This window comes from Tamandua tetradactyla, chromosome 9 (genome assembly GCF_023851605.1).
Source record: "Tamandua tetradactyla isolate mTamTet1 chromosome 9, mTamTet1.pri, whole genome shotgun sequence".
NCBI classification, from domain to species: Eukaryota; Metazoa; Chordata; class Mammalia; order Pilosa; family Myrmecophagidae; genus Tamandua; species Tamandua tetradactyla.
In genome coordinates this window covers 96,596,442-96,884,799 of record NC_135335.1, presented here as the reverse complement: position 1 = coordinate 96,884,799, position 288,358 = coordinate 96,596,442, and the positions used below count along the sequence as shown (strand labels likewise).

The 288,358-nt window shown below is 36.3% G+C and overlaps 1 protein-coding gene and 1 long non-coding RNA gene across 4 annotated transcripts; one reads left to right on the top strand and one right to left on the bottom strand.

Moving 5' to 3' along the window:
- Nucleotides 1-59,895: 59,895 nt before the first annotated feature.
- PARP8 (poly(ADP-ribose) polymerase family member 8) lies at nt 59,896-259,901 on the bottom strand. Of its 3 annotated transcripts, none has more exons than XM_077117121.1 (27): nt 259,826-259,901; nt 258,804-258,905; nt 257,772-257,826; nt 156,147-156,184; nt 147,856-147,945; nt 146,746-146,816; nt 142,695-142,772; nt 140,826-140,920; nt 129,139-129,199; nt 128,601-128,691; nt 114,523-114,589; nt 103,682-103,807; nt 102,550-103,111; nt 100,978-101,028; nt 100,774-100,869; nt 87,912-88,004; nt 82,714-82,839; nt 81,417-81,482; nt 79,007-79,074; nt 77,277-77,325; nt 75,968-76,080; nt 75,659-75,731; nt 74,343-74,412; nt 70,333-70,406; nt 69,085-69,154; nt 67,409-67,493; nt 59,896-60,271 (listed from the first exon to the last, which is right to left on the bottom strand). In XM_077117121.1, exons 2-27 carry the CDS (start codon nt 258,892-258,894, stop codon nt 60,169-60,171), a joined length of 2,562 nt encoding a protein of 853 aa, XP_076973236.1. In that variant the 5' UTR covers nt 258,895-258,905; nt 259,826-259,901; the 3' UTR covers nt 59,896-60,168. The 3 variants fall into 3 exon arrangements, with proteins under 3 accessions (XP_076973236.1, XP_076973235.1, XP_076973238.1); XM_077117120.1 differs by lacking the exon at nt 259,826-259,901 and adding an exon at nt 258,993-259,298; XM_077117123.1 differs by lacking the exons at nt 257,772-257,826; nt 258,804-258,905; nt 259,826-259,901 and adding an exon at nt 200,245-200,377.
- Nucleotides 258,091-260,713, top strand: LOC143647284 (uncharacterized). The gene is made up of 2 exons (XR_013157952.1): nt 258,091-258,166; nt 259,939-260,713. It is a non-coding gene; the product is annotated as an uncharacterized LOC143647284 (long non-coding RNA).
- Nucleotides 260,714-288,358: the final 27,645 nt, after the last annotated feature.

Below are 288,358 nucleotides of genomic sequence, written 5' to 3'. Positions count from 1 at the left end.
ACAGAAAAGTCCTGGCTGCTGCCTGAACGGTAATGGGAATTTCAGGAGAAAAAGTGTCCCGTTTGAACAAAAAAGTTTGACTGCTCGTATTGACCTTGTTTGCTAATCAGAAAACAAATGACTGTTATAACTGTAAAATAGTCTGTTTTGTGGCATGGATGCAGCCTGATTTTAAGGCAAGTGATGATGATGGAATCTCTTGGCTCTTGCTTTTGTATGTATCAGGGAGAAAAAGCACATTGAATAAACTTCTTAGGATGAAGATCAATTTTAGAAAATCGTGTTTAACGATACTACAGGAAATAGAAATTTTCTGCCAGTTTCTCTTCCCTTTAGGATTTCATAAGCCTTCCCATGCTTTTGTTCATTTTCTCAAGCATGAGATTCTGAGCTCCTGGAGAGTTAGCAATCTGTCTCCTTTAGCTCCTAAATAATTATCAGAGATGCTTATCCAGTATTCAGGAGAAAAGGTCTGCCGTTAAAGGTTCCTGCCTTGGTAATTGATGAACTTGTTACAGAGAAAACATAAAAGAACCAAGCAACTTGCATTTAACTTTTTGAATGAGCTCCTGAATTTGCCTATGTGTGGCAAAAAAAAAAAAAAAAATCTCTTGGAATTATTCATAATTCAAACATAAGCCAGAATACTAAATAGAAACGAAAAAAAAAGTAGCTCTTCTGTCTCAGAAGACTATGTTGTTACATAAAATTCCTTCTTCCAGATAGTTATACTAAGTAATAAACAACAGTAATAAATAACTTAATTGCTCAAACTTTAATTCTTTAACAAGGGATCTTTTCCTGGTGTTTAAACAAGGTTCAATCTCTTCCATTCATAAACAAACAAGATTAAAAAATAATACTAAATAATTGACCCCATTCCTCCTGAAGCTAGAGTTCTCTTTCCATCCGTTTCATCACAAACTTTTTCCAAGATGCTATCTATATTAAACCATCTCCATTTCCTCACCACCCTCATTGTCTCATCAAACAGGGCTCTCCAAGAGCCTCAGAATATAATTGACATCTTTAGACCTTGTGTTGACTTCTCAGCATCTATTCATACTCAGCATTTATTTATGTATATTTTCTCCTTTTAAAAATATTTTCTTGGCTTCCTTGACAGTCTTCCTTTTCTTCCATGTCTCTGGTCACTAAAGTCTTCTGTGTTAGATTATCTTCCTCTATTTATACTCAAAATGTTGAGCTACCTTAGATTATTTCATATGCTCAATTACTTTTTACAGGTCATGTTATTTTTCTCCAGGGCAATCTTATGTTTTCAGTTGAGTAATTACAATGTTCCATTCAGTATCATCATATTTTGTCTCCAAGATTGTTCCTAAATATTTCTCAAATTTGTTCACTTCCAGATGCCACTGCTATTTTTTCCTCCAAGACTACAGCATTTCCTTCCTAACTGGTTTCCACACTCACTGTTGCTCTCTTTAAGCCCATCTTCCTGTTGTAGCTAGAATAATCTTTCCAATAAAAGCAAATCTGATTATGTCAACATTCCTGGTCACCCAATTTTCCACTCTCAGTTCCTCATCTCAATTCCTTCTCTTTCTGAGTGGCTGCCTCTGGCATTTCTCAAGTTCTGTGAATGGCCTTGTTTCCTTCTACCATCAGGGATTTGCATAGGGTGTTCCCTCTGTCCGCAATGTTCTCTTTTCTATCATCTTCTTGTTGAACTCTTACTCATCCTTCATGTACTGCTTCCTCATGGAAGCATTCTTGATCTTTGTTGTGTACTGCAAACACAGAAGTTAAAACAACCCAAATTTATTATTTCAGAGTTTTTATGGGACTGGACTCTGGATAGTGGTGGTTGGGCCCTCTGCTTAGAGTCTTACCAGGTTATATTCAAGACATTGAATGGGCAGCTTCATCTGAAGCTGAAGATCATATTTTATGCATATTCAGGCTGTTGGTAGAATTTAATTCCTTGTGGGTATAGGACTGAGGTCACTATTTTCATGCTGGTTGTTAGCTGGTAGGATTGCTCTCTGCCCTAGAGGCCATTCTCAGGTTTTGGCCACTTGGCCCTCCATGACATGATAGTTTGTTTCTTAAAAACCAGTAGGAAAATTTCTCTTTCAAGAGCTCACTTGATTAGGTCATAGCACCCAGGATAAATTCCTTCTTAATTAAATTTAAAAAACACACTGATTACTACACCTCAAAAAATCCCTTCACTTTTGGCTTATAATGTAACCTACTCACACATGTGATATCCTATCATAGTCATAGTTTTTGCCTGAACTCAAGAGGAGTGAATTATAGAAAGGTCCGCGTCTTCTAGGACATCTTAGAATTATGAATACCACGCGGTAGTTTGAAGGTGATATGTACCCCCAGAAAAGGCCATGTTCTTTTATCCCATTCCTGTGGGTGGAGACCTGTTGTATAGGTGGAGCCCTTTGATTAGGTTATTTCAATTGATATGTGACCTACCTCATTTAAGGTGGGTTTTAATCCTTTTACTGAAAGTCTTTTATAAGAGGATAAATCATATGCAGAGGCAAAGAGTTGAAGTCAAGAGAAGCTCACAAAGAAAAGACCCAGAGAAGCTAAGAGAGGTCCAACAGAGGCTTAGAGAGGAAGCCATTGGAAGGAGAAGCTGAAAGCAATGAAACTCAGGAACAAAGTATCAGAAAACTCTGGCCATATGACTTTCCATATGACAGATGTGTCCTGGATGCCAGCAGCCTGTCTTCAGATTCCAGGAAAAATCCTGTTAATACCTTCAGTTGGACATTTTAATGTCCTAAGAACTGTAAATTGTGAGTTAATAAATCCCCATTGTAAAAACCAACCTGTTTCTGATGTATTGCATTCCAGCAGCTTTAGCCACCAGAAACATAGCAAAACATCCAAGTAACTTTATTTAAAATTATTTTATATAGTTTGTATTTATAGCAGCATTATGCTAAATTTGACAAATGCCCTTTTGCACACTAAGACTATTTTCTCTTTTTTGCCATACTTTTCCTTCATCATTGTCTTCCTATTTCCTGCAACATAGTATATCCTCAATAAATGCTTTTGACTGACTGACTGCCAAATGAAGCATTTTAAAAACACCTTTTATATCCTCTTACAGTTGTCAGCAAAGTATGATCCAAGGACCAAACTAGCCTGCTACTTGTTTTTGTAAATAAAGATTTATTGGAACATAGCCACTTCTGTTCATAGTGTCTATGGCTATTTTCAGGCTACAGTGGCAGAGTTGAGTAGTTGCAGTAGAGATCACAGGGCTTGCACAACCTGAAATGTTTACTCTCTGATTCACACGGAAAAAATTTGCGGACTCCTGTGCTATCTTTGGTTCATGGAATATAGATCTAACGTAATGACAAAGTCCCTTCCTACAAGATGTTTATAATAAAAGTAAAACAATATTTTCAATTACCAAACAAGAGGATAGCACCATTCAGAAAACAATGAAATGCAGTAGTGTAATACTATAAGGAAAAAAAAAAGTTTTAATATGTGGAAAAAATGTTTTAAAATATATTAGCTGAGAATTAAAAAATGAAATGTATGGATAATGTAAGAGGAAGGAGAGGCATTTTCAGATATTAGAAACTGGACATAAGCAATAAATCATACTAACATTAAACGAAATCAATAATTGAGTTAATTAATATAAATAAAAATGCTAATACATTTTGATTCATAGGTTGAACTCCAACTTCCGACAAAGATAGAGATAAGAGTTACCACCTCCATGGAAAAAAGTATTAAAAGCTTTTAAATAGCAAACTATTTGGAATAATACTTCTTTGGCATTTGACAATGGTAAACTAGGGCACCCATCTATAAGAGAGTGGAAACAATTTGAATTCCATGGCTTTCCCTGCTTACTGCCTAGAGAGAGTTTCTAGGCCTCGACAGAGGAAGGGAAAACCCAGAAAAGCCTGATTCTCTCATTAGTTGAGATGTGAGATGTCAGGGATGGATTCTAGAGATGGTTTGGCAGTTGGAATTCACAGGTGAGAGTACTAGAGAGGGGAGAACTTCACTGAGGGAGAGAGAGAGCACTCCGGAAATCTGCCGTGTGTCCCTCTTAAGTCTTCAGTTGAGTGCTGATCAACACACACACATGAAGAGAATATCTGAGACCAAGAAAAGAACCATCTGAAAAGAGTAGAAGGCACAATCTCTAGAAATTAAAGGAAGGTGATAAGGATTTGGGTTTCAACTAGCCATAATGGAAAAGTTCACAATTCATGATGCATTGGGTAGAATATTCCAAAGGAGCACTCAATCAGTGGCACAGAACTTAGCTTAGGCTTTCTTTATAAAGGGATCTGGAGCCGGCTAACAAAGTTCATAAATTGACATTGAAAGGCTCAAGTGGATTCCAAGTTATATAACCGCATCCTAGAAAATATTCAGGAATATTTACAAGAATACAAACATAACCAATTTCCAACAAAATAAAATTTGCAATGTCTATCATGAATAAAAAAATTAGTAGGCATGTAAAGAAACAAGAAATATGCCCATAGGAAAAAAAATCAGTTAATAGAAATAGACTCAGAAGTGATAGAGATAGAATTGTTAGCCAAGAACATTAAAATAGTTATTATAACTATACCCATATTTTCAAGAAGGACAAGAAATATTGAGCATGTTTATAGACATAAAAGACGCAAACCCCAAATTAAACTTTAACTATGAATAATGCCCTGTATAGGGATAACAGCAGAATAGAATTGCAGAAGACAAGACTAGTAAATTTGAGGATATGGCAATAGGAACTCTCTAAAATAAAACAGAGAGAGAAAAAAGTAATAATAACAATAATAATGAGTAGCAGAGCATCAGTGAGCTATGAGAAAATTTCAAGCCGCATGTAACTAAAGCAGGGGGTAACTGGTGTCCTGAAAAGAGAGGAGTGAGGGTGGGAATTAGAAAACTACCGGAAGAAATAATGGCCCAGAATTAACCAAGTATAATAAATACTTTAAGACACAGATCGAAGAAACTCAATGAACTCAAATATCAGATACATGAAGGAAATTAAACCAAGGCACATCATAATCAAATTATTTAACCAACAATAAAGAGTAAATTCATCAAATCAATCAGGAAAAAAAAGATGTTTTATGTAGAGAACAAAGATAATTAAAACATCAGAAATTTCATCATAAAAATGTAAACCAAAAAACAGTGACACAGATATTTAAAGAATTGAAAGAAAAAAGCTGTCACCCTAGAATATGTAAAATCTTTATTTGAAATGCTGATGCTTATGGGAAAACAAAAATACCTCTAGGTGGACATGAGACTGTGTCTGCTATGATTGTGAAATGCAGCCCTTTCAGTGCCATCTTCTAGAAGAATAGATGGGCCTTCAATGTATAAGAGTTCAAACAAGGGCCCTTTAAATAGGTAGATTATAAATGACTAATGTATTCAATAGGAGCTGTACAGGCAAAGGCAGTCAGTGATTAAACAGTTTACATGCACCTCGCAGCTTCTCCTCCAAATGTAAGATGAAAATATATTCTAAAATCCTCTTAAGTAGTTTCAGTTATTTCTGAGTTACCTGTAGGAAGCTCTGACTTAGTTGTACAGAGTGCAATGTGTGTGCCCACCAGTAAATCCAAATCATGTTTAATATCAAATTTATGTTAAGCAAAGTCAAGTTACTTGACCTTTGGTCTGGAATGATGTTCCTCAGTACACTTTGAGATGCTTTGGTCCATTTTCATAGTGTTCATTCTCAACCTCCATCACGGGAAGAATACATAAGACCTTCAACAAAGCATAAACATTAGGAATAACCTTGATATCAGGTAGATGGAGGGTTTCATAAATGGTGGATGCAAGCTATATATTTTTCCCTCCAGCAGTGCTTGAAATTCACCAGGAATAAAGAGAGTTTTGGGGAATTCATCAGCCTCATGTGTTCTCTGTTTTCCTTCTCTTCTAGGGTTAAAGGTAAAATATCATCATTCCGTCCTTCACCCCTTCTTCTGCTACATTGTTTTGACTTTAAAAAGTCAATCTCCTTTTAAAGATATTTTAAAAATAAGAAAATAAATTATTTAAACATTTATTATTTAATATTTATATTATTTAAATTTATTTAAATAAATTTATATTTATCCACATATTTACAATTTCTAGTGCTCTTCATTCTTTTGTGTAGATCCAGATTTTCCTTCTGCCTAAATTATTTCCTTTAGTGTTTCTTGTAGTGCAGGTCTGGTGGTGATGGATTCTTTGATGTTCTGTATGACAGAAAAGTTATTATTTTGCTTTCATTTTTGAAAGATACTCTCACTGGGTATAGAATCTTCCTGTATAGGCCTTTTCAACATATGGCACCTTGAACCAAAAGTAGAAGAAACTATAAATATTTACTGAAAGTAGCATTAAAATCGAATTCAATTTTAAGATTTATTTTATAGTAACCAATCAATCAATTCAAACTAAGCTAAGCATGTAGCTAAGTATAAGCCTAACAAAAAAAATTAAATTGAAATCCAAGTTACATGTTTCCTGAAGCCATTGAGAGGAGCAAAACTAGATGTTTTAAAAGCATCTGAGTCCAACTTTAATGGTTCCAGTGGTACAAGTCCCTCCTCCTGAATTTGTTCCCTGTGTTATGGGCAAGCAATGTCCACAATTCGTGGGCATCTCCGTGTCGTTTCCATTGGATGATTCTCGTTAGAGAAAAACTGATGCTACTCCCGAAGATGCTTGGAATAATCCCCTGATGGCTACAATGGATTGCATTCTAGTTAGAGCCACACTAGGCTCCCAAGCACCACAATTAATAGAGATGTAGCTTCACCTTCTAAATCTGAAGAAAAATAACAACATCAAAGAAAACTCTACTTACTGTGAACTACGTAAGTGAAAGTACTTGAATGCCACAGCATGGACACAATTAGCTAATAAACTTGAACTCGATAATTACCTGAAATTAGAGAGATGAAAAGAAAGAAAGAAAAGAATGTGCTTCAGCATATCCCCTAAAAGCATTGCTCCCCAGTGGTGACAGTCACAACATGTTTTGGAGAAATGTTATTGGACCTTGCAGAGTTAACGATAGAGCGTGGCTTTCAGCTGGGAGGAGAACTTTAAAGCAGAATTATAAGAATATTATGGGTAATTGTGTTCAACACCAAGAAGAAGAAGTAAAACAGCACGATGTTGAAAATAATACACTTTAATGGAAAGAAATAGAAAACAAACTTCACAATGTCGTCTTTTTAATATGCTTTTGAAAAGGTAAATGGGATGTTTATAGCCTGTTCCGAAGTACCCAGTAAATGATAAGAAGGACTATTTTGGGATATCAGAAAGTGCAGCACTAAATCATAAAGTAGTATCTACTTAAAATTTTGCCATTTTCCAAATTTAATCTACGACCTAGAGAATCGAATGTCTAAATCTGTGAGTATCTTTACAGCAGATTGAAGGATTAGCCAAACATTTGGACTTTTTAGTTAGAATCATGGTTTCTGTACAACTTAAAGATTTAAACAGTGGGAACAAAGAATTATTAAAATATGAAATGAATTGAATAATAAAAATCATAATAGCTTAGAGTTGTAAAGACCTTTACAGATAAACTAACGTGATTCCGTTTTCAGGCAACAACCAAAAACACAAAGCTCAAGAGATTACCTGACTTGCTCAAAATCACATAGCAGGAAATGTTTACAAACATACCTTTCTACAAATGATTTAAATACCTGAAACTCAGGAAGCCATCAATAAATATTTGCTGAATGAATATATAAATAAGTGCTTTAGCCTTTTTTGGAGGGGCGGCATGGGCAGGCTCCGGGAACCGAACCCAGGTCTCTGGCATGGCAGGTGAGAATTCTGCCGGTTTAGCCACCATTGCACCACCCGGTGCTTTAGCTTTTTTTAAATGTATTTATTAAACATTTTATTGCATGTAGCTGTACATTGGGAAAGTAATAGATAATATATACAAGGTATTTTTGTTAGCATGCATATTAATTAAGATTTTTCAAATACACCATTTAATTTATCATTTAATATTTAATATTTAATTATTTAATTATTCATTTCATAGCACATTTGCAACTAGTACAGCCAAGATTAAAGTCTTTCATTCTGACACTAGCCACCTCTAAGATCACCAAGGGAAATATACCCTGGGGGTAAAATATTTTTTAGCCCCAAACCTCACGATAGTCTCCGCATGAACTGTGTTGGACTACTTCTAGTCTCGAGCATTATTCTGCCTTAAATGGCCTGTCCCCAGCCGTCTTTACTCAGTCCTTATTTTGGTTTGCAGCAGTGGGAAGAAGAAAAGAGAGGAAGCAAGAGAAGGCTTCACAAATAAAGGGACTCTAAGGAAAACATGTCAAATGGAAAATGAGAATATAAGGAAATAACAGGTGGAGAGGCTGTTATCTGTTAGCAAGTAAATTGATGAGTCTGCTTTTCCTGAAAAGGGTTAGAACCAGAGAAACAGAGATAGTGTATCTTAAAGTTCTCAAAGTTCTCGATACATTATTGATATTCTCCAGCAAACATGGTGTATTAGTTTGCAAGCTGCCAGAATGCAATATACCAGAATTGGAATGGCTTTTATAAAGGGAATTTAATAAGTTACAAGTTTATAGCTCTAAGCCTATAATAATGCCCAAGCTAAGGCATCCAAGGGAAGATATCTTATTTCAAGGAAGGCTGATGGGTCAGGAACACCTCTGTCAGCTGGGAATTCATGGATCTGACATTTGCTAGTCCCTAGTTTCTGAGCGCCATTGCTTTCCAATCTCTGTTCCTGTGGGGGTTCCTCACTTTGCTTCTCCAGAACTGACTTTCATCTCTACATGTGGTTCCCTTGGCTCTCTCCAGGTTCTTGCTTGCTTAACATCTCATCCAGATGTGTGATGGGCTCCAAGCATCTCCAAACATCCTTGTCTCTGTTCTCCAAGTGTCAGCATCTGTGTCAGCTCTGCTCTGAAGTTTCTGTCAGCTCTGTTCTTTCTGAGGTTTCTCCAAATGTCTCCCCTTTTAAAGACTCTAGTAAACTAATCGAGGCCAACCTGGAACGGGTGGAATCACATCTCCATCTAATCAAAAGGGTAGGTCACATCTCCGTGGAGATAGTATAATCAAAAGTTTCTGCTCTACAGTATTGAATCAGGATTAAAAGAAATGGCTGCCCCCACGAAATTGCATCAGGTTTAAAACGTGGCTTTTGGGAGATACATAATAGATTCGAACTGGCACACATGTACTACATAAAAAGTGAGAATTAGGTTTTACTTTTTTCACTTAATGGTACAAATGAAACTCGTCAGCTATGCAAGAATTTAACTTTACTTTTGGAACTAGGTATTTACATTGCTTTAATAGTTTGAATATGGAAGTGACCTGTGCCTTCTGAAAGCTTGTTTATCACTAGCTTGCCGTTGGTCATGTCTGTCCCCAAACAAACAATTGCAACAAAGTCTTTTGTTTAATTTTGGGGATTAACATAAATGGCAAAGGAATATCTTTATTTTATGGTTAATGTTTGTGTTTATATATACGTGGAAGAGCACTTTTTTTTTGTAACAGTGATAATCTTAATCAGCAAAAAAAAAAAGTGCTATCCAAGAATTTGCTGTCCAAGAATTTCTCCATTTTTTAGAGAAATTGGATCACATCTATCTACTAAAATGTTTATTCTTGAAGGAATGTCAACATAGCACAGTGGTTCAGACAGTGGCTTGGGAATCTAATAGACTCTGCTATTGGCTAATTTTATGACCTTGAACCTTGAACAATTGACCAGCTTCACTATGCCCCAGTTTACTGCTCTATACCATTGGGACAATAACGGTAAACTCATATGGATACTAAGGGAAATAAATGAGAAAATATTAGCAAAGTGTTTAAAAGTACCTGGCTCATAGTAAGCCCTCTACATGTGAAAGCTCTTATTATTAAATAATGGAAGAGGGTGAGGAAACCAAATTACCACATATAAGCCTTATATTATTATATTAAGAAAGAGCTAAAAGATTCAAAACTTACGATGAGACCAAAAAGGAAACATCAGTTTGGAAGTAGATCCCTTTCAACTCATATTTCCTTTATAATTAAAATGATTTCCTCAAGCACTACGTATATCATTTTACTTAGGTTGTTAATTTGAAGCTAATCACTTGTATTAGCTTCTTAAGTCAGATTTCTTTTTATGTTTTCATTTCTTTTTTTTTTTTTTTTTAGTTTTCATTTCTCCAAGTAAGACTTAACTGTTTCCTTACTTTCATTGGCAATTTATTAATCACAAACATAGTAATTGAAAATCATGTATTACTAGAACTAGAAATGGTCTTAGAAATAATTTTGCTCAACCCTTTCATCATCCAAAAATATTACATGTTTTTCTTAAGCTTATGTACTTAATCCATAATCAATCAAAGTTTCTTTACTCCCAACCCAATAACTTTTGAAGGGTGGTAGCTCTTCCAAATAATACTAACATGTATTGTATTGAGCTACACAGTGCTGCACTTGCAAAAATTGTGGGATTTTAAAGTTAATTTTCTACCAAGGAAGAAAAGTTCATTATACTTTCCAATTGGAAACTGATTACAATAGTAAAACCTGGTATAATTTAAACTCTCCCTATACAGCAAAAGCTTGTAATTACCTACCTTATTTGCACATAAATAGGTATAAACAATATTATCCAATTAAAATTTAAAATACTGGCCTTGACTTAGTTAAAAAGTGAAGGTGTTCATAAACTAACAGAATAAGAGGAGGAAATGAAGTTGATGCTTGCAAACCTTGGCTAATTTCTTCTGATTGATCAACATGACAAACTCACTAAAAGATCAAGTGACAAGAATGAATTCTAAAGTAAGCAGATGTGTCCACATTAACTCCTCCAAGAGACAGCCAAACCCACAATGCCTTGCATTATTTGTTTTTTCTTCCTCTCATCAGGAGATTAAAAATAAACTGATGTAATTTCTATTGACAAGGTTTCTTATCATTCTCACATCTCTGCTTCTCCAAGGGTTTTGAGCTAGATGAACTCTTGAAATGATGAAAATTTAAGTAGTGGTGCCTATTTTGTGAAGGATAGATCTGTTTACTTTGGGGGAAAGAAATGGGAGGAAATGGTCTGGATCTTGTCAAATACATGCTCCTAGGACAGGTAAATTTTTGGCTTTCCAGACTCCCTTCCCACTGTTAAAAGACTCACAGAGAGCTGATATTAACCGAGAGAGAAGTCAGTAAACTTTAATGATAGGAGCACAAGAGTCTGAGGCAGGACATCATTGGACATGTGGTTATGCAGGTGCCAAAGGCTCATCAGTGTCACATCACAGCATTAGTTACGGGCTTACAATTGTGAAATGGAGAATGAGGCAAACCTGCTGGGAAGGGGGAGGCTACAAACAAAAAACTGAGTAAAACAACTTGTATTTGTAAAACAAGAGCTTGAGTTGGTAGAATAAATTACCAATCTGTTTTGTTTTGTTTCTTTTAGAGTTTTCCCTTCGCCACATTTTATCTATAGGTGTGTTCAGAGTGATTGGGTAGACCCAGCCACATTTACAGAGCAATTAAAACAGAAGCTGGTTCTAATACTATGTATTTTAATCTAAAAAAAAACGAATGTAAGGGCAGGCCATGGTGGCTCAGCAGGCAGATTTCTCGCCTGCCATGCGGGAGACCTGGGTTTGTTTCCCAGTGCCTGCTCATGCAAAAAAAAAAAAAGAAAGAAAGAAAGAAAGAAAGAATGTAGCCAGATACAAATTGGTCTTTGATTTAAGAGTTTGAGATCTTCCCAGATAACCTCTTTCCTAATCCAGTCTCACTGCCCTTAAGGTCAGCTGGAGCTGTCATTTTAAAACACTCATCCGTGTTTCTTAGATCCTGTTTTTCTCCTTTTGGGATTTATTTCCTTATTTTGTTGGGGCAGATCTCTTTTTAGCGACCCATGTAAAAGGGTATATGGAAAATTTTATTTCATTAGGGTTTTATTAGACCGTTTGGGTCTTAAAATGTATTTAACTTCATACTTGATCAATAACTTGGTTGATTATGGAATTCTATGTTGGGAACCATTTTCTTTCAAAAATTTGAAAACTTTTCTCCATTGTATTTTAGCTTTTAGTGTTTGCAGTTCAACAGTCCAAAGTCATTCTGATTCTTGATCCTTTGTATGGAATGTGTTTTTTATCTTTGGAAGGATTTAAGATCTTTTTATTTCCATTATCTGAAATATCATCATAGTATGCTTGGAGGTGGGCTCATATCACAGCACTTGTAATGCTGGACTCATTCAAGTTGGAAATGTGTACCTTTCAGATCAGAGAAACTTTTATCATCATCATCAAGTTTCCTCTGTTCTCTTTGTTCTGGGGCTCCTTATATTTTGGATATTGGACATTTTGTATTGATCCCTGATTTTTATGTCTGGGAACTTTTATTTTTCAATCTCTTTGTTTTTAGTCCTTTTTTTTTTTTTACGTTTTGAAATATTTCTCCAATGCTATGTCCAAATGTTATATTCAATTTTTTAAATTTCAAAATTTATCATATTTGAGTATCACATTTTTAGTCTCCAAAAGTTTTTCTTTGTTATTTGCATGTATACATATATATATATATATATATATATATATATTTCATAAATATAGCATTCTATTATTTAAAAACGCAGTAACTAATTTTTCTCCAAGGAAACTGATCATAGTTCTTTGGCTATAATTTCACCATTACCTTTGTTTTCTTTAAAAATCTTTTTACTTTTTAGTTTTTTCTTTCTGTCTTTCAGTGAGGGACTTTCTTAAAATTAATAAACTACTGATCATAAACCCTGTGTACTTGGGCAGAACTTTTCACTGGTAGTGAATTTTCACAATTGAGGGATTAGGCAGAAATCTGGCCATTTGTTGGGGGATTCTCCAAATCAAATAGATTTTTTTCCTCTGGGATTTGGTTTTTCAAGAGACAACTATTCCAATCCTCTAGCTGGAATATAAGCCTCACAGTATGCTTAAGACTGGGCAAAAATTCCCAGTAGTCTCATTTCAGTTTGTAGGATATCATTTAATTCTTCTCTTTTCAGGATGATGCCTTTCCCTTGCCTTCCGATGTGCCTTCAGGTGTCCCCTGGTCTCGAGCGTTTCTAGGTGGATTTTTGTTTAAAACCCCAGTAATCTGCTGGAGTGAATGAAGAGGAGTCTCTGGGCTACATGGCATAGGGCCCTAACTGAACTCGGGGAAGTTCCAAACATCTCTGCTTTCTGCCCCATGCCTCACTTCTCCCCCAGAAGTAAGCATTGTCTCAAATTTCTAAGACTTTTCCTGATTCCATAATAGAAGTTGGCTTGATTTCCATTTTATCCTCTTCTGCAAGCAGCACCATATGTTCCCCTTCACTACTGGTGTGGGTTTGAAGGAGTCAGATAAGGCTCCATATAAGATGCAGATCTTTAGGAAGACACGAACATAGGTTCAAATCTTCAATAATGGAATAAATTGATATTGAGCATTGCATGAATAAATTCATGCAGCTGGAATTAATGTGCATTATATGTGAGTATTATAGGGGAGTGGATGAAAAAGGGAAAACCAGTTTGGAAAAAAAGAGTTAAGTTTGTCTTAAGGAATAATTGAGGGTAATTCAGTGAAAGACAGTTATTGGCGAGCTTGATGGCTGAGCTACAGAATTTAAAGCATGTACAAATGGCAGAACAGAACGATTACCAACTCTGATTCATGGTGAATGTTCATGTGATTGGACAGGGAAGCAGCAGGACCCATGAAGTGCCTGCTTTCATATGCTGGAACTGAGATGGAAAAATCCCCAGTGAACTGGATAGGAAAGAAGAAAGAGAGGTATTGGGAAAAGCTCTTAGGAACTTCAGATTCCAAGTACTAACAGTTAGGCATCACTCTTTTACTGTAAATTCACTTCAAAGAGAAGATAATTAAAAAAACATGTTTGTCTTTAAGATTCTGGGAGTTCTGAATGAACAGTGAAGTATTATTCAATTGTCCAAATATTTCTATGGACAAGCAACTAAGGAACATCTGAAAGATGGAAAACAAAATTACTCACTTTTTTTTATAGCAGATTTATAAATACTTATGTGAAAGGCCACCATAAGTATGACTAGCTCGTGGGTTTAGGAAAAAAATATATTTTCACATGCAAAAAGAGTTCCTCACCGTGTTCCATGTGCCCAGAATAGAAGTGTTGCTGAAATAATTTCATTAGGAAAGTAGATTTAGGTTGGGCAGCATTAATTCTTAAAAGGAGATCAGGTGTAAGAGGATTAATGATTGACATAGTTTTAGACATAGGGTTATCATCCAGTAATGTCTGTTTGATTATGAATAAAATTAAATTGATTAGCATCAAGGCCTATACTGGTTTTACCAATAGGAATAATAGCTGGAGTTTAGGTATATTCAAGTACATAAAGGGTGAAAAATTTTCTGAAGATATTTTTTTCTTGAATTTTGTGTATTTGGAGGTGTCTGGTCAAAAGTCTTAGTTCAAGAATAAACTTGTGCCTCTTAAAATATATTTTTTCCTTTGTCCAAACTACAGCTTTTCTCCTGAAATTACAAAGGTAATTTAGACAGATACGATGCAATCAACCAAGTTAGTATCTAGTGTGAACATTAAGACCAACAACTCAATCCCCAGGGGAAATAACCCGCAGTTATTTAGGGACCTAAGTGCAGGTGCCCAGTTTTATCTCATCGGAAAGGCAGCAATTTAGTATCTCTTGCTACCACAGCAGGACATTGATTAGTTTGATACTGAAAAAGGAAAATGCCACCTATGGAATAATCAGTTCTATTTCCTTATTGGTGGCCAGAGGGAATCTGCTACTTTGCTCTGCATCATGTGAAGCAGACAGAACAAGTCACAGAGGGTTCTTTCTGCCTGCCCATGTCACACCAAAAAACAGAAAGAGTCCTGGGTAAGCTCCAGTCTGCTGCCCTCAGGAAAGGCTTTATTTACATTGGAAGCAGAGCCACTTGTCATTTACAGCTGGGAAGAATCTTGGGCTAAGCTATGGAGAATACCAGTTCTGAGAAAAACATTAAGGAGGTGATGACAAGCATCAAAACTGTCCCAATGTCCCCTCTTATTGATTCCTCTTCTGTTAGAGGGGACAGCAAGTTCACTTTTACATCAGCCCCAAACATTTCTTCCTGAGATTTAACTTTTAAAAACACTGATATAATCATTTTGTGTTTTAAAAGTGTTACCTCACTTTTAGGATTAAAATTCAAAATTATGATCATGGCCTAAAAAGACCTGTATGGTCGGACTGGAACTGGCTGAGCAGCCTTACTCCCCATCACCCTCCACCTTAGTCTCTGCTCTGGCCAGACAACTTCCTCTTGTTACCCCAGGCTCTGTTCTTTCTTCCTCTGACCCACTCTCTGTTGTTCCTTCATGGCACTTAGTAAAATCATTATTATGCAGATATTTGGTATATGGTTATTTATTTACTATCTTTCCTATCCAAGTGGAAGTTCCACCAGGGCAGGGACAATATCTGCTCTGTTCACCATAGTACCCCTAAGCTTAGCATGGTACCTGAACACAATCAATGTTCACCAAGTATTTGCTGAATGTGGGATGTCACCACATCCCCTCCCAGAATTCGGTAGAGTAGAAATACTTTAAGTCTTGAAACATCCTCTCCAGACTGAGAACCGAGGTCCCTAGACACATTTCTACAGGGGAGGGGAGCTCTAGACTGGGCAGCATTTAATGGCATATATGCCTTCCTTCCACCTTGTAAAGTATATCTGAGAAATTAAAGCAACACCATTCTGTAATCTTTTCCCTAAGAAGTTAACTGGATGCTTTCAGCGTAGTTGATGTTTTCTTCTGGCAAAAACTCTGAGTGTGAGAAAACCCACATTTTTTTGTAGATTTTTTTGTGTAATGTACAACCATGAGAACTGTTAGGTCAACTCAGTCAATTCTGAACTCAACTAGAATTCATTCTAGCTATGATTTCCTCAAAGTTTAATGGCTTGAAACCCCAACATTCATTTTGCTGAAAAGTCTGAGCAGGCTTTGTATGGACAGCTCATCTTTGTTCCATGCAACACCAGCTGGAGAGGCTTGACCAGAACTGGAGGTCCAACTTCCTTGATGGCTCAGCCATGCAGTAACAAGTCTGTGCTGGTTTTCAGCTAGGGAGTCAGCCAGTGTTCTCAACCAGCTGCCTTGGATCATTTTCATGTGGGTCTCACATGGGCTTCTTCACAGTAAGGTGGCTCAATTCCAAGCGTGAAAGTTGTAAGAGGCAGAAAGTGGAAGCTTCCCACTGGTCTCTTTAGTGCATCAGCCTGGAAAGTGGCACAGTGTTACTTTATTGTATTCTATTACTTAAAGCAATTACAGACTCTCCAGAATCAGGGGAGGGACTTATCAAAAACTTTATACATTCTTGGGTTTGTCCCTGGAAAGAAGCTGTTGAGTAAGCCAGTACTTGTGCTGCTACCCTAGGCATTTAGAAAAGCCAAAGCCCAGCCATGACTTGCTGCTGGCATTATTTTTGCCTTGATACTTCCCACTCTTTTGACTCGGTGTTTTGAAGAATCCTTTTGAAATATTTGGGAAAAGAGTATTGTCAGCAATTTGGAAATAGATCCTGACTATGGATCAATTTCATCACCTGTAGGTCTAGCTTTTAAAAAAAGAATTAATAGTTAAAACAAAACCATTCTATACTTTTCTTTTTATCCAATGCTTTATCTCAAGTAATGGGCATTTTACATGACCTTTTAGAGAAATGAGTCAAAACACTTATTTAAATGCTAAGACATTCGAAGTTTGTAGTAGGACTTAAATCCTGCCTTTAAAGATCAGCTAAGACATCATTTCAGGGTCAAAAACAGAATGCAAAAAAATAAAAGTTATACTTTTTGAGAGAAGATAAAGCAATTGAGTCTCAATGAGGTAGCAGAAGAAGGCTTCTTGGAGCAGATGAAAGGATTCTAAATGAGGGTGGGAAGTGGAATGGTGGGCACCTTAAGGCAAGAAAGTTTGGCCTGAGTGGAAAGTTCACCAGAAGTCTGGGGTAGATTGGACAAGGCAATCACGGAGATTGAGTGGCAACATGGGGGAGCTTAGACTTCAGTCTTGGGCTGGTGGCCCCTCCAGGGAAGGATTTTGGGGTGCCCAGATGTCATTTGAGCTGAGCAGAGCAGAAGTTATAGGAATGGAGGCCCTCAAAGGGATTTAATGAGCTGCCTTGATGCCAGTTGGGCATCTCCTTGGTCAAAGGCAGACATGGCACAGCAATAGGAAGGAATGAGAAGCCGAGGCTGACCTGTCAAAGCATTTGACAGTCCATCATGGAAATGTCTAAAGAAACAGGGAGTTGAGGAAAGGAGCTTTTATGTACATAGTTGAGGATCATTGGGCTCTCTGATATTGAGTCTAAATGGTTTTATGACTACTCATAATCAAGCTCATAAGTTCTCAGGTCTTTCAAATTACCTTCCTCAATCAGTGAGAGTGAGAAATTTTTGAGCACGGAAATGGCAAGTTAAGAGTAGTCTCTGAAGCTTAATCATGCAGGTAGGTCAATGACTGATGGATATATTCTGAACAAATGAGATCTGCCATCCCAAAGCTCACCGTCACTGCCATGCACCAAAGACTTTAAAGTACTTTTATATCTGGGTTTGGAGCTGGAAACATGGATTTGATCCTCATAACAATCTGATGACATTATTAACTCAATATTCTCCTTCCCTTTTAGCCAAGAGAGAAGCTGTAACGTTAATAGTATAAATATCTACTCTAAAGTAATACTCCAAATTCGTTTCAGAGCAGGAAATAAAACTCTCTTTAGGTCTAAATCTCTTTTCATTAAACTATGAATATTCTTAGATATGTCTGAACTTTTATGAAGTTGTGGCATCTGAGCAGTTTTGAAGAGCCTCACATCCTGCTGGTGGAGTCGAATGGTGCTTAGTCTGGGGATTCACCTCCCAGTCCTTCATTTGCAGAGACATCAAATGTCAACAAGGAAAACAGGCAACAACCGCAGCAAGTTCAAACATCTGCGGTAGTGATAAATAAAAGAAAAAATTCAAACACATCTTTTGATAAAAGTGATCACGGGAGCTCATAAAGGCCATGTAGCTCTCACGTATTGTAGTTCTTTCATTTTATACAAAGACTATGGAGATTCAGAAAGTTAAGGGACCTGTCTAGGAGTGTGCAGCCAGTTATTGGTGGATCCAAGACTAGAATCCAGGTCTTATGCTTAAGTTCTTATTTTGATGATAAGCTTTTAAAAAATTGTGATTTATTCTGGCTACTAGGAGATCAGGAAGGCTGAAAAAAGAATTCAGAATTATTTTTTATTGAACCCTTAGATTTCCCTTCAGTTCATCAGAACAAAGAGAATTCTGGTATCATTTCACGTTGCTATAATATCTAATATAAATAAAAATTTTACCATTTTCTTGACTGTAATTTGCTTGAATTATTCCTATAGAAGAACAAATAATCATTCATGGTTGCAAATAATCAACTCTCTCCCTCACCACCTTTCAGATTTCTTTGTGAGAACTCTATAAAATCTTTGAGGTCAGGACCTGACATTTTACATTTTTCCATTACCTTAGTGTCAACTTTTTGGGAGATATTCAATAAACACCTGATCAATTGGGGTAGAAGAAACCTAACCTGAATCACATAGTAATTGAAAACACAGTTATAAATAAGAAATTAGCCTGGTTCAAAGGCCTGCTTCCCAAGAATGTATGCTGCAGGTTGACAATTGCAACATCAAATATGGTGTTAGTGAAAGAGTCCCTCCTTGCAAATTTGAGGTTTGGTGAAGAGCCCTGTGTGTGGAGAATGCTAATGATAGCATAGTACAGAATGTACTGTCAGGATGCAAAGCTTGGAAATTTTCAAGAGCTTCCAAATTTATTTTGAATCATTGTAATAGTCTGAGATGAATTAAAAGCAATCTTACTTCTGGTCATTATCATAGTATAGTGTCCTGCCATGAAGTCCCTTCTTAAATTTACCCAGATAGATGACATTCATTGGTTTATAGATCAATTTTTAAATTATGATTATCTGAGGCTCTTAGTTACCAGGTACTTAGAAAAAAATCTTTTAATTTTGAAATAATTCCAAACTTATAGGAAAGTTGCAAAATAACTCATGAATAATACATAGACTTCCAATGAACACCACTTGATTTACCAAGTATTATCATTTTGTCACATTTATTATATCTATCTAATCTGTCTGTCTTTCTATCTATTTAGTTTCTAAACATTTGAGAACAGGTTCTGTGCATAACACTCCAACACTAAACATTTCCATGGACATTACTTGAAAATAAGACACTCATATCGCCACCTTAAATCCAGCTCTGGAGTTCGAGAAGTTTAACATCCATATGAAGCATGCAGTCCATATTCCAATTTTTTTCAATTATTTCAGTGTCTTTGGGGATATTTTCTTACCCAACATTAGATCTAGTTTATGGGCCAATTTGAATAGAGCTAGAAGAGGAAGGATTTACTGCCCCTCAACCAAGGGGGCAGTCCTGATTCACACTTCCAGACCCTTGAGGACATCTGGAACGCAAACAAAATATGAAAGGAGGAGACATCTAGCAGAGATTTGCCGTCCTCATTCTGCCTGCTTTTGCTTTCACTTCTTGGCCAAAATTTTAGGTGACTCAAAGTGCTCTGAACTTTGAGTTGTAAAACTTGGGTTTGTTGCCACTGATCAGCCGTGACTTTGGATAGAGGGTCCAATCTTTCTGCCAATCGGGTGCCTCATCTGCAAAATTGTGATAGAGTCTACCTCAGATGTTGGTTGTAAGGATTAAGTGAGGCAATGCTTACTCTAAGACCAGCAGTGCACAAAAACATAAACATTTATTAGCATAATCATCACCAAAACCATTCCAAAAAAAAGATCCCTTTGGAGATAAGGAAACTGATGCTTAAAACAGCTCACAAGTGTGGCATATCCGATTCATACCCTCATCTCCCAGTCTCCTAAATCCTTGTTCTCAATTGATATGTAATATTGTTGCCTGTGGCACTCGATACCCTGTTTAAAAACTCTACTCTTCTCCCAAAGGAAGGACATTTATTCCACATAATCCTCCACATTCATTGTAGTCTTTTTAATGGTGAAAAATGAAGTTCTTTCCCTGGAGGAACTCTATCACAAGACACCTTATTTATTTTGGTTCTGATTTTCTTCTTGCAATCACCCAAGACCTGAGGCTTCTCTTCATATGTCTTATTTTGCCTGACTAACTGAGAAGTTTCTGTGTGCTCCTTAAATCACCTGGCTTTGGCTTTAGTCAGAAAATCAAGATTCTTCAAAAATCTTTTGAACCCTGCAGAAAGCAGGTGCCTTTAATTTGAACTTCCAGTTTGAAATCTCACCACTGGCCATATGGCACTCCCAGTCTGGTTTGTGGCATTCATCAGTCTCCACCTCAAGTCCTTAATCTCTTGGACACCCAAATTTTCACTCATTTTTCCCTGACTTCTTATTTCTTTACAATTTTTTCTTTTTTTTTCTAGTTCTGCCTCTATATCATGGCTGGCCCCTCAAAAATTTCTCTACTATAGTAGGAAAAGCTCTGGGCTTGGCTTGAATTCAGACCTTGGCTCTACCAGTTACTACCTATGAGTGAATTTGATTAAACAACTGAGCCTCAGTTTTCTCATGTACCAAAGAGATATTTTTTTAATTAGGAATTAAATCCCAATTTGTGAGATACCTAATTTCATGTCCTTAATAAATATATAATTTTCTCTCCCCTGATACTCTATATATTGATTTTAAAACTCTTCCCAACGGAAGGATGTGTATTCTACATAATTATCAGCACTCAATGTTGCCTCTCTAATGGAAAAATAATTATGAATGCTTCCAGCAGAATGTGTACCCCCTTTTTGGCATTCTAAAGTTTCTTTCTATCTCCTTTTCTCTTCTTTCTATATCCCTCCTTCTTCATGTACTACCTTGACTCACCTAGTTTGTGCACTATATTTAACCTAAGAATTTCTATAAAATACATGGACATTGTGACTCCAGGAGAAAGGGAACTCAAAAATACTTTTTTGACATGCAAAGTTATATTTTGGGAGAGAAGTGCTCTAGTTCTTAGAGCGCAATGGACATAATCTCAAACATACTTTCAGGTTTTCCTAAAGCAAGCCCTAAACTTTGAAATAATCATCAAATTCCATGTAGAAGAGTGTTTTTACTATTTTTGATTCACTTTCTTTCTTCAGTGGAAATCTTTTGTTCTGCATCTTCTGTCTCCACTTCTTTTTTTGTCTACTCTGTTGAACTAGGATTTATGATAGATAAAACCTATCATAACCTATCAAAGCTTAGGTGTATTTATTATCCTCTTTCTTCCACTGTTCTCATCAGTCTTTCGTTTCTCCAGCCTCTCTTGGAGCACTTCCACCATGGGTTAGACCTGTAGGAAGGCTTCCCTACGAAAGGTTCATGGAATAATTCAACAAACACAAATCATATTTTCAACAACAGCTAAATTACTTCTTTCCAAAGCTGAGCCACTGACATGTACCAGAGGCATGTTTATAATAGCTTTCTGGTCCCATACCTCATAGTGGAAAGATTCATTTCAGTGCAGTACTTTCCTTTTTTTTTTTTTTTTTTTTATCCACAGCTGCGTAACCGTTTTGAAGTCCTGTCTTAAAAAAATCACCCCTTTGCACTTCAGCTTATAAGAAAGATAGTGACAAATGTTGATTTACAATTAAAAATAGAGATAATAAATCCTAGATGCAGGGTAAAAACGGAAGCAATAATTAGTTACCACAGATTATTTTTGAGAATGTTTTTGAGAAAGGAGGAGAACAAATGTAAGAGATTCATTGCTTCACAGAAACACAAGTTTCAGACCTGGAAGTAAACACATAACTCATCTTGTGCTGGTGTCTTGTTTTGCAAATAAGCAAACGAGGCCCTGAGAAGGCAACTGATGTGGTCAAAGCTACTGGACCTTTGAGTGACACTTTTTACTCTAGCATACAAGTCCATCTGGGATGAAATACACCCACCATGCTCTGTTCTTTGGTTACTATTTGCAAAGCAATTACTTTGAAAGCATAGCCCCTAGATACTATATTTACAAGTTTCCTTAGGCCTAACTAATCATGGGTACTAACTTTTCATTATCTACAGTTCCATACCTCACTACCTTCCTCATCTCATAAATACAATCTTATACTGTTATATCTTAGAGTCACCAGGTGGAATACATAAGCCAATCTATCAGCACTCGTTTCCTTTTGGCATCTACTGATCAGACCCTCAAAGGACACTTCTGAGTGTCCTTCATTGCCACTACTCACCAGGCCCCCCATTGTGACCTGTTGGTGTCTATGTCAGTGGCATTTCCACATGAAACACAAAAACGTGCTTCTCCTTTCTGAGTTACCCTGTGTCACCAGGAACAAATGTTGCATAACTTGTGACCTTTGGTTTCTAGTGTATCCATTTGATTCTTACCAGCTTTTTCTGCTATCCTTTTTTCATAACAGACTGTATTACTGTGACTACAATGCAAAGTTTTAAATGGTTCACTGCCGTGGAAAGACTTCTAGGCCTTTCTATTCCAGATTCTTAGGAAAGAAAAACAGAATGGTTCATCTTGAGTTGGATGTTCACTGCAGGTCTAATCAGCCATGGCTATGGATATATATAATACAAACGTATCTGCAGGGGATCAGCCACTAAGGAATTGAGGCAAATCTCAAAGAAGGGAGGAATGACTAAGTGGGCTGAGCAGATAACTAAATGGGTTCACTATAGGACATATCTGAGTCAGATAATCTGATGCTCACCTCAGCTCTCCCTGCCTCTTTTTCTGCACAAATACTGCCCCCATGTGTGTTAGTTGGATTCAGTTGTCAACTTGGCCAGGTGAGCATACCTAGTCTTTTTGCTGCGGACATAAGCCAACGGTACGTGAACCTCATCTGTTGCCAATTACATCTGCAGTCAGCTAGGAGGCATGTCTGCTGCAATGAGTGATGTTTGACTTAATTGGCTGGTGCTTAAATGCGAGATTGCAACGTAGCTCAGCTAAGCAGCTAGGCATTCCTCATCTCAGCACTCGCAGCTCAGCCCAGGCCTTTGGAGATGCAGAAAGAAGTCACCCCGGGGAAAGTTGTTGGAACCCGGGGGCCTGGAGGGAAGACCAGCAGAGACCATCCTGTGCCTTCCATGTAAGAAAGAACCTCAGTGGAAAGTTAGCTGCCTTTCCTCTGAAGAACCAACAAAATAAATCCCCTTTTATTAAAAGCCAATGCATCTCTGGTGTGTTGCATTCCGGCAGCTAGCAAAGTAGAACACCATGCAAATGAAAGAATGTGAATTAACATTTTTTTGCACATATTTCCCCAACTTATCTGAGATTCCTGAATATTTCTGGATCTCCATAGTGAGTTGAATTTGAACTCAAGATTAGTCCTCGCTGTGTATGTCTCCCAGTATTAAAAGGACTAACTGGGTAGTCCAACCATGAAATATCATCCAGTATCATAACTTGAGCAGGAGACTCATAGACCTTGTTTAACTTTCTAACATATCAGAGAAAACATCCAAAAGCCAATAATGAACATTTACCCACAATCAGAGGAATAGCCACACTTCTACTCTACAATATCTACCTTAAAATTCTTAGCTTTGAACCATATACTCGAGCCATACTCCTCTCCCTATCCAAACGCTTCAAATATCCAAGTGTAATTTTCCCTATGGATGTGTAATTGCCTACGAATTAACTTTCCCATTTATTCCTGGGAAACAACTTGTTTTCCTAGTGTCAAAAAAGAGAAAGCCTTTTCTTTATCTCAAAATTTGGACATCTATAAAAACTGCATATTCTATTTTCTATTTGTCAGAACTATTTTCAATCTAGCCAGACCAGAAAGCACAGATGAGGTTGTGTAGTTCCAGAAAAACAACACTCTCCAAGAGTGCTAAGCTTTGGTTTTCCGCATGGACTTATCCAGGCCAATAGAAGAATAATTGTGAGAGAGATTCATCTCATTTATTGTAAAACATTAAAATACAACCATGTAATTTGCAATTAAAATGAGGCTTTAGTTCTTAAATTTAAATTGCTGAATCACTTAACTTGATGCTTACATATTGACTTAAATATTTTATAGTTACGGTGATTGTGTATCCTTTTCCCAGTGATGTCAGAGACCATGGATTAAACTTTTTAAATCTTCTATAGCTATTTTTATAGTACTTTATATATAGTAACATCTAGTGCCTATTGACTTAAATGAGGCGCTAAGCACTTACATTTTGATTGCATTTTTTAGATTAACTAAATTGAATCCTCCAACTGAGCACTGAAGGGCATAAACACAATGATATTTACCTTCTTTATTTTGTGGAGAGTCTATATTTTGAATTTTCAGTGATCTTTATAAAATGGTTAAATGGCATATTTCTACTTAATCTAAAATATCTTAAGTAAAATGGAAGGCAAAATTATATTGTACCCAAAGTCAAAGTTGCCTTCAGCAGTCTTAGGTTCTTTTGCCAACTTCACCTGACATTATCCTTCCTTCTGAAACAATTTCCCCTCATCAGACCGATTACCTAGGAAGAGAAGTGAAAGGTCCCGCTGAGAGATTCAGATCCAGGATGCTTGTGGGAAAATGCTATTAGGATAAACACTTGGTAGAGAGTAGGATGATCTCCTCTCAGGACTTTTAGTTGCCACTAAGCAATCTGAACCAGGTCATCATTTATAGAAATATATAGTATACCATGTATACCATGGATGTATACCATGGATGGGCTATTTATATATGAAGATTCTCAATAAAAATGTTTTTACAAAAGGAACCGGTAAGATCTCATCTTTTCCATGACATTTTTTTATTAATCCAAGGGTTTGAAGAAATTCTTTTCCCCTTTTCTATAGCATTTGCTATCAGCTCCATACATATAAATCTTATTTCAAAGATTATAGCCATGTGTATACATATCTAATCTCCCCAGCTAGAGTGTAAACTGTCCATAAGCAGAAACCACTTCTTAGGTAGTATTTTAGTTTGATAAAGCCACTGAAATGCAATATACCAGAAATGGATTGACTTTTACAACAGGGATTTCTCAATTTACAAGCTTACAGCTCTGAGGCTGCGTAAATGTCCAAATCAAGGCATCATCAAGTCGACGCTTCCTCCTGAAGACTGGCTATCCTGGAGTGATCCTCAGCTCCTGCCACATGGCAAGGCACATGGTGACATCTGCTCATCTCTTCCTTCTCTCCTGGTGTTTCATGGATTTCAGCTTCTGGCACTTGATCTTTGGCTTTTTTCTTTCTTTTTCTCAGCTTTTGTGTCTTTTTCTCTCTTCGTGTCTCTGTGTTTTTTCTCTGTTTCATGCTCCTTTTCAGTAAAAAGATTAAGACCCACCTGGACATGTCTCAACTGAAATAACCTAATCAAAAGATCCCACTGCAACCCTTCTGGAGGGCAGTGTGGTTGCTCCACAGAAAGCTATGAATGTGGTTGCTGTATAATCCTGCAACCATGTCATTAGATATATACTTAGAGAGAATGCAAACAGGGTCACGGATGGACATTTGCACACTGGTGTTTGTGCTGGCAGTGTTCACAAATTGCAATGAATGGAGGTGACCTAAAGGTACATTGACTGAAGACTGGAAGGAGGGACTGTGGTGTATACGTATGTGCTGGTTTGAATTTGTTGTGTACCCCAGAAAAGCCAAGTTCTTTAATCCTCATTCAATATTGTTAGGTGGAACTTTTTGATGGTTTTCATGGAGCTGTGACCCACCCAATTGTGGGTGGTAAATTTGATTAGAAGGTTTCCATGGAGATGCGTCCCCACCCATTCAAGGTGGGATAACTTACTGAAGCCCTTTAAGAGGAAACTATTTTGGAAAAATCTTTAGAGCCACCAGAACCAACAGGGCAACCAGAACCAACAAAAGTCCACACAGCCAGATACCTTTGGAGATGAAGAAGGAAAATGCCCCTGGGGGAGTGTCATGAAACAAGAACCTGGGAGAAAAAGCTAGCAGACTTCGTCAGATGCCCTTCCAGCTGAAAGAGAAACCACGAACTTCATCAGTGTTTTTTGAGCAAGGTAACCTCTGGTTGGTCCTTAAGTTGGATATTTTCATGTCCTTAGAACTGTGAACTGGCAACTTAATAAACTCCCCCTTTAAAAAGCCGTTCTGTTTCTGGTATATCATGTTCCAGCAGCTTACAAACTAGAACAACATACAATGGGTTACTGAGCGGCTATAAGAAAGAAGTTGTAAAACATGAGATTAGGTGAATGAAACTTGAGGACAGTAAGTAGAAGGAAAGAAGTCAGAAGGAACAAGAACAACAACAACAAAAAAACAAATGTCATAATGTCTTACTAATATGGACTAATTATAATGTGCAAACTCTGAGAATTGATCACACAAATCCCCAAAGCTCCAGGAAATGACCAGGTTTTACATAAAGAGCTCAGCATCTCAGAATTTAGAAATAACAGTTACAGCTCCGGAACAAATGTGGCTACTGTCGGAGTTTACAATCTAGGAATTTTTATAATAAGCCTACACCTGATAACCTATACTCTCAAATTCACTTTTCAGAATTTGCACAGACTGACTCCTGGGGATGAGCTTGGCCATGGCATTGTGAGAGTGAGAAGCCCTTCTTGACCAAAAGGAAGAAGAGAAATGAAACAAAATGAAGTTTCAGTGTCTGAGAGATTTCAAATAGAGTTGAGAGGTTATCCTGGAGGTTATCATTATGCAGTACATAGCTCTCCCTTTTCAGCTTTTGGTGTATTAGAGTTGAAACTGTTCAACTGTAATACAATAACCTTGATTATTTAAGATGGTTGAATAACTATAGAGCTTTTAAGGTAGGAATATGTGGGTGAGAAAACCTTGTGACCGGCACTTCCTTAAACAGTGTATGGCAGATAGGTAGAAAAAAAGACGAAAAAAATAGAGGGTATGGGGGCTATGATATGCTTTGGATGCTCTTTTTTCCTTTTATTTTTATCCTTATTTTAACTAGTTTGGAAAAAATGCAAATGTTCAAAAATCTATTGTAATGATGAAAGCACAGCTTTATGATGATGCTGTGAACCACTGATTGTACACTTTAGGTGATTGTATCTCAATAAAAAAATCACTGAAGTTTAAAAAAAAAGTTCCTACTCACAATATTTTATACCCACAAGAATGGACTAGCTTTAAGAACATGAGCTTTACTGAGGTCCATAGAACTTCCAAACCATCACAGGTAGGTTGTTTTCTCTTTGGTGTTTCCTGTAGAGGCTTAACCTTAGCGATTAGGAAATAAATATTTAAATATTCATAACATGTTAAATTAATAATATACTTATATATTTTCACTAAGACAAAGGAAACCTTATTAAATGCCTTGAGTACCTCTAAGCCAAATGCATATTTTTAAAATCACCATTGCAGTGCACCTCTGCACAAATTCCCCATCATTTTCAGGCACAAAATAAAGTTGTTTTCCGCTATCTGGGACCAAAATGATATTTTCATACAGTAGAAGGTGGATATAAGGTCTCTTTTCAGAAAGTCAAAATATTGCTTTCAACATCCTCTGTGCTATATGTAATAAACATTCCAAGAAATCTTTCTCCTAGGAATATGAACATCATCATTGTTGGAGTTTCTGTGAATAGAAGAGAGAATAGAATTTTTAGCACAAAGGAAATAGTGGTCATTCAGAAAATCTCTAATATTTTGAAAGTATTGAAATCACTTCAGATGTATTAAAATAGCCATTTTTGTAGAACAGCAAAAATAATGATCCAAAGAAAACAAGGTGAAATCTCAAAGTTAGGAACTATAAAGAGAAAAAAGAAAAAAAAAAAAAAAAGGGACCAGCTTACTTGTTTGTGCTCTTAAATTTTCCTTCAGCTTATACCCTTACTGAGCCACTTTGAAATTCTATTCTATAGATGATTCTGGGACCAAGGAGATGAGGCTAGTGGAAAGGACTTAGAGAATAAGATAGCTTGCATCCTAGTCACCTGGTAGAGTGGAGTACATCCTGCAATTCATTCATTCATTCACTTATTCTTATTGAGTACCTAAAGAATGCCAGAGACTCTGCTAGGTACACCGATGAACATAGACCCAACTTCTACTCTAGTAGAGCCAGTCAGGCAATGAAGAAGTAAATAGGCAAATATAAGTGAAAATTGTGCTTACTTCAGGCCATGAAAGGGATTCTACTGAAGAGTGTGTGAAAGTTACTTAAGATAATTTGGTCAGAGAAAGTTTTATTGAGGAAGTTAGACATGATATTTTTTCATGATGGCAACGAGGTCTGATGTTTTTAAGGTACTTTGGTCTAAACAAATTAAATAAGCAATTATTGTCAAACAACGTAGTAGTCATTTAAATATTTATACACACATAAATTGAAAGAAAAATTATATTTTTATTTCATCCTTAAATAACCACACATATACTAAAGGGATGGATGTATGCACCTCTTGGGCACTGCACAGCTTCTCAAACTTTGGAATCAGAGTGAACACTGCCACCTTTATTTCCTGTTCCATATTATAGGAAACATACATTTTTTATTACAATAATCTCAGAAAATTCAGCTCCTCAAAGTGTGACATCATGAAAAGGAATGTAGCACAATCTAATGTTGAAACTGTAGACTTCTTCAAGCTAATAATTCATGCATGTCTGACAAATGTTAAGTATTGCTCTGTTTCCCTTGAAAATTTAAAATATCCTGCTGTGCCCCTGTGACTTCCCTGAAGTGCCCTGGGTCACCGCAGCACAGTTAGGGAAATGTGGCCAAAATAGGCTACAAGATAATTTATGTAGACTTAACCCATGTACTCAGAACAAAGAGCATTAAGGGCAGGCTTTTGAGCAGTCCAGATTTCTCATTGAATCCATTTCTCCCTACTCAGCATTTCCAAGATTAATTTCTTTTCTTCTTAAGTCATTGAACTTCCCACACTCATGAGCCTCCAATGGGTTCTAATTAGCCCTACTGGATTAAGTCCCAAAGTTGGACTCGCAATTCAAGATCATCCATCAACTGACTGTCCCTTCCATTTTTCTCTAAGGTCCTTGCTTTACCCTTGAGATACCTTCTCTCCAGCCAAGAAAGTCTCCCACCAGCCTGTATTATACCTTTCTCCTCAAGGGTTTTTGCTGTTTTCTCATTGTGTAGTGCTTCTTTTCTTCTTACTACCTCTCTAGGCACCCTGCACCTTCAATGACTGAAAACTGCTTCGTCCACTAGACTTTTCTAAGTAAACTCTGGATTCCACTTGCTCCATGCCTTTAGTATTAACTGCCAAAGGTATTAACCCTATCTCTGCCACTTTTTAGCAATTTAATCTTTAATGACTAAACTTCCAATGCATCTGTTTCCTCAGTTTTAAGATGGAATTAAGAATTTACTGTAAAATTCTTAGACCAGTACCTGGCACAGAGGAAACATTGAATGATTATAGCTACAGTTTCTATTGTTGTTTTTCATTGTTTTAATTAAAGATTACCCCATTTATATATGCTTTTTTCTCTATAACTATGGTGGAAGTTTATAAAAGGCAAGAGCCACAGCATTTCAAATTTTGCAATTGAGCTTAACTGAGAAAAGAAAGCAAAGACAGTTGCAAAATAGTATGTCAATAAATAAATTATTTAGTCATCATGCTCAGGATTTTGTGTTAATTGAAGTTTCTGAAAACTGACTTTTAGTAATTTACACCCTTGAACATTTTTTAAAATAATAGCTGGTCTACTTCAAAGCTTTCTAAAATATACCTCTGCTTTCTTAAAGAAAGGCTACTAAATATAACTTAATTTTGACACTTTTTTTTTCAATAAAACACCCAAGACCATGAAGCAGTTCCATTCTAGACCTCCCCAACTTTAGCCTTGTCTGTTTCTCTTTTCATTTAATTTAGAAGAACTCACTTTTCCCTTAATTTAGAAGAAAAGCCTAAGAGGCTACCCAGTGTATCGTCTCACTTTTCAAGTAAGAAACTTATCCAGCACCACAAGTTGGCATGGCGGAACTTGGCAAAGAACACAATAAATTAGGATCAGTGAGGTCACACACAACAGTGAAATACAGAGTCACTGCATTATAGGTCATGGGCATTGAGGTTACTATTTTTGTTTATCAGAGAAAATTTTAGCTTCTTTCAGGGTTTGTGGTTGCATTCTATAAATTTGACACTGACTGTATGTGACCTACAAAAAAACAAGGTCTTTCTATATATTTACAGGATAGTGTTTTAAATGGGGGGGGGGTGGGAGTGAATGGCAGTAGTGAAGAATCCACTTGTACCAGAGCACTGTGTGTGGCGCATTTCATTCGAAGAAAGAGTTCAGAAGGCCCCTACACCAGAACGTGATTACATTGCTTTAAAATAAAGATAAAGCAGAAACGATGTCTTCAGTGATTAACAATGGATTTTAAAAGCCAAACTGATAACAAGAATCTGAATTTATGGTTCTGTGCCTCTCGGAAAGTGACCATTTGCAATGCATATCTCTCTTTCCGTGGCCTTCTTGCACTCAATATGCAGTGGGTCCATGTGGAAGAAATCATGATAGCACTGAGCATGTCCACATTCCAGCTGTATAACCTATCAGCTGCTATCACTACCTTCATTAGACAGGTAACAATAGTTAACTTACAGCAAGGCTGTGAGTTGTCAAAATGAGATATCATATGAGAGTGTCAAAACAAGTTGCTACCACTGTATCTTAAAATCCACTAACATTGTTTTCCTAAACTGAAACAAATCCCACATAATGGGTTGACATAAACAATGGGAATCAATTGGCTCATAGTTTAGGAGTTAGGAGCAGTTCAAAATCAAGGGGTCAGCAAGGCAGTGCTTTCTCCCCCACATCTGTGTAATTCAGATGCTGGTTGCCAGGAATACTTGGGGACTCGTGGCTCATACCCCATCACATGGGGATGTCTTCTCCTCTCTCTTTCTGATTCTTTTGACTACTTCTGACTTCTGACTCCTCCCCATGGCTCTCTCCACTCTGATTTTGGGTTTCTTCCTCTTTATAAGGCCTTCGGTAATCCGAATTAACACTCACCCTCCCTCAGTCGAGCCACACCTTATGTAAAAATAACATCTTCAAAAGGTTCTATTTACAGTGGTTTCACATTCATAGGAATGTGGGTCACGATTAAGAACATGTTTAAATTGGGGTGCATAATTCAATCTACCACCTCCACCAAATTTAGTTGATGACTACCAGTAATCTGGCTTCTCCCTTTGGGTAAGTTTGAATTTTTCTTTCCAGTCTAAAGTCCTAAAACAGGTGCATCCCAAATAATTAGAAGACCAACAAGTCTTCAGTGCCTGGTCTTTTCCAATCATCCTCTTGGGTTAATCCCATTCCAAAATATTATAGCATACTACTTAAAGGAGCTCAAAACAAATCAGAACAATGACACTGAATCTGTGGTGCCCTTTCAGTGTCATAGGAGTATCAATCCATCCTTGGACAAAGGGGAAAGTTCTTGCAATTTCCAATGATAATGTCACTCCTACCACTTTCCAGGTACAAGGAACCCTGCTAATGGATATTTTAGTGTTTGTATGGAAGGGAAAGCAGACCATGCTAGAACATAGTCATTGCAGTTCAGTCGGTAGAATATTCGGTCAGATAAATTTTGTTTTTCTTATTCTTCAGATTACATTTCCTTGGAAAGATGAAGAAATAAGGAAGAAGAGGGAAGTGGAGAAAATAGAAAATGCCCTGTTCAGAAAAGAGTTGCAATCACCCAAAGTAATGTCATAGAGCAGCAGGGTCAACCAAGGTTATCTGGGGATTGCATGGAAGGGGAGGGGGCTAAAACAGAAAATGAAAGTAAGAAATTAAGAGGCAGTTCTCACAGGGAAATGATAACTCATGCACATTCTAAATCTAGATGTCTATAAGCGTCTGAAAAACTTAAAGAATTTTTGTTATGTTTTGTGTTAGACCAGGAGTTGAAGCCATATTTTCTCCTCCCAATACAGAGCCTTCAGTTTTGTTAAAGATCTTCAAACTATGCAAGTAAATGGTTGAGTGAATTTCATTTAATCATCTAAAGGCTTATGCTGAAATTTACTTCAGACAGATATGTTAGATGTGCAAGGATATAGCACATTCTCCAGAGGATTATGATGAATTCTTAGAGTGTGAAACTACTCCTCTCTGTTGTTTGTAGATAAGGACTTTTTCAAAGGGTTTGTGCAGTTAAGAAATAAAGTGGATGGAAAAACTCTCTAAGTAGGGCATATTTCTGATGACTAACATTAGAACATTATGTCTACTTCAAACTAAGTCAATAATGGATTGCTCCCAGATAAGCACATAAAATGGGTTATATGTAACTTAGAGCTGAAATAGCAGACATAAATTAACTAATTTGGTTCACTACAAAACCGGTCCAAAGAAACCAAAAAAGAGAGAAAACAAAAGACCCCCAAAATTACCGTCTGGGGTAGCATGACTTTCATCAAGTGATCTATTAAGGTCATTAATAATTGCAGGAAATGACTAACCCATTCATATTTTCTGTGGAGCTACAAATGGTGTGGAAATCTGAATTGCATAATGTAGTTTATCTTTCCACTTTTTTCCCCACAATTCAAATGAAAAATGGAGCATTTATTACACAAGAGGAAAACCAAACTATAAAGAATGCCATAAATCTATGGAGAGCTGTATTGAAAAGCACATCTTGAAAGTGACACAGCTGTGATTAATGTTAAAAAAAAACAACCTCAAAACCATGGTAAACAACTTTTCATTAAAGTTATTTAAACCTGTGATTTCCATTTTAACAATGTGCAACTGCTTTTTAAAGGGTCTTAGAAGATAGGAGTTTAAAGCGCATCTTTCCAAATTCTGGAGAAATTTCATCCAAACACTGTTTTATCTGGAAATGAAATCAGCATTGACTGTCTTGTGTTGCGCCTTTTCCCAAGGAAAGCCTAAGGCAGAGAGAGCACACATTTTTTTTTTATTTGAAAATGTAAACATTTTAAAATACTAGAATCTTAAAGTATAATTAAAACTATAAAATGGAAGTGAAAAAGCACAGCCTCCCTCTCATAAAAATGGTAATTACAGCTTGCTTGAAACTATTTCACTTAGAAAACATAAGAGATTTACAGACCAGAAAAGAAGGAGGCTAAATTACTGGGGTAGTAGGTGGGACAGAGATGACAATACAAATGGTCTGTCCAAGAGAATTGTTTCTTCAGGAAAGCTTTTGTGCTGTGCAAAGATATACCTAGTTCACTGCCTGGTATTGGTATAGTTACTAAGATGTAAGGTAATGAATCAAAATCCTTGCATTGCAGCTGTCTCTTTTATTGTGCCTTTCACTAGTGAAGACATTCAATTGTTCCACGTCTGTATGTCTAATTTGTTTAAGTTATCAAATGTAGATAGCATCTTGTCTAAATATTTTAAGTTGAAGAAAAGAAAATGAGATAAAATATAGGAAAGATTTCTTAAAGCAAAAAAAAAAATTGCTATTTTCTTTGCAAAGTTTTACCATTCAAAAAATACCCTCACTTCAATCATTATTATGGTCTTAATGTTTTTCTAGATTTTTAAAATCTCAACAGCAAAGCAAATGTTCCATAAATGCCAGTGGAGAAAATAAACCTTCTCCAAAAGATTCCAGAATTTTCTACTCAATCATGTTCTATCAGATCAAGGTAAAATGGCTTCTCTGAAGTTCACAGTATTCCCATTAAAGAGAATGTAGCCAAGTGTTGGAGTGAGATTCTGGTTGGAGGGTTGTGTTCATATGTCAAAGCTACATGGATCATGAGTAGGACAGAAACATTCCACATCCTTCCTCACTTATGTTCTGTGCGTGGTTTCCATCGAAAATGGCTCCTCTTCAACTCATAAAGCATATAACAAAATAAAATCAGATTGTCTTAGTAGAGACGGGTAAATTTTCTAATGGGCAGCCACTGCTCTTCTGTTAATTAGGACTGGAAGGACCCTGGTTCAGTGGCTTCCAAGCTATTTTTAGTGCAAAGCTCTTTCATCAAGTGATGTCTTTCTTACCTGGAACTCTGGTATATCAGATAGCCTGGAAGTGAATCTGCCCTAGTTAAAACAGGGAAGGAATGTCTACCCACCCAGCTTCCTCAAGTCCCATCTGGGTCTAACGTCATCTCTTTCAGAACCATAAAGTTCAGTGGAATGTAGTTGGAAAATAACTGTTCTCCCCTCTCATTTTATGGACAAGGGATGTTAATTTGCTCTCCTAGTGGGAGAATCAGAGCCCACATCTGCTGACTACATCCTGTGCTCTTTTATTACACTAGCCCTTTTTCTTTGTTTTATTTCCCCAGAGCACAACTGAGGGGTTAAACCTTTACAGGTATTCTCCATAGAGGAGCTGAGGAAAGAGGGAAAGGCAGAGTTAGTGGACAAAGTGGAAAAGAAAGATTTCATGTGTATATTGTAAATGAGATTTAGGCACCCAAAGGTAAATTATAGAAAGAAGAGATTAAATAAAGGTAGAGAAAACTCGGAGCAACAGTTCTCAAACTTCGGGTTTCGTATGGACACGTACAAAATTATTGAGGTTTCCAGAAAGCTTTACTTCTTGTGAATTTTATCTAACCATATTTACTACACTAATAATTACAACCTAGAAATTCTTAAAATTTTTAATTCATTCAATGTAAATTAACATTAATATTTTAAAACATTTAATAAACTAATAGTATTAGCATAACCTATTGTGTTGGTTTGAAAAGATTTATGTACCCTAGAAAAGCCGTGTTTTAATCCTAATCAACCCTGTGGGAGCAACTATTTCTTCTCGTTCCTAGTCGATACTGTACGGTGGAAACTTTAATTAGATTATCTCGGTGGAAGTGTGACTCACTCACGAGTAGGTGGAGACGTGTCTGCACCCATTCTACGTGGATCTTAATTACTTTACTGGAACCCTATAAAAGAGGAAACCTTTTGGAGAAAGTGAAAAATGCAGAGAGTAGAGACGGACAACAGGACGCCGCTGAATCACGGAGCAGAGAATCTAGCAGTCAGCGACTTTTGGAGCTGGAGAGGAAACTAGCAGATGACGCCGTGTTTGCCATGTGCCTTTCCAGATATGAGAGAAACCCTGAACTTCATGCCTTCTTGAGTCAAGGTATCTATTCCTGGAGCCTTAAGATGGACATTTCTATAGACTTGCTTTTATTGGGACATTTCCATGGCCTAAAAACTGTTAACTTGCAACCTATTAAACTCCCCTTTCTAAAAAGTCATTTCTTTTCTGGTATATTGCATTCCAGTTATAGCAAACTATAACTCTTATTTTATGAAAAACAACTATATTTTCCATTTTAAAAAATGGCAAAAAAGTAGCATTGCTTTAAATTTTTACAAATCTCTTTAATGTCTAGCTGAATAAAAGACAGTTTATCAATTATCATATCTGCTCTGCACTTGACCTGTTGCATTATCACACATCAAACAGCCTCTGGGAAATGCCACAGTAGGATTGCAAGAGGATGAATGTACGAAAGACAAATGACATTGTAATACTATTATGGAAATAGTTCTGACCCCACTGACTCTCTGAAAGATTCACAGGGACAGTCCCTGGATTACACTTTGAGAACTGTTAGATTAGCTACATCACCAATGGGACTGAGTTAAACCAGGTAAGAAGGATGGCAAACTTCTTCTCAGTAGATCGATCTTTAATGCAGTGAGATCACTACTTGGAAACTGCTAAGAAATATGAATCAAAGCCAACAATACAAAAACCCAAACACTATTTGAAACCCAAGATAAACAAGTTGATTTGCACTGGGAAAAAGAAAAAAAAAAAAGGTTTGGTCCATTTACTTTGGACTGAGTGAAGAGAATGAAAAAGTAGAGATGTGAGAGACAAATCTCATTTAAATTAAATAATCACAAAGTAGGCGAAGAGAGAAAGTTTATTGCCACCATTCTACCTGTAAAATGCAAAAAAAGATTATCACATGGAGGAGGAACCAGCAGTATCCTTACTGAAAGATTTCACGTTCCTTGCACATCCTGGCTCTAGAATGACCACGTTTCCAAGATTCCAACATGGAACTGCTGTGAGCTATTTCCTGTGGCCAAGCACAGTATTGTAAGAAATTGATTTTCCTTAGGGAGAAGACAAACTCCTCAAGATATTTTGAAATTTACTATAATGGTTGAGCATTTTTATGAGTTTCTTGTCAAGATGTAAAATTCAATAATTCTCTTTAGACGGTCTTGGGAGTCTGTCAGTAGGAACACTCTAAACTCTGAATGTTAAATGCTCTGTCATTCTCTTTCCTTTCCAGAATGAATTGTATGCTTTTTCGAACCACTCTTCTCACTGTTTCTTCTGTGTGCTACCCAAAACCACGCTCTAAAACTGTACAAATAAACACCCCCACAACAACCAGAGGTCTCTGAAGGATGCAAGCTATGGGTGCTGGAGCCCAGTTGAATGGTGGGCCTATGCCTAAATCCTCCAGGTATGGCACCTAGAAGCTTTTATGTTTTGTGAAAGGATACTTTCCAAAGTCCCACTCAGCTTAGCAGAACACCCATTCTGTATTTTAAAATGTGAAGATGCAGCCATATTTTTTTCTGAGATAGTTAGTGGCCAAGAGAATGACAAATATAAGGAATGACGCAGCATTAGAAATTCAACTCATGTAACCTTAGGTAAGAAATATTGACTCTTAGGAGACCAATCTTAGCTGTCAACTTTTCATCTTCAATGTACTACAATTAATACATTTTCAATTTGCTACCTATAATGTATTGTTAGGGTAAAATTTGATAAAGTAAATGAAAGAGAAAGAAAGAAAGAAAAGTAGTAGAGGAAACTGCATGGACATAAACTTCTTTAAATACAATCCTGTTGCTTGCTTCTACCCTCTCTCTCTCTCTCTCCTTTTTTTTTTTTTGTAAAGCCACTTCAGGCCAGCAGAAGCATGAATGCTTTTAAAATTGCAAGGCTGTTATAAGAGAAGTTTCTCTGTGATTATTTTTGAAGCTCTACGTCTCCAATATTTATTCTTATGATTTGAATGTTACTGTGACAGATACTACATTAACATTTGCAGAATGTGATGGAGATACCAACAGTAGAAAAATGCAATTGCATGCAAATAGAATGTCCCGTCAAGAAGGAAGTGTCAGGTGAATAGTGACACACACCAGAAAACTGCTGGCATTTAGGGATTAATGTAAGATGGAAAAATAGTGAGGCAAGCAGAAAAAGCATGTAGGTAAATGTGTCCTGGAGAATAACTAGTCTGGAAAATTTACAATTACCCTTTAATTCTTCTAAACTAAAAAAAAAAAAAAAAAAAATAGTGTAGTTTTACTGGAAAAATGTGTGTGCATATTTTTAATAGGAGGCACTGGTTTGCCATCTAAATTACCCATCGGGGAACATGAGAAGAAAAGACCAGCTATAGAGTTAAAATGACCTCAGTGGTAGCTGACACAACACAGAGGTGAGAATTTGCTGTGTTCTGTCACTGGTGCCCACTGATTTCTACCAGAGGACTGTCCCCTCCTTTTCCGTGCCCAGATCAATAGCACCAGAATGGTCTTTCTGGGAAGTACTTAAGCAACTGAAAAAATGGGAGTATAAATACATTAAATCCGACATGAGGGTAGGGAGGCAGAGAACATGTGCTCTAGTTCCTAGGTCCGTTGTCCCTGTGGCCCTGTGCAAGCATCAAGGTGCTATGAGTTTCCTTTGTCTCATCTGTGACAAGGAGTGGCAGTAATAATAGACCCATGGTCATCAAGATAAGGCATAAGGATATGAAGTCTCTTCTTTTTGAGACACCCATCTTCCATCTTCCTTTTCTTCTCTAAGGGCCCTCTGCTATTCTCTGGACATCAGCTCAGAGGCATGTTAGTTACATACCACAATTCACAAGTTTATGCAGAACTTGGTTAGACTCCTTAACCGAGGTGAACAACAAATGAAGGGGATTGCGTGATACAAATAACCCCATGTGAGTAAATACATAACCCTCCTACTTAAGATTCTTTCCAACACACACATGCGAAGATATTTCACAGAGTTGCTATAGAAGTCTAAGATTAATTGCTTTTCAGAGGGAGTTCATCAATGCTCTCTATCCAGAGACATGGAGGGCAAGACCAAACCCTGCTACAGGCTTAATTTCTCCTGTGTTCACTTTCTTTATTCTTGCTATGTATTGTTCAGCCTTCCTCTTGCTACAGATGGCTTTTCTTTTCTCTTTGCCAAATTCTTTGGCACTTCACCTCTCCTTGTGTTGGATGTTTATGTCGGGCATCTGGGAGTGTATGTTCGGGCAAGCACCTGTGTCCAATTTTTTTTTTTTAATTTATTTTAACTTTTTATTGTGATTATTTATTTATTGTATACCAATGAATAAATTTTTTTATTGTATAGCATAACATATATATAAAGCGATCGTTTTCAAAGCACTCTTCAAAAAGTGGTTACAGGACAGATCCCAGAGTTTGTCATGGGCTACCATGTGATTCTCTCATAGTTTTCCTTCTAGCTGCTCCAAAATACAGGAGTCTAGAGGGCTTATATACATTTTTATCATCACAATCGACTTTTATTTCCTTTTTTTTGTGAACAATCACATATATACAAAAAAGCTATAAATTTCAAAGTGCAGTGCCACAATTAGTTGTAGAACATATTTCAGACTTTGACATGGGTTCAATTTCACAATTCTAGGTTTTTACTTCTAGCTGGTCTAAAATACTGGAGGCTAAAAGAGATATGAATTTAATGATCCAGCATTCACGTTCATTTGTTAAGTCCTATCTTCTATGTATAATTCCACCACCACCTTTGCTCTTTCTATACCTCCCATTGGGGTTGTTTGGACTATGGCAATTCTAAATTTTTGATATTGGAAGGATCTGTCACTGATATGGGGTAGGGAGATGGAACTATCTGATGTTCCGGACAGGCTGGGCTAGATTTTAGGACTTATCTGGAGCAGGGAGCCATCCGGAGGTTGTAGGTTTCTGGAAAGTTACTCTAGTGCATGGAACCCTTGTGGAATCTTGTATATTGCCCTAGGTGTTCTTTAGGATTGGCTGGAATGGTCCTGGTTGGGGGTTGGCAGGTTATGATAGGTAGCAATGTCTAACTGAAGCTTGCATAAGAGCAACCTCCAGAGTAGCCTCTCGACTCTATTTGAACACTCTCTGCCATTCTTTTATTTTTTATTTTTTGGCATGGGCAGGCCCTGGAAATCAAACCTGGGTCTCTGGATGGCAGGCGAGAATTCTGCCACGGAGCCATTGTTGTACCCCTCTCTTATTTTTCATGGATTGCTTGAACTCTCTGCAACAATGAAGTTTCTCACTTCTTTTGTCTTTTAACTATTTGTATAGTTTTCTATTCCCAGCTTGCAAATAATTCTTGAACTTTGCTAACTGTTTTTCGTTGTGAAGCATGAAACTCACTTACCCTCCAGTTCCACACACAGCCCCTGGTGTGCACCAAAACCTACTCTCTGGAGAATGAGAATGTTTCTGGGTTTTTCTTCTCAACTAATTCTTGGCATAGCTGAAGTTTCTAGTTGGAACTGAAGAAATTCTGTCATCTGGTTGTCTTGGCAAAGTGCCTTTGTGAAAAGCACACCACAAGGAAACTTACGACTTTTGCCAGTACTTTCTGGTTTCGGTGGTTTAAACATCCCTCTCACAGCACAGAGAGTAGAGCAAAGGGGCTACTTTAGGAAGCAGTGAAAGCTATTTTTATCTTATGCTCTCCTCCATCTGGGCATTGCTTCTAAATAATGCTGACATGTATAAAGTGCTATAACATTTGAGTTATTTTTAATATGCCCTTAGGTTGTGTAGCAATAAAAGTCCAGGCAGTGATGAGGCAACTTTCAACAAGGCAGTATTTTATTGTTGCAGATGTAGCCAGTGTAAACCTTATGTAAAGCACTGTGCCTATAACTCCAGGAAGCGAGCAACAAGGTAATTCCCTCACTTATGTAGTTCCTTCTCTTTAATCAACAAAAACTGTAAACATATGATTTTAGGATATCTCATAAATATGCAACATTACATCAAGTTTAGAAAAAAGGAAAATCACCTAAATCTACCATCAGAATTTGAGTTTGTGTGCTAGGAAGGTGTGCATATTATTTTGCATCTGCTTTTTAAAAAACAAAAACAAACAAATAAACAAACAAAAACACTTCACAAACCCTAGAAATAACTTTCATTTCATGTTTAATAGCAACGCAACTTTTTTTTCTCACCTCAGAAATTGAATTCCCTTTTGAGAATCCATTTCTGAGTTATGCTAGTTGAAATAGAATTACAAGTTCTCTCTTCTTCATCTAACGCATTAGTCAGAGATGAATGGTTTTATTCAGTTTATGGCTTTGCTGAAGCCTTAAAGCACAGGGGTGGGGGTGGGGGTGGAGAAGCAATGGCAGAGAATGCTAAAGGATTTATCTTTACAGGTATGGCTGCTACCACAGAACCCTTTCTGTTGTCTCAAGATGGCGGCACTATACCAGCCCGTTCGTACTCTAGGAGATGAGTAGAGTCCCCTGACCTCTGAAATGGTGAGGGAAAAATGATCAGCCCCAAATTTCCTAGCAAAATAAACCTTTGCAAGAGAAACTGTAACAGCCTCGTTTCCCATAACAAACATTTGTTTGTCTTTCAAATCTCACCTGTATTTGAAACCAGATGCTTGAAGAAATTCACTCCATTAATAATTTATCAGAGCTCATTTCCATTGCTAAGCTTGGAATGGAATGTTGAATGATAGGAGACTTGGCATGATCCCTGCATCAATATCTTCCCACAGCCCAACTTAGGGGCATCCTTCAGCATCCACATGGACCATCCTCTACAGTTTGACCACTTTTTCCTGGTGGTGATGAAGCGCATGACTGACAGCTCAGCCAAAGTCTCTTTCCCCATCTTCGTCACTGGACTGAGATAAATGCAATATTCATTGCAGCACAGTTTATGTCATCAAGAAATTTATTATTATCTAAATGTACACAGTAAGGATTGAACTATAGTATGTGAAATCCAAAGAATGAAATATTTTGAGACCGGTTAAAATGATGTTCATAAGAAATTTTTTGTGACATAAGAAATGCTTGTGACAGAAGGTTGTGAAAAAGAGAGTATATCGAAATGTATGTGAGCTTCTCTCTTCATCTACTAATTTTCTATCTACCCCATTCATCCATCCATCCACCCAGCCAGGCATCTGCCTACCTACCTACTTGTCTATGTAAGATTACTGCAAAGAAATATGCTGGTAAGGTTAACTCTGAGTTATTGGGTTACAGAATATTTCTTCATTTTACTTTCTAAAGTCTCCCAGAACATCATTTATTACTTTAAAAATAAGAATGTCCCTCCCCCACCAAGACCTAAAGATTATTTTTCCTTGAAATGGCCCTCTCAAATCAGCGTGGTTTATTTGTCAAAGATATCTTTTCACTTCTTTGGAAAAGCATGGAAATGTGGGACCTAACTTTGCTCGTCCAGGAATTCCAGCACGTACTAACTGGTTTTTTTATTATTTTTGTATTCAAATCAATTCTAGTCTACTACTAGACTGCATATGAAGTATATGAATTTATATACCAGGTAATATAGCAATCAGTGGGGGCTGGGTGATGGTGGGCCCACTTCTGGAATAGCAGTGCAAATTTCCTATCTTATGTGGTCCGTGGATCTCATGGGGATGGTTTGTGGTTAAAATTCAGGGAGGACCATAAGCTCCAATATTGTATGCACAACTTTATTTTTCATGTGGATTGTTTTTGAGGTCAAGTCCCAACACTTTATCAGATTCTCAAGGGGTCTGGGACCAAAAACTACTTAAACCATAGCAATATCCTCATTGATAAGATCACTTATATTGATCCTTTATACTTGCTTATCTTCTACAAGAAGTTATGTACTGGGGAAACAGTCCATGCTTGGGTTAAAATGAGACTTAGTGGATAAACTGGAATAGAGAGGTAGACATTTAAGAAGATGGAAATTTTATTATTTAAATTCTTTGTTAATTCTCCTGGTGAGGAAGTTAAAATATGGCGTGGGTAGCTGGTGAAGAGCCAGTGAGGAAACACTAGTGACAAGGTGACTCAAAGGATTTAAGAACTCGATAACATTGATGTAGAAATCCTTTGTGTCTCCTCCAATTTGCATATAAAATGAGGAAAGGGCAGACTCTCCATGCCTGGTTTTAAATAAATATTCCACAGCCACGGCAAGTATGGTGACAGGAGCCAGGAGACAAAGGTGGCCATGTTAACATGAGCATCCCAATCTACAGAAATCTTGAGACAGGCTTTGAATTTCCAAGAGTTGTTGCCCTAGACATTTAAGTCAATCATATCTGAAGCTGGAGGGTAGGGAGGTACTAGAATAGGTACAGGATCTTTTATAATCCTTTAAAATCATGTTGTATCACAGAATCTATTGGTGCTTCACATATCCACACATGTTGCATCCAGCAATTGAGATTATAATGTTTTCTTAGCAGTGGTTCTAGATGAACATAGCTACAAACATAGCGTCTTGATGAAGCTGAGGTCTTCATTTCCCATCTCTACCAAAGTCTAGTCTGTAGAAGATCATCTTGAGTTTTAGGCAATTGGTACCATTGCAGCCAACTGGCAGCCAACTCTGACATGATAAGATGATGCATCAGATGTTTATTATAATGGAGCAGCATAGATGGCAATGTTATTGATTAATTAGTATTCATAAATGATCTTCAAACTGAAGCATCTATTTCCATTGAAAATCACTTTCAACCAGATGATATATTCAGCAGCAATTGCTTTTTGTAACAAAAACAAACAGCGAAAAGTAAAAGGTAAACATTAAGTAATCCTAAAAAGCCTACTTTATTTTGCATAGGCATTCATATATTTTATTGCATTTATATAATTTACAATTTTTCAATGGTTTTCAGTATAAACACAAGCTGCTTAGCTTGTACATGAGGCACTGGGTAGTCTAGACCTGATAAAATTTTATGTAATTTCTGCAATTCCCAGACATTAATCTTATATCCTATCTATGAAGAAATTGGAGCACATCTCTCAGCACTTAAACCTTTTTCTTCTCTCCTTGTTTCTATCCATGCTTCTTCTGATTCTTGGAACATATGTTACCTACTGCTCATCTGAAAATTTCTACATAGCTTTTCAACATCTTTTTTTCCTAAACTCCCCAAATGCACCAGGAACTTCTTTCTCTTCTATGTTTCTACACTCTACACTGCCTTTTATTCTCTTATCTTATATAGTGTTATAATCTGTACAACTCTTTGTCTAGCTCTCCACATTTATTTATTTGTTCAATTAACAAATATTTAGCAATAAATAAGTTCTAGGCACCGTTCTAAGCTCAGGTACTACAATAACTATTTAATCAGGTTTGAAATAGAAAAAAAAACTTTGAATATTTACAACAGAGGGGTTTAATGCAGGCTATTGGTTACTCAGGTGATGCAGGAAACAAGAATCTAAACAGGGGGCAGTGCAAGAATGGCTCAGTGGCAGAATTCTTGCCTGCCATGCCAGAGACCCAGGTTCCATTGCTGGAACCTGCCCATTCAAAAAAAAAAAACCAAACGTGTATGGGGAAGCAATCTAGAAGTTCACAATATCATGTAGCCTCTGACTTCCTGAGACTATAGAAATAAAAAGAAGAGTGGGAATTGTAAGAGCCTAGGGGCTAGGGTCTTCCTTTGGAAACTGAAACCATGGTGGGTTTGCCTCACAGGAGCTGGAGCCATGGAAGTGAAACAATTTCTGGTGAAAAGGCCATCAGAGGAAGAAATGGAGGGGAGAAATGCTCTGATTTCTCCCTTCTCCTACTCTCCAGTCTCCTACCAATGTGCCCTAATGTCTAAGCCCAATTGGAAGCCAGCTAAATGAAGAAGCATGAAAACTGCAGTTGTAGGTTCAACTCCCATGCAATACAGAGCAGAACAGAAAGGTGTGGAAGGAATCTGAAGGCAAACATGCTCAGGACTGGCAAAGCAGTGAACAAATCAGAAAACATTTTCCAGCCCTCATGAACAGTATAAGCATTTCATTCTATTTCATACCTGTACCACTAAATCCTTGCATGATGATTGCATGTGATGGGTGGCCCATATGCATCTCTGAATGCTGTAATTCAATGAAAAACCACACTGAATAATCTTTATGATCTCAAGCTCCCTCCCCAAAATGATTCATTAAAAAACATCTTAAAAGAAGCTTTGCCTCTCACTACCCAACAAACAGAGACTAGCTTGCAACTTCACTTATGGGTTTTTCTAAGTTTTATTGTACATACTGCGCTTTCTGTAGAGTTTTGTTTTGGACCTCATAAATCTGATATCATTTCAAGGCATCATGCACTTCAGATTATCAAAGTCACTGCACTCCAGGTGATATGAATTGTGACATCTTCTGAGTTTCATTCTGAAATAATTTCTAGGACATAGCTTCTCCCAAGAGCCCTTCTTGTAGATGCTACACTCAATATTCTATGAACAGAGCACTGGAATTACCTCTGCAGCCTGAGCAAGGGATAGGTCCTCAGAATTGAGCTCAAGCCTTTTTGAAGCAAACATTTCCAGGATTCTGCTGAACTTATTGGCACAACTCCAAAGCGTTGTGAACAGAATTCATATTAACAGCGCCACTCATTCCTTTAAGGGTCCTCTCACTGGCTAGAGTCTTTCTGGACCATTATAAGTGCCAAAATTAGTTCAGAAGTCATGGATAAAGAGTTTTCATCACATTCAAAGTGATTCAGTTCAGCAAACCTGTTGGTGCATTAATTCCATGCTTGGAACTCTGCTAAGCAGAGGCTGAAGGGAGACAAAATCACAGAGCGGTAAGAGTGTGAGCTTGAGATAGATGGTCTCATTCACCATTCACTGAGTGTATGACCTTGGGCCTCCCTAAGCTTTTCTGCCTCAGTTTCTTAACATGTAAAATGGGGATAATAACAGTAACAATATCAAAGGTTATTGTGTTAAGTGAATAACATGTGAAATGGTGAGAATAATTTCTTGTGTACACTGCTAGTAATCCTCCTTCTCCTCCTCTTCCTCCTCCTCACCATCACCATTATTAAGTACCATGAAGAATGTTCACTCCCAAAGGGCAAGAATTGAAGCACTTTCACCTTTGTATACATCCAGTGTTTATCAGAATGTCTGGTCCACAGTAACCACCTACATTTTTTTAAAGTCATATTCAGAGGTAGTGAAATATCTCAAGTCACTTACTATATCCTATTAGAAAATGTCCTAATATCAGCCCTGACTCATTGAAATGGAGGGAATCTGCACTACATACAGCATTTCATTCTCTAGAGTATTTCCTGGCTTGTCTCTCTCTCACTGTCTACCTTCAGTTTGCATTTTGTGGTAATTGGAGCTCAGGAGGGAGAGCGGAGAAGATAAAGGAAGCAAACAGAGAGGAAAAAGACAAATTCCAATACATGGGGACTGGGTTCAAAGTAAGATAAGAATCCTAACACCCAAAGGAAATAAATTTAACAGAGAACTGTGCTCATCTCTTCTAATGGTCTCACCTTCAATTAGCATTTCTCTCATATGTGGCCCTCATGAGTGTCCCTTTGCTTAGAAGACCCTCACCCTTCTTTATTCAGGCATCCAAATCTTATCCATCCCCATTGGTCCCAGGATGTCTTTCTATTGGAGTCTGAAAGAGTAATTTCGTCACTGAAGTACAAAAATTCTCTGAGTAGGTATTGTTTAGAGGCCTCCAAATTTGACCTTGCTGTTTCATTCATTTATTCATCTCTGCATTGGGTAACTAACTCATTTATGAAGATATATTGAAGATCTACTGTCCAACAAGCACTGGCCAAAGGCATGTGAGACAGATGAGTAACTCCAACGACTTGGCCTCTAAAGATACAAAAGACGTCAATGTACATGAATAGTTAGGGTTGTGAGATAACTTTAAGTAGAAGTATGTGTAGGTGCTCTGTGAACCAAGCAGTAGAAAGGATAAACGATGGTTAATGTTGGATTTTCCCTGGCTGCATACCCAAACTCCTTTAACCCCAACTTTCTTATTCTCTTCTTTAACACTCAATTCAACTTGTCAATTCCATTTTCCCTTTCAACAATCGCTCATGCCCATGCTTGCTTTAGGCTGAGCTTTGCAGAAGTTTTAAAGTATAAAGGATATTTTCTTTCCCCAAGGATTTTTCATAATATTGGGGAGTTAAAAGACAACACTCATAAAACATCTATAAACTATATAGTCTAAATAGTTTGTTGTAACTTTATTACTCTAAAGGTTCAGAAAAGGTATTAAAAAGTCCTAAAATGGTCAGGAAAGAGTTACTGGTGGAGGTGGGAACCTAGCTTGAGTCTAGAAATATGGATAGAGTTTTGGTACCTGAAGTAGAGAGAAGGAGAATCTTCTAAGTGATAGGCACAACTTGAGGGTCTCATGAGGGAAACAGAGTCACAGGGCATGGACCATAGAAGAAACGAATGATTAGCAGGGTAAGATGGTGGGAGATCAGATTGGATTGATGGGAGAAATCAAACCACCGAGGGCCTAGAAATCCTAAGCGAGAAAAGTATAACTCATTAGAGTAACTAGTGCCTGCCCCATACCGAGGAACCTATTTTGCACTTTCTGGGAAAACAAAGAGCTAATGAATGAATTACAGGTTCTCTTTGACAAACCGAGCACACTCCATAGTTTGGTTGTGAAGGGAAGTTGATATCTTGTAGCCCAGACTTAATGTTTAACTTCTTGCCTTTGTCACCTTTATTAAATGTCAGTTCCCCGTCATGGCCTTTAAGCATTTCCACTTTGATCTCTCTGTTTTGTGAGGTCTACTGGTGGTCAGATGGGAAATTGTGCTGGTTGCCTGGATTTCTAAGTTTCGCTCGCATTCCTCACCTTTTGTCTGCAACTCTTAAGATGATAACACCTTGTCAACAGTGTCACAACCCAATACGGGCCAACCTTTCACCTTGTCACCTTCCAAACAGACATTCTTGAAAATGTGTCAACACATACACCTTGGAGTAAGGCCCTGGAAGTGGGGATGTGGAAGGAAGTGTGGTTGCAGTCATGCGGAGGAAAATGCGTATTTAAATAGATAAATAAAATAAAAATAGTAAGCAAATAAACATTTTTTTTTTACCTGAATAGCTAAATGACTTGAAAGAAATAGCAGTAATAGAATTATAGGGAAAAACAAGTGAGTTAATAAGCCTTCAAACAAAAGTTGAATGTTGTTTATGAAAGCCAGTATGAGAAATAAGTGCAGGGCAGATTGGGATGGAGAGGATTAATAGGAGGTGAGAAATAAATTTCTCTGGGGACTCTTTTTAATTTCAGATCTCCAGATTATAAAAGAGTTCCAGGGATGGAGGTACCTCCTTGCCTTCCCACTGCCCTTCACTGTTGCTTTTGACCAGGGCTCCTTTCCCCTGTGAGTTTATGAAAGGCAGCCTCTCACTTCCCTCCAAGTGCCCATGCCCTAACTTCACATCCATAAGGGCTGCTCTTCTCAGTTCTTCTGAGGGCCTTTCCAACTGCCTACAAGGACTTCAACCTATGGGGGACCTCATCCCAATCCCCTTCTTTATTCACATGGGGATACAGCAAAGCAGCTTCATATAATATGCCAAAGGAAATGTCTGTCTTAGAGAATCTCCTGGGAACTTTATATCTGAAATAGAAACAGGAAATTTGTGGCTAATGAAGACAAAAGAGAAAGCAGCAAGGACTGGACACTACATAGCTCTAAGGAAAAGGGTAATGGTTTAAACCCTTTTGATTTTACCTCTGTAGCCAAGTAACAGACCTGGCTAGGCTTTGATATGAGAAATAAGTTGTGAGAAAGGTACCAAGCAGCTGTATTTTCAAGGCAAAAGAGGAAACATTGAGAACACTCAGGATCTTAGGTTGAAGGTCAATTCTGGTGGAGGGTAGGGTGGATTGTGGAGGTGAAAGGGATAAGAATTTGCTGCTATTTGCACAGAAGTCAACCATATCACTATACCAAATGTGCAAAACATGGTTTAGATATATTACTTACCCTCAGCTTGCAGTTTGGTACTATTCTCACTTGTTGGAATGGGAGAAGAAATGAATTTTCAAATTACATTTGTTAATTTATTCAGTCAAAAACTTTTCCTGCTAACTTATTCAAGTAGCAAGGTGGGTTGGTGGGGTAGGTGTGAAACACCAAATAATAATATATTCACAGTTCCTTACCCAGAGGAGCTTCTCTGGTCTAATGGAAGAGATGAGGCAAGGCTGGTGCAGAATGTGGTGAGAACCACAAGAAACGCCCAAATTAATGGCTATGAGATTGCAAAGATGAGATTGCATCTCTGGAGGTAAGATTTCTTTTAAGATGTTAAGGAAAGGTAATTAAAATCCGCAGAAATGACCATAGGAATGGATAGAAGGATTAGGATCAAAGGGAAGCAGGATGAGGACAGGCACATGTGCTGGTTTGAAAGGATTATGCCCCCTGGAAAAGCCATGTTTTAATCCTTAGCCAACCTTGCGGGAGCAACCGTTCCTTCTAATCCCTATTTAATGCTATAGGGTGGAAACTTGATTAGGTTATCTCCACAGAGATGTCCGCACACCTAATTGTGGGCATTAACCTTTCACTAGAGGGAGATGTGACTCCACCCATTCCAGGTGGGTCTTGATTAGTTTACTGGAATCTTTTAAAAGAGGAAACATTTTGGAGAAAGCTGGAGAGCCGCCAGAGAGCTATGAGGACCATGCGAGCCCATGCACTCAGAAGAAGGGAAATGCCCCCAAGAGGAGAGCTTTATGAAACAAGAAGCTGGGGAGAAAGTTAGCAGACATCACCATGCTCGCCATGTGCTTTTCCAGTCGAGAGATAAAGGCTGAATTTCATTAGTCTTTCCTGAGTGAAGGTAACTTCTTCTTGGTGCCTTAGTTTGGACATTTTTCATAGACTTGTTTTAATTGGGGTATTTTCACAGCCATAGAACTGTGAACGTGAAGCTTAATAAATTCCCCATTTTAAAAACTGCTGTGTTTCTGGTATATCGTATTCTGGCAGCTAACGAACTAGAACAGCATAGGATTAAGAAAGCTCAAAGTTTGATGGGTTCAGGAAATAATGAGGACCATGGATTTGACGGAAAAAGAAATATTGTCAACAATAAATATGGAGAAGTACTTCATTTCATGAAAGAGGGCTTAAATGCTGTGCCAGGATGTGCAGTCCATAGAGATGGGAAACCCAGGATCTTTTGAGCAGGATAGTACCCTGACAGGTGAGAGGCTTTCTTCCATAGAGCTATCATATCACGCATCATACTGGACTGTAACTGCTCTTAAATGTACTCTTAAAGACAGTAGATTCTTTTAAAGCAAGAACTGCTTTTTGAAGTGAAGATGCACATCTAGAAAATGCCTAGTACATACTCTGGAACAGAAATTGTTTTGAATAGATAAAGAAAAATATTAGAGCTGAGAAATATTATAGCAATTCAGAGGAGTCAGAGATATTTTGGATGGATATATGACAGTTCTTGGAGATGGAGCTGATGTGGTAGACATGAAAGTTTTTAACTTGGCAACTTTGGGAATGGAGGTGTCTTGAGCATAAATAAAATGATCAGTAAGAGACCAGCACTGCTATTTTGATGGGAGGAATGTGCTGGCATATCCTTCCAAATCCTCAGTCTCAATTATGTAAACTGAAATAGCATGCCTCATTCCTATAAACAGATGTCTATAAAACAGACAGTGTTATAAAACACAATGTGAAATTTAGCATTTGTTTACTCATGTGTTTTAAACTTCCATATATTTAAAAGTGAATCATGAATTTATCAGATGCCTTGTGAATATCAATATGCAGCCTAATACTATCTTGCTTACTTCCAACACATGATCAGCCCCTTTTGCCCTCAGAAAACTAAAGAAATTCCCAGATAGATGACAGAGAGAAGAGGTGAACCTACTATTCATTAAATTGTTATATCATATAGCCAAATAGTAAGTCTTCCCTGTTATTTCCCCCAAAATCATTCTGGTTGGGTAGCAGAGTTGAGGAGGGACCATGGAGCCTTTCAGTGCAAAGTGATTGGACTAACTTTTTGCCACTTTCTTCAACATTACTTAAGAAATGTTATTTTATTACTAGGTTTTTACAAATTAAGCAGTTAATATTTAACAGATTAAATTTACGAACTACTGTATAACATTAACAAAGAAAATTATTGAGGGTGGTGGATACAGGGTAATGTTCAGGAATGCAATTTTTTTACTCAAAGAGTCCTAGAAATAGCAATCACTATATATAAGTCAAAGAACTACAAAATGTTATAGGAATTTGGAGTAGGGAGATTTCCTTTACGACTGGGTGTTCCAGGAACCATTCATGTACATGAGGTTGGCCTTGAATTATACATAAATTTGCAACAGGCAGAGACTCAAGGAAAAGCATTCCAAATAATAAATTGCACCATTACACCACTCCAGGGCTGCTGCATATTAGAACTAGAAAACTGAATGTGCTGTAAGCCTACAACTATTAAGAAATATGTATCCCAGAAATGAACCAGGAAACACATAACAAATAAAAATGTTCCCAATTAAATGGCTCCAGAAATTAAGTCAGATGTCACAGGGTAATAAGTATTCATCATAAAATTCAGGTTCTTTACGATTTATACCATGTTAGAAGAATGCAATACTTTTGGAAGGAACCTTATTTTCCCATTGACTTAAAATTACAGACATGCTAAATTCCATCACTGATTTAGTCTCATTGGTAGTGAATATTATTGTTAGCTGAGAGTATCTCTCTTCCTTGTTGAGTAGTAAATGTCCTGTAAGTACCTTGTCAAGTAGTTAATCACCCATAAATGAACTCCTAAATAAGCTAGGGAAGCGCATTATCCAAGGTAATTATTTAGCAAAGAAATGATCCTTCTGTTATGCAAATTACGGACATTAAATTATAAGTTTGTAAGTCTCCAGTTTTATGTTTCTTTCTGGACCCTCAAAATTACCTTCTAAACCAGTTATTGCTCAATATGAAGTTAAGATGAATAAAGTGGAGATGAAAATGCTCAGTGTGACAGAGAGTGGATGTTACCGAGAGTTAGGGATTCCAACATTTCTTTCAGGTGGTAGACCTGGAGCTGGAGCCCGTGATGATGATGATGGTGGTGATGATGATGATAATGATGATGATGATGATGATGATGATGATGAAGAAGATGATGATGATGATAGTTTTGGCTTATGCACTCCTCCTGCCTAGTGGTTGTTTAGATTGATGAATATTTTATATTATGTACCAACTACCAGCCATAACCCAAAGAGTTTCTCCTTTAATGTCACTATATTTGAAGACAGTCTTTACCTAGAAAGACATTTATAATTCTTTGTGTGTGTGTGTGTGTGTGTGTGCTACTAAGTGCCAGATACTTACCAGGGACTAGAAGTAATCTATGCCTGATGGGATGGAGCAGGAATGGGCAAGGAGAAAAGAGGCAGACAAATTAAAACCATGTCAGCACTGTATGCAAAGTGAGACATATGAGGTGTGGTCAGAACACTCTAAGAAGATTTAGAGGGACCATTTGGTCTAACCTGGGGAAAATGAGGGCAGGTTTTGGAGAAAGTGAAGATAGATGGAGAGCCAGGAGAAGTAGAAGAAGAAGATGGGGAGTGGGTGGAGAGGAAAAAGCATGTGAGAAGAGGTGAGGACATGAGGCACAATGGGCTGTTCTAGAATTGTGACTAATTCAGGGTGACTACAGCACCAAGGGTAAGGGTCATGGTGGTGGTGGTAAAAATTGAGGCTGGAGAGAAAAGAGAGAAAAGCAGGGGCCAGACCATGAATGAGCATATGTGTCTTGGTGAGAAGTTTTACTTTACTGAGTAAGAAATTGGGAGACATTGGAGGATTTTAAACAAAGGACTTACAAAATTAATTTGCATTTTAGAAAATCGCTTAAGCTTCAGCATTGCAAAAAGGTGAAGAGCTGAGACGGGGGTAGAGCTAGTTGTGATACTGCTACTGAAGAATTAGGATTTAACAAATAATTATAACTATGCATTCTTTTTTTCTTTCTGGTATATTAAATCTCTAAACTGTAATCCAGCTGCCTTGATCCCTAAGAATAATGATAAAAGCCCTCATCTGGTACATTTGTCCGCTTTCTTAACTTTAAAAACTGGTAAGGGCAAAGGCCCTAATGCCAATGAAGGAACTCCAGTCAGCCATTAACTGATTCCAGCCCATTTCTCACCTTTACATCTGTAAATTGTTTCAGCCTATACCTGCTATTTAAATGATAACTGTCTCCTTTCCTTTCTGCTTACATTTGCTATTGCAGTGATAACTCTCTATTCCACTCTGCTACTACTGAAATTGTAATGACTTCATCTGCCCTTGTTGGAAGCCATAAAAACCTTAACCACCCTAGACTCAGGGAGACAGATTTTTGGCTTCTAGGCCATCTGTTCTCCTTCTTTGTACCTAGCAATAAACTCCCTCTTTGAAACCCTGGTGTCTCAAGAATTGGTCATGTGAGTCATCCAAAAGAGAATTCTCCACCTTTGTCTGGTATCAGTATTAAACTTATCTAATGTCTAATTTAGCAAGAACCAAAGTGTAGAGGGTCCTGGCAGCACTTGTGTTGAGTTAACCTTTTAGTTATTGCATCATAGCAGTGTGCATCTCTCGCAGTGTCTACTAAAATACAGAGATATTCAGTATTTGAACACTGGTTAAGGCTAGACTTATGAGCTCACTGAATAGCTGTTATGGGCAGAGAGACCCAGATTTGGTCAAAGAAAATGGTATAGATGATATCAACATGGGCCAAAGAGTTAAAGAAAGAAATTACAGGAGAGCTCAAGAAAATTGAACAGATCAAGACACTCAACAAGAGGACTGGATGATGGGACCTAGAAAGGAGGGGAAGATAATGACTTCCATAAACAGGTGGATGGTGTGGCCAATCATTGTTTCATTGATAGGAGTGCAAGAGGAATAGAATAGCAGGGCCTGGGGATACTGGTTAGAGTTTGTTTGAAGTCTCCTTGGGAAATTCAAGAAGACATGTCTGACAGTATTTGAACATATGAATTTAGAGCTCAGGAGAGACAGGAGCAAGAGCTGAAGATTTAAGAATTTTCAGACTTCAGATGGGAACTGGAGCTATTTACAGTGGACTGTATGTTCCTTCCAAGTAGAGTGTATAGAGTAAGGTGCCACTGTCCTTGGCAGTGAGTCAGTGTCCCCTAGACCACAGTACAGTGTGTACATACCCACGTGCAATTTGACAATTTTAGGAAATGATAAATCACAGTGAAACAGACATGAAATTTACTAAATAGGCCTTTTCCTTACAAATCTCAGTATTTAGCAAGTCCAGTTTTACAGATGGCAGAGATGCTCATTCTTGAATATGTCCCCATTGTAACCCAGAATACACATTTATACCCCACATGGCTGAATGAGTGCTCATAGGTTTCTTGTCATAGTTAGAGCACTGTCAGGCCATCACCTTCCATCACTGCTTCTCTGAAAGGCACAGGAGATACTAAATTGATCTCCTTTAGAAAGTCAGGAGAAAGTTAGTCTTAGTTTATGTTAACTTATCCCTGCTATACAAATAGGATCTTTTGATCCCTAATTTACTGCTTTTTTCTTAAATTCTCTCTTACTGCCTCTTCTCTTTTTTTTTTTCTCAGTTCTTCCTCTTCATTCCTTTCTAACTTTTCTTGTTCTCTGCCTCTATCAGAAATCTGTTCTGAAATGAGCTGCGAGCATACTTCCAGAACCCCATTTTCATGATGTCGCTCACCCAAGGACTGACAATGGTTGGCTATTGCCAATTATATCAAGTGTAGACTTCTTTCCCTCCAGGCTCTTTGGAATGATATCACATGCAGCCTATGTAATGGTATTGCACTCCATTCTTCCCTGATAGAGTTCTTCATGGTAATCAGATCTTTCTCTTAACTCTTCCAACCAGTCTACTGTAATTCTTACCTTCGTTCATCTATTCTTCCAGCCCGGGACTCAGAAAAACATGTTTAATAGGAAGAGCACAAAGATGAGACATCCTGACCCTAGGTTTGGAGCATAGTGACTTCTCTGGCAAAATGACATCTCATCTGTGAGAAGCAAGGATAAGTGTTCGTGTGTCTGAAAGAGGTGTTCTGAAGTGAAAAATGAGAAAATCTATGTGAAAGTGCTTCTGAAACTATAAAGTACTATATAAAACAAATTCCTCCCTGATCAAAAGTTCCCTTGTATCTGAAATTTAAGATACATGATTTTTTAACTCCGTATCTGTTTGATGGTATCTTTGAAAATTTGTGTGTTTTCTTAGATACAAGTTGCAAGTCATAGCCAAATCACTGCTGTTTGGTTTGAAATAATTGCAAAGGGGCACCAGGAAAAAGGGAACAGAAATAGAGGCCAAACAAATGTTCAATAAATTATCAGTGATTCTCAATTCTGGCCTTCCATTAAAGCAGCCTGTGTAATCGTGAAATTTTGAGTAATCAGACAAAAAGTAAGTGATTTCTAGTGCATGTATGTCTACAATAATGTAAAACAGATCTACAAGTATTTTATTGTACTGTGGGAAAAGATCATGAAAATGTTGGGTGAATAAGTAAGTGGAAATTAATAATACACTACTCATTAGTCTTGGTTTAAACATTTAAAAAGTCATTTGGGGTATGGATTTTATTTCAGTGAATGTAAAAATATCTATAAGAATTTTAAATAGATCCTCTCAATATTGTTATCTCTTTCAGCCAATTTTCCTTCCACCTTTGTATTAAAGATTCTAGCCTCCTGTTGGGAGGGTCCACTGGATATAGTCTCACTAACGCCAGGATCCTCTAAATTGCAGTGATCTAATGAATTTCTTCCTTCTCTTCCATTTATGGTCTTTTACTTTGCATGTCGCTGGCCTTGTGCTAATTTTGAATTATTTCCAAAAGTTTGTTTTCTTTCCCAAATAGAATGTAACTTCCTCAAGGACAATACAAAAATAAAAGTTCTCTATTCTTTATCCTAAGAAGAATACTAGACTCTTAAGTATTTCTGGAATAACTGAAATCTATTCTAATAAACAGAAATTTCTTAGCCATAAATTGTAGTATGAGCAAAAGTTATTTATAATGAGAATGTAATCCTAGCTTCTCATAAATATTTACTATTAATGGGTTAGAGAACTGTATTCATTTATGGACAGATGTCTTATTCAGTTAATAAGATGCATTATATATAAAATGTTTTGCTTTAAAAATCATTTCCGATTACTTATCAGATCCAAAATACTTAGGAAATTCAAAATGGTTCATCTGAAATTCTCAATTGATATTATGCCCAGTCATCATAAATAAAGCATACATCCAAAAAATACAGAAATCTTTTGTTTCAATCCTATACTTCTTGGCTGAATTTGAAATTAAATGGCCCTCACACAACCAATTAGATTTGCTGCAACTATTTGGAGGAATAATCACAAGAAGAATTCCTTCTTTCTTTTTTTCTTATTTTAAAAATATTTCATAAGTGAAAAGGGCAACATCATTTTTAGAGTTTGTTGAGATCTTCAAATATATGGTTCCCAGAAGCAAGATTAACCAAAAAGAGTATCTAAGGCCTAAATGTGTTTTCAAAATAGTGCCCACATATACCATACTTGTTGAACAAATTCAGATTTATTGAAAGTAAACATTTACATTGGCTACAGTGTTAGAACTATTACAAAGCTGGATAAAAGAGGCTTAAATAGCAATAGAAAGCAAGTGCGATAAAAAGTGAATAGAGAAAATATTTGGCCTTAGTGATCTCTTAGCAGTATTTACATTATGTACATATTGTTAAATATTTATAATAACTCTAAGGCACCAAAGGCTAAATAGCAGGTTGCGATACTATTTCGTGCACAAAAGTCATGAAATTTATTGTAAAGAAGGCTGTATAGTTAAAGAAACATAGGCATATCTTAATGTTTACATAAAGGAGTGGCTGCATTTTTAAAAATCTCAAATGATACATTAAATATTGGGCAGACTGAAGAAATTATTTTTGACCATTAAATTTATGTTGACTATGTAAATAAGCACTATTTTTTACAGACTTGCTGTTAAATGTGTAATGTAATCTATTCTTCAAAACAGCTTTTTTCACACTCCTGATATGCTTTGTCTAAAAACTACTTGAAATTCTTTTGACCTAAAAAAAAACTTATACCTAATATACCATAGTTTACAAAACCCCAAGAAAAAACTTATTGATTAATAATACATCAAATTTATATATAACCTGACAAAAATCTGGCAGGCATTAAATCCAAAATACTTGAATATTCAGTCTGCCATTCTGGTATAGCAGTTGGGTATTTTAAGCCTTTAATTGTTTATGGTGCATTTGCTTGTCGTTTTAGGTGAATGGACATAAAATTGGCCCTGGAGAAAACCAATTTTAAAAGTAACTAATTCATTTTAAATTTTGCAACTTTCTTTCAAATAACTCACTGGGTGATAACTATGTCACTCCACACCAGTGACTAAAATATCCATGTTACTATATTGTCAAGAGATAACTGACAATACCTATGTCCAACGTGGTCTTGACTGTTAAGTATTTGATGACTTCTACTTGTAAAATTTCATTTGTTCCCTAAACTGGAATTCAAATTTAACTTAACAAACAGTTCATCATTTATTTTGAGGTAGTGTCATAATGAAGAATTCAGCAAGAAAATAAAAGATCATCATAATGTTCTTAAAATGTGCTTTAAATACCACCATGAAATCCATAATTTATTCAGACAGTAGACAGCCCAAGGTTGAGTGACCCTTCACGACATATTAAGTAACTATCTGATGAAGTCATCTAGACTCTTTACAAGGATGACGAGTTTTTCCTTAAAACTTTCAGAAACCACATGCCCTAAAGCAAGATACGACATTGTAAAGGACTGCTAAACTTCTTTCAGTGATATTAATTTAATGATTCAAATACTTGCATATTAAGGGTTTTCTTTCTTTTAAGCAAAGGAGACTTTCTTAAATTTTTGATGAGAAATATTCATAGCACTATCAATTATTTGGATTGGTTTCTTATACTACAAAGTACTTAAAAGTGAGTTTAAGGATGTGATTCTCTGTCTACATTTTAAATTTAAACAGTCTTCAAACCCAACATTTGACTGAGATATGCTGATCAAAAATAAAGAAATGTCATTCCAACATAATTCATTCCATTGCACCAAAGTGCTTTACTATTACGTGTTCTTTAACACTGAGTTATAGGTACATTATTATTCATTTCCCGCTTGAAAGTTCATTTTCTTCTCTTTTTTATACAGTGGATGATGACAAAAGACAAGTTATTCTTGGGGAAAAGTTTACAAAATTAGTAATGAAGGAAAAGGTAGAACTAGTAAAAGAAGGTTATTCTTCCCTCACTTAAAGAATGAAAATAAATGACTGCCTTTTCTCGGGTTAGTTCTTAGAAACAGTGGCTACACAAATAATTTAACTATTACAAGGCATCAGTAAATATATCTTAAGATTATAAAAACATAATACAACATCAAATGTCTGAAATCACTGTATAAGTCAATTGATAATATCTTAATGGGGTAACTGAATCAAGGCATGATAATGGTGTTGAAACATACAAATTTTAAGGACCTGCTTGGATGTTGGAATCATGATATAGATTTATTAATGATCTGAATTTAGATTCTTTAGAAATAAAAATATATATCTACAGCTATATACTACTATGGTATTCCTAATTTTAAAAAGTTTGATTAAAAAATTGGTTTGCCTTAGAATAGGTAATTATAAAAGTTGTGATAATTTTGGGAAATAAGATTCAGATCTGTCATTCTCAATTATCATACCACTCAGTTTTATTATTGGAAGGCATCTTATTTTATTATCAAATAAGATGTCTACCTTTCCATATCTTAGTGTCATTAAACTATTAACTGCTTTCCTTCATCTGATAGGTGGAGCTACTTTCACTCTTAAATTGGCAGAGGTTTATATTATGCCAGTTTTTCCTTGCCAAAACAGTTCCCCTTGAATCCTTCAAGTAATCATTCCAGTTCAGGCTCAAATACTTTACTCCTTAGAGAGCACTCAATTGTTAAGTAAAGCCTTCAGAGATTAGGTCAGTGGATTTTAAACATTCATAGGTCCTCTAGGGAGTTTTTGGAGGTAATTCATTGACCTTAGAGACCAAACAGGTGGAGTTCCAAGAATCTCCATTCTCAAAATCTGCTACTACATTTTCATACATGGGATGGCCCACAAAAAACTGACAGGAACAAATAATCCTTTTTTGCTTAAAAAATGCTTTTAAAACAAAGTCAAAGTGACGTGGAGAACTTGAGGAGTCTTGGCAGAAAGAGGCAAATGCTCTTGCTGTCCCACATAAAGCCTCAGTCTGGGCCCGGTTTCAGAGACAAGAGTCCGAATAGATCAACGTTTTGAGAGAATACTATCAAAATAATCAATATCCCAACAATTCCAAGCATATTTTCTTCAGAAATAAGTGGCATATCAATTATTTATAAGAAAAACAAATGCTTATTAAATACTTCCTAAATTGCAACCCTTAACCATGGGTGTGACCATTGCTCTCACCTTTATGCCAAAGAGGGAATACTGAAGTTATCATATTACGTTTGCAAATGACTGTACATTGATTTTTTTTTTCCTTTCCAAATAAATTAGAATCAGATTGAATAGTCTGGCAAACCCACTAATAAACTGCTGCTATGAATAGCCTTATTCTGAAGACATCATGCAAAAAAATAAACATTGTCGATTAAAACTTGAATAAGAAATACTCTAAGACCCAAAGAAATAGAAATGATTTTGATGAATACATAACTCTTGAAGGCTGAGTGTTGAGAACTGGTGTTATTGTTCTCTATAAAGTTGTTTTCTTTTAATATAAAAGAAGCTTGAAAGTTTATCTTCTTTCTCAATATGAAAAAACAAAACTAAGCAGAGATATAAAAATGAAAAACTATAAAAATGCTGGTGTGGTATAAATAAGTTAAAAAAAATGTTCCATTATAGGAAATAAAAAATATATACTGTTTGTTTAAATTCTGAGGCCTTTCTTTTAAATATATAATTGTTTGACTACAGATTTGCTCCCCAGGGCATCTAGGTTCCCTAAACGATGAATTTTGGATAACATTTTAAAAGGTTTGAATTTTAGCTGATGGGACATTTCTCTAAATAAATAAAAAATGTTTTCAAATATTTTCAGTGAAAAGCTTATACTATCCCAATGAATGGTGACTCATATCTAGAATTACAGTCTACAGAATATTATCTTCTTTTTGCCGAATGAGGATAGGTTTGTGGTACTGCACAACTCTGTTCTCAAAACACATACTACATACTTTTGGGCAAAGCACTCTTTCTAAAACTTAGTTGTTTTTGTATAAGGAAAAATAACAGCAGAATAGGGAATATCCCTCCCAAAACATTCCAGCGCTCATACCACTAATAACACAGCACATCAGAGTGTGCAAACAATATACTTATTGCAAAGTAACTTATATTATAGATTTTGATGTCATTATGAAATGTTCTCAGTTCTATTTCGGTAATCTAAAATGTCGGTATACAATACCAAATGTCCAATTTAAGAGTTTAATATAAAAATATCAGCGCAAAACTGTTTTTTAAATCTGTTTATTGTGAGCAACCCCAACTTCAGTTTAAGTGCTGTTGGATTTTATTACTAGATTCCATAACCCTACAATTGATAAATTTTATACCATTTTAGGTATGTAATGAGATACTTAAAAATACTAAAAAAAAAAAATCAGTATTCAAAGGGCTAATTTTGTTTATAATAACAATAAATTATTTTATCATCTTCTTCAGTTCAAAATCCAGCTTTGAACCCGAGGAAGGTTTTCAAATCAAGTTAATTAAATGATGGTCCTTTAACCAGTAGCAGTTTGATTACCAATTACTCGAAGGATCTCTTTGTGAATGCCTCCTTCTTGTGTGTTAATATTTGCATCTCCAACTTGGCCATCTTCATAACTAAAACACAAAACAGAAACATGAGAATATTCATAAAGATGACAACATTTAAAATGCTTTAGAAATGCTATTTGATGCCTAAATATGGCTTAAGAATAAAAAGCAAAAGTTTTTTTCAGTTGTATATAATAAGGCCACTATTCTATTTTATTTCATGCCTTTTAATTTTAACTTTTTATTCCCACACAAAGAATTGTCTGAATTACAAGAAGCAACCCGGGGTCTTAGGCATTTCCTACAACAGTTGTTACAGAGTCTACTGTGAAAAAATATACCAACTCCAACTTTATGTTTCTTATGTACCGGACCTCAACTCCACTCCTATTTCCATTATTTATTTATCTTCTGATTGACAACACTCTTATAAATTACTTTACCTTCTACCACAACTCTTTTGCCATGCCCATTTTCTAATTATTATTCTGTTGTAATCAGTGCTGCCTTTCTTTCTTATCGCTAGTTGCTTAATTTAGTTTGATGATAACATATGCTTATTTATGCTGGCACTTTACTTAAGAATGCAAGTCTGCTAACTTTAGCTAGAGAACAGATGTGAGGATATAATATTAAAGGGCAGCAGTTACTAAGACCTCTAGAAGAAATCATTACATTTTAGATGATAATTCATTTCCTCAAATAAACTTGCTCTGGCAATAAGAATTTCCCAAGAATGAATTTCTAAACTTCCATGATAATATTCAGAGTGGAAGAGGTGATGAATTAATTTTACTTCATAAAACGGCTTCAAGACAGAAGCTTTGGAGACGGTGGTAATTACTTCAAAATAGATAACCAGGGGTGCAAGTAGTGTCTCAAAGATTAATGCGCACCATTGTCTTTTCCACCTGTACTCCTGAAATAACACAATGCATGAAACTGAAACAGACGACACAGCAATGAGAACTTAGCTTCTTACATCATCCATCGCTTAAACACCTAGTGACAACTGCATTTATATCAAGTTCAAACTCCTAATGATTCATAGCTGCCTGTCAACTTGGCTAATACTTACCATATAAGTATGTTCTTTCAGATACACTCAACAAATCTCAATTTACTTAGACTAATATTAAAGCATAATTACATTTACATGTCTATATATTTAATATATATACATGACATCTCATGGTGAAATTTTGTATTAGGGGAAGAATGGGATATGTGGCACATGGCCCAGTTATAAAAATTTTCTCAGAAGAAAATCTTTAAAACAGATTTATAACAGATAACAGGGCACTTAACTGAACTAGAGAATGCACGAAGTGAAAATATTTTAGAATTGTCCAAATGTAATCAGGCATTTGTGGCAAACTGTGTAAAGGTGTATTTTACAGGGCAAGTAAAAATATGAAGGACTGATTTTTACTTAAGTCTTGGCTACAAATTGTAACAAGGGTAAACTAAGCCATCCCTAGTTCCGAGTAGAGGCTGGGGAGGTAGCCTGGTATGAAGGCTTGTGCCCAACGGAGAAAATGGAGATTTTCCAAGCCATAAAACTAGTTCCTTCTAGGAGTCAGATTATGGAAAGCAAAATCAAAGAGAAAGGAGAAGATACACTGAACACCCCAGTGCTATAAGGGAAGTGGGAGAGTGGGATACCTTAGAACTGTGGTGGTTCTTGATGAGTTTCCAGTTTCAAATGTCAGTCCACATGTGTATGTACCCCAAATTTCCCAGTCTGCATTTGTTCTAGCTCTATTACGTTTTTGGTATATTCAACATTTCTAGTATTTCATGTACTATAGACACAGAGTTGAATAAGATATGCTTAGGTCAACTGCGAACTAGGCTACATACCACCATCTTCATTCTCTTCAACCTAAAGCTGGCCTTCGGATAAGATTCGTCTGTGCAGTGGACTGAATGCTGCTGCCCAGTTCTTGGTCTTGAACCACACTACCATGACTTTTTGTGAACACACAGGATCTCTTAAAGCTCTTATTTTAGTTAAGGTGTGGCCCAACTGAACGAGGGCAGGCCTCAATCCCTGCCCTCATTCTGGAGTCTTTTATAAACAGAATAAATTCAGTCATAGTGAGAGAAAGCTCTGGGGGAGAAGCCAGAGGCCAGAAGTCAACAGAACCCAGAAGAGAAAGAAGACATTGTCGTGTGATGCAGAACAGACATACTATCCAAGCAACATGAAGGATGGCTCCCCAGGCAGAATTCTTATCGACCCTTGGAGGAAGCAAGCCTTCCAGCCTCCAGAACCATGAGACAAGAAATTCCTGTTGTTCAAGCCAACACACTGTGTACTATCCGTCACAGCAGCCTGACACACTAAGAGAGTCTATAATACAATCTAATGTAATATTATATATAATAGATATTATATATAAATATAATATAGATATTATAATATATATTATAATCTATAATATAATAACTCTACTTTTCAGTTTTTCTTCAATCCACTATGATTTTTTTCTGACCCTACTATCTACTGAAAGCTACAACTATAACTCAGGTTTCAAGTCTCTGATGTGTAAAATTATTGCATAGATTGAGGCTGTTGAGAATTTCTTTCTGGGATTCAGATAATGGGTTCCGTTTAATATATATTGATTTCAAGGTATTAGCAGGTCTTTTGAGTGGAAATATCCATTGAGAAATTACAAATACATACATTTCATTCATTCCTGCCAAGCACTATGCTAAGTATACAAAGAAAAATGAGCCACTTCATTCCTGACTTTGGTCAGCATACAGAGTAACAGAGAAGACCACACATAAAAATGAAAATGCAATGGAAAAAATCTCCCCAGCATGTCATACAGTCACACAGAGAAATGGTACAAAGGCACCAAGGGAAGCTTCTGGAAGGAGGGGAGGGCTGTGCTAAGACTTAAAACTGGAGTGGAAATTAGGTAAATAGGTGCAAACGGATGGAGTGGAAGAGGGAATCTCAGCTTAATGGAGAACATAAAGAGCAAAAGCGGGCAAGTGTGAAAACCACAGCATAAGTTCAGTTTGTGAAGCACAAGATCCAAAGTTAGAGCTGGTGGCGGTCAACTGTGGGTAACAAGGCTGCGGACTGGATCTCACTGCAGTAATAAGAAGAAAGAACAAGGGGATGAGGAGTTGGTTCATTTTGTAAAGGAGCTCTGATCTTTATCTTATAAGTAAGAAGGGTCAGCGTTTTAAGTTTAAGGAGAGGAGCGATGTGACAGTTTAAATCTCAGGAAGAGTTCTGGGTTGGAGCCCGAGAAATTGGATTTATTATAGACTGGGGATAAAGCAAAGTCCCCTGACTGTATCAGCTTGATGTCACAAAGAAACGTCTTCACTGAGTCATGACTGAAGGTTTTGTCTCTAAGTTACCACTTCACTATGTACCTGTTGGAACACCGTTTATCTTTTGAAAAACCATGATTATAAATCTCAGTTTTTCTTTCATATAATGGCCAATATACACTTCCTGTCGCATAAATATTTACTGAATCTGCCTATTTGGATAAATTGCAAAACTTGGTTTTATCATAAAATAAAAGCTATTTAATCCAAAATATTTCCCTTTTGCCTGTGCTGCTGTTCATACATTAAACTTTTACTGAAAAGTGACTATTTCAAAGGTGCTGTGCAAGTGGAGACAGGGGAAGTCTGCCATTTAGGAATAGTTAGATATAATGAATAAACTGAATTTGCAATAGCAGTTTTGTAATGAGTTATAGGACCACTAGGAAGACTGAATAATTTTGATTTGGGGCTTCATGGAAGAGGTAGTATTTGAACTAGACCTTGAAAAGACAAAATTGATTTTGGGAAGGGAATTCCTGAAATTGATTTACTATTGTGATCTGCCTGATTCCAGACCCAGTCCTGTTTTCTGCAGATGGTCTGTTTTATTTGGATCCTAATTGATTCTTATATTTCTGAATTGCCTGAAATTTTGAGAAACAGGAGGTGGTATACATGCCTTAAACTTATTTAAGAGAAAATACAAAAACACTCACTTTTGCATATGCCTGCTCTAAAGCAAAGAAACATTCAAGCATTAAACATATAGATTTTTACATCAAATTAGTAGGATAAGTAGAGGTAGTGGCTCTTAGCCTTTCCTTGGTCCTCAGATAGCTTAGGAAGTCTCCAAGTGCTGCTTCCTACGGCAGTGGTAGTGGGAGGTGGGGGGTGGGGTCTGCTGCAGCGTAGGGGAGCCCACTGCACTAGGTGTTTATTCTGCTAACTTGCAAAATCATCCATTACCTTCTCTCGGATTTTATTCTACTTGTGGAAAATACCAATTGTAACTTTTCATATTCAGCTCTAAAATTCCTCATTCATTCTGTAATAAACATTCTTGTTGTATATGACTGGAATACAACTTGTGTTTGATTGTCATACCCTCAGTCTTTGGGTCTTTGTGAAATGGTTGTTACATTTATGCATGGGCTTTAAGTTCCTCGTGTACATGTGTCTCAAGGTCAGTAATGAAATCAGACTTTATAACCATTTCTAGATGCTAGAAATTGGCTAGACTCTTTTCAGAATATCTGAACTATTACATTTTGTCAGAAGCAGTTATACTTAAATTTACTAATTTTGGAATTTCTCCCAACTGTTTTTTCAAACTTCTCATTTTACTGCTCTTTTTTTAACCTAAGTGATATCTTCCTTAAAATTTTACTTTCAATTTTTTCTGATACCACAATCTATTCCCTAAAATTTTCTCCCAATTTTTCTCTTATTCTGTGTTACTTTTTTTTTTTAACTTAATGGAAAGAACATGATTAGGATTCTAAATAACTGTTTTAGTGTCATCTTCACTCTGGGAATCAGATTAACATGTAAGTAATTTTAATGTTTAATACTATCACTTAATAACAGACAAAAATGAGTCACATTAATTTATATTTTCATCACCAGGCCAAGCTTCCAACATCAAGCACCACATAATGCAAAACAAATCAGAAAAAAGAACAGAAACTAAGTTTCTGTCTGATAATTGCATATTTGTGATGATTCATTTCATTTTCATCAACCTATTCTTTTCTTAGATGTTACCACTCAAAAGAGAGATGTACTGCTAGTAGAATTCTGTGATATTTTTTATTAGAAAGAAACTGGTGGTTGTAATGAAAAGGTACAGTAATTAGTAAATGGAGTCTTCTTGTGATGTGTTTTGAATCTTACCAATTTTCCTTATTTACTCTCCTCTCCTGAGACTGCAGAGAAACAGGATGAAATCTCATTTGTGTTTACAAAGCAATGAAAATCATTATTGAAATAGAACTTTCCTTTGTATTATTTGGAAAGTATCTCATTATACTGAAAGTATTTTCTTTAGATGGTCTTTCCTCATTTTTCTCCTCAGAATGAAATGCAGACATCCTTATGTCCAGTAAACACACACACACACACGCAAATACATACACATATGCTACATATATATCCCTACAAATGTATAGTTTAGTTAAAATTTCAAAGAAATAATCCTAGAAATAACTACTGCCTTCTTAAGTAACTAAGGTTGTTTATTTAGCTCAACAGATTTCAATTTTAGCAAGAAGTTAAAAGGAGTAGACTAAATTAGACAGACTAAGGAAAGGACTTTGAAGCTCTGTCAACATCGCAGGCTCACTCAATGAAATAACTTTGGGACTGAAGGTTTCTTTTGGAAGGCCAAGCTTCTAAGAGTGGATAACAGTGAAGATGGTTACACAGTTAAGATGGTCAAGAAGGAAGAGGGAAAGAAAATACATAATGAATGCCTTTCAATGGAGACGAGTAATGAGTTTAATTCTCATAATAACCTTAAAACAGTAATGTGCCATAGAGAGTCCCCTGAAGCCTCCAGATCCAGTTGGCACCCTTGTCCCCCTGGCAATCTGCCTCAGGAGGTTGATGTGTATGGATCTGTCAAAATGCTCCCCTGCCCTCTAGCTCTGGTAGGTTTTGGACAATGAGCAGGAGAATGACAAGTGACAGGAGGGTGAATCTGGGTACTAAGTCCTTTGGCTTCAACCTTCCAAGGGCAGATTGGACTAAGTCTCTCAACTGAAGGCTATGGCTCTGCTCAAAGCATCTGAACTGGAAAGAACCCTTCTATTAAGGGACATAACTCCTTCCTCTTCTTTTACTTTTGGGCTTAGGGATGTAACAAATTCAGTGTCACTACATCCAGGTTCCTACATTTGAACTCTGGTTCCTCTATATCCACACATTTCTAAGTTATCTAACTGTAGGCAATATAAATTATCATTCTCTGTGTGGACTGTTTGCTGTTGAGATTCTGACTGATACAGTTATTCTCATATAGGTGAAGTTTAGAGATGCTATATAACTCGGCTAATGTCACCTTACTAATAACTGGTAGGCTGGGATTCAAACTGCCTGACTCAAAAGCATGCCTCTTTCCACTGCTCACTTTCATTAAGAAAGAATTTTTGGCCAATAAATGCATATTATAAGAAGGTCACAGTTTTCATCTGATCCAACAGAAAACCAGGCAGCTCATAAAATTTTCATTGTGAATAGTCTGCCAATAAGCCAATGGATCAAATAAAAGGAAGACATAGAAGACTATGGATACTCGATATTTTGGAGTAATCATCTTGATGCAGTCATTTTGACATGCCTTATAAAGCAAGCCAGTGTAATTTTCAGCTTCTATTTTGAAAAGTACAGAAAGTACAAAACAGATAGCCTCAACCCTTTCCTGATGTCCTTTTAGTGACATGTTCATGGATGAGGTGGGGAACAAGAATGGGGAAAAGGATGGGGGCCAAGGGGGGTGGTGGAAATCAGACAAATCTACTACACACATTAAGAATGAAAAATGTCTTTATATTTTAATTAGGGTCTTATGATACAGCCATGCCAGAAAATCTACATCAGCGTGCCCTGCATTGCTAGCCCAGACTATATGGAACGTAGAATACCCTTTTATTGGCACAGAACCTTGTTACTATTTTCTTCATTCCCAATTACAATATGTTTAAAACCTATTAATAAAGTGCATATATGTGTATATGTTTACATACACACGTCATGCACATTATACTCTCGTATATATACGCATACACACAGACAGATGGTTAAAGAGACAAGGAATATATTTCCTTCATTTCTTCTGAGACAGTACTATACTATACACTATAGTACAAATTACAGTACTATAATTTGAGCACTGCTACTTACACAAAAAAGAATCGCGTACAGACATGATCAGTATTTGGGACAACCCATATCTCTCCATGTTTGTGCAGATCAGGTGAGGTGATCACTGAAATCGGAAGATAAAATTAAAGAACTATTTTAGTCTAAAGGAATCCTAGTCCATTTCAAGTTGTTATATTCCTTCTCTTAAAAATCTAAAAGCAAAAATACATTTGTGAATATAATGAAAAATATTCAAACTTATGAACTATCGAGAAATGTAAATAAAACATGAAAGGGCATGAAAAAAATGGTATGATTTAAAGAACAATAAATTGTGTAAAACAGAAAGGAAATCTTTCCCTGTGATTTGAGAACTATGTAGAAAGACAACTGATACCCTATAAAAACTGTTAAGTTTTAAAAGATAGCTATCTGGCTGAAATTCTTAATCAAAGAAAAACAAAATAATTTTTAGCCAAAGTTAGATTTTAAAGAAGAACAAAGAAAAGTATATGATCTTGCAAATCATTTGACAATTATTTTCATCTTACATAATGAATAGCAGAATGACTTCAGTGAAGAAACAGAAAGACCCACTGGATCTTTTTAGTTCTGGGTTTATCTTTCAAAATTTTCATGGTATTATATATATAAATAATATATATATATATATTAACGTTTTTTATTGCAAAATATAATGTATACACAAAGCAAAGAAAGAAAAGGCAATAATTTTCAGAGTGCACTTCAACAAATACAGAACAGGTCCCATAGTTTGTGATGGGCTATCATTTCACCATCTCAGATTCCTCCTAGTTGCTCTAAAATACGGGGGCTAGAAGGAATGTTAAAATAGTGATTCAACTGTCATATTCATTTATTATATCCCACTCTCTGTTATACCTCTTCCTTCTCCTTTGATCCTTGTCCCAATCTATAAGGATCTTTAGACAATGCCTGTTCTGACTTTTTCATGTTGAGAAGGGGTGTCAACACTAAAGGATAAGGGGGTGTAACTAACTGATAATTTTGGAGAGGTCAGTCCCTCTGGGTTTCAGGACTAATCTGACCTAGGAATTCTTTAGGAATTATACATTCCAGGAAAGCATGCTTAGTGCATGGAACTTTTATAGGGTCTCAGTTTCAGCCCTAGTTGTTCTTAAGAGTTAACAGGTGTGTCATTGATTGGGCTTCAGCAAGCTATGGCAGCTAGCATACCTAACTGAAGTTTGCCTGAGAGTAGTCTCCAGACTAATCTCTATTTGATCTCTCTTAGTCACTAATGCCTTATTTTATTACTTCTTTTCTCCTTTTTGGTCAGGAAGGCATCCCATGGTGCCATCAAGGTATTATTTATTTGAAAATCAACTTAAAGGGGAAGGGACATATTAACAAAAGTGATAAGCATTGGTTAGAATGCTTGATCAGAAAGATATAATTACTAGGTATATTATAATTATAACACTATACTGAAGTATCTGCCAAGAATAAAAACATAGCACTGTTTGAATTCTTTCCAAATTTGCTCTTTGGTTTTTAACCTTTATGATCTCTATTGCACCCATTTTCCATTTGTGTCCTTAGAGACAGTCTTAAGAAATAATGCTTCTTTCATTATTCTATTAAAAGCATCTGAATATATACTTGAATATATATAAATAATATAAATAAGATAGAAAACTAATGTTATGAGGTTTGTAACACTTTCAACTTACCTTCACATAAGGCTATGCATTTTAAGTTACGGCTTTGCAGGAATTGAGATTGCTGTCCTTTTTTCTGTGACTAAATTCCAAAAGAATTTTAAAAATTAGAGTAAAAATAAGACATCACTTAAGCGAACAAAAACTGTTCATTGTTAAAATATCACAGTCACTAAGATGATTCCAGCTTTTTAAAAAAGCCTATAGAGCCTCGGGATAGCCAACAGTAGTATCCTTAAACTCTCTCTTAATAAGAAGCTATATTTGCTCCATCATTTAATTTCTGTACATCATTATTATTAAATCACTCCCAAGATGAGCAATCTAAAAATACTGCTGAATTACAGTTTAACAGTCTCACAACATATGATTAGAGCTCAAATTCATTTTTACTGGAAGCCTGGCATTTTATTTCAAGGTAAACAACATTAAATTTGCATGATCTTTACAATACTAAAATACATTATTCCAGTTCATTCAACTATCCAAAACCACCCCATTTTTATAGCCACAAGGATTTCAGAAACATCTCATGTAGTAAAGGTTTATTTTTTAAGATACTAAATGAGTTATCCATTTTTTTTCCCAATAAAGCCACATTATTCATCAGTTAGATTTCAATTTGCCCAGAGTATGTTTGTTTTCTACGGAAAACAAGAGACTTGCAATTGCTCTTCTTTCTGTTCGGAATGTTCTTTCTCGAAGAGAGTCACATGGCTCACGTACTTGCTACTTGCAGATCTTTCCTTGAATGTGCCTTCCCAGTACTTCTTTTCCTGACCACCCATTGAACATAGTTCCCATTTTACCCTCTTGACCCCATGGCATTCTCCATTCCTTTTCCCTGATTTTTCCTCATAATATTTACCACTATATAGCAAATTATCTATTTTTCTCTCCATCTGATCTTCTAGTTCTCTATCTTCTATCATCTATCCAATCATGTATCTAAATGCACATTTAATTTGCCTATCTCCACTGCTAGAATGCAGTCTACAAGAGAACCCAAATATTTGTCTATTTTTGATCATCACTGTAAACCCAATGGCTAGAATAGTCTCTGGTATCTAGTAGGAGCTCAATAAATATTCACCATCTATTTACTGAATAAAAGCAATTAAGTTATTATGTTTAGGTGAGTTTCATTCCTTTATAAGTAACAACCCCTTAAAATAATCTTGCAGACCTAAAATATCTGAGTATTTATTAATGCCCTGCTAGTTAAGTAATCAGATGCAGCCACCTGAGTCGCTACATTACCTGTGATGCATTGCTGCTTTTGCTGCTTGAAGCTGGCTCATCCTTGGCTGACACCTTCTGCTTCTTATTCATCCCTGAAAGCATCAGCAAAATAATAACTCAGGAACAAAGCAGTATGATGCAGCTCAAATTACAGTCCATCTACAGTGCGAAGTTCAACTTTAGGCAAATGTTTGATTGATTCAGGCAAAATTCTGAGTAGAATTTACTAACTCTTTTAACTAAGGAAAATCATATAAATTCTTTTGCCATGATATTCACAAAGCTTAGTTTAATCTGTTAATGCCATGATTTCTTACAGTGAAAGATTAAAAAAAAAAAAAAGAACTCAAATCCATTTCTGTTTTAGAATGTATAAATTTGTATCTAAGTTTATTCAAAAATGCTCATCTACTACCATAGCAGAGGTCGACACGTAAGCTAATTTTGTTGTTGCTTCAATATAAGAATGAGCAGAGCCTACTTATCAAATTTCAGATGGTTTGGACCTAAGTCAGGCATTCCCCCGAGAAGAAGCAGAGGTGGGTGGGTTCAGGTTGAGAAACTGGCCTAGGATTTTAGATGCAAAAGCATGAAGGAAAGGTAAAGGGTGTTATATACAGAAGGTCTGTCTGTCTTTAACTCCTAGACTCTCAACCGTCAAAACTGGCTGAAGAAAATACTTCATTTTAGTGCAGTGACTCTTCATTTTTTCAGAGCAAGGATCCTTTGAGAATTGGATGAAAGCTATGGACTCTCACCCCAGACAGATGCAAGTACAAACAAAGAAAATTCTACATCTATTCATGGGGTTCACAACCTCCCATCTGTTCCATGAATCCATCTAAGGAGTTTATACATTGGTTATCTATGCTGAAGGCTTAAAATTATTTACACTGGTTTTTATTTTTTTGGTTGTTTTTCTGTTTTTAGGTTTTTATTTTGTATTGTTTTATTAATGAGATTTAGAATCTGATTTATGCTGCTTTAATTGTTTTTTTCATTTGAAGTATGCCAGTCTCTTTTCTAGCTCTGTACTGCCTTATCCCACTTAGTATTTATTTTCACAGGGTTATTCTGGCATAGGGTATACATTCAAAGAGTTCCACAACAATATATCCCAACTCGTATGTTCTTCCATAACATGACCTTGCCACTCTTTCATCAAGAGATGGAGTCTAATCCCCCAAGCCTTGAATCTGGAAGGGCATGTAACCACACGGACCAGCAGAGTATGCTGGAAATGACACGCAGCTTCCACCAGTGCTCCCAAGGCAGGTGTCCTGGAGAGTCAGGCAAGAAATGCAACTTCCATGTTGGAAAGCCATATACAGGTGCTTCAGGTGACAGTCCCAGCTCATTCCCTCAAGGCATCAGACCTGAGAGTGAAGGAGACTTAGCCCACGTGCCAGCTGAGTATCACTTAGTGGATACTTCAAGGAGAAAAAAATCATCCATCCAAGCAGAGTCCCATATTCCTTACCCAACGAATTCATGAGCCTAATGAAATTACTGTTCCACACCTTAAGTTACTCAGCAATAATAACTGGAATAGTCACCTGTATTTATGCTCCCTTTATGTTATATTTTTAATCCTAGTTTTCATTTTTTTTGTTGCCTTACAACTTTAATTTTTTTTAAGTTTTCTGTCTTCAGTATTTCACGGTATTAGTTTTTGTTATTGTTGCTGTTTACTTTTGGTGTTTCTAGTTATAATTTACTTTTAAAGGTTTCAGTTTTACTCTTCCATCCCTGAGAAACAACCTGCCATGCTTGAAAGGTAAGAAGACTGGCATGGGAATTAGACAGGTAGCCTAGTTAATATTTATTAAGTTCAGGAACCTTAAGTATTCCTTCCTATAATAGAGATTAAGACTCATCATACAGGCAACATGTGAATCACCCCTCCTTAAGTTATGTAATGTGATCGTATAATCACACAATCACACACATGAGCACGCAAGTAAAATCAACTACATTTGCACATATATGAATATAGACGCATTTTCTACAATTCTGAACAGAAATACACCAAATACGAAAGAAGGTTGCAGGAAAAAAAAGGTGGCATTTTCATCTGTTATTTATAGACGCCTGTGTATTTTGGATTTCTTTACAATAAACATAATTACTTTATGCTTAAAGAAAACAGGCTAATTGTTTTAAAAATCATACTGATCATCAGAAAATATCCAGAAATTAAAAAAAGTGCAAAGAAGAAATCCCCTAAAATTCCACCACCAGAGGATAACTAGTGATAGTTTGTTGATCATTCTTTACACATTTTGAATTTACCAGGCTCCCCTCAGCGCATGCTTTCAATTGATTCCAAAATAATCTTCTCTACAATCTCCCAAAATATTAACAAGAAGTGTCAATAAGTAGGATGATTATAAGTGTATTTTTCTACTTCCTCTCAAGTTTTACATACTGTTCAAAACACCTTTATGGGGTATATAATACAATAAATCTTATTTCTGAAGGAACAAGAGTATTAATATTTTGTGGTCTAATATTTTATGGCTATTGTTAAATGAATTCAGAGGTGAAAAATTATAATTAAGCAAGATATATTTGTGATACATCTACCCTCACATATTTTCTTCTATTTTGTATTGTGAAAATATTAAAACTTCACTGGATGGAGACAGGCAATGACAACAATTATGTTAATTGATTTAATAAACTCATATAGAGCATAAAGTTATATAAACCAAGAGAGAAAAATGGAGATAATAATAATCAAAATAATAAATTAAATAAATATAAGAAATATAAAGATATATGTGTTGAACATGTATTAGAAATACAAAAACCAAGATAGTAATATCTCTACATGAATTGCTTTTCTATACCCCAACCTAATACCTTTGCATTTTCAGAAGTTCAAGGAAGACAAACACAGACACACAACTGAGATGTGAATTCATTCTGACAATTAATTGAGCTTGCTTTTTATCCTCAGATAATACATTCTCAGAGAGATTTGAAAAATCATATGAAAACATACATAACTGACAAGCATTCATGTAGAAATACAAACAGATATTACTATGTTTTAAGAATTTATATTTTTGTTCATTGTTTCTACAACAATTCATTTATCTGTGGTTCCTAACCAAGGATGCTTTTCATATATAATCTCCATTTCAATACATGTTCTTTCAAGGTGAAACATTATGTCACTTTGGCATAAAATGCAATTAATAAAATATATTTAAAATACTGCCTATTACTGAAAGAGTCATTTAATTTTTTTTCTAAAAATGTATATTGTGCACCCTGGAGACACACTATAGCACAGAATTAAGAAAAAGTCAGGCCTGCTATGAAACTTATTATAATACCAGAATGTCCATAAGGAAGGATGTTTCCCTGAATGATACTGTAGAATGGGTAACAGCTATCTACAGAGTAGAGGTCAAAAGTCAGGATGCAACTTATGTGATCCTGATTTCCTCAACAACAAACTTAGATCAAATTTCTAGACTCATCATGGAGTTTACTTCTAAATTATTCAGAAGACTCTCATTATAGTACAATAACAAACGTGACATATTGCTAAAGAATCTCCAAACACAGCATTATAGTAAAACCCAGCAAATATACATGCACAGGAAGTTTCCATTAGAACACAAGTATAAGGAAAGAAAATACAAAGATAAGGGGTGACATGATATAGAACCACACTCAATAACAGCGGATTGATATGTATGTATATTCTTTGGTACCCATCCCAATGCTTCATACATAGTATATTCCTATTGTATTTGGGGAAGAAATAAATGAAGAAATTTATAAAATGAAATTAAAGTTGTTTTTGAAATTGATAAAATATGTTTCCCATCTTATATACTAGGGTAAGTATTATAAATTCATTCTGACATTTGTGCCTGGTTTTTGCTTCTGACATTTGTCAAATGACTTTAATAGAAATATATCAAATACGCTTTATTCCCTTGACAGAAAATTAGGCTTGAAATATTTAACAATAAAAAATCTGAGGTTTGAAGTGAAATATATAGGATTACCTGAGTAACCAAATGATATACTTGACATTGGACTAAGATAGATTCCACTTCCATACATCGCACCGTGGAGCTAAAACGGGAAGAGGTAAGAGAGGTTAGTCAAGGGTTTCAAGTGAATATTTTACAAAGGAAGGCAATCCGTCTCATGTTGGAACATTAAGTCTTGTAAAATGATAAAGCTCTTTTTATTCCAATGTCTAACTTGAAAAATAGTATTAAGTATCCTTGTCCTCAAAATTCAGAACGAGTTGGCAATATGAAAAATGATAGCCAAGAAAAAAAAATCCTTGATAAAATTTTTCAACCTACCAGAGATTTAAAAAAAAAAAGTCCTTTTTTATAAAGTACTGTAACAGGTGCTTATTTCAATGAATCTAAAATTCCGAAAACAAAACACAAGTTCAGTTGAAGTCTGAAATACATGTGAGGGAATTTTGATTAGGACTCATATGCTAGTACATAAATGAAATAACCCATTCAGATTTCCATTGGGCAACACTCTGTGCCATCCATTTTTATCCTCCTCTAAATTTTGTACTTTAGAGTTTTATTAATTGAAACTCTTCCATTGGTTTAAGAAACAACTCAGAATAATTAAACCTGTTGCACATTATTTCTATGTCCCAGGGCCTTCACACCTATTAGTATGAACTGAATACTAACTCAGTAAGTGGGCACTAATGGACATTTAGATTCAATTGTATCACCTTGACGTCATCCCATTGTAAGATTTAGCATAGGCAGTTGCGTTGAGCATCTCATTTCCTGACACCTTAACATTATCAGAAAAAAACAGTTGTACGAGAGAGAAGTGGGATGTGAGAAATGAAGGACATAAATAAATAAATATGACATCTTTATCCGCAATGTCCTGCCAACTCCAAGTGCCCTCCTACAGGTTGAAAAGCAGCTATCAGATGGTTCTTTTGTGTTCCAGCTCCAGTTTGCTTCTTAGTTCTACTGTTTTTCTTTACTAAAAGTTTTCACACTGAGGCACACACGCACACATCAAGAAATGTGTGTTGGGTTAACGTACAGAAGGCTTGTACAGCTTTACTTTGTGCATGATAATTTCTCTCTATTTATGTTCAAAGTGTGATTTTACTATTTTCTCACAGATTTTAATTTTCTTTTCATTCTCACATTGCCTGTAGATCAATTCTGCTTCCTTCATTTTGTGAAAAAGTACTTATACCTATTAAAAATTTTATGAATTTTTTTAAAGCCCTTTTGCAAGTAAAAACTCAAAATCAGGGCTGATTACTTAATCCCAATACTGAAAACTAAGGTCATGTTAAAGCATCACAAAATTTTACCTGCAGTCTGGTATTTGAAGCAACAATCAAACCGTTCCTCAGGATTGAGTGCCAGTTTTCAATATGTGAGCCACTAAAAAAACGGGAGGGGGGGTTAAAATCAAAATCAGAAAATCGATGATTTTTTAAAGGGAGCACAGTATAATGAGTCATGATGATCTCTGAAAGTTGTGAATTCCCAAGTCAAATATTCTAGAGGTGACTATTCAGAATTAAAAGTCAACTACTGCAGGTGAATGTCTTCCTCCCCACACATTTCCAGAAGATTATTGTGAAGGCATCCTCCACTGAACATTAAGCCATACTCACTGAAATGCAAAGGTGCTTCCAAAGAGTTTTTTAGCAGCTCTAAAATTGGATTCTTTGGCTGGTGGACTGCTGAGAAGAAGGAACTGATGTGGAGTATGCATAAACTTCAATTGCTGTTATTAAAGTAATGACAAGTGAAAATATGTCAAATTTGACATATCAGGCTGATGACAGTTTCAAATTTAAGTAGCTTAAATAATTACCCAATTTTAAACCAAAGCAATTTTAGCTTAATCAGATTAACAGGCCAATTCATAAAATTAAAAATAAAATCCTGCATAAATGATAAATCACATGGAATTGCTATTATAAAGGATAATTCCTAAGGCTTTTGGGAAAGGAAAAGGAGGACAGACAATTGAAAGATTTATATTTAGCTTTGGAATACACTATATAATCATATTTCAAGCAGATCTGCTTCCTTAATTACATTTCTTTTAAGATTTTATTATTGATTCCCTAAGTACGCACTAGTTATCAACTGGGAATATACTCTGAAGGTTTGGTAAGCACATATGAAAAGTCAGTCCAAGATTTTAAAACTGCTAAAGTTATCATTTGCTTTATTTACCTATATTATAAAATTGGAAATTGTTTATATTCAAATGTAGTTTTTCCATCTGGTCAGGGGGAAAAAAGATAAACAGATTCTTTTGGATTAGTTCCTGGACAAAACTTTCTAATTGATTCCCTTTCACTTAGGAATATCCTTGTTTAAAAAAGATTCATCCACTTCTCAGAAAAGTAGTCTTGGTAATATCTGGGATCTCACAATTTTGAGATTTTAGATGAAAAAGCTGAGATTTTAGAGACTGCTCTTAGACCATGATCAGAACTAAATCAGAGTTCCATTACCTTCTATTTCTCCTTCTTTTTTTTTCTGAAAGCTTATTAGACTCATAAGAAAGATATCTGGAGGCAATATCTTCTCAGAAACAGAAGTGGAGATGTTTCAACTTGAAACTGACATTGATAAAAATCACATTAACTTTCATCTGGTCAATATCCAGATAACAATCTTTCTGTCACTTGTGGAATGACTAAATGATCTCGTATTGCCTCTCTTATTTACTTAAAAGGTTAGGGCAGCAGCCTGAATTTGAATTTTGTATCTTGGAAAAGTTTCCAAGGGTACCCAAATGGCAATTTCAAATTGAAGAATTTCAAACTGAAGAATAGTACTTAGTCTGGAATTTACTTTAATTCCTGGAGAGGCTGCCCGAGAACCACAGGGGTCAATTCTCCCTAAACTATAAACTATCTTTCCCATTTAAACTTGTGGTATATGTATTTAAAAAAATCAACTTACCCTGTTAACTGGCAGTTTCACAATATGTGACCTATTGCTCGAAATAACCCTGAAATTAAAATAAACCAGCAGTCACAAATATATTTGAAGAAATTTTTCTTTATTGTACCATAAATTAATTTAATTACATAAAGTACATAAATAATTTACTTACTTAATCACATAACTAAATCCTGAAACAATTTAGAGTTCATTTAACAAGAGATATTTTAATCTGATGAAACAGACCAAAGATATATTAATTCTTCATCACAGTCTCAAATTTAAGCAGAATGAACATTTCTTTGTACTTTCAGATAATGGTAATCTAAAAAAGGTTTTAAGTTGAGTCATACATCTGCTTCCTTTATTTCTCCCTCCATTGTCTGATTAAAAATTAATTTTAATGTAGATTATTTTCCATTAAATATCTGAGAATAATCTCTTTGGGTTGATATATAAATTAATCATATTCAAAGTGTTATTCAACATATTTAGAAAGTTGAAAAAATAAATTCAGGTGTGTGAAATAACTAATTTACTATGCTTTACAGTAAAACAATAATTAGGGAAAATTGCAAAACATTTTGATAGACTTTCTTCTACCTAAAAGGAGAGTGGCTAACAAGCTAAAGGAAGCAATCACAAATAATTAAAAGGTGATAGGCTAGCTTCAGAGAAAAAAAGGAATATTAGATAGTTGAGATTTTTGCTTTCCATTTTATATGATGTGAAATTTTAAAGGTTCAAACAGAAACTGTGTTTTATTTTATTTAATTTGTCAGATTTTTATTAATAGATCATAAAAGATTCAAAGAAGGAAGGCTCCTGCTCTTAATTCTTGTCATGGTTTCCTAGACTAAATCAACAGTGTATTATAAAATACCGACCAATCAGAAGTTAAGTCATCAGAATCTGGAGGAGCAAAGTGCTGCCTGCTTTGCCCACTTTTACACATGATCAAAGCAATTTCCAGGCTGCAGCATGGAATAAAGCCAAATCTCTAATAATCTTTACATCTGTATTATTCTATAACAATAGTAGCAAATTTCACACTCTTTGAGATTGTTTAAAGTAATTTCAAAGAAAAATGTACATAAAACCCTTATAAAGTATGTTAAGAGATAGGATTGTCTTCATTTTGCACATGAGAAATCAGAGGGGAGATTATTTAAAGTAAGCATTGTACACAGTGGAGTTTTCAACTCACTTCTGCTATTCTCAGTCCAGCTCCTTGTAAGATGTATGCTGAACTAACGCTATGTTCCCTCACCAGGCTCACTCTGAGCCAGTGCATCACCTGCAGTTATCAAAGAGTTAAACCTATGCTGTCCTTGTTAAAGGAGTAAAATAAACAAAATAGACATTTTGGAAAGATTGTTTTCAATAAGGGTTGAAAGGGTGAGGTTTTGGCTAGAAAACCGAATGAACCAAAACTGCCTTCACTACATCAGCAAGTTACTCACACTTCTTAACACTAGTGGCCTACTAGTGTTAAGTGTCAAATGGATTGTACTGCCTTGTAGTGCATTTTCTTTCCCTTGTAATGTACAAGTTATAATTAAAGTAAGAGTTATTAAGGACTCCTGAACTGTAAAATCACCAGGTCTTACAAGCTTATAGAAAAACTGTAGAATTACAGGAGGCAGGCCTGGTAAAAAAAAGATTTGCTTTTTTGTTTGTTTTTGTTTTAAAGCAGGTAGTAGAAAACGATGCTCAGTTTTATTAAGAGGAAAACTAAAGTTTTATACCATTGCAGTAGGGGATGAGCCAGGGGGTCCTGTTTATCCATCTGCTTCTTAATTTCCAGATATGGTGCCTGAAAAAAAAAAGTCATTATACTTCTTGATTTTTCTTAATAATGCATTCTTTCCCCTTTCTCTTGGTTTACAAAAGGAAAATCAGAACAGTATATACTTAAGCTAGTCAGACTTGAAAATTCGCAGCCTTGTCAGGGTAATTGCGGCAATCGCCCTAGCACGGAATGACTGTTTTTTTACTTTTAATTAACATTAAAGCAAAACTTGTGATAGCTATTACTCATGCTCATACCTGAGGGCAATATTTACCCTTAGGTGTAGATTTTGACAGGAGAAAACCAATTGCAATAATAATAATAATAATAATAAAACAATTCTCCTTTGAAAACTATTTAATGAAATTTACCCAATTACCCTTTCATAGAACAAAAGGCAGTCTCTCTGTCACAATTTAGGTCTATCTATGAGGCAGTATATACTAGAAAGAGGATAGGACACTATTCAGTTTATGTGGAGAGGTTTAGGGAAATCTGGTAACATACCTATGAAGCACAGACTCAAAGTCAGGTGCAGAATTACAATTTCCACCACATCAGCGAAGGTGTTGAGGCATCAAGTAATTAAGAAAGTCGCCCAAGGTCAAGGGCACACCGTTGATGGGTCAGTTACACAATTTCAGCCTCGAAATTCCCAGGTTGCTGCTCAAGTCTACAATCCCTACTATTAAAATAGCTTATGCCTGACCCAGAATAAAAGCAGCAGTTTTGGGCAGAGGGCTGATCCCAGAGCCAGAGTTTGCAGCTATTTTTATATCTAAGAATGATCAGGGTACAGGATACAGTAAAAATACACTATACCAGTCTTTTTCATGACTAAAAATGTTTACTTAGCTGTGCATAAGATATTGTAATAGGTTCTTTTTCTTCAAGTGAGAATGCATTTTATTGTTTACTGAAAAAGTATCCAGATAAAATATCAAGTATGGGCAGAGAAAAACATCTGGAAGGAATGGTGGCTTTTGAACAAATACTATAGTGAATGAAAGGATACTTTGTTCACCATTGTCTCACACATAGGAGGTGTCATATTATTTGTGCATTGAATGGATGAATATTTTTGAATAAATGAATAAATTAACTAGCAAAATAAATCAGTTAATTGAAGTTTTACCTTGAAACCCAGATTGGGTACTAGAGATATTCTGTGCCATTTGCACATGTTCTCTTTACCTTGAGCGAGAGAGAGAATGAGAAGCAGTCACTAAAGTCAAAGACTTCACGTGTGACTGAGACAGTATTTCAACTGAAACAGTGAATGGAATGTGTGATAGAACCAAACAGAGGCAAGTAGAAAGGAAAATCAAATTCGGGACCTTGAAAATGCACTTTGGGAGTGCCGTCCAAAAAAAAAAAACAAAGAATAGAAGAGTAGAAATGTTTTTCTTATTAAGACCTAAACCTAGATGTTCTCTAGGAGATTAAAAGGGGTGGGAGATGGATGGTGAGTCATCTCACCTCACCTCAAAGAACCGAGGGTCTCTGGAGTTAGAAGAGAGAGAGATGGGGGAGGAAGAGGGGCAAGGAATCTTGTGAGCTTGTAAGATTTCCCCCATTTCTTTCCCAAAGAAAGCTAAGTGATCCGGAGTCTCTTGAGATTGTGACAGCCTTGACACCACCGTATGCAACACACACAATGTGTGATGTTGTCAATTTCTGATTATTAATTTAGACATGCAGTGATGAGTTTTAAACTTCTTCCCAAATCTTTGGCAGTAGAGAACCCTCAATATTTCAATAGCATGTGATTTTCCCAATGCTGGACTAGAGCCCAGGGATATGCCCTTCTTCATAATAAACCCTGACCTGCACTAATTAAACTTTCCTAACACAGCCTCCCTAATGGCCAAGAATATGAACTCATATTCAAAAGCATACAGGTCAGGGAGACTGTAGCCTTTCAAAATTGTTTTGAGATTCTGTTATATTTATGCAAAATTTGCATTGTATGGGCTATTTCTATTTTTATTTTTACATTAAAATAATGTTATAAAATGACTGCCATCAATTGAAATTGACATTCTAGGAAGATGGTACTATAACTAACCTTTTACCATAAATAACCCGTGACATCCCCCCACGTATTCAAGACTCTAGTCCAAGTTTAAGAGCAGAAGAATTAAAATTATGCGGTTCTTTTCCAAGTCTCAGTGGCGACATGCCCACACTCTGATGTAATTTTATTAAAACATCCTAGTACAGTACAGTCTTAATTTTTATACCAATATCCTAAATGATAGAAAAATCTACATTTCAGTACATGGTCAATACACTCAGGAATTTTTAAAATACAAATTTCATGAACCAAAACTGAACTGTACAAGACCACAAGACGGTTTACTTACTTGAGTCATTTCTCTAATAGAAGTTATGCTGTCCAGTGCTTTCATTACTCGATCATAGTTCTTCTTCTGTTTGAAAGGGAAAAAAAAACTGTATTCATTTACATGCCTTTGCAAGCAATAACTTGCAATCATTAGAGAAAAAAAAAAATCCTATTTTCGTACGTGAATTTTCCATCCGGGTCAATTTGAAAGCAATGACTGCTTTGTGTGCATAAAAGGGAAGACTGCAATAAGATGACTCAAGAACACAGGATTTATAACTGAGTTAAAAGAAAGAAAAGAGAAAACAATGCCAGTCTTAAGACAAGTATGTAAATCATGTTAGCCAACTGGGGAACAAGCAACAAACACAAAAAGATATTGAGCTCCTTAGTTCTAGCTTTCACTATTCAAAAAAATCAAGTCATGATGAATAAAGCACTGAATCCACTTATTAAATCTTATAGCTTCACTTTATTTGTATTGGAAAATCGTTACCAAGAGTATGATGGACAAGTATGTAAATTACATCATATATACAGCCAATAATTCATTTTTAAACATAATGTAAATATATACACTTGCTACTTATGAAGGAAGGAAAATTGTATCTAAGGACATTTGGATAGTCATTTCTATAAAATGCTTTCAAAGATGAACTAAAGCAATTTTAGCTCTCACGAAATCAGAAAATTTTGGTATTTCAGAAGGTTCTGCAAATCTCTGTGAATATTTATAAAATTGTTTTCCCAATAAATGATGGCTGATCAAAAATATGAATTCAGCTTTTACTGCATTCAGAACCTGAGTGCAGGTGTTTGTGTACTGGGGGGATGGGGGGGCACAAGCGACCAGGAAGTGAACAATCAAAAAGGAAAACCTGTTGGTCCTTAAAATGTGGTTAGTTAGTTAAGTCGGAATTCCCCCCAAATATGGTAAACTTCAAATAAACCCACTAACATTGCAAACCCATCCAACATAGCTATTTGCTTACCCATAACAAGGATGAGATGTGTAAAGATTAGAAACTGAAGTGATTTCTTTGGTCTAGTTTCATGAGGATGAAGCTCTGAAAATGATTTTAAAGGAGAAATGGAGAAGGGAAACAAGGGGGTAAGTGAAAGACTGAAGAAGGTGGAAGCCAATCAAGTCTGTCGGAAAATACTAATATTTACTAAATGGAATCCAGAATCCCTGACAGGCCATGGCTATGGTTGATGAAGGAGAGATTTAAACAAAAAGAGGAAAACTAATGAGACTGAAATCTAAACTGTTGTTACAGCAAACTTTTGATTGCTGTGTTGGGATAACGACTTACCCTGGGGTTGAAGGCCAGCATCTGAGGGTCATTAGGGTCAACCACAGAAGGGTATGGCTCAAAAATGACAACCTTTCTAGGAGATTCCAACGCAGACCTGCACATGGATACTAGGAGATCGACCACCTGGAAATATACACAAAAATAGATACTGTACTTTCTGTTTTATCAAGTGCTTTCCCACTGTTTCTCCCTTGAAACATACGAAGCACAAGTTCATTAAGAGAGTCTCACAACTGCTACCAGTCTCTGTAATCGGTCATTCAAGGCATCAGATCAATTTGACCATTAATTTAAAATAATTAACATGATGCCAATTTACTCACATCCTAATATATCTCTCTTTATGTGCCAGCATTGCTCTAGGCAGTATGGTAAGATAACAAACAAGTTCCCTGTTCTCCAGGAGTTTACTTTCTAATGGCAATGATACATAATAAAAGATCAGTTAAAGAAATAAATATTTAAACAGAATTTCGGTAGTGTTAAACGCTATAAAAATAAAGCAGGCATTAGAAACTGATGTGGTAGGGGGTACAATTTACAGTGGTCAGGGAAGGCCTCTCTGAGGTGGTGGGATTTCAACACAGACCTGAAAGAAGTGAGGGAGGGAGATGATTCCAGGTGAAGGAAGCCTCAATTGCAGGAAATGCATTAAGAGTGCCTCAAGAATTACAAGCTACCAGACATTATCTTACTTTCACCTACTCTCCTCTGATTTACAAAATACAACGGTTTTCCTGTTCTCTTGGTCTCTTTGCAGAATTTACTCAGATACAGTACTACAATAGCAGTTAAGAGCATAACCTGAGGCAACTGTTTCAGGTTCCTCTCCCCAGTTCCCCAAACAAATATTCTAGCAACTGGATCAAGAAAACTGATAATGTCTAAATGCTTAGAAATACTAGAGGGAGCTCGCTAGAGTCGACATATTTACAATGTGAACACAAGGGATTTAATAAGGAAACAAGATTCAATCTTTAAAGGGGAAGCTGTTTTGACAGTTTTTACAAAGACATTTTAAAAATCAAAAGTGGGACAATTTTTGATTTACCTGCTTTTATGAGAGGGGCACTGTGACCTAAGGACAGGAAAGGTCACTGGTTGTGTGTGTACTCATGAAATACACCATCCAATCACAGCTTCTGGAATTACCAGTGACCTCCAATAATTAGCAACACTCAAGCCACTTGGTGTAAGTCTATAAATAACATGCCCCAAAGTACATAAGACACACATACCGCTAAGACTCCCTCTTGGGAAAACACTAGAACAGAAATGGCTAATATATTTTTACACACTATTCCATCGAATACATGTATTTGTATGTATATAGAGTTGAATTTTAAGCAGTAGACGTAATAAACCCCTATTTTTCATTCTCTCCTTCCCTCACGTTCCTTCTACCCTAGAGAGACGCTCCTTAAACCAGGGACACTGTGTTCAGCAATAGCTGGTCTACATGAAAGTAAAACCAAACCGAAAATCCCTGAGAAAGAATCAGTTTAAGATAAAAGCGCCTTTCCGGAAGCCTTGAGCAGAAGTGGTGGTGGTGATGGTGGTTGAGTAATTGGTACAATCTTACAAAAATATTTAAAAATCAAGTGATAGTAGGCAATTAAAGTTTTATCAAAGCACATGCATTTCTGGCCAGTATTTTCACTAGTGGATTTATTATAAGATAATGCAATGGTGGATGTGGGGATAAAAACTTAAATTAGCAGAATATTTCTGTTAATATATTTCCTAGCCTTACTTCAAATAATGTAACTATTATGGCAAAATTACGTACTGCCCACCCAAGTTTCATATTCTCCCCTGCCAGGGAAAAGAGCTATTGTCAGGGAGCAACTGCTCAACAAGCAGCTACATTTCTGCCCCCTTTGACTAAGTAAGGCCATATGACCAGTTTTAACCAATACAATTTGCATAGAAAGAGGCCAACCTGATTAAGAAAGTAGTGTATCTTCTCCACTTTCTCTCTCCCCATGTGTCAGAGACAGCAAAGCTACAAGATGCAAGAAGTCCAGTTTTCTTAACCACCATCCAGAAGGGATATTATCACACATTCTAACTTGACAGTTGTGTGTTAAGTCACTGTGATTTTATGTTCCAGAGATTTTATGTTACAGAAACTAGCATTTAGAATTTTTGAATGAAGACAAGTTTATATACTACCATTGGATTTAAATCTGATTTTCAATCCTAATTTTTCTGAATACTTCAAGGACTAAAAAATCTACTTGAAAAAATAAAAGACAACATATAACTATGGTTTCTTTGACATCAAATCACACATGTCTCCACCTCTGGCATTTAAAATGAAAGATTCTGTACGGTAAGTAATATAGCCAGCAAGCCACAAGTAATAGCTGTCTTCTTAGATGGAATAATATAATTAGAGAGGCAATTTGGAGGTTGGAGGTTGGCTAAGATACTTAGGATAGAAATGTAAAGAAATATTATATCAAGCGGTGGGGCTCACACCATTTGATGAATGAGGATATAAGGCTTTCAAGTTTATATTAACATGTGCCTCTCTGGGACATTACAATTCAACGGATAGGGCAAACCCCTCCATTAGGGACGAAAGACCGCCAAGATCTTGCAAATGAGGAAATTCAGATATTGTTTTTTAAATTATCGCAAGTCCAACTGAGTTAAGAATGAGTGAGTAGCTTACAAATACATAATGTACTCTGAAAAAAGGCAGATTTAGAATTTTAGACTAATGGTCTACAGGCATTGCAATAAGGACTCCTTTTTTAAAAGAAAATCTTATGGAATGGTTCTGATTGAAACAGGATTGAGGAATGGACCAGGGAATCCTAGCTGCTCATTTCACAAAACACTCTCATCCCACACCAGCCTTCTGGAGTGTCCCTTCGAGACTCCAACCTCCGGAGCTCCTCAGAGCACCACTTCAAACACACAAGAGAACAAATGCAATGGCACTGCTGGGGCACAGTTTCTTTTTCTCCAGCAGAAAAATTAGCTTCCATGTCGTCTTGAAAATTATAATCAAAATATATGGGCACTTGCTTAAAAGAGTAAAGTTGAAATAAATAATTCTCCATTGGAGGAGAGTCACTAAATTGCCCTGATTAAGTACTTGTGCCTTGTAATTAGCATAATACATTCCAAAATTAATTTCTGTTTAAGAAGCATTATTATTTTTGGAGATGTATCTATAAGGAAAAAGGTACTTAGTACTCTACTCTCAATATAACGTGCTGTTAGTGGGGTGTTCATTTCTTTTCTAATAAATATCTTCTTTGTGGGCATTAATGTTTTTTTAATAAAAAATTTTTGAGTGATTATTTCTATCTACTAAAGTGCACAAATACGAAGTATACTCCTTGAAGAAATTTTAACATATATATACATATACATACACACATATGCACATATATATGAAGAATTTTAACATACATGCATCCATACATTTACTTTTCTATATACATACAAACACCATACATGTGTAAATATTTAATTATTTTTATCAAGCTATAAATACGGGCATATATTATAGCATTTTTTATTTGTGTTATTTTGAGCAAAAATTAGTTCCAGGGGATGAAAAATAAATTTCACATTAAAAAAATAAGAACAAAAGAAAATATCCTCCATGTTCAAATACTTTTGAGACCTGTAAGCCATTCTCTTAGTTTTAGGGTTCCTCAGAGCCTTTATTCTAAAACAATTCCATGTTGGGTGTTGGGACAGTACTATGCAGTATTTTAGAAATATTTTAAGTTTGGAATCATCTATCCCCCCCCATCAATCACATGTGATGAATCTTCTGTTTTATTTATTATTATTTTTCACTTATAATTCACTCTATCACAAATATTGTCCTTAATATTCCTTCAAATAGATGCACCAAAGTTTAATCAGTGAAATAAAGAGCTCAGTAGATATGTAAATCTGTGGGGCCAGGGGCTATCTGCATTGTTTAACCATTGTACCTTCATCTAGTATAAACCTGTTATAAAGTAGGCATTCAATACTTGTCGATGGATTACCGACGTCGGTTGCACTTTCTATATAATCATGTTTGTTGCAGAACAAACTTCTCGATAGCTATTTTTCCAAGTAAAAAATGTAAAGCACGTATAGATCCAAATCTGTTGATATTTTCCTTTATGTTTTCTTATAACTGTGTACATTTATCACTACATCAGGTTGTGCATGCTCTATTTTACTCTCCTTTTGTTTTTATATGAAGTGAAAAAACTTTTCCTCTAATCACTTGGAATTTGTTTTTGCAAACAGTCTAAGGTAAAGAGCTAAAGTGATTTTCCCCTGCTAGTGGCAGGTCATTTGTTGCAACCTCATTTACTAAAGAATTCTTTTTTTTTAAAGAAGAATCTATGTGATGCCTTCTTTATCATAGATTAAGTTTATTAATAATTTGATCCATCCAGGGGATAATCTGTCATTCACCTGCATCCTATTATTTTGTCAGTAATGTATGTTTGTTAAAATATTATGGAGATACACAATACGTTTTATATATGGTTGGTCTAATCTCCCTTAATTAGCATTCTTTGGCAGAATTTTCTTTAACATTTTCTCTGATTCATTCTTATAGATGAATTGCAATTTACTCAAGTTCCATAAATGAAAAAAGTTAACTGAAGTTGTATTTGTAAAAATAGTACATGGAAATTGTATGAAATAATAAATTTTGCCATCGTGCCATTTTTTTCCTTTCCAAAAAATGTTTCTCTACATCTAACTTGTTTGCTTCTCTATTTTTCTTTCATATTATAAACATCGAATGTTCTCTTCTTATTGGGTATTCTGCCCATTATCTCTTCACCTAAGTGTCAAAAAGAAATTGGCTTCCATTTTAAGCTATTACAACTTAAAAAATAAATTTTTCCATAAAGTATGTGTGCAAGGATTTCTAAACTCAATTTCATCATATAAGAAAGATTCACAATTATTTTTCAAACAATAGAAATTTGGCTTAATTTCCCCCCTAAGCAACTGCCAAATGGCAATACACACATAAGATAAGGAGAGCAATATTTAATTTTTATCTAAAAATTATCAAACGCTTGTTTGTCTTTTAACTAAATGGCAGACTGTCAAAAAGTTGCCCAAAAGAATAGCAGAATGAAGATAATCAATGGTTTGGAACGAATTCTTCAAATCAAAATGAGAAAATAATTAGTATTATGTGTTACTACCTGAGCGCCAGTTGCTATTTCATCAGCAGCTTCATTCATTACTCCCAGAGTTTGGAAAGCAAATACACACAGCTCTCGTTCACACACAGTAGGCTACAAAAAAAGGGAGGGAATCAATAACAGCACTTTTTTTCCCCATCTCCCAATTCTTAAATTAAATTTATGACGCTCCACATTGTAAACAGAAGATGCAAAATTTTCAAATGTTAAAAAATATCATGCCACTTTAATAAAAGTTGAATTTTGTAGGTAATGTAAATAACAACTTGTAAAGAGTCTCTCACTAATAGAATCACAAATACAAAAATAAATTATCCGTTTCAGTTAGTTTTATGCATTTGCACTCCGAATGATTTAGCAGTAGATGAAAGTACCATTAAATAGGAAAATCCACCTCTCCTGTTTAATGCATAATTTGCACATGAGATGTATAAAAATAGGCAAATACCCAATCTGGTGACACGGCACAAAATGCGATTAAACATAAAAGCTGTACAAAAATATATTAGAAGGAATTGCACTTTCTCCTAGGTAACTCCTTTGGAAGAAATAATTATGACTCTGTTCCTGCTATCAGTTTTTGAAAGATTGGTTCTGTTGCAAAGACTTTTGACTTCAATAACCTCCTGAAGTCAACAGCACTGAAATACACACCGCAATCGCTCTGGGAGAGCGCTCATCTTTCAAATCTAATCTAGTGTCATCTGTTTGATATATCTTATCTCCCGAGTTACAGTGCATTAGGTAGCTGATGAAGCCTTACAGGATGCAATCCGTGGTGCTGCTCCAGTGCAGGCAGAAGGCATTTGTTAGTGCCACCACTCCTGTGCTCACTTGTCTTGGAGCATGGCTCCTCTAAAGTTTAACCAGGTGGGAAAGCAGAGACCCCATCCTAATGGGTTCAGAATGGGGCCATATGGGTGGCTTTAGGATATAAAGCCTGACCAACCACAAAGATTTCTGGCTGAATTTCCTCAAAAAGAACTTTAGAAGAATGGATAGATATAGTTCCTTTGTCAGTCTTAGAAGTGCAGTGCGATTCTATCTCAGAAACAGTAAAAACAACTGTGGGAGGAGATTCTTCATCCAAACTTAAGCTATACCCATTGCTATAGATGTGTGGATATACTTACAGAAAGCTGCTCAATTTCTACTATTTTTCATTTTACTTGAGTGTTTGTTCTATGCCTAATGTTCTCCCATATTTTGTGTGTATTAATGTGCATACAGGTTTCACCCTCAGTTTCCCCACTAAGATTGGATTATTTCTTTTTTTTTCATTTTCTGGGTCCTAAAGCATTGAATGGTCTGAAATGATAATGGCAAACATTTACTGCTTTTTTGTGCTACTGTCAAACACTATACTGATCACTTTATATGCATTGCCTAATTTAAAGCAGACTGAGTCATATACAAACTCAAATCCAGGAAGAAGAAAAATCTTGGAAACCGTAAAGGCCCTAGGAATTTATGCTGGTGCCAGCTACCCAAAGTTCACTGAGGACATAAACAGTGACACCGAAGTTTCATTATTTTAAGTTAACAGTCCTGTCAAATAACCATACACATCTTTACGACTAAAACCCATCAATCTCAAAGCCAAATAAAAGGATAAGGCTAATTTCATGTAATTTAGAGTAATGAATGGCTTTTATTTGAATTTGACAAATGACTATGCTTTGTTATCATCCAAATATGTACGTGCACACACACACACACACACACACACACACACACACACACCAGGGAATAGGAACTATCTTTTTGGTACCAAATTTCTGCTGTAAATAATGGAAATAAAGAAATTAAAGAAAATGGAAATAAAGGAAAGAAAATCCCAAGCTGGAACGTTAATTTTTAAAAATTTTCATGTAGGAAAAATTTCAAAGACTTAAGATATTTAAGCAATACCTTAAATAAGATTTTTAGCAATTTATCCAGACCTCCTTATTCCCTATTTCAGTAAAAAATAAGCAAAACTTCCATGCTTTCTCTAATGCTTTCTTCTACATTTTAGTTTCACATAGCCTCGCACACCTGTTTATATTCAAATCTCTAAATCTCCAAATCACACAAATTGGCTAATTTTACCCGTTACTTTAAATAGTATGTTTGTATTACTTATGATGAAGCAATAACTGAGTTTTCTTTACGGATGCTTCTTTTCTTTCTTGATTTCTTTTTCTCTGTTGGAAAAGAGACCCTTTTTGCTATACTCCAATGTGTAAAGCTGACGTTTAGGAATATCTTGTTACTATAAATGTTTGAGGAAGGAAATCAGATATACTACAGAACCTACTTTTTGGAAAGAAAAACCTTTTTGCCTTGATACTGAAAAAAAAAGTAAAAGTACACATTACATTCTCATAAAAATAATTTTCTTTTTCCTTCTTTTTAACATAGCAACAAGAGGCAGTAATGCTGAGATTAATTTACATGCCATACTATCACTGTACTAAATAAATGTTAGTGAATATGTTTAATAAACATTCTCTATCTTTCATTTCAAAGTTCATGAGAGCATTGAGGGGCGGATCAATTTAATTTTGAGATAAACATTAGCAAACTAGTTTTTGTAGACTCTTAATCCCACTTCTTCCTTGTTTAGTCACATTTTATTTGAGAAGTTCAAAATGTCAACACAAGATGGCACTCTAGATGAAAGTTCTCAAAGCACATTAGTTGATTAAGATTGCTCAGAGAAGGGACATCCAATTCAAAGAAAAGTAACTGAACCATTCTTCCTTAATGAAACATGAGTAGTTTTAGTGTGGAGTAGGCTTCTCTCACCTTGAACTGACTCCCAGCTTACCCTTCAACCCAACAAATGCTGTTATATCATTTACATGCAAAATTTCAGCACCAATTCACAATATTGCATTATCACTTTAATAGTTATTACCGGATAATTAAAATGATATCTTAAAACACACATATTTTCATACAAGGTATGTATGCCTAAATATAACCAAGTGAATACATTATCCATTAATTCATTTTTACTTACAATAAATCTATACTGTTTGAATTTACAAAATATTGCCTATTCTTAAGACTGTAAAGCATGGCAAGTCTGTCTTGCCACTAGACATACACAATTTCCGTGCACTACGATCTTCATTATTGACTATTTACAAACATGGGAACCTTATTACCCCCCTAAGATAAATTTATTTTAGAAGCTTTTGAACTAAGATGAATTCATTTTTACTTTTATTTGATTTAAAGCAATGTAAATGTGAGCAGTAAAAATTTGTTTCAAAAAATGCTTTTAAACACTAAAGAACATTTTAAAAGCTAACTGCATTTTAGAAACTTTGCCTTTACAGCATATTATAATAAACTACTTCCTAGGGAAAATAGAAACGATACTACTCAGAGAAACTAACCATGTGTTTATAGATACGAGAATGGTGTAGTACAGTGGTTTTCAAGTATTTTTTTGCCTCAGTCTTTTTGTTCAAACAATGTATTTCAAATCCTACATATAAAAATAAAAACGTGGAACTTCTGCCAGGTGGAGCACCTGTGTGCACAATACGGTTTTTCTCTCTGTATAACGGGATTTAGAAATAACATCTAAGCCACCACATTAAGAAGAGGACCAAGTAATACAAAATCTTCTTTTACGGCGCTGTTCAAATATTAACAGTTTAGGTAACCTGGATAAACTGTCTCCACTTCTTGATTTACTCCGTGTACACAACAATAAAACTGTAATAAAATCTTTTATAATACATACTTTTTGATGCATAATACATACTTTTTGATGCATAATATGAAGATATGAAAATAACTTCATTATTTCATATTTATTTTCATATCTGTAGCTTATCAGAACTCGTGCTGAAATTTTTCTTGCTAATAAGGAAATATGCAGTGTAAATATAAATTCCAGATTGTAAATGTGGTGTTGACAACAACAGGAGAATAATTATATGAGTATCTACTAGAAGCACAAAACCTACAAGTCTTTCGTTCCTCGTGGTTCAGGCTTTACAGTCAACGCTTTTCTCATATATAATCACCTATTATTACGCATGCTGGTAGGAAGCTTTATCATTATTTACCTAAAATTAAAGCACTTCTAATTAATGATGCTGTGGGCTACAAAAATAACAATTAGAATTTCTTGGAATCCATAATAAGCACTGGTTTGGTGGTTAGTTAGCTATGAAAATATTTGGGTTCTTTTGGCGGTTCAGAGGAGAGATGAATTCAGTGTAGAGGACGGTTTACTGTCCATTAAGAAAAACAGGAATCCTACAGGGATCAAGACGAGAAGCCAAAGTAAGACAGCGTCAGGCCTGACCGGGTTCTAGCACACAGTGGCTCCTATTGTCTTATACGACTAAAGATCCTGTTTCAACATTAGAACCAATTAATACTCAGTTTGCATGCACACACACAAAAAATCATATTTTAAGAATACCCTTTTTTCATAAATTATTCTTTTTTAAGTTTAGCCTATAATTCAGAACTTGAAATCGGAACTTCCATGACTTTGGGGTGGGATTGGAAAGTAGGACAAGCTTTTATACTCATTCTTCAAATATGAAAGTCAAACCTACATATAAGAAGACCAACCTGTTTTACTTTCCAAAAGTAAATGGGACATACCCAGGTACACCCTTACACTCAGTTTCTCATGAATTTTTATGGCAATGCCTTAAGCTAGGACCAAACTTTAACTGAGTACTGTTAAGTTCACTCAGAAAATGAGAACCTCAGATACAAACATTTGTCTAAGGCCTGCAGCAAGACTGGACATGCAAAAACATGGCTTCTCAGGCTTCTCCGCTGACGTTGCTGCAGTAGGACTGGGTAAGAGTATAATATTTTCAAGCGGCTGATACAGATGTACAGACATTTGGGAACCAGGACTAGATTCTCAGGCCACATAATCCCACTCAGGGCAAGTAATCAAGAACATTTTCACATGGCAGAAGAAAAAAACGGGACCATAATTCTTGTATCATATGTTGACATGGAGAACGGGAAAGTCCATTAATCAGGGACGCTGACTATCAAATATCACTAGCAATTGAAATTCCAACATTGTAGAGACTCTAATCCACTCTAATTCCAGCCCAGTGGAATTCTCTAACGGCGTTCAGCTCACATATAGGGTTCCAAGAAGAGGAAGAGAGTTGCACTGTTACAAGACTGGGGTGTTTAAGGTAAATGTAACAAAAAGACAGGAATTTAGAAGCCTCATAAAACTGTGACATTCCTGAGAATAAAGCCTGCGTTTTCTGGTTTTACAAACACACTTGATGAATATACAATCAACATTTTAGAATATCTCTAAAATAGTTTGCTGCATTTATACTCTGAACTGCTCTGCCAAGCTGAAAATCCAAGACTCTCTGAAAAATCTTCCTAACGTTAATGTGTGTTTTAATCATTTTCAAAGTGTTACATGTCAGAGCGCAAACCTAGAAATGACATTTATAGACTACAGAAACAAAATAGAAAATTGGAGCTTTGCAGTGTTTCCAAATAAACAGCAGTTTAGGTTCTTTGTGTTGCAGGAAGTGTGATATTCTTACCCAGTCCTCAACGAAATGACAGAACAGTTAAAACAGCACTAAATTTTGGGAGTTTTGGGGGAATAGTGAGAAAAAAGTGACTTAGGTCATTTAAAAAGTAACTGGGCTTGCAGAAAAGAGAAAAAAGTAGAAGTAACAGTCTTAATTTAGAAAGAGAAAGATATAACCAATGTAATAAAAATAGGCTATGAATTCTACAGGAACTAAATTGTGTCTAATGTATTGAATCACCAACTGAGTTACAAAATATTCCTCTTACTTATAGCTCCAGGATTTATTATAATATAACTAAATCAGCTTACTGTTTTATACCCTCAAAGAAAGTATATTTATAATAATATTTTACATTTTGCTATTACAATTACAATAAAACATACTGCAATGTAAATATAAGGGATATACAGAAAATATGAGCATACCCAAAATAAATGAAATCTCTTTTTAACAGAATCAGGAGGTAGTTCTTTCTGTTTACCTCTCTACTTTCAACATGAGAAGTTTCTTTTACTCTCATTTCCTGATCTGATTTCATTTGTTGCTTATCATACTACTCAAGAAACCAAAGGAAGTTGTCTGATTCCTACAGATATTGTGCTAGTTTGAAGCTGTTATGTACTCCAGAAAAAGCATGTCCTTTTAATCCAATTCTTGTGGGTACAGACCTATCATGCATGGGAGATTTTAGTTAGGCTGTTTCAACTGGGATGTGAACCACTCAATTCAAGATGAGTCTTAATCCTTTACTGGAGCCATTTATGAAAGGATAAAAGGCAGAAACACCTAATGAGAGAGAGTTTAGAGAGAAATGCACAGAGATGCTAAGAGAGGACCCACAGAATGCTTAGAGAGAAAGCCAGTGGAATCAGAAGCTGAGAGCAACAGAACCCGGAAGCAAAGGATCAGCAGATGCTGGCCATGTGCCTTCCCATGGTGCAGAGGAAACTTGGATGCCAACAGCCTTTCCTCAGAGAAGGTATTTTCCTCTTGATACCTCAATTTGGACATTTTCATGGCCTTAAAACTGTAAATTTTTAAACTAATAAATCCCCATTGGAAAAGCCAACCCATTTCTGGTATATTGCATTCTGGCAGCTTTTACAAACCAAATCAAATTTTGGTACCAGAAGAGTGGGGTGCTGTGAGATGCAAAATGCTAAAAATGCTGGAACAGGTTTATAAATGGGTAAGGGGAAGATTCTGGATGAGTTGTGAGATGCTTGATAGAAAAGACCTAGATTGTTTTGAAGAGCATGTTGGTAGAAATATGGACTCTAAATGTACTTCCAACAAGGACTTAGACAGAAATGATGAGTGCCAGCTGGAAGAAAGGCAACCCTTGTTTTAAAGTGGCAGAGAATTTGGCAAAATTGAATCCTGATGTCAGATGGAAGGAGAATATGAGAGTGATGAGCTGGAATATTTAGCTGAAGAGATTTCCAAATTAAATGTGGAAAATGCAGACTGGCTTTTCCTTGCAGCTTACAGTAAAATGCAAGAGGGGAGGGATAGCTGAGAACTGAACCCCCGGGTACAAAGAAACCAGAAATTGATGGGTTGGAAAGTTCTGAGCTTTTGGATACTGAGTCTGAAGAGAATAGTGTCCTGTGTGAGGTTTTAGCCAAACATGGAACTAGTCAGCCATTTCAGGACAGGTTAAGATTGAAAACAGAGTTATCTAGAAAGGATTTGTGGAAAGACCTATTGTCTGATGGTTGAGAACCCCCAGTATGTTGCATGCAAAACTGACAAGTTTGCTGCAAGATATGTATAAACAGAACCACGGCCAGTCTGGTCTAAAAGGAGCATAAAAGGGGCAGATAAAGGAAAAATTATTTCAAAGGCAGAACCATGGAAACTGAGGCCTGGAGCCAAGGAAACTCAGGCCAGGAGAACATATTCACCCATGTCTGTGGAAAGGGTAAGTTTGTTCCAGAGTTTGCATAGGGTGGGCATTTTAGTTTGCCAATGTTGCTGCAATACAATATACCAGAAATGGGTTGGCTTTTATAACAGGGAATTATTAAGTTGCAAGTTTACAGTTCAAAAGTCATAAAAATGTCCAAACTAAGGCATCCAGAGAAAGATACCTTGACTTAAGAAAGGCTGATGGTGTCTAGAGCATGTCTACAGCTGGGAAACCATGTGGCTGGTGTTTGCTGGTCCTTTAGCTTCTCGCTTCAAACAGCTTACCCAGGGGTGCTATCTCTCTGCATCTCCAAACATCTCTATGTCAGCTCTGGGCTCACTCCAAAATGTTTCCCCCTTTTAAGGGCTTCAGTTAACTAATTAAGACCCACCTTAAAAGGGCAAAATCACATCCCCATCTAATCAAAAGATTATACCCACAATTGAGTGGATCACATCTCAATGGAAACTATCTAATCAAAAGGTTCCACCCTAAACAACAAATCTGCCCCCACAAGATTGGACAGGATTAAAATACATGGCTTTCCTGGGGCAAATAGCATTTTCAAACCAGTACAGTGGACCATCTGCCCCATTGTTCAGGAAGAGTGTTAACACCCCAAGGCTCTCAAATGTTTGGGCAATTGAAGGGAGCCAGGCTGCTCCATGATCCAGGAAGAATGCTGTCTCTCCAGGCCTCGGGCGGGCGGTGAATCACATTCATCAGGGATGAGGGAGAGCCTGGCCATGACCCCACTGTTCAGAGAGTGTAAGCCTGTGCCCTAGAGATCGCAGAGAGTTTGGGTGTTACCCCAATGTTTGAACAGAGTGGAACACAGAACGCAGTGGTCTCCTGATGCTTAGAGGTTTGGAGCCCTGACCTCTGTGCGTGTGGAGAGGGATTGCTACATAAGCCCTCAGAAAGGGTGAGACTGCTTCTCTCTCAAGCCCTGGACATAAAACGTCTTTCTGTAGCTGGCTCTCAGACTTTGAAATCTAATGTAGTTTGCCCTGGAGATTTTGGGGATGGTGTGGGACATATGACCCCGGCTTTCTTTCCAATTCCTCCATATGGAAATGGGAACATTTATCCCAAGACTATCCCTCCCTTATATTTTGGAAGCAGACCATTTGTTCTAAGTTTCAAAAGCCCACAGCCAGAGGAGAACTGATTCTTCTTTTTCTTTTTAACATGGTTAGGTACCGGGAATCAAACCCAGGTCTCTGTCATGGCTGGTGAGAACTCTGCCTGCTGAGCCACTGTGGCCTATGCAAGTGATTTTGATGAGACTGTATTTTACTATTATTACTGAAATGGAATAATATCCATTTATAATATCACTAATCCAATAATAATCATCACTGGTGATACTACAATGGAGTGAATGTATTTTGCACATGGGAAGAACATGTCTTTCTGGGGTCCAGAAGGTGGAGTGCACTGGTTTGAGGCTATTATGTACTCCAGAAAAGGTCACCTTCCTTTAACCCACTCTTGTATGTGCAGACCTACTATGGGTGGGACCTTTTGGTTAGGCTGTTTCAGTTGAGACATTTTCCATCCAATTCAAGGTAGGTCTTAATTCTTTACTGGAGTCTTTTGTGAGAGGATAAAAAGCAGAAACACAGAGAGAGGAAGGTTAGAGAAACACACCAGAGATGCTAGGAGACGACCAACATAAGCTCAGAGAGAAAGCCAGGGGAATCAGAAGCTGAAAGCAATGGAACCTGAGAGTGAAGGATGCAGCTGGTGCTGGCCATGTGCTTCCCTGTGGGACAGAGGCACCCTGGATGCCAGCAACCTTTCCTCAGAGAAGGTACTTTCCTCTTGATGCCTCAATTTGGACATTTTCATGGCCTCAGACTTGTAAATTTGTACACTAATAAGTCCCTATTGCAAAAGCCAACCTATTTCTGGTATATTGCATTCTGGCAGCTTTAGGAAACTGAAATACATATCAGTCTAAATTCCACCAACATAAAGCTATTTTATAACTAGCCGTCACATATTAATTTAGAAAATGGTGTTTATTCTCTTGCTCACAAAATTACTTCCACTTCTAGAAAAAGACAACAAACTTCATGGATACAGAATGATATAGGAAAAGTCTGATAAAATTTGGAGTAAGGCATGGAAAATATTCATTACAACTGTCATGCACTGTATGTGTATCTTATTATATCTTACATTACTCTATCACTTACTGTGGGAATGTATCACCAGCAATTAAATACAAAGAGTTTAATCCCCAACAACGTGTGAAGTAAATTTCTAGGACATAGTTTTGGTCAGTTTAAGTACATGAGTGAAGAATGGTATCACAGCAAAGAACCCAGGCCCTGGCACCATTCTGCCAGGTTTGACTCTTGTCTCTACCACTTACTAGCAGTGTGACTTTCAACAAATTACTGTTTCCTCATTTGTAGAGGGAAGAGAGTAATATCTACCTACCTCACAGGGCTGTTATAAAGATTGGAAGTGACCATCCACATAAGAAACCTAAGTCTTGTTCTGGTCACATAAAAAGTGTTCAAAATGCACTTGTCATTGATTACACTGCTATTATCTTTTGCATTGGAAATAGCAGTGTCATGAATCAAGCAATTGATAAAGTAAAAGAAGGATAATGACAAAGGAAAAATCTACCTCTCTAATGGGATAAATTGAGATGGCAAAGGAGTCTCTCTATTCTTATTATAACTACATATTTCTGTGTATCAAATGGAAATAACAAAATTTTAAAAACACTTAGTAAGTTAATGCTGATTTACTGAATTTGGGTGTCGGAATAATAAGATATTTCTTTGAGAAAAAAAGTTGACTGGCAGAAAAATGGCATATGGCTTACAAGAATAAAACTCTACTTTTCATTTATGTTCCTTTAAATAAATTAAATGAACCAAATATATCCTAAAACACAGCATATACTTATGATCATAAGGTGGCATTACACACATTTTTAAAGTATATACCTTGAAATACAAAAATCTGTTCTAATTAAATTATCACTTTGTATATGTTTTCCATTTCAAAATTCTACACGTGCCACTAAACTCAATTTCATCCTGTGCTTTCCTGCAATTTGAAGTTTTTTAAAACGCCTCAATGTTCTCACAAAAATAAAAAGGAAATTTTCCAATTCCTTCCTAGGGTTCATATAGAAAATAAAATGAAGACGTAGAATTAAAAAGTGCATGCTGTTATAAAGTATCTGCTGCAGAATATCAGCACGGGCACGACACAGAAGGAGGGAGAAAAAAATCTCCTACATCAATTATAACCCTTTATTTGAATGAAAATATTATTCTTTCCTTAGAAAGTGTTTCTCTTAGGTATGCTTCTGGTGATATTTAGAAATCTACAAAAAAAAGTTATGCCTAATTAACAGACCTAAGACAATACAGTACTCCATATAAAAATGCATGCATTCTTACATATTATTTTTGGAAAGGTGTTTAGAATAAGAAAATTCTGCCAACACTTAGAACAAAGCACTAGAGATATAATAATTTCAATTTCCTTTATATATTATATTACAAGAATTCAAAGACCAAAAAATAGTTTCACTAAGCCTGGGAATATGACTAATTAAAGTCTTCAGTAACGATCTCCTATAAATGATGATCTTGTATAACCACTTTTATAACATGTTCAATAAATCTGCAAACACGGATACCCAGCTTTGTCATGTATCTTTTATTTTTGTTCTAGACTATTACACAAAACTTTTATGGTTTATCCTCTATATTTCTAAGGGCAAGACCAATTTTTCTTAATCTAGCACAGTCCCTTCTGCTGATCAAGCCTTTAATAAGTATTTATTTTTTGAAGTCAGAATTAAGTTCAAAGCCCAGTTTCCATCCAAAGAAGTTGGATGATGCCGAAGAAATCACTTAACCTCTGCGCATCTAAATCTCTTCAGTTTAAATCATGAGGGCAAAAACACTTAAACTACAATGGTTTTACAAAAATCAAGTAAGTAAGCAATATGCACAGGGCCTGACACATAGCTCTTAATAATATCCTTTCTCCTGTTAACTGTAATGGACATTAGCTCAATACATTTTATTGTTTTTTCCAATTCAAACACAGGATTTAAACTAGCATGCAGATATGATAAAATGTACTGTCTGTTTAATATTCTGAAACAGAGAGCTATGTCAGTAAAAATGATGAAATAAAGAACCCAGAAATTCCAGCTCTCCGTTTAAGCAAACAAAAACCTGGTAAGGACTTAGAACTCTAGAAAATAACCAAAGCCTTGCAGTAACCCAAGGAGTGTTTGTTTATTAAAAAAAAAAAAGGTTGAATCTGGGTACCATTCAAATCTGGGAGATCTGTGGTATTTCAACTCACCCTGGTGCCATTCCCAAGTTCAGTGGTAGCCTTGAAAATAATGCAGCCCAGAGGGAACAGAATGGACTTCATTTCCAGAGAATTTATCTGTCTTGTGTATCTTTTAAAGTCAGGCTCAAAACACCATCCTTATATTTGCCTGACTCAGAACTCACCCAGTGAGTGAAACATCCAATAATGGATTATTTCCAGCCATAAAAAAGAAGAAAAGTACTGATACAAGCTACATGAAGACAACCTGAAAACATTATGCCAAGTGAAAGAAATCAGATGCAGAAAGCCACATATTATATGACTCCATTTATATTAAACGTCCAGATTAGACAACGGATAGAGACAAAAATAGTTTAGTGGCTACCAGGGGATAGGGCAGGGAGAAATTGTGGATAACTGCTAATAAGTATAAAGTTTCTATTTGGGTGATAGAAATGCTCTATAATTAGACAGAGGTGACAGCTGTATAAAGCTGTGAATATATTACAAACCACTGAATCGCACACTTTAAAATAGAGAATTTTATGTTACATGGATTTTCACCTTAATTTTTAAAATTGCAAAGAAAAAGTTTGAAATTAGATATTTCTCTCCAATATGCGTGTATGCACACTAATTCTTATTTCCATACTTCCCAGATAATGCCCCACATGTGTAAATGAGTTGGCATTTTAGGGAATTTTTATTCTTATTCTCTCTAAATATGTTCTTCTGTACCTCTCCTAGCTCTGTACATTTTCTGTATTAGTCATTTTAATTTGCAGGGTTTTGAAGAGACATTGCTTACAACGTTACAAATAACAATCTATTGTATCTATAGATATAGGATGATACACATATGTAAGAAAGAAAACAAAATTTTTATAGTACCATATTATCTGTTCTTTCACAGACTCCTTCAGAAATAACGCTGATTCATTTGTCAAAATTGTACCACTTAGTGCATATGCTCAATAGAAAGTTTTACTTTAAACTGAAATACAAAGTATTTGTTTCTTAATCTTTATCATTTCTATTTGTAATCAACACTGACATTTTGCTAATGAGAACTTACCCTAAGCATGGGGCCATTTTGAAACACATGTGGCTCATCACAAACCACACAGTATTCATTCAGCACAGGAATTCGCTGTTCAGCAAACTCAATTGTCTAAAAGCGATAATAAAGAGAAACGATTAGATACTAGGGTTCAGAAATTATTTACAAACACATTAAGGGCTACAGTGATTCTACAACGGATGGAGTCTTACTTCATACCTGTACCAGGAAGCCACGGTCTCGTATTGGAATGCATTTTGCACCATTTGGCTATAAAAAGTAAGTAAAATAACAATTTTTTAAATTGGAAAAAGTACATAAATTATAGCCTTTCAGTTTTTAGAACAGCGAACACAGATGTGATTATGACACCAAGATTTCAAAATGTCTTTATTCACTTTATTACAATTCCTTTTCTGCCAGTACTTAGCAATGCACTGTACTGTTCCCCTAAACTAAATGGCATTCTTAGTTTCTAATCTTCTAGTAAAAATGTTTAGTTTCTTTAAATGATTACAACAAACTCATTTCCTCTCTTACTCAATGTCAAATGTTCCAGTCTTCTCATTTATAGCATTTCAATCTCATTTGACAATCAGAAACAATTCTGTCTCCTAGGAAATATTAAACAGCTACTGCAAGTGGTACAGCACTTAACTATATATTCTTTCTAACAATATAGAAGGAAATGAAGACATTTTCTTTTGCGGACTATTTGAAATGGTCTTTCTTCAGTGAAGCTATCAAGTGAAACTTTCCACCATGGAATTCTTCAACATTATTTTCTCCAAGTTCTTAAAGCTTAGTTTTGATAATAAATGGACTTTAAGGGTTGTTTACTGAAAATTGCCAACATATTAAAATTTTCTGAAAAAAAATTAAAACTTATGGTATAATTTACAATTTAATTTTAGAAATAAATACGAAGAAGATTGACCTAATTCTCTGAAAACAGTATCTTCTTATTTTGCTCACTGTGATTTATTGCTGGTGGTGTCCATAGTAATGATTAGTACTAAATACTCCCCCTACATACACATATTTAGTAAAAGCAAACAAAGTCTTATCTCAAATATTTTGGATATGGAAATGATATACATAAGATAAATATGCTTCTTTATTGGAAACTGGTTATAATGCCAATCATTCTAGGAGTAAATGGTGTATTAAACCTGATTCCCAGTCAATGCCACTCAAAGGATTTCAGTTATAGGCAGTTTCTTCCTGTCCCCTCCCCTGATAAGAGTTTTAGCATAAAGTGACTTCCATATGAAGTAAACACTATGAACAACTTGAAGTGAGTCTTTGGGCTAAAACTGTAACTGTCATTCCTTTTTACAAGCAAAGATGTCCACGGGCAAAAGTCCTGCTTTTATTTAGAACAGGCTGGACATTACACTTAATTTAATTTTAAGACAATCTTTGTTCTCTACTACTCATGTAAGAAAATAGAGATCAGATAATCCCACCTAAATAAGACATTACAATTATGTGCTTGCTTAAAAGAGAAGGTTTTGGGAATCCAACTGAGACCCTCCCATTTTTAGCAGCATTCATTACTATGACAGGAATTTGGACTGGACCACAAATCAATAGCAACATTTATATTTTCAGATTCAAAATCAGAAACAGTGCAAACATCTGACATGTGAAACAATATCCGAAAAGAAAAAGTTGAAAAACAATAAAATAACCGACCTTGCTCCTTTCTTTCACCACATTTTACCAAAAACGTGTACTGCACCTTAGCTAACATTTAACTAAGAATCCAAGATGAAAATATTTACGCACAGCAGGCTGAGAAGATGACGATGAAGATGGTGTTAAGATACCAATAAGCCCTGAGGTAAGAGAGAGCCTCCTGCCCTCTGCGTTAGGTTCCTTGAAAAGCTCAGTTTTAGATGACTTGGGGGCACTGGAGTAGGACTTGCTGAGCAGCTTGTGGTTCTTCAGTCCATATAATTCTTCCATTCTGAGATTACTGGAGTAAGACCTGCTTAACAGTTTGTGAGGCTTCAGATTGGTGCTGTGCTCACACCGCGGGTCTCCAGAACAAGATCTAGTCAATAGCTTATGAGACTTTAGAGTGAGGCAGTCTTCCTGCTTCACAGCTGCAGGGCAGGGACGGTTCAAGAGTTTGTGGGACTTAACTGTCATTGCCTGCTCAGCTCTGGGGTCGCTGGACAAAGAGCGACCAAAGGTCCTGTGCGACTTAGAGGCACACACGTCATCAGCCTTGACTGTGCTGGAACAAGTCCTCCGCAGCAGCTTGTGCGTTTTGGAGAGTCCGTCTTGCTCAGATTTCAGTTTGGATTTGCTTTTTCCACAACCAGGGGGAGGATAACTTGGCGACCTTCAAAAATTAATGACACACGGGGCAAATCATGAGGATAACGGACAACTGAGAATACTTGCCAGCTCCAAACTCAACTTTTCACAAAATACTGGAGCTGGTTTAGTCAGGACAGACTGTGATCAAAGTCTTTATAAATAAATACTAGCTAGGACTGAAATCAAAGGCATGTACATTTCACAGTACCTCAATTACATAGTTCCTGAAAAATACCAAAGGGCCTAAGGGTTTTTGTCTAGCTTGTTTTTTCTTTCTATCTATCCTAGATCCCTACGTGGAACTATGTTTGTTATCGGAAGCTCTATGCGATCAGAAAATAAAGAGCATATAATTTTAGTAAATTTGATCCCTATTAAAAAAAATGAAAACTCTAAACATAGAAATCAATATCTATGCTTTTATGGACAGAACTGGTCCTCTGCAGTGATAGAATGTATGTTACTTAGACCCGTCCCTGAAGTCATAGGGATAAATGAGCAGACGCTAAGACCACAAAAATAATGCTCTGAATTGAATGACGATGGAGTGTTACTAAATAGAATTTAGTAAGACAATGATGCAATTACCTACCTGCGCAAGGTAGAAAATAAATGCAAGGGAGACTTTACTTTCTTCTCTGACAGCTTCTTATTGTGCAGGCAATTGGATTTTTCTTTGCTCTGTTTCCACTGCTGTGTGACAAATGTCTGCATGATTCTGTCAATCCAAAGGTAATTTTGTTATCCAGTTCCAAGGTAATTTAAAATAAGCTTTCTCTATTTATTAGAGAATGCATTTACCAAAGGAAAATAAACATGTAGTGATCAATGAGATGTTAATTCAAAATCATACAAGATGCTTTCATATACAGTAAAGAATTATATAGAAAATTACTGTGACTTTGCTGAGATCTAATTAAAGTTATAAATCCAAGTGATAGAAGTTGATAGAAGAGTTGGATATAGAGAGGATAATAAGGACAGTCTTCAAGATAAACAACTTGAGCTAAAGATGCCAAGTACATTTTTAAAATTAAAAACGAATAATATCATTGGTTCTGGAAATAATTCATTTTACTATATGTTTTCCTAATTATCATACGTTAGTTTTTAAGATACGAGTAGAGCCAATTTCTTCTTAGTTGAGTTGCTTATGTATTTTGCTTCATGGAAAGGAAAACAAAACTATAAAATTTCATGTACAGATAAAACATGCAAAACTAGCCATATACAGAAACATGAAGTCAGCAAATTTTATCTTCAGCACATCCCTATTCTCCTGTAAATATGCTTGAAATACGCAGGAATCTGGCATTGTCATCTGTGCTTTACGACAGACAACTCTGGACTGTCCAGTGTGGGCTTGGACACGGCGTTGCTCTCAGAGAGGGGCCCCAGCCTGTGAAAGCGGCTCTATGCTCTTAAGGCTGATATTTAGGCAGACTCAAAATTTTACAATTAAACATTATTTATGTTCTTTGCTATCTAGAGCACATAGAATTTCTTCCAGAAATAAACTTAGCAATGCCTGTTTTTCATGCTTTAAAGAGTTATTTCTATTATACGTTACATCTGAAATAGGAAAACGGTACCAATATTTATTTACCATTTCCAAGATGCCAAGGGGTAAACGAGGAACTATGTATATACATTTTTTCCCTTTAATTCTCAGGATGCCCTCAAAAACTATCTATTATTGTATACATCTCATAAATAAGATAAGGAATTTGTCAAAATTAGCCTGGATAACATGTGACAGAGCTGAGAGACAAATAGATGACTGATAGATAGATAGAGATCAAATGCATACTGACATATAGTCATATACGTTATTCAGAAGGGACAGGTGTGATTCGCAGTGCTAGGTCAATTATCAATCCCTGAAGATCTTTCCAGATTTATGAAATGAACTAAGATCACCAAAAAGTACACCACTCAGGTTTACCATTCGAAGCTTTATTCACCTCGCTTAAATGAGATCAGAAGAAGAAACCGTCGGGTATAGAATTGTTGGGGGGGAGGTTAGTGGTGAGGGCAGCATGGGAGAAAGGCGTAAAATTGTGACGAAGGATGTCAGGATTCCAAATTTTCAGTGGTGGTAAATTCCCCTTAGAGCTCAGGACAAGGGCATTTTTAGTTTATACCAAATGCCTGAAACTTTTTCCTCAAAATTTCAGCAGGACTTAAATGCAGTAGTTAACATTAGGGCCATCACTTTTCTCCTTACCTGCCCTGAAATCCCTATTGGTAACAAGCAAATCCGAATTCTCTCCCTCCTGTACAAGACTGCAACAGCTGAGGACTGCGGGAGGATGGGGGGATAGGAAGGCCCCTAAATCAGTCCTCGCACCAAAGCAACTATGGAGCTGCTGCACTCAGCTGTTAAACTGTGAGTCAACTGTTTTGAAATGCTAAAGAACAGCGAGAAACTGTGCAGCAAGCAGGGAGGAGCTAAAGGAAGAGTCTGGTAAACTGGGATAAATACCAGTGGGTTTGATCTTCCCTTCAGTGAGGACCATCCCCTTTCCTATGCACAGGCCAGACGGCAGTGGGGACCAGAGCTCAGATTCCAGGCCCAGGTGGCTATTGCCACGGTGGTACATAGAAGACCTAGTCCTCCAAACTCTGGGGTATGTGGTCTGAACCCTGAGCTCTGCCTTTGATCAGCACCTCCAGATCCCTGAGGCTGGCTCTGAGGGAGGCCATTGTTCCGAGCCTCCAGAGGGAGGGCAGTAGAGGAATCTTAAAGTAGAGGAATCTTAATTCAAAGTTATTTAAAATAGGTAAAGGACATATTAACTGGGCAAGCGCTGAATCAAGAAAGTGAGCTTCAAAAGCCATACAAGAAGCTCCTGGCATCCTTGCTGCCCCCTCTCCCACCCTCCTCCACAAAGCAGGGTGGCGTCAGCTTAGACTCCCACTGTGGCTCCCTAGCCCTGTTCCAGAGTGGAGGCTGTATTCATAGTGGGGTGCATGTATGCCAGTGCCAATCTTTAGGGTGGAAGTTTAATAATTCATTGAACTCTGGAACTTGTCTTGGGCTCAACCTCACAGAGTTTGTCCTGAGGGCAGGCAAGCAGCTTTCAGACAGTTCGGACACCCTGAGAAACAATTAAGTTGAAGGGACTTGGGGCAAAGAACTGCCTGCATTAGGTCAGTCAAGAGAGCACCCAGGAGGAGAAAAAGATGTATTTGAAAGGGAGTAGAGGAGGTGATCACGTGAACTCCCGTAAACTGTACACAGGAATTTCTTTGGCCTTTAGCATGCACAAGCCCAGAAGAAGAGGCAGTTTCTATAGCTATGGCTCCATACAGGTTGAGACAAGTCAGAGAGGACCCTCTTCTTCCTATTTCCTTAGCCTGATGTTCTTGATCGGAGAATTAAGCTCTGAAGGCGACCACCAGCCATAGCAGAGTCAATATGCAAGGCAGTGAAGGTGTTTTTCCCTTTGGTTTGTTTGTTTTGACTGGCTTCTAACAGCCAAGAAAATCTCTCTCATATTAAGGAACAGACAGCTCAAGGACTAAATTCCAGGGTTAAAATGTTAAAATTATTAAAATGTACAACAAAGATTATGCAACAAAAGATTATAAAACAAATAAAACTCCAACATCCTTTTTTGCAGAAAGGGAAAAGCCAACCATTAAACTCATATGGAAAAAAATAGGGCTCAGAATATCTAAAGCCATCTTGAAAAATAAAGAATGAAGTTGGAGGAGTCTTACTTCTTAATCTCAAAACTTATTACAAAGCCAAAATAATCAAAACAGCATATATTGGCACAAGGACAGACATACGGGCCAATGGAATTAAAGTGAGAGTTCAGAAATCAAACCTCACATTTAGGAGCCAACTGATTTTTGACAAGGGGGCAAATATTAATCAACTGGGAAATAATAGTCTCTTCAACAAATGGTGCTGGGAAAACTGGATATCCATTTGCAGAAAAAAAAGGAAGATGACACCTACCTCATAATATGTACAAAAATCAACTCAAAGAATGTTGAAGACCTAAAAATCAAAGCTAGAACTATCAAACTCCTAGAAGAAAACATAGGGAAGCATCTTCAGGACCTTGTTAGGCAATGACTTCTTCGACATTACACCCAAAGCATAAGGAAGAAAAGAGAAAAATACATAAGAGGAACCTCATCAAAATTAGAAACCTTTGTACCTCAAAGGCCTTTATCATGAAAGCAAAATGAGAACATACATAATGGGAGAAAATATTTGGAGACTACATATCCAATAATGGATTAACACCCAGAATATACAAAGAAATCCTTCACCTTACCAACAAAAAGACAAACAACCCAATTACAAAATGGGCCAAAGACTTGACTAGACATCTCACCAATGATAGACAAATGAGCAGAAAGAACGTGAAAAGATGCTTGCATGACAAGCCATCAGGGAAATACACATCAAAACCACAATGAGATACCATTTCACACCCACTAGAATGGCTGCTGTTTGAAAAAAAAATGGAAAAAAAACAAGTGTTGGAGAGAATGTGGAGAAATAAGAACCCTCATTCATTGCTGGTGGCAATGTAATATGGCACAGCCACTGGAGAAGACAGCTTGGTGGCTCCTCAGAAAGCTAAGTATAAAACTACCATATGATCTGGTGACCCCACTACTAAGTATACATCCCAAAGAATTGAAAGCAGGGACTCAAATGGATATTTGTTCACCAATATTCATAGTGGCATTATTCACAATTGCCAAAAGACAGAAACAAACCAAGTGTCCATCAATGAGTGAATGGACAAATAAAATGTGGTATATACATATGATGGGACATTAGCCAGTGATAACAAGGAATGAAGTCCTGATGCATGGGACAATGTGGATGAACCTTGAAGACATTATGTTGAGTGAAATAAACCAATCACAAAAGGGCAAATATTTTATGATCTCACTAACATGAAATAATTAAAATAAATAAATTCAATAAGTCAGAATCTAAAATACAGCTTATCAGAGGAATGGGTGGGGACAGGGAATGGAAATGTATAGGGCTCGTATATGGACTGGTAAGAGATGGTGGTGATGCAATTAACAGCACTAAATATACATATGAATGTTAAGTCAACAGGGAAATGCTAAATTGTACATGTGGTAACAGAATAAAAGTAAAATCTATAGACTTACCCTACACAACAGTGGGCTGTAATTTAAATCATGGCCTACAGTTAATAGCACAATTATAAAAATGTGCTATTGTGCTGGTTTGAAAGGAAGCATATCACCTAAGAAAAAGCCATGTTTTGATATAAATCCCATTTCATAAAGGTAGAATAATCCCTATTCAATACTGTATATTTGAAACTGTAATGAGATCATCTCCCTGGTTGATGTGATTTAGTCAAGAGTGGTTGTTAAGCTGGATTAGGTGACGACATGTCTCCACCCATTTGGGTGGGTCTTGATTAGTTTCTGAAGTCCTATAAAAGAGGAAATATTTTGGAGAATAAGAGATTCAGAGAGAGCAGAGAATGCTGCAGCACCACGAAGCAGAGAGTCCACCAGCCAGCAACCCTTGGAGATGAAAAGGGAAAACACCTCCCAGGGAGCTTCATGACACCAGAAGCCAGGAGAGTAAGCTAGCAGATGATGCTGTGTATGCCATGTGCCCTTCCAGCTGAGAGAGAAGCCCTTGACAGTATTTGCCATGTGCTTTTCCAGATGAGAGAGAAACCCTGAACTTCATTGGCCTTCTTGAACCAAGGTATCTTTCCCTGGATGTCTTTGATTGGACAGTTCTATAGACTTGTTTTAATTGGGACATTTTCTCAGCCTTAGAACTGTAAACTTGCAACTCATTAAATTCTCCCTTTTAAAAGCCATTCCATTTCTGGTCTATTGCATTCCAGCAGCTAGCAAACTAGAACAGATTTTTTGTTTGAAAGGAAGCATGTCCCCTAAGAAAAGCCCTGCTTTAATATAAATCTCATTTCATAATGGTAGAATAATCCCTATTCAATACTGTATATTTGAAACTGTAATGAGATCATCTCCCTGGTTGATGTGATTTAGTCAAGAGTGGTTGTTAAGTTGGATTAGGTGATGACATGTCTCCACCCATTTGAGTGGGTCTTGATTAGTTTCTGAAGTCCTATAAAAGAGGAAATATTTTGGGGAGAGAGACTCAGAGAGAGCAACACTACAAAGCAGAGAGTCCACCAGCCAGCGACCTTTGGAGATGAAGAAGGAAAACGTCTTCTGGGGAGCTTCATGAAGCCAGAAGCCAGGACAGAAAGCTAGCAGATGATGCCATTTTCGCCATGTGCCCTTCCAGCCGAGAGAGAAGTCCTGTGTTTGCCATATGCCTTCTCACTTGAGAGAGAAACCCTGAACTTCATCGGCCTTCTTGAACCAAGGTATCTTTCCCTGGTTGCCTTTGATTGGACATTTCTATTCTTGTTTTAATTGGGACATTTTCTCGATCTTAGAACTGTAAACTAGCAACTCATTAAATTCCCCTTTTTAAAAGCCATTCCGTTTTGGTATATAGCATTCCAGCAGCTAGCAAACTAGAACAGCTATCATCATTAACAAAATTTCCACACCAGTGCAATGTGTCAATAATAGGGTGGTATATGGGGGTTCTGTATTTTTGTGCATGATTTTCTGTAAACCCATAAATTCTCTAGAAAGAAAAAAAGTAAATCAAGTTCTGATACATGCAGCAGCATGGGCAAGTTCTAACACATGTGACAACATGAAGACAACAGGTTAAGTGAAATAAACCAGACACAAAAGGACAAATACTGTATGATCTCATAAACATGAAATAATTAGAATAAGCAAATAATAATAGTCAGAAATTAGACGAAAGATTAACAAGGCCTGGGGTGGAGGCTAGGGAATGGGAGTTAATACTTAAAGTGTACAAAGTTTCCATTTGAGCTGATGGAAAAATTTTGGTAAGGAATGATGGGGCTGGTAGCACAACATCGTGAATAATTAACAGCACTAAATTATATATGTGAATATGGGAAAAATGGGAAATTTTATGTTATATATACATTATTAGAATACAAATTTAAATTGAAAAAACAAACAACAAAAACCCCATAGGACTGTGCAAAACAAACACTGAATTCTAATGTAAACCATGGACTTAATAGTTCAATTGTAAAAATGTACTTTCATTAACTGTTACAAATGTACCACACTAATGCAAGGTCTTAATAACATCATAATAAGGTGGCATATGTAGCTCTGCATTTTATGCATGTTTTTGTAAGCCAAAGACTCCTCTAATAAAAAGAAATTAAAGCATTCAAAATAAATTTAAAAACTACAAAATATAAAAAAGATCTCTATTCTTGTGTACCATTCCCTAAGAAACCCAAGTGCCTGCCTAATCTTGATAAACTAACTGGAGGAAAATAATTAACAAGTCAAAATGGCTAAAATTATTTCTACTGTTATATTACATTAGCATTCTAAAGTATGACTTTGAAGTTTAAAACCAATGTACTCTTAAGCTTGGTTCACAGATCCCTAGATATTCTTGGCTTCTTCTGTGGAGAGTTACCTATTTCCTGTAAGAAATTTGACGTGTTAAACTGCAGTGGTAATATGAAATAAACACATGAGTACACGCCAGTCTCCCCATAATAGAGAGCCATGAAGGATTTCAGTACTCACAGTTGGTTTGTGTTTACTACTGTGTGGACACCAGGAAGAACTACTGTAATTGTCACTCGCTGATTATAAAAGAAAAGAATCTGACTTAAAATAAATTATACATTTCAATCAAGTAAAGATCAGATGATGTCACAACCAGCTATAGGAATAAAAGTTCTAAGTAGTTCAAAGTAGAAAAGGGAATACACATGGGCAGCATTGCAATTGTCTTCATGCTAATTTGAAAAGAATTATGCGTTATAAAAACCAGTGTTTATATTCAAAGTGTGATGGTGAAACAACTTCAGCAAAATAGCATCATTCTTCAAATTCATTTAACGATATTATTTTCATTTTGAGTGTTTTACTTCCATTTTTGCTTCAGTTGCAAATTGAATTCTGTTTCATAAGGAACCTTACATATGAGGAACTTACATGTAATTTTTGTGTTTGTACATATCTAAGCAAACTGGAGATTTGCAATATTTTTCCTTTTAAACAGAACTTAAATTTGATCAGTGCTGGTGCAGCATAACATATACAAGGTTCAAGATTATTTCCATGGTCTATGATGTATTCACCAATCGGATGATAGATACCCTGCATGAGGCAGATCACTATTGCATTTGTTTCGAGACAGCCAAGAGAAAATGTGTCAACATAGTTTCTTGCAGATGTTTAATTGACTCTGCATTCTCCAAACATCCCTTCAGTACCAAACCCATAATACAAATCTTATATAAGGCAAAGGGCTACGTAGGACTATATGAGAGGCTGATTAGTGGATGGGCCATTAAGTACCGAAAAAGGGCAGGATTATGAAGTTCAACACGGTTCTGCCACTTTCTAACTGTGGGATCTGAAGCAAGCTGCTTCACCTCTCTGAGTTTTGGTTTCATTGTCTAGGAAACCTGGATGTAACAGTACCTGTTTCACAGAGTTGTTGTAAGGATTAGGTGAGTTAAAAGATATACAGAATTTGGAATAGTGTCTGACATATAATAAGAACTGCAGTAGCATAGTAGCTACTGAGAATATTATTGTTGTTGTTAGGACCCTATCCTGCTGCCAGGAAAGCACCAGAATAAAGGATCACAGGACAAGTTCAATGAGTGCCTCTTATTTCCTGAAAATACATCTAGGCAATAACAAAAGGCCTAGATTCTAAACCTCCCTTCCTAAATTGATGCATAATTCTGGAAAAATAATAAATTCTTTATATTTCAGTTTTCTCTAAATAATTATTACAAGGAAAAGATCAGATTTCTAAAATTATATAATTTTAGACCACAAGAGATCTTGAGAATCATAGCCAAACTCAGTTACTTATAATTAAATAAACATGTATTAGACTAAATTACAGAATTTTATCAAGAATTCCATAAAAAAAGTTGAAGTTCATGTTCATAAACTTTTCATAAAACTAAGTTATTCCTAAAAGCAAATAACTTTTTAAAAAGATGTTAATCACTTAGATGGAAATATCAATAAAATATATTTTACATGTTCTCTTAGCTCTTTAAACAGTGAATACAGCAGACAGCCTTCCTTAACTTCTCAGGTTTGGAATTATATGCATCATTTCTTTTGTGAGCCAATGCCTAAGAGTTTTAAAATCTAGGTCTACAAAAGGTAAGGTGTTACACAACTTGGACGGCATAATGTAGAGGCAAGTCCACAATCATCTCTAAGATGTGCAAGATATGAGCTCAAAGCAGGAAACAAAATCTGATTCAATTTCCAATTACACTGGAAAAGCATACCTAATCTTACCTAGCACTGAAAGCTGAGAAAGTTTCTCTTATGCGTCCTTATAAAGAAAGCATTGCATGATATAATGTGTCTAACATATGCTATAAATTGAATTTGGTTTTTGAAATAGAATTCTACACATCAAAGACATATCATCTAATTTCATATTTGTACATATTTCATCAAACACTGAGGATTTCCAAGATTTTTCCCCTTATATATGTGATCTAAGCACAATTCAAATTTGAACCATGCTGCCTCAATGTAAGTAATAAAAACCCAATACAATTCTAGAGTTCTGCGATATGTATGCTCCTTAATACCATACATGAGATTTCTTACAGTATCTATGACCTCAAAGAAATGACCTTATATTAACTAGTTGCCTGATTAGTAAATGCAACAATTTCAAACAGTTTTCTCTTAGAATGTTGCTCAATAAAGGCCAATGCATGATGCTGAATTAAAATTCATTAAAATAAAGATGAGAGGCATGTGGATGACATTATTACGAAGGGCCTAAACCATGCGTTTATGTATGTAATCATCTAATGGTCTCTTTTGATAAATTTAAATTTAAGTAAAATTTCCATATTCAGAAGAATAAATAATTCTTCAGGTCCTCTACATAAATACAAATTCAAAGTCGGTATTTGTATAAGATTATTAAGTCTATTTCTATTTTGATCATGGCTAATTGAGGTACATCCTTCCAATCCAAAAGTCAGTTCAATTGGGGTAAATTTCATGCACTCTTACGAAAGGGCAAGACGCACCCCCACAGACTCCGTGCCTAAAAAGAAAGCCACATTTCCTCTGCCTGCAGAGTCGCCAAAAGGAACATGTGGACAGCATCATTATGTTCTTCATGGAAAACCACAACTAAAGCAGATCCAAGTCAACACGTGGGCAAATGGGCCCCAAAGATCTAGGCCTTAAATCATACCAGCGATCATTTTATCCTAAAAAAGTTAAAAGTCAGTGAATTCTTGTATCTGTAATTGATCTGTTTTCTCTCTCCACGCTAAGGTATAATTGTTTTCTGTTGTGGCTGTATCTGTCTTTATCAGTTCTCTCTCTCTTTTCCAATTAAAAAAAAAAAAGGTTTTTATGCAACCATAAACAAAGCAAACTAAGCAAATTAGAGTTGAGTTGAACAATGGAAAAGAGTATCAATAAGCTTAGTAAGAAATTTATGAGGCAACATGCAAGAGCTCCATTTGCATTTTTTCCTGATGCTTAAAAGCCATTTTCAGTTATTTCTAGCTCAGGTTTATAAAAAAAACCTAACTGCCTGAAGTCTAATGACCACATAAACACCAGGCTATATTAGATAAAGAATGCATCTGCCTATTCAAATGAATCGCACGCACTATATTTTTGAAGACTAAATTCACTTATAAAAGTTAAATTGAGTCATGGCATTAGTCAGGGTCCAGACAGGAAATAAAGGGTTTCTTTACAAAAGGAATATCTACACAGGAGCAGGTATGAGAACTAGAGGTGGAGCAGGAGCCCAGGGCCAAAGGTTGTTAAACGGGTGACCTTCTTTAGGCTCCAAGGAAGAAGCAGCAGGAAGCATTAATAGAACCCAGCAGGAAAGAAAGCAAAGGCTGCAGCCTAGAGTAGGGCAGTAAGCTTCAGTCCAAGGACTACTCAGCCTAGGGCAACCTCAAAGGAAGAAAACCTGGGCATTAAGGATTCTTACTCTCTTTCTTTCCTTCACTGGTTAAATTAGAGACCTAGAGACACAGGAGCCTGTATCCACCCAGGTCAGCCTCCCTGAGCAAAGTGGAAGGTGGTGAACAGAGAAGAGCGGATTCGTGGTGATGAAGAGAAGGAAGCTGGCCCAGTCCTAAAAGCGGGCTCTGCTAACAAATTCCTTAAGCAGTTTGAGCATTAGGATAAATTCCTCTCCAGAGGCACTCACTTCAAAAAGCTCTTATTGAATAAAAATTTTTAAAAATAATAAAAACGGAAAAGATTGAGAATTCAGTTCTCTTTAATATAAATTTATTTTTTATTCTTCGATAAACTTACTTTTTCAGCTGATGACCTAATCCAAATCGCTCTTTTGTGGAAATCTGAAAGACATCAACTGTAGGTACTGTAAAAGGAAAAAAAAATCATAGTCAAAATATTGGCTTAAAACTCAACCATCAGCCAGCCATTAAAAAAACAGAAGTGACGTGTGTGTGTATGTATAATAATGTGTATGTGTATATATACATACGTATCTGTATATATACATATACTTTAAAATAGCATACACACAGCCTCCACATTGCTCTTCATGTCTAACATGAGACTATTCCTCATTATATGTTATAGAGTAGCAGAAAATACACAATGATGAAGAAGAATCTCTAAAATATAGTAAATGAAAATAGTAACGTGTAAGACAATGTGCATTCTATTTTACAAGTTGAGGTGAGACCTGTGTTTGCACAGCATAGATGCTTTTTAGAAGGGTAAGGCATAGAAATACTTTCACTGCATTCCTTCTTACATCATTCATAGTTTTATAATATAGGTATTTATCTAAATTAAAAGTTCTGATGCTCATGAAACTAATTGCCTCCCAACAAAGTCACTCATTTATTTATTCACTGATTTAAAGAGGATTTGTTGAGTGCCTACAGCCTCATGCTCTATAAATAGATCATTAAAACACACACAAATATCCCTGCCCCATGAAACCTAATAGTCCAGTGGCAGAAGTCAAGACAAAATTGATGGAATGCCACATGCTAAAAGGCTATGGAGAAAAATGAAGAAAGGAAAGGGTATGGAAAGGATATGCAGGTTAGATGGGGTGGACAAGAAAAATTTACTGAGATGGTGATATGTGAGAAGTGATCTGAGGGATCTGAGGTAGAAAAGCATGTGGACAATGGAAGAAAAGTGTTTCAACCAGAGGAAACACCAAGAACAATGCCCCTGAGGAGGAAATGTACTTAAATATTCTAGAAACATCAAGAAGACCTGTTTGTTTACGGGAGTGGACTCAACAAGGTATCACTAGGATATGAGATCAGAAAAAGGTCATGAATAGGACTATGTAGTATGCCTTGGTGAAAGGGCCAGGGTACAAGTACAAAGATCAATTAGGAAGTTAACTGAATAACTGAGGTAAGATATATGGTGGCTTGAATCAGTGGAAGTGGTGAACACTTTGTATTCATACTTTCCAGTAGAGCTGATAGATTTTGCTGATGGATTGGATATGAGGAGTGAAAGAGAGGAATAAAGGATGAATCCAAGGACTCTGGTTTAAGACACTAAACAGAACTTACCAATTTTTGGTATGTGAGCAACAGGTTTTCAAGAAGTGGGGAAGATCTCATATACGACTTTGGATATCTAAACTTGAGACACCTATTTGACACTCAAGTGGAAGTTAGGTAGGCAGTTGGATGGAGAAGCCCATCATGCAGGTATTTTTGTGGGAGGAATATAGTCTTGAAATAACCAGCATATATATATATGGGTGTGTGTGTATATATATATATATATATATATATATATATATATATATATATATATATATACATATATACACATAAAGATAAAGTTTTGGACCCCAGTATATATGTACTTAAAGATACAAAGCTGGGTGTCAAATCAATTGAGTGAATGTAGATGGAAAAGGGAAGTCTAGGGTTTCTGAACTGAGTACCCCAGCATTTAGAAGCTCAGCTAAGAAAGGAATGTCCAGGAGGATAGGAAAAAAAAAAGAGTGCTGATGATTTGGATACAAATTCACAAAATAAATTTTAAGTCAAGTAACTCAAAATTGATCATGGGATCCTTTAGCAATACCAAAGTCACAGTTGAGAGTTGTGAAATGATGGGACCAAAACCTGACTAGAAACGATTCACAGTAGTGAAAAGAGGAAAGAAAATAAGTAAGCTAACAGAGACAACTCTATCAAGAAATTTAACTGTCAAGAAAAAGAGAGTATTAGGGTAAGAACTGAAGATGGACTTAGCAACAGATTTGTTCTTATTGATTTACTTTTGTTTCTAAGACGAAATACTTGTATGCTGATGAGAATGTTCCAGGAGGAAGAGATGCATGAGTAGTAAAAGAAGGAGAGAGAAAATTGGTGGAATGGTGTCTTAATTAGACAAAAGAGGATGGAAGCTAATTTCCAAGGGATAGGATGGCATTATACAGAGGAACAAATAGCTTTATTCACTGTAACAACTGGGGCAGCAGATAATCGGAGCAATCACTGCATTGTTAATAGGACTTTCTCAGACCACATACACTCCATGTTATAAACCAAATGGTGTGCTGACGTTCATCCACTTTCTGGTGGCCATCACTCTGGGGTTCAGAAATTCTAGTGACCAAGGAAAACTGGTATTAACATCACCAAGCAATCTGTTCCGTTCCCAAACAATCAGTTCCATTCCTACGAATACCTTCAGCCTTATACAGAGAGTGAGGAACAGGGAATGGATATCACTCCCGTTTTACCTGTCCCAAAACCAAGTTGCAAGAAGTGAATGAAAAGTTCTAACACCTTGAAAACTCAGAGGCAAATTATATCTCTGAGAACTATATTTTCAAGAAAGAGATGACAAAATTAGAATTTACCTTCCTCTCGCTAAGAAGATTTTTTAACAACACAGTATACTTACAGGCGGATATAATAAGAGGCTGGGAAGATAGAAGCAAGAAACAAAAGAGACCAACCTGAAAAACGCATAAAAATTCAAAATGCACTAGAAGAACTAAAACATTCACTAACAGGAAATTGGAGAAAGGGGCGAGTCTGAGGGTAAAGGTGTTGGGAGGGACAAAAATATTTATCCAGAAAATATAATTCCTACAAATTAATAAGACAAAAACCAAAACCTAATCATACTATGTGTGACTACAAAATACATATCAATATTTCATCAAATCGGTAACTTTTCAAATATCGGCTTACTTAACAGTATAAAATCTAAATGATAAAAAACTTTCAAATATATTGAAAGAGCTAACAAAACACTGTCTCCATAAATATTCCAAAATTCAAGTGATAAAATTCATATAACAGTATATTCCTGAGCATGAGAAAATGAAAAGCTAGCATTATGATACTATACAATCTTGATAACAATAACTAGACACAGTATAGCATTTCACTAGAAAAGGCCATCACAACAGTTAAAAGAGTTTACCACAATCAAGTAAGATTTAATCCTGCAATCCACATGTATGTTCAAAGAGGAAAGATGACTAAGAAACCATTGGAACAAATACACAAGGTAATCTGAGAAGGCATCCAAACAAGTTATTTTAATTGCTCATACAAAAATTAATATACAAAGACTGAACCTTAATGTTTTCGAACTTTTAAAAACTCATTTAGGAGGTCAAGGGATCTCAGGATAGAATGCAGAATGGGATAAAACAATCTAATCGTATCACAAATGTATGAAACCACCTTACTGAAAGAGGCAGGGCAAAAAGTTGCTGACCTAAGTATGAGTGGAATGAGTAGTGCCTGTAAAACTGAAGACAAAAGAAATTATTTTTTACATAAGCACCATTGTAGATGTGAACCCACAGAGGTAAAATTTCTAATATTGCTTTACATGTATACAGGAATTGAACAATTGAGTAAATGGATGGCAGACGGTGAAAGACAAGTTCTCACTGTTAGACCAGGAGGTTACAGAGAAAGCAAGGGGTAAGAGGCTAAAAAGATCCATATGGTAATAGGGGAGAGTTGGAGACATCAATATAAACTCATGTTTAGCTTAATAAACATACAGATAGTTACATATAGAAATATTTACAGATATGTGTACAAACACAAATTAGTATAACTATATATATATATATATATTTCTTTGCTGCCAGCTGAGAGAGCCTAGAAGCAAGAAACCCCAGTATGAGCAAACTTAGCATCCAGACCTTGGTTTCTAATGTCATTCCCCAATCAAAGGAACCAGAGCTTCTTGGTGAAATGGCAAACCCTTAGACTGCATAAAGAAAGATACAAGATGAGCATGGAACATCTTGTAGTGCCAGAAATAAAGAAGAGCTAAAACAAAATAAAACATAATAATGGGGTATGTCAAATGAAAACAGGAGCTCCAAATGGTCAAAACTGAAACAATTACAGCAGCATGAAAACGAAAGTATAAAATAAACATCCATAATTCAAAAAAAGGATATAAACAAAAGGTTGGATAAATGAATAGACAAATCTTCTGTGTGGAAAAATTCCAAATAATTTATGTGGCTATTCCATTCCCAAGGATGTAGAACGACTCCCCACTCCTCAAATGTGGGTGGCACACAGTGACTTCCTTCCAAAGAAAACAGTGTGAAAAGGGGAAAATAAACTAAATACCTTTGTCAGGGTGAAATCTGACAACACTACCTGAGTCAGTTGATTAACGTTGACATCAACACTGGAGCATGAACCCTTGATATTATGGTCTGTATTTCTTTCTGCCAGGGTGAAATCTGACAGTACTACCTGAGTCAGTTGATTAACATTGACATCAGCAGTGGAGTATGAACCCTTGATATTGTGGTCTGTATTTCTTTCTACAGCCTCCCCAAAAAACACATAACCCCAGTTTAATCATGAGAAAAACATCAGACATTTTCCAGTGGATGGAAATCCTACAAAATGGCTAATTGGTATACTCAAAAAATGCCCAGGTCATTAAAAACAAAGAAAGTCTGAGAAACTATTACAGCAAGAGGCGCCTAAGGACATGACTACAGATCTGATTTGATTCTGGATAAGAACAAGGACATTAGATACAAACTAAGGAAATACGAATGAAGTATGGATTTTAGTTAGTAACAATGTATCAAGAGAGGTCTATTAATTGTACCGAACGTATCATATTATCAAGAAAATAATGGGGGAAACTGGGTTAGGAGAGTATGGGAACTCTGTACTATGTTCACAATTTTTCTGTAAGACTTTAAATTAATTTAAATTTAAACTTAAAAATTAATAGCTTAATGATGACTGATAATAATAATCAGTTATAAAAGAAACTGAAATATAAAAATCCCATTAATAGCAAATAAATACTCAGGAATAAATGCATTTAGCTAAAATTAGTAACCTACGCCATAAAACAAAACAAAACAAATGTTCCTTTATAGGAAGAATAAGTATTGAAATGATGTTTAATCTTCCAAGCTTATTTACAGGTTTACCTTAAACTTAATCAAATTCTCTACAGAGTTCATTTTGGGGTGCAATGGAATGAAGAAAAACCTGAAAATACACTAGCAATACATTTTCTTGTTTTAAGCAAGTGAAAGGTGTTCAGTTTGTCTCAATCCTCACATCATCTAGGTCAGGAAGGCAGTAGATGAGGATGGCACAAGACATGTAGAAACTATTCTAATATCTATCATGTCCGAAATTGAACAGACAAAAGAACAGATAGACAAAAAGAATGGAAAAATATAGGTAGGGTCTTAGGGAATTGAATGACAATATGAATCACACAAACACATGGGCCATGGGTGTTCAAAAAAGAGAACAGAAGGGAAAAGGGGCAGAAAGAATATTTGAGGACATAAGGGCCCAAAGTTCCCAACTCTTCTGAAAGACTTAAATATACATGACCAAGAAGTGCAACATACTCCAAACAGAATTAAACCCTAACAGACCCTCTCCGAGACACATATTAATCAGAATGTCAAATGCCAAAGAAGAAAAGAGAATTCTGAAAGCAGCAACAGAAAAGTGATTTATCACATACGAGGGTACCACAATAAGATTAAGTCTCAGTTTCTCATCAGAAAGCATGGAGGCAAGAAGGCAGTGGCATGATATATTTAAGGTACTGAAAGAGTAAACTGCCAGCCAAGAATTTGTCCAGCAAAACTGTCCTTCAAAAATGAGGGAGAGTTCAAAATATTTACAGATAAATAGAAACTGATAAAGTTTGTCGAGAGAAGACAAGCCTTACAAGAATTACTAAAGGGAGTTCTACAGGTAAAAAGGAAAAGACAGGAAAGAGTGGCCTGGAGCAGTGTAAAGAAATGGAGATCTTCAGCAAAAGAAACCAAAAGGGAAAATATAAAACTCAATAGTACTATATCCTCAATACAGAACCCTACTTTTTTAATTCCTATAAGACACAGGATACAATTGAATAAGAAAAAGGTATATTTCCTGAAAATGGACATGAAAAATACAAAGCGGTAACTCAGGACAAAAAACAACATGAAGAGGGGAAACAGAAGGATAGGGATAGCTGAGAACGTGTACGCTACTGAATCCAATTGCTATCTTTTCAAATTAGTAGATTATACACAGAGGTCTTATAAAGTCCAGGGTAACAACAAAGAAAATATTTTAAACATATACAACTAAAGAAATGAGAAGGAATGAGCTAGATATATAACAAAATATCAACTAAACAGAATAGGTGGTTTCAGTAAAGGAAAAGGGAGTCAGTAAAAAAAAAAAAACAACAAACAGGTATGACATATAAAAACCAATGGACAGAATCACTGAAGTAAACATCGCCTGTACAGTAACGACACTGAATGATAATGGATTAAACACCCCAGCCCAGAGACACAGATCAGCAGAACAGATAAAAAAAAACTACAGTCCAATTATCTGTTGTTTACTAAAGATTCACCTTAGACCCAAAGACCCACAAAAGTTGAAAGTGAAAGTATGGAAAAACATATTCAATGCACATAGTAAGTAAAAATGAGCTCAGGTAGCTATATTAACAACAGAGAAAATATATTTTAAATGCATGATAGTTATAACAGACAAAGGAGGTCATTATATATTTTAAAAGGGCCAATCCACCAAAAAATTAGCAATTATAAATATGTATGCACCTAACAATGGGGGTCCCAAAATACATGAAGCAAACACTGGTAAAACTGAGGGGAGAAATAGACACCTGGACAATAATAGGTGGAGATTTCAATATACCACTCTTGTCAATAGACATAACATCCAGAGAGAAGAGCAATAAAAAATAAAGAATATGAATAATATGATAAGTGAATTAGACCCTAACAGAAATATCAACACATTATACCCCAAACAGTAGGATATCCATTCTTCTAAGTGCACATGGATCATTTTTCATGATATACCAAATGTTGGGCCACAAAACAAGTCTCAATAAATTTAAAATTACTGAAATATACAAAACATCTTCTCTGATCACAGCGGAGTGAAGCTAGAAATCATTAACAGGCAGAGAATGGGGAAATCCACAAACATATGGAGGTTAAACAATACACTCTTAATCAGTGGATCACAAAAAAAATTGCCAGGGAAATCAGTAAGTATCTTGAGACAAATGAAAATAAGAGCACAACATTTCAAAACATATGAGATGCAGTAAAGGCAGTACTGAGAAGGAAATTTATAGCCCTAAACATTTCCATTAAAAAAAAGAAGAATGAGCCAAATTTGAAGACCTAACTGCACACCTGGAAGTACTAGAAAGAAAAAAAAAGAGCAAACTAATCCCAAAGCAAGCAGAAGGAAAGAAATTGTACAAAGATTAGAGCAGATAAATAAAACTGAGAATAAAAGAATAAAGAGCATTATAGACAACTGACAAAAAAAAGATGCAAATAAATAAAATCAGAAATGATGGGGGGACATTACTACAGACCCCACAGAAATAAAAAGTATCGTTAAGAAAGACTATGAACAACTGTAGCTACAGTGATTAAAACAGCATGGTACTGGCAAAAAGATAGATGTGCAAACCAGTGGAATTAAACTGAGTTCACAAATAGACCCTCAAATCTTAGGCCAATTGGATTTTGAAAAGGCTGCCAAATTCACCAATTGGAAATAATAATCTCTTCAATAAATGGTGCTGGAAGAATTTGATAATCTATATCCAAAAGAATGAAGAATGACCCCTATTTCACACCATATGCAAAAATTAACTCAAAATGGAACAAAGACCTAAATATAACAGTCAAGACTATAAAGCTCCTAGAAGAAAATATATGGAAGCATCTTTAGGATACTGTGTTAGGCAATGGTTTCTTAGACTTGACACCCAAAGCACAGGCAATGAAAGAAAAAAGTAGATATGAGACTTCAACACAACAAAAAACTTTTGCGCATCAAAGGACTTTGTCACTAAAGTGAAAAACAACCTATCCAATGGGAGAAAACATTGGAAACCACGTATTTGATAAAGATTTAACATCCAGAAAGTATAAAGAAATTTCTACAAATCAACAATAAAAAGACAAACAACCCAATTAGAAATGGGCAAAAGCAAAACAAGAATGAGAGCTTTTAATCCTATATAGCTTAATGTAAGGCCTGGACACATCCTAGAATATATTAAGCAGATAACCAAACAGTATTGGCAAAGCCCCTTGAGATGGGAGAGAAAATATGTAACTATTAAACTTTAACATCAGGGAATTTCCTGATACTGGGTCAAACATTAGGGATACCCAAATCAACAGGCCAAGCCCTTGATCTTGAGGCTTATTCTTATGAAGCTTATGCAGTTAATGGAGAAGTTTAGTCTATCTATAGGTATGCCTAAGAGTTACTTCTGGAGGACCTCTTTAGTTGCTTAGTGTGGCCTCACTCTCCCTAAGCCCAACTCCGTAAGTGAAATCATTGCCCTCCCCCCTACATGGGACATGATATCCAGAGGTGAAAGTTTCCCTGGCAGCATCAGAGAAGACTGCCTGGGATGAGTCCGGCCCTGGCACTGTGGGATCAACAATTCCATTCTGATCAAAAGGGGGAAAAGAAGTGTAACTAATAAAGTATCAATGGCTGGAAGAGTTCAAATAGAGTCAAGAGGCTACTCTGGCAGTCACTCTTATGGAACCTTCAGTTAGACATTGCTACCTATCATAACTTGCCAAAACCCCAACCAAAACCAGTCCTGCCCATCCTAAAGAACACTTAGGGCAATATATAAGATTTTACAAAGGTTCCATGAACTAGGATAATTTTCTAGAAACCTACAACCTCCAGATGGTACAGACTGGACCAGATAAATCCGGAAACCTAGAGGGCCCAGCCTCTCTAGAACTTCAGCTAGTTCCATCTCTCTACCCCATATTATCGACAGCCCCTTCCAACATGAAAAAGTTAAAATGGCCATAGCCTAAATACCCCTAAAGAGAGGGATAGAAAGATCAAAGGTGATGGTGAAGTTATACAAAGAGGTAGGATTTAACAAATGATTATGATTGCTGAATCATTAAATTGATATTTCTTTTAGTCTCCAGTATCTCTGAGCAGCTAGAAATAAAAACCTAAAATTGTGGAATTGTAACCCATACCAAACTCTGAAATCTGTTCTGCAGCTAATTGTTGTGCTGTGCTTCAAAATTGCTTCTTTGTATATATGTTATTTTTCACAAAAAAGAAAAAAAGATTATTGTGATGATAAAACAATATTTATTCTTTCTAGTCTCTTATATTCTGGAGCAGGTGCTAAACAGAAAAATCTGAGAGGATGGTATGCTAACCCATGACAAATTCTGGGATCTGTCCTGTAACTACTTGTTGAAGAGTGCTTTGAAAACTATTCTTTTTTCTTTCTTTGCTTTGCAAATATATTATACAATAAAAATGTTTTAAAAAAATGGGCAGAAGACTTGAATAGACATTTCTCCAAAGGGGATATACAAATGGCTAAAAAGCACATAAAAAGATTTTCAACGTCATTAGCTACTAGGGAAATGCAATCAAACCACAGTTAGATACCATTTCACACCCACTGGAGTGGCTACTATTAAAACTAACAGAAAATTTCAAGTGTTGGAGAGGATGGGGAGAAATAGGAACACTCATTCATTGCTGGTGGAAATGTAAAATGGTGAAGCCACTGTTGAAGACAGTTTGGGAGTTTCTAAAAAAACTAAGTAGAGAATTATCGTATGACCCAGTAATCACTCTACTAGGTATACACCCAAAAGGATTGAAAGAGGGACGCAAATATATATTTTCACATTGATGTTCATGGTAGCATTATTCACAGTTGCCAAAAGATGGATGTAACCCAAATGTCCATCAAAGATAACTGGATAAACAAAATGTAGTCTATACTCACAATTGAATATTATTCAGCATTAAAAAAGAATGAAGCTCCAGTTCATGTGACAACATGGATGAACCTTGAAGATACGTTGAGTGAAATAAGCCAGACACAAAAGGGCAAATATTGTAAGATTTCTCTAACATGAAATAACTAGAATAAGCAAACTCACAGAGTTAGAATGTATATATATATACACACACACCTGGGGCTGGATTTGGAGTAGAGAATAAGGAGTCAATGCTTAATTTATACAGAATTTCTATTTAGGTTGACTGTAAAGTTTTAGAAATGGATGGTGATGATGGTAGCACATTGTGAATGTAATTAACAAGTATATATGACAATGTGGGTAAGGGAAATTTTAGATAGTACATGTGTTACTAGAACAGAAATTAAAAGAGAAAATATAGAACCATACAACACAATTGAACCCTATTGTGAGTGATAAACTGCAGTCAATAGTATAATTATAAAAACATCCTTTCATGAATTGTAACAAATGTACTACACTAATGCAAGGTGTTAAGAGTAGGGTAGTATATGAGAAAAATTTATGCCCTAATGTAAACTATGGAGTACAGTTAATTGTACAATAATAGTATTCTTTCAATGTAATAAAGGTATCACACTAATGAAAACTATTAATGACGGGGTAATATGGGAACACTATTTTTTACATAACTTTTGCATAAACTGACAAGTTCTGTAATTTAAAAAATTAGGAAAAAAATAACTGCTAACTAGGTGAGGCTTACCCTTTGATTATTTATACTTTTTTGCAATTTCATTTTGCTATCAATGTTGATAACTTCAAAAGCATATGGGACAACAGGCCTCAATACATATGGTTCTGCCATATTATTGCTGGTAATAATCCAAATCATAAATTAGATGATACCTAAGTATTTCTTCTGTAACAATGTTATATCTATCTTTTAGTAATGTTTTATGCAGTTTTCATCCTATATTACATACTACTGCACATTTAAAATAATTTTCTCATTAATTTTCTCTAAGAATAAAATAATCTTTTGAGGAAGGTACTAGAAAGGTGATAATGGGGGTACAAACTCTTTAAAACAATCTCCTTCATAACCAGTGCATTATTGAAAAAGAAGAAAACCAGCAAAATGATCAGAAATGTGGAATAAAGGCATCCCTATATGAGAAACTTCCAATGAATTTTGCTACAAATATAGCTGATGGAAGCACACTTTCCACTCTATGTAAGAGGAAGAGATAAATAGCCGACTACCACTAACACATCTCAAATATAATATAATATAATACTGAGAAAAATATGTCCATTAATAAGAATAAAATTACAAATCTTGGACAATTACTGATTGATGCGCATAACAAAATTAAAGGTAATACTGCAGAAATAAAAGTAAAGTGATTAATGATAAAGAGGGAGAAATATGAAATCAGCAAATATTGCAGTCAAATTAAAAATGCAATGAGAACATTAAACAGAAGAATGAATCAGTAAATAAAATCAAATTAATGAAGTAGAAGACAGATTTGAATAAAACGTGTAAGTTCTCAACTAGAAAAAATGAAAGAAATGACATACAACATGCAATGCAGAGTAGTCAGATCCAATTTCACATATATTAGGACAAGCAAATAAATGAACAATAAATAATTGCATAAAACTTTCTTGAAGTGATTTAAATGCTAAGTATGCTATACAAAATATGAATGAATAAAAGAGGAGAAAAAGATAAAAGTAGTCAACAAGGACACATAACAAAACATAAACAAACCAAAACAGATTTCTTACAAATGGACAACATTAAAATTAGCAGAAGTTTCTAAAATATTCTTGTCTTTTTTTGCAGGTGGAACTATTATGACCCTGCCAAACTTATATTTAGTCATATGTTCCATTCACAAAACAAAGGGTCATTCTCAGGTATGATAAAACGGAAAGCATAATTCTCAAGTTTCCCTGGCTTGCAAATCATTATATACATAAATGACTGAAAAGGGGATAGAAAAAAAGAGTTTAAAATGGATGAGTTTAGATAATTAAAGAAGTGGTATTAAAGAATAAAATCATTGAAACGTACATTAAAATATAATAATTTGCAAAATATTTATTAAATGATGCAAATGTAAAAACATTTAAAGAAGTAGATTGGGAAGGAAAGTCTTTATCTAAAATTCAAGAATATATATAAAAATAATTATAAAAATAAGTAACAGTGGCAAGATAACCTAACAGCATAGTCTACTCTCATCTTACACAGACGAAGTTGAGATGAGTAGAGGTGAACTGATCTAATTTCATTCTTAATTCATATAATTAAAAAAAAATGTTCAGACATGAACTTTTTTTTTAACCACCATCAGAATAAAATAGAATGGGCACATTCCAAATCACTAAAGTGGGGGGGAAGAGTCAGCCATATAGCAGAATATGTAGGGAAACAGCAAAAATGCATACACTTATAGGACAGAGTATTGTGCAGATATTATAAATTACTCATTTTTTAATATTTAATGACAAAGAAAGTCTCATGATAAAACAAATGAAAAATGTAAAGAGCATAGGTTTTTTAACAATGCAATATCAACTTCATGAAAATAAACCATATGTGATAGAAAACACACAAAAGAAATAATACCAAACAAGTCACAATTTTCTCAATGTGGAGGAATTATGAGAATTTTGATTTTTCTTTTTTAGTATAATTCTAAATATCTGAGATATCAGAATAAAATATTTAAAAATTATTTTTCTTTGTCTAGCATTAAATCACGGTTAGTATGTCACTTATATTGAGTTGATTGTTTAATTTAAACAGAATGCATTATATTGAAGTAAAAAACAGGTTACTCACCATGGAGATATTTTCAAAATGAGTTGTCCTATATAATTCATAAAATGGCAATCACAGATTCTTTTTTTAATATAAAAACTAATAGTAGATACATTATGTTGCTTGATATGCCTCAAGAAAAACTTGCAGAGACCATGGTAATTTATGTGTGGCAGATTAAAGATGGCCACAACATAAATATGTGCCATCTAAGTCTCTGTCTCTATTTCCTGGGTGGGATCTTCAACTGTTTTCATCACTAGAATTCAGTGGAAGATTCACTGTATCTGCTCCCAGGTAGTCTCCACTTCCTGTCTTTTGGAACACTCTCTTTTTGATCCCAGCCTCCATGCTGCAAGAAGCCTAAAACCTGTGCAGAAGCCATGCGTCCATAGGCAGGCAATGCCAGTCAACAACCCCAGCAGAGCTCCCACGTGACATCTACACAACTGCTAGCCACGTGACAGTCCAGTCCATGTCAACACCAACCTAGTGGAGCTTTTAAATGACAACAGCTCCAACCACCATCTGACTTTCTTGGGAAGCCCCGAGCAAAAACTACACAGCTGAGCCAAAGAATAAAGAATGAGAGAGTTGCTTTAAGGCCCTAGGTTTTGGGGTGGTTTGTTGTATAGCGGTAGATAAATGCACACTATAAACTGATACAGTCAATTCTATGTGTGTGTCAGTAGGCTAGGAAAAAATGTTAACCCAGTAATTTGAGGCAAGATTTCTAAGAACTTCCTTTATGGTAAGCAATCTGATTAATAATACAGCAATATTTTCCTTCAAGATTTAAAAGACAAAAATACTATTATGAACTTGGTTTTCTATAACAGAAATATAATGCATTTATGTAGGCTAAATTCATCAGTAATGAAAGGTGGGAAAAATAAACATTAAAATTAAATCACAGAATCAGGAGATAATTAAACCTAAAGTGAACTCAAAATAGTTCCTATTATTTGCAAAGTACTCTTTTAGATTTACTGTTTGTTTCCCAGCACCTTATCAATATCTGAAAATCTATACAACTAAAGGTTATGTTTTCTTCCCCATAGGTTAAATTGTGATGAATTATTATTCTTAGGAGGCAAGAACATTTACATTCCATTATCAATACAGCTGTGCTTATGCTCAGAATTACCAAATGAACACTTGTTTTGCTTACTGCTCGGTACACAACTAATTAATATTCAAACTAATAAAGAGATAAAGAGAAATAAAACTAACCTGGGCCATTTAAATACTGCGTAAGTGAACAGTGTAGTCGGACAATTATAGGTTCTGTTCGAATTACTTCCCAAGCCACAGCAATCTCCTCCTGTATAATTTAAAAGACTAGTCACACTCTAGCAGAATCTTTGATTATTTTTCAAAATTAAAAACTTGAAGAAAACATTTTGCAAAAAGAAATGCATAAATCAAGAAGGTCTGCAGATGATCCGAAAACCCACTGCATTGTGAAAAGAAGGACAAATTAATCTTTGAATTCTATGTATGAAAATTAAAAGTGAGAACTTAAGATATAACGGGGTACTATAATAAGAGCCCATAAATTCCAAGATGTATTAAAAGAACCAAAGGCAACAGAAAAATGTATATAACTCCTGCTTCTTCAACCAAATAGAGCATTTCTCCATAAAATCACTTCGACAAGGACAATACATAACCAACAGTATCATAAGAAAACAGAAAATTTAATTTCTTACAAGAATAAAAATAAATGTATTTTAAATGTGGCGATTATATTACATAAACTGATACTTACATCGAGAAAGCTAACGTCAATATGCAGATCAATATCTACATCATCAATGGCTCCGTATTCCCTGAAAGCAAAGAGCAACATCAGTGTTTACATTTTCCTTTAAAGAGAGTAACTACTTGGCTAGTTCAAATTAAAAACTCAATCCCTCATTCTCATCCCTGAGAATCATGTGAACATGAATTAATTGACCCAATCTAGTTGGACTGTTGTCTCCTGCAACCTACTTGAGCCATACAGAAATCTTTCTAACTTTATATACATGGATATACACACCCAAATTCAGAAATTGCTTGGTTCAAGTTTCAAACATTCCCAATTCTCTGTGGCAAATTAAACCATCTTCCCATGTGACTTACCTATTTTTTACCACGCTCTATGAGCATGAAGAATGGCTTCCAAGGATAAGAAAGAAATTTCTGACTTGAGGAAGTGGAGGTGGGGAGGCATCGCTTACCACCACGACACTGTGTGCATTAATTTTCCTCCCACGGTAAACAGATTCAGTGGCTGTGAAACTTACCAAGGTGTTACACCAACCGACTGCCCCTGCGTTTTAGTAGGTAGCTCTAAAATTCTATCAAAATTAAAATAAATAACCATAGTATGTTTCACACTAAGGCTTTATCAAGACCAACCTTTGCACAGCCCAGGTAATGACACAAATGACAAAGACAGACACATATACACACACACATGCATTCAATATTTTTGTAAAATACAAAAGTTAAAGAATCTATACATAGTTCAGGGATAAAACTATATGCTAACAAGGTAATGGACAACATTTATTAATTATTAATATTAATTTCTATTAATTCAGAAATTTTTCAGGGAATTCTATAAATATGTACTAATACTCACAAAACAAAGGTACTACAGTGATCTCCAATTTATATATGCAAAAAGTGTAATAAAATAACATATTCCTTATCACACTGGAGCGGAGTCAGAATTTGAATACATGGATCCTACTTATCTGTGCAAGTACTTAACTGGATCACTATTCAATAAACTTCTACTTTGTGCTGGAAATCAAGCTAAACATTACTAGATGATTCCATTGAGTCCTCATCATATTGCAGATATGGAAACTGAGGTTTAGGAAAGGGAAACACCCTGCCAAAGGGTACATAAGCCAGTGGGGAAGTCAGGCATTGAATCCAGGCCTAACTTCAAAATCAAGAAAAGCATAGTATATGGCACACTGTAAATACTCAAGAAAAGTTTCATTATGTAGTCAAATGATACAAATATAGTACATTAATTGTGGCACTTTTGCAGGGGCCAGAGAAGAAACTTTTACTGATTGTATGGTTTTATGTAATGTGATTATAAATAAAGGACTCTAAGAGACCTTTCTGTCTTTCGATCTCTATGATAAAGAATGGTCACATGTTAGAATATAATTTAGCCTCTGTGCTTTCTCCGTTCTTCCCTTAAAAATGCATCAAAATACTGAGCATATTTTCATTATTTATAAAATTGTACTATTTTACACTAGCATTTTGAGGTTACAGGACGAAAAAGGATAAAAGTTATTCACAGAAATCCTTTCCTTTTTTTAAAATCACAGACCTCGAAACATCTGTGCTATTCAGAAAGAATAAAATGATAAGCAAATTTAGAAATGAAATTATGCAGGAAGTTATGGCAAGAATAAGGACCAAGCAAATAGACCATTTATTCTTTTCCTCTAATTCAGGGTTTGGCAAATTTTTCCTGTTCAAGATAGTAAATACTGTAGGTTTTTCAGGCCACATACAGTCTCTGTTGCATACTTGTCTTTGTTATTTACAATCCTTTTAAAGAACAAACACTGTTCTCAGCCTCGCAGGCTGCTCAAAAACTGGTCCTAAAACCCAGAGCTCACAGTTTGCTGAGCCCAAACAGGGTTGACATCATTCAACAAGAAGGTCAACTGCCTACTGTTAGGCATTTTAATAGAAAGGAGCCACTAAACTCAATAATGAGAGCAGATTCTAAGGGTGGCCCAGAGAAGTTCCCCTCGGGAATGAAAAGTCAGAAGCTGGATTTCACAGGAAACAATGACTCACACAAAAAGAGCCCTCAAAAGAGTCTGGTGGAGGGAACCAGAGTGTTCAATGACCGAGAGACAGAATGGCAAACTGCGATACATGTATATGATGTAATACGGTGCAGCGACAAAAAGGATGTCAAGAGGCATGCAATGAACGGCATAAACCTTGGGGACAATGTGTTGTGCAAAATAACCCAGAAACAAAAGAACAAATGTACTAAGGTCTGTTTCAGAAAATAGTCGTAAGAAAACCGGAGCCTAGATTGTAAGCCCTAATAGCAGCCACACTTCATCTGAAGTAATACACGTCTTTCTGGATGCTGAGATGCTGAGCAATGCAAGTATCAGCTGGCATTTCCCTAGCACTCTGAGTGAGTCTGTGACACCCTGGACCCCGGGATGGAGGGATGCAGTCCTGCAGGTTAGCAGAGCCGTGTATGACAGTTAACGCAACTGAAAGGGGGATCTCTAAATTCCGGGGAAAAACCCAGACTAAGGCACAGGAATACAGGCTAAGAGAGGATGGTATGTGTACTCTAGACCTTCACCTGGCACATGGGGCCAGAGGCAGAGAGGTTTATTATGTCTACAACCTAAATTTTCTATAACACATAATCTAAACCAGCTTGTCTGGACAGCTCATTTAAACAACCCAGACTCCTGGGGTCCAGAGTGGGAAGGAGGCCTTGCAGTTTTGTGTAGCTTGGTGTAATGCCAGGACACATCTCTGATGGTTGTGGGCTGATAACTGGGAGTCCTTGAGGGTCTGAAGGGGGAGAAAAATATATATATACATATGGAACTATTGAACTTTCCCATCTGGGAAGCTCCAGGTACCTTCTTTTTTTTTTTTTTTCAGAGACAAAGTCCCTTTTTTTCCACATGGGCAGGTACCGGGAATCGAACCTGGGTCCTCTGGTGTGGCAGGCAAGCATTCTTGCCTGCTGAGCCACCACGGCCCGCCCTCCAGGTACCTTCTTAACCATAGGGAATGCTCAGGAAAATGGGTCAGGGCCTTCATTTTGAGGTTGCCCTTATGAAAACTGTTTCTGTGAGCAAGAAGCTAAGACCGCCCATGGCAAGGCCTGGAAGTTCTTTCCAGGTAGCCTCTTTGTTGCCTAGATGGGGCCTCTCTCTCTGTCTCTGTCTGTCTCTGTCTCTCTCTCCCTCTCTCAGCCCATCTCTGCAAGTAAAGTCATTGTCCTCATACCCTGCATGGGACATGACGTTCGGAGGTGGAGCTCTCCCTGGCAGCATGGGGCACGGCTCCCAAGGATGAGTCTGGTCCTTGTACCATGGGATCAACAACACGTTCAGGACCGAGGGAAGAAAAAGAGGCGTTAGAAAATGCCTAATAAAATAAGGCATTAGTGGCCAAGAGAGATCAAGTGGAGTCGAGAGGCTACTTTGGAGCAACTCTTATGCAAGCTTCAACTAGACAGTGCCAAGTACCATGGTTTGCTACTCGCCAACCAGCATCACAAGTGCCGACTGTCAAGAACACCTAGGGATGAAATGAGACTCTATAAAGGTTTCGTGCACTAAGTTTGCCTTCCTGGAACCTATAATTCCTGGGGGATTCCTAGGTCAAATAAATGCGAAAACCCAGAGGGACCAGCCTCTCCGAGATTACTAATTAGATACACTGCTCTATCCTTTAGTGTCAACACCCTTTCTCAGCATGGAAAGGTCAGGATGGGTGTGGCCCAGGGATCCCTGTAGCTTGGGAGAGGAATCAGAGAGAAGGAGGAGATATAACAGAGAGAATGGGATTGAACGGACAAGTATGGCTGCTGAACCACTTTAGTGATATTCCATCTAACCTCCAGCATTTGAGAGCAGCTAGAAAGAAAAATCTGAGATGGAAGACTCTTAGCCCATGACAAACTCTGGGATCTGTTCTGTAACAAGTTGTTGAAGGGTGCTTTGAAAATTAATGCTTTTTCTTTCTTTGCTTTGTATATATGTTATATCTTACAATAAAAAATGTGAAGAAAAAAGAGTTTGGTGTTCAAGAAAAGGAGAAAGGGTAACATACATTGAGACCAGTGAGGCAAGCTAATAAGGGGTTATTGAAGCATATTTTAAATGAAATGTGTCATCCCTTCTCTACTGAGATTGATAAAATACGCCAGCTATATATGAGCATATACGTTGACTACAACTATTCCATTTGTAGGAGTTAAACCTAAGAACATAAGAACAAATATGTGCAAAGTTTTACCTAGAAGGTAAACTTGGAAACAAAGTGAATGTCAGGTAAGGAATAATATGATGAAAATTAACCATTACTAAACACACTGATGCAAAAATATTTAATAGCCTGGGAAAAATGTTCCAAACATACTGTTTTGAGAAAAAGCAGCTTTCAAAATGTATTCAAATTAGAATATCCTCTTTTTAAAAAAACTAGAAATAGAAAACCAAAAAAGTAGAATACTTAACTATTAGCTATAGATTATGAGTAAAACTTATTTTATAAAACATTTCATGCATTCTCTAAATACATACATCTATTTTTTCAGATTACAAAGATAATATAGGTTTGTTATGCAAAATATATGTGGAAAATAGAAAAATATACATGAAATGATATCAGTTGTAATACCACCACAGGATAATTCTTACATCTCACTGCAGTCTGTTTCATATATATGAAGAGTATATAATATTTAAAGATTTGTATCCTACTCTTTCACTTTTTATATGGTGAACATTTTTCCATATTGCAGAATATTCCTCAACAGCCTAACTTTAGATGACTGTATTTGTTTAAATACATCGGTACAATAAAACATTAGGTTGCTTTCAAATTCTTTTAGACTATAACATTGATAAATCATCCTCTGGGTAAAAATCTATGTGTATCTGTCTTCCCACAGAATAATTTTTAGAATAACAGAGTCAAATAAATAGTAGAACTATATTTAACATTCTTACTAGGCATTGCTTAATCACTGTTTTTAAAGGTTAAACCAACGTATTAGTCACATCAGCCAGGTTGTGAAAGCGCCCATCTCCCACATCGTCAGTCTTTTCAGGCATTTTTTCTCATTTTTGCCAATTTCATGAGTGAGAAAAACTTTCGTTTTATTTCACTTACATTGGCAAAACTTTGATATGTTTAGAGGTAGAGAGAAAAGAATCAGCAGTAACAAAAATCTCCACTGAGAACCTTACCCACAACAGTTTTCTTACCCACAGTAGTTTTTAGTCATTTCACAAGAATTTACCATGAAGTTACGCTCACAACACAACATACATGCATTTAAATCAAATAAGTGAATTTTAGAGTAGTCTTTATATGGTTCCTGAAACACATCTTGCTGTTATTAAAAGCTGGTAACTTTAACCAATTTCTTAAAAACAGGGATATAAAGGGTTAAAATGCTCTCCTTCAGCATAACAGAACATGAATATGGAATTTAAAGGAGGCAAAGGGCTTAAAGGTTTGCAATTAACTAGATTCTGCAGGTGTAGATACATAAATACACTGTTTTTTTTTTTCTTTTGGTTGTTTTTATGATGCCACACTTCAAAGAACTCACAAATAACACTGGATATGCAAACCCATTTCTTTGTGATACCCTTTTTAAATAAACGCCAGTAATTTCATGTTTCCTGCTGAGAGATTACAAAGCGTGAACAGAGTGTGCCCAGATGCAGGGACCCAGTCACCAGGATTGCTTCTATATGTGAATAGCTTTCAGGAGCCTGGGACCTCATGCATAGCAAATGCAGAGTCAAGCTGAATGCCTGAAAATTGAATGTAACTCAAATTGCAAAGCTAGATACCTGAATATATTCCTAAATGCTGCCTTGGGTTTATAATAACTCAAAATACACCCTTGCACTGCTACATTTATTCACTGTAAAAAGATAAAAACAAATTAAACTTCAGTATTTTTTTAAGATGAGAGAAACAACACGTAGTGATCTGATGACGCTGTTTCACTCTAGAACTAAAAGTTTTCAAGGAACTACTCCAGAAATATTCCTGACCAACTTCCAGAGATATTTTCAATTCTAGGTGACCTAAGCTTGAATCCACATATCCTGAAATACAGTAATTTGATTCTCGATATTTGTATGTGAGCATTTACTTAAAACTATGCATTTGAAATATTTTTCTCAAAGCACATGCATTTTTGAAGAATTGTTTTAGAATCTTTCAATTATCTTAATGGCACTATTCAAGACAACACCCTCATTAGTGAGAAACCACATATCTCCTCACAATATATTAAATTTTAGACCATTAAGGTAGGTCCTCTTTTCTCTATATAAGTATAGATTACTCTTCATGCTGTTGTGAGTTTTATAACACAATCTGAACAAAATTAACAGTCATTGTGCTGGTTATTAAAAGAGTAGTTCAGATATCTAGTGTTTCCTTATTAAGGTGCAAGGAAGTTATATGTACGTGCACGCGCACATACACACACACACACACACACACGAAACCCAACCACTAAAGTCAGCTCTTTGGTAATAAAACCTGTGTTGTTATTTAGTTATCCCTGCTTTTCACAGCTGGTCAATTGCATTTTTTTTTTAACATGGGCAGGCACCAGGAATCGAACCCAGGTCCTCTGGCATGGCAGGTGAGAACTCAATCTGCTGAGCCACTGTGACCCACCCTGGTCAATTGCATTTTGAGACAAACATATATTTTGTGAAGAAACATACACCTTCCTGTGACATGTGAAACTCAACGGCTTCCGTGTCTGTCTCTGAATGTCTACTCAATTTGTGTATTTTGCCCAGTGTGGGAGAGGTGTTTGTGAATGAGCTATAACTATGCAAATTTTGTAGTCAGGACAAAATCTTGGCAGATTAAAGCATTTGCAAGACTGTGTCCAAAGTAACTATAAATGTTTCTGAAGGAAAACAGAGCTGAGAAAAAATTTGAAACTATACACATATATGAAAGGAAGCGCATATGGAATAACAGTGCATAAGAAGAATGGTAGAAACAGTTGCTAAACTCTGCCGTCAGTTTAACAATTCTTGATTTTGTTTGAACAAAGTTTAGGTTTTCTGAGCAGGGGTCTGGAATCTAAGCATCTGAAGCATCCATTTAGGTTATGCCTCAGTGTTTTGGAAAAAATTCTCTCCCTTTTGTTTCTTCCCTCTATGTCCTCATGTTATCACTTTTTCCTGATTTTCAGGGTCAGACTGGTTTCCTCCTGGGCTCTAGAGGCAGAGTAGAGAATCAATATACTGGAAAAAATATTACAAACATCAAGTCTGAGATCATCTTTTGATGAATGCTATACTTCACTATAAACCAAGTTATGTGGTGGGGACAAATACTCTCAAAAATCTTAGTGTCTTAATACACAAAAAGAACTTATATCTCACTCACACTCCATGGTTGATATGGAATGATGCTTGGGTGGGGGGGGCTGCAGCTTCCTGTATAGACACTAAGGGACCCAAGTTGATAGACGCCGGGTCACAGGAACCCATGCAACTATTAGCACTTCTGCTCAGAATTTCACTGGCCAAAACTAGTCATGCGTCCGTGCCCAAAATTAAAGGGGGCAGAAAAATACAGTCTTACCACATGCCCAGAGGAGGACCAGAAGATTTGTGAACTAGTCCTATTTGGACACTATGAATGGAAATCAAGGAATCCAGAGAAATCAAATAGGACCATCCTGATGTGTCCCTTTTTCCCTTTTCTTTCTTTCTTTGTTTTATTTTTATTTTTTAGGAGCTATGTGTTTGGGTGGTGGGCATGAGTGTAGTAGTACAGCCTCTCCAAACCACCCCAAATCTTCAGCATGCTCTCACCCTCCAAAACTGCAACTCTAAAAGGCCTTATTAAAACTGCCCACTGAAAAATTGTCATTGAAATGCAGCAAAGCCACAATTGTGGGCTCTCCCAAGCTACATTAAGCACTGGTCCCAATCAAAAGGCTGGAACATCACTCATATAACTTCAATTTTAAAATGCAAGTATGGTATGATTATAAAGGAAAGGATGTGTTACATTGGATGGATATTTGAAGTTTCACAAGGAAACTATAAGAATCATTTCTTTCCTAACATTAAATGAAAGTTTTGTGACCTGTAATTCCCAACCTTTCAAACAATACCAATTTCAAAATGTTTTCGGATGATACTAATTAATATTTCTTTATAAACACATGAATATAGGGACACATTCACAATGAAAAACATAAAACATGCTCATTTGGTTACATGATTCATTCAAAATGGAATGTATTTGTACTTAGCATAGAGTTAATCATGTTTCTCCAAACACTGAACTCATCTCCTATAGAAGAGCGCATATATTAGAATTGTCAATGTTCAGATGTGTGGTTCAATACAAGCAGCATTCTGCTGTGGGTACAGTCAGCTACAAGTATCATTGCCCACTTAAACTTTTCAATAATAAATCAATCAGTCACTTTTCCTATACCCTGTTTCAACCTACTTTAAGAATGCTTTTGCTTTGATCTAGGCAATCTCAGTTATTTGTATCTCTTACAGAGAACTTAGATGTGGTTAGCTGCCTTTCTCATTACTTGTCACCAAAAAAAAAAAAAAAACAAACAAACCCATGAAATAGCCTATTGTGCATATTGAGCTGCTTTTGTTCTTCAAACTCCATTAAGTCCTTATAAGCCTCAATTAAGTAAAAGAAAAGCTAATTAGAACAGCCTGACTTAGAACTTTGCAAGGAAGACGGTTCTAACACTTATGCCTAACTAATTCCTTTTCTCATGTGTCTAAGACTTAGCATTTGACCAAAAGTAAATTTTTTCTTATTTTAAGTAAATCATACTAGTGCTGTGGTGATCAACTTTTTTTACCATGAGATTTCTGGGAACTTACTGATTCTGGAAACATCCTTTGTAGTGAGATAAAACCTAAAGCATGAATGATGTGGTTTCCATTCATTGAGATTTAAATTATTGATAATAATAATTATCAATTATCAATAACTTAAATTATTATTACCAATAATTGGTTAATGATAGAAAATACTAATAGAGATAATCATAGGTATTTAATAAATGATTTCTTAAGAAACCAAAAAAAAATAATCCATATGCCTTGAGAGGATGGAAAATACTTGGTAGGGCGGGTAACAGTGGCTCAAGAATGACAGAGTTCTTGCCTGCCAAGCAGGAGACATGGGTTTGATTCCTGGTGCCTGCTCATGTATAAAAAAATAAGGAAAAGAAAATACATGATAAAAAAGTCTTTAACTATAAAAGCAAAAAATGCGGCAAAATAACCCTCTAAACAAAAATAAGTATTTCAAACAGGAAGAAGTCCAGTTGTGTGTTGTATTATTAATTACCTCTTACAGATCTGGGAGAGAGCGTCAAAATGTTGTACTTAAAACTAAAAGTAAAGTTAAATTAAACTTAAAAAACTAGAAATTGTTTTGGGCTATTTATTGATGATATCTGTTGTATTCATTTATATTCATCGTATATCATTTATTAAAGAACCATAGTCCTTACCCTGGAGCCACAACAGAGATTAGCTGTGAAATGATAATTAATCTGCTAAAACCTTGAAGATTTGAAAGATTTGCTTTTCTAAATACAATCCCATCACTCTCGATCACTACACTCTTGATAAACCTTCCTGAACGGGAGAGGGAGGGTCTGGTGTATATAACTGCAGCTTATCTTATACTGCAGGGAGTGGCGAGCTTCTGTTTCTGCAACTAAAATGAATCAACCGGCAATTATAAATTATAGCTGGGTTGTACTTCCCAGTTAAAGGTACTTGTTTGCCCTCTCAAAATCTGTACATGTCTTTTGAACAGAATGCAACCATATCTGGAGATATGAACATCTTTAGTGGAAGCTGCCACTGAAAAGAATCAAGAGCCTACCAGTCTATATTTAATGTACGCCCATGCTATGCTCAGCGCGTGAATACGAAAATGACAAAAAACAAAAAGAAAAGAAAAGAAAGCAAACAACAGGAAAGCACTGCTCAGTATTCACAAAAATCACAGTCTAGATGGAGAGAAGTTAATCAATAATTACAAGAAGACATGAAAGTTTAGTAAACAAGGTAAGGATCAAATGCACTAGCAGTCAAGAAGGCAGAATAACTAATCTGTTTTGGAGATTCAAAGAGACCACAGGGAAGAGCTGACCTTTGGAGTGCTTCTTGAATAAATACAACAAAGGGAGGCGTGGTAGATTGAGTTTTATACCCTAGGAAAAAACATGTTCTCAATCATAATCCTGTTCCTGTGGGTGTGAATCCTCTGTAAATAGGACCTTTTGAAGATGCTATTTTTAGGTAAAGTACGGCCAACTGAATGAAAATGGGTCTTAGTCCTATTACTAGAGATCTTGTAGAGAGAAAACCACAGGGAGAATCTGGAAGCCAGGAGTCAACAGAATCCAAAAGAGAAAGTATTCCTGTTTGAAATACTTATTTTTGTTTAGAGGGTTATTTTACCACATTGTTTGCTTTTGTAGTTAAAGACTTTTTATCATGTATTTTCTTTTCCTTTTTTTTTTTTTTATACATGGGCAGGCACCAGGAATCGAACCCGTATCTCCTGCACGGCAGGCAAGAACTCTGTCATTCTTGAGCCACTGTTACTCTCCCTACCAAGTATTTTCCATGCTCTCAAGGCATATGGATTAGTTTTTTTGTTTGTTTCTTAAGAAATCATTTATTAAATACCTATGATTATTAGGTATTTAATTGGCATGTGACATGAAAACCAAAGGACCCAAGGATTGCTAGAACTCTACCGACCCCAGGAGGAAGCACAAGCCTTCTAGCTTGTACTAGACAAATTCGTGTCGTTTAGGCTAACCTGTTGTGTGGTTATTTGCCATAGAAGCCCTGCAAATTAAGACAGGGGGAAGCATTCCTTAACAAGGGAACAGCTTGTATAAATGCCCAGTCAAGAGGGAATGCTGCATTGGGGAGCAGGGACAATTCTGCTTTGGATGAATATGGTGCTGGTAAAAGAGACTGAGGTCAGGCTGAGAGTTGTTTTGAATTTCATGCTTCCTTGGATAGTACCATGAAGGTAAAGAATCATTCAAAGAATTTAAACAAGAATTTGAAATAATCGGATCTGATTACTGGAAGCTAGAATGGCAGAAGTAAAGACTTTTCTTAAATTAAGGAGAAAAAAGAAAGGTAAATAAGGATGATGATTAAAAGTAAAAAACGGTCTAGAAGTTTAACACCAAATAAAATATTAATTACTGCAAAATGCTAACACTGTTCAAATTTGTCTTTTTTTTTTAAGTGCCAGATCATGAATCGCAATGTGATCTGGACTCCAATGATTACACATTATTTACTTTTCTTGTTCAAATGGATGTATCCCTGGTTTATGATAACAGCATGGGCAAAGCTGGCAATCTATTACAGGAATTATGGCCAATCATCTCACAGAACTAACTCTCCAAAATAAACAATTTCTTTTACGCAATCAATGAAATCTTATGGCACATGTCCAAAAAAAATACATATATATAGCCATAAATATGCTATTTTATATCAGTTGAAAGACTCTCCCTCACTTTCAAATATAATTAAGCTGAAGAAAAAAAATGATTTAAAATACTCCAAAAGAAATACCTTTGTTGATTTGCCAAATAATTTTGATTTTTATTCACTAAACTTATGCATGTACCTGAGAGAAACCGCATGTGGCCCATATATCTCTCTCACTGCCGACAAATCAGCTTCCAGTTGTGGGTGCTTGTGCAGTTCCCCGTCATAGTTCACCTAATGAAAAGAGATGATTTAGAAATTACTTAGGGGTGAAGAGAATCAGAAGAATCAAAACACAGGCACTCTCTTGGACAGATCATCCCGTGGAGGCTGCTCTAAACATTTTCTCTCTCAGCCTCATAAAAAAAACATACTTAATTCAGCAATTCATTCACTAAAGTTTTTAGGTTCACATAGGTCTAGATTAATTCAGTATGTTTAAAAGGTAAAATTAAACTATTTTGATACAAATAAAATGCAAACATGAAAGGAACAAATCAAATGTCTGGCAGATGATATGAAAAATGTCTCAGTGTCCAGACAGCAGGAAAGCATGTATGCTTGTCCTCCATAAGACTTAGCTGGGCAAAAACAAACAAGGCACAAATTATCTTTTTCCCTCAGAAGGCAAAACTGGAAGAATTCTTCTGCATAAATATCAAGGTGTTATACTGGTAAAATAATCATTTCAGTAGGAGAACTACCTCATTGCTAGAAAAGCATTTCTGGAGAGGAGAAATCTAATTTTATTTACCTCAGCATCTCTCTATGGCCTAGTATATCCTTGATTGACAAATTACTAATTCTTGATTCTGACTAAATAAATTTACTTATAATCTTCTACATAATTTTAGCTTTGGCTTAATGTCCTCTCTTAACATATTGCTCTCTGCGGTAGTTAGATGCAGGTGTCAACTTGGCCAGGTGAAGGTGCTTAGTTCTATTGCTGTGGACATGAGCCAATGGCATGTGACCCTCATCTGTTGCTGATTACATCTGCAGTCGGCTAGGAGGCGTGCCTGCTGCAATTAATGATGTTTGATTTAATTGGCTGGTGCTTAAATGAGAGATTCAACTTAGCACAGGTCAAGCAGTTCAGCATACCTCATCTCAGCACTCAAAGCTCAGCTCAGGCCTTTGGAGATAAAGAAAGGAATCACCCCGGGGAAAAGCTGTTAGAACCCAGAGGCCTAGAGAGAAGGCCAGAAGATCACCCTGTGCCTTCCCACATAAGAAAGAATCTCAGTTGAAAGTTAGCTGCCTTTCCTCTGAAGGACTAACGAAATAAATCCCCTTTTATTAAAAGCCAATCCGTCTTTGGTGTGTTGCATTCTGGCAGCTAGCAAACTAGAACACTCTACCATTATACTACCCAAATTAAAATGCACATTTGATCAAGAGGTTGACAGAAACCGAAGAAGTCAATTGCTCAGTGTTAAATTGTGTCATTTTCCTGGAAAAATCGGATGGGATTTTTATATGCATTGTCGATATGCTATTTTCATATTATATTTTATAACATAATTTTCAATGGACATTTATATTAATTTATGGGAAAGGGTGGCAATGAACACAAAAGAATAATGAGGATACTCAATAATTAGGGCCTATCAATTTTGTATAAAGATTAATCACCTTCTATTTGAAACTAGCAATCTATGCTTTCGTTTCAAGTGTTATCATTTCAAAACACTGACTGAGCACAGTATGCTAGAGGGATGTGAAAGCCGAAGGCATAATAAAATGCTGTCTGCAAAATCTCCATAATGCATTAAGAATAATTTCCATTTAACTGTATGACTATAGTTAAATGAATTACACAGTAACCTAAACTTCTGAAAATATGTAGAAAATGAGAAACAGAGAATTCAAACAGATTTCTCAGTTGGTAACAGAACTATGACCAATAATACCTAAGTCTCAACTCTGAGGAACAGATTTCCACTAAGACACACATGGCTACTGCTAACTTTCAAAGTGTGTCTTTGGAAGAGCAGATTTTACTTACCTGTCCTCCGTAATAAAATTCTTCAGAATCATTATCACCTTCAGAATCCTCTTCCACTGTACTATTCTGTCTTGACTCCTTAAAATAATGCAGTAAGAAGACAATTTTAAGGGCAAAATTAGGTTGCTTCCTTTTGAAAAGAAAGCAGCAAGGGGTCATGACAAGCATGTCTCGTGCATATTCCATTGATTTTATGGAAACATGTGCTTGATGCAATCCAATCCAAGAAAAAAGAATAGTAACAGACAGTTTTGTTTGTCCATTTAGCTCTGTGTACAGCTTTATTTAAAGTTGTATTTCACTGCTCTTTGAGAGGGTGGTGCAATTAAATATCTGATGCAAACTAACAACTTATGCGTACTTATCTTCTTTAATTCGTAGACTTCTGCAGTGTGGGACTCTCAGGAAACAAATTATAAAAGGAGAATTAAAAATATGTAATTGGGGCAGACCACGATGACTCAGCAGGCAGAGTTCCCACCTGCCATACCACAGACTCAGGGTTCCCAGTGCCTGCCCATGCATAAATAATATATATATATATAAAATTGGTCTCATTTTCATTTAATTATTTAAAAAAAAAACAACTAAAATATATTTAGGCACTGTTTCTCTCACTTAATTGAGCCTTTTATCTAACTGCTACTTCCTTAACACCTTGCAATAAAGGGCTCTGATAGCCAACCTGACTCTTGATTCTTGAGGCAGGGTACTTTTTCTATTTAAACTTGAGTTTTATCCTTGGATCCTGACTGCATGTTTGTTGCACTCTTTTCTCAGAAATTCCCTTTGCATTTATTTCTTTGTCCATTTGCCAAGTTTATCACTTCTACCCCTATTTCTCATTGTCTCTCAATCAAACCACAGGGATTTAGAAAGTGTTTGATCACTCCACATATATGTGTCTTGTGGATTGTAAATGATTCTGTTTTCACCCAAATACTGGGAATGCTTTAATGACTACCAGAACGTGTCATGATTTAGATGGAGTTGGGTGCCTTGCCAAAAAAAATACGGTTCCTGTGCTCTGAGAACTGACAGTTAAAACCTTGATCTGAGTTATCCTAAAGAAAGTAATCAGACATAAATCAAGAATAAGAGGGAATATTAAAGTTTGTTCTGGATCCCAGAACTCAAGCCGTATTTATAAACATATAATTCAATTAGTATTTGGCTTAAATGGGCTTTGTGGGGCTAGCCTGGGAAATGTTATCTTTATCTTTACTATTTTCTACACAGCAAATACTTTCCAATTTACTTATCAAACAACTCAATGGACTTTTAAAATCGAACTCATTATTATGTTGACAGCTATCTCTACAGCAATTTCTCTACAGTGATATACAAAATGTTTTTATTGTAAAATTGAGTTAATGTATAAGATACTGCTTTATGTTATAATAAAAATATTAGCACTAACTTAAAAAAAACTTAAGCACAACCAATTATACCTTTAGTTTTACTCTGATATAACCTGACAAACACATACAGATATCATCTTCATCAAAAGTTTTTCAGTATTATGTATTCTCGACTGTTTTCACTTTCACTGCAACTCCACGCAATGATATGAAAGAAGACACCGAGTCCAATACTATTAAATAAATACAATTATGAAAAGACACAAGAACCTCATTATAAAGACAACTGTTTCTGTACAGAGAAATTATTTGTTCTAGGCTGTAGGTTTCAAAACGGTATTTAATTAAATACGTTTTAGTTTGAAGTTTAAGTTTTCAATTCACAGAACTAAATGTGTTATAAGTTTAAAGTGCAAACAATGGAAAGTCATCTGAAGAAACAACTAATTAACCTAATGGTGACTTTCCTACACCTGGCCTTTTTAGCATAGTTAGGAGAAAGGTGGCTTTCTTTGTAATCATGCCTGCATTTCAAGCTCTTTAAGGAAAACAAAAAACGACAAAAAGAAAAGTTAATTTTAGACTAATCACTTTACCACACGAATGTCCCTAAGCTACTAGGAGGACTTCTGGGAAGATGCTGGAATGAGGAGTGGCAGAGCTTCACCAAAGCCACCTAAAGGGCAGGCAGAAACTGTCCAAAGCAGCTGGTCTGGGACTCAGAAGAGCAGGGGAGTACCATGCAATATACCCAGGAAAGAGCAAGTCAAAGAGACAGAGAACCTGGGGAGAGGATCGATGAGCCATGGCTGCTGGCACCCACCCCCACCCCCGATGCAAGCAGCTTGTGGTTGGCCTGGTTCCCGCCCAGAGGATTGCCTGGGCTGGGAGGACGGGAGAAGCACTGCCTCCAAGAACAGATGCCGTGCGGCAGTTCTGATCCAAATGCTGGCCTGTGAAATCAGGCTTATGGGTCCCACCACCTTGGCCCTTTCTGGACGGGCACCTGTCACATCCACCACGCCACTGTTTCCACCCACCTCAGAAGGACTTTGTGATGAAGGTGAAAAGGCAGTTGACTCAGGGGGAGAAAATATTTGGAAACCACATATCTGGTAAGGTTCCAGAATATATAAAGAAATCCTGCAACTCAACAATAAAAAAGGAATTTAAATAAACCATTTTAAAACCAGGCCAAAGACTTTAACAGACATTCTCCAAGGTGGAAATACAAAGGACTAAGAGGCACATGAAAAGATGCTCAACATCACTACAGCTTTCAGAGAAATGCAAATCAAAACCACAATGAGATATCCTTTCACAACTACTAGAACGGCCAATAATTAAAACAAAACAAAACAAAAACAGAAAACTACAAGTGTTGGAGAGGATGTGGAGAATTAAGAACACTTATTCTCCATTGGTAAGAATGTAAAATGGTACAGCCGCTGTGGAAGACAGTTTGGTGGTTCCTTGGGAAGCTAAGTGTAGAACTGCTGTATCACTCGACAACCTTTCTAATAAGTATTTACTCAGAAGAACTGAAAACAAGGTCACTAACAGATGTTTTCTCAATGACGTTTACATCAGCCTTATTCACCAATGCCAAAAGATGGAATCAACCCAAGTGTCCTTCAATCCATGAATGGATAAACAAAATGTGGTGTAAAAATGTAATGGAAAGATAGGCCACAGTGGCTCAGGGGCAGAGTTCTTGCCTGCCGCACCAGAGACCCAGGTTCGATTCCCAGTGCCTGCCCATGCAAAAAAAAAGGAATGGAAGCAGCAAGAAGAAATGAAGTTCTGAAGCATGAAGCATGCAGCAACATGGATGAGCTTTGAGGACATCATGTTGAGTGAAATAAGTAAGACACAGAAAGACAAATACTGTATGATCTCACTAACATGAACTAATCATAATAAGTAAATTAATAAGTTAAAATCTAAAATATAGGCTACCAGGAGACAGAATGAGAATAGAGAATGGGGAGTGGATGCTTAATGTCTGCAGAATTTTTAAATAGGTTGAATTTAAATGTTTGGAAATGGATAGAGGTGATGGAAGCACATTATATAATTAATAGCACTGAATTATGCATGTGATTGTGGTTGAAAGGGAAGGAAAACTAGAGGATAAAACACAGGGTTGCATAGCACAATGAACCGTGCAGTAGACGATGACTGTGATTAAAAGTACCTATATAAAAATATTTTTAGAACTAGAACAAATGTACCTCAGTATTACAGAGCATTAATAATAGAGTGGCATATGGAGTAAAATGCACCTAATGCAAACTATAGACTATAGTTAACAGCAGCATTTTAATAATCTTTCAACAACAGTAACAAATACACCATACCAATGCTAAGGGTCAGTAACAGGAGGGGATAAAAAGTATGGGGTGGCTCTTCTTTTGAGTAATTAAAATGTTCTGAAATTGATTGTGGTAATGAATGCACAACTACATGATTATACTGTGAGCCACTGATTGTATATTTTGGGTGGATTTTACGGTGTGTGAATATACCTCAATATAGCTGCTTAAAAAAATCCTTAAGCTATGAACTTAGGTTACCATTTATCATGTACAACCCTAATATAAATAACAGTGATTATATTAACTACAAATGCAAAATAAATTTGAACTACATCAATCCTTTTGAAGAAATATAAAATATAACTTACATACCTCTCCATTTTCTTTCTGTAATTTGGATTTTATGGATAAGCAACAGTTAATGTCATTTGTCCTTCTTAATTCTGAAAGAAAGTTATAATTTGAAAATAATTTTAGTTTTTCATAATGTTCTTTACCAAACATTTATGTGTGCTGGTACAAAAGAACCCCTTCAGTGGTACTTTCCTTTGCAAGAGAATTAAGGATATTTCATAAATATGTCATACTGGGGAGTTACACAATATGGGAAGTATTTTAATTTTTAATTTTGCATAAGAACATGGTCAAATTAAAGTACCACTATATAGATACCTTTACCTCCTTTATATATACATACTTTGCCTTAAGTGTGCTTTTGAAATATTCATTTTTTCCAGCTGTGTCACTATATGTGCTGATTTGAAGCTGTTTTGTACCCCAGAAAAGCCATGTTCTTTTTCCTAATCCAGACTCATAGGGGCAGACTTATTATTTGGGCAGGTTATTTTTGATTAATTGATTCCTTGGAGATGTGACCTACACAATTATGGGTGGGCCTTAATATGCTTACTGGTATCCTTCAAGAAGTAAAAATTTTAGAAAAATCTCAGAGTCTACACAGAGATGTTTGGAGATGCAAGGGGAAAAAAAACACCCACAAGGAAGCTTTTTGAAATTAGAAAACAAAAGACCAGCAAACACCAGGGGTGTGCCTTCCCAGCTGACAGGGTTGTAACCGATGCCATTAGCCTTTCTTGAGTCAAAGTATCTCTCTCTGGATGGCATAGTTTGGACATTTTTATGGCCCCAGAACTATAAACTTGTAACTCAGTAAATTCCCTTTTCAAAAGCCAACCCATTAGTGGTATACTGCATTTCTGTCAGCATTAACAAACTAAAACACTTTACATGGAAATAATTTAACAAGAGCAAATTAACAACATAATACATTTAAGCAAGATTTTTTAAAGAAGTGTAAATATATGCATTTTCAAAAACTGCTGAAAAACAACTAAACTTTCAATAGAAAATCTGCATGGAGAACTAGATTTATGGATAAGTATGTATTGTAATTGCTAAAAAAAATTTATCTACAATTAAGAACACATTAATCTAGGTTGAGAAAAACTGTATGCCTGTTACCTGTTGCTATTCGATGAAAAATGACTGGAATTGGCTCCGTAGTAACTAATACATCTTCATCATTTTCTGAACTTGACACATACGTATTATCTGCAAGAAAATATGGATAATTAATGCATAGCACCTTGAAAAAATAAATCTCTTATTTTAAAAAGTTAGTTATGTCCATATCATCTTAGTTCCAACCTTACATTGACGCGCACAACACTGTTCTGATTAAACTCAAAAAAACTGATAATGTAATGGCTGAATTGCATGTGAATTGATTGTAAAACTCTTTAAAGATGTTTGCATATTCTAGAGAAATATAGCTTAGGCTGTCCAGATGCATCTATATAATATCTCATGTGGCAATGAATCATTTTGTTGCTAATGGTTGCCCCAACTCGCTGAACAGGGTCCTGCCTAGCATCAGTATCTCCTATAGGAATGCCTGGAGGAACAGCTGAAAGAGGAGTGCTTGGCACAATGAAGAAGATACAATAAAAATTCAGTAAAGATTTTGAGCCAGTGCTTTTGTTACAAATAATATCTTTTATAATACTCTAATATATATTTTTAAATTAATGTAAAGGTTCAAAATTATTCTTCTTCCATGAATTAATTTTATCTATATACCCTATCAAGTTAGGTGCATAGAACACTAAATTTCCCGCAATTACCTAAGTACTGTTATTCACTATTTGCTTCCCCTGGAAAAAAAATAAGATAGTCAATAACTTAATGTTTTTCCCTGAAAAATATATATTCCCAAGTATATACTAATGAGTTTGAAATTAAAGTAAGAGAAAGCTTTTTATTCTACTTTGCTCATTCATGATTGCATGGTGTCTGTGAAAGAGCAATTTAAGAAATACTTCATTAATTCATTAATAAGTGAATTCAAAATAATGGTTCTATAATGTACCTATTGATGACATACCAAATTGTATGAAATACAGAAATAATACTAGAAAATACTAAGAAATAATGGAAGCCTGTATTAATTTCTGCTGTGGGAAATGCAGTGCTTTGATGATTGATGGAATGTAAGGTAAAAGAACTTTTCAAGCCAAGTTTTCAAAATATTGTGTCAGTACAGTGAGAACTTGAGTTTTAATTGATAGATATCTAAGTCATCACTTTATTTCCAAAGAAACATCTGTACTGTTTTTAGACCTTGGGTAATGAGTAAATGATAATGATTTGTATTCACAGCTTATTCTCAAAAGACTCTCAACAGACACAGGCTTTAAATAGTTGTTCAAGATGATAGGAGAGGATGGATGTGGATTAGTTTTGAAACAAAACAGAATTTTATCTTATTACTTTGATCTCTTTTAATCGCAAATTTTGCTTTATTTAGTTTTTAAAATACCATCAAACAAGTGTGAGACTTTCATGTTTATCACAATTGACCAGAGCGTAAGAAACAGATTTAATATAAATTTATTTTTAATTATTGGCTCATTGCATAAGTTGAGACTTTGACTACTTATCTATCCTCTTTTGACGGTAACCTCTTACTTCAAAGTAAATATCCAACCCCCTTCTATTAAAGATAGTTGTTTCATTTCTTAAACCCTCACTCAGTTTTACACATTTGAAGTTATTTGATACTGAATCAACCTAGTTTATCTGTTTTCTGTGTACACAATGAGTTCCTTAGCAAACCTAAGGAGAAATCAAGTATTAAAAAGGATGCAATAAAACACCAGAAGGGCGGCCACCAATCAGAAGGGAAGATTCCAAAAAATTCATAAAGTGGACACAGAATTATGCAATATTACAGCATCATGGGATGATGGGGCTCTGACTAAATTATCAAGGGGCAGATAAATTAAAACTTTCTGTTTAAGAGAGCAAGGAAATGAGTAACTCAGTTTAAAGGGCTAGTCTACTAAAAGAACTTCATAAAGCTTTGACACTGAAAACAGTAAGATTTGATTCAAGTTCATTCATTTTGGTAAATAAAAGTTGCATAATACTGCAGGGCAGTGCTATGACTTCAAACTATCCTTGAAACCAGAAGGAAAGATAGACGATAAAGACTGAGATGGTATAATCTAGGAATGCCTTGAGTGTACAATAATAGTGTCTAAATGCACAAATTAAAAAAATGTTTTTGCATGAGGAAGAACAAAGGAATGCCAGTATTGCAGGGTGTTGAAAATCGATGGTCATTCATATTTTAAAACTTCAATTTCTGTGTGAGACTAAAGCAAAAAGTGTTCATTTGGTACAAACTTTATATTTCGACTAGTACATTTCCTAATATAACTTATATGGACAGGTTAACTGAACACCATAAGTGCATGGAACCCTGAATAGCCATGAGATTTTGTAGGTTTGTCTAGTGTGATGCCCCGAAAAATACCAGAGTGACTTAAACAGTGAATAAAGAAGTATTTGCAAAGTCCCCTTGGGGGAATGGGGAGAAGGGGTAAAATTCAACTTCCTCATTTGAAGAATTCCTGATATTCTCGCAAGAAGTGGGGACAATGAAATCAATAGGCCGATTCCTCAATCTTGGGGTTTGTTCATATGAAACTTATCACAGCAAAGGATAGGTTAGGCCTACGTAAAATTAGGCCTAAGTGTCACCCCCCGAGAACCTCTTTTGTTCCTCAGATGTAGCATCTCTCTCTCAGCCAACATGGCAATCAAACTCACTGTTTTCCCTGTCTCTGCGTAGGACCTGACTCCCAGGGGTGTAAACCTCCCTGGCAAGGTGGGACAGAAATCCTTGAACGAGCTGGGACTCAGCATCAAAGGGTTGAGAAAACTTTCTTGACCAAAAGAGGGAAGAAGAAATGGGAAAAAAATGAAGTGTCAGTGGCTGGGAGATTTCAAACAGAGTGGAGAGGCTATCCTGGAGGTTATTCTTATGAATTAAATAGATATCCCCTTTTTAATTTATGGTGTATTAGGATAACACAATACTACCTTATGGTAGCACAATAATGTAAGTATACTGAATGAAGCTGAATGTGAGAACGATAGAGGGAGAAGGGCTGGGGCACATAAGAAACCTTTTCTAAGACATTTTAAAGGAGTTACGGTTTAACCAAGATCTTATTAACATTCTCACCACATCCTTGAGGGATAGAGGAGAAACAGACTAATGATCTAACAACGTTAGCTTTTTAAAAAGTTTTCATTTATCAGTTTGTATTTTCATTAGTTTTTAAATCCTAAAACATTTTCGATTTCTGGTTTTGGCATAATTTAATTGGGTCCAAACTGTTCTCAGGTTTTATGAGTTTGTCTATTACATTGTCATTATGTCACAATAAGCCAGATTCCATAATATACTAATGACATGAAAGGAAGTGTGGGAGGGTAGAGAAAGCACTTCTAATCTAGACCCTGCCTCTAACTGGATAATGATCCTGTTTAATCTCAGCCATGGCCTTCTTAGCTTAGTTCTTAAATGAACATATTTGTTTATGATTTTTAAAGATATTTCCATATACATAAGTGGAATTTTATGTTTTGTTTTTTTTTTTTTTTGGTTCTTGTTGTTTAAATCTTCCTTACACTATTTTGCCGTTTGTAATAATAGGATCATCTTTGTTCAGAGATACAAAAGTAGGACATAAAAAAGGCAAGAGATGCATTTAAGGTAACAGAATGAGTCAGTGACAGAATAAGAATTTTTCAAACCCAAATTCCCTCAGTGGAATTCTCCCACTTGACTCCAGAGCTGCCAAGTTTTGTTTTTTTTTTTCTGGAGAAAAGTTAGGCTCTTTAATGTGTATATTTTGTATGGAAACCACACGTCTTTGTTAAGATCTGTTAATAATGAATTCTTTCTTTTCACTTCCCTACCAGAATACTTAAGTACTACAGAGCTTCCATGGGCACTGGGGAGAGATGAATAGAAATAGGGACAAAGCATCTCTTGAACACATGCTTTCATCCTATTTCAAAGGCATCATATTTTAAGCCAAGTCATTTTCTTTTTCATTACTGTATAACCTAGGAAAAAATGATTATAATTATAAATGTTTACGTTGATTTTGCATTATATTCTGGACATTTTCCTTGAGTTTTATATATTATATTCTTGGTGTCTAAGCCAATCAACTATCATTCTCTATTTTAAGTTGAAGAGACTGAGGCTCAAAGATATTAAATAATTTGTCCATATTACTTAAGTAATTACACAGCTAATAAGTTGTGAAGCTTGTATCTGACTCCAAAAATCAATGCTTTTCCATTATACTATGTTTTTTCAGTATATGTGAAACATTTTCACTCAGAAATTGCAGTACCTTATGAATTAGAAATGCTTAATAATTATAAAAACAATTATATTTTAAAGGCTATGATTAGATAAGAGCTTGTACAGAATTTTAGTTCTCAGTTAATTAGTTCACTCACAAAGCTATACACAAAGCTCAAGTATCTGCACAGAGGTCAAGACTCTACAGACTCACAGATACTAGAGGATCCAGAACTATCCAATCGTTCCTCAAGATACTAGTGAGGAGGAATGTACCCCACCAATAGCTAAGCATCCTAATTAAAGGTGGGAACTGATGAGAAAGAATTCTCCTGTTCTGTTACAGCAGAGCCAATTACCTGTGACTTGTACTACACACACCTATTCCCTGATCCATTAACTTCAAAAGCAAAAAAACTGTCTATAGTATTATAATTTACTTAACTTTAAAATTCTTCCAAACAATAACTCTTTTAGCCCTTTAAAAATTTTCTATGTAGACATTTTGATATTATCATTTTGATACTATCTCAAGTAAATCCACTGAGAAGTACAAGTAAGCCAGATTACTCTAGTTCATTTTTTTGCATGGGCAGGCACCGAGAACCGAACCCAGGTCTCTGCCATGGCAGGCTTCAAGAACTCTGCCTGTTGAGACTTTACTTCATTTTGTTTCAGGAATCAACCCATATCTTTTAGTATTTCATTCATATGTATGTTATTATATATGTAATCACATATTCATAAAAATATATACAAAATGGTTCTAACAGATGGTAAAGATATTTAGAAGCTTAAAATTATGAAGAATTTCTTTCTAGGGAAATTAGATAGGGTGACAGAAAAAGTGTCATCTGAATTGGGAGGATAATGCCAATACATTTCAAAAGGGCAAAGAAAATCCCGTATTTTCACACTTAGATGATAAACTAATCATTAAACTATTAAAAAATCCAGCAAAAAGGAAAAAAGTAAGTGTAGAGAACATGAGCAGAAGGAACTAATAAAGATAATATCAAATTGTCTACATAGAAAATTTTTAAAAGGGCTAAAAGAGTTATTTGTTTGAAAGAATTTTAAAGATAAGTAAATTATTTGGAAGGAAAATCAAAGCGGGGACAGAAGATAGGGCAAATATAAAACAATAGGAATGAGAAAGAAGAAATAACCACAGAGATAAAGATTTTTATCTTTTATATATATAAAAATAATGATATGTTTACTCTTTCTTTCCAAGATTTTCACCTGCGTTTTTTTTTTTTTTTTCTTTTTTTTTCTCCTCTTGCTCTGGCCAGAACTTTCAAACTAATTTTTTTTTTTTTTTTTGCATGGGCAGGCACCAGGAACCAAATCAAAATAATTTTTAATTGTAGAGCTGATAATTGGCAGTTCCCCGTTTCAAAATTGGAGAGGATGATTCCAATTGTTTTTCAAAAGGAAGTATCATTCCTTTTCTAATTCATCAAGCTTTTTTTATATTTAAAAAAAGGGTTAAATCTTTATCAAATTCCTGTTTGGCATCTATTGTTATCATACATATTTTCTCCTTAAAGGATAGAGTAAGTTTTATCAGCAGATGGCTTAATGTTGAATTATAAGAATTATGTGTGTATCTGAAAAATTCAAGAGTCTGACTGAACAATCAACCCATGGTGCAAATAAATGTGGATTAAAATTTTAATAATGGAGAAAATATTACATTAATATTCACTTTGAAGAAAAGTACTAACACTACTTTTTCCCCAGAAGTGACAGGGAATTGGTATTGAATTACGTAGACTTGGTTTTCACTTCTCTCAGCACATTTCTTCAGTATGAAATACCAGGATTGTCCCTGTTCTGTCAATCACAAAGACTGGCATTTATAATCAAATGAAATTATGTACGTGGAAATACCTAGTATAATGTGTGCTGTATGGTGTATTTCGGTGAACTGGTTGCCTCAAGTGTTTAAAACATGGTCACAACGCTGCCTCCATATTTAAAACCAGAACACTCTCCCATGTTTTATTATAGCATAACAGAACCTACGTTGACCATGTAGATCAAATATAAACTATATTTACACTACTTTTTTAAGAAATTATATAGGGAATTGACTACAAACTTGCTCCAAGAAGACAATTTAGTAAAAGGAGCACAAACAATAACCAATACCTAATCTACGAATTCCAGTTTGGTGCTCTCTTACTACAAGAAAAAGCCAGGGTAACACCTCTAGTTCACAAGAGGGAGCTAGACAGATGATTCAGTTGATTTAGTCAAGGCACCTTCTACCTTATTTCCCCATGATACAGACCAGAAACAGACCGATTCTCTAATTGTTCTTAAGTAGGGCCTGGATTTGTAGCATTTCTATTACCATGACATTAAGTCTTGCCCCTTTGATGGCCAAAATCTCTAGGAGCTGTGTCTGATGAGAACATTTACAATAAATAGTGGGGCTTTTTCTAACATACTTTCCAAATATTCTGTATCAAAAACCACATACCACAATAATGGAGAGGGCTGATTGCATTACACATCAACAAAAATAATTTTCTTTATAAATATTTCTTGCTTTGGTTCTTCTAGTAAAATCTTTCTGGAAAACTATTTATATTGCTACTAAAAATAGGCATATTCTTCATACTGAATAACTCCCATTGAAAACATGAACAATAATTTTATCAAATACTATTTCTTTAGACATATGGAGATCAGAGCCAAATAACTGAAAGGAAGTTTATGATTTAAAAATTATTTTAAAATGTAGCATTTAATCTTCTCAGATTGAATACATAATGCAAACTACCACATAAAATACTTAAATTCTAAGGTAGCCTAATGTTATCTCAATATAATTTATGAGCTCATTATTTTTTTTTAATACTTAAAGTATATATTATCAAAATCACTGATGGTAATCTATTCAGTTTATACAGAAACAAGTACTATCGCAATCATATAGATTATGTGAATAATATGGGTAGATTCCATTGGGAACTGGAATTCTGATTGCATTTATGATCCTGACAGATCACAACAGTTACTCCAGTAACGTCTGATTTTATAATAAAAATATTTGAACAAAAAAACAAAAACAAAAACAACAAAAAACTATTTATGTGCACTATAGGCAGTTAAAATGTGGTATTTAGTAATCTTAACCACAAATTACAATAAGCTATAGATTCTTGCATTCTGCTCTTTTATCTATTGCAGACTCAAAGTCACATGCTGATCTAAACTAAGCCTACGGTGCTTCTGTTCTTAGCATAAAATTATAAATATTATATGTGAGAAAACCACTAAATATAAATGCCTTGTTCACATCTTAGAATTATGACCTGGGTTGGTTTACACGTTTTAGGCTCTGATGAGATTAGTGTGAGTCTAGACAGTAAGACTGACCCTGGCCTAGAATAAATATACTGATTTCATTTCTAGGCAAATGGATCACAAATGGATGTACAGTAAACTCATATTATGTTTTCTATGAACAAGTGCTTATGAACTAGTGATGTATTTTAAGACACCAAGTGAGGACAACCCAGTCTACGTAAGATGTAAGTGTGGTCCAGTGGCATACTGCATAAACTCTGGACTGTTTCTCCTCTCGCTAGCACTGTGAGCATGGGACCATCACTCATCTATAAAATGGAGATATTATGGTACCAACACCACAGGATGGTTATGAGAAATAAATTATGTAATTATATACGTACTTAAAAATTGCCTGATACCGGTTAAGTATTATTTTTTACAGTATGAAAAGCCAAATAATATTACAAAACTAACAAATGGACCATTTAGGCCGTCTTCATTTTAATATTAATGCTGTAAATGTATAGGAAGTAGCCGTCATATGGGCTCATGTAAACTACTTTTCATTTGGAAATTATTTTAATGCTGGGCCGAATCTTAGGGTAAGACATGTACCTCACAAGCAATCAACAGAATTGCTCTGTTTCTTACAATCTTCCCTTGTCAGTGTTTCACCCCTAGATATATGTATATATAGTTTTCATCTCCTGAAGAAAAGACTACTCAAAGGAGTCATGGCGTGAATATTTATAATAAAAATAAAAAGAAGAAAGCATACCTGGGTAATCTTCAGACACATGTACTGAGTAGGATACACTGTTAAAACAGGGGGAAAAAAGAGAAAAAATCTCAATTACTTCCAGGGTATATGTTCTTTTAGAAAATAAAACCAACCCCATGTTAATACAGATAAGAGTATAATATAGATAACAGCCAAAACAGATTATAAAACCTCTTTGATATCTGACATAAGAAAACTTACAGATTTTTGTAAAGTTCACTTGCAATGTGTCTAAGTGCTTGTCTAAAACAATTTTGAAATATAAATTCTTTCTGTCAACAGTAATGTTTTTTTAATGTAAATAGGTCTTCTGATATCAGCTCTGTCTAACATACCTTAATTTATGATCATTTGTGTTGTTTGCTCAGATGATTTCACCAAATAACCTTTTCTTACAAAAGAAAAAAGAGTATTCCTCTATTTTATATGGCACCCAAGAATTTCAATATTTATTTTTAATATTGCTTCCCCACAATACTGCAGTGCTTTTAAAAGATGTCCTTTTCTTCAAAGGAGTAACAAAATATGATGAAATTGCAACCAATAGACTATTATTTTTCTTAATCCAGGGAACTGATCATCATCACTATATATTAAAAAAGCACATGAACTATCACCTGAGCACCTGTTCTAAGAAGGATTGCACTGTTTCAAAAATAATTTTTAAGTCGCATTTTAACAATGTCACTAGTCCTCCCTCATGCTGTTTCCCTCATGCTATCCCCTTGAGAGTAATACCTGTCTTCACCCAACATTCCTAACCCTTGGCAACCACTAAGCAGTTTTCCATCTGTACAGTTTGCCGCCTTGATGTTATATAAACGGAATAATAGAATATGAAGCAAAATAGTGTTTAAGATACAATTAGTTGGAAACTATTTTTCTGATAGGCATATTTAGGATAGAATAATGAGAGAGCCCACTATAGTAGTAAAACCTGAGTAAACATCAGGAGGGTGGTATATACAGGGACAACTGGAAGGCAGGAACAGATGGAAGAGGTAGGACCCCAGCCTAGAGCCCAGCTTCGGGGCCCTGAATCGAATGCTTAGAATCAGAATATAATACCTATGCCAGCAGTACCTCCAGCAGGCTGGAAGAAACACACTCTGTGACACATACGAATGTATGCTCCCATGATTCACTCCCTTCTGGAGGGGAACTGTACTGCGTAGAAATGAAATTCTTTATGACCAGAGCAAGCACTTCTGATCTGGCAGTTCTACCTGACAGAAGCCCAGCAACTCATCACAGATTATACTCAGAACAAAACTGAATTAATTCCCAACAGTCTACCTTCTCAACCAACAGCACTGAGCTTCATTTCTGCATCAAAATGAATCTGTTAATCCACAAGGCCTGTTTTCATTCCCTTGTCTACTTTCAGCTAGGGAGTCCACTGTAGTTAGAGTCAGACAAACAGAAATCCAATTCCATCTCTCAGTCTTATTCTCCGGGTGGCCTAGGAAAAGTTACGCAACACGGCCAGCTTCATTCTTTCTTCAGTAAAATGGGGGAAATCATACCTACCCTATAAGCCTGCTGTGATGATTTAATGACCTAACAGGTTTAAGGCCCCCAGGGCAAATCCAGAAACAGAGCAGCAGGTGCTGAGTAATTTTAGTCTTCTTCCAATGTAAGCAAGTAAAATATACAAAAGTGAAATTTTACATGAATGAATGGTCTCTGCATACCTCGACGTGCTAAAAATACAATATACCACATGTAAAGATACCACTGCTAACACTGACAACCTCATATTACTATTCTGTTACGTTTATGATGTGAGCACAAATTTCCATGCTCATGACCATACTTCATTTTACAACACAAAACAGAAAGCAGAAGCCCTAAAAAATGATTCATCGGCTTTTTGTGCTACAGCCTTTTCTTGGTAGTATACCAGAAGGAAAATCACCAGGGCTGTAAAATCCTGATCAGCTTCACTTTGTGGCTTGCAGCATTATAGGGAAACAATCTAGTAGACACAGATGATTAAATTGAAGGACCTAATAGACAGGACCAAAAAAAAAAGCAAAGAACCAAGTTTAAACAGATTTAAGAGTAAGATGCTGTGCGCAAAAAATAAATAAATAAATCAGTCTGAAATACTGGGCAGAAGTGAAAAGCGAAAGGCGATGGATATGAGAAGGAAGAAAAACCTGAAGCAGTCCTTGACTCTGATTCAGAAACATGCCTTCACAATGATGGAATATTGTTAAATTACCCAGAGGGACTTTATCCAGGTCAGTGTATATGTGTTTGGTTTAATACTATATGCAAAGCACTGCGCTAGGTTCCAAAATCACCTATTTAAGGCTAAATCTATAAATTATTTCTATTAGCTTAAAAATACATCCAGACAAATGTTTACATCCACCCTTTTTTCTCTGAAGGCAGTCACATTACAGAAGCTAGCTGTATGCAGGCAACAGCCTTGTTTGGTGTACTGAAGTTACAGCACTGGTGAGCACAGGAAACACCTGGCCCAAGCAAAGGCAGCCCTCTAGCCAAGATTTCCTGAAGGAGTTTGACTATCTACCAATTCTCGCATTTTGGTTATTCCTGACCTATTTTCTAGAATTAAAGTCGTTCATAAGGTCATTCTTGTATCAAAACTCACCACTCACTCCATTCCCATCCAGTTCTTCTTGAAATGCCAGCAAAGAGTTAAGAATAGACAGAGTTTACCCCTAATTCCCAAGTTTACAGATCTAAGAGAATTCTCTAAGGACAGTAGAGAGCTAATGGAATATGGCGGTCTTAACAAAATAGAGATAGGTACATAGACTTAAAGATTAAAGAGTTTTAGGTTAAGGAGACCTTTCAAGGGCAGTGAACTCAATACCTGTATTTTATAAGTGGGCCCCAAAGCATTGTGACTTCTTGCCACTGGATGGAAAGAAAAACTCCTGGATCCTGGGTACACATTTTTCAACTATACCCAGTATTTCTGACAAAGGAAACAAAGGCCATCAATATTGTATTGCACAATACCCTTTTACCTTAGCCTCTATAATGTAAAGCAATTCCTCTGATAAAGGGCAACCTTACATCTATTATCTCTCTCAGTTTGAACAGACTTTTACAATTCATATGAGAAACAGAAAATGTGCAACTCATACACACACACACACACACACGCACACGCATACACATACACACAAATAGCAGCTAACAGAAAGTTGTCCTTCACTCTAAGATACTATGACTAAGGGCCCAACTTTCTATGTTAACTTGCAAGTCAGCAGCTTATACTTGAAGATATATGTGGTATGTATATCTTATATGAGATATACCCTCAGATTCACCTTCTCTTCTAGAGGAAAATTCACTCTGGCACTTAGAATTAGAATTCTGTTTTCCACACCAGTGCCTCAGCGCTGTGGGGTAAGAATGTCCTGATACCGCCTCCACACCCAACTCTTACAACTCAAGCTACAAGGTGACTTTGACATTCTAGAAGCTCACGTTTGCTATTTTGATGCCATTCACTTCAAAAACATTCATCTCATATTCATTACCTCATCTGTCTTCCAAAAATGTTTTCTAAATTTCCAGGTCAAGCTTCTCTATCACCCTTATTCTTCAATTCTATTTGCTACCAATCTTCTTGGCAGTTATCCAGGATTATGGATTCTAGGACACTCTTCCTCAACTAAAAAGCCTCCAATCACTCACACCCATACGAACAACACATAGCTCCATGGCCTCATCTTCTCTTAATTTTAGCTCACCAAATCCTTGGATCTTGACTTTGTGTGGAATTGTTCCACTTCTAAAATCTCAAAGCTCCAAGCCCCACTTTCCAAACACAGATGTACGACTTTTCAGCTCTCATCTTTAGTCCTTTCATACCAACTCTCTGACATCCTCAAATCCCTGTGCTTTCAGTTCCCATATTTGTTTTCTATTAGTCCCTCCTGGGGGACTGAATTCTTTATGTGACCATAGATAGGTAACTACTCTCTATAACATCTTCAACTCCTCCTGTGCAGCCCCTTCCTGGTCCATGCAGACCACCTACCTGATCCTACAAGCTCCAAGCTGTAAATTAAGTCATGCTTTGACATTCTCAACTCCTAAATCTAGACTCTGAATGCTGCTGGAAAGGACAGTGCAACTAAGGGATCTATTCAATAGCAGATAGATACAGCTTTGCTCACAACCTCCATGGTCCACCCTTAATATATTTTCTTTTCCTTCTCTATTGTTCTTTCAAACCTTCACTTTCCCAAAACACCCTATGACAATCTGCCCTTTCAAAGTCAATGAAATGCTTTGTTTCCATATTAACATAAACGAGATTATCACATGGTTACACTCTCAAGGCACTCTCCCAATATTTCCTCCCACCATCTACCACCTACGAGCTTTTACTTTTCTCCTTGCACACACACAAAAATTATCTGTCCTTTAACTAAGACGAAGTCATTTACTTGATCTGGGGATCTCATAAACCCACACTCAATTTTGGACCTTGCTCTATTAGTTTAATATGCCAATTCCACAATTTAACCACAAATTTATTAATGGTAGCCCTATTTTCAATGGGGAAAAAGACTTCAAAAACCTAAAGTACCAATAATAGGATTAAATGAACTATGGTATACACACATTGGAATTCTAGGCAACTGTGAAAATGTAATGGTGTAGAAGAATATTTAGTGAAAAAGGTAAGTATTTCTAATACATTGAGGTAAATGTTTAGTCTCCTAGCTGGTAAAACAAGTACCATACAATGGGCTGGCTTAATCAACAGGAATTTATTGGATCCGTTTTGAGACTAGGAAAAGTCCAAAATCAAAACATCAACAAGGTGATGTTTCCTCCAGAAAGACTGTGAACTCTGAGTAGGTTGCCAGTGACCTTTGGTCCTGGCTTTTCTATCACAATGCAACGCACAGAGCAATGTTTTCTCCTTTCTCTTCTAGGTTTTCTTGATTTCTAATTTCTGGCTGCTCTCCATGGCTTGTTCTTCTGTGTCATTTTCCTTTCCTTATAAGGACTTCAGCCATATTGGATTAATGCCCATGCTCATTCAGTTAGGCACATCTTAACTAATAATATCTTCAACGGTCATAATTACAAATGCATTCACACCTACAGAACACTTGAGCATGTGTTTTGTGAGGGATACGATTCAATCTCCAACAGTATACATAATAATTTAAACAGCTGAAACGTATTTTCATTAAAAATTAATGAATACATGGGATTGAGAGAGACTTCTTTACCAAAAGAGAAGAGAAAATGAGACAACATAAAGTTTCAGTGGCTGAGAGATTTTGAATGGAGTTGGGAGGTTATCCTGGAGGTTATTCTTATGCATTATATAGATATCCTATTTTAGTTTATGGAGTATTGGAGTGGCTAGAGGGAAGTACCTGAACTGTTGAACTGTATTTCAGGAGCCTTGATACTTGAAGACAATTGTATAATATATAGTTTTTGCAATGTGACCATGTGATTGTCAAAACCTTGTGGTTGATGTTCCCTTTATCCAAGGTATGGACAGATGAGTAAAGAGAAAAGGACAAAAAAATAAACAAATAATAGAGGGGGATAAGGCATAAAAAAAAATTGGGTAGAATGTAATACTAGTGGCAATGGGGGGGGTAAGGGGTAGGAGCTGTATGGGTTTTTAATTTTCTCTTTTTATTATTCTTTATTAAAAATGTTTTAAAAATGATAGTGGTGATGAACACACAACTATGTGATGGTACTGTGAGCCAGGGACTGTATACTTTGGATGGGCTGCATGGTGTGTGAAAATATCTCAATATAAATATTAAAATATATATGTAATAGGAAAGATTAAAAAGTTTGAAAATAATTAATGAATACACAAATACTACAAATATATAGAGACAGAAAAGACAGAAACATGGCTGGAAAAATAATGACAAATTTTAAGTTGTTATCACTTGGTTATTGGATCATAAGGAATTTTACTTTTTTCTTTGTGTGTATATCTGTATGGTTTCAATTGTTTCAATGCTTCTAACAGTTACATTTTATACAATAAGAAAAGAAAGGTAGTGTGTCAACTTGGCTAAGGTTATGGTGCCTAGTTGTTTGGTAAGCAAGCACTGGCTTGATTGTTAATGTGAGGATTTTTGTAGATTTAAATACCATTAAGTTGATTGCATCTATGGCTGATTACATCTACAATCAACTGAGGAGACTACCTTCAACAATGAGAGAAGCTCATCCAATCAGTTGAAGCCCTTAAAAGGAGAAGTGATGATTTCAGCAGTCAGAAGGGAGAATCCATTTCTACTTTAGCCAGCCTGCTTCTCTTTGGGAATTCATCAAAAACCTTCATCCGAGTTCCCAGCTTGTGACTTGCTCTACAGAATTAGGACTTGCCCACCCCCTTAGTCATCCAAGATAAGTATTAATTTATAATATTTACGTTACATATATCTCCTGTCGGTTGTTTCCCTACAGAATCTTGACTGAAACAGCTAGTTAATATTTAAACGCTCATTTTACCCTGAGTCCCTTTCTAATGATCACATTACCTTTCTTCTTTTCAAAGTCAGGTTTTTACAACAAATAATTTAACCCACCCATTTGCTACCCTATTAAAATCTAGCTTCCATTTCTACTACTCTAGCAAAATTCTGCTTTATGAGGTCACCACTGGCCCTTTTTGTTTTCAGCCCTTTTCTTACATGAATTTTCTGATGCATTTGATAAAGAAGAAACCATTATAAAACCCTTCTTCCTTGGTTTCTCTAATAACTCCTCTCTCTGGGTTTCCTCTTGCTTTCATAGGTGTTCTTAAAATCTTGATTCGAGTTTTCTTATTTCAGTGGGTTCCAGGCAAGCTTACTGTCCAATTTTTCACCATGAATAACAACTATACCCATGAGCATCTCTTACCACTCATAAGCAGAAAACTCAAAATTTCAATACCTCCAAATCAAATATCCAGCTTCTTACTTTGCATTTCCAATAGGATATTCAACATTGAATCCAATACACAAAAAATGAACCTCACAGCCTTCTTTACATAATTTTCAATTTAGCAGATTAAACACCAGGAAATTAGGGGGAAATCATAGTAGCTGACCAGAGAAAGCAGCTGCATATATTAGGAATAAGGTTCTATTTACATTTCATCATGTCAGAGCACTCGTACCCTGGCCACATTCGAAAGCAGGGGAACGCTGCTTTAGCAAATCTGGAGTTTGGCCTGAGAACCCCAGGCAGTTCTGAGAAAGGTGATCTCTAGGTTTCATTTCTAAGAAACACAGATACTGCTTCCACAGAATAAAATTCTAACTCTTCAGCATGTTTTCCAAGGCTCTTCATTATCTGATCCATAATGACCTGTCCAGCCAAAACTCCTGCAAATATCCATATGCCTTAACTTCTAACCATTCCGTTATTTGCCATTCCCCAAACATGTCTTTATAGATAAAGTAGATAGATAGATAGATAGATAGATAGATAGATAGATAGATAGATAGATAGATAGATAGATAGATAGATAGATAGACAGACAGACAGACAGACAGACAGATAGATAGATAGATAGATAGATAGATATAGATACAGATATACTTTTTTTTTTCATACTAAGAGGAAACTGGAGCTGAAGAATTTGGATTTGGACACTGGACCTGCCGTTAACTGAGTGTCTCTACTTCAGTTTCCTCATCTGCAGTACCTATCTCTTAGGGTTCCTATGAGGAACATATGAGCACTTAAGATACAAACTGACACACAAAGTATCCAATAAATATTGTTCTTTTCACTAATAATATTGTTATCGTTATTTTTATTCCTATAATAGACTCACTGCCTGGAACATCCCATTTCCCCTTGAAGACCCAGTATCAGAAACAACTTTCTATGAAACTTCTCCAACTTCCCGCGTGGACATAGGCATTCCTCCTTCTACATACCCATTTCACTTTCACATTAACCGTCCTTTAGACTGAAGGGACAGACCAAATGTTTTCATCTTCAGATCCCCAGGGTTCTGACCCAGCGACTTATAACTCAGTAGCTTAGAAATAAAGGAAAAAAATCATATATTTTTCCAAAATTATTTCAGGATATACCATGACAATCTTTGGCGGAATACCTATTATTTGGACAAGAGCCCAAAAAATTTGATAAAGATGATCAATTGCTGGTACCCAACAGTTCACTCTGTGGGTGCTCACCCACATGCACACTGAATTTAATGCTCTTTATCACATCCTCTTCACATGTTTTTCATGATGTACAGAGGTAGAATGGGTTCTGAAAGTCTGGGTCATATGGGTTCTTTGCATTTTTAATTTTTAAATCTACATTAAGGTGTGATGCTTACATCAGACAACCATCCCAATGGTAAACACTGAAATTCAATGACACTATGGTAAAATGAATTATGCATCCTGAATAAAAGACATTTCCTTAGTCTTAATCTAAATCCCCATTAGTGTATACCTATTGTAAATATGACTTTTTAAAGATGGTATTTTTAGTTCAAATGTGGCCCAAGTGGATTGGGGTGAGTCTTAATCTATACCACTGAAGACCTTACAAAGAGAAGTCAGAGAAAGTCACAGGGAATAGGAGGAAGCTGGGTGGAAGTCAATGGAAACTGGAAGGGCAGACACAAGGAGACCGAGACCACCATGTGACAGGAGGCAGAGATGCAAGTTGAGGAACTTCAAGGATTGCAGCAGGCAGCACCAGAATACTATAGATTTTGGGGGAAAAGCATAGCCTTCCTGATGCCTTGGTTTTGAACTTCTATTTCCAAACTTTGAACCAATAAATTCCTGTTGTTTAGCCAACCCATTGGGTGGTATCTGTCATAGCGGTCTGGCAAAAGGAGACAGACACAATATAGGGGAAGTTCTCTCAGATGCCCCAAAAAATGGAAGCACCAGTTATTTTTGAGACAAGAGTAGAAATATCAGCAAATCAAACTGATAAGCAGTATACTAGTAAAGAAAGCACTACACGTAAAAGTCTTTATTTAGCCTACCCCTATTTGAAGGTATAGGGTACAGAAGTGTTATGGAAAATATTCAAGCAGGAATATGTTGCAACATCAATATTCCATGCAAGGAGTAGCATGCTTTACTCATGGCATCTGATAATTAGAATGAAAAATACCTGCTCCTCCCCATCTTCAGCATCATTTAACATGGAGACAGGGAACTAAACATTCATTCCAGGAGAGAAAACACATTTTCCCCACCAATGAACTAGAACTGTTGATTTAGGACAGGTTGCATTGCCTGTTACAAAGGTAAAAGGGTAACTATGCTTGCCCAGTTAACACTAGTTTCACAATAATATACCTCTTCCTATTTTCAAAGCTTATTTTGATAATTTTTAAAGTTATTTTACCTTTAGCAAATGAAGTAACATAAGCGATGGATTTCTTTTTTAGAGAAGGGGCCAAGTCAGCAACTTATTATACCATATGTTATAAGCTTAGACTTCTAAGTAAGACACCTCAACAGAGAAGAACTTGAAAGACCAAAGTTCCAACTCTGATTAGTAATATAGATGAATGCTTTATTTATGGCATTTAAAAACATAGGAAGAATTTTTTTCTCTTTTACACTGCCTTAGTACCATACAAGAACCAACAGTATATTAACACAAAATTTTGCTTCTTTCTGATTCTTTGGTTTACACTAAAATTAAAAGGAAAAAATAATGCAATTCCAACAAGACACACAGTGAGAAAAGCATGCCAAATCACCAATCATTGACCTCCATTAAATTAGTTTTGTATAAATATTTTTATTTCCATATTTCCTTCCTTCCAAATGCTTGATGTCTGAACTTTTCTTCTCTGTATGATTTGCAACTATAACTAATTCAATGTTTTTTTGCTAAATATTCACTAAAACGTAGATGATTTCACCTTCACTGTTTTACATCTAACTTCAAGTTTGAAGTAGTTACTAAGAGTTTAAAGCTGCTATAAATGATTTATGCAGCTTACCAAAACAGAAAAACTGAATAGAGTTATTTAATTCTGTAGCTGAAATAAGGCTTTGTTGAGGCAATAAAGCATGTTTTTAGAAAATACCATAAATATTCAAAGAGATAATTATAATAGATAGCATGATACTACGTCAACAACTTTCTCAATTATTTAAGGTACATGAAATTGGTTATTTCCAAGATAATTTCTTGTGGAATATTAAGTACAATTCTTAATATGACCTAGGAACTCTGCAGGATAGAGCCTATCCCTTTCCTGCGTCCCATGCTTCAATAAAAAAAGACTCCTTTCAGTGCTTGAACATGCCATGTTCCCTCTACTTGAAATTCTCCCTCTTCCTTCCTCCCACTCCCTTTTGCCTAATTAACTGATTTCATTCTTCAGATCAGAAATGAAATGTTGCCTCATTAGGAGACAACTTTTGGTCATCTTTCCCAGATTTAGTCACATTGTCTTACTATAGACACAATTACACAGTTTGCAAATTTACACACATTTGCATGACTTACTAATGTCTGCTTCATCCCCTAAATCTGTATAGCCAGAAGGTGTGCCTTTTGTGCTTCATCATTGCTTCTCCAGCACCTACCATATACCTAATGCACAGGAGAAAATCTATACAAATTTGTGGAACGAATAGAAAATGCGTAAATCCTTACTTTGGATGACTACATGGTATGTGACTATATCTCAATAGAATTGCATTAAAAAATGTGTAAATCCTGTGGTTTCCCAGCTCTGAAAAACCTTCCTCACAGAATTAGTTCACAAATATGAACTAGTTTACAAACCGAACTGCAAAGGAGGAAGAACATGGGTTTTGGAATATGACAGATCTGAACTGAGGTCTGCGTTGACTAAAGTGAACCTTAGAAAATTAATTTTGCTAACACCCCTCTGCTTGTTAAGTGAGATAACAGCTACTTCCTGGAGGATTACTCTGATAAAAGGATTACTTGGGAATAAAACAGTTTATGTGAGGAGGAAATGATCAATAAAAATTACTTCTCAAGCCCCACCCTCCCTCCTACCCCCAAAATTAAGGAATAAGAAGAAGCCAGATAAGCCTGTAGTGGGCATCCATAACATTCCTCAACAGCCATCGCACCCCTTCCCTTCCCAGCTTTATGGGGCAGCCCTTTGATTTGCCTTAGAATATTTCTCCTAAATGGGAAAAAAATAAGAACTGAGTGACTGGCTAAAGCAATCAAAGTAACCCATTCCCTTTCTACAGCAGGAAAGGGAAGTTACTTAGTCCTCTGCAGTCTCTGCACACTGGCCTCAGTGGTTGTTTCAAGGTAAACCATTCAGATTAAAGTTTGGGACTTTTGTTTAGCGGCTGGAGGATGAGACACTCCCATCTCCTGAATGTGACTAAGTAAGCACAAGGCTCTAGTTTCTGCTATTAGCATTGTTTAACTTGTGAGGAAGCTGTTTGGAGGATGTGCCTGACGCTGCAAAGGATAGCGCTTAGAAATTTTAGAGCGACAGAGTTCAGATCAAATTCATCCTATGTCTTAACGATCAACAAACTTTTTTATTACATGGACAAATAACTTTCCGCTGTTTCAGCCGACATAAATATTTTTTGTTTCTTGCAACAGAGATCATCCTAATTCATACACAGAGCTAATAAACTCCCTAAGCTATTTTAATGTAATCTTCTACAAGCTTATTAAAATTTAAAACTAGACATATAGACTTGATTTAATTTTATGATTGTGTCTAATTATTTTAAAGTAGAGAATATAATACCTATCTATTTACGAACTTAAGTAAAATTCATAAATTTTATAGATCCAATGACCTAAAATCAGTTGTAATAGATTAGACATTCCACAGTCTTTACAGCAAAAACTGCTAACGTCCAGCTTTATTATTTTTCTGTTTGTCAAAGTTGAGGTCATTTTCTTTATGGTTTAATTTTTTTTCCCCTGTGGTTAAACAAACATTTTTTTTAATCCTTAATAGGCCCTGATTTTATTTCATTTTGATATCATATGTATGTGAAATTGGATTTGGAAAACCATAATCTTTTCCACAGGTTTTCTTGTGTGTGCTTTTTTGTCTTTCTTTTTCTTTTTTCCTTTTTATACTACAGCCTTCTGGGAAGACAGCAACTAAACATTAGACAGTAATCACATGCTTAGTCTATAGTATTTCTAACTGCTTACTAAAATCAATGAACCTTTCCCTGCTCATTAAGTTTTTGAAAAAACGATTTGTTCTCAGAATTACTGTGGAAAATATAATTATTTGAGAACAAGGGTATTGTGCTTAAAACTGACATATTTTGAGTGAAGTTAATTGATTACTAATTATTAAATTAGCAAAGGCAATTCATTCCTAAGGGACAGAATATGTAAGTAAAAGATACCCTCAAAGTTACAAATATTTAACACAAAGAGAGCTATATGGATTTTGCCAAAGGAAAATAGGCAGTTTAAAAAAAAAAAGTTACATTTACAATACCAGTTTAGAAATATATGCCTAATCTACACTGTGCACGGAAGCAGACGGCTTCATAAAGGCAGACTACTGATGGAAGTTCCAATTAAAGAAGAATTACATAGGAATGAATGAACTAATGAGGAACATTTAATTGTAGCTCTTTGTCTGGATACTGTTGATACTGCTTCAAGATTTATTTTCTAGTGGATATATGAGAAAATTCTTTATTTATTTTTCTCTCTTTTTAAGCTATAGCTAATCTTTAACTCTGTGCACGTTTATAAACTAAAATAAACATTTCAAAACAGCACCTATTTATCAAAGATCCTTTCAGAATTTAGCAACTCCTACTTAGTGTCCTTAACTTTTCCTGACAATGTAAGTACTTCATACATTCAATAAGAATTTGTCCTCTCTTATTACCAGGATATTATTGGCTAAATCACTTGTGGAACCAAGATTATACCAAGAGAATAATATTTGAAAATGATTTTAATTTAAGCAGGCAAGGCAAGCAACTATTAAGGAAAATGACTGACTATACACGTGGAGATAAAGTCTACAAATCCTTCCCAGAAAAAATTGGCCTACTATCTGGCTGATAGGTTCCCAGAGTTATAAGTGATAAGAAAAGCCACTTTCTGGCAGGTCAGAAACATTAGCAAATTTTGGAAGCCTCATTCAACACAGGAATTCACACTAATTATATAAGAACTGAAAGAGAAATCTGGCAAAGAGATTTTCTTGTTTTTGTTTTTTGAGCTTCAGAGATGCAAATAGAGACTTCAAAAATCTAATCAAAGATTTCTTATGAAAATTTCTGGAAAGAAATAAAATCTAGTATCTTAATAGTTGCTCAATACTGCATGCTTCTAGATTACAAACTCAAGAAGGCCTAAATGGCTAATTAACATCCCCACTGCAGCTTTTTATAACGAAGAATTAGCTTTGGAGATTATTTATGATCACAGGAGGGAGCTTGTAAGGAAAAACTGTTAGACGCCTGAATGCGGGCAAAAGAGATACTTGGGTATCCTTTCAGTGGAATCCTGGGTGTTAAAAGAAATAAAACAAAATAGAATTGCTATGGCTAAGAGATTTGAATTGGAATCCAGAGGTCATCTTGAAGGTTATTCTTATGCAAATCTCAGCCAGATATTGCAAGCTGCAAAAGTATTCAAAGCCTCAAGCAACAATGTTCCTCAAAACCCTAAGGAAATCTGGATACCATAAACAAACCACAAGATAAAGAACTCAGTTAACTATCTCATCTGGAGGACAATTAGAGTGCCTGAAATATCCACCAACTACAAACAACTTGTGTTACTTTTCCTTTAAAAACCCTTGCCTGGAAATGCCAAGACTGGACACAATTTGGGCTACTATCTAAAGATGTGCTCCCCAAACTGTAATTCTAAGACCTTGTATTAGTTTGTTAAGCTGCCGAAATCCAATGTACCAGAACTGGAAAGGCTTTTAAAACGGGAATTTAATAATAGTTACAAGTTTCCAGTTCTAAGACCAAGACAATGTCCAAATTAAGGCACCAATAAAAGGTTACCTTCCATCAAGAAAGGCTGATGCCTTCCAGAACACCTCTGTCAGCTGGGAAGGCAAGTGGCTGACATTTGCTGGTCCCTTGCTCTCAGGCTCTATTACTTTCAGCCTCTGTTTCCTGTGCCTTCCTCTCTAACTGTCTGTGGGTATTCACTTCGTCCCTCCAGGACAAAATTCTGGGTTTCAGCTCTTAGTTTAGCATCTGCCAGAGCTGGAGATTTCTCCTCTTCAGATTCTGGCTATTTCTGTGAGTCCTTACTTAGCAGTCAGGCTATTTCTGTCTCAATCTCCAACATACACATTGGCTCTGCTCTGTCATTTCTGAGCTTTCTCCAAAATGTTTCTTCTTGTAAAGGATTCCAGCAAACTAATCAAGAACCATCTGGAATGGGTGGAGTCACATCGCCATCTAATCAAAGGTTCACATTCATAATTGGGTGTGTCACACCTCCATGGAGATAATTTAATAAAAAGTTTCCCCCTACAATATTGAGTCAGGATTAAATGAAATGGCTGTTCCCACAAGACTGAATCAGGATTAAAACATAGCTTTTCTGAGGTATGCAAAATATTCAAACTGGAACGGACCCCAAATAAATGCCTTTATTGCCTAACAGCTTAGTTGGCTATTTCTCAGTTAGCGTGGGCATTGTTTATGCCCTTGAATGTCTGATCATCTCATCAGCCCCACTACTTCTCCACTGCAGAGATAAAAGCTAAATTGTAGAAAATGTCTCCTGTCCATAGCAATCCAAATCTTGTCCATGGCAATACAAATGAATTCTGTCTGATAGAGAATATGAGTATCAGTAAGTCAAATCTCAGCACCTCAAATTCTCATTTGAACCATCTTTAACATGTGAGCATAAGCAAAGAAGCTCTAGAATTGATAATGAACTGTCTCCTTATTTCCATTTAATTTAGAGGCTAAACTGATTAAATTAACATTATAAACACAGTAAATTCTGTTTAAAATAATCCTGTTATTGAAAAGTTAGCAGTAACCAAAATGTTCAGTAAGAATTGGTTAAATAAATAACAGTTATCCATCATAAATAAATGATGTAACCATCAGAAGGGATGTAAGATGGTTATCTAATGATGTCACAACCTCATTTTTCTTAAAAATAATACATATGCACAAATCGGCATGGATAAGGACACTTAACAAAGCGTCACAAGCCTCTCTCTTGGAGAGGATTTATAGTTGTATAGGGCTTTAGTAGAGGCAGGAATTTATTTGGTCCATTAACTCTTGTTGATAATATTTGTTTTTATGTTCTTTCTAATTTTTCTGAATTAAACTTTACTACTAACAATAATAAGGTATTTTTAGGGAAAATTACTAGATTTAAGTTAAAAATTACATTCTGTAATTAAATGAGATTATTTTCACTAGTAGAATGGGGAAAATGTCACTATATCTCTTGACTAGCTCCTCTTCTTTCCTTCAGGTCCTAGCATAAGTCTCACTTTTTCAAATCCTTCTTCCTCCAGTTTCTACCCCAGTCCATTGATCTGACCCAGACAAGGCTTAGTCCCTGTACTAATCATTTCCTTAGGGTCCAAGTCTAATCTCCTAAAATTGTTCACAATTTTACTGTGGGCAACCATCACATTAATGTTACTCCCACTAGATCTAATTTCTCCAAGGTCAGACACTATGTCTATTTTATTTCCTGTTGAGTCCCAGATGTTCAATATATGCATAATGTGTCCTAAAAGTCACTCAATTATATACACAGTTCCTTTCCTATGTACAGTAAATGACTCTTAAAATTTGGTAAAATAAGAAAAATTTTACATCTTTTTGAAGATAAATGATATAAATTCAATTATCTGTTTATAGTTCTGATTTTGGAAGAGATGAATAACATTTGCCTTGGAGTCCTGGAACACATTTTTAATGTACATAATATTTTCAAGGACTTTATTTGGCCTATAATGTCCCTTCATTAAACACATCATTTTAATAGAATTTTCTTCTACATTATAATGCTGTGAAATGAGAACAAATGAGTTACACTGTTTATTCATTATGTGCAGAGGTTTCAGGTACATATATTTATAATTTAACATGTGTGTTTTAATGTCTAAAACCATGAAATTATCACACTTCATTTCTGCAATATTGATTTTAAAATCTGAACAAACAGCAAAGGACATTTCAAAGTCTTGAAATGTCAATATTTACAGGCCATGCAAATATGTTTAAGATAAATTACAGGAAGTATTCTGTTAGGGTAGCTTCCCAGGAGCCAAACAAAAGTAGCCTGGACTCCTACTATAGCACCACCAAGGGAGAGACAATGATCAACTTGGTTTATAAAAATGTCCTTCAAGTCTTTGCATACCTTTTTGTCCATGATGAATTTCTATTTATGTCAATATACCACAGTGATAAAAATAACAGAGGCTATAGAATATAGCTTTGGGTTACACTCAATTCTGTGCATTTTACTCTTATTTGTTTGGGCTTTGATTTTAGAGTGGTCACAATTACCCCATGGAATCTCAGCTTCCCTTTCTAGGCAATCCATTGTTTTAAGAATAAATATGTGTCTTGGCATTCTTGATTTTGGCACTATAAATTCACTGAAGAAAATGGGAATATGCCAACACTGCTGAAAGCCATTTCTCTATTTCTAAAAATAGATATTCTTCTAGCTCCAGATTAGTCAATGAAGAAATTTCTCAGGGTAAAGAATGCAGACAAAAGCAAAGTGTTAGAGAGAAAGCACTGTCTTTGTCTCAGACTGTCTGAACACTCAGATTGTTCAAACCATCTAAGACAAATATATGTGTGTGTGTCTGTGTGTGTGCGCGTGTGCGTGTGTGTGTGTGTGTGTGTATTGGCTCTTTGCAATTTGTATGAGAATTATGGAGTTCCAAAGACATGTAATAGGAAAGAAGAAGCAATTTTTACCTAAGAGTAAACATATTATTGTAAAATTGATTTGTTTAAAAAGTGTATGTGCTTTTCACCAAACAATTCACCTACGTTGCCATCTTTTATTACATATGACTATATCTGTTTATCATGGCTTTAATCCTTCAGGGACAGCCCAAAGCAAAGAAAGTCACTCATTCCATTTCCACACAATCACAAAATCTTTCCTCTTTTTTTTAACCTCTCCTTTTCCTAAGGGCAAAGGAGCCACGAAGGAAAAAAAATGGTATTTACTCCATGAGATTTCTCCACCTCCATCCTTCCATCAAAAGAGATCCTTGATAAATTGTTAAGAATTTTAAATATTCCAATTGATTAAAAAAAAGATAAGCATTCAAATCGAATCTGAAATAAAACCTCCATAAAAAAGGAAGATGATCCTGGACTAGGTATCAAAAAAAAAAAGATGAAAATAGGGTTCAATATTAAAAGCCATTGTATCGCATTATATATTTTTATACATAACACCAAAAGTTCTCATAAGATTTTCTGAATGCTTCAAATTATCGTTTTTCAATTACAAAGTGCCAGTTTAATTAATATTTCTCATTAGCAGAGTTATCAGTTACTGTACAGAAATACAGTGTGAAGAAATTGATGAAATGTTCTCCATGGGACAAGGCCACTAATGGAAGGTTTTTGGAGAGAAGTGTACAATATTTGAGAATAAACCGGAAATTAGTGAGTACTACACACTGAAACGTTGAATAAATGTGGCAACAAGATTGGAAGGGAATTATAGGGAATTTGATTTGGTAGGAAAATAAATAATCATAATGAATATTAAAATGAAGTCTCATGGTAAAAAGAGATGGGATATGATAATAAAGAGATTAGATTTTACTATACTTTATAGCCAAATTTGCACAATCTAAGTCAATAATTGATGAGCCATAATCCGAATTAAAAAAGCACTGCTATAAGAAAACATTCAGTTTTATTTCCTATAGTTACTCAGGAAAAAAAAGATACAATGTGCTGAGTCAAAGCCACTGTATATCATTTGCATTAGCCATTCAAGTAACAATATTTCATTGTTTTCACAGCCAAAATGCTTAACATAATACTGAATGTTTCTATAGCAGTGCTTTAATTAGCTTTTTATGCAGTCTACATATAAATTATTTCTATTCAGAATTTCTTTTAATCATATTTAGCAATAGTGTACAAAACACTATTTGTACTTATGTCTTTAAGAGACACCTGGTTCAAACAGTTGCAAGTGGTATGTAATATCCAGAGAAGATGGCAGAGTAGGGGGCTGCAGGACACAGTTCTCCTACAAAAGCAGCTAGAGGACAGGTAGAAACTGTCTGAAACAAAGTTCTGGGGGCCAGAGTACTGGGCAGCATCCAGGAAAGAGCAAGACAAGGAGATGGAAGGTGCAACAAAGAACTGTAAGTGAACAGCACCACAACAGTAGTCAGTGCCCATTCCCTACCCTCGAGGCAAGGAGTGTTTGTTCTGTGGCTAGTTGCTACAAATGGAGGGTAACACAGAGGGTTTCATTCCAGGGAATGGTATGGGGTTAGGGGTCAAGGCCAGATGTTTAGCATGGCTTCTGATTGGGGAATTTGGAATGCTGGGTCCGGGCTCGGGCATGGTTCAATCCTATTTCCCCAAGGACACTTTTTAACAATAGCCTCCAACAGGAGTGGAGCATGTGCAGGCTGAAAAAATCACTCCTGACTCAGGGCTGTAGGAAATAGTTTGCCAAGGGGGCACCACCAAATGGGAAGGCCAAGAAAGCACAGGTTCAGAAAGCAAAAAAAAACAGACTTTCAGGTGAGTTTCCTGACCCCCTCTCCCCAGGCCCCTTGGAATTGTCTGTGCCACCTTCATGGTCTTCTGGCCCTCTTTTATTCAATTAAACACAGGCAATTCTAAAGATCCAAAATAAAGGGGCCCATTGTCAAAAGACAGCCTTAATTCAAAGCCAATCAACAATAAAATAACCCTAGGCAGGAGGAGGCAGAAATTAACCTCCACAGAAATTTTACCAAGATAATCAGATGCCTTAACACCATCAAAAAATTGCAAACCATACTAAAAAACAGAAAGATATGGCACAATCAAAGGAACAAATTAAAAACTTGGAGGAACACAGAATTTGGAAAACCTAATCAAAAATGTTCAAACAAATCTCCTAATTTGACTGAAGGAGATGAAAGAAAATATGGCCAAAGAGATAAAGGCTATTAAGAAGAAAGTGGATGAGCATAAAGAGGAATTTGAAGGCATGCAAAGAAAAATAACCTAACATAGGAATGAAAGACAAAATTGAAGAGATTAAAAGCAAACTAGAAGCGTACAATAGCAGATTTGAATGGGAAGAAGAAAGGATCAGAGAACTAGTACACAGGGCATCTGAAATCATACAAATAGAAGAAGAGATAGAGAAAAGAATGTAAATCTATGAGCAGGCTCTCTAGGAACCGAGTGACAGCATGAAGTGAACACACATACGCGTCATAGTGTCCCAAAAGGAGAAGAGAAGAGAAAAGGGGAGAAGGAAGATTTGAGGAAAAAAATGGCTAAAAATTTCCAACCCCTATGAAAGACTAAAATATATATGACATATTCTACTAAACTTATTCCAAGATACATAGTAAACAGAATGACAAATGCCAAAAATAAAGAGAGTATTCTGAAAGCAGCAAGAGAAAAGCAATTCATCACATACAAGGAATACTCAATAAGACTAAGCATCATTTCTCAATAAGACTAAGCACCAATTTCTCATCAGAAATCACGGGAGCAAGAAGACAGTGGTATGATATATTTGAGGTACTGAAAGAGAAAAACTACCAGCCAAGAATTCTTATCCAGCAAATCTGTCCTTCAAAAATGAGAGAGAGTTTAAAATATTCACAGATAAACAGAAACTGAAAGAGTTCATCAACAAGAGACCTATCTCACAAGAAATACTACAAGGAGTTCTGCAGGTTGAGCTCTAGAGGAGAGAGAGACTTAGAGGAGAATGTACAAATGAAGAATATGAGTAAGGAAAACTAAAAGGATGAAAGACAAAGACAAGATATGACACAAAAGTCAAAGGATAAAATGGTCAAAGTATTGCCTTTACAATGGTAAAACTGAATGCTAATGGATTAAACTCTCCAAAATAAAGACACAGATTGGTAGAATGAATTTTAAAATGTCATTCCTCTATACGCTGTGTCTATAAGAGAATTACTTTTGACCCGAGAACACAAAGAAGTTGAAAGTGAAAGGTTGGATAAAGACATTCCATGCAAATAGTAACCAAAGAAGAGCTGGGTTAACTGCACTAATACCTGAAAAAATAGACTTTACTCTGATAATGTAAAAAATAGACTCTGATAATGAAAAACTGTTATCAGAGACAAAAAAAAATGATATATTAAGAAAGGGGCAATTCACCATGAAGAAATAACAATAATAAATATTTATGCACCTAACTAAGGTGTCCCAAAATAAATGAGGCAAATACTGACAAATCTGAATGGAGAAATAGATGTCTCTAAAAGAATAGCTAGAAACTTCAATACACCATTTTCAATAGCTAGAACCTCTAGACATATGATCAATGAGGAAAGAGAGAAATTGAATAATATGATAAATGAACTGGATGTAAGAAATATATAGAGAGAGCACTGTACCCCAAAACAGCAAGACATACATTTTTCTCAAGTTCTCATTTGTCTGTCTCCAGGATAGAGACACAAAACAGGTATCAATAAATTTTAAAAAACTGAAATTATATAAAGCACTTTCTCTGATCATAATGGAATGAAGCTGGAGATCAAAAACAGGCAGAGAATGGGAAAATTCACAAGTATGTGGAACGTTTAAAGAACAAAACGTTCTTTTAAAATCAGTAGGTCAAAGAAGAAATCGCAAGAGAAATCAGTATATATCTCTAGACAAATGAAAATAAGAACACAACATATCAAAACTTAGGCAATGCAGCAAAGGCAGTAGAGAGGAAAATTTATAGCGCCTTAAATGTCTACTTCAAAGAGGAAGAAAGAGCTTCATCAGACATAACTGCAAACCTGGAGGAACTTGAAAAAGAACCGCAAACTAACCCAAAAGTAAGCAGATGGAAGGCAATAAGGATTAGAGCAGAAATAAATGAAATTGAGAATAAAAAGCAATAGAGAAAATAAACAAAATCTAATGTTGGTTCTTTAAGAAGATGAACAAAATTGGCAAACCCTTAGCTAGCCTGACAAAAAGAGGAAAGAAAAAATAAATATAATGAGAAATGAGAAGGGGGGGGTCTCACTATTGACCCCACAGAAATAAAAAGAATCATAAAAAAGATACTATGAACAACTGTATGCCAACGAATTAGAAACACTGGATGAAATGGACAATTTCCTAGGAACACGCAAACAGTGAACACTGACTCTAGGAGAAACAGAAGACCTCAACAAACTGATTACAAGTAAAGAGATTAAATGAATCATCAAAAATTTTCCAGCAAAGAAAAGCTCAGGACCAGATGCCTTCACAGGTAAATTCTACCAAATATTTCAAGGAGAATTAATACCTGTCCTATTCAAACTCCTCCCAAAAAATTAACAGGAGGGAACACTATTTACCATTTTATGAAACCAACATTACCCTAAAAGCAAAGCCAGATAAAGACACTACACAAAAAAGAAAATTACAACCCAATCCTAGTGAATATAGATGCAAAAACTGTCAACAAAATACTTCCAAATCAAATCCAACAACACATCAAAAGAATTTTACACCATGAACAAGTGGGCTATTTTCCAGGGATGCAAGGGTGGTTCAACACAAATCTGTTAAAGTAATGCTCCACATTAAAAAAAAATTGAAGGAGAAAAAACAAATGGTCTATGTCTAATGTTCCTTTCACTGAGGGTTTGGACAGATGAGTAAAAAAAAATATGAACAAAAATTAAATAAATAATATGGGGGATAAAGGGTAAAAAAAATGGGTGGATTGAAATACTGGTGGTCAATGAGAGGGAGGTGTAAGGGATATGGGATATAGGCGGTTTTCCTTTTTTCTTTTTCTGGGATGATGCAAATATTCTAAAAATGATCATGATGAATACACAACTATGTGATGATATTGTAAGCCTCTGATGTTTTAGTATCATTGGACTATATATATATGTGAAGATTCCTCAATAAAAATATTTTAAATGACTATCTTGACACACAAAAGGCATTTGACAAAATTAGCATTCTCTCTTGACAAAAACATTTCAAAAGACAAGAATAAAAGGAACCTCCAGAACTTACTTAAGGGCATAGATGAAAACCCACAGCTAACATCCTTCTCAATGGTGAAAAAGTAAAATCATTCTCTCTAAGAATTGAAATAAAACAAGGATGTCCGCCATCACCACTGTTGCTCGACACTGTGTTGGAAGTTCTAGCAAGAGCTGTGAGACTAGAAAAAGCAATAAAAGGCATCAAAATTGGAAAGGAAGAAATAACACATTATTTGCAGATGACATGACCTTATATAGAAAGTCCTGAAAAATCTACAAATATGCTACTAGGGCTAATAAACAAGTTCAGTACCCCAAAATCCTACTGTTTCTAAACAGTAGTAATGAGCAATCTGAAAAGGAAATAAAAATAAAATTCATTTACAATAGCAACTAAAAGAATCAAATATCTAGGAATAAATTTAACCAAAGATATAAGGAACCTGTACATAGGAAACTACAAAACACTGCTTGAAGAAGTCCAAGAAGAGCTAAATAAATGGAAAGACAATGCATTTTCATAGATTGAAAGACTAAATAGTATTAAGATGTCAAATTCTACCTTGATTTACAGATTCAATGTAATCCCAATCAAAATTCCAGCAGTATATACATATGTAGAGTATTATTCATCAGTAAGTCCTGAAGCATGCAACAACATGGATAAACCCTGAGGACATTATGTTGAGTGAAATAAGTGAGACACAGAAGGACACATATAGTATGATCTCGCTAATATGAACTGATTATAAAATGTAAGCTCACAGACATGGAATCTGGATAGGTTACCAGGGGATAAATTGAGGCTAGAGAATGGGGAGAATCTGCTTAAGATGTACACAATTTTTAACCAGGTTGTATTTAAGTATGTGGGAACTGATAGAGGTGATACAGCACTTTATTGTGAGTATAATTAGCAGTGCTGAATGGTGTGTGAATGTGGTTTATAGGGGAAGTTTAGAGTCATAATGTCACCAAAAGGAAAGCCAGAGGTTACAGCATGGGACTATAATACAATAAATCTTGCGGTGGACGATGTCTATGGTGAATAGTACAAATAGAGGAGTGCTGTTTTGTGGACTATAGCAATTGTATGTCACAAGTAGAAGACGTTAGTAATTGGGTAGCATATGGGGAAAAAAAGACATCTATGCAGGAATTATGTGTTATGGCTTAAAAAAAAAAAACAAAACAGACCACTCAGTGTTGTGTGTGTGTTTAAATATAAAGCCTGCAATCTATTAGCAGAAGAAAAGTTTTGCTTTAATTTTTTTTTTAAAGACGGAATTACTTGCAGTGAAAGTTACTTATATTCCTGACCTATATCAAGCTCTCTAAAGTTCTCAATACCGAGCAGCAAGAAGGTGGCTTGGCTCCCTGGAATAGTCTTTGAAAGGTCTGTGTGTTTGGCCCCAAAGGGCAAAGGGAGTGCATCCTCCTGATAGCATTCTATCATCCCAAATCCAGCCAGATGGTTCCTGGCAACAGACCTGGGTGTGCACGGTGGGCCTAGGTTTCCACCACGAAACGGTTGTGGCTGCTGTTTAAAGGAAAAAAAGAAAACATCTTAACTCAGCCTGATTTAAACTCTCTTCTAAAAGCGAATCCCCACCAGTCTGCTTTAATGTTTTCAGAACCAAATGAAAAGTCCTCTGCCCTTGTCACTACAGTTGGGGCCATACAGAAATTACCTCCGCTGGACTCGTCTCTCCCTAGGGCCCGTCTGTTCAGCCGAATGCTGTCTGGGCTAGCCATGTTCAAAGGCTTTTGGTTATTTTTCTCTCTTTCTTTCTTTTTAAAGATAGGACTCCTTTTCTTTTTTTAGCTCTCAAATGTTCAAAATTGCCAACCAGATTCTACCACTGTTTCACTTGCTCTTCCTAAGGCAGGGTGGGCGTTTGGGGACACTTTGAGTCTTATTCATCTTTGAAATTGAATTTCCAGTGCAACAACAGTTGTGAGTTACAAAAGAGGGATTTTTTTAATACACATTTTTTCTACATGACTTTTTTTGTAGTTACTATATATATGTACCAAGAAAGAGGGTTTATTTCTTTGTGTTTTTTTTTTAATTTTTGGAATGATCTGTTAATTTTTCTAAGTTTACCAAAGTTTGCAGCTTACACCTCAGGAGAACAAGGATATTTTAAATTATACTGCTGCAAACAAACTGCAGCAATATGTTTTAAAAGGCTTTTGCTTTTTGTTCCCCTGCGGTCCTTATTTGGTTGTTAATGTACTAGGAAAAAAAAAGCAAAAATCTTGTATAGGCTTTTCCTAAAAAGTTCAGTCTTTTATCCAGAGTTTAAATTCTCAGAATAAATCTTTTACAGATGAAAAAAATTACAAGTAATATGCATTAATTTCTATGGATGAGCACTATATGTTTTATTTTTAAGTTCCTACTCCCATATTTGTACATAGTACATTTTTACAGACTTGAGTTCCAAACTTTCTTAGAAGCAATCAGTAAATTATTGTGTATGTATTGCTTTGGATATCAACTGACAACAATAATGAGTATGAAATCAATGTTTTATGCCCACACACTAACCTTTGGGAAAATTAATAATAATAAATCTCACAATTCCTCATGTGAAACCCTAGTGGCCAGCTGTGTTTGAAAATGTAAAATTTTTCATATTGTAAAAGGTAATCAAGTGCATATTTTACACAACACCCCCAGGAGAGACTAGAATTGAACAGCATAAAACACAACAATACATCTGCAGGGAAATTAAACTCATGAATGTTCCCATAACGTGGCTAAGTGAAAACTATACATCATCTCCTATTTAATTCAGATCAATTTCACCACTAAATAAAACTGTACGGACTACTTTTGTTTCAATTTTCAGTGCTTTGTGGATTTAGAAATTTGGAATAAAGAATTATATACAACCTATATACTTCAAGTTTTATTATCTAAATGGATGAATCATGAGGCTAAGGCCAAGGTTCTGTTATTAAGCAAAAATATAACTGAGTATAACAGGAAATCTATACATCTGATTAATAACTATACCCATGCTTTCCTAATGATTATAACCAAAAATGAAAAATATTTGAAGGGATAACGAACATTTCTCATGGTATTCAGACTAAGATGATCATATCTTCACAATGGAAACAAGAAAATGCTGTGTACTTTTATTCAGGGTATTTAAATACATGTTTCTTCTTTGCCATATGTCATAGTCAGGTTCATGTGTCAGTCTGGCCGTGATGGTACCTATTTGTCTGGCTGGGCAAGTGCCCACCTGTCTTTTGCTGTAAGGATATTTCATAGAATTAAATCATGATCACGTCGGCTGTATCCACAGCTGATTCTATTTGTAATCAGCCAAGGCAAGTTGTCTTCTGCAATGAGTGATACTTAATCTAATCACTGTAAGTCTTTTAAGGAGGATTCAGAAGAGACAGGGTCTCTTCCTGCTTTGGCCGGCAAGTCTCTCCTGTGGAGTTCGTCCAGACCCTCCATCAGAACTGTCGGCTTCACAGCCTGCCCTATAGATTTTGGACTCTACATTCCCACAGTTATGTGAGACACTTTTATAAATTTTATGTTTACAAATATTTCCTGCTGATTCTGTTTCATTAGAGAATACTAACTAATACAACTTGGTACCACGAGTGGTTAAGAAACAGACTTTTAAAACTGGGTTTTATGAATGGTTTTCTACTCTGACTGGACTCAAAGGCAGTAAGGACTCTGGTTCCCATAATCAGAATGACACTCCCAGTCCATGGAATGAGCTGGAAAAAGAGATAGTCAAAATATCACCACTTGATTCTTCTAATGCTTTGCTTATATGAAGCCAGATTCTGGGGGATAATACCTTTATGGAATTTTGTGGAAACAGGAGGTATAGAGACGTTGGCTAGTTGTTGTTAGAGACACTGGATACATCAATGAGAGAAAGGGATGGGCTTAAGGCTTCAAATGAGAAGCTTAAGTGCCGTCTGACAGATGTAGAAGTTTCTATGAATGTCCTGAAGGAAAATCTTATTTCCTGTAGCCGTAGACTTGAGATCTCTGAAAAATCACACTCAGACTCTTATTGTTGGAGTAGCAACTTTACAATGTAAACTGAAATCTCAATCATGCATAGTGTCTGCTGCTAAAGTGAAGGCACCGATTGGAAAGAAGTGGAACCCTGAAAATGGGATAGCAACATATGGATGGATAATGATGTTGGGGGCAAGGTTGAAACCCTAGGTCATGCTAAGTCTTCTTTAGATAACCCTGTAATAGTCTGCCCTGAGGACACAGCCGTCCCATCCCCAGCCTGCCTTCAGGAATTGGCCACCCAAACTCCACCTGAAGGAATTAGCCCTAGAGTCATTAATCCTGTTTCACCAGATGAAACCGCATATGAATTCCCTGAAGCAAATGGCTTAGAAGAGACTTCTAATTCTTTTCATGACCCAACCCCACCTCCCCTCATTTCTTCCAGACCTATAACTAGACTAAAGTACCAACATACCCCTAAAGGTGAGGTACAAAGTATCACACATGAGGAGGGACATTACGCTCCAAAAGAACTGTGTGAGTTTTCCAATTTATATAGACAGAAATCAGGGGAATATGTGCGGCAATGGATTTTAAGGGTGTGGGATAATGGTGGGAGGAACATAAGGCTGGATCAGGCTGAATTTATTGATATGGGCCCACTAAGCAGAGACTCTGCATTCAATGTTATAGCTTGAGCACTTAAAAAAGGCATTAACAGTTTGGATGGTTGGCTGAAACATGGATCAAAAGGTGGCCGACATTACCTGAGGTTGAAATGTCAGAACTGCCCTAGTATAATGTAGATGAGGGGATCCAGAGACTTAGAGAGATTGGAATGTTAGAGTGGTTTTATCATGCAAAGCCAGCTCTTACACCCTAGGAATGACCAGAGGATGTACTTTTTACCAGAACAGTGGGAAATAAATTTGTGAGACTAGCGCCATCATCCCTGAAGAGCTCTGTAGTTGCACTTCTCGGTAGGTCAGATATTACTGTAGGAACTGCAGTCACTGAACTGGAATCCTTAAACACAATGGAGATGAGTGGATCCTGAGTTGGCAGAAGCCAGGTGACAGCACTTAATCACCAAAGACAGGGTGGACATGGCTATTATAATAGACAGCAAACTCAAGGCAGGAGTCAAATAATCTGACTCACAGATATTTGTGGCATTAGTTAGTAAATCATGGGGTACCTAGTAATACAATAGATGGGCAGTCTACTAAATTCTTGTTCAAGCTGTTTAACAAAAGAGTTCTAGGTCAAAGTGAACACAAGTTTAATCTGAATTGCAAAAACACAGAGTCACGGCCCCTTAATCAATTTCTAGACTTGAGACAGTTTACAGACCCAGAGCCCATTGAATGAAGGGGAGGAATGGTCCCTTTGGGGGAGAATCCTGTTACACTGCCACATATTTATACTGTTAATCTTCCTCTAAGCCTCTCCCAAGGAGACCAACGGCCTTTTACCAGGTAACTGTGCACTGGGGCAAAGGAAATGATCAGATATCTTGGGGATTATTAGACACTGGTTCAGAAGTGACATTAACTCCAGGGGACCCAAAACATCATTCTGGTCCACCAGTCAGAGTAGGGGCTTATGGAGGCCAGGTGATCAATGGTGTTTGAGCTCAGGTCCGTCTCACAGTGAGTCCAGTGGGCTCCTGGACCCATTCTGTAGTTATTTCCCCAGTTCCAGAATATATAATTGGATAGACATACTGAGCAACTGGCAGAATCCCCACATTGGCTCTTTAACTCATGCAGTGAGGGCTATTATGGTGGGAAAGGCCAAGTGGAAGCCACTAGAACTGCCTCTACCTAGCAAAATAGTAAATCAGGAGCAATACTGGGTTCCTGGAGGGACTGCAGAGATTACTGCCAATCTTAAGGACTTGAAGGATGCAGGGGTGGTGATTCCCAACACATCCCTGTTCAACTCTCCTATTTGGCCTGTGCAGAAAGCAGATGGGTCTTGGAGGACGACAGTGAATTATTGTAAGCTCAACCAGGTGGTAACTCTTATTGTAGCTGCTGTGCCGGATGTGGTATCACTGCTTGAGCAAGTCAATACATCCCCTGATACCTGCTATGCAGCTATTGATCTGGCAAATGCTTTTTTTCTCAATAGCTGTTAGTAAGGGCCACCAGAAACAGTTTGCTTTCAGCTGGCAAGAGCAGCAATATACTTTCAATGTCATACCTCAGGGGTTTATCAACTCTCCAGCCCTGTGCCATATTCTTGTCTGCAGGGAGCTTGATTGTTTCTCCCTCCCACAAGACATCACACTGGTCCATTATATTGATGATATCGTGTTGACTGGATCTAGTGAGCAAGAAGTAGCAACTACTCTAGACTTACTGGTAAGGCATTTGCATATCAGAGGATGGGAGATAAATCCAAAAAAAAAAAATACAGGGGACTTCCACCTCAGTGAAATTTCTAGGTGTCCAGTGGTGTGAGGCATGTTGAGATATTCCTTCTAAGGTGAAGGATAAATTGCTGCATTTGGCCTCTCCTGTGACCAACAAGGAAGCACAACGCCTAGTTGGTCTTTTTGGATTTTGGCAACAACATATTCCTCATTTGGGTGTGCTACTCCGGCTCATTTATCAAGTGACCAGAAAAGCTGCTAATTTTACGTGGAGACCTGAACAAGAAGAGGCTCTGCAAAATGTCCAGGCTGCTATAGAAGCTGCTCTGCCACTTGGGCCATATGATCCAGTAGATCCAATGGTGCTGGAAATGTCAGTGGCAAATAGAGATGCTGTCCGGAGCCTTTGGCAGACGCCTATAGACAATCACAATGCAGACCCTTAGGATTTTAGAGTAAAGCCTTACCATCTGCTGCAGATAACTACTCTCCTTTTGAGAAACAGCTTTGGCCTGTTACTGGGCCTTAGTAGAGACTGACCACTTAACCTTGAGCCACCAAGTTACCACGAGACCCAAGTTGCCTATCATGAGCTGGGTGTTCTCTGACCCAAGCCATAAGGTTGGGCGTGCACAGCAGCACTCTATCATAAAATGGAAATGGTATATACGAGATAGGGCCAGAGCAGGTCCCGAATGCACAAGTAAGGTACATGAGGAAGTGGCCCAAATGCTCATGGTCTGACTCTTGCCATATTACCTTCTCTTTCCCAGACCAGAACTGTGGTCTCTTGGGGAGTTCCTTACAGTGAATTGACTGAGGAAGAGAAAGCTTGGGCCTGGTTTCTAGATGGTTCAGCACGATATGCAGGTACCACCCGAAAGTGGACAGCTGCAGCATTACAACCCCTTTCTGGGGTGTTCTTGAAGGACAGTGGTGAGGGGATATCCTACCAGTGGGCAGAACTCCGAGCAGTGCACCTGGTTGTTCATTTTGCTTGGAAGGAGAACTGGCCAGAGGTGCATTTATACACTGACTCATGGGCTGCTGCTAATGGTTTGGCTGGATGGTCAGGGACTTGGAAAGACCATAATTGGAAAATTGGTGACAAAGAGGTCTGGGGAAGAGTTATGTGGATAGACCTTTCTGAGTGGGATAAAAATGAAGATATTTGTGTCTCATGTGAATGCACACCAGAGGGTGACTTCAGCAGAGGAAGGTTTTAATAACAAGTGGATAAAATGACCTGTTCTGTGGATACCAATCAGCTTCTTTCCCTAGTAACTCCTGTCACTGTCCAATAGGTTCATGAACAAAATGGTCATGGTGGTAGGGATGGAGGTTATGCATGGGCTCAGCAACATGGACTTCCACTCACCAAGTGGCTTCAGCCAATGCTGAGTGCCCAATCTCCCAGCAGCAGAGACCCACACTCAGCCCCCGATATGGCACCATTCTCCAAGGTGACCAGCCAGCTACATGGTGGCAGGTTGATTATATTGGACCACTCCCTTCACGGAAGGGACAGCGATTTGTTCTAATGGAAATAGACACATACTCTGGATATGGGTTTGCTTTCCCTGCATGCAATGTTTCTGCCAAAACTACCACCTGTGGGTTTACAGAATGCCTTATCCATCGTTGTGGTATTCCACACAGCATTGCTTCTGATCAAGGAACACACTTCACAGCAAATGAAGTGCGGGAATGGGCACATGCTCATGGAATTCTCTGGTCTTACCATGTTCCCCATCATCCAGAAGCAGCTGGATTGATAGAATGGTGGAATAGCCTTTTGAAAACTCAATTATGGTGCCAATTAGGTGGCACTACCTTGAAGGGCTGGTGTTATGTTCTCCAGGAAGCTGTGTATGCTCTGAATTAGCATCTGATGTACAGTGTTGTTTCTCCCATAGCCAGGATCCATGGGTCCAGGAACCAAGGGGTGGAAATGGAGTGGCACCACTCACTATTACCTCTAGTGATCCACTAGGAAAAGTTTTGCCTCCTGTCCCTGCGACTCTGACCTCTGCTGGTCTACACGTTTTAGTTCCAAAAAGGGGGAGTGCTCCCATCAGGAGAAACAACAATGATTCCATTGAACTGGAATCTAACTAAGACTGCCAGCTGGTCACTTTGGGCTACTCATGCCCCTGTATCAGCAAGCCAAGGAGGGGATTACATTATTGGCTGGGGTGATTAACCCTGACTATCAGGGGGAAATAAGACTGCAACTACATAATTGAGGTGAAGAAGAGTTTTCCTGGAATATAGGAGATCCCCTGGGGCATCTTTTAGTACTACCATGCCCTGTGATTAAAATCAACGGAAAGCTGCAACAACCCAATCTAGACAGGACTACCAATGGCTCTGAAATTTTAGGAATGAAGGTTTGCGTCACCTCACCAGGCAAAAATCCACGGCCAGCTGAAGTGCTTGCTGAGGGTATACGGAACATGGAATGGGTAATGGAAGAAGATAGTGATAAATATGAACTACAACCACGTGATCAGTTACAGAAACGAGGACTGTGATGCTGTTTTGTTCCTGTTATACTATTTAAGTTGAATGAATATTACTTAAACTGAAGTGCTTGCTGAGGGTAAAAGGAACATGGAATGGGTAGTGGAAGAAGGTAGTGGTAAATATGAACTACGACCATGTGCTAAGTTACAGAAACGAGGACTGTGATGCTGTTTTGTTATGTTACACCATTTAAGTTGTAAGATATCAAGTTTAAGAATGAATATTACCCAAGGACTTGCACCCTATTCTGGAGAGATTTAATGCGTTTCCAGTTATATGCAGGACAGCTGAGTGTTATTAGGTAAAAAAAAAAAAACTTTGTCTTTTCTTGTTTTTTATTTAGAAATTAGGTATGGTTTAAGGTGATGTGTATCGCTGCCAAGTTGACAAGGGGTGAACTGTCATGGTCAGGTTCAAGTGCCAACTTGGTCAAGTGGTGGTAACTGTTTGTCTGGTTGGGCAAGTGCTGGCCTGTCTGTTGTTATGAGGACATTTCATAGAACTAAATCATGATCACGTCAGCTGCATCCATGGCTGATTCCATTTGTAATCAGCCAAGGGGAGTGTCTTAGGCAATAAGTGATGCTTAATCTAATCACTGGAAGCCTTTTAAAGAGAATTCTGAAGAGAAAGGCTCTCTTCCTGCTTCGGCCTGCGAGCCTCTCCTGTGGAGTTTGTCCAGACCCTCCATCAGAATCGTCAGCTTCACAGCCTGCCCTACAGACTTTGGACTCTATGTTCCCATGGTTACATGAGACAAACTTTTATAAATTTTATATTTACGAATATTTCCTGTTGATTCTATATCGCTAGAGAACCCTCACTAATACAGCATATAAATAAATGTAATAACTCTACCAGGCTTCCAAAATTTACATGAGAGAAACCTATACAGGCAAATGTACAACACTCTGAATTTCTTATTTTACATTTTCATTCGATTCACATCCAACAGACAAATGTACTCATTCCTTTAAACAAAAGAGGGAAAGAGTCACTTGAAAAAAGAAATTCGAAATGGAGAGACCTTTGTTTTGATATTGCTCTCTAAAGGTCAAAGAATAGAAGACTTTGGAAATGGAAATAAATGTACATAATATGATCTTGATTTTCACAGAGCATTAGGTTGGGACAGAAATAAAAAATTATGAAGAGCAAACCCCACATTTACAGATGAAGAAACGAATTCATAGAGATTCACTCCATACCACGTGAACCTAGGAGCAGAGCCCCAGGTTTTCTGACATTTTCCTCTAAGTCACTTGGACTCTGGTGATTTTTCACACTGAGATTTGTTATGGCAAGAAAATTCTGATTACTTTGTAACAAGATCTAACCTTTCTTGCTCAAATATTTCTGTCAGCAGAGTGGTTACCACCAAAGTGTGAGGCAAATCCCACCAGCTGCCCTGCCCCTCAGAGATTACTGTTACCTTGCCTTCTAATTAATAAGCCTAAGATTTTAAGTAGTTATTTTTTCATCTATGATATTATGCTTCTGATTATTCATAATAAAATAAGTCATAATTTAAAAGCATAAAGATGTTCTGAATCACATATAATCAAAAAACTCAATGATTTGGGGCACTGAATAAATATTTCAGCAACTAAAGTATTGCTTAATAAAAAGTAAATAGACTCATATCAGCTTTTTTCAAGAAATAAAGTTGGTTTACATGTATAAAATTAAATAGGGGGTGCAGGGTAGTTCAGTGGTAGATTCTAGCCTGATATATGGGAGGATCTGGGTTCAACTCCTGGCACATGAACTCCCCATCCCCCCCCCCCAAATCAACAAATGGTGGTGTGATAATGGGTTAGTCACATGGAAAAAGAATGAAATTTGACCCCCAAAAGCTAGCATATAAAAAAAATAATAAATAAACTAACAAAGGAAAAACTGATAAAACTTAGACCAGACAAACTCAGGTTAAAATTATTTTTCAACCTGTACTGATGACTAAATTTCATGATTTTACAAATCAATCTCAATTGAGAAGAGAAAATACTCCTAAGTACTAGCCCTCGTTAATAATAAACAAGCAAAAACATATTCTAATATCTTAGTTAATGTTTCCATGTGACTTTCAGAAAACATCTAAAATGTGTAATTTCGCTGTATTTGTATTCTCAAATGCATCTAGCTCCTTTCTTCTCCTCCCAGTCTAACTTCCTAAATAAATTCTGCTCGGGTAACGGGCAGTCAATAAAAGACAGAAAATGTTTCCAAGCCAGGCCTCACAGTCCTTATATCAACTTCACCCCCTTTTTAGGGCCAATGAATAACTGAAGCCTGCAAGATGGCAAGAAAAGTACTGAAGCTGTCATCAGTGTCAAGAGGAAGTCCAAATTTATCAATAAGAAAGGGAAGGAAAAATATTTGAGACAGCTAGTCTGAAAGAGATGAATGGAAGAAACCTGCAGTAAACAGTCATAACTAACTGAAAAGAAATCATTTTTAAAGGGTTACCTTCCTAAACTGCAAAGAGAAAAATAAGATTTGCTCCCATAACACACATAGAAATACAGTCATAAAATGGACAGTCTATAGAGTTCTCTTGTTTTACAGGGGAAGAAATTAAGGCCCAGAGATGTCAACTAATTTGCAAGAGGTTACACAGCACTTGGTCCAGAATGTAAGTTTCTTTTGGACTGAATGTCTTTCATTGAATTTTATCATCTCAGAATGGAATAAATTGCAATTGTATACATATTCAGTAACATTTATATGTAGCAGAACATCAGCTTTTTCTCTAACACAGATATCAATTTAAATGAATCATGAAATGTATTTAAAAATGAAAATAAAGGCAATGTTTTTGTCCTGTGTGTTGCTTCCTTAGCAAAGAAACTTTTGTGAAATGAGGCATGTCTATCTCTACCTGGCATTAATTTGGCAAATTGATATTGGTTACAAAAGCTGGGTTTCCTTAATGATGAGGGAATTCTATTGGAAAAATATTCTTACTTGGTTGATAGTTGCCAAAGCAATATGAAAGAAAAATTTTGTTTAGCTTTTTTTTTAAGTGAATGAGGTTTTCACTTTAGCAGAGCAGTAGTTTACAACTGAACAGTAACGTGTACCATAAAACTGAACTTTAAAATGTCATCTATCTAAATAAATTCATGAGAAAAAAAGTTTAGCTCTTCAGTCACTCTGGATAAAAATGAGCTAGTAATTGCCTTTTTTCTATATCAGTTTATCTCTTTGATCTGTCTCACCACAATATACTTTTTCAAAGTTAACTCATGTATCTCCAATATGAAATGATTTGGAAAAACTACAAAATATTTCATATAAAATTTCGTTTTAAGAGAAATGTCAAAAATCATACTTTATAAATTATGCAATATTTTAAATTTTGAAAAGCTCTCAAATTCAAAAATATCTTCCTTGATATTAAAATATTTAAAGTACTAAAATATTGGCTTTGCTTACTTTTTTTGGATTTATTTCTATATCAGGTAGTTTCAGAAAGGAAAGCCAAACTGAGAAGTGAGGAACTGAATGTCTCACATAGGTGAACAAAAAAAAAGAAAGAAAGAAAGGTGGTACTTTATAAGAGGTAAGTGTGAGACCTGAATTCTGAATTTTACAAGTGTTATTCTTATAAAGACAAAGGTCAGAAACAGAAATAGACAAGATTAACAAAAAAACCTGCTAAATTAAAGATGAGATAACCATCAATTAAACTGCATGTAGACTGGGAAGATGGTACAAGAAGACAAGTCGCATTCAGCCCTGCTCCAAGGAATACCTAGAGAAGTGACAATGATTCCAGGGTGCAAGTGACCTGGAAGGGTCTTCTATACCACATAGGGAGGCCCTGGTTGCAACAGCTGAAGAACTGAGATGCAGAGAACCAGAGACCATCCTGCTAGTGCAAACAGCCTAACGTGCCCCTTTCTAAACAGAAGAAATCATACAACTCAACAACAAAAGAACAAAAAACTCAATTATACACTGGGCTAAAGAATGAATAAGTATTTTTCTGAAGAGTAAATACAGATGATTAAAAAGCACATGAAAAGATGCTCATTTTCATTATCTATAAGGGAAATGCAGATCAACAGTACAATGAGATACCACCTCACATCTATCAGAATGGCTGTTATTAAACAAATAGGAAACTACAAATGTTAGAGAGGATATGGACAAATTAGGACACTTAAGTACTGCTGGTGGGAATGTATAATGAATGGTCAGCCACTATGGAAGATATTTTGGTGGTTCCTTAGGAAACTAAATATCAAGTTGTCCTATAACCCAGCAATACCACTACTCGGTATATACCCACAAGACCTAAAAGCAGTGACACAGACATTTTCACACCAATGTTCATAGCAGCATTATTCACAATCGCCAAAATATGGAAACAATCCAAGTGTCCATCAGCAAATAGATGGATAACAAAATGTGGTCTATACACACAATGGAATTATATGCACCAGTAAGATGAAATAACATCTTGAACCACATGACTAGATGGATGAGCCGAGAGGTCATAATGCTGAATGAAATAACCCCAATACAAAAGGATAGATACTGTAAGATTCCACTTTTATGGCCATGGTAAAGGTAAAGTAAGAGGCTTATAATACAGAATATATGGGATCTAGAGATACACGGGAGCTAGAGATGGGTGATCAGTTAGCTAATGAGTTTGAACTTGAATGTAATGGAATAAGCAGAAGTGAAGGTGGTTCACTAGTGGCTCTATAAGTAATAGTACCATATTGAACGTAAACGTGAGTGAAAGGGGTTTGTATAGACCTAAATATCCTACAATGGGCTATATTTAACAGGAAAGCATAAACAGTACCAATCAGTAAGCCAAGCCCTTGATCTTGAGGCTTGCCCTTGTGTAGCGTATGCATGTAGCAGAGAAGCTCAGCCTATCTATAGGTATGCCTAAAATTTACCTCTGGATACCTCTTTTGTTACTCAGATGTGGTTTCTCTTTCTCTAAGCGCAACTCTGAAAGTGAAATCATTGCCCTCCCCCACTACATGGGATATGACATCCAGGGATAAAAGTTTCCCTGGTGGTGATAGAGATGACTTCCAGGGATGAGCCTGGCCCGGGCACTGTGAGATCAACAACGTCATCCTGACCAAAAGAGGGGAAAGAAGTGTAACAAATAAGGTACCAGTTGCTGAGAGGGTTCAAATAGACTCTAAAGGCTCCTCTGGAGGTCACTCTATCACATATTTCAATTAGACATCATTACCTATCATAGCTTGCCAAACCCCAAACAAAACCATTCCTGCCAATTCAAAAGAACACCTAAGGCATTATGTAAGATTCTACAAAGGTTCCATGCACTAGGGTAACTTTCCAGGAGCCCACAACCTCTAGATGGGTCCCTGGACCAGATAAGTCCTGAAATGCAAAGAGGCCAGCCTCTCCAGAACATCAGCTAGTTCCATTTCCCTACCCCATATTACTGAAAGCCCCTTCCAACATGAAAAAGTTAGAATGGGCATATCCCAAATACCCATAGAGAGTGGGAGAAAGATCAAATATGATGTGGAACTATACGGAGAAGGTAAGGTTTAACAAGAGTATGATTGATGGATCATTATATTGATATTTCTTTTAGTTTCCAGAACTCTGTTTCCAGAACTCTGTAATCTGTTCTACAACTAATTGTTACGATGCACTTTGAAATTTGTTGATTTTTTTGTATATGTGTTTTTCTTCACACACAAAAAAATCAAATGTGATGATAAATGCACAGCTATATGATGGTATTGTGAACCACTGATTGTACACTTCAGATGATTACATGATATGTGAATATATATATGTATCAATAAAATTTAAAAATTGCACTGAGAGTATTATAGAAAAAGAACATGGGAATACTTAAAAGATTATACGAAAACATCAAAATCACCTTAAACTTTTCTCAGAACTCAGAATGAGAATCATTTTTACCATCATTTAATGGGCTGATCCACAGTTGCACTCAAAATTCGTACGTTTCATTACATCGGTATAAATGCAATAGCATAAATTTATCCTCTATACCATTCTGATATCTGAAATTGCAAATATCAAGTAATATATATATATAATTTCTTTACTGCGTGCTGTAATTTAATAGACAAAACAGGGTAATGGCACAGAAATATTCCTTAGAATTTCAGAGAAGAAATTCTTAAGCCTTAAATTAATTCCACCTAAAAAAATGGCACAGAATCAATGATGCTGGCAATGTTTGTGTCCATACAGCTCCAGCCGGCCTTTACTTTTTAAGATGCTACATCCTAACACGTCCCAACAATCATAAACGTGACTCAGGAAATAATTCAAAGTTATTATTCCATTATGACTAAAAACACTACAAAACAAAAGAGAACTTTTAAAGCATATGAGAAGTTTTGTAACTGATAATGAGCCATTGATAGAAATGACATTCGCATTCAGAATAAAAGAAGTATTAAGAAACTGAATTCAATAGCTAGTTGTCACCAGTCATTAATAGTTGGAACTCATCCATTCATTCATACAGCCTACTCCATGCTGACACAGTTAATAAGTAAAATGAGAGTCCCTGAACTCAGGAAGTTTCTAATCCAGTGAGGGAAAACATAATTAAAACATCACACGAAAAAACGAAAATTGCAATTGTGATAAATTTTCTGAAGAGCAGTTACACCACTTAAAATATTCACCTCCCAGTGGTGTTGATTACATGGGAGATATGCTGCATGTATGTTACCAATAAAACTTAAAACAAAATTTTTTAAAAGGGTAGGAGAAATTTATATCACCATCATTTACCAAGAATTTCATTTCTTAGCCTTACAGTTTCCAAATTAAATGTAGAATCCAAACCTCCTCATGAGCATAAATTGTATTTTATTCCTCTATGTACCTGTAGCCCTTGGAACAGTGAAAAGCGCAAATCATAATGGGCCCTTTATCCATTTGTTGAAATGAACTGAAAACAAGCCTACGAATAACATACAGTATCGAAAGCATTTCACTTTTTAAAAATGTATTCCGTGTCCTACTCTTGCCAAAAGTTTGATCAAAGCATTTAACACAGCACTTAAGGAGAACATGAAAAGAAGGATAAAGCTTGAGTGGAACAGTACTCAACCTCTCAACAGGAAGCCAAGCACTGGAGGGAAGCAGAGAGATGTACACGGGCACTGGGCAAATTCCAACACCAGAAGGGTGGATTTGGCAGTGAAGAGTCGGGTCTGACTCACAACGGGCCTAAATGTGCCTGCAGCTCTTTGTAAAAGGATCTCAAGTGTTCATTTAAAAAATGGGGTAGAGTTGGAAGTCTCTTAAAACATTATGCCAATAAGCTGGAAACTATAAAAATGATTACTACAAACGACTACCAAAGATGCCCTATCATCATTCATGAACCACAGCTACACATGGGATTGCCTGTTATTTTCACAAGCTTCACTGTGTTATTTTCACAAAGGCCATGAGAAATCTCAGAAGATGGTTTTGATTTATGACTACAAAAATCATCCTCACCCTATGGCATGGGATTACCTCATCCTTAGATGAGACAGTAGTTTTTAATGACACACTTTTTTGGTCATTTCTACCAGGAGAAAGAATACACGAAACAGAGGGACATATTATTCAAAGATATGAATTCCTCTACTCCCTCCCTCCACACATGGGAGCCTTCCATGGGACATCCAAGCAGAGGGGCATGACTGCCCTTTAGGAGGGGTCTACAGTGTAGGGACAGAGATGACACACAGTGACAAGCTCTGGGCTGTGCCCTCTGCACGTGGATATGAGCAGCCTGCACAATCTCTGGGGGTTCTGCCCTTCATGGACGATATTCGGGGGCCAGCAAGTCTGCACAAGACCAGTGTGACGAACAGATCCCTTGTGGCTTTTCTTGCACTGAGGAGTGGGAACTTTCTCAATCATCACTGTGCCCAGTCAACTTGATTAAAAAGAGCTCTTTTACCAGGGGACTTTTTAATTGAGACCTCATTGGTAGTACACAATATGCTTCAGAGTGGTTAGTGATGCTAATCAGCGTGGCTAAACAAGAAAAAAAGCATCTTCCCCTCTTAGAGCCTGAGACAAAATCTGAGTTATTTCTATGAATAAAAAGAACTAAAGCCTGAAAGTTAGCTAATGAAGCACATTACACTTATTTCATTCATTTAATGCATTTTTACTGAATACCTATTATACACCATGCACTTAAGTCATTTAATAAGACACTTTAAAGTCACTATTTTACCGTTGAGAAAACAGTCTTCCGAGTTTAGAAACACTCCCAAGTCACAGTGCTACTAAGAAAAAAAGTGGAGTTTCATACCCAAGTCTGTGTGACACACAGATAACCTGAATTAAAAAATAAAAACTTGAGAGGGGGACAACTTGAAGCAACAAAACATAGCCATGGAACAACCATATATAAAATAATCAAACTGGCATCTTTATAGAAAGAAATACCATAGGAGTAGGTGATAGTGCCATAAACAGCCCAGGCCTTATGGGATGCCTCTGCAGTTATGATTTGTAGAAAATTTTGCATATATACTCAGAATTAGAAAAACTAACTTTACGTCCTATCTAAGTATTAGTGCTTACAAACTGATGATGCCAGCATTAGCAGCGCTGTTTTGAAATACAAAAACCAACATTGTAGAACACACTGGCTGTATTTTAGAAAGACTAGTTAAACCATGGTAGATCTCTGATGCTATTGCATTTTTTTTTTTTTGCATGCTATTGAATTTTTAACTAAATTGTAGACACTTGTCTTCTCACCAGGGTCATATTCTGTATAAACAATAGAAAATATCTTCCATGGAAAAAAAAATGGTTAAATTAACAAGATAATTTTTTATTTTTTATTTTTTGTGAAAAATAACATACATAGCAAAAAAAGCAATAAATTTCAGAGTTCTTACTTCTAGCTGCTCTAAAATACTAGAAACTAAAAGAAATATCAATATAATGATTAAGCACTCATACTCATTTGTTACACCCTACCTTCTTTGTATAACTTCCACCATCACCTTTGATCTTTCTATCCCACTCTTTTTTGTGTGGCTATTGGTCATCACAATCAACTTTTTATTCTTTTTTTTGTGAAAAATAACATATATACAAAAAAGCAATAAATTTCAAAGCACAGCACAACAATTAGTTGTAGAACAGATTTCAGAGTTTGGTACGAGTTACAGTTCCACAATAGTAGGTTTTTTGTTTGTTTTTTTTTTTCTTAACATATGATCATTCCGTTCTACATATATAATCAGTAATTCACAATATTATCGCATAGTTGCATATTCATCATCATGATCATTTCTTAGAACATTTGCATCAATTCAGAAAAAGAAATAAAGAGACAACAGAAAAAAATTCATACATACCATATCCCTTACCCCTCCCGTTCAGTGATCACTAGCATTTCAATCTAAGTTTATTTTAACATTTGCTCCCCCTATTATTTATTTTTATTCCATACGTTTTACTCGCCTATTGATAAGGTAGATAAAAGGAGCATCAGACACAAGGTTTTCAAATTACACAGTCACATTGTGAAAGCTATATCATTATACAATCATCTTCAAGAAACATGGCTACTAGAACACATTTTCAGGCAGTTCCTCTCCATTACATCTTGACTAATAAGGTGATATCTATTTAATGCATAAGAATAACCTCCAGGATAACCTCTCGACTCTCTTTGGAATCTTTCAGCCATTGATACTTTATTTTGTCTCATTTCACTCCTCCCCCTTTTGGTCGAGAAGGTTTTCTCAATGCCTTGATGCTGAGTCTCAGCTCATTCTAGGATTTCTGTCCCACGTTGCCAGGAAGGTTCACACCGCTAGGTGTCATGTTCCACGTAGACGAAGGAGAGTGGTGAGATTGCTTGTTGTGTTGGCCGGAGGGAGAGGCCACATCTGAGCAACAAAAGAGACTCTCTTGGGCGTGACTCTTAGGCCCAATTTTAAGTAGGCTGGACCTATCCCTTGTGAGGTTAAGTTTCATAGGAACAAACCCCAAGATTGGGGGCTCAGCTTATTGCTTTGGTTGTCTGCACTGCTTATGAGAATATCAAGAATTCAACTTGGGGAAGTTGAATTTTCCCTCTTTCTCACCATTCCCAAAAGGGGACTTTGCAACTACTTTTTTATTCACTGTTCAAATCACTCTGGGATTTATCGGGGTATCACTCTGGGCAAACCAGCAAAATCTCATGCCCTACTCAAAGTTCCATATACTTATGGTGTTCAATTAAGCTGTCCACATATGTTATATTAGGAAATGCACTAGTCAAAATATAAATTTTGTACCAAATAAACATTTTTTGCTTTAGTCTCACACATGTTAAAATTTTGAAATATTGATTACTATCAATTTTCAACACCCTGAAGTAATGACATTCCTATGTTCTTCCTCATGCAAAGACAATTTTTTAAATTTGTACATTTAGTCACTATCATTATACACTCAAGGTATTCCTAGATTATACCATCTCAGTCTTCCTGAGGAACCGCCAAACTGCCTACCATAGCTGTTGTACCATTTGACATTCCCACCAACAATGGATAAGTGTGCCTCTTTCGCCACATCCTCTCCAGCACTTGCCGTTTTCTGTTTTATTGATAATGGCCATTCTGGTGAGTATGAGATGACATCTCATTGTGGTTTTGATTTGTATTTCCCTAACAGCCAGGGAAGTTGAGCATCTTTTTATGTGCCTTTTGGCCATTTGTATTTCCTCTTCTGAGAAGTGTCTGTTCAAGTCTTTGCCCATTTTCTCATTGGGTTGTCTGTCTTTCTGTTGTTGAGTTGAACAATCTCCTTATATATTCTGGATACTAACCCTTTATCTGATATATCGCTTCCAAATATTGTCTCCCATTGTGTAGGCTGTCTTTTTATTCTCTTGGCGAAGTTCTTTGATGTGCAAAAGTGTTTAATTTTGAGGAGTTCCCATTTATTTATTTCTTCAGTGCTCATGCTTTAGATGTAAGGTCTAGGAAACTGCCTCCTATTATAAGATTTATAAGCTATCTCCTTACATTTTCTTCTAACAGTTTTACAGTCTTAGATCTAATGTTTAGGTCTTTGATCCATTTTGAGTTAATTTTTGTAAAGAGTGTGAGATATGGATCCTCTTTCATTCTTTTATGTATGGATATCCAGTTCTCTAGGCACCATTTATTGAAGAGACTGTTCTGTCCCAGGTGAGCTGGCTTGACCGCATTATTGAAGATCAAATGTCCATAGATGAGAGGGTCTATATCTGAACACTCTATTCGATTCCATTGGTCAGTATATCTATCTTTATGCCACTACCATGCTGTTTTGCCCACTGTAGCTTCATAATACTCTTTAAAAGTCAGGTAGCTTGAGGCCTCCAGCTTCATTTTTCTTTCTCAGGACATTTTTAGGTATTCAGGGCACCCTGCCCCTCCAGATAAATTTGGTTATCAGTTTTTCTATTTCTGAAAAGTAAGTTTTTGGGATTTTATTGCTATTGCATTGAATCTATAAATCAATCTAGGTAGAATTGACATCTTAATTATATTTAGTCCTCCAATCTATCCCACTCTTTAGGGGTATTAGGGTTATGCCCATTCTAACTTTTTCATTTTGGAAGGGGCAGTCAATAATATGTGATAGGGAGATGGAACTAGCTGATGTTCTGGAGAGACCAGGCCCTCTGCATTTCAGGACTTCTCTGATTGAGGACCCTCTGGAGGTTGTAGGTTTCTGGAAAGTCACCCTAGTCAATGCAACTTTTAACAAGTTAATTTTAATTTGTGTTATTTAGCCCACTAATTTTGCTTTAATCAAGAGCAGTAAATAGATAAAATTATGGTTGAATTTCATGGATATGCCCTGATGTATTAATGTTAGGCAGGACTTTCAATCAGTATTTTTCCAAATAAACACTAATGATTCAAATATAGGATTTTATTTGAACCTATGTATAAATACCTTGTTCAAAGCGTAAATAGATGAGTAAAACATTGTTTTTTTTATCTTAGATTTTAGCCAACATTCAGCTCTCACCAATATACACATACACAAATGTGTAAGACAGTTGATAAAAAATAAATTTATTTAACTGGTATTAAACTATTACCTCAATTACAAAGGTTCAAAGACATTTTAACTGCAACTATAAAAATGAAAATCTTAAAGAATATCATATTATAGCCAAAATCATAATATGCATTGCTTTTAGGAAAAAAACTTAAAACCAACTAATATATAATTATAGCATTTTCCATTATTAAAACAATAAATTATATATACATGGATAAAAGAAGGAAGAATTATCTTACATTTCACCATATGTCCTGAACAACCATTTCTGTCACAATTGTGATTCTTACTCATCTACATATAATTAATCAATATCAATCCATGTAGCTATAAATTCATTTCTGAACCAATGAACTCCTGTTTCAGTAAAGAATAAGCAAACTGATTTTTTGCCTTTGCTGTGCTGGCACATACACTGTGTCATTTTAAAAGGCAATAAAGCAACATGTTTGATTAGCTATAATTCATCTTAAATGCATCTACTGAAAATTTAGCAATTTGCATGCCGGATGTGGCAGGAAAAAGAATCAATTTTCACACATACAATTTCATTTCACTGAGCTATATTTGTTTGTTCATTCCAAAAGTAGAAGGGAAAGGCATGTAATCTGAATAGGCAATCATATTTTCAAGAATTTTGACAGTCAGTCCTGAAGAATATTTATGGGCATGCCACTACATAGATGGATCGTGGTCCAAAGAGAATAATTTCCTCTGAATGATTTTAAATTCTCTATTTAAAATTTAAAAGCAAAACTAAATTTGCATAAATAATTCTAAGAAAATATTTCAATTCTCAAGGATTTAAAACTTTGATTAAAGAAGTCAGAAACCTTTAAAAAATTCTCCCCTTCCTCCTAAAAGAAGACATCTCAAAATATAAAAGAAATAAGTGTAAACCTGTTTGGGGAAACCTGAAAATATTTCTCACCGATGTATATTTTTTCTTATGTTTTCTTTTTTCTTCATTTAGTTGTCTGTTGTTTTTTTTCTTACTGCCATCTTCAAAAACTTGTCCTCTGATGTTGAATTACAATCCACCAAGGACAAGGGTTATCTGTAGCCTAAATCATAAATTCAAAGAATCATACTATCATCGAGTTTTAAAGGACTTCCTAATGTTTCATTTTGCAGGTATGAAAATAGACAAGAAAGCAATGAGAGGTTAGGAGGTTTCCTTTTGTCACACAGTAAGGAAGTGACAGAACTAGCATAAGAATCTAGTATTCATACATAGATGAAGTTAAATATAAATCAACTAAGAGCCAACAAGCACTTCTTTTAGAAAAGAAAACCTGCTGGCTTTGATATCCAAACACTCAATCGTATTACTATTGCAATTATCATCATCTTCTTCTTCTTCAAAGGCTTGAGGAGAGAACTGTTTCGGTCTAGAAACTGAGAGAGAACAATTTATTCTTAGTACAGAATTAAAAATTCTTGGACAAGAGTGCAAGATGGAGAAATTTAATACCCTTAGATTGCTTCCTAAGTCAGGACTTCATCCCAGGACTTTAAAGTGAGATTTTAAAACTTTGAAATCCTTCATGTCTAAAACAAGCATTTGAGAAGCTAATGAGAATTTTTTTTTTTAATTTTACCATTCAGTAAAGGCATTCAATAGTTGATTCCAAAGGGAAAGGAATTTTTGGCTTTATCAATAGTTGCATGTAAAAGAAAAGTTATAATCATTAGCTTTAACATACTTCAAACGAAAGAGCTGGACAAGAATTAATAACTCTTATCTGTAATCAGTAAATTATTTCAAATGACATCTGATAACTCATCTGCTGCCTAGCTTCATTACAGATAATTCCAGTAAGCTGGCTATAAAACAATGCAATTACTAAAGGTAATTATCTGCCACAAAAATATTCATGAAATTCAGGAAACTGAAATGCCTTCTACATTCTGGACTGCGCCCAAACATTCCTGGTGGGCATTCAGCTCATGTCATTTTGCAAGGTTAAGAAAGAAGTGGACTCTTTATTTCAAGCACACTAAACATCCATGCCTGAAAGATCTGATAAAACCATCTCAAGCAGTAACAACTGCTTCTGTGTTCACCAAATGCCATTTCCTCTTGAGCATGCAGCTGGATTCCAAGGTCCCAAGGGGGCTGGGAAGCATACATTAGGTAAGTTTGGAGGCAATTCCTGTATTAGGGTAGGTAAATAAATAGTTTAATAATTCCAGATCCCAGTAGCTTAACACAATAGAGGTTTACTTCTTATCCATATCACAGTCCATGAAGGGGAAGAGAAGATTCCATTTCAGTAACTGAGGGACTCAGGCTTACGCACTTTTGTGTCCAACCATATGCAAAGGCTAGTTCTCCTTTGTTTTCAATTACTTGGGCAGGAAAAAGAACACAGAAGTCACACAGAAGGGTCTCACAGGACAAGACCAAGAAATGGCATCCGTCATTTCCATTCACATTCCACTGCCCAGAGTTCAGGTACACGATCAGATCAAACTGCCAGGGAGGCTGGGAAATGTGGTCCAGCTGAGCGTCCAGGGAAAAGGTGAACACGCAGAAGATTCGCGTTAAGAAGATATTTAGCTTACTGTAAAAGTTAATTTTGAAAACTCTTTCATAAGCTACAGGACTTCGGTACTCTGTGGTAGCTACATTCTTAAGAAACTGATGTCAGAAGAAAGCAAATACAGGGAATTTTAAAGCAGATTTCACTAACCCCTAAAACTCTTTCTCACATACCACTGTTCAGTCCAGCTGCCCCTCACCCTTCATCCTTCAAGCATTACACTGAAATATTCACTAAGAAAACCGTAACATATTGTAATCAGATCAAAGAAAAAGGGAACAGCTTGGGCATGAAACATAAAACCTGATTCATCTACTTAATCACATTTCTTAATAGTATTACAAAGCTACAGAAATTTTTAGAGTATGACATAGATGGGCAGAGAACATTAACATTAAAAAGAACAGTGTATCTTTTAGAATTATCTGGAAATAAAAACAACAGAAAAATAAGAATACAGTTTTAGCAGGGTTTTCTTTACTATCATTACATTTTGCATAAAAAGGTATTTCCTACAAACCAACCAGGCTTCTCCATTACTAATGAGAGAGCATTTCCACTAAATCTCTCACCCTTTCTTGGACCCTACTGTGTTCAAAAATGTCCTATTGAGATACAGGAAGAGACAGGTTCAGCCACAGAATATTATCAATTTCATTCCAGTATCATTATGGGCTGTTTCAACTGTGCTCCATCCATGTGAACTAATAACAGCCACACAATGGAGAGCACAGGCCAATGACAACTGGCTATTTAAGAAGTCACAGGTACTTTTTTTTTCCTTTGGGAATTAAGAAAAGAAATAGTGGGTGGGGAGATTCCCTGCATGGAAAATGACCTGAATTATCTCTCAAACATGCCAGGTCTACTCTGAGATAAATAACTGAATGCACAGACTATGACAAAACCCACAATTAGTGCCCAGTGGTATTTCTGAAGCAAAGGATCTACCCACTACTGCTACACTTCATATTAAAAACTAAACTAACTGAAACAGACTTCTCTGAAGTGGTCAGATGCTGCCACTGGAGAGTTTCACACACAGGGGTATGAGAGGACAGAAAAAGTCGAGAACCTTTTATCGTAAGTCAAAAATATGCTGTACACGCTCCCGGGAAGGTAGAAAACCAATCATTATTATCTTAGGCAAATTACTTCAATTGGATTATTAAATTGTTCTTCTCCCCAAGAGCAGCAGAGGACATGGGAGAAAATGCATTAAAGCAATGAAAAAGCTGTCAGGTAGTGCTGTGTAAACTGCACTGTTACAAGGGCTCCAGGCCAAGGGTTCCTGAGTGTGCTGGTTTGAAAGGATGTATGTCCCCTAAAAAAGCCATGCTTTAATCCTAAACCCATTTTGTAAAGGCAGCCATTTCTTCTAATTCCTGGTAGTACTGTATGTTGGAAACTTTAGAGTATCTCCATGGAGATATGACTCACTCAAGAGTGGGTGTTAAACTGGATTAGGTGGAGACACGTCTCCACCCATTCCAGGTGGGTCTTGATTACTTTACCGGAATCCTATGAAAGAGGAAATATTTTGGAGAGAGTTAGACATTCAGAGAGAGCAGAGAAGAACAGAGCCACGAGAAAGCCACAACAGAATGCTGCAGAACCACAAAGCAGGGCATCCAGCGACTTCTGGAGATGAAGAAGGAAAACACGTCCTGGGGAGCTGGAGAGGAAGCTAGCAGATGATGCCGTGTTCGCCATGTGCCCTTGCAGCCGAGAGAGAGAGTAATCCTAACCATGTTCGTCACGTGCCTTTCCATTTGAGAGAGAAACCCTCAACTTCATTGGTCTTCTTGAATCAAGGTATCCTTCCCTGGATGCCTTAGATTGGACATTTCTACAGAATTTGCTTTAATTGGTACATTTTCTCAGCCTTAGAATTGTGAACTATAGATTTATTAAATTCCCCTTTTTAAAAGCCATTCCGTTTCTGGTATATTGCATTCCAGTAGCTAGCAAACTAGAACACTGATGAAGGAAGCTGTTTTCCAGCCTGAAGAGTGCCCAGCAAGCCTTGCAACCCAGTGCAGGTAGGCCTTGGAGGAATGGATGACATTTTTTTATTCTCATAAAGATTCCATGGCAAATAGCTGTGGTGGTGAAAGGGAGGCCCATGATCTCATGACCTCAACAACACAGCGTACTTCAAGGAAAGGCAGACCCATGTGGTATAAGAACTGGATGGTGTAGTAGACACTCCTTCTTGACCCTAATATTTATTCCTGCCTTTTTCCATAGAAACACAATGTTGAACTTGGAACATGGCTTCCCTGAACCAAGAAATTTCCCAGCCTCCCCTACCCTGAGGTATGAGCATATGAGCCAGTTCTGGTCAACAAGCAAAATATCCTGGGGAAACTTCTAGGATCCTCCCTTAAAAAGGTGCTGGGAGATGCCCTTTGCCCTTCCATTCTTCCTTTTCATTGTCAAAAAAAGGGATACCACCTCGGACCACAAAAGATGAGCTGGAAGGACCTGGAGCCCTGAAAAACCTATGTGTGGGGAAAAACTGGGCTTTTTGTTAATTATAGTCAAATTGCTATGTGGGTACCCCAGACCATGAGGAGCTGAGAGAACATGCAGAAGGAGATAAGAGGGGTCTAAATCTCAAGCTTCCCTGGACATATGGGCTAGGTCCCCACTGAGTGCAAAGTGCGACCAGTTAGGCCTTGTCAGTGATAAATGAAATGTTCTCTCATTCGATAAGCAATGCAAAGTACACATTTAGAGCAATCTAAGGAATATTCCCCACTAATAAGGATTAACTTATTCCTGTTGGTAGGATCCATAACAAGGAAAGAACTATGTCAGATATTTTCAAATACTTCTGCCTGAGGAGCTTATGGTTTATGACAGTTATGTGCCTAACAAGACATTATAGGCTCTATTATGTTTCTTAGAAGTTTGGTTACTTGCATGAAACTACTCTAGAGCAGACTTTGACTTTTCATGATGAAAATCATTTCTGAAAATGCACTGTGCAATTTTGTTTCCAAGGAATATTCTTTCTCTGGGAAAGCACTGAAAATATTATTTTTAATAAATTCCCTCTTTATTCTTCTTAAACTACCTTATTTTTTAAACTAACTAAAGTTAGAAGTGTCTTAAAATACTCTACAGGATCTTCCCTCTGCCTACAATGCCTTGTTCACGGCTGTTAACCCAACACCAGAATAGCTGCTGAAACATAATAGGTATGCACTCAATATTTGTATGCATTAATGAATGGAATAAATATTACAAAAAAAACATACTAAATTTACATTCTTTATTCAAACACAGCTAACATTCACTTGTGGTGAGAAGTTAAGTATTTGCCAAATTCCATTAATTTCAAGAATCTTAATGTTATACAAGCATTAGCTCATTTAATCATCAAACCCTTTGAGGGGCAAACAAAAAATGATATTCATAGTATTGAAACAGCAATTAAATCAAAACTACTTTATATCATGTAATCATTGTCTTTCTTACAAAGCTGAACCACATCCTCAAGTCATCCTGTAATTTAACTGAGGTTTAATTTAAGAAATATCAGCCTCTTCTTTTCCTCACAAAATGCTCTAGGTTAGCAGCTCTTGGCCTCTATGTGGAAACATGCTCATCTAAAACGATCAATTTGAAGTACAACAAATTTTTGGAAGGATATAAAGCATAATATATTCAAGATTCTTGCTACAGTGTCGGTTTCATTCACCCAGTGTACTTTTGCAAGTGGGAGTTGAAGAGGAATGAAATTACAGTTAGAACTGGGAACTGAAAACTTAAAAATAAGTGATCAATATACCGTTATCTTTAGCCAATTACAGGTGAATAAGGTAGAAAGCAAGAACAGATGAGAAAAGTGAGACTTACTCTTGTAGTCTGTACCCCCCCCCCCCCCAAAAAAAGAAAGAAAGATGCTCTGGACATATCTATTTAAAGGCCTAAAGTTACAATTTTCAATGATACACAGGCATGGAAATCTACTAGCATAATTTAAAAGGTAAAAATACTGTATATTATAATTTAAAGATAAAAGGCTTTCATGTTTTCTTAATAAATATTTACTTCTTTCCCATGTTATTATTACCTGTGATGTGGAGGCCTGAAAAATAATTCTTTTAAAAATGCAAAAGTTTAAGTTTATTAATCATATTCAGTTTTTTACTTATTAAATGACCAACTTTGATGACTCTTAGAGTAATCATAAGTTCTTATAAAAGGTCCTTATGAATGCTATGAGACTGGCACACACACGTACCCCCCAAAAGAGTAATTATTACAATATTCTTTCTCTCCCCTAACACAGGGAAGGAATACATGACATACATAAGTAAATGCACAGACAGTTTAGGTATGTATAAGTAGAGTGATAATTTGTGCAAACTATGAAATTTATCCATTCTGTGTAATTTGGTAGGGAAAGTATGAGCACCTTGCCTTCTACATGCTGCTTTACCAGTAAGATCATATCGAAAGGCTACCAAAGAACCAGTGTGATAATTATGAATGCTCTTATAAAGATCATGTCAGATATTTTCTTTCTGTAGTACTTTTTGCTGAATGCATGTGACTGCAGTCTTTTGAGTATATCAAAGTGAGAAGAGGTACTCCCCCAGGTCAAAAATTGATATGCTCCTGCAGTTGAGCATGGTTGAATAACTACTGATTTCCCTTTCTTGATAAATTGTTACTAAAAATGAGAAGAACAGAAGGAAAAAAAAGCATAAATTCACAATGACAAGAATCAGTGGAAAAGATGGCCTAACATTTTTGTTAACAGGGAAGGAGCTAGAAGAGTGTTAAGTGATCTAACAGAGTGGGAAGGTGAAAGGGGCTTCCTTAAAGAACAAGATTTGAAGAAGAGGGGCAAACCGCCCCCTGCAAATCCTAGGAAGGATCAGGACTTGCAGATAATGTAAGCTCTACGAGGGAGGCCAAACCCAGGGCTAGCTGAAAGGCAGCGCGCAGAATCGTAACATCCTGATTCCCTCCCTGGGGATGTACTTCCAGCATCAGCTCCACCAGTCCAAAAGCCCTGCTCACATTACCAGAGTTTCCAATAACCTCGGCAGTAAGAGACCGCCAGGGCTCATCCCCTCATCTGTAAAATAGGAATAATACCTATTAACACAACACAAATTTATTATCTTACATTTCTGGAGGGCCGAATTCCAAGAAAGATCTCACTGGGCTGAAATCAAGGTGTCAGCAGGGTCACGCTCCCTTCAGAGGCATTACAGGAGAATCTGTGTCATTGCATTTCCAGCTTCTAGTGACCTCCTCCATTCCTTGACTCACAGTCCCTTCCATCTTCGCAGCCAGCAGCACAGCATCTTCTGACCTCTGTTTCTAACTCTTTGCTAATGGGGTCGTATCTCCTCTGACTCTGACCCTTCTGGCTTTTCTTATGAGGACCCTTGTGATTACACTGGGTCTACCCAGATATACTGGATAATCCCATTTCAAGATTTTAACTTAACCAAACCTGAAAATTCCCTTCTGCCATGAAAGATAACACATTCACAGATTTTAGGGAGTAGACTAAAATATACTTCAGTATACTATATAATTAGAGTAGACTCTCTTATATTATTCCATCTGCCACACTACCTGTCAGATTAATGAAAATATCAGATGAGATTATCTAAATGATAATCAAGGCAGAATGATTCATCTAAGTTCTTACAGAATACTTCACTGGAACTTCACAACAACCTATAACATACAGACTCTTATCACCCCATTTACAGATGATGAAATTACCACACATTCAAAGTCCTGAAGTCACACAGCAAGTTATTTGACAGAAATGGGACTAAAAATCAAACAGTTGGATTCCCATCCTCATTCTCTTAACAATCATGGTAAATACCTCTGATGATATGAAGCATCAATACCAGAAATACCAGAAAAGATTCTCTTTTTTAAATGTATTCCTGTGGGTTTAGCCTTACTTTAGGTGGGACTTTTATGATGTTATTTCAATTGAGATGTGACCCACCTCATTCAAGGTGGGTCTTATTCCTTACAGGATTTTATAAGAGGATAAAATCCACGCACAAATAAAGCCCCAGAGAAGCTGAGAGATGAAGCCTCTGGAGCCAGAAGGTGAAAGCAATGAAGTCCAGGAGAGAAGGACCAGCCGACGTCACCATGTGCCTTGCTATATGACAGAGGAGTCCAAGCTCAGTGGTAGCTGGTCTCTAGGGAAAAAGCATTGGCAGCTGATGCCTTCAGTTGGACATTTTCATGGCCTAAGATCTGTAAGCTTGTAAATTAATAAGTTCCCATTGAAAAAGCCAACCCATTTCTGGTATATTGCATTTTATCAGCTTTAGCAAACTAAAAGAATACCCAATGATTTTAGTTGTTGTTACTACACTGAGTTTATTACATAAATTGCATGTCGAGAACATAAATGATGAAAACAATCTTTACATGGCAAAGATTAAGTCCAATATTAGTATTTGAACTTTTTAATGAAAATATTTATTTTCTTTTCCTACCCACCAGATCTCTGTTTGGCTCCCATCCTCTTATGTTCCCACCACTCCCTTTACTTATCTGTACTGTTACTTACAACATTATAATATACTGTACAGTCTACTTCTTTCTTTTTCCTGACCTCTGAGTACCTTCAGGGCACCTGATATTAACATGAAATCTGTAGGGAATCGAATAACTTTTCAAATGTTTCTGTTTTTTTTTTTTTTTTGTGCTTCTGCAATCAACAACACAGTCATCAAAGCATGAAACACATTAACAATTTATTTAGTCATTTTGTAGATGCTTCACAAAACAGTACATGTTCACTGTGGAGAACACAAGACCCTTACTTAAAGTCTTTTTTTTTTCTAAAATGCAAAATATCTATGTTTATATATATAATCATTTGGAAGAAGTATTTAATAGCCAAAGGTTAGTATATACTATCTGTTTTGGATGTAAGATATTTCATTTCTATTTGTAAACTATTTCCAACCAGATGGAACACAGTAAAGATAATAAGACTAATTCCTCTTTATAATGATAGAGAAAGAAATAATACTTTATCATAAATATTTGTCAGGGTTGGGAAGAAGTGATGAAGTCCTTCAAGAAACAGGAAAATAATTTTGTAGATAAATCCTTCAGATTTTGGTTTCTCTGAAAGACTATTATTGCTATAACCTGTCCTATTACTTTACTCCATTAGTTTAAAAGCAAAAGACAGCTAGTAAGTAAGTATCAGTAATGACTATGGAAAATGGAAATAATGGTAAACAGTGATTTGTTTCAACAATGATGCTTTTGGCTGTAACTATCAAAAACTAAAACAGAACTGACATAAACTAGAAGTACACTGATTATATACTACAAAATACTGAAATGTGTATTGGGTGGAGATTGCTCCATGATTGTTCAATTCAGCAACTTGACAACGTCATCAAGGACCCAAGTTCTATTTTTTCTTTTGATCTTCACCTTATTACATCTCAATTTCACCTTTGGGTTAATTCCGTACGTGGTCACAAAATGTTTACTGCAGTTCCAAGCATTAATCCAGACATGAGAATGTGTAAAGCAGAAGAGACTTCCTGGGTGTTTCCATGTAAGACCATGAGTCAGTCCCAGAAGTCTCACAGGAGACTCCTCACCTCTCTCAGCCCAGATATTGTATAAATGTCAATCCTGAATTAATTCTACATGGGGGAGTGAAAGGAGGAGATGGGCAAGTAAGACAGTGCCCCATGACTGTATTAAACTAATTGGCTTTGATCCCTCAGCTAGAAATCAGGATTACTAATTTTCACCACGAGTTATTTCCTGGGCAAACCTGGTTTTCTCTTTTCATGGAAGAAGGCAGGAATAGGTAACACAGAACATTTGAAGGACTGTTAAAAGAGTTAGCTCCATAATGGACCAAATTACCAAGCTTTGAGGAGGTAGGGTGAGGGTGGAAAGGTTACTAAGAATAAGATAATTGTGTTTAGCACAGGAGGGATCAAGATGCCATTTTACAGAAGACCAGTAACAATCACTAATTCACTTTCAAAAGGGTAACTAAACGTAAATACAACCTAAGGCTAAAAAAATATTCAAATACATATATTTGAGATAAAGAAAGAGATAAAGAGACCCTGAAGCAAGGGTCTAGAGCCTGTCAGATATAATTATTTTAGTCAAATAAATAAGTAGTAGACATGGAAACAAAATTGTGTTCTATTTTAAAAATCAATAGAATAGCAAAGTTACATTGCTAAATCTTTACATATATTGACACTTTGCAAACAGAGAATGAAATCAAAGAAAATTGACACTTACAAAGGAGTACAAAAAAAGCTGTTTCTTATCTTCCTCTGAAAAGTTTCCTACCAGAACAAAGAACAGACCAGAAATAAGAATTAAATGAAGCCAGTCAGATTGGGTACTCATAAAATATCGTCAGATCCCAAACCCAATACAATCTCTGACTCTTCTAACTGAACAGATTTATTTTCAACAGGAAATAAGTACGAAGAACACACAAGTACTTCTCTGTTACTACTGCTAAGTTCTACAGTAACAGCAACTACTGTCTCATACATCATTTCAAAATACAGATAAAAATAAGAAGATAGACCGTTAGCAAAGAACCATGCAACTTCAAAAATTGGATTTATACTCCAGGTTGAGCCAGGCATGCAAACCAATCTCATAGGGATAGCAGTAGCAGTATTGTGCATATGAGCAATGAGCTGATGGGAGGTGCTCATTTCAGCACTTTAAATAACTATAAAAGAAGTATTTCTAGAGAGTACTGATGTAATGAAATTACAATATAATAATTAATACAAAAAAACTATTAATATGAATTTTCCCTTTGTCATTTTTTTCAGAACAAAGCTTCTCTCCATTGAAGTGTCATTGAGCACATCTCACAAACATTGCTGAAAATTCTCTTTCTTTCTGTCTCTGTTTCTCTGTCTCTGTTTCTCCCAGTCTCTACACTCGCACACACTAACACACAATCTCTTCATTTACCCTGACTCTGTCCTTCTCTCTCTTGGTCTCTTGGTCTTTCTCTCTCGACTATTTTTCTGATTCTCTTTTCTTATTATTTTACAACATAAGCAGAGCATACTAACACCAGGCACTTTTTTGGGGGAAAGAGAAAATTTCTGGATGGCTCTGAGAAGAAAACACTGCAGCTATAATATTTTTCTTGATGACCTTCTAAACCCAATAATGTAATCTAAGAGTTTTACTAAGTATTGCTTCCAACCTTGATGTTTACATATGTATTACCACTACAATTTACCCACTGCCTTTATCTTGAATGTGAACAAGCAAAATGAATGAAAAAGGGGGGAAAAAAAGAAGGTTGGAGAAAACAGAAATAATAAAAGAAAGTAGAAGAAACAAACTGATAAGTACAGAGTTAGACAGCTATTAGTATATTCAGAGAGAAAAAGAAGATTGAGTATGTAAAACAAGAACAAAATGCTTTGAAAAAGGAAAAATATGAGAATACGAAATAGCCATTGGAAATTTTAAATATTAAATACTAAAAATCTTAAATTCAACAAAAGGGTGGAAATTAAAGTTAAGGAAATCTTGAAAAAATAGAATAAAATATAAAGAGATGGAAATTAAGAAAGATAAGAAACTGAAAGAATCATTACAGGAAATCAACCATAAAGCAAAAAGAGTAGAAGAAATACTATGAAAGACATACTACAAGGAAACTTCTAGTAAAGGATAAGCACCTCTCCACTATAAGACTTTACCATGAATGACAAACCTGACAGAGATTTTTAAAAAAAGTTGTATACAAAGGCAGTCATTGTGAAATTTCGGAACTCAAACATTAAAAAAAAAAAGATCTGAAACACTTCCAGAGAAATACAAAGATGGGTTACAAATACAGAAATTACATGTAATCAGAAAGATACTGGATTAGTCAACAGCAACAGGATGCTAAAAGACTACTGAGCAATGTCTGCAAAATTTTGAGGGAAAACTTGAGTTCTAGCCTAGGATTCCCACCCACTCAATCTATCAAGTAGAATGAGAATCTATCAAGTAAAACGTATATTTTTAGAGATGCCCAGACTCTTATAAAGGGAATTTATTACATTATAAGTTTACAGTTCTAAGACCATAGAAATGTCCAAATTAAGGCATACAGAGAAAAATACCTTAACTCCAAAGAAAGGCCAATGTCTGTCACATGGGAAGGCATATGGCTGGAATCTGTTGGTCCTTGTAACCAATTTTGTTGTTTCTAGCTTCTGATGCCAGTGGTTTCCTCTCTAAGTGTGTGCGGGCCCTCACTTGGCTCCTCTCTAAGTGTGTGTGGGGGACTTCACTTGGCTCCTCCAGACAAAGCTCTGGATTTTGGCTTTCTTAGCATCTCACGGGAAGGCACATGGTGACATCCGCTGGGCTCTGCTTCTCCAAACGTCCATGTCTAGGTGTCTGCTCTCTCTGCGGGCACACCTAGTAACTCCAAGTGTCTCTGCCTGCTTGAAGCAACTGATTTCCAAGAGTCTACATCTCAGGTTTCTCAAATTGTTCCCCCTTTTAAAGGACTCTAGTAAAGACCCACCTTGAATGGGTGAAGTCACATCTCCAACTAATCAAAAGGCCACACCCACCCATAATTGGGCATGTCAATCTCCATGGAAATAATCTAATCAAGAGACCACACCAACAACTGGGTGTGTCTCATCTCAAAGGAAACAATCCAGTTAAAGTTTCCCACCTAAACAACAGGTCTGGCCTCTCAAAATTGGATTAGGATTAAAACATGGCTTTTCTGGGGTACATAACAGTTCCAAACCAACATAACTTCTAACTGTCCCCAAGTATGGGGAAATGCTACATAAATGCGGCTTATTAACACAATAAAAAATATATAGCAAGTAAATTAAATGAAGTAGAGCAACATAAAGGTCATAGGAAAATTTCAAAAAAGTAGCAAAAATGAAATTTGTAAGATGTACACAACGCAAAATTGTTCATGTATAATTTAAAGCACACATCCAAAACAATAGTACGTATGTTTATGGATACATGTTTAACACACACATATACTTGCAAATATTTTTCAGCAGCTTCAATACCTGTAATTATCTCTGGAGAGAAAGGAAGGTAGGGTGACAGAAGGGCATGTTTTACTTCTCTCTATAAGACTTCATTTTTTAAAAAATACATTTCAAATATATATGGAAAAGTGTTAATATCTACTTAACCTCAGAGATAGAAATAGTATTTTCAATAATTATTTCTGTCTTTCTATATGCTTGAAATGTTTCAGAATTAGCAAATATTTAAAAGAAGATTAAAAGAATCTTATGAATAAAGATTGGATAGCAAAATAGTAAGTTAAGTAAAACAGACCAGCTTGAAACTACCATATAATAGTGGAAATAGGCTAAATCCACTACAATGAAATCAACAAGGTAATCCAATGATTTAAAAGTAAATATACGCCATGCTTTATGGAAAAGATGTGTTTTGGTATACTGTACTCAAAATACATGTTTAAACTGGATAATAAAGGGTCTTCATTCTGAATATATGACTCATTAACAATTTTCTTCAAATAGCATACCCTTCCACTGCTTTGAAACACTCCAGTATTATTACTGAATTCCTATACATACACTTAGTGAAGAAATGTGAATATCGAGCACCAATTTTACATTTTATTAAATATGTATATATCATTAAGGTCAGGGGTGTTGAATTCATAACGCTTCTAAATGTAAACTAAAAATCGAGACATTTGAGGTTAAAAAAATATTTCTCTGGTCCAAATCACAAATAAATACATCTTGAACATCTCTCAGTATGTGTAGTAAGGTTTAAAATTCATCTTAAAAGTTTAAACACTCCCATAGTATTTGTCTAACCTAAATTCCTACCACCTTCCTCCCAAATCTTTATCCAGGACATCATGAAATACACATATCATACAAAAGATAGAACAAGCTCTTCAATCCTCGGTGCCTTTGCTTTTGTTTTTCTCAAAATATCTTTCTCCACCTAAACCTTATCAAGGCCTACTACGCCCCCTCATATCCCAGAAGCTTTTTTTCCTTGGAAAATTTCCTCAGAGCTCTGCAATTTCCTAATCCCTTGGAGGCATAACCACGCCCCTTCTACAGTACCATCTCCATCTCTCTATTTCTGCATTACAGCTATGTGTTTACCCATTTGTTTTCTTTAGCCAGACCCTGGATCTTTTGAAAGCAAAGACCTTGTTTTTATTCACCCTGAAATCACCCATACCTTGAGAGTTATACAGAAAAGATAAACGAATGTTGGATGAATAAACAGATATGATAATTAATGAGTATAAAAGGGAAAAATGAATCATGGCTTCAGGAAATTTAAAATAATCACCTTAATAAATGATTATGAAATATAATGTTTAAACCATGAATACAAGTTTATCCAAACAGGCTTGTAATCGGAATTTGGGTTGATTCACTTTATGTATTATTATCATTATTACCCGTTCTATACTATGTTTTGAGTAAACATTCTACTTCAATTTGAAATATAGCACCTATGAGCAATGAAGATTTCAAGAGCTGATTGGAGTTAGCAGAAGAATCAGTGAACCTGCAGACAAGAAACAAGAAAAGAAAACCACAAAATACAAGCAAACAAAATTCAACATCATATTAAAAGAATTGTATGCCATGATCAGATGGGATTTACCCCAGATATTCAAAGGTGGCTCAACATAAAAAAAATCAATAAACGTAATACATCACATTAAAAGAACAAAAAGGAAAATATATAATCACATCAATTGGTGTGGAAAAGGTATATGACAACATATAGCACCCTCACTTGTTAAAAACATTTAGAAAACCAGGAACAGAGGAAAATTTCCTCACCATGGTAAAGGGCACATATTTGAAAGACCCCAGCTAATGATATATTTAATGGTAAAAAACAAAAAGCTTTCCTAGGAGATGAGGAGTGACCCAAGAATGCCCACTATCATCACTATTATTCAACATTGCCCTGGAAGTTCTCACCAGAGCAATTAGGCAAGGAAAAGAAATAAAAGGCACCCAAATAGGAAAGGAAGAAGTAAAATTTTCCCTGTTTGCCAATGATATGATCTTACATACAGAAAATCCTGAAAAATTCACAACAAAGCTCCTAAACCTAATGTATGAATTCAGCAAAGTGGCGAGATACAAAATCAACATCCAAAAATCAGTAGTAATTCTATATACAAGCAATGAGCAACGGGAAGAAGAAATTAGGGGGGAAAAATCCATTCAAAATAGCAACTAAAACAATTAAGTATATAGGAATAAATCTAACAAACTAGGTTGTGCTGGTTTAAAACTGTCATGTACCCCAGAAAAGCCATGTCCTTTAATCCTCATTCAATATTGCTGGGTGGGATCCTTTTTATTGTTTCCATGGAGATGTAACCCAGCAAATTGTGGATGGTAACTGTTGATTAGATGGTTTCCATAGAGATGTGTCTCTACCCATTCAAGGTGGGATTGCTTACTGGAGCCCTTTAAGAATGAACCATTCTGGAAAAAGCTTCAGTGCCAACAGAGCCCACACATCCAGAGTCCTTTGGAGATGAAGAAAGAAAATGCCCCCAGGGAAGATGCTCAAAACAAGCAGCCAGAGGCCCCAGCAGATGCCAGCTATGTGCCTTCCTAGCAGAGAGATGTGTTCCAGACCTTCAGGCCTTTCTTGAACCAAGATGTCTTTCTCTGGATGCCTTAGCTTGGACATTTTGATAGCCTTGGAACTGTAAACTTGCAACTTAATAAACTCCCTTTCAAAAGCCATTCTATTTCTGGTATTTTGTGTTCCAGCAGCTTAAACCAAAACAGATGTAAAGGACTTTTGCATCAAAAAAAGCTATAAAACAAACTAAGGAAGACCTAAATAAATGACAGGGTACTGTGTGTTCATGGATTAGAAGATTAAACATCATTGGGATGTCAATACTACCCAAATCAATTTATAGATTCAATGTAATCCCAATTAAAATTCCAGTAGCCTTCATTGCAGAAATGGAACAGCCAACCATCAAATTTATATGGGAGGGTAAGGGACACTGAACAGTTAAAGCCATCTTGAAAACAGAATCATGAAGCTGGAGGGCTCACTTCCAGATCTCAAAACTTATTACAAAGCCACAGTAATCAAGACAGCATGACACTGGCACAAGAACAGACATACAGATATAAGGGAATAGAACTGAAGACTCAGAAGTCAACCCTCACATTCATGGCCAACTAATATCTGATGAAGTAGAAAAGAACGTTCAATTGGGAAAGAACAGCCTTCTCAACAAATGGTGCCAAGAAAAGTGGATCTCCGTTTGGAAAAAAAAAAAAAGGAGGACCCATATCTCACGCCATATACAAAAATATACTCAAAATGGATGAAAGACCTTAACATAAGAGTTAGGACTTTCAAACTCATGGTATAAAATGTATAGAAGCATCTCCAGGACCTTGTGTTAAACAATGGTTTCTTAGATTTTACACCTAAAGCAGAAGCAACGAAAGAAAAAATAGATATATGGGACCTCATCAAAATTGAAAACTTCTGGTTCTCAGAGGATTTTATCATGAAAGCAAAGCAGCAAGCTACTCAATGGGAGATAATATTTGGAAACCACATATCTGATAAAGGATTAATATCTAGAATATATAATGAAATCCTCCAACTTAACAATAAAAAGACCAAAAACTTTATTTCAAAATAGGCAAAAGACTGGAATAGACATCTCTCCGAAGAAGATATAACAAATGGCCAGAAAGCATGGAAAAGTTGCACAACATCATTTGCCATCAGGGAAAGGCAAATCTAAACCACAATGGGATACCACTTCACACCATTAGAATGGATGCTGTTAAAACAAACAAACAAAAACCAAAAACAAATAATCTGAATATGATTGGAAGGGAAATGTTAGATTGTATATATGGTAACAGAACAAATTTTTTTTTTAATCCATGAGACTACGTTATACAGTCAAGCCTATGTTAAAGCACAAACTTTAATTAATGTGCTATTATAAAAATATGCTCTCATAAATTGTAACAAATTTTCTATTCCAATGCAAGATGCTGGTGGTGGGGTGGTATATGGGAGTCCTGTCTAGTAATCAGGGTTGCTCTGTAAAGCCACACTTCTCTAATAAGGACGAGAAAGAGAGAGGGTGAAGGAGGAGGAGAGGGAAAGGGAGGTGGGACAGGGGATGGGAAAGGAAGGGAGGGAGGAAGAGAGGGAGGGAGGGAGGGAGGAAGAAAGAAAGAAAATATTTTGTAAATCCCATTATCCTATACAGGGCTGGTAACAGTCATATATCAATCCTAAAGAACGTGTTTAAAATTTAACCAAATACACTCTGGCATACCTCAAAGACATTCTCACACTTTAATGTTCATAATATTCTAGTGGGAACAATATAAAATCTGATCTACTTGTTCTGAGATGGGACTTAGGAATCTGCATTTTGCATGCACTTCAATAATTCTGATACAGACAACTCTGGACTACATTTTAAGGAACCCTACCCTGGACTAGATTAAAAATATTTATCAAGGAAATATAGACAAAAGGCAGCAATTCAAATAGTACATACAAGTTTATGATGAAAATTAAGTCCTAGCCCACTCCCACCAGCTTCTTTTAATTGTATTTGTTTTTAATTTTTCTGGTGGTTATCTCCATGCGGCTTCTATCTTCTTAATTTGTGACATATCTTCTAACTTATAACCTCTACGTTGCTCACATTGTATTTTTTAGACATTCTGCTATTATTTTTAGCTTTTCTACTGGTTTACACCTTAGTGTCTTGAAATAATATACATCAATCACCACTTCTTATTTCAGTAATTTTTAAATTAAATAAATGCAATATTAAAGCTTTCATTTGCTTTACAAGGAATTAAATTGAACATGCAACATACTAAATTTACACAACCTTCATATTTACCAAGACTGCTGCTCTAGCGAAGCCTTTCAACTCTGAAAATGGATTAACAAACCAGGCTTCAGAAACCATTTTTAAACATTCTGCAAGCATTCCTATTTTAAAGCAGCACTACCCAAAAGAAGTATACTGCTAGCCACATATGTGATTTTAAATGATTATATTAAAAAAGGAAGAAACAGAAGAAAATAATTTAATGACATATTTTATTTAAACCAAAATATCCAAATATTACCCGTTCAATATAAAATAAACATAAAAATATGGAGATAATTTGCATTCTTTTTATCATACTAATTATTTGAAATCCAGTGTGCATTTTACAGTTATAGCACATTCTACCTGAGCCACATTTCAAGTGCTGAAGAGCTAACTGTAGCCAGTGGCGACCATACTGGGGAGTGCAGATTTAAATGAGTTAACTTTCAGACACGGAATGTTGAAATTATTGCTGCAAATCTTTTGAGTTGAGCATTTAGGGAGTAAAGATTAAAATAAAGTGAGTGACCATGTGCTCACCAGGTAATTATACCTTGGTCAGTGTCAGTTTTTCAAAAACTGACACTAAACAGCATGAATTGCTATTTCTCTAATTTCTGGTTCTGACCTGACAGAAGTTAACCAGCCATATCAATGGTGAGGTTTGGGATCAGGACCTATATACGCCAAGGAGAATTATGGGGGTATCCACTCATAAAAGCCCCACAAGAAGCATCTTTAAAACCACAATAAACACCTTTCCCAACCAGAGAGTTAAGAAGGATTTTGATGTGCCTCAAGTCTCAAAGACTAGGGTAGGACAGATTCTCAACCTTAATTTGCAGGTAGCATGCACAGGCAAGGCAACTGTTCTCCTTTCCTAACCACTAAAACAAACAGCATACAATGGGTTGGTTTCACAGCAGGAATTTAGAGGCTCATGGTTTCAGAAGCTAGAAGGCTTGCTTCCTTCTAGGGTCAGGTAGGTATATTCTGGTCAACTGGCAATCTTTGTGGTTCCTTGGCTTTTCCACCACACAGCAATGCATAGGTTCTGTTGATTTTCAACTACTAGCTTCTCCCTATGACTTCCTTTTTTCCATGCCCAATTTCCTTTGCTTTTAAAGACTTCAGCTATATTGGATTAAAGCTCATTCAGTCTGGGCACACCTTGGCTAACAACATCTTCTAAGGTTCTCTTTACAAATCGGTTCACATATGTAGGACCAAGGACTGGAACCTGAACATGCCTTTTGTGGACATGATTCAATCATCAACAGCAACTTCTAATCATAAGAAAAGATTCAATGCCAGTTAAGAAAGCAAATTAACTCTGATCATAAGAAAAGATTCAATGTCAGTTAAGAAAGCAAATTAACTATATGTACAGCTCAAAATGAGAATAACAAAATCAATTCAATATGTAATCATTAAATCAAATCTCAAATTTTACTTTATATGGCAGGTACTTTCTACTATAATTCATGTGTAAATGTGGGCAATGAACAAAGAATGAATATTCAGACTGTTATAAGATAGAGGGGCCTGAGAGTGCCTAAAATATAGAATAGAGAATTTCTCATTCAAGGCTAACAGAAGTCCTGAGATACTGAGGCATTAATTCACAAATACGAATAAATCTATTGCAGTTATCATGACTGGATTCTTGTTTCTTACTGAGCTATGTCACCCGCACTGTAACAAAGGAGTCATAATTTTATAGAAAATGTTGAAGTGTTTTTACCACACAAGGTTTGCATATATATTATCATTGTGTACCTGGTGACATCCATCCAACCATCAGGCTGAGTGCTAAAAAGTTAATTTACCACTGCTGGAGAAAAAGTTTGCAAATCTGACCCTTTTTTATCTGAGTACCAGTGAATCTTATATCTTCTCCTTTTCACGCCCTTGCTTTATGCAAAAACTGAACTAATGCAAAATTACTTGAGCTCAATTTCTCACAAATTTTAGTACTTTAATATGTCTGAGTAAGATGTGGTGAGAACAAGTAACTACCATAAAAATTGGGTGAGCACGTGAGCAGACAGAATGAAGACAAAGCTGCACTCTAAATAAACAAGTGACGTTGAAAAACAAAATTTCAAATATGATGTCAAGGGTATGTTTTGACTCACATGGCCATGGAAGATGCTATAAATATAAGGCTTTGGTCTGTAAGCAGGCTTTCAATTTAAAGATAAAATCCAGGGAGGCTGTTGCACAATAGCAACTAGAAAAAATTGCCTGAGCTGAAATGCAAAAACCAAATAAGCTTTTTCTTGGTTCACTTTTTAACTAGCTTTTTGCCACTGGCAATAAAGTCAAGTCTAAACACTCTAAATGATCTTCCTTCAGCTGGTTTTTCCTTTACAATGGCTAGAAATCTAAGAAAACAGGCTAGTTTTAATTTACTGCCACCTTTTGTTCCGAAAATTAAAGATTAAGAAATTTAAATCCACTTAGGCAGAGTTGTTTGTTAAAAAGACAGATTCCTAAAATTAATAAAAGGGGAAGGGGCTGTTCCTTTGAGCTGTTTACTCACCCAAGAAAAGTCACGCCCAGTGGAAAAGGTCCTGACACAAATAGGACAATATAGCTTTGCATGTCACGTCAGGCCCTGTGTGACCCGGTGGCTCTGTGGTCTGGGTAAGTCCCTTCTCTCTCCCTGAATCTCAGGTTTCTCACCTACATAATGCAGAAGATTGATCGAGCTCAAATGCTGAGCCTAGGACACATCTACCTTCTCACTAAGAACAAACACTTGAATAGAAAAGGTAACTGTGCCGGTTTGAATCCCAGAAATGCCTTGTCCTTTAATCCTCATTCAACATTGCTGAGTGGGGGAGCATTTTGATTGTTCCCATGGAGATGTGACCCACCCAATCGTGGGTGGTAACTTTTGATTGGATGACCATGGAGGTGTGCTTCACCCATCGAAGGTGGAGTTGCTTACTGGAATCCTTTAAAAAAGGAAACATTTTGGAGAGAGTCCCTTTTGTAGAGCCATGAGAAAGCCAGCAGATGCCACCATGTTCACCATGTGCCCTTCCAGCTGAAAGAGAAACGCTGAACGTCATCAGCCTTCTTGAAACAAGGCATCTTTCCCTGGATGCCATAAATTGGACATTTCTATACACTTGTTTTAATTGGGACATTTTCTCAGCTTTACAACTGTAGATTAGCAACTTATTAAATTCCCTGTTTTAAAAGCCATTTCATTTCTGGTATATTGCATTCAGGCAGCTAGCAAACTACAGCAGTAAATGAAAGCCCTACTTCCTCAGTATTCCAAGCTTTCAACTAAAACTGAAAAGCAGAAGTAGCACTTAAACTGTCAGCAATTTAGAGGTTATGTGACACAACAAACCAACAATGTTTAAACATCTACCAGGAGATTCTTTTAAATTCTTTTTTTTATTAACAACTATTCAATAGGAATTTCCATATATTCAATCTACTTACACAAGTTCCTAGTACATGGCTTTTTCATGTTTATACCCCATATTTTCCTGCTACCTCATTTCATCACATTTCTGATACAACCAAGGTGGTAAGATAAAAGAAGGAAAAATTCTCTACAAAGATTTAGTATTTAAACTTTAATACGTTTTAAGGAAAGAAAAAGGCCTTACACAGTTTTACGATTGAAACATTAACATAAAAGAAGTTAAAGCTAAAGAACTGAAAATGTCACATATGTGCATGCATGTGCATGTCTGTATAACTGCCACAAACATGTAAGAGTACAATAAATGTTAACCATTTTTAAGGTTGTCACTGCTATTTTCCTTTCTGGGGAAACGTTCCTGGATATTTTCTGAATTACATTCATCTTTAAAAACCCAATTCATCACTGTGCAATTTCTTCTTTCTCTGATCTCCTAGTGTGCATACAGTCAATACCATATACCCAATACCCACTTTAGTTTTATCACGTTTTCACTAAACTTAGCTTAATCTACCCTGTCCCATTACAGTTTTCTTGAAAATATGGATCATGTTAACAATTATTACATCAAAGTCACATTTTCTAAAACAGTACTGAAATATTTCAGTGAATACTTTTATCTGCTCACACGATGAAACCAAGGACATTTACGATGAATGTCATACCATATAATGATAATGTCTAACATTATATGCCCAGCATCTAACAAAGTGCCTGCCACATTGTTGATAATACACAAATACCTGTAGAATGAATAGATCAGAAATTAAGTCTGCTATTGTTTTCTAATAGCTCTTCCAAATGACAATTTTTCAATTTATAAAGTAAAATCAAAACAAACTTTAATTCTTATTTTTCAAGAATATCTTGATATTCAAAGTCTTAAAGACAAAAATAAGTTAATTAGGAAATATAAAAACATAAATTTATTAATGGCCTCCTATCACTGACATAAAGAAATGTCACTAGGTCTCCAGATGAGTCTCCTTATAAGAGACCACTTCACCAGCTGGTCATGTACATAAAGGTCCTCAAAGGACAGCCACCCAAACCGGCTAAATGAGGGGTTTGAACACACATCTAGTCATTCGTTCACTATTGTTCCTCAGTGTCTCCATCTGTGAAGAGTATTGTACGAGGTGCTACAAACCACCACTGCAAAAGTGAAATAAGTAAGACGTTAGAAACTTGAGATAGGGAACTATGAGGTCTCAAGGAAAAACCATTGCTCAGAGTTTTCTTATCTCCTTCCCCATCTTTACCAAACACTTAAGATCAACATATTAACAATAATTCCTATCAATAATTAAATAAGCATTCATTATATGCCATCATTATGCTACATTCTTTATAATATAGTCATTTATTCCTCCAAAAAACTTAATAAGAAAATTACCATTGAATCATTTTAAAATCTAGTTATGATATTAAAGGTACTGAGGTCTTAATTAACATGCTGAGATCCAAAAGGTAGGAAAATATGTACCCAGACATAAGTAATTGCAAAATCTTACTCGTGGACCACTTTGCGTCACTTTCCCTAACTTAATGAAATCTGCAAAAGTAAAAGTGAGTCCTTGGTGAGAACCTCTGACACCACACCCATAGACACCTTCCCCCAGAGGCTCATCTCTGAAAGGAAGGAGATTTTCCAGGCAGTTGTCCCAAAAGTGCATTGTGTCAAAGGCATGGAGAACAACTGGCAAACTCAGTGAGATCAGGGGATCTGACAGTTTTATGCTCTATGGTGAAAATAGAGCCTGAAATACAAGAGCTCAATCAATATTTGTGGAATGACCAAAAAAGCTGTGACAGTGAGATGAATCTTTCAAGGGATAAATCAAACCCCCAAGTAGTGCTCCAAGCAATGAAGTGGCTGAGTTGGACAGTTCAGATACCATCTCTTATCTCCATGTAGAATAAATAGTAAAGACAAAGAAATGCATTATTTCCATCATTAGCAACGGCATTTCCCAATGATTACCATATAATTCTATTTATCTGTTATAACACTTTATATAATCTGTAATTATCTGGTTTATTTATATGTATATTTGCATCCTGTCTACCTCTTCCATATAGATTATAAGGACTGTGAGGTCACTACTATAGCCACAGTGCCTGGTGTGTAAACATAAATGATAATATCCACATAAGACATATATTTTCCTTACTATTTTCTCATCTGTGTAACTGACGTGTTCACTTATCGACCTTGTTTTTGTACTCAGCATTAATCGGTGTCTCGATTACTTCTGTAAGAAGATTAACAAAAGAAACAATTCCTACTATTTTTGTTGAGTAGTGTGGAGAGAAAAGCCGGGTGGAAGGGAAAGAGTAGCATTGTAAAATGGGATTTGGGATTTTATACTTTTTTTAATAAAGAATGTGATTTTGTGGCTCAGAAGTGAGTTCTCACCTGATACACATAGTTATTCAGTAGACACCAGGATTTTGAGAAAAGAAAAAGTTTATTCAATAAAGGCTAGCCTCTAGAAGGCAGGAGGGTAGTCCTTGAATCTGACTTCCTGAGTTGGTGAAACTTTAAGCGTTCTATAGCATTCAGACAAAGGCAGGTAGGCTTAGGATAATATGCAAGGTGGTTCGAGACGAGAAGATCAGAAATAATCTAATTATCAAATGTGCATAGTTAGGCTACTGCCACATATCAGGCAGGCTAACCTTGATTAGAACTAACTTGGTTCAGCAAAAATAGTTTAGGAATTTGGAGTGTTTAGTTCTGGGCTGATTCATATTACTCAATAAGGTGATACATGCAAGGGCAGCCGACTTCAGGAGACTGCACGCAAGGGCACTCGACTTCAGGGTTGCAAAACAAGATAAGGGGATACAGACCTGGCCAGTCATGAGTCGCCTTGTTATTGTCCAGTTACAGTGTGCAGTTTCAAAACATAGCATCAGCAAAACAAGGCATCTTGATTACAGTTCCGTGAGTGTGATTTTTCCTATTATAATTAGGCAAAGTTTTCTTCTAGGTTTACCTTCTTTTTAAACTGCGCGTATCTTGGCAGTTAAAGCCAATTAAGGCTGGTATAGCTGGAGATGATACAAACAAGAACCTATCTAGGCAGTGTGTAGGTGGGGATTTCGGAGAAAAGAGAAATGGAAACTTTTGCAACCTGGTCAGGGAGCATAGTCTGCTACTAGGTCAAAAGCAAAGACTTCTACTACTAGCATCTTGGCTCCGAGTGACCCTGGGATTTTGTCTTGGAAAGAATTTAAAACACTTTTTAGAAAATAAAATATACAAGCAAAATAAGGAAACTTGAAAATTTTTATACTTTTACTTACAGGTGAGTTTGAAAGTGTTATTGCTTAAGAGGCCACTAACAAAACAAGAATTTACCTATCTAGTGAAAGAATTATTTTATCTGTCATGCTCCTATCTAGTCAAAAAAGAATTATTTTACTTGTCATGCTTTATGAGTAGTCACAGATGAAGTTACCTACTGTCACACAAAACTGGTCTTATTACTATAATTGTGTTACCAAGAGTGGAACTGTAACCGAGAAATCACGATTTAAGGGATGATTTTGATTACTGAATCATTATATAGATACTCCTTTTTGATTTATGGTATATTGGGGTAGATGAGGGAAATTCCTGAAGTCTATAAATTGTAATCCAGCTGCCTCGATCTCTGATCATGATTGTATAGCCCTTATTTTCTGCCCCTGTGATTGTAAAAACCTTGTGACTAGCCTTCATTTGTACCCTGTATTCAGTTTTTCCAGTTTAGAGTATTGTAATCACTAAAGACAGTCCCTAATGTATATTAATGAAAGGTTCTGGGTTAGCCCAGAATTAATCCACCCCAAGTCCAAAATAATCTTGATAATCAAGACTGGATCTAACCAAAACGGGCCCACCTGACATGAGCAGTAGCTTGGACTTCAACCTAAAAGTCACCTATACCTCCTTCCGCCATTTTCTTACACATGTTCTGTAACTCAGCATGTCATCAATCTGTGCGTGCTCAATAATCAGATCACCTTTAATTCCATCATCTCTGGCCACTGTACTCATTATCCTAAACCCTGCCCATCTTCTCTCTAATAAAGCTATCAGAATAACTGAAGTTTGGGGAGACAGATTTTGGACTGCTGGCCATTTGATCTACTACTCACCTAGCAAGAAACTCTTTCTGACTTTGAAACCTGTGTCTCAGGAATTGGTTATTGAGTGCGTCAGACAAAAGAATCTATGGCTATTGTCCAATAACAGTATGATATCAATCTTTAAAAAAAAATCTTAATGTACTTTGTTAGGGAAATTAAATAAGATTTAATTAAAGCTAAGTGTTAAACTTGAAAGTCAAGGGAAGATTTAAGAACACACATATATATTGTACAAATAAAGATGATTACATTTTCCTCAAGTTTCAAATTATATATTCTGCAAATTAGTTCCAAAAGGCAGAAAAACTACATGTCGTTTTATTAAAAAGGTCAGTTATCAAAACAAGAAATAAGTATTAGTTTATGTCTGCAAGCTAAAACAACCACAATTCCGTAATTACATTCATTATTTTCATGAGTCAGAGCTATAAGAAAAAAAAAAAAGATCAAATTCTTGAATTTTTCGCAATAAAATTATGTCATAAAAGATTTGTAAGTTCTAAATAAGGAAGGAAGAAGTTCTAAATGATTGGGCATACCATGTTATTGATTCAAAAGAAAAAAACCTTTCAACATGTGCCTTATCAGAAGTCCTTTGAGCAAGACAAGATCTTCCTAAGATGTAACTGTATCTACACAGAAGTTTAGTTTGGAGTAATTAATGAACACAAGTTTTAAACAGTCTTTACAACCTAACTTTACCTCTTTAGCAGCCACATAAATCTTCCAGATTTTAGAAGAACTAGTCATTTTAGTCACTTCTAAAATTATTTTTCAAACTGTAAACGTAGTTACATTAATTAATTAGAATACTATATATATTGTATGCCATTTAGGAAAAATAAGTTGAGAAAAGCAAATTAATATTAATAAGGAGAACTCAGATTCAAAGTATATTCTTCTTGTTAGATGGACAAACTAGAGGTTTTATCCCCAGGCAACCAAATTCACTATGATATGAACTTTGAATGACTTCCCTGGATCCATGCCCCATACATCCAAACACCATCAAGTCCTGTTAATGCTGCCACTGAATGTCCTAAACTCACCCACTTATGCTATTCTTTATAGCTACTACTCCAATAGCCTCCTCTTATCGAAGATAATTACATAAAACATTTTCCATCTTATTCTACTAAGAAAAAAAGAATGAGAAAGTGGGCAATGACACGGGCAGTCAAATCTTCAATCAGTGGAAGGTAAACCAACTTCAGTTTTTTTAAATTTGAAAGCTCTATAACTTGAATTCACGTTATTCAGAAACTCTAAAAAGGTTTTAATGAATGTTCCCATGGCTATGTAGTGCTAGCTGGAGCACTAAGTAGTAACTACTTTCAGTATGAGGGTGAAGATTACTAAATGTAATGATCAGCTTGAGAGAAGGCTTTCATTATATTAAAAAAAAAAACTTGGAAGTTTATGAAATAGCAGCTAAATTAGCATGACTACATTAATTTAATATTGAACCCATAGGGGAAAACATCATAGTTTTAAGAAATGATGTCCCCACACTGTTTTAAATATTCAGCTCTAAAGTATAAGCAAGAGTTAAAAGACTGAAAACACAGTTAAAATAACAAAAAATTAAACATATCTTCCAATCCTTGCTAATTCAAACATTTGCCTTAAAGCACTGTTTCGTAAATTTAGGTCACATTATATTTATTTCCTCATGGTTGATCAAATTAAGTTTCCAATTTCCCCGCATTACAGAAAAGCAAAACAAAAACTTACATTTGGAAACCACCCACCACTAAAGGGAAATATTTTATGTACTAACTTATCTAGTCTCCCAAATGTGAGTGAAGTTATCTACAGAATAATCAATAGCTAGATCTTGATTTTTCTAGAGAGAAGTTTTAGCCTCTCAGAAAATTTAAAGAGTAAAACCATAAAAGATAAATTCTCTTTGCACTATAATGACCACAGATAAAAGCTACCAACTTTTTTCATCCAAAAACCAGTGCAATTCTTTTTCTCTGGAAGCCAACTTTGGCACATCTGGTCTTTGTGATAATAGAAAGAAGACAAATAAGGATGACTTAAGATCTTGTTATGAGTCCTTGTCCCACTATTTTCTTGACCTTGAGCCAGTGACAATGTCTGAAAGACTTAATCTTCTACAGAATACTTACAGTTGGAATTTTAGACATGGATTTGGTACTTCATTTGGTTTAATTCACTAATTTTCAATGAAAGCAGGTTCAGTGAGTCATACTGTCTGTCTTTTTGCATGTTAATGCAATTTTTACCTATCTAACAAGCAATGAAAAGGCTGATAATAATGACTGATGTTATCACATCAAGAATGTTTCAGTCAGAAAGGATCAATGAGGTCTTTGTTGCATCCAAATTTGCATTCTAGCCATTTTCCAGTACTCAAAATATGGTCCACAGAGTCCAGCAGCATCAGCCCTCCTCTGAGCTCATTAGAAATGTAGAATCTTGGCCCATTCTAGAGCTGCCAAATCTGAATCTCCATTTCAATAGATGCCCACATGAATTCTATGCACATTAAAGCATACTTTTCTCATCATATTGATAATATAAAATACAAATGTGACTGACCCACAACAGTCTCTCTAGAATGGTATGGAGTGGAGTCCCGGGGAGATGATGATGTCTCAGTGAAGATGGCTGAATAAACATGTGTTTCCTCTGATATGATTATCCTTTTACACTCTCAAGCAGAGTGGAAAACTGAAGCAGCTACTGAAATGGTATTGAAAAACATGCATAAACACTTTGAAAATAGTTGTCTTAAGAAACAGTTAGTATCATAGTTATTTCTGAAGGTTCCAATTTTGCCAAGATGCCTGTTATTTACCTAAGAGACTTACCCAAGGAGGAATCAAAGTGTCAATAAGCCCATTGGTCCTTTCCATGTTCTGGCGCTGTAGGCCTTTATCAATCTTTCAATCACGCGTTCATGCATTCATTTAGCACGTACATATTTAGCACTAACTTTGTGCTATGCTGTGTTACAGGGTAGGAATATAGTCACTGAAGATTAAGTGCCCAAATGAAGCTGATATTATCATAACTCTAGGACAGGTATGAACCTCTCCCAACACTACACCTAACAGTCAATGACACCATTTTGTCCTCATGTCCTAAACAAAAAATGCGAAAAAATGCATTTTGCCATATTACATTTTTTAACTTACTAGTTGGAAACTAAAGATCATCTTGACTAGTCCATCTTACAAAACATCTAGTCTTCTAATCCATTCCTTCCATGAATCCTTTTGGAAATGCTGCTCTGTGGCTTCCTTTGGATTTTTTTTTGTTTCTCTTTTAGATCCTCCACTGGGCTTTCCTTCCCTTCAGAGGAGTAAAGTGACTATCTCACTAAGAATAAGAGACTGATTATTAGTGAATTGGCTAGTGATGCTGGCCTTTACCTCTCCATTATGCTGGGGGCTGAGAGAGTAATGTATCATACCATTTTCATAGCAATCCTGGTGAATATAAAACCGCCAGGCATAATTTCTGGCTTTGTATAGGCAAAAGGTCTTTTCACTAAAGGAACAAGAAGGGCAAGATACTAAGAATAGGAAGGGGATATTAAGAACCAACTGGAAAGTAATTTGTCTGAGGGCATTTCAATAATAATATTCATAAATGTTCTAGGATTTTCAGAAAACCTTGAAAATAATAGGGGAAGGTATAGATTAACATGAATCCTTCACGTTCAAGGGCCATGTTTTATTCATCTTTGTTTCCCTAGTATCTTGGATGAATAAATCAATTGGTGACAATTTTATACATTTTGTCATCTGACATTATCATTATCTAATCCACCAATTTAATTATGAAGCACCAACTCATACATTCATTTAATCATACATTCAATTAAAAGTATTCTTTGAGCACCTACTGTTTACCAGGCATTGTGCTATACCCTGGAGAACAGTGAGCCAACACAAGTATGACGTCAAAAGCCCTTGTGAAGGGCGGGCCACAGTGGCTCAGTGGCAGAGTTCTCACCTTTCATGCCAGAGACCCAGGTTTGATTCCCGGTGCCTACCCAGGCAAAAAAAAAAGTAAAAGCCCTTGTGACGCTCATGGTCCAGAGAATGAAATTAAACTTTAGTCAAACAGTCATGCATAAGTGTGTAAAGTTGCTGTTGTATTGCTCTGAGAAACCACAGATAGAAGGATATGACCTAATTACAAATTCAGAGGCATTTCTCTGAGTGCCGCCCTTGAGTGGTGACCTGAAGGATACAAAGGAGATGAGGAAAGGGGTACCAGAGGGCCAACACAGTGATTGTTTTCATTATTACTAAAAAAACACTATAATAAACAATGGTTTATAATGTATATGCCAAAATACATTACTGATGAAAAACGAGAATATTAGTTACTTAAAAGACAGAGCTTTGAATATTCACTATACTCAACTATGTGTTATCACTAACATAGTTATCAAGAAAATGACACAAATACTGTTGGGTTTTTTCTGGCTTAAAAGAGCTATTGTTATTTACAAACATATCAACTGGAGTACTGATTTTCTTCTTTAAAATACCACCTGCCAAGATTTGAAATAAAAAAGAGAAAGAGGACTTCCAGATAAGATGCTGACATTTAATAACTTTAATTCAATAGCCTAGAATTTTTTACTCAAAGAACATGAACATGTTTTCAGACATATTCTTGATGTCCTGAGTCACAAATGTGGTGGCAGGTCTATGTCACTGTCACAAAGAGGAATAAAGACACTGAAGACAAGAGCAGTAAGTCCAAGGGCACAGAGCTAAGAAGGTTAAGGCTTCAGGGGCTGAGAGCCAGCCTAATAAGTAGGCAAAACAAGGAGAAATTCTGAAACTACAGTCAATTAGGAAAGAGGCAACACTACTAAAAGACAAGCAGGAAAAGATGTAGAAAGGAAGCCTATGAAGTGATTACAGGAAAAAAAAATACAGAATTTGGAAAAATTGATGCAAAAAGGAAGGCACAGAGTAGGTGACCAGTTTTCCTAGATAAATGAGTGCAAAGGGCAGATTTCAGAGGGTTAAAGAGTAAATGCAAAGTAAAAATATAGAAACAGCTGCTTTTGAATGTTATCTCCAGAAAAATGGCTGAGAGAAAGAGAAGTGGCTAATGAGTAAATTTTATATAATATAATAACAGCTGTCTCATAGCTTTCATCCTTTCAAGTTGAAAATTAATGGGCTGATTATATAAGAAATGTATTGTCTGCTTCCATATAAGTTAAAATACGGTATCCTGGATGCCCAAATTTAATTTAAAATGCAGGACAATTTTTCAGTTACCCATGTTTAACCTAATCTTAGAATAAACCTTTAAGCTTGCACCCAGATAAAGCTTAAAAGAATTCTGATTGAATTTCTTCCTGCTATTTCTGTAAAGCAGCTCAAACAGTCTAAAGATGACTATAAATTAATAAAAGATAGACTAACTCACAGGAGATACTGGTTAGTTGACTCTCAATTTTGGACTACATTATATATTTGAAAGAAAACATTCAAAATAGCAATTAATCTTCTCTCTTTTATAAACATATATACCCTCTAAGTGCTGGTTTACAGCTATAACAAAAAAGCACATATTTCATTCATAAAAATCACATTTTTTATCACAAATAAACAGTAAATTCAACAAAAATATAGCAAGATAATGCCATGGTAAAGAATGATTTTGAATTCACCCAGGTGAAAATTTTTGAAATTTTTATAATTCCCATAGCAACTCTAAATCACCAACACATTGCTCAAGTATACTAAAGTGTAAATTTTGCATAGTCAAAAGTACATCAACTTTGTGGTGTCTTGGGGAATAAGTCAGTATCTGCTGAGTTATTTTTAAATCAAAATAATTTATTATTAAGAAAAAAATTTAGAAATAAACACTGAAGCAAGATACAAAAATTAAAAAGAACAAAATTGAACAATGACCTAAGGGAAAAAACACCTTACTTATTTTTTTAAAAAGCCATAAAACAACAGCACACGCAAATGTGTTAACTCTTTTACTGGCAATAATAATCATTACTTTAGTAATGTACATTCCGTGCCAATTGCAGAATCTAACCATTTCCTTTTATTAATTGTCTAGTAAGTATTCAATTAGTTAAACTGTCACACTCCAACGATCCTTTACAACCTGGTTCATTACTTTGGGAGGCCTGGATGACTAAGCATGAGCCAGACCAAGTTGATGCTTTTTCCTCTTCTCTGCATTAGGGGTGCTGCATCAGGGAATGGTCCCACCTACAGCTCAGGCCCCAGTGGGGGGCACTGATAATTCAGTATTATTGTCTAGACAGTTGCCAAAATGTAATATTCTTACCACATTTCTAGACTATATTGGGTACTGCTTTCTCCATAGAGTCTACACAGCCAGGTGTACATGGTCATAGTTTCTAAAAAAGGAACATTTCAGGCCATAATGTTAGGTTGTCAGTTAAAACCAAGGTTCCTGAAACTACCCAAGAAAAAAGGCCTCAAGGCCACCAAATTTAGAGAACCAGCACTGAAACCGCTCCACAGGAAATGTGGTTCCAAGACCCTCTAAGGAGAGTTTGAGCAAATCTAAGAGAATAAAATAGGCATGAAAAGATTTTATTCAAATTCAAATTCAAATTGTAATGTAATTCCATTTTGTGCCCATGAAATTTGCAAAACTGAAAAGGATTTTAGTATCTTGCATAAGCTAAATCATGAGAGTGCAAGGAGTGTAAACTGATGTCACTTTCATAAGGGTAATTTCACAACATGTCAAAAGACTCAGGATTTTCTCTTCCAGGAAATATTATGAAGAAACAGACAAGCAAAAAATAAATACAAATATCTTTGTTCATGGCAGTATACCGGAAATCAAAAAAATGTCCCAAATATGTGCTTAAACGTAAAATATAGTACACCTACATAAAGGGGTTGTTGACAACTATTTACTGCTATTGTTAAGTGAAGAAAGTTACTCGAAAAACATCATTTTTAGGAGTTTAGGATAATCCTATTTTGTACATAATACACAAAAAGTAAGAGAGTGAGAACACATGTATGTGAAAGAAAAACACAAGGGAAATACATATCAAGTGGTCACCAAGCTGTCTTTGGGTATTGAAATTAGAGGTGATTTTTACTTTCTTCTTCATACCCTTCAGCATTATCAAGATTTCTGTTTTAGGGCAAATAGGCATAACTCCGTAAAAACTGTAGCCGATGTAAATGTGACTGTAATAAAGATTTACAATTTCATGATTTTACCCTATACTTTGTGTTATTCTATCCTGAGACAGATTCTGATTGCCTGAGACAAAAATCACAGTACAATCAGCACACCTCGACAGACTTAATTTCCTATTGGCTTTAGAACAAGACCTAGATCTAAAATGACGGCTAAATATAATTCATCCTATGTCTGGGGATACAGTGAACTGTAATGTTAAAGGAATGAACAAAGGGTGAGAGAACACTGAGCCATAATAGCTGCTTCCCATGCTTACTCAAATTCATTATTCAAGAGATACAGGATCGCAAAGGTATTTCTGAATGGCCTGATGAAGAGCTTAGATTTCACCCTCTGTCAGTGGAAATACTAGGAAGGGCTTTAAGAGAAGGGCATAATGTGATCAGATTTATACCTAGGAAAGACCATTTTGCTATGAAATGGAATGAAGCAAGACTGGAGGAAAGGAGACTAATTTGGGAAAAGCTTTTAGAATAATCAAAGTAAGAAACGTCGTGAGTGATCAGAACTAGGAAACAGTTGGTGTAGAAAGTAGCCACCGTTTAATATTAACCATTTGATAGCCATCAAGGAGGTAAAAGCAGTACAAATCTGATGAGTAACTGTATGTAAGGTGAAAGTATCTTAGATACCGCCCTGATTTTTGCTTTTTCTCTATTACAGAAGTTGTGGGTTTACAGGACAATCAAGCATAAAATACAGGATTCACATATACCACCCTATTATTTAACACCTTAACCGGCATGGAACATTTGTTAAAATTGATGATGGCACGTTTTAATAATCACACTATTAATCATAGTCCACTGTTTAACTTAGGGCTCATTGTGTAGTGTAATTCCACAGATTTTTAAAAATTTTTATTACCATATATACAAATGTAATATTTTACCTTTAAATCACATTCATATATATATATTTCAGTGCTGTTATGAGTAAATGTTGGTGAGTAGTAGTCATTCACTGACACAGGAAAATTGGGAGGAAAAGTAGGAGATCAGTTACATTTCGATATATTGAGTTTGAAGTTTCTTCAAATGTTCAAGTTGTGAGGTCCAGTAAACAGGTGGATAAATAGTACATGGATATGAGCTGCAAATATTACAGGGGAACAACAGAGAGTTAAAAAAGCAAGGGGTTAGGGACATGATAAAGATATTAAGTGAACACAAGTGAGTTGATGGAGATTTCCAAGAGTGTGTGGAGTTGGTAAAGATGGGCGTACAGGGGGGCACATTAAAGTCCTCTGACATCTATGGGATTGGAATAGGAAGTGGAGTCCATAAAATGCACACAACAGTCAGAGATGTGATGTGAAAACCAGGAGTTCTGTCACAGAGGTCATAGGAGGACAGCATTTCCAAAAATGGAGTGATTAACCAAAACCAAGCCAGAGGCTACATACAACCAAGTCACGTAAAATAAGAGCTGCTTGAATAGAGTGCTAGAAGCAATGCCAGATGGAGGCTGAAGAGAAAATGAGGTTTTGAGCATGTAAAGAAAAGAACACAAACATATCTGTCGGAAAACTCAGCTTTGAAGGGGAGGAAAAGGAAAATAGAGAAGAGTTTTTGTTTATATCCTTGTTTGCTGTTTTGTTCTTTTTTTTTAAGACAGGAGCCAGAGAAAAGAAAGTGGGTGAAAGAGGGATAAATCACAGAGAGGCACAAAGGAGGCCTCAGCCACATTAGCTATGGAAGTCTTTCTAATGAGATTCGAATGAAGGAAATTCATCAAAGGATGAGCAAAGACACAGCTAGGGTTGTAGGTATCAGGCAAGAAGTACAAAGAATTGTCTCTGTTGGCTACTGATTTTTATGTGAAGTTTGATACAATCTAATCTGAAGGGAGGTGGAGGAATATGAAGTTTGAGAAAGGTAGAGAAGGAAGGTAGAAGCAGAGGAGAAAACATTTAGAGTAATTACAATGTCAAACAGGAGAGCTGGACAGGGAATCACAGAATGCTTGTTTATCGCTATTCAACATTCTCCCAACAACCCATGTAGTACCTCCTACATGAGAGCCCAGTTGAGGGTAGAGCTCGTACATTTAGGAACCCTAAATTTCTTTCTACAGAAATATTAATCAGTCTACTCATAAGAGTGGGGGACGTAGACGGATTAATCTTTAGACGTAGTTTTGTTAAATGGGTCCAAAAGAGGGATAAAAGGATAAGGAAATTCAGAGGATACAGGCAAGTGAGTCTTTAAAATAATGGACCACGGCTAAACGCAGAAGGGATAATAACAGGAAGTTAAGAAGAAGAAAGTAATTGGGCCACAAAATGGAAAATCTCAATGAAGTGGAAGTAAGAATGTGAGAGCTGAAAAGACAGCACATTGTTGTCAGAGTGAAATGAGAGAGTTAAACACTCCAGAGTAGAAGCAATAGCAGGAGATGGCAAGGTGCAGGATGCAGTCACGGCTTGGGGTGCCAAAGTGGTAAGGAGGTGAAAACACTAGTGTTGAGGTGGTCAGGAAATTAAAAGGCTTCTGGATAATTTAATGGATCACCGACATGAATCCTGGAGTCATTCATGCGCTAGCTAAATTGGGGTTCAACTGGAAGACTGCAAACCAGGTGCCAACGTCCTCAATAAATGAGAAAGAATAAACAGGAGTTTTATACAGAGCAGCCATAAGTAAGACGTTGGTACAGCAAAATAATGCGAGCTGTAAAAAGAGGAGGGGAAAATGCACAGGATGAAAAAGAAATCAGCCCTGGGTATCTCTCTTCCCCTCTCCACACCACTCCACAGTGGCTATTCCAACTTCTTCCACCCTTTCTAATCATTCTATTCCTCTACCTTCTTCCAAAATGAAACAGAAGCCAACAGGTAGGAAGCCCTTTACTTTTTACCATCACACCTAATTCACTGTTCCCAGTTCCGAATTGTAAAGCAAAGGGGTATGAGCCTCTTGAGAGGGCTGCAGAAGACAGATTCCCTCAGGAAAGGCCCAACCTTCACTTCACATTGGAAACTGGTGAGCTTGAGTGAATCTGAGGGTTTGCTTTCCATGCTGCAGAGGACACAAAAATCTCCCTTGTCCCCCATGAGCTCATGCAGGAGCAGAAGCCCAAGGGAATGTGAGAACAGAATTAAATGGAGATCAGAAGGCCTGAGATATTGAGTGAGAACCAAGGTATAGAGGAATGTTCCAAAAATGGCCAACGCCAGCAGCCCCTGTCGGAAGAACAGCATTTCCAAAGGAATCTTCAAACGGAAAACACCAGCAATCCACGTGCATGATGGGACTTGAGCCTCATTCTAGATCTGTGGATCCTAAGAATTCATCTACCGAGGGAGGTGTTCAGAAAATCGCAACATATTATGCATCAAAGAAAAATGTGACGGGAAGAGATTAGCAAAATATTCCTTCTGTTCCCCGCTTTACTGCTGCGTATATACAGTTGGGGAAGACTATCTGACTTCCCACGAAACGTGAGAGCAAGTGACCTGTGTCATTTTTAAGCTGATGCAGCAAAAGGTCCACGCAGAATTCCTGTTTCTCTCTTCTCCAATACAGAGACCAAAGACGGTGCATGTCCAGATGAGACAGACACAACATGAAAACTCTTTAATCTGATTCCACATTTGATTATAGGGCACAAGAGCCCCACCAAGTCAAAGACAGATGCAGAGAGTAAGAGAGAAATAAAGTTTAATAGAATTATATGGTTAGGATTTCAGAGTTAATTTAGTTATTCCAGCATAATCTAAGTTATACGAGGTTATAAATATATAAATATAGAAAATCTTAGTGCTGGCCAAGAAAATCAAAAGCTGCGATAGCTGCAAAGAGTGGAAGGGGAGGAGAAAAGGACAGAGTAACCAAACTGAAGTTTCAAAACAGCAAAGTTTCTTGAATATCACACCTCAAATAGTTGGTGTATTAAAGGATCTCTTTCCTAGAAGGCCAGAGGGTCAAAACCTCAGTTTAAAAACTCCCAGGAACAGTGTAGCATCCCCTGAAGAATATATCAAGAAAAACTATTCATAATTGCATGTCTTCTCCAACCCCACCCCAATCCTTTGTTAGAATCAAGGAAGCAAGTCTGAATGATGATATATGTCCAAGATGAGATACACCTAAGCCATCATATTTTTGTCTGGGTGCCTAGTGTCACAGCTCAACCAATAATATCATCACTCATCATATAAGAGGTTTTCTTTCAGTAAAGAATATAAAAGCTACTTCAAGAGTCATGCTAGAATTTCCTTCAAGACATTAATAAATACACAAATTGCATTGAGACCTTTCATAATTATAGTTTATAGAAATATGAGAAAGCTGATTAATTCCTATCATTATGATTTTAAGGTATTAATATTTACTTTATGTCATACATATGGGTTTGAAATCTAAATCCTTATATAAATTTTAAATGAACAGCAGGATATTGTCCATAAGAATAAAATATTTACATATCATTATCTCGACCATCTGCGCAAGAATGGAGTGGCTCATTATGACATATTCCAATATTATTTTCTCAATGGATCTCTTGCTCTTATGAGGTTTCTTCGCCTGCAGTGCTGACTCCTCAGGGATCCACGAGCTCCTGGCTGAAGTACTGATAACTGGCTACAGAAGACTGCCCTGAACACACTCAGATCAAGGAGTGAATTTTGTGTGTGTTGCAGATGCTGTGTGTTAGAGTGAACTATCTCGCATGGCAAAGAACATTTATTTGCTTACAATTAAACCAATTGTCCCCTGGATTTTCAGAGACCAAGCAAAAAAAAAAACCATTATGAAATGGAATAAAATGGAAAAACTTTCTCATCAATGTATTTTGTGATTGCCGCGCCACCATCTATTTTCCCTTTTTCTTAGAAATCTTCCTGGTATTCATTAATATACCACATCTTCCTCAGGGTGGCTAGCTTGCAGCTAGTTAATTTTATCCTAGACTTTAGGGATGGGGCGTGGAATTTAAGCCCAAAAAATGAACTTCCAAAAGTACCCTTCACCCCTGCATACAGAAGAGGAAGAACCACCAGAGTTATGTGCCACTGTCCTGCAATTCCAGGAGGAAACATCAGGAAGACAAGAGCTGACTTTTGGAAAGAAACCAAGTTCTCGAAGACAATATTAAATCCTGAAACTGCCAACCAGGAAACCCAATTTACAACCATATTTAGAGACAGATAAACAAAGAAACAAACAAATCCCCTTTAAGTAAGCCTGCCTTCAGTATTTGGTCATTAGCAAATGAAGGCATATTGATACACACAAATGTCAAGCTGTTGTGTGGCTCCCCATATGCAGTGCCCTGATGGGGACCTGCCCATTCCTGAAATTCTGGCTGAATTATCCCCACTCTCTAACCAACTACAAGTAGCAATTTTAAATGCAATGTAATGGAAATTATCAGGAATATAAAATCTACATTTCTTCAAAAGGAACTTACAGACACTAGTCTAGAATGATTATTTTATAAGGCAAGACAGATATTAACGACTTGATGATTTCAAGAAAACTGCAGCAAAACCAGAAGTCCCCTAATTGCCCGGAAAGCACACCACCTACACAGAGACCGCAATCACTTGCATCCCACACCCTGCTTCTGGGAAGGAACAGCAGGCAGGAAAACAAATATATGTCATTTGTGACACTTCCTTAGCTCAGCTTTCAAAGTAACCATCTTGATGATAATCATTTTTCAAAGCCCATGCTATTTATTTGCATATTTACAAGCATAGGGAGTCCTAGAAATCACTCCTGACACTGTTTCGCAAATGGAATATCAGCTTAGACCTTAAAATACCGTCATAAAGTCTCTGATAGACTCATGTGATGAAAGTAGAAGTTTGATATTGGTGCTGTCAAGACTAAATTTAGGTATTTTATCATTTTTACACCATTACATACTTTGAATAGAAGTAGAATATATATAAAAAATTAGTTGTCACTTACCATTATTCTCAATTCAGCATTTTTTCAGTCCATAATTGTCTGGTTGATTTAGCAGTCTTAATTTTTATCAAAGATCACACCCCCAACTATCTTGTTTTATCAATCAGCCTTTAAAAAGTCTACAAATCTACATAATTTGATCGTGACAAGGACTACTGATCCCAGGAACACTATTTTCCTTTTCCAAAAGCACGAACTCAAATTAAGAAATAGATCCAGCCGGGAAATTCTCCTCTTTTCTATACTAACTTGGAAAGTGAGGCCTTTACTTCTTTTCAAACTCAAAGGAGAAAACTGAGCATGTTAATATGAATTTCTCTATTTTTACTTGTCCAGACTAGCAGTCAAAACTGTTCAAATACTGATTACTCAAAAATAATCCATGTACTAGCTAAAAAGCCACACACACTAGGAAATTTCTCCAACCGCCTCAAGAAATTTTGCATGTACTCTTCTACTGGAACAGCCTCTAAATGCTTACTGAGAACATCCAAGCTAAGCATCTCATACCCAAGTCCTTGACAATTATCATGTTTTAATTGCATTTGTGGGCAAATTTATGCTTCTTTAATGCTAAAAATGTGCATATTAGAGGCTTTCTACTTAGCATTATTTCCAAAAGTAACGATATGAGGTTAAAATCATTCTGGGTGTACCAACCTAAAATAAGACTAGATATATTTTAAAGGAAGAGGTAACGTATGGGGGGTGCGGTATTTTGCTCTGCTATTATAACTTGTGTTTGATTTTTTGGGTATGAATAAATAGTTCATATAGTACTCATTACAATATAGAAAAAAACACATGAAATTATTTCGTGTGTCTCTTACAGTAGAATTTAAATAGTTCTAAATTAGAAAGGAAAAACTAATACACAAAGTAAAAACAAGTGTAAGTGCTGCTAGTCAAAGATCAAATATTGCTGAGCTGGGCAATATATCCTTGCACAATTACTCATATTATAATGTGAATTTTAAAAATAAAATATGAGCACATAATATAATGAAGGCAAAAGCCACCCTTATCATTCATCCAATTAGGATACCTGGTATACTGCTTTTATTGTAATTGGTATTCAATAAATATTTGTAAAATGAATGAATAAGAAGTGAATGATGAGAAAAATGATAAACAGCTCCTCTGTCTCCTGGGAGTTCAATGCACTACTTTCTTTCAAATTTAATTAATCCTCAACGTCCTTGTAAAATAGCCAAAGGGAAAATGTATTTACATCACTCTGGAAGTGATGGAACCTACGAAAAAGGGCCAAATAACTTCCTCAAAGTAAATAATGCATTCACACTCCAGCTAAGACCACAGTATTTAAAATTTGTACTTGGTGGAAAGCTTTCAACTTGAGCACAGCTGCACTAACCATGGAAATTCTTCTCTACCTCTTCAGGAGGTATCCCTGAGTTTTACTACTAAGCTGTTTTCTTTACCATTCCAATGCTTTTAATTTTTCTTTTCAACCCCTCCCCCTCCTGATCCATAAATACTGGGACAGAGGCTTTCCCAGGTCAGTTGTAATTTGAAGCATTCTTATCCTGCCTTCCCTAAATGTACTCACTTATCAGACCAATATTAGTTCAGAAAATCAAAAAGTCATCACAATTGCATTGATCACAGAACAGTTTACTTAATTTAAAAATACCATTATCACTCTGTTTATCTTTAGGCCACAGCTAAACGATTTAGTAGGATATAAATATAGTCTTTCTTCACTATTTGTGAGTTTAGTACTTATGAAGTCGAAGTGCAATGCAATATTTACATGACCTAATTTTAAAAAAATTAAATAGTATAAGGCCTCTAGGCTTAATTTTATGAGGGGAAGATTAAAAGAGACGCAAGCATAGATTATCTCTCCCTGCAGTGAGAAAACACCGGCATTTTTTTTTTAACTTAAATCATCAGATACTTAAAATGCCAAACTTCTACATTTCTACAGTAACAAGGCGGGTATCACACTGAATACTATTTCTGTACTTTCTCTCCAGCAAATGGCATTAATATTAATACACGAGCTGAAAATGTTCATCATGACTATAAACAAGCCCAAATGATTTCATTAAAATTTAGTTTAGCAAAATGTTAGATAGTTCCATGTTCTGGTAGAACATCTTTTTAGTCATATTTTAAAACTGAGATGAGTAATTTACAAGCAGAGGAAGTGGCATCAAGTGTTCAAATCCCTGTGTGTATGTAATTCTGCTCTCTGTTCACTTCTAGATTTCTCCAATCTCAGGAGAATGTCCTGACACTTGAGCTACCCAATTTCTAAGGGCTGATTAAACAACATAAGTCTAACCATCTACACATTGTCATCTGCCAATATGACAAATGGTATTTATGAGCAACATTTGTAGCCAAAGTTCTAAATCAGAGGACATGAAAAAATAACCGTAAAATTAAGCACAGAAGAAAAACAAAACAAACGACAAGGTTTTAACTATTACAAATATGTCACAAGACCACATCCTCATGTTTCCCTCAGGTAAAAATCTGTATCATTTTCGACACAATTCTAAAAAGCTTGGTTATTTGGTTTCCATTTACATCTTATTACAAGCAACAAGTTAGAAAATTAGAATGGAAGTGGGAAGACAGGGGGACAGTGTGGGGTTAAATGTTGGAGCATTTATTAACCAGGTCACATTAATCATACAAAATAGTTTCGCCTAAATGATTATACTTACATAGTTGGATTTTTTAATTAGTCTCTCCAATTCCAGATGCATAAAGGACCTCAGGTTGAAAGAAACCCTGTCCTGGTTCCTGAATCTCCTCTATAACATGAAGCAGACCTTAATTTTACTTTGGACCAAATGCTTCATAACTAGTTGAAATTGAAATTAAATTATATATGAAACTCTCAAACAGTTTCAAGCTGTAAGAATAACAACTCACATGTAAAATTGCTGCTGCAGATTTCAGAGAACAATGTTTAATACCATTTGTTTTAGGTTTCCCAATGCTAATCCCTTTCATTTTAAGTAAACAGGATCTAGAAGATATTTTGGAGTCACTACTGACATCAAGGATGATTGACTTTCGCCTCACAAACCAGCGACCCAAACACAATAGGCCTTTGAGAATGGACAGACTGGACCCAAAGCCTAACACATTTAATTTTAAGCCCACCCCACTCCCCAAAACTGACTACAGATACTGAAAAATCTCAATTGCATTTTACTCAAATGATATTTCAAAATGAAACAATAAACATTAAGACCAATTAAGCTCTTATCATTTAAAATTTTAAGTAAAAATCAGTATTTTCCTAATGGACAAAGATACATTTACATGAGTCTTCTTAAGTTCATGGTAACACATATTCTCCTATACTTAATACATACACATTTTATTCACATATACATTCTTAGTATAATATGTTTTATAATACATGTACTGCTAATACTTATCTCCTATTATAAGAGAAACTGTTATCTATGTAAATCAATTTTTTAATTATAACTAACATCTATCTTTTGAATTCATGAGCCTTTCATAAATGTTAACCAATTGCAAAATTTCTAAAACACTTAAGGTATTCATGTACCTTCTCAAATAGAGTACAAAAAATAAATTTGCTTATTTGTTTTTAATGGTAATGTATTTTATGAAAATCAGGCATACCCTCAGATCCTAACAAAGTACATATACAGGGCTGTTTGGATCTGTGCCCAATTACACCAGATTTTAATTTTTAATTTAAATCTGCTTTTATAATTCTTCTATTCACTTTTCTTTAACCAAACCACTTCCAACATCGTTCACAAACTAACCCCTAAAAAAGGCAAGCCTGAGTTACCGGTATGTGGCAGATATATGAAAGTGAAACATACTTTATGAAATGGTAATGTTTTCTCTACTATGTGTATGGGATCAACACAGTTAAGCAAGCTTCAGAGAAAAAAAACCTCATTTATTTGCCAATTGGTATTCCCCTAAAGAAAGATTTCCTGCAGATTTTAGCCATGATAACAAGCTGCTCTATAAAAACAGAAGTTTCATATGGGTTCATATACTTTATCTATATATATATACATTGTAAATACACACAGAGAGACAGAGACACACTGACAAAGAGGGAGAGAAGAAGAACATAGAATAATATAAATGGTTTACTTTATGAGGAATAATATAAATGTTTTCATAACTCACTAATGGCCTCAAAGCTCATTCAAACTTTCTATTTCCACCTTGCCTAACACAGGACCTTCTACAGCTAAGAAAGCCATCGTGGGAAGAAAGAAAAAAAAAGCAAGCTCAGAGAGAACACATAGGGTTCCAGGAGTTGAAGGGAAAGAGCATGAAAACAGAACGTCAGTGCCAGATGATAAAGGAGGCCGAAGTGGCAAGCCTATTGATGAACATTTGGTCCCAAAACACCCTCTCCCATAGAATCTGTACACCTTTCACTTTTGTTACCCTCCTTAAAAAATTAATTTAAATTATCAAAGAGCTACTTTGATTAAAAGTGTAAAAGTTGGGCGGGCCACTGTGGCTCAGCAGGCAAGGATGCTTGCCTGCCATGCCAGAGGACCCGGGTTCGATTCCTGGTGCCTGCCCACGTAAAAAAAAAAAAAAAAAAAGTGTAAAAGTTGAGGCGATCCAGTCTGTCAGCAGGCATACTATTGTCCCAAACATCTTTTCCTTCTAAGAGATTCTGGGTCTCGTACACATGAAGAAAGCCTACATGTAATTTTGAAGCAGAATCTAGGTGTGAGTTTTTATGTATCTCCTTTGCCTTAGCTATATTAGGTGCTCATTAAGTGCTTGTTCGCTTATGAAAATTTCCTAATTATAAGACTCTTTTTTTTAACTTATGTCTCTAAAATACATTATCAAAACAATCTTCCTAACCACAATATAGGACAAAGTTATGGTGTTTATGTGCCTTTGCTGGCAACATTAGAACTTAGTCCTCAAAACGACCCTTCACTGCATCTGAATGTCACCCTGAGCCATTTGATTGGCATCACTTTAGGGGATGCTATGATGAAACCCAGAAATAAAAATATTATTTTCCTATGGAGAGGATTACTACATGCCAGACAATGCAAGAAAGCCTGTAGACGTTGCCAAATCTATCAGAATATACACCAGACTTCCTATGGACAGGGGAGGCTGGTGCAAGGTAAGGGATCCATGCAGAGAAGGGTCCCTATGGAGGCTCTGACAGATGTCAGCCAACTTTCTGGAAAAACTACTTAATTCCACATGAAGCAAAAATTAAGGGAAAAAAATAAGTTTAAACGAATAATAAATGTAAATAGAATTAGACCTTCAAATAAAAAGAAAAAAAGGTGTTCTCTTTGATGAAGGTGTAACAGGTGACTACCAGGAACACAGAATAAGGAGGAGGAAAAGCCATGCCTCTGTAATGCTGCAGTGATAGCACAACGCCTGAAAGTGAGTACGAAAATCTTTAAATTCTTAAATTGTCAAAGATTTATATATGACAAAGATTTTTACATGATCCTGAGAAATTAGCATTCAATGAACATATGCTATTGCTATTTTTTTTTAATTTTGTGCATTTTTTATTAAAAGCTGTTATTCAAAGGTTGGTGCATCTTACAAATTAATACCACTTTAAGTCAAGAAAATTCTCTATTTCCAAATCAGTTTGGGTGATTGTTTGCGACCACCCAAGAAGGGATTTTTCCCTGCTTTTTCTCCTTGTTCATGTGCTCCACAGTCTCTAGGAAGCAAAAATTGACTCATGCTATGAATGACAATAACAGGCACTGCCTTCTCTGTCAGACCCTGTGCTGGACATATTTGCGTATGTGCAGGAAAGGGTTTGGCAGACCTTGGTTGCACAAATCCTGCATATTTCCAAGAATGACCTGCTTTCAGAAATGGCTCTTAGCCAGCTTCTGGGAGACGAATTCTGAGCCCTTGGAATATTCTGCCTGATAAAGAGTGTCTTCATATGCCTGAGGCCATGGGGCCATGCTACCAGTTTGTTCAAATAGTTTATGTTAACAACTGGGCTTTATGGTGAACCCTGTTTTGGCTCTGGGGTGTTGAAATCTGCATGTCTATGTGACTGACCCCCAAAAGAAACCCTAGACACTAAGGCTCAGGTCAGCTCCCCTGGTTGGCAGTACTTTCTATTTCTTATCACACATCGTTGCTGGGAGAATTAAGCATGTTCATGTGACTTCACTGGAAGAGGGCACCTGGAACTCGTACCTGGTTTCTATTGGACTTTGCACCATGTGCCTTTTCGCTTAGCTAATTTTAATCTGCATTAATTTGCTATAATTTTAATCTGTATTAATTTGCTGCAAAAATTGTAACCATGACTGTAACAGCTTTTTCTTAGTCCTGTGATTCCTTCTAGTGAATCACTGAGCCTGAGGGTAGTCTTTGAATCCCTTAACTAGCCTATTATCTGATTAATACCAAAAACTCTGCAAATTTGTTATTTCTATTTCATAGATAATTTGAAACGCTAAATGGTTAAGTAATGTGACTGGTTGATTAGAACAAATCCAAATCAATCTGTCCAGACTGCTACATTACAATATAATATTATGAGCTGTAAAGAATTTTTAAAATAAACTATACTATCATTCGCAACATTTCTTTTGGAAAATATATAATGCAACTTCATAAATCTTAAAATGTTTAGATTATAATCAATAAACTCAGTCCAACTTACACTCTTTAAGAGTTTTATGTATGCGCCTGTGTTTCTAAAAGTAGGAATGTGATATTAAAATCACTGAGAAAATGTTTTAAATTATAGTGTCCCTCGCCTACATAGCAATCCCTGAAGATACAAACATTTGACATTTAACATGTCCAAGGTAATTCAATTCTTAAATAATGCATGCAATCTTTGAGAACCAGATATACATATATGACATTATTATGTTCTCAATAGCTTCAAATATAGATTACCTTTGCACATTTAAGGGAGAAAAACAGAAAACGCATTGAAATCGCAATGTGTTGCAGGTATGTGTATGCATATATTTGTGGTGTGTGTGGTTTATATGTGTGTATGTGGCTGAGGGAAAGAAAGAGGGAGATTTCAAGCATGTTGTATATTTAAATTCACTATTCAACCACAGAAATACCTGAAAGTATCAACTCCTAATTGGCTTCATTTGCGAAGTGCACTGACCTTATTAAATATAGTATTTTCTACGGTGACTAGAAAATTAGTAGATATTGGAATTTTTATAATGATTATTGTGCCAGCTTAAAACTGTTATGCACCCATGAAAAGTCATGTCCTTTTCCTAATCCAGTCTTGCTGGGGGCAGCCATGTTTCTTTTAATCCTGATGTAATATTATGGGGCCAGAAGTATTGTTTAAGGTAGAAACCTCTGATTAGATTGTTTCCATGGAGAGTGACCCATTCAATTGTGGGCATGATCTTTTGGTTAGATTACTTTCATGGAGATGTGAAATACCCAACTGTGGGCGTGGCCTTTTGATTAGATGGAGATGCAACTCTGCCCACTCGAGGTGGGTCTTGACTAGTCTACTAGAGTCCTTTAAAAAGGGAAACATTTAGGAGACACCTCAGATGTAGATGCTTGGAGAACAGTTGCTTCAGAGCCAACAAGAGATGCTGACATTTGGAGGTGCTTGGAATGCCGAAAGAGAGAGCAGAGGCCAAGATAAGAATGTTTGCAGACCCAAAGCACAGAAGATGTCACCATACGCCTTCCTATGGGATGCTGAGCAAGTCAGAACCCAGCACTGTATCCCAGAGGAGCTAACTGAAAGCACACAGATGCTTAGAGATGAAACCACTGGCATCAGAAGCTGGAAGCAACAGAACCAAGAACAACAACCAGCAAATACCAGCCACATGCCTTCCCATGTGACAGAGATTGGCGTTTCTTGAGTCAACATATCTTTATCTGGATGCCTTAGTTTGGACATTTTTATAACCTTAGAACTGTAAACTTGTAACTTAATAAATTCCCTTTTTAAAAGCCAACCCATTTCTGGTATATTGCATTATGGCAGCATTTACCAAACCAAAACAATTGTTAAATTTCTTTTACCTACTTATTGGTTTGTGAGATGGTTAGGTTCATGTGTTAGTTTGGTTAGGTTATGGTGCCCAGTTGTTTGGTCAAGCAAGCACTGGCCTAATTGTTACTGTGAGGACATTTTGTGGACTTATACCATCATTAAGTTGATTGTATCTATGGCTGATTACATACACAATCAACTGAGGAGTCTGCCTTTAGCAATGAAAGGTATTTCAACTAATCAACTGAAGGCTTTAAAAGGGGAAGTGATGATCTCAGCAGTCAAAATAGGGAAATTTTCATCTCTATTTCAGCCTGCTAGTTCCTCCTGGGAAATCCATCAAAAACCTTCATTGGAATTCCCAGCTTGCAGCTTGCCCTACGGAATCTGGACTCATGCATCTCCATAGTTGTATGAGACAATTTTATAAAATCTCATAATATTTACTGATATCTCCTGTCACTTCTGCTTTCCAAGAGAACCCCAAGCCAGTTAATAAACTTTTATAAGCTATATACAGTAAAATTGATAGATTTATATTAATAGAAAATTGTGATTTACTCAGGCTTTACTCAAATACATAGCGACATGCTAAAACAGGCCATAATATAGGTTATCCATTTTAATTTTGTGTCAAGGTACTTACATTTAATAAAAATAATTATCTAACATTATATTTTCCAGATCCAAATTTATATGTCTATGTAACACAACAAAAAAATTCTTAAGCTCATTATAGATCAGAACCATTCTCCAAAAATTGAAAAAGTTTTGGCAAGCACCTGACTTTTGAATTAAAACATATACCTGAAATGCAACATTTCCCAGAATGCATCCCAGAGGTTACAAAAGTCAATATTTGTTTTTAAAAACCTTTTGTGAAACTATCCCCTAACAATACTTTTCCCTGCCAATTATCTACAGCTGGAAAGGGTTCTGTGAGTATTAGACATCAAGCAGTGAAGAAGCTGGAAATTTTAAATTAATGACATAGGAAGTTATTGCAGGAAGCTCATATTAAATCAAACTAGTATGGTTTGAGTTAAAATTTTTTCCTGGCCCAAGTTTCATCATTTTAGGCCAAATTCAGCCAAGAAAATGCACTTTTCATTGAAATCACCAAAGACAAATCCACTGAAATCACCATTCAAGTCTGGTTTAGTCGTAAGGATGAACTACTCTGAACATGATCAAGAAAGAATTTGGCTCACAGCAAATTATTCAGACTTTTTTCTTAGTTAACTAAAAAACAATCTGTCCATTCACTAGAGGGATCGTTTCAAATTCTGTGGTGATAATAATAACTACTTTTCAGCTGGAAAGCCAAACTTTTTCTTTTCTTTCCTTCTTATTTTTGCTCTTGTTGTATATCTAGGGGTGGTGCATTTTAATGAGCAATGATGACTGCATCAGCTTTTATCCAAGGAGATGTTAGCATTCTGTGTAGGTCTCCAGCATAACATCTTAGATTGTTCTTAAGATCAGTGACACAAATACATATAGACAAACATATGTGCTGCCACAATTTAGGAATTCACTCAGTTAAGATTTTGCACAATGTCTTACAAATAAGAAACCTAAGACTCTAGTAGATATTTGAGGTGACACTGAATGACAAAAGCCATAAATTACTTATACACAAATATATCCATTAACATGAATCATTTTAAATATATGCTTTATCCTGTGTCCACATGAATGCACTTTAAAGTACAGCCTTCATTTTCCAACAACTGTTACTGAAAGTAACATGTTGGCTTCTTAAAATTTAACAACTGACACTGTCACAGAAAAGTGAGTTTGCTTTCTGATTAATATCCGAGAAGTCTAAGAAATATTCAAAAATCCTCCAGTAAATTTCTCATTTGATCACTGAAGTTTTGCAAAATAGATACCTTCATTGATTTTCAAAATGTAATTTATCGAAAGAATGAAAACAGTTAGATAAATTTCCAAAACCCTCACCATGAACTTCTCCTTTGTAAACTCCATCACAGCTTGTTCACGAAGAAGTTGTACTGCAGTCAAAGTGACAGATTTTAAGAGGACATAATGAGTACTTCTGCTACACATAATCATTATCCATCTCCAACACTTCCTTATGAGGCTGACTTCTAGTCATGTACCAAAGAGGACTCTGCTAACTTCAGGCTTTGATGAGTAATAGTTGAGAGCCCTTATCATAAATGGATTCAACACAACCGAGAAAAGAATGAGAAACTCAGAGAAATAAATTATCTCGTGTAGAAAAATTAATGGCATGAAATGCTGAATGCATTTAATTGAAGTTTTCCCTGTCATAAAACCACTTTTATAAAAATCATTGAAAGCAAATTCGTCAGGGCTCATTGTGAATCGGTAATTTCCATTTCTATTACAATGTTGTTTACCCAAACACTATTCTTAATGAATAAGACTAAGAGTTTGCCAAAATGTTTTCCACAAAACAACTCCCTTGAGATGTTCCAATCTGTAATCAAGATTGAAAAACACCGAATTCTTCATTCACCTCTTAGACATGCAAAATGCACACTCCTATATAAAAGACTCTGAAAAGCCAACCATTACAACGGTTTAATACTGTTTACCTAAGCATTTCCCAAACATATCTGGCCAAACGTATTTGGTTAACAGCAGATTAAATACTTTGGGAAATGATACCAGACAACACAGGAGTAATAGTACTCTGCCATTTATGACATATTAGGAAATATTTGCTATATTCCAGGCACTCTGCTAGGAAGTAGAGTTCTAGTCTCTAAAAGAAACAGTGATTTATTTTGGCATGACTATTTTTTTGTGTGGGTGCTGGCAGGGTCACATTTCATTATTTTTCCATGTGCTTATGCTGTCATTGTCGCACCATTTGTTGAATTTGTTTGTTTGTTTCGCTTGTTTGTTAGTTTTTTGGAAAATTCACGGACCAGGAATTGAACCCGGATCTCCTGCATGGCAGGCGAGAATTCTACCACTGAACTACCCTTGCACCCCGACTATTTTTTTTTTTATTTGACTTATAATGACTCTTTTACACAGCATTGTGCCAAACTGTATTTTTTTTGTTTTATTTTCCACTTTTGTGGGTGCTTTTTAATCAGAGACATGAAAGCCTAGCAAAATGTAAAGTAGTTATACTAGTATCTGCCTCAGTTCTATATTTCAAACACATAAATATTCAAGTGACTCTTTAATCACATGCACTTTTAAACAAAATAACAATAATGAAAATACAAATAACTACAGCACTTCAGTACACTCATCATGTCATTAGTAAGGTCTTTTCAATCTACATTTCAAAACGTTTAGAATGAAACCACCTGGCGGAAGTCAGCTAGCAGGCTTTCTGGTAATTTCTGAACAGGGAAAACTGATCTGACTGCACAAAGGTTTCAGTGGTTTTCTCCCTTCTAAATTTAACAAGGATGACTTGACAACGTCCACTTAGTACAAAGAGGGCATCAGCCACAAACTGAGTTATCACCAATAGGTAAATAAAGTATACTCAGTTGTACCGTTGTTGATGACATTATTATCCTGTAATGGACTTGGGATAATCCATCTATATTCTCATCTGATCCTTCTCAGATATCATGATGTCCTCTCATTCTCACTTGGTTATATTCATGCTCTCCTTCCAGCCACCTGGGCACAAAAACTTCATGCATTTTTAGGAAAAGTGGGGATGCGATTTGAGATTAAGAAAAAGATATGTAAAATCACCAATTTGATTTCCAATCAATTCGTACAATACACAAATGTTACTAATCAGTAAACCTTGAACCGCTGTGTATATACTAGGTTCTGAATCATGTACCCCACAGAAAACATGTTCCTGTCTTAATCTGAGTTCCTGTGAGCATGAAATCATTTTAAACAGCACCGTTGAAGATGTTCTCAGTTAAGGTGTGGACTAATTTGTGAATCGGATCTTTAAAGATTCTACTGGATTAGGGTAGGCCTTAATCCATATGGTTGAAGTGCTTATAAGGGGAGGAAATGTAGATAGAGATGCAGAAGTACTGAGCAGAAATAGAAGCAGAGGAAAGAGCTCGCTACGGGATGGAAGGAGAGAGGTGCAAGACATGGAAGCCCACGGATTGCACAAGCCAGAACCAGGACACCTCAGACTGCGGGAAAGAAAGCATGGTCTGTCAAGACCTTGATCTTTTATAGCCTCCAAACCCAGGAGCCAGTCACTCCTTTTGTGAGGACAACCAGTGTGTGGCATTTGTTATAGCAGCCCTGGCAAGCTAAGGCAGTGTGCCTAATACACTAAAATTTTAAAAACAGATAAATAAATAAAAACTGCTTTTGAACAGAGAGAAAGACAAAAGATCTTAACTTTTCTGGGAATTATTCAGGTAAGAGGATGTCTTAAACTGGTCCCTGAAAGACAGTTTACTTAGAAGACAAAAAGGGAGAGATATCCTGCACTAAGTAAAAGAAGCAGTAATTCATTAAATGATGTAATGAAAGAGTAGGGAACTTGACTAGAAAACCAGTAGTAGTAAGTGGGTGTTTGGAAGCCTGGAAAACGTGAATGGATAGAAAGGTGGCTTTTGAAAGCCCATTCAGCTTAAGGCTGACACAGAGAAAACAACTGGTGTCTGGCTCAAATAATGTGGTGAGACAGGGAAAGGCTGGGAAGAGAAGTTTCTTTTAAATGAGGAAACGACTGGTTTTATTGATATGTTGGGTTGAGGGCATTCAGGTGTAAGTATCCAGCAAGATGTCAAGTGAGATGACTGAACAGAAAGCCCAGGTTATGGGACAATGAAATCGGGAGGATAAGCCTTCTCAATTAAAACACACTTCCTAATAGTCTTTCCTAGGGTGAATGGAAGAAACAGAAATTTACAGAATGCACAGAGAAAGATTACATGTTAACACTTAGGTAAAATTCCCCACTAAATCAGTGGCATATATTTATCTACTACAGCATAATCTACACAAAAGCAAACTGTGCAGAGAATTACAACATATAGGACTGATGAAATTCCATTTGTATGTTGTTTTTATTTTAATGTTGCAATGAGAAATAATGGGGAATTTAAGCAGCTCGCCGAATATTTGCACAAGGACTCCACAGCCAATGTAAATACCTTTCTGACTTTTCTACTTAGTACTAGAATCAGGCACTTCCCTCGCCAATCAGATTTTCAGTATTGCCCCTGGCAGACACCCCACTAGCAATCCCTCCCATCCCAGAACATTTCCAACTATACTTGTCATGCCAGTTCAACCAATACTCCCTAGGTCTTATATAAACATTGACTTACACTGAAATAGATCCTTCTTTTGCCCCTTACTAGCTGTAAGTTGTTTAAATTACACAAGTCTCACTTTCTTTAGCTAAAATGTAAAATAGCTGACAAAACAACCTATTTTATCTTTGTTACAAAGACAGGATGTGGTGAGAGGCAGCGTATAGTACAGAGTCTCTGTTACTGGCTCAATAATTACCATTACAAATATTACTTTAATCCATGAAACAAATGGAGTCTAAATTTTTTATATATATATAAGCTTCAAAAAGTTATACTTGTGTTAAATTGGTGGTTATTTTAGGTCAGTGGTTTTAAAATCCATGTAACAATGAAAGCTTTTTCAAAGACAATTTTATACAGAACAGAGAAGAACCAGAGAAATTCTAATTTAAAAAGTAGCACAAAACCCCAGCTCCTCACTCACCCATTCAGCTTCCTTCACACCCCTTAGCCTCAGCCCCCTTCTATCCCAGCCAGGTTCCCAGGACTCTAAGGAGAACATTTCACAAAATCAAAATTTTGGATAATAATTGATGCAACATAAAATTATGGTGACTAAGTCTCTATTATCAAGGGAACATGTTTATCTTTGATTTTAAAAAAGATCACTCTTTTTACTCTGACCCTAAGGACTAACTGATGGTTTCAAAATAACTGCATATTGCAATATTTCTAAAAATGAGCATGTACTTCTTTCATAATGAAAACTGATAAACCTTTTTAAATTCAAATCCCTCCCTCTTCCCCCCCCACCCCGCTGTCCCCCCACCTTCTCATTTCTAAGAAAGTCAAAAGAAAATAAATAAGCTTTGGCAATCAAGTAGATTGTCTCGTGGAATAAGGGCCCCAGAAAGTTTGCTTGATGACCACAGTGCTGTTAATTTTTTAAACGGAATTCACTACTTTTACAGTTCAAATTCTCCAGTATGTTATAATCCCTATTAATTCCCTATCATCTTAAACACTGCATTATCTGTGTGTCCCTCGATAGCATTTGTGTATATAACCCAGAGGGCAGGGCTTTATGGAAGTTATGCTGCTTCTGTCACCCTAGGTTAATATGAAATTCCAGTGCAAGTGACACGACCAGACTGGGGGAGGGGGGGTGGGGGGGGGCGGTTTGAAGTGTCTGAGCATCTCTGTAACTGGTCATGGTTTAGGATATTGCTTCTCACCTGACAGAAGATGTTTTACCATCCATTTAATATTCATCCAACATATATTCATTGAGAAAAACTATTGTATAATGCAGTCTGCGAGGGGGTGCAGAAAACACAATGAATAGGAGGAACAGATCTCTGCCTCCAAGAAAGTCTCACCATCAAATAAATGGCCCAGAAAAGGGACACTTAAAATACAAAGTTGCAACACAGTTTTAACAAACACCTAGCAGAATCATACAGGGCAAGTGGATGCCAGGGAAGGCTGCCCAGAGGAGAATCTGTCTTAGCAAAGATCTCAACAATGAGGGCTGAGCAGGGTTGAGATACGGGAAGAAGTGGGAGAGTAGGAAGTAGACGGATATTCCAGGTAGCATGTACAAAGGCCCAGGTGAAAGAGGAGGTAGCATGGTGCTTTTGAGGAACTTTGGAATACTATTACTAGCTTTACATATGATGCTCCAAAACACTTATTTGAACAGAAACCCTCAACACAAAGAGCATACTTCAAAGATGCCAGTCTACCCATGACCAGGAGAAAATGTGTGAATTAACACAACAAAGAGTGTGCATACACAAGCAATTCTGAACATTCTGCCAATGATAAAAGAAGAGATCATGCAGAGTCACACTCCCTGATTGGAAAATTCTCAATTTAATTAACATTTCTTTATTCTCGGATTCATTTCTAAAGGAAAGACATTAATGTTATATTCATAAAGCAAAGAAGTTAAGGTCTCAAAGCATTATAATACAATCTTTAAAAAAGAGATGAACACATTAAATACGTGTATATGTATTATGTCTACACACATATTTTATATCTATACACATATTTTATATGTATAATACATACAGACAAAATTCTAAAAGAATAAACTCCGATATGTTAATATATGATGGAGACATGTTTTTTCTTTTACTTGTTTCTCTAATATTTTTTTTACATTAAACAATTCTTACTTGTGTATTTTCAAAACCTCAGTTCTACTGACACAGTATTTTCTGTTTAAAAGCTCACAATCAGGGGATTTCATAGCAGTTATAATCAGGCCCATGGGCTCCCTCCGCTCTTTGTCCTTTTTAACTACTGGCCCCAAGGATTCAGTCTGCTTTCCTATCCCCTCAGTAGCTGTCATCACCCACTTTGTGTTTATTTCACCTCTAACTCCACATTTGATCACCAAGTGAGAGGAAGAACCAGAACTCAGAGCCTTTTGAGTTTTATGGTGTTTAACTGTTCATCAATATGAGAGAAAGAAATAAAAAAGACAGGAGCACACAAATACGACAAAGTACAGGGAAGGGATGACTTTTGCATAATCTTACAAAGCGTGTCCTTTGTAGAGGTCCTTGGTGTATAGTTCTCGGCACACCCCTGAAATTGAGAGGCAGCAACGGCGTCTAAGACTACGCTAGGCCCTGAACCACCAATGGCTGAAGAGCTATTTCAAGGAGTCCAGGAATCAGGGATGTCCTAAGTATCATTGCCAAACTGAACTATTTCTTGCCATATATATACTACAGGTTTTAATTATACGTAAATGCTATTTATAAACTCATGACATTTAGCACTCTAAAGGAATTCATAGCTGTCTTTTTTTCATCTGTAGTTGTCAACCAACAGACACTAATACTGTAACTCTCAAGTAAATAGTTGCATACTTTTTAGATGTTAAAAAGTGACTGCATGTTCAAAAAGGTTGGAGACACGAATCTAAAATGCTGGGCACAGGTTTCAGGAATACAAAAGAGCAGAGTTCTACCATTTAACTGTGTGAATTTGAGTATGTTTCTTAAACTCTCCGAGCCTCAGTTTGCACATCCAAAATGACAATCATAATAACTCCATGAACCTTCCTATTAAAGAAAACTAGATTAACTCAATCTTCCAGCTGACCACTTCTTCCCCATCATTCCTCTCCTAAAGTCCACCAAGGCAGAATACAGAAGCTAGCAGGCAACTTGCTCCTGAGTACCTCCAAACAAAAGGCCAATTTACTAGGCCACTGTCTAGTCCAGACACAGTCACTTCTTGGCATTTCCTCTCATTCACAAGAAACATAAGAAAAGTACATGCAAAAAAAATCAGGGTTGCACTAGTGTTCAATGGCAGAATTCTCACCTGCTATGCGGGACACCAGGATTTGATTCCTGGCCCATGCACCGCCGCCACCCCCCCAAAAAATAATCAGTATAATTTCTTGTATTGAATAGTAACATATAAGAGCAACCTTTATCTTGAGAACAATGTGTAACACATTCTCAGTAAGTGGCAGATACAGGAAATGGTATATTAAGTTTTATCTGCAACCTGAATTGAAAAATATTCTTGAAGTATGTTCTCAATGGTTTAGATGAAATGGTAGTTAAATGCAATTCATGATTTAAAAAAATGCAATTCATGATAATCATGTACTATCTCTCCATAACACTCCCACTTCCTCCAAACGGTGAAGTCTAGTTAACCTGAAATGGCACTATTAGTTAACATTATGAATTAATAGGCACATTAAATCAAAATAGAGCAGGATTATTTTAATTTTAAATGTCTGAGTGACATGTCAGAATGGGAAATAGAGAATAAATATCAGGCTCTAATGTAGATAATGAAAAAAATCACATATATTTTTATTTTCAGAAAAACATGTTTTCTCTGCTATTAGCTATAAGCCCATGAATGGATTATCAACCGTTGCTATACTAAAACAGTATTTTATTGCATTGTGAAATGGGCTTTTAAGAAGACAAAGCAGTCATGCCAGCAGTAGTACCAGTTGTCTTTTTCTTTATTTTCAGAAAAACATGTTTTCTCTGCTATTAGCTATAAGCCCATGAATGGATTATCAACCGTTGCTATACTAAAACAGTATTTTATTGCATTGTGAAATGGGCTTTTAAGAAGACAAAGCAGTCATGCCAGCAGTAGTACCAGTTGTCTTTTTCCTTGAACAGGCTGGTCCACATTAGATATACAAATCCCATGCATTTAAATAAGGGAAGAAAGAAAATAGTATCCCTTAACAGGATTACACAGAAATGTCTTACTTTAAGAGCAACCCTGGTATTTGTTCCTACAGTGAACAATGATGTTATCTTGACTAGTAAATTATTCATTCCAAACCCTGGCCTTCTCCTGGAAGCATTCATACCTTCTACACTTCTTGCCATGTTAACACTTGTTCAATAATTTGCTGATAAAGAATCTTAGCGCAGTACCTAACAGATTGTAGAGATTAAGTGTATGGTTCAAACCCCACCTCCGTCTCATTGTGCACATAAGTAAAAGGAAGCCAAAAGAACTCAAGTATCTTATCAAAAATCAGAAAGCTTGTTGGCTGAAAAGTTCATTTAGGGTTTTCCCTGTCCCTGCACACCTCAGTAGTGGAATAGCAACAATGTAAAACAGACAACTCCAGGGGATATCTGCCTGGTTGCTGGCCTGGGAAATGTTTCCCACAGGCCACTTTATGAATAGCAAATTTTAACTGCTGAAATAACACAAATATTAAGTGTAGGAGCAGCATTAATTTAGTTGAATCTCCTCTAACTTAATTACCATTTTCATTCATAATTAAAGATAATGGTAGGCCAAGAAATAAAACATGCTATAATTTTATTCACGTCAAACAAATAAGTAAAAAGTTTGGTGATTCACAGTTAGATTTTCAACTATTATGTCAAATCAATATACCATTCCTGGGGCTTAGGTATACTGTTATCATGGGAAACTGGATAACTGATTCAAGTTTTAAGGAAATGTAGAATGCACAAAAGCAAAGCAAATCTGTGCAAAGAATTACAAAATATTTTTAGGGTTGACAGTATTCCTTTTATGTTTTTTAAAAAATTCACATTAACTCCAACCTTTTAAAAATGCATTTTCAGAAGAAATCTTCTTTTGTAATCTATTATGTTCTTAAATGTTTCCATTAGGTAAGAAATATTTTGGAATGTGATCGAATGATATCGGATGTCAATTCCCAGTAGCAGGGGAGGTCCAAGGTGTTTCAATTCCCATCCCCAAAGCTGATTCTCTGACAGTCCACATAAGTGGCCACCGTTTGGTTAAATCACTGTGTCCCCTAAGGGCTACAAGGGAAGAAACCCTAAGTTAACACGTGAAGACATCAAGCCATATTTTATGGGCTACTTTTCATTTCAACTCTGCTTCTTAAATACAACACTGAATTTCCGCTTCTTCCAAACTGTCAACAATTTAATATTGAAATGTGCGCCTACTTGTGCCCCCCCCAAGAAATGTCAGACACTCCAGCTATACGTAAAGCTCCCAATTCTTTCCTACAACTAAACGTGAAAGCCAAAATACCACTTCTTTAAAAAGTAAATAAATAAAACCGTATAAAGAATTGGCAGACGGAGTGCTTATGTCAACCTTCAGAAAGCATGGAAACATGCCGTCCCAACTCACAAGGAAAACCACTGCTTGTACTCAAAACTATTCAGTGTCTTCTTAATATCATGCATTCCACTTCAGATCCAACATCCCAGTTTTACAACTGCTTTACATCACCCGAAAATGCCTCAAGAACCGATCTATTACTGTTACTGTACAGCAGAAGTGTGAGAGCTCGGCTCACTGCCTGTGGCGTGGTCTTCGAACACCTGAATCAAACGGATTCTCCCTCTTATTTAAACGAGGCTTGGGGTAAGACAACAGAACAACAAGAAGAAATTTAAAAATAAATAAATAAATACCTGGACGCGGAGTACGCTAAGAACAAAGGAAACACAAGCGTGTGAACAGGAAATGAAGCAACTCGAGACACATAAATACCTTTTGGGGCCGCCAAGGTAGGTGAAAGTAAAGGTGGAGTCCGAGTATCTGAAATCTGAAATGGAAAGTTCTGTTAAAAGCCACCCCTTGAGTGGATTTTTTCACGCGAGTCTGGATTTGGTTCCCCTATTTCGTGAGGTCGAGGGGAGGCCTTGCGGGTCGGGAGCCTAGGTCCCCTGTCCCCGCGGCGCCGGACCCGATGCTGCGCACCCGGACCCGGGGCCGCGCGTGGGGGGGGGGGGGGGGGCGTCCCTCCCTCGCCACCTTCCCCCCCACCGCCCCGCAACAAGTGCCGGCTGCCATGGCAACGGCGGGAATTTCCCGATCCCGGCAGCCGGAAGCGGGCCCCACCAGGCTCGCGGCTGGGAAAGTAGGATCCGATTCCTCTCTCCAGGGTGAGCAAAATGGACGAAAAGCGACCCCTGAGCAGGGGCGCTGGGAATCCCGGGAATCCCGTCTCTCTTCGGGCTAACGCATTACCGGGCGGAGGGGAGTGGAGGGAGCCCCAGGGCCCGGAGTCCCGCCCAGCGCTGCCCACACGGGGCCCTCGGCGCCAGGCGCAGCCACCGAGCGCAGCGCAGCGCAGCGGGCTCCATACCCGGCAGCCGCCGCCGCTCAGTTTTTGCGCAAACCCCGTGGGTCCCAGCCGCCCGGCTCGGCCGCGCCGCCGGAAAACTGGAGGCGAGCTCGGACCCTTCTTTCCAACTGCGGGGGGGCTAAAAATGCAGCGCACTGCCTCTCTGCCGAGCCACCCCCCACCCCCGTTAGGACCACCCGGGTTCTGCCTCGAAGGCGGGTGGCTCGTCCCCAGACGGGGGCGGGGGTAGGAGGGTCTGGCGCCCCCTCCCCCTTTCGGCTCCCGCTGCTGCTGAAGCAGCTGTTGCCAAATGAACCTCGGAACACGGGGACGCAACCCCCCCCACACACACACACCCCCAGCCACACGTCGCGGTCAGAAAACTGGGAAGGGGACGGCGGGCGGGCAGAAGAAGCTGGTGCTGGGTCCGAGGTTCTGGAAAGGCGAGAACTCACCTGCAAACAGGCAGTCCTTCTCGGCTCTGGACTTCTGGATCACGACGTCTATATCCTTCTGAATTCGCTCTTGCCTTGAACACATCCCCATGAAATAAATCCCTGGAAAAGAAGCAGCCGCTATTTCCACCCCACCCCACCCCCCTCGCACGCTTCCAGCTTTCGTAAATATTCAGTTAAAAATGAAACCTCTGGCCAAGGCAGGGGCTGAAGTCGAAGTGGTTTCGGAAGTGATCCCGGGTGAGAGAGGAGGTGGTGGTGGTGGTGGTAGAGGAGGAGGAGGAGGAGGAGGGGGAGGTCGGCTTTGCATTCCCAGATGTGACCGCCCAGCTGCTGCTCGCCGCTGCTGGATTCCAGTTTCCTCCCCTCCTGACAATGGATGGTGATGACACCGAGTCTCACTTTCTCCCTCCCCCGCCCGGACCAACGGCCGTGTGGGGCCGAGGGTGCTGGGGACAGCCGGAGAGCGATCGCCGGCGGGGCGGCGGGCGCCGGCGAGGGGCGAGCCCCGCTCGGGCTCACGCGCGCACACCCCTCGCGGTCCGCACGCCGGCCTTCCACACACGCGCACACTCGCGCCCGCGGGCGGCGGCGGCGGCGGTGGTGGTGGTGGTGCCGAGGCTGCTGCAGCGCCTCGCGCCGCAGACCCTCCCGCGCCCGCCGCCCTGTCACCCGGCCGGGCTGCGGGCCGCCGGGGCTTTGATACTCTCCGCCATCCCCGGCGCTGGCTGGCTTTCCCCACCCCCGACCTGCACTCGCGCGGTGGGCTGAGGACAATGTAGATAGTGAAGACTCCCGGAGGCTCCCAGCCGCTCCCCCTTTTCCACCACTTTTATGAATTCGACTCCACTTTGGAAAGGAATTATGAGTCATATGGAAAACCCAAACCGGAGTGGTTGGAAGGAGAGAACGGGGGAAGAGAGAAGTCTTAAAAAAAAAAAAAAAAAAAGAACAGGTCTTTCCTTCCTGCTGTATCAGGCAAAATGGAAAACCCTTGAAATTACTCCAGGCTTGCTCCCTACCGTGCCCTTAATGCCCGAGTCTTTTTTCTCCATGTGGAAGTAGTTCAGCTCCTTTGGGGCACCCTTTATGAGAGACTTCTACTTCCAAAGACTCACCAGTTCTTTCCTCCTAGGTATGTCTTCCGTAAAAAAAAAAAAAAGAAAAAGAAAAAAAGCAGAATCAGCTTATTTGTGCCACGGTCTCACTAAAAGATGGATAGCTGCCTGGCCTGTTGTAAAAAGCCACTCCTTTACCAGTCAGTCAAGCTAAGGCTGCTACAATCCTATTGTCTTCTTTAGTAAGAGAAATTGCTCTGATCTTCTGTCTCTTCTGCGTGAGGACGTCTCAGGCTGATGTAGCTGCCCCACCTGTATATATTGCCACATGCCCTGGGGACAAGCTTCCATTAACACTCAGTTTGACAATATTGGCACTTTCCTTGCTGATCTTTTATCCACTGAGAAGGTTCTTATGGGCAGATCATATCTCCTTTGCTTTCGCATTCCCAGTGCCTTGTGTAGTGCCTGGACTGAATGCACGAATAATTTTCTTTGCAGCCTCTTTTTTTTTTAATAGGTACCCCACTTTCAATCAGCATAAATATCTAAGAGTTGTCAAGCTAGTTCAGACCTTTAATCAGTCCAGCCCTGATTTTGACAGTGGCAGCATGATGTATAGGGATAGGAATGACTGTCATTTCTGGTGGATTTTTTAATATTCTGCAAAATCAAAAGCCATGAGATATCATCTACTCCAACTCCTTCCCGTTGCAGAGAAGAAACTTTATGAAATTGTTTGTTGTACTACTTCAGGCACACCATATTCATTGTGAATTAAAAAGGCAAGTGTTCCTCAAAACCCATGGAGCCATCAGTGGATGAATGAATAAACAAAATGTGGTGTATAGACTCAGTGGAATATTATTCAGCCATGAAAAGGAGCGAAGTTCTGATATATGCTACAACATGAATGGAATATGAAAACATCGTGTTGAATGAAATAAGCCAGACAAAGAAAGGCAAATATGGTATGATATCACTTATGTGAAAGAATTGGAATATGCAGATTCATACAGACAGGACATTGAAGGTAACCTAGGCAAGGATTCAGGGTGGGGCAGGGAGGGGGAAGGGAATAATTACTTACTGGGTTCAGAGTTTCTGTTTGGAGTGACGGAAACATTTTCATAACGGATGGTGGTGATAGTATTATGAATGTGATGAACACCGCTGAGTTGAACATTGTAAAGTGGTTCAAATGGGAAATAGTATGTTTTGTATACATGTTACCACAATTAAAAACCAGTAACTGCCCTTGAACAACAAGGTCAGAAGCCTGTTTCTCTCTAGACCACTGCAGCCTTTGATAAAGTAGATTCGCAATCACAATGCAGTACATCTCCTGCTCAGGCCTTTCCTGAAATCATTCCTAATGATTTCATTAGGCGGGTTTGAGTCCTTCCTGGGTAAAGTCCTTTGTATAAGCCTCTAGGCTACCAAAAGCACTCTCTTCTCTTCCGCTCCAGCACTGAGACTCATGAGTACACCCTTTTTCTCTCTGGTGCTCTGACTTCGCTAAGGGATTTAAAAACTATTCCTTCACAAGAATATCTTTTGTAGTTGTTCCCCCATATCTCCAGACTTACATTCCTAATGCAGAACCTTACTACAAAAACATTTGAAAATTTTTTTAAAGCTGTCAGATGTTTTGACTTGGTGGCCTCGCATTTGCTACTCACTCTGAAAAACAGGCCTTTGATTTTTTCAAACTTCACAAGCTGCCCTGTTTTTATTAAACAAAGCTAACCTTACTCTATTCCTGCCCTTAAGGATCCAATATCTTTAAGTATTGCTAAATTTTAAGAAATCACAATGAAAAAAAAGTTGACCTTTCTATCCCTCAGCAAGATAAATTTCTCAAATAAAAAGTGCCGAGACATCTACATCCCACACTCGATCCTCATGGTATGATTCGTTCAAAACCTGCCCACAGCTAGTATCGCCTCTTTACCCCATTCCACCTCAGTCTCTTGTTTATATATTTGGATTATATGTGCTCAATCTACCTTCCTTATCAAAAATATATTGACCTCTGAGATCAGGGGCAAATATGCATTCAGAAATACAGCCCATAGTAGGTTCTTAATCAGTTTGTTAAATAAATAAAAATCAACATTCCCAATAAAAGAGGATTCTGGTTGTATGTCATGGTAAATTTAAAGAATAATCTAGATGTTGGATGAATCCAATCAAAACAGCCTACCTCTTTAGAAAACTGATCCCAAGCCAGTAAGATATAATTAATTCGAGCAAAAATGCAAGTTCCTCACATATACTGAAAGAACCAACTGCAGAAGTATAAGATAAGAGAAACCTTACATGAACGCTGGCAATGTGATGTGGGTAATAATAGCACACATATTGAAGACACTGATAGCCAGATATTACTCTGTATGCTTTACACATATTAACTCATTTAATATTCATAATAGCCCAATATGGCAACTGTGATTATTCACATTTTACGAAAGAGGAAACAGACACAGAGGGGTTAATTGGTATGTCTAAGTGGGACATAGGTTGCAATGAACTTTTTCCTCTCTCAGAACCTTGTCTTAGCAGTTGAACTGAACTAGAAGGAAGATAAATGTTCAGAAGTCTCCCTGGAAAGTAAACTGGCCACTCAGATGGCAACAGGCCAGGAGTTAAGCCACCAGGAAGCCCCCATAATGGATTTTCAGGGAAGCCTGGGGCCTGTGGGCATTCCTTTCCGGCACTGAACTGCCTGTCTGAGATGACCCAACCTTAGTGAGTCTTAAGAAAAGGAAAAGCCTGATCTCATCTATTCCATGGGGAATTAAGAGAAGATGGGAGCACGGGCTGGCAAAGGGCTCTCCCTCCCAAATGCATGCTGGTGTGGTTATAGCCAATGCTCAAGAGAGTGTCCAGCAGAGCCTTGCTTGGGTGTGGAACAGCACCCTGACTGTTCACCTTTGTTGCAGAGGCAGAGGGAGGAGGGAATGGGTGGGTCAGAGGGATCTCAGCAGGAAGAGATCACGAAGGGCCTTTAAGCCAGGGTGAGGAAGTGAAATGGGAAACCACTGGAAAGAAGAGGGCTTCAAATGTTCTTTTCAATTCCTAGATTTATATAACATCTCTAAGAAATCATTGCATGGTTCTGTAATGGACAGAAATCCACTAATTTTTAAATGCCTACTAGGCTTCACTGGCCTCTTCTAAACAAAGTGGACTTGGGTGGCTCCTTATAAAGCTACTAGTAATTTTTTTTTTTAATTTTTTTTATTGTTAAATATAAGATATATACAAAGAAAAGGAAAAAAGCAATGATTTTTCAAAGAACACTTCAATAAGTAGATACAGAACAGATTTCAGAGTTTATTATGAGTTACCATTCCACTATGTCAGATTTTTCCTTCTTGATGCTCCAAAACACTGGAGGTTAGAAGAAATTTTGTTTTAAATTTTTTTGTATGTGAAAAATAGCATATATACTAAAAAACAGTGCATTTCAAAGCACATTGCAGCCAGCAATCAGTTGTAGAACAGATTTCCGAGTTTGGTATGGGTTATAAGTCCACAATTTTAGGATTTTTACTTCTAGCTGCTTTAGGGTACTGGAGACTAAAAGAAGCATCAATGTAATGATTCAGCAGTCATACTCATTTGTTAAACCCTACCATCTTTGTAAAACTCCACCATCACCTTTGATCTTTCTCCTACTCTTTGGGGTATTTGGGCTAGGCCCATTCTAACTTTTTCAGTTTGGAAGGGACTGTCAATAATATGGCATAGGGAGATGGAACTAGTTGATGTTCTGGAAAGACTGGCACCTCTAGGTTTCATGACTTAACTGGTCCAGTGACCCGTCTGGAGGTTGTAGTTTTCTGGAAAGTTATCCTAGTGCATAGAACCTTTGTAGACTCTTATATAAGGCCCTAGGTGTTCTCTAGGACTGGTCTGTGGTTGGGGGTTGGCAGGTTATAACAGGTAGCAATGTCTAACTGAAGCTTGCATAAGTGTGGCCTCCAGAATAGCCTCTCAGCTCGACTTGAACTCTCTCAGCCACTGATCCCTTATTTGTTCCACTTGTTTTCTTCCTTTTGGTCAGAATAGCATTGTTGATCCCACAGTGCCAGGGCCAGACTCATCCCTGGAAGTCATCTCCCACAATGTCAGGGAGACTTTCACCCCTGGATGTCGTGTCCCACATAGGGGGGAGGGCAGTTGTTTTACCTGTAGAGTTGGGCTTGGAGAGAGTGAGGTTGCATCTGAGCAACAAAAGAGGTCCTCTAGACAATACTCTTAGGCAAAGCTATAGGTAGTCTAAACTTCTCTGCTATGTACATAAGCTTCACAAGAGCAGTTGCTGGTAGTTTTGCTTTGAGAGAAACTAATCTTGTTACCTTGATCTCATCTGAAAGTTTTAGCAGTCAAACCTTGAATAAACTGGATACAATGGAGGAGAATTTTAGATGATTTGATGTGATATTTGTCCTGACTTGGTCCTTACCATACTCCCTAACCTAAAGTGGCATGGAAGTGGATTTCATGGCTTTTTTTAGCCACCTTAATGAACCTAATTAATTATGTGGCTACAGCATGAAACCTGAATTCCTCTTTCTGTTTCCAAGCTACTTTTGACTTTAGTTCCATTTGTCTTATTAAACTTTCATTTCCATTTCTACCATAAATGGCCCTGCTTAGATTAGGTGCTTCACCATCCTCTCCAAAAAACTTATTTTTCTCAGCTTGCACTCACATTCATTCTACTTTGTCTTGAATACCACTCCTTGTCTTTATTTTTAAAACTAGACAAAACTGTTCAGTAGTAGAATTCTCACCTGCCATGTGGGAGACCTGGGTTCGATTCCCAGTCCATGCACTTCCCAAAACAAACAAACAAAAATTGAACAAATGGTGCTGCAATAACTTTCCTTGTGATACTTACAAGGAAAAATAATGAAATGTGACCCTACCATACAGCATGCAAAAAACAAAGCAAATGATAAAACCTAGACAAAACAATATATTCTTAGTGCCACCTATTTATGACATCTTAGTACCTGGAGTAAAATGTGAAAATTCCCACCCATCCTAATTCCACTCCTCATCCCAGAAATAACTGCTATTAATAGTTATGAGGGAATCCTGCCATTTTTCTTCATATTTCTACATGTAAATGTAAATATGCTTATAAATTTATGCAGAAGTATTTTGAGGTGTGTGAAATCACGAGATACGTATTTTCTGTTATTCGATTTTTCCATTTTTCTTGAAGAACTTCTATATCAATGCAAAGAGGTCTAGCTCATTTCTTTTAGTCCCTGCAGAGGATTAGTTTTCCAGCTTCTCTGACAAATACAGTGTGTGTCTCAGACAACACACTGGGTTGACCTAAACAACAGAAGTCAACAGTTTCAGAGGCTGGAAGGCTTTCTGACAATCCTTGTGTTCCTTGGCTTTCCTGGCACAGGACCGTGTCCTCTCCTCTTCTAGGTTCCCACTGACTTCCAGCTTCTTGCTACTACTTATGCCTTTCTCTCTATAAGGCCTCTGGTGATAGAATCAAGACCTACTCTGATTGAGTTGGCCACACCTTCACTCAAAATAACATCTTCAAATGATCCTATTTACAATGGGTTCACCCTCACAGGAATTTCATTAAGATTAAAAACATTTTTCTGGAGTACATAATTCAATCTGCCATAAATGGGTGGATCATAAAATATTTTAGCGGTGCCAGGAGTCATGATGTGCTTTCCCAATTTTCTGTAATTAAAGCAATTGCAATATATGTACATCCTTGTCACAGTTTCAGCAGTTCCTTTAGAATAGAATAGATTGGTATACGTGGATTAATTGGATCACAGGGAACTTAAAATTAAACACTTGATAGTTATAAACAATTTCTGCTCAAAAAAATGCTTTATCATTTTATACTCCAGTTTTGAACAGTACCTAATTCTCTGCAACATTCCCAACATAGATACTATTTGTCTTTAATTTTTGTTCTTATCTTTTGGTAGAAAATCATTTGGTTTGCTCTTAGTTGTAATTCTCTGTTAGTGATATTGAATATTCTTTCAAGTGTATTTTGGCAATTTATATATTCTCTTTGTGTGATTACTTACTCGTGTCTTTCTCTACTTTCCTACTGGGTTTTCTGCCCTTTTATTATTTACTTATAGAAGGTCTCTATATATTCTATATATCAATCCCTTTTCTATTATAGATGCTTTTTAATCATACGCAAGTTTTTATTTTTTATTTAGGAAAAAAGTAAAACAATTTAAAAACCTATGTTTTCAGATAAAATATTACCTTCTTCAAAAAAGTTTTTCTGATGTCTCCAACTCAAGTTCCTTTTTTACCAATCTTACTACCCCCGCAGAACTTACAATAATGACTATTGTTAGATGACACACAGAAGTAGTTGAATGGATATTTATTGGATTGACTTGAAAGCATAATTAATTTATTATACTGTTGCTCTTTCCGTGACATTTAGATTCCACCTGTTATTTATTCTTTGTTTTCACTGCCCCTAAATAGCCACCATAATGGTGCTAAGTATATCAGAGGTACCCCAGTGTATACTTGTTTATTGATTTCATTTTGTACTGACCTTTGGACATTTCATACTTTGTAAAGAGAAGCACTACCCGATGAGTGTTCCATGGTACATTAATTTCATATTATATTAATTAGGTTTCTCTAAAATAATGTAAGTTCAAGTAAATTCAGGGCAAAGATATTAAATAAAGTTTAAATTTTCTTTTGTTTTGAACAATTTTGAGTCTTTAATATGCACCTTTGAGATCAAAAGTTTCTGTCCCAGCTTAAACATTCACAGACACACATGCATTCTGAAACCTAGCACACAGCAAGCCCTTAATCAATGTGTTAAATAATTATATTTTACTATAGGAGGAATATGTAGTCTTTCCAAAAAAATTTAGATGACTGACCACTTTTTTTGCATATGTGGCGACAGTCAGAATTTATCTTTGGTGTAATTTCAATATATATATTTTAATTCAGGTAAGTTTTCCTTTTTATTTTATCTTTTATTCTTTGTGGTATCAATCATAAAACAACTTAAAAACTCATCCCAATGATGACTTTGAAATGACTGGACTTTGCAATAAAATAGCTGGGCTCAAATTCTGACTTTGCCACTTACCAAATCTGTGAACTTGGAAAAATTATACAGTTTCTCATTAGATAAAGTCAGTTTTCCCATCTGAAAAATGGGGAAAATAATGACTCCTATCTCTTAAGAGTTTTAGAGAAGATAAAAGCGAGATAAAAACAATGAAAGAAAGTGTAAAGATTTCTTAGTAGGAGTTCATTAAGGGTGAGAATGTTTTCAGAATGAATATAGTGGTGAATGCGTAACTATGTGATTATACCAATAGCCATTGATTGTACACTTAGGATGGATTGTATGGTGTATGGATAAAACTGTTATAAAAGTTACATACTCAAGCAAACTGTCATTAAATAAAAAAAGGTTATTAAGGAGCCACATTTAAAAAATTCTCTCCCTCACCCCTACATAAAATTGACTAATCCCATCTTCATTTCCCCAATTTCACATGCCATTTTCTATTATAGTATTTCATTGTATTTGTTACTGTCCAGAGTCTTTATCGTATCCATATCTGTAAGCCCCATGTTCTTGGTGCGCGCTCTGGAAACCATACGTATTTGAGGTAGAGGGAAAAGCAGAAGGAATTAGGACTGAGGGCCTCCCTGGAGGTACATTCTCTTATTTGCAGTCACAATCCAGTCTTGCCTCCTTGAGGTTACATCCATGTACACTCTATTTGTCAGAAAACCTTTGGTTGTGACAAAACTCTACTTCAACTAGCAAAGGCAAGATATGATTTGTTGGTTTGTGTAACTGGGAGGGATGTTGGGTGGTCCAAAGCAAGAGATGCAGGAAGCAGGGGCTCAGGGATTTGATCTGGAGACTCGAGTCGGCAAGAACTTTCTCTCTTTTCCACTTTCGTTTCTGATTGACAATTTCTTACTTTCAAGTAACAGGGAAAATTGTCCTCTCATAATCCCAAACTTCTAGCCTTCCCAAACTTAGCTCACTACCTTGGACCATTTGCTGTTGCCAAATGGATGAAATACTATGATTTATTAGACCCAGGCCAAGTCCTGTGTCCAGCGGCAATATGTGGGACAGGATGAAGGCAATGTCTCTTACTGTTTTCTTGCTGGTACAGCAAAAAATCATTTGCTATGCAAATTCACTGTTTTTTTTGAGATTGGATCTGGGTGGTCACTCATCAATTTTGGATGAATCATATCCTGAAATAGATCATTTTTTCTTCACAGTTAAAAGTCCAGCTAATTTTATTCTCTCAGCATAATAATTATAGCTCCAGGAGATGCTTCATATTTGTGCCTCTCCTGTGTGCTTACCTCAGTAACAGCACTTGCTGTTTTGTGTTTCTTAAGAGGCTGAGTACATGTGCTCAGAGCCTGAGTGACTTGTTCTGTCCAACAGTGTTTCTGCTCTACTTAAGCTAGTGTGTGAAACACAGAGAGCACCTATAAGTACTTTTTAGAAAGAAAAAAGATAGTATCCCACCCCAGGAACAATAGAAACATAGAAGAGGGGCATATAACTCAGATTGGACTGGGGAAGATGTGCGCAGATGTGTCTTAGTTTGCCTGAGATACTCACAAATACCACTCAAGAAGCATTTATTGCCTGATAGTTTCAGAGACCAGAGTCTGACATCATGATATTGACAAGGTTTGCTTTCTCCTTGAAGACTATAGAAGACTGGTAGTAAGTGCTGGCAATCTTTGGGGTTCCTTGTCTTTCTCATCACATGGTGATGTCTTCCCCTTTCCTCTATCTTCTGTTTTTTCTGCAGACATCTGGCTTCTGGCTTTTCATAAGGACTCCTGTAATCTGGATTAAAACCTACTTTCCTTCACTTGAGCCATACCTTAACTAAAAATGACATCTTCAAAAGGTCCTATTTATAGTGGGTTCACACCCACAAGAATGCAGATCCAGTTAAGATCCTGTCTAAACTGTGATACATAATTCAATCTACCACAGGATATCAGTGAAAATGAGTATCAAAGAATGAGTTTTAGGGCAAAGAAAGTAGAGAAGGACATTCGAGGCAGTGGGAAAGCATGGAGGCAGTGGTGTGCATAAGCTCGCCAGCGCTGAATGTGCACAGCTTTTCCCAACTCCGCATTCAATGACTTCGTGTTGATACCTTGAAATCAGCCATGGTGGGAGTATTTACACCACAGGAATCAGAAACACCACAAAGCAGGGCTTCTCTTTTCTCACCAGTGAGTCGGCTGTTAAGAGTTTACCATGTCACTACGTGGTAGCATGAAAGGAACAAGAATATTGCTGTAGGAAAAGTTTAAAAAAGTACTCAGGAATCAAAATATGAAAGACTTTATGTGTTCAGCACATATATCTGTATTTTTCAGCCACTGAAATATTTTGGAAGGAAAATGGTATGATGTAAATTGCTCAATAGCTGCTGGCTAAAGTTCTTCCATAATAGTTTTGTATGGCAAACTTGGCAGAAGGTAGCAGATATAGTCACCATATATTAAGTGTTTGCAGTTCTAGGGAAGTGATTCCCTATACTAATAAATCAATCTTAGGCCACATCTTAATCAATCTAATTACTCAGTCTAAGATTGATTCTATCAGGACCAGGTGTGGCCACAAGAGCAGCACAACTTTAAATCAGCACTCAGTAGCTCATATATCTCATATACTGCAAGCCTATTTCCTCATGCCAACTGGCACATTGGCCTCCTGAAATGTTGACATTAGCAAGCTTCCAAAAAAATATTGCCAACCATAGCTATATTATTCTTTTCTGTTTATGTTATTTTAGGTGTGGTCCTGCTTAATAGCAGAAGTATGAACTAAATGGATTTTCACAGTGTTTCCAAATCTATAAATATAGAGAAAATTATTGAAAGACAAACAGGCAGAAAGAGAGAGGGAGGGAGGGAGAGAGGGAAAGAAAGAGAGAGAGAGAGAGAGAGAGAGAGAGAGAGAGAGAGAGAGAGAGAGAGAGAGAGAATGAAAGAAAGAAAGAGAGGGAGGGAGAAAATGAAAGAAAGAAAGAGAGGGAGGGAGAAAATGAAAGAAAGAAAGAGAGGGAGGGAGAAAGGAAGAGAGAGAAGGAGGGAGAAAAGGAGAAAGACAAGGAAGGAGAAAGAAAAGAGCATCCAATGTTTTCAGCAAGAAGTATCCTACATACTTGAAAAGGGAGCAGTGCTTTTTCCAGGGTTTTTCAAATGGATAAAATAGTAAAAGCAGCAGCAACATATATAAGTTGGATGACATGGAGCATTCTTTTAAAAATACCTTTGTCGTATTTGATTTAGACTATCACTTTTATGGAAGTCTCAGGTGTTAATCAGTGAGCAGGATCTTGCAAAAATCTTACTTGACGTTACAGTAAAATGCCCTCTTCTTATTTGCCCTGTTTCTGATATCTAAAAGCAGTCCTTAGTTGTCCTGAATCTGATCCTCCCTTCTCTTGAGGTCTGATAGGACTTCTTTGGCCTTTATAGTACACCACATAGGGAATACTTTGTGTTTAAAGTGAATGTTCCTTTTTAAACTTCTTATCATTTACAAGGAAAATATAATAGAATCAGAAATTAGAATTAATATTGTTGTCTCTAGTTACTGTCTAGAGAAGCAGTTACAGAACAATTTGTTGAGGCTAACAAACCCATTAAAAACATATTTTTCTTCTCCCATCTAATGAAAATAAGCCAACCATGAAAAAATTGTTATAGGAAAGATTGTTGTAAATCAAAATGTAATTAGCATTGACTTTAATCATATACAATTACTTCAAGAGTTAACAAAGGAAACTTAAGATACTCAGTGCCACGAATTGAAATTCAGTTGGTTGGATTATGTAATTACTGGGAAGAGTATACTTCACCCTATATTGTTGGACACATGACTCTATTGACCTTTGACTTAGGGCTCAACCACTGACTCCTTTCTGCTACAATAGGTTGTTAGCAGGTGCTAAAACAAACAGAAGCCTGAAATGTGCTTGTATGACTGGGCTTACTCTCTTGGATTTCTGCCATCACTATGAAAATGACATAAACTAGATAATCTCCTGGTTCTCACAGGAATGAGAGATATGTGAGGCAGACCTGGATCCATTTTGGGCTTTTCAGTAAAACCCAGCCTAGACCCAACACAGACACATGAATAAGAATGGTTGATTGTTGTTTTAAGCCACTGGGTTTTGAGGTGGGTTTGTTTACTCAGCACTATTGTGGCAGTTGCTGCTGGATACAAGCAATAAAGACAAAAACTGATACAAGCAGTCTATAACTCTGTATATGTCTCTAGTATGAACCAGAAAGCTGTTCTTGAAAAGGAAACTGAAATCAGCAATTAGTAACTTTATACCTGCAAAGATAAACGTCATTGTGGTTTCCAGTTTGTTATGTTTGGCCCATCCCCTATAACCTGAAGGGAGAGTCTGAAATCAAACTTAGAGACATGTTATAAAAATATGTTTACTAAATTTTTATATATCTGTATCTTAGATTAATATCTCAAAATTATCCTCATAATTATTCTCCTTTACTGGCTTTAGAGGTTAAGATTTAGCTTTCCACTTCTAAAAAGACCTAACCTTCCACTCAAGTTAATCTGCCATTTATCTTCCCAGCGTCAACTTGGAAGAAATATTTTTTTTTCTTTTCTGAATATTATTTGCCTTCCATCTGAAAGCCTGAAAAAAATAGTTTTGTTATGAATACTTTCATTTTGGTTTGTTTGTTTGCTGAAGGACGGGTTAACAGTAATGCTTCTAAGTTTCCAGAGATAGCCAACAAAAATATTCTCCTAGGCTGAATTTATCTAGGATTGTACATCTCAACGAAAAAGTTTTTAATAAAGAAAATGTGCCAGCCAAATAACAGTAATTCTGTCAGTACAGTTATCTACCAGGTTAATTTAGTGCAACTACATGCCATTAGTGAGAATATAATGATTTCTAGAATAAATAAAAAGAAGCACTTGTGCCATGCATATATTCATGTAGGTAAGGAGGGCACAGAGACTGAGCTTAGAAATGGACGATACAAGGTTACACTTGGGGTGCTGAGTTTGCAGTGATTCCTTTGGAGAAGAAGCAGAGACCCTTCTATATCAAGTTCAAATGCCATGTGTTTGATGAGGACACACAAACTAAGCTTTGGCAGACCTTTAACTAATTCCCAATAAGCTTTTCAGATGTCCTTTTGCCATATCTCTACAATCAAATCTACACTGAGGTTTGTGAGTTAAATCTCTCTCTACTTGCCAGTCAAAGCCCTTCATTCTTCTTCAATATGTGATAGTTTATTTGTCTGTGGAACTCTAGGTTGACAGTTATTTTTCCTCACTATTTGGAAGACATTCTTTTTCTATTGTCTGTTCCTATTGTTGATGAAGAACAATCTCGCTGTTCCTTTGCAGGTAATCTGCCTTGCCTCTCTGGTTGATTCCAAGATAGTCTTTTTGTCTTTATTATCTTTCATTTTCATTGTAGTGTGTCTAGGGATGGATTTATTCTTATTACTCTTGCTCAGAGCTTGGAGTATTCCTCAATCTACAAGCTAAGTGTCAAAATGTTCCTATAAAGCATCTTTTATTAATTTAGAAACTTTTAACTGGAAATAAATTCAAACTTACAGATAAATTTTGAAATAAAAATATGAAAAAATAATACAGTAATACTCATGCATCTTACCCTCAGACACTTATTTTTAACATTTCACCATATTCATATTATATGTAAGTTATTTTATAAGAGGGGCACCAAAGAAGATATGTGTTCTCTCCTTGCAGATGGTATATAAGTATCTGGCAACTTTAACTAAAATAGGAGAAGATGGATAGAAGGAAAGTGTGAAAAGAAAAATCTAATAGTTTGTTAAACAATTGGAAATGGGATGTAAGGGAAAGGCAGAAGTACAGAATGACTTCTATGTTTGACTTGGGTAATTGGATGGTGGTGCCATTCAGGCAGATGAAAACCCAGAAAGAGGAGTCATTTTGCAGAGTTAGTGGGGAGTTAATGAGTTGAGAATTGGAAATGTTGAGTTAGGTGCCAGTGAATATTTGGATGCAGATTTCCTATGGGTCTAGAATTTAGGATAACTGTAATAGATACCTGGAGTCATCCAGTTATAGTTAAAACCAAGAGAACTGGTGAGATTACAGAAGAAAATCACGTCAAATGAGAATAGGATACCAAGAAACACACGCATTTAAAGTTTGGCTAGGTTGGAGGAGTCAGCAGAGAATGCTAAGATGAAATAATGAGAGAAGTGTGAAGTAATCAAGTAGAAAGTGGTGTCCTGAAACCAGCACAAAGTATGCATTTTCAATGAAAAGATTGTCAATAGTTTAAATGTAGCACAAGAGTCATGTCAGATGACAATTTAAAGACAAAGTATTTTGTGATTGTTAGATAATTGGTGCTTTAGTTTGCTAATGCTGTCAGAATGCGAAATACCAGAAATGGATCAGCTCTTATAAAGGGGATTTATTAAGTTACAAGTTTACAGTTCTAAGGCCTTAAAAATGTCCAAACTAAGGTACCCAGATAAAGATACCTTGACTCTAAAGAAAGGCTGATGCCTGTCACATGGGAAGGCACATGGCCAGTGTCTGCTGGTCCTTGTTCCCAGTTCTGTTGTTTCCAGTTTCTGAGTCAAGAGACTTCCTCTCTAATCATCTGTGGGCCTTTACTTAGCTTCTCTGGGGCAAAACTCTGCATTTTAGCTTGCTTAGTATCTCATGGGAAGGCAGATGACAATGTCTGCCGAACTCCGCATCTCCAAACGTCTGTGTCTAGGTGTCCGCTCTCTGTATCAGCACTGTAAGCATTTCCAAATGTCTATGTCTGTATCACTTCTGCACTCTTTCTTTCTCTGTGAGTGCTCTTAAAGACTCCAGTAAACTAATCAGGATCTACCTCAAATGGGCAGGGTCACATCTCCATCTAATCAAAAGTTACGCCCACAATTGGGCACATCACATCTCCATGGAAATAATCTAATAAAAAGGTCACACCCATGATTGGGTGTCTCACGTCTCCATAGAAACAACCTAATCATAGTTTACATCCTAAACAACAGGTTTAGGAAATGAACTTGGCTTTTCTGGGGCAGATAACAGTTTCAAACTAGCACACTTGGCAACCTCTGCTAAAACAGTTTCAGTCCAGTGGTTAGAGTAGGAACCAACTGCAAAATTAAAAACCATCTTTTTTATTTTTTTCATTTTTCATTTTCCAAAATTTCCCCTTTAAGGTTTTCCAGCATGTCCAATTAAAAACTTGTCTAAGTAGGGGATTTAGTCGAAATTCCTGAACTCACCTAGTTGCAAAATCTCTGCAGACATGACAGGAAAATCCTAGACCATGAAATTCAATCTCCGAATTATCTCACTCCAGTGATCAAATAAGCAGTTTTAATTTGAGACAATGTAGGGGTGCTGGACTCCAAGGAAAAAGCCAAGTTTTAGTTAAGGCAAGTACATCCAGAGAGCATTCTCTGAGAAACAAGGGTAAAATGGGGGACAATGATAAACTAAAAATACAAACACTTGTATAGTGCTTACCTTGAGCATTTAGTAACACTTGCAGGTTATTGTCTGGATTCAGTGGGATAATACATTAAAATTCCAAGCTGAGTGTCTGGAATCTCATATGTATCTCTCCAAAGAGTCACTGACTCAATCACCATGCTAGGACTAATGATATAGACAAAGTGCACCCTAAATATTTAATATCATTTGAATTTATTTCAACTTTAAAATTCAATACCAATAATTACGGGTGGGTTACGGTGGATCAGCAGGCAGAGTTCTCGCCTGTGATGCCGGAGACCCGGGTTTGATTCCTGGTACCTGCCCATGCCAAAAAAAAAATTCAATACCAGTAATTAAGTACTACTAGTGGTAACTATTTTTATAATCATAGAGTAGAAAAGGACTTTCTAAGCATGATCCCCAAACCAGAAGTCTTAAATGGCAAGAAACAAAAATTTGCTTACATAAAGTTTTAAAAATCTTTCTGTATAGCATGAAATATCACAACAATGGTTAAAAGGTAAACAAATGTGAATAAATTCATTAGGATCACATGCAGCGGATAAAAAGCTCATTTTGTTTATTTACAAATCATTAAGAAAACAATGAAGAACCAAATATACAAAAAGGTAGATGATATGGACAGGTATTATACAGAAAAGGAGAAACTAGTTGCAAATGGATACTCATTTGCAATAGTTTGCAAATAGAAAGATGCTCAGCTTCATTGAGAGCTAAAGGCAAATCAAAAGTTAAATGAATTCCAAAAAGTATTGCACTACCATTTTTTTTCAACTAATAGATTGACGAAACTTAAACAAGATAAAATCCAGTGTCCCTGATGGTTCAGGAACAAGGACTATGCTCACACACCCTTGGAGAGCATATACACTGATGAAAACTTTTTGGTGTACAAAACTAGCAGTGCATATTCTCTTGATAGAGAACCACTGTAATATGTTTGTAATAATATATTTAGAAGAATGTTCATTGTAGAGTTGTTTGTAAGGACAAATTGGAAATAACCCAAATATCCATCAATAAAAGACTGAGTAAATAAGTAATGTCTATTTGTACTTTGCACTTTGCAGCTACTAATAGCTTGGCATAGAGCTTTATGCTATTATAAATATAGCTATAATATTTATTATTAAATGATAAAAGCATGGTTCAAGAATAAATGGTATGTATAGTAGAATAGTATTCTACTTTATAAAAAGCAAATATTACACACACAAGGATGAACAAAAAATTAATTGCTGTTAACTCTGGGTAATAAGATAGTACATAGGGGAGAGAGAAGCATTTGTTTTTCATTTTAAGCCCTATAAGTTCTTTAAATCTATTCCCATATGCATTGATTATTTTTTAATAAAATAAATAATTAAGTAAAACAATGAGGCATAAGTTTTTTCTTTAAGAGTTTAGGATATAAATTGAACAATAATGTAATACATCTCTAGTTAGAAATCATCAAATTTAGACTAGACTATAGAAACCTCATCAGTCACAGTTTTTCACTGAACTATGTCTTTTAGCATTACAGCTCTCTTTGAGAACACTTAAAGCTTTAGCTAGATCAGGAAGGGCAAACAATAGTCTTTAAGTAACACTTTGGTGTCTTATTTAGTTCTTTCTCTGCCCTGGGATTAAAGCTATCAGACTTCTAAATTGTCAGATCTTCTCTCTGGCCAATTAAACCATTCCTCTTTTAAAGAAATTAAATTATTTTTTCTTGATGCATTTTATAGGGTTTTGTGCTATATTTGGTTCTTTTTGTCTGATAAATCTTTATCCTCTTAGAATGGTTAGTGCTGATGGTCTTCAAAATTTGTCTCAATTCTTTGGCAGTTAGCTCTTTGGCTTATCATCAAAGATCAATTCCTGATTTGTTTAGTCCTACCTAGAAAAGTTCGATGGAAGTTGCAGCAAGTTGAGTAGGATATTAATTAAAAATACAAATCTTGTGAAACTCTAATATGTAGGCTCTATCCCCAAAAACAGTTCTAATAGTCGATGTGACCATTCATTCCTTAAAGCCAGCTATTTTTCTTTTGAATTATATTACCTTTAATTCTTCAAATTGAATGTTATATAGCACCAGGAAAACTGCTGTGAGTAATTATAATTCTCATTGCAGAGTGATGTGACTTCTTCCTCAGAGCTAAGCAATTTCTTAGGTAAATTGTATGATGAGGTCCCTAGACATCTCAGCTTGTTCATGGAGTCATGGTGGCCCCCCAGGGAGCTAATGTGTCTTTAATTATTTACAGGTTCATGGGAGACCTCTTATAGATATAAGCACATTAGCTCAGTAGCTAAGGGAACATTTAAAATCAATAACATTTAATGTGTCAGACACATAGGAAAATGAAGAAGCTAGTGAAAGCTAATGCAAACACAGGAGCTGCCAGCTTTTGTAGCAACCTGTAGCTCTCTATGTCAGTATTTGGTTGGCAACTATAGAGCATACTGTATATATGCTATGATGTACAACAGACCTATCCTGAAATCTAGGGGTCTTCTAGGTTTCTATATAGAAGCCCTGATAAACGACATCTAGGATATACTTTAATCTCTTTTAGTTGCAAGCCAATCTTGTTTAAAGTAAATCATCTTGTTTTAAAGCAGTGTTTAATCTACAAAAATATTCATGCACCCTTACTGTAAAATATTTACGTGCAAATACTACACATATAAATACAACAAACGACTTTCTTTTCAACTCCCATACCCATCTTTTCACTTCACTCTTTAGGAGAAAGAAGAAATTCAAACCATATATAGAGATGTATGTGTATGTGTCTGTGTATGTTAAAACTATATATATTTAAATATATTAAATATATTTTATATAATTATGTGCCCGAACAAACACATGTTTTTAATCTGCATCCCTGTGGGTGTGAACCCATAGTAAATAAGATCTTTCTGAGATGTTACTTGTGACATGGTAAATGGTACAGGAGGATCCATACATCTTCAGCCAATCAAATCAGAGGAAAGCACAAGAATTTTATTCAGTAGCTGAGTTGGGGGTGAAAAATGCCCTTGTTCTGCACATGGCAAGGGAAGCGTGAAGTACTAGGCATTGGCTGTCTTGTGATGAGATGGGATTTCAAGAGACTTAATAAGGTACACCAGAGTTACAAAGAGAACAAGAAACATTTATTTTGCATCATTGATAAATCTGCATTCTTGAGTCTTTTCCACTGTCTAAATTCTACTAACTACATGAGCCAGTTTAAATTATGCTTTCTGATACTTAAACCAAAATTATCCTGATACAATAGTATTAAAATGTTTGGTCATAATTGATCTATACTCTTTATTTTCAAGAGTGTTTAGAGAAATGTTTATTTGTTTATTGCTTAGGAAGTTGTTCTAGTTTGCTAGCTGATAGAATGCAATATACCAGAAATGAAATGGTTTTTTAAAGTGGGAATTTAATAAGTTGCTAGTTTACAGTTATAAGGCCGAGAAAATGTCCCAATTGAAGCAAGTCTAGAGAAATGTCCATTCTAAGGCATCCAAGGAAAGATACCTTGGTTCAAGAAGACTGATGAAGTTCAGGGTCTCTCTCTCAAGTAAGAAGGCACCTGGCGAACATGGTCAGGGTTTCTCTCTTATCTGGGAAGGCACGTGGCAAACACAGTGTCATCTGATATCTTTCTCTCCTGGCTTCCTGTTTCATGTCCCAGCGAGAAATTTTCCTTCTTCATCTCCAAAGGTCACTGGTTGGTGAACTCTCTACTTCTCATGGCTCTGTCATTCTCTCTTTCTCAGAATCTCCCCCATTCTCCAAAATGTTTCTTCTTTTATAAGATTTCAGTAAGCTAATCAAAACCCACCTGAATGGGTGGAGACACATCTCCACCTAATCCAGCTTAATAACCACCCTTGATTGAGTCATATCTTCAGGGAGATGATCTAATTACAGTTTCAAACACAGTACTGAATAGGGATTAGAAGAAATGGCTGCCTTTACAAAATGGGATTAGGATTAAAACATGGCTTTTCTAGGGTACAAAATCATTCCAAACCAGCACAGAAGTAAAACACTCCATGTTCAAATATATGTGGGAAAATACTGAGCTTTATATTTTATAGTTTTGGAGATCACAAAGCATAGCACAGATTGAACAATTTAGGAAGTAATAAAATAATCTGCTTAACTATGATTATACCTATAGTGGAAGATTGAATTATGTACCCCAACGAGACATGTTCTTAATCTTAATCCATTCCTGTGTCTATAAACCCATTGTAAATAAGACTTTTTGATGAGGTTACTTTTAGTGAAGTATGGCCACCTAAATTGGGATAGGTCTTAATCCTATTACTGGAGGTTTTATAAAGAAGAACACAGAAAGGTGCTATAGGAGAAGGAGGAAACCTGAAGACAACAGAACCAAGAGGATAAAAGAAGAGACACTGCTATGTGCATTGCCATGTGACAAAAAAGCCAAGGACCAAGGATCTCTGACTGCCAGCCCTAGAATGCTACACTCTTCAGGGAGAAAGTATTGCCTTGCCTTAATTTTGGACTTTTCTTAGGCTCAAAACCATAAGCCAATAATAACTCCTGTTGTTTAAGACAACTCATTGTATAGTATTTGTTTAGTAGACAGAAAACTAAAACACCCCAAATGTTTATGTTTACTAACCTCATATTCATTTTTTCATGTAATTCCTATTGAAAATCTATAAGATGGTTGTTTTATAGAATATGTGTTGGGCAATACTGGTCAAGATTTTCAGTGTACTTTCATGGTAAGGTTCCTGCAAAATTAGAACCAACATTTCTAGCCAATGTTTTGGCCAAATGTTTTGGATGATTAATTTATTCTTTTATTTTTACCTAAATTATTTTCTACATTGTCAAAAATCCAAGATCTAGATAGTTTTTTTAAAGACCAGCCAAATTTAAGATGTCTTTGGTCTTCACCTCAATTCAGTTTGTTGAAGTATGTCTATTTTACCTGCTGTGATATAGGTTATATATTAACTTAAAGAGATAAATGTTTGATGAACACCTGTTACGTTAGTATATCTCAAATATTTTATATATAAACCACCAAAGTCTGTTTTAGCTGATTTTAGCAACACATAAGTTTATCACACAAATAAGAGTGTATGGGATTTATGAAGAGGTTGGAAAACCAGGCTCAAAGCTAAGCAGCCTGGAAATATACCACAATCATGCTGTAGAACTTGTCCAGGGAGAAACCAGCGCCACCATCACCAAATGGATGTGACAGCTTGTAGACCACAGTAGTCGTACCAGTTTTCTCAACGCTAAGTCAACTGTTAACCACCATTACCACTCCTACTTGTGCACTATATAATAGAATCTTTAGCAGCTTCTCTGTTGCCTCCACTAGAAACAGTAAAAGCTTAGCTGAATATGTTTTTATATGAATTCCTAAGTCAAAATTCAGCACAGACCAACAGATTGGCATTATCTAAATCATATGTTTGTACTCTAGCTGCAAAGGAGGCTGAGAAAGCAGACATTTGGCATTTTAGCTTCTAACAAAAGCATGGTTTCCTGCTCCTGTCAAAACTCTTAGGTTCGGGCTCTCCTAAACACATGAACAAATTTCAAATAATGGTAACTATTCAAACTTTGCCCAATATCATTGTAAACTGTTCTTTTAAAAATTAAACACAGAAAATCTGCTTTCTACTAATACAATGAAACCATTTCTTCTATAACTGAACAGGTATGTACACCCTTTTCAGCAAGAGATTGCTCTAAAAGCCTCATCAGTCACAGAATCTACTCTCAATCCACAAATTCTGGGTGATATCCGGACCTCTTCTAAGTCCATCACTGTCTTATCTTGATATTATGTAATTAATGTATGGTTTTCAAAATAAAATTAAACTTTCCCAATATGTCCTATATGAAAAAAGGGATGGAAATGCTGAGGAAAGAAGATGAAAAAATATTTAAAAGTATATACAGACATACAAGACAATGCAATAAATGCAAATGATCAGGAGGTCATTGTAGGCATTTATGACCTCGTGCCCAGAGTTAACACCTCAGCTGGTCAGGATTTTCTGTTATGCGGTGCCCTACTCTTTCTGCCTGACAGGGAGATATCCTTGATAATCCACTCGTGTGAGCGTGCTGTGGTCTGCATTAATTTTTATCACAAGACTTGGCAGAATAGTAGACATCCAAAGGAATTTCCTGAGTTCTTTCCATTTTTCTTAGAAGTAGCAATTCTTATTCCTCTTGAGAGTCAAGACTAATTACCACTACCTCTTTATTTTCCACTATTTTTCCAGTGGCCAACCCATTGGATGGTATTTGTTTAGCAGCTGGGAAACTAAAACACCCAAAATGTTCATGCTTACTAACCTTATATTAATTTCTTCATGTAATGCCTACTGAAAACCTATAAAATGGTTGTTTTAAAGACCTAAAAAGCTCATGAAATAGTCTCTTGTGGAATATTGCTGCAGATCTTCTATTAGGTACTAATTCGGCACAGCCTAGAATCTCAAGGACAAGAGAAACTAAATACTAGTTGATCAGTACTTGTAATAGTAAAAGGTGTCCCACCAACATCGATAAACCAGATCAAAGATTCTTGCATTTGCTCTATGGGAGGCACCATTCAAGCTCATGTTTTGTCACTAGTTCAGAACAGACGTCACATCCCCTTTATCAGTTCAACTTTCAAGTTACTGTCTCTCAGCTGGTATTGCAATTGGGTCTTAAATAGACTATTTCAGCATTCTATAAGAACAATTGTTGCTGAGTGATGGGGTGTATAGTTGGTCAGGCAAGCAACAATAAGCATATACTCTTTGGCTGTAAAACAAGTTCCTTGAAAAGAAGCAATACTGAATATGATACCATGGCAGCCTATAAGGCCTTCACTATGCCTTTGGAGAGTGGTGACCAGAGAAAGAAAGAGTGGTGTTCAGGTAAAGACAACGCAATCCCCAGAATAAATGTTGCTTACAGTTATAAAATTGCCTGTGTGATATAAGGGTGTCAGTAAATCAACAAACCAACCAAAAGGTGAGTGGTTTGTTCACACAAAGTATATTATTGGGTGCTTAGGTTTTGTTCCTCATGCTTACATGTTGGACATCTGATAATATTGGCAGGTAAAGTAGCTTTGATGAAGGGCACAGTATCCTACAGAGCTCATGCATAATCTCTATTACCATCACTGAGGTTGTTTTGTTTATGGCCTTCTGAGCAAGGATCCTAGTCTTCACATCTACATTTCTTATTAATGACAATTTTCTTGACAGTAAAGACCCTTTGATGAATGTCAGAGGTCTTTGCTGTGACACAGCATTTATATTAGACACAAATGCTCTGGACCATTCTCAGTGGTACTTCCACATATTTCTTACCCAAAACTCTGTCATCAATCCTCCAATTCTTGCTCCTTCCAAATCCCCAATCATCTAGCCAAATTGTAAGCCATGACATATGAGTCAATACTATTTTTTAGGGCATAGTGGCATAGTAGAAAACCAAACATATAACCTCAAGTATTCTTAATATTATACTCAAGTGGGCTATTCTACCCTGTCAATCTACTTTGTGCTGGTGGTAGCAAATTATGCAGTAACTGCTATAAATCAGGCTCATTTTTTCCTTCATCAACTGACCATGAAGCCAGGGGTGTTGATTAAGGAGGAGCAGTAGTGCTGGAAGTATGAGGCAGCTGCTCATGCAGCTCATTTTTGTCTTTTTTTTTGCTCAGGGCAATATATTTTATTACCACTTGCTGATGGAGTAGGCTAGTGAATTGAATAGCATGCATTTCATCATGAGTAACTCATGTTGTCATATTTTGTTCCATTAATAGCACTTCAATCTCTACAATGGCCAAGGATCAAATAAAAAGTTGTTTCTTTAAGGAAAAAAAAATGTTACTTTGCCAAAGAAAGACTCATTTTGCTCCAAATGCTTGGTTGAGCTTCTTACTGTCACAGGTATTTGAGTAGAAGTAAAAATAGCTGCTCATAAGAACGTAGGGGTGCAATACTCTCTGCCAGTTGAAGAGCATTCTCTCAGTCTTGGTCCCATTGAAAGATGGCAGCATTACTAGTCATCAAGTAAAAGGACCAGGTGATACATGAGATCTCCAATATCCAAATAAGCTTCTAAAGCATTGAAGCTCTCAATCAGGGCTGCAAATTGCCACAACTTATTCTTCACTTTGGAAGAATTATCTTGACCCTCTAAGCAAGGGGGTTGCCCCGGACAATTAATATGAAGGAAAATTTTTATTTATGTTTCTAATAAAGCATTTTGGAAGATTATGCTATGCAAACAAATGCAACCATAGGGTATTAAATTAATGAACTGTCATTAGAAAATTTTGTAATTGAAATTATAACACAAATATAATGTAAGGAATGAAAAATATTCAATAATATAAATAGGACTATTGAAAAATAGAGTCAAATCTATACATAATTAATCATGATAGATTATCCCAGTTAGTACATGCTTGGCTGAAGGTGGCAGGAAAATTTACTAATAAGATCTTATAACTTAGTGACTTTTAGTTTTTACTTAACAAGAAATCTCAAAGCAGGTGGTTCCCGGGTTGGTGTGGTGGTTCAGTGTTTTCATTAAAAAATACATGTTTCTCTCTTTTGTTCCTCAAATGTGGCTTCTCTCTCTCGAAGCTCAACTCTGCAAGGAAAATCATTACCCTTCACCCCTACATGTGACATGACATCCAGGGGTGAAAGTTTCCCTGACAACATGGGGTGTGACTTCCTGGGATGAGTCTGGCACTTTGTGACTGACAATGCCTTCTGGACCCAAAGGGAGAAAAGATGTGTAATAAAACAAGGCATCAGTGACATAGAGAGATCAAATAAAGTCAAGAGGCTATCTTGGGGACTACTCTTATGCAAACTTCAGTTAGATAGTGCTATGGTTTGCTAAACCCCAACCAACATCACCCCTGTTGACTCTTAAGAACACTAGGGCTCAAACTGAGACTCTGTAAAGGTTTCATGCACATGCCTTCTTGGAACATATAATTCCAAGAGGGTTCTGTAGGTCAGATACATACTGAAACGTAGAGGCAACAGCCTCTTAAAGATTATCAATTAATGACATTCCGCTATCCTTTAGCATGGACATCCCTTCTGAACATGAAAAATTCCGAGTGGGCATTGCTGTAGATCACTATAGATTGGAAGGAAGATTAAAGGAAATGAGGACGTATAACAGAGAAATCAGATTCATCGAATGAGTATGGCTGCTTAATCACTATATTGATATTCCTTCTAGCGTCCAGTGTATTGGAGCAGCTAGAAGGAAAAATCTGAGGTGATGGAATGGTAGCCCATGGCAAACTCTGGGATCTGTTCTGTAACTACTTGTTGAGGTGTACTTTGAAAATTATTTTCTCTTTCTTCACTTTGTATATATGTTATATTTTACAATAAAACACTTTAAAAACAAACAAGAAAAAAATAAATAAAATAAAATAAAAAATAATAAAAAAATAAAAAAACAACAACAAACAAGAAACCATTACAAAGAAAAACAACCATATGACTCACTTTGCTAGATATATAGCACATATACCACCCTGTTTAAAATGTGGATATAAAACAGGTAAAACAACTTTAGGGTTTAATATGTCCAAAGCTACCTATAAGGGGAAAAAGAGAAGTAGACTGAGTTCTATTTAAATAAAATGTAAGTTTTCTTTTCTTAGCGTAGTGAAATGGCACAAATTTGGAAAGCAATTACCCTGTTGAAGTATTTTTTTTTAGAATACAGTACTATTAACTATAATTTTACTCTTTTCAAAAGGGTATGCTTATTATTATACAATTTGTCATAGTACTTGATTATACATAAAAACTTTAGTGGCATGTCTTGTACTTAATATTGATAATACAGGAATTTTTATTCAGCTATATATGCTGTATGTATATGTATGTAGCTATATGTATATATATGTGGTATATGTACATACATATATAAGTGACATATATATATATACAGTTCAATGCTTTATCAACTTTTGGCAACAGAAATTTCCATCTCAAATATTTTTTTAATTTTGTACATTTAAAAGAAATGCCTTGAATATTAATTTTAGAGGTCTCTAAAATGCAAGAGCCATCTTCCTTTTTTCTTCTTTATTCTTCACTTAATTGCAGAACACAGCACTGTACTCATAAGAAATGTTGGATATGTACAGTAAGAAAATGAATGGTTGAAATGTTCAGATAAAAAATTAAAAACAAACAAAACATGTTTCTTTCCATCCTTTACTCTGCCTTCTACAAGGTGCTGAATTTCACCATCAAGCTTGTCATCTCATAGTTGTACATAGCTGCTTCAGCTCTAGGTATCCCACCCTTATTTGAAAGTTTCTGAAGTAGGAGAGTAGAGAAGGGGGAAAAAGGGCCTTTTTGTTTGGCTTTCTCTTTTACTAGGCAGTGAAATCTCCCCAGGAGTTCTCAATATATTTCACCTTATATGTTATTGGCCAGAAATAGATCACAGGCTTGTCTCTAAACCCCTTACTAGTTAAAGGGAAATGATGTTTCATGAGTAGCTTAGACCCTTCCCTGATTTGCCAATTGGGAGCAGGCATCTGAACAACAGCAGAGATCTGATATTAAGGAGAAATAGTATTGGACAGACAGCGAGACTCTCTGCTTGAATTATATGTTATATGGGTACAGTTTTCCTTATACCATCTGGGTGTGAGGAGTTTGGGGTTCTCTCTGTTTTCTACCTCTGTAGCCCCTTTAATGATTTTGATGGTATAATCTGAAATAATACCACCAGTGTGTTTTCTAACAATTGCAATGACTGAAGATAAACTTGCCTTTGAGGTAGTCACTGTCAACTATTCTACTAGTTATCCCCAAGTCTTGTAGAGATGAGCAAAAGGCAACTATTATAACCAGTTAGTCAACTGAATATATAAGAAAAAGTTTAAAAGTCATAACAAATACTCTGTTCTCCTATGATCTTATAACAATACCATATTCACAAACCAAAACCGTAGGAGCTTAAAGGACACAGTTAAAAAATACATTTTCATTATGATTTAATCATAATTTAAAAATTATATGAGGGACCTGGTGAATCTTTGAAAAGTAATGATTTCTGGAAGCTTTGGAATAACCAATGAAATTGCACTGAGGATTGCTGAACATGCACATTTTCCTAAGCTTTTTCTGTGTTACGGTGTCCAGCTTGTGAAAGAAAAATTAATCACAGTTCTTTTTTTCCATATTACACTCTACTTATTGGCATATGTTTATTGTAAAATTAAAAAAAATCAGGATGCTGTATTGACATTTATATGATTTTTATGGAAATCTACAATTGGTAATTTAGATAGACTGACAGTAATTTTTTTTTTCAAAGAGAGAAAGAGTTTATTACTAGGCACGTAGTAGGAAAGCAGATAGCCTAACCACCCAAAATCTGTCTCCCCGAGTTTAGGTGGTTAAAGCTTTTTAGGGGTTTTAGCAAGGGGAGCTGAGGTCATTTCAAATAGCAAGTTCAAAGCAGAAAAGGAGACAGTGTTATCATTACCATTTCAATGGGAGAACATAAGTTGAAAGGAGGGGAGGCAGAGTTATCACTTCAGGACTAAAGGTATAAACCAAAAGGAAAGAAGACAAGTTTATCTTTCAATTGCAGAATCTAGCTGATATCATTTACAAATGTCCAGGGCTGAAGCTAGTTAATAGCTGACTTCATTAGCATTAGGGCTTTTGCCCTACAAGAAAATGACCAGACACAGAGGTAAAAATGACCTCTTACAAAGGCACAAAATAAGGGCCTTTACCCTCATTTCAGATATCAGGCCAGTTGAATGATAGTTTAGGGATTTCAGGAATTCCCCTGTCTACTCCAATATTGCAGAAAGCAAAAAGGAATATGATTCAATAATCAAAATCATCCCTTAAATCCGAATTTCTCAATTCAATTCCTTGTTCTCATTTGATAATTATCTCTCAATCTTGAGGGATAGCTGGGTGCTGATTCTTTGACTGCTTCAAGGCTGAAAATGGGTGTTGTTATTAAGGGGCAAAGGGATGAACCAATGAAACCAGTAGTTATTCTTGGAGAGTCCAGCATCTTTGGGTTTCAAAGCATCTCTGGCATTGGAACAATATGGAGGTTTCAAGTGTCTGAAAAGCAAACTTAATGAGTAAAATTTTGTAGAGCACAAGATATCTTTCAGGGTTTCTGGGAACACTGTTGGTTGGGGTTTGCCGTATTGTGGCAGTTTGCAATATATGACAGTATGTTTTTAAAATGAAGTTATTCTCTATTAGCTTTGCCCTATTTATTCTGCTCGCCTGTACTTCTCCCATTGTACTGTGATAATTATTTGGGTGAAGAGAGCACATCTTAATCAGCTTTGTATGTTCGTGTCTAGCTCAGTGAGTGACATGTAGTAGATGCTCTATATCTTTGTTGCTTTCAGTTGATAGAGATAAACATCAAAGTCTCTAAAACAAGAATTGCCCACACATTTAGATGGTAAGTATGAAAATAGCTATGGTTTAGGCAGGATGTTTAAGTGATGCAGTGATTAACTTTATAAAATTACAAACTCAGGGAAGAAAATTTAGCTACGTGAATTTGAAAGAGCATAGCAGCAATTTCTAAAAAACAAACAAGCAAAAAACCCTACATATAAATCTAATAGAAGGAAATTATTTAAATATAATAATGATTATCTTGCAGCTTAAAATTGGCTATAAGTTCTTTGACACTCCTTCCATGCCGAGGTTGGAGTCTATGTGCCCTAACCCTGAATATGCTCAGGGCCATACCTTAAGGGACTGTTACCACTTCCTGTCACTTGGGAGAATTTCTCTTGAAGCCTGGATCCTCCGTGTAAAAAATGCTATTAGCATCCTGGAAGAAGTATGTAGGGAAGCCCTGAGATTACCTGCAGAGGGAGAGTGGCCAAGTTGAACCCCTGATTCCAGTTCTTCATAGAAGCAACAAACTGTCTTGGATCTCCAGGTCAGCCCAGATGCTAACTAAATTCCACTGAATGATCCCCGTCATCTCTATAAAGGAACAGAAAATTGGCAAGCTGAATTCTATTCAAGTTCCTGATCTACAAAAAATCCCAGTTATCGTAAAATTGTCATTGAGTTAAGCTATTCGTTTTGGGTAGTTTGTTATATAGCACTAGATAATTGGAAGAGACTATTACCAAAATCCAACAGAAAATTAATTTTAAACTGTGAAACATGAAGATTTCATTTAAAATCTAGAAAAAGAATTAAGCAATTTGCTGAATGGTGACATTATCATTTGACTTTGCTTAGCAATTCTAACAATGCATTATGGCAAGAACATTAAATAAAAGACATAAACATAAAAAAATTAGAAGTAAAATAATCTTTTTTTAAAATTTTTCACTAATCATATGAGTATATAAACTGGGGAATCCAGAGGATAGCTAAATATATGACCAAAAAGGTGATAAAAACTACAAAAAACATCAGGCAATAATTAAACAAAAAAGATAAGGAATTCATGAGAAAAAATTCTTCAATGATTTAATAAGAATAAAGAAATATTTTCTTGGGTGAACTATCAGTTTTCCCAGAATTAATCTGATTGAATTGATTTAATTAAATTGGAAATGGCACCCCCAAAGGAGTTTTCAATTAAATAATATCTCTTAACATTCTTATAAAATTAAAAATGCCAAATAGCTTAGAAAATTGTGATTGTTAGAATAATTGCTCTATAAATAATTGCTCCATAACTGAGTGAATGTCCTGTAGGCATAGGAAGAGAAAAATAGTTTAGATATAACTTCCCATATCTTTGATAATACATTATATAACAAAGATGATATGTAAATTCAATGGGAAAGGATAGATTATGT

Excerpts from the sequence above, each read along its gene's own strand:
- PARP8 (XM_077117120.1), bottom strand. The coding sequence starts at position 259,113 with ATGCAAAGCCGACCTCCCCCTCCTCCTCCTCCTCCTCCTCTACCACCA. Across the intron at positions 129,200-140,825 it reads CCACATGCGGTTTCTCTCAG|GGAATACGGAGCCATTGATG; the intron begins GTACATGCATAA and ends CTTTGCTTTCAG. Across the intron at positions 74,413-75,658 it reads CTTCAAATACCAGACTGCAG|CTCCACGGTGCGATGTATGG; the intron begins GTAAAATTTTGT and ends TTCCCGTTTTAG.